The sequence below is a fragment of the Panthera onca genome, chromosome B3 (genome assembly GCF_046562875.1).
Source record: "Panthera onca isolate mPanOnc1 chromosome B3, mPanOnc1 haplotype 2, whole genome shotgun sequence".
In the NCBI taxonomy this organism is placed as follows: Eukaryota; Metazoa; Chordata; class Mammalia; order Carnivora; family Felidae; genus Panthera; species Panthera onca.
The window spans coordinates 134,836,735-135,123,405 of record NC_138344.1 but is presented as its reverse complement, the minus strand read 5'-3'; the positions used below and the strand labels follow the sequence as shown (position 1 = coordinate 135,123,405).

The following is a 286,671-nucleotide window of genomic DNA, read 5'->3' as shown; positions in this document are numbered from 1 at the left end:
CCCGGCCTGTGCGTCCAGGGTATGTGAGCCGCTGGATCCCTGCGTGGCTCCCGATGGGTCAACCAAACACAGAGCTTCACCTGGGGTTGTCGGTCTCACGCCCTCCCCTCCTGCAGTGTCAAAAGTGCTGCGACTGGGGTCTGGAGATCTGGTTTCTAGGCGGAGCTCCATCACCCTCTTACTGAGCGACTCCTTTCCCTTTCCTGCAAAAGAAAATAGCAAACAGTGGAGAGCCAGGCCAGCAGGGTGCTAAGCAGTTGGCATGTCCTAATAAAGAATGTGCCAGGTGAGGGTGAAAGAGGGAAGAAAGGGGGCTTTTGTCTGCAGGAGAAAAGTCAGAGGGGAGGTGAGAGCTGGCTTTAAAACTCTGCGAGACTTTAAAACTCTCCCAGAGAGGATGGGTGAGACCTCTTCCATCATGGCGATTATCAGTAAGTACAGTACGATGTTTTCTAGTTGTTTATCTAGACTGGCAGCCCCATGAAGACAGGCGGGTACCTTGTCTGTGTTGTTCACTGCCACGTGGAGAACAGAAGTGGTACGTTCAATGTTTATTGAATGAATAAACTTGTCCTGTGTGGCTTGCAAGGGCTGAAAGTTCCAGGGAGGCCACTGATTCCTCTCTGCCTCCCCATGGCCAACAGCTCTGGTCAGCCCTCCCTCCTCTGCCCTGTTCTCCCTGCACCTCCCTGAATCAGCCACTTCCTGTCTTAATTGGAGTCCGAATCAGACTTCCTGCTGCTCAGGGTGCCGGCTTGGATGAATCTAATCAGGGCTGACGGAAAGTGGGTGATTAATTAGCTGAGGAGGCTGGAGGCAGGTGGCTGCTGAGCTGGGCTGAGCAGAGAAACAAAAGGAATTTATCCCCAGAAAAGGAACAACACCCCCAGCCCATTCCAAAACCTTCATCCAGCACTAAGAGCTCTGAGCTGCTGGCTGCAGCAAAATCCTTATGCTGACACCAGCAGGAGGTGGGGGTGAATTAGAACTCACTGCAAAATTCTAAGATAAATTCAAGGCATGATATGGAGGGTCTCAGGGTGGGGGAAGGTTTCCTGTTAAAACCTAGAGGTGAGTAATACCGGGCTGACGCCACAACTGGGAAGGGGAAACTCCAAAGCCATACCCATCTGCGGTTATATTAGAAATCTATCACCCAGCACAAGGGAGGGGATAGTCCATGATGGGTCAGGCTGACCCAGCCCTTGCTTTACTCCCCTCGTGGGGACTGGGGACCTGGTCCCAAGCCCAAGACCTTCTGGCTGGATCTGCACAGAATCAGCGTGCCAGAGCTGAAGGGCTTTGCAGTCTGGCAGGCACGGCGTTCAGATCCCACCTCCATCCCTGGCAGCTGGATGACACTTCCTGAACTTTACTTTCTAAATGCGCAAAAATGTTGCCAATAATACTTACCTCTTGTTGCAAAGATTAAGCAGGATAATACAGATCAAGAATCTAGCCCAGTGCCTGGCATTTGCTCCACACATGTCAGTTACCTCCTCCAACCCCTCTGCTCTGCCAGCCTCGCTGCCCACCCACAGGCTGCCTGCACTTCTCTCTCTCTGTTGCCTGAAGTGGGGCCCTCTGGTTTCTTCCGTTGTGAGGGCTTTTCGTGACTGCTGGCCCCACCTCTGGCCCCTGCTCAGGCTGTCCTCCTCTGAATGGCCTTGAAGGGCCCATCCATAACGTGGATCCTGAGTCAGGATGGAATTCATCACGTCCACAGACTTAATCTCATTTACCCCTACCCCCAGCACCGAGGTAGGAATTATCTACATTATCGTAGATGCACAGAGCAAGGTTCTGCTCTGCCTAAGATCCTACAGCTGGTGAGTGGTGGGGCTGGGATCCCATTTCTGACTCAGGAGACTGTATTTATAGCTGTTCTGTAAACTAGTATGTGGAAGGTTCAGCAAAGCACCAAGGAAGGAATCATTAGCTCTGGAGCACCCAGGAGGACTTCATGGACGAGGTGACATGTGAGCAGAGATCTAAAGAATAAAGGGGACTCCCGCTGGCAGATGAGAGCAGGAAATTACATTTCAGTTGGCTGGAGAGATGAGTAGAGGTAGGAGCACATGGAATGTTGGGTTCCAGGAAGAGGGGAGAGGAAGAGGAGGGAAGGCAGATCACTTACTTGGGAACCCATTACTGTCATCTGGAGAGAAGGGACGATGGCTTGAAGCAGGGTGGAGGAATGGACAGTTGTAGACGGATGGGGCTTGTGGGGGGCAGGGTGTGGATGAGATTGTGGGGGAGGGAGGACTGGGGGATGAAGTAAGGACTCAGACTCGGGTGACCGAGTGGATGGCACTGCCTGTTGCTGCAACCCAGAAGGCTCGGGGTAGACGAGGCCAGTGCTGCCCCTGGCGAGGTGAGGACCAGTGGAGATGTCCAGAGGTGCTGGATGGGTACTCGCGAGGCACTCATGCTGAAGGTGGAAGCGGTGGGGTGAGGCAAGTGGGGGGTGGGGGTGGAAGACTGAGGACAAAGATGAGGGACAGGTGGGGGCCAAGCCCACAGGTGTGTTGGGGCCCTCTGCTCTCTTGACCCTGCAGGTGCATTTCTGACACCAACATTCCTTCCTATTCAGAGTCCAGAGGATGCTGGAGACTCTGGGTCTCCAGCCCACCCCACCCCCTGGCTCATGACCTTGCACTTTTTGGAGTCTGGGATTATGTAAGCCCAACTCTTATCGTGCTAACAGTCAATTCTGCCCCACCCTTCCCAGTCACACGACCTAATTATAGGCTAAGTCCTCCCTTAGATTTTGTTTGTTTGTTTAAGCTCCTGAGTTACGCGTTAAGTTTCTGTCTTTCGCGGCGGAATTCTCACTGATACTTTCCCAAAGGTTAATGTCTCTTGGGTGTCATTCTTGAGTCATAATGTGAAAGCTTTGTTTGTTTTAAAGATGTTTCCAGACTCACTCAGGCACTTACAGCCCTCAAGCTATACGTTTTCCTGGGTGTATTCTATTAGTATTAGCTGTTTATAACCGTGGAACTAATTACCTCAAAATGGAGAGGCTTAAAGCAATCATAAACATTCATTATCTCACTGAGTCTGAGGCTAAGGGATTCTGAAAGGCTCCGCTGCACGATTCTGGCTCAGGCTGTCCTGAGAGGTGGCAGGCAGGGTGTGGCCCAGGGCCACAGCCTCATCCAAAGGCTCAAATGGGCTGGAGGGTCCCTTCCAAGGCAGTTCACTCACATGAATGGAAAATTGATGCTGGCTGTTGGCAAGAGGCCTGGGTTCCTTTCTCCATGGGCTTCTCCAAAGGCCTGTTTGAATGTTCTCATGAGACAGCAGCCAGCTTCCCCCAGAGAGAATGAGCCAACACACTGCCAGGTGAACACATCTTTTATGACCTGACCTCAGAACTCACGTCACTTCTGCAATATCCTACTGGCCACTGAAGTCAGCCTTATTTAGCGTAGGGAGGGCTACACAGGGGTGTGAATGCTGGGAGGCAAGGACTTAGGGGGGCTGTCTTGAAGGGTGCAGAACCAGGCCACCTGTGGCTGTGCCTAGGGCACCTTCCTAGCACCCCTGCCATCTGGGAGAAAAAGGCACATCCACCCTGCTCTGTGGGAGTCAGTCTCATCCAGAGAAAAATGGTACCATCGCTCCCATTGCTGTGGAGGGCTGCCTCAACTCCTCCCCCAGAGCTAAGGGGCCGGCAGAACCCCGAAGAGAGACAACTTCAGGCCCACCAGCCCAAGCCACACCATGGCAATGAGCTCATCTGCTTCTTTTCTGCATGAGTGCAGGAGGCTCGGTGATGGCCTTGGTGGGGGTATTACTATGGTGGGTTCTTTGATCTTCTTCTCGGGTGAGGTGTCCTGAGTGATGACAGGTGTTAGACCAGAGAGGCGGGGTTGAAGTCACATGTGATGGGGCATGGGCCAAAGCTACGTTCTTTTTTTTAAGAAAAAATTTTAAACATTTTTCTTAACATTTATTTTTGAGAGACCGAGTGAGAGCTGGGGAAAGGCAGAGAGAGAGAGAGAGAGAGAGAGAGAATCTAAAGCAGGCTCGAGACTCCGAGCTGTCAGCACAGATCCTGATGCGGGGCTTGAACCTACCAACCATGAGATCATGACATGAACTGAAGTTGGACGCTTAAGTGAATGAGCCACCCAGGCACCCCTACACCACTTTTAAAAAGGAGATTGTTAAAACAGCCTGCTTCCTGCACCTTTGCTGTTAGGAGTAGTTTTGTGTTAGAAAGAGCAGCTTTGGGGATTCCTGGGTGGCTCAGTCAAGTCTTCGACTCTTGATTTCAGCTCAGGTCATGATCTCATGGTTCATGAGTTCGAGCTCCACATCGGGCTCTGCACTGACAGTGTGGAGCCTGCTTGGGATTCTCTCTCTCTCCCTCTCTGTTCCTCCCCCATTTGTGCTCTCTCTCAAAATAAATAAATAAACTCTAGGAGCACCTGGGTGGCTCAGTCAGTTAGGCATCTGACTTCGGCTCAGGTCACGATCTCCCAGTTTGTGAGTTTGAGATCTGCGTGGGGCTCTGTGTTGACAGCTCAGAGCCTGGAGCCTGCTTTGGATTCTGTGTGTGTCTCTGTCTCTCTCTCTCTCTGTCTCTGTCTCTCTGTCTCTGTCTCTGTCTCTCTCAAGGTGGTGTAGGAGGGAACAGGGGTTATGGAGCAGACAGGTTCAAATCTTGGCTTTGACACTGGTGAACAGATGACCTTGGTCAGGAGAAATGCATATTATGATCCTCAGTTTCTGCATCTGTAAAATGGGGATAGTAATAGTGCCTAATTCCAGTGTCAAATGAGAAAATAGGTGTGAAAGTCCCAGCACACATGTGACACTGAAGGTGACTTCTTTCTACAGATGGTTGTTAAGCTTATGTCCGTGAAAGGCAGGACAGGGACTTCAAATTCTACCTAGTAGGGAGGCAGGGTTGGAACTCAGTTCTATCGGGTTCTGCTGACCGGCTTCCTTCCCTCTTGTGCACACGCTCAGGGGCTGCAGGGGGGTCCTTGTGTCTTCCCTCAATGTCCCCCATCCCATGGTGTGCTGTCCACTCCATCCCTGCAGGCCCCTGGCCCTCTGTGCTCTTTCCCACGCCCCTCCGGAGTCCATGCAGGCCCTGGGGTCCCCCTTCCTGATGGGGGCCGGGGCTCCTGGCCTGCCAACACTCCTCCTACTTTGTGGAGGGAGGGGTGCTAAATTATAGATTTTGTTTTCTGTTTTTCTCCGGCTCAAAACCCTTCTGTGGCTCTTCCTGGAAGGCATGCCCCTCCCCCAAGAAGCTCTACCAGATTCCCAGGCTGCGGGGTGGCCTTTTGCAAACTCCACCGCCCCTCAGAGATTCTGATGTTCCACAGACGCGCCCTCTGGATAACCTCACACTAGCTGGAGCGGGTCTTACCCACCATATCGTCTGCAGCAGGAAATGACAAAATAAATACATTGAAAACCAACCTGTATACACTATAGATAAATTCTACGGGGTAACACTCCCAAATTCCTAAGCCTCTTCGTCCAGAATATGTGAGATTCACCTGTTACCGCCTGGCACAGGGGACCTGCCTAGCAAACGCTTGCTGACCGCCGGGACTAGCTTTGGAAGGGAATCCTAGAAGGCCTGAGTCCTTGGTTTCCATTTCCCTGGGCGACTGGGGCAGGAGGCTGGGCTGGAGGAAGCCAGGGTGGCTCTGTCCCCAGCACAGCTTGGGGTGGGGGGTGTTGCTTGGCCTCCACTCTGATTCCCTGGCTCTCGGGTTGCCTGGCAACCATTGTTCATTTCATCGCCATTGACTTTGAAAATAAAAATCAATTTCCTTCATGACGTGAGCCGGAGGGCATATTAACCCACAAGTTCAAACAGCCCAATGTTATTGCTCAAAGATTTATGAGTACGGATGTGCACAGAGCATCATTTATAATCAGAAAAGTGTTTTGGAGGGGCTGATCCTAAACGTCTGTCACACGGGTGTGATTAAATCAAGGCCCTTTCTCCCCACAGAATATTCCTCAGCTAATAAAAAACAATGACGGAGATCTTGGTTTGCCGACGGGGAAACGTTCTCACGAGGTAAGTGGAAAATATGTTGCCGTTTTTATTTAACAAAGCAAGTGTGTGGGGTTCGCGCACATGTGCCCATCAATGGAAACATTCTGGAAGGATGCACAGCAAAATGTAAGCAACTATTCCCTCTGAGGCATGGGATTGTAAGTCATTTTAATCTTCTTTCTACCTTTCTGTATCATTTAATTTAAAAAATAGAAGAAGCAGGAGCACCCGGGTGGCTCAGTCGGTTGAGTGTCCGACTCTTGATTTCGGCTCAGGTCAGGATTTCAATGGTTTGTGAGTTTGAGTCAGGCTCTGCATGGACAGTGTGGAGCCTCCTTGGGATTCTCTCTCTCCCTCTCTCTTTGCCCCTGTCCTGCTCACGTGCTCTCTCTCTCTCTCTCTCTCTCTCACAAAATAAATAAACTTTAAAAACAAAAACTTAAAAAAAAAAAAAAAAGGACATGTTACTTTTTCAGTTTGCAAACACACAGATTATCGTTTCTTTCCCAAATGGAGAATTCCAACTCTGGATGCCAGGGGCCAGGCTGGAGCCCAGCAGGGGAACAGGAGGAAGGAGGGAGACAGACACTTTCCCAGGGGCAAGGAGAGTCCTCCCAAGTAGTGAGCTCCCCTCTCTGGTGTCCGGGGGTGTCCAGGCTGAAGCCAGACGCTGAGGAGAGAAGCCCCTGTGGCGGGAGTGGCTGGCCGGGTGTCTTCCAGGTTGTAGGATGTGAGGAAGATAGACCCAGCTCACTAGATGGAGGGAGAGGCAGGGCACGGACATCGGGCTGAGACCAGCTGGACCAGGGGCGGGGGCAGCAGAAAGGTCTTCTCCTTGGACCGTTCCTCTTCCTCACCCTCTCTCCAGGCTGGCGTCCCCTCAGAGCCCCCCTGAGTTTCGCACTCTACATCCTTGATGTTCTCCTTCACGCGCATGGCTCCGACCACCTCCTGGACACAGACCATGCCCTCCTCTCCACACCTGAGCCCACCCTCCAGGCCACCCCTCTTCCTAAAAGCTCTGATTTGGGGTTGCGTCACCCTCTTGCCGACAGCTTTCACTGGCTTCCTCCTGTCTGCAAAGAAGGGCTGCAAGGCCCTTTAAACCTGGCTCCCATCCACGCTCTCCCCGCTTCCATGCATCTTTGGCTTTGCCTAAGAGTCCTCTCTCTTGCCACATGCCACCCTTCCTTTGTCTACAAGACAAACTTGCATGTTTCCTTGAAGGCACAGCCCAAATATCAACCTCCCCTAGGAAGCCTTCCTAAATTCTGTAGGCATTGCATATTTTTTGCTCCCATAATCCTTTGTACATTCCTGGTCACAGCACTTGTTGCACTCCACCATTACTGACATTGACTTGTCTGCGTCCCATGACTAGCTTGTGAGCCCTTCAGGTCAGATGGCTTTTCTGTCCCAGCTCCCAGCTTGGGGTCAGCACATGGGGACACTCAGGAAGTGCTGGTGTGATGGATGGGTATGTGGGGTGGAAGGAGGACGAATGGATGGATGGATGGATGGATGGAAGGAGGACGAACGGATGGATGGATAGATGGATGGAAGGAGGACGAACGGATGGATGGATAGATGGATGGAAGGAGGACGAACGGATGGATGGATAGATGGATGGAAGGAGGACAAATGGATGGAAGGAGGATGAATGGATGGATGGATAGATGGATGGAAGGAGGACGAATGGATGGATGGATAGATGGATGGATGGATGGATGGCTGGATGGGTGGGTGGATGGAAGGAGGACGAATGGATGGATGGATAGATGGATGGAAGGAGGACGAATGGATGGATGGATAGATGGATGGAAGGAGGACGAATGGATGGATGGATAGATGGATGGAAGGAGGATGAACGGATGGATGGATAGATGGATGGAAGGAGGACGAATGGATGGATGGATACATGGATGGATAGGTGGGTGGATGGAAGGAGGACAAATGGATGGATGGATAGATGGATGGATGGATGGGTGGGTGGATGGATGGGTGAGTGGGTATGTGAGTCAGAAATTCTAGATGTGGTTTTCAAAGGACTCATCCACAGGTAAGTAGATGAGTGAGTGAATGGATGAATAGTGTTCCTTTCAACATATAAACATATAATTTCTCCCATCTAAAAATGAAACCTCAAAAAAGAAAAATAAAAACCTCCCCCAATCCCACACCCCCTCCTTCTCATTATAGTTCCTTAGAAGAGTCGGTCACTATACCAGTCTGCATTTCCTCTCCTCCTGTGCTGTCTTGTGCCCACTCCAATCAGGCTTTCACCGCTCTACTGAAACTATGTTAGACCAAGCTGGTCACTGGTCACTGACGATCTCCACATTGCTAAATCAACGGTCGATTCCCAGTCATCAGCTTATGGACTTTTCACGGCATTTGACACACCCCTTGTCTTTGAAAGGGGTTATTGTCTCAGCAAAGCTCCTGGTGTGCATCGCCACTTGGGGCCTGGAGCTCAGTCTATGAATAAGTCTCTTGCCGGAGGCCCCTCATTAGTAAGTGGGGCCCCTGCACCCAACCTTCGAGTGAGTGTTGTTTTCACCGCCCCCACGCTGTCTCAGACTAGCCTGTGGGGACGAAATGCCAAGGGGGGAAATGCCAGGGGACTTCACACAGTAGGGACACCATGCCGGCCATCTCCATGGTGATCCCTGACACCGGTGACCTCCACGCAGGGAAGAGTCAGGGGGCAGGACAGCAGATGGGAGGCTACACGTGGGGAGGGAACAGTTAATTTATTAGTCATACAGGCCAGCCAAGCTTTTCACTTAAGCCCCTTTGTCTCCTTGCAATTGCCTCCGATCAAGCAATAGAAAGCAATTTGGTTAAGTGGGGGATTGAATCACGCTGCAGCCATTCAGAAACCACTTAACGCCTTAGACTGCAATGGTGCTCTGCTTACTTGGAAAGCGCACTTCTTCAAACGCAGGGCTCTCACGCTCTCTGCCCCTGGGTTTGTACGATGATACAGACTAGAGAACGTCAGCGCTGAAAGGCAGCTCCAGAAACGTCCTTCTGGGTCAGTCGTTTCACCTTGAAGGGACAAGAGAGGGGGACCGTGGTGAAGTCTTGTCCGTCTCTTCTTCCCAAGGATCCCCTAAGCGCAGGCACGTCTCATCTCACAGACTGGGAAACTGCCTCTCAGAGAGGTGAACTCGCTCACTCGGGTTCAAATCCCGAGCTTGAATCAGTTCTTTCTCTTTTCTTTTGATTTTGAATCATTTCTTCATAACCGTATCTTCACGTATTACCTTTATTTATTTTGAGAGACGGAGCAAGCGGGGGGGGGGGGGGGGGGGGAGAGAGAGAGAGAGAGAGAGAGAGAATTCCAAGCAGGGTCCGCATTGATGGGGGGCTTGAACTCACACACCATGAGATCATAACCTGAGCAGAAACCAAGGGTCATGCTTAACGGACTCAACCACCCAGGCGCCCCTCACTTCTAATTAAAAATTTTTTCCATTACAATACTCAGCCTCCTGAGTTTTTCCCATTTTATCTCCTAATCTCTGCAACTGCAGCCACTGAGTTCAGGCCCACATAACTTTGTGCCAGAGTCACGGCCAACCCGCCCTACCCCTATGATCGCTCGGTCCCCGATCTTGATGTCCTCTGCTTCTCTGCTACACCGCTGATTGAGAGGCCTTTCTAAAGAGCGGATCTGGCCCAATCTCTCCTCTGCTGAAAACCCCGGTGGCTCACATGGCCCACCACAGTCCCGGAGCCTCAAATGGTGGAGAAGTGACGGTGACCAGGAAGGCACCAGGTCTGCCTTTCTGTCAGATTTACTCTAAAACTCAGCTCCTCAGTTCACAGCATAGTACCCAGCCCTCATCCTGCCTCTCCTCTGTGCAAAACCCTTCCTCGCTGCCCACTCCCCGCAGGATAAAATCTAAGGACCTTGGTCCAACATTCAAAACCCTTCACTATTCAATCCTGCCTTGGCCCTCCCACCCGAGGGACCCACTCACCATTTCCCAAACAAAATAAGCGCTTTCAAACTTAACGAGCCTCTTTCTACCTCAGGGCCTTTGCGTATGCTCTTCTTCCCTCTTCCCCCCGATCCAGCCCCTCGTGCTCACCCCTCTCCAGCTCTTCCCAAAACTGGCCGCTTCTCACATCTTAGGTGTCAGCTTCAGGATCATTGCCTCAGAGAGGTTGTCCTAGGTCAAGGTCACGTAAAGCCAAACCCTGAGTGGGGAGACATGGGTGAGTGATTGATTGAGGAAGTGCTGGAGTGGGGAAGGGAGACTGAAGAGGGTCAAGGAGACAGGACAGGCAAAGGGGATGTGCCAAGCAAGTGTGTGATCTCTGCTCTGACCCCACCCCCCCCACCCCCCCCCCACCCCCCCGCTCTGGGAGCCTTGGAGAGTAAATTACAGCTTGGAGTTTTCTCTGACTCCAAGCAAGGGCTCTGGGCTTTTGTATTTCTGCACATGGTCAGTGGCAGGAGCCCCCAGCCCCTGGGGGGCAGAGCGGGGCTAAACCCCAGGCACTTCCTGTTTTTCTGGGCAGTTTCTCTGAAGAACCCGAAGAAGGTTCTCTGTGAGAAGCCTAAGAAGCAAAGCCAAGGTGGAGAATGGGCCACGGAACCAGCTGGTGGAATCTGAGGGCTGTGGGCACAATGTCTGCCCCAGAAGCCATCCTCGGAGCGCCTGGGTGGCTCAGTCGGTTGAACATCTGGCTCTTGATTTTGGCTCAGGTCATGATCTCAGGGTCGCGGGCTCGAACCCTGCATCAGGCTCTGTGCTGACAGCATGGAAACTGCTTGGGATCCTGTCTCCCTCTCTCTCTGCCCCTCTCCCGCCTGCTTTCTGTGTCTTTCTCAAAATAAATAAAAACTTAAAAAAAAAAAAAAAGGCAACTTATCTCTCTTCCCGTTAAAAAAAAAAAAAAAGAAAAAAAAGAAGCCATTGTCAACTACCCGCCCAGAGAGTCTTCCCCCATATCCATAGTCTCAGCCCTTTATTTCTGTCTTACAAAAAACCCCTTGTGGGTTTTGTTTTTGTTTTTGTTTTTGTTTTTGTTTTTTGTTTTTGTTTTTTTGTTTTGTTTTGTGTTGTTTTTGTTTTGCCTGTTTGTGGTCTCTCTCCTCCTGGAGAACGTGAGGGCTTTGAAGGCAGGGACCCTGTCTGTCTTGTCCACCATTTTATCTCCAGTGCTCAGGGAAGTACTTGGCATTAGTTGGTGTTCATGGGCAGCTATGGAGTGAACGGATGAATGAATGACCAGACACAGCTAGTAAATGATAAAGCCCTAATTTAGGGCTCCAAGCCCAACTCTTTCTACTTAAGAAATCGAAAACCTGTGAACCAATGCAAAGAAAGAAACTGGCGAAGTTATAACAAAAACGTCTTCATCTCAGATGTTTTAATGGATGAATTCTTTCAAACTGCCAAAGGGCAAATAATTCCAGGGAACATACACACTTTGGGGGGACATAGAAAAAGACAGACAGCTACCTAATTTATTTTACAAAGCCAACAAAAACCCTAGATAACATCTGAGGTAGACAGAGCAAAAACTATAGACAGGTCATGAATACAGACAAAATTATATTCATTTGCCCCCCTTCCCTTAATAATAGAGGCCTGAGTTTTAGCTGAGCACATTGATGTCTGCAAGAAACGTCTACATTTCTCAGTAGTTAGGATTCAATTGTATATTAAGAGGCTAATACGACATAACCAAGTGGGATTTATCCCAACGATGGAAATCTACAATCATGCAAGAAAAAGCACACTTTGCTTTTCTCAAAAGTTTTTTTTTAATGTTTGTTTATTTTTGAGAGAGAGAGAGGGAGAGAGCACAAGCAGGGGAGGGGCAGAGAGAGAGGGAGGCAGAGGATCTGAAGTGGGCTCTGTGCAGAGTGGAGAGTCAGCACAGGGTTCGAACTCATGAACTGTGAGATCAGGACCTGAGCCGAAGTCGGATACTTAGCCGACTGAGCCGCCTGGTACCCCAGCACAGTTATCTCAGTAGATACTCCAAGCGCATTCGATGAAATTTAGGTCTTCATTTTAGAAACTCTTAAAATTAAAAATACAAGGAGATTGCCTTAACGCGATAAAGAATAAGTATCCCAACTTCTATGCTTAGATCACGTTTTATGATGGAATACTAGAGGGATTCCCATGAAAATCGGGATTAAAATGAAGTAACCTCTGTCACTGTATCAAGTGTGAAGCTTATGAATGAAAGTGACCAGAAAAAAAAAAATGACTTACATGAGAGAGAAATTTTCCTCTCCGCCAATAGAAATCTGGACGTAGGAAATTCAGGGCCACTCCCTTGTTATTTGGGCACAATATGTCTTCTGTTTTCCCACCATCCCAGCGTTTTCCTTCCATTCTAGGTCTGTATTCGTTTCCTGTTGCTGCTGTAACAAGTCGCCACAAACTTCCTGGCTTAACGCAAAATGTCTTATGTGAGCAGTCCGGGGGGTGGAAATACTCGGGAGTCTCCGGGGCGAAAATCAAGATGTGGGCAGGGCGGCTGCCGCGCCTGGAGCAGGCGGGCTCAAGGGGAACATCCATTTCCTTTCCTTTCTCAGCTTCCACGGGCTGCCCGCGTACCTTGGCTTTTGGCCGTGTCATTCCAACTGGTGTTTTCGTGTCGTCTTCCTCTTCCCCCTGTGAGGACCCTTCTGATTACGCTGGGTGCCTCCCGATAACCCAAGGAGATCTCCCCATCTCAAGATCTTCTGCTTAATCACGTGTGCAAAATCCTCTTTGCCATAAAGCCAGTACACTCACAAGTCATCTCCCAACGCGAGTATTTGTTTACAGGTATCCATGTTTACCAATATATTTGATGAGGCTTTCTCTCTCTTTCTTTTTTTATTTAAAAAAAAATTTTTTTAACATTTATTTATTTTTGAGACAGGGCATGAACAGGGGAGGGGCAGAGAGAGAGGGAGACACAGAATCTGAAACAAGCTCCAGGCTCTGAGCTGTCAGCACAGAGCCCGACGCGGGGCTCGAACTCACGGACTGTAAGATCATGACCTGAGCCGAAGTCGGACGCTTAACCGACTGAGCCACCCAGGCGCCCCCTCTCTTTTTTTTAATGTCCATTTATTTTTGAGAGAGAAAGAGAGCACGAGTGGGGTGGGGGGGGGGGGGCGGGTGCAGAGAGAGAGGGAGAGAGGGAATCCCAAGCAGGCTCTGCACTGACGCGGGGCTCAAACTCAAGAACCATGAAATCATGACCTGAGCCAAAGTCGGACGCTTAACCGACTGAGCCACCCAGGCGGCCCAATGAAGATTTCTTCTTAAATCTCTCAGACTGGAGAGGGAAAGCAGTTACCTGGGCCAACCTTATCTTTATAAATAATAACACTACTGAGTGTTTCGTATGCACTGGCCTCCGTGCTAAGAGCACTGTCTTATTTAATCCTGTGGCACAGCGACTGTCTTCTTTTGCTGGTGATGTAAGCTCAGAGAGGGAGGGCCTTAGGACCAGGGTAGGGATTTAGGACCACGCGCCTCACCCCTGGAGGCCAGAGAGAAGGAGCACAGCTGGAGGTGGCAGAGCAGCACTTGAACCCAGAGCTCCTGGCCCCTCATCTGTGTTCTGGGGGTAATGAGGCCTTGCTTATTTATGCAGCTGTGGTAACCCAGCCCTTCCCCAGGGGCCTGAGGGCGGTTGTTCCTTGTGCTGAAGGTCCCTGTGGGTTCTGTTAAATAGCAGCTCCCTCTAGTGCACTGAAAAATGACTAGGTTGATTATTAAAGAGGAGGGGGAGGAACAGAGAGAGAAGAGAGGAGGTAGGCAGAGAGAAGAAAGGAAGAAAAAAGCCCTTTATAACTACGTCTAGGAGCTGGGGACAGCGCAGGAGGAGGTCTGCGAGAGCCAGCTCTGGAGTTATTGAAGAAAGAAGCTAGCATCCCCTGGGGGCCTTGGGAACAAACATTCTGGTAGACGAGGAGCCAGGTGGAGGAGCCAGGAAGATCTAAACACAATCGGGAAATCTGCGAACCGGGCTGGCTTCCCAGCCCCCACCCCTGGGTGTCACAGTCAGGGTCTGACTCAGGGAGCGCGATCTCCTGGTACTGGGAGAACCTTCGGCCTTCAGTTCCCAGAGTAGAGAAAGAGCCGAGCTCACTGCCACCCAGAGGCGCCTCCTGTGCCCCCTGGAGGCCTTGTTACCTGATTCCAGAATGTCAGCACCAGGGAGGAGGCCTGAGACCACAGGTCTGGCTGCCCTGCTTCTCCCAGAGGGCCCGTGTCCCACTCGGGGGGCAGGCCAGGAACAGAGTTGGGTCTGTAATGTCCCAATCTCTTTAATCATCTCTAAACCTTTCCAAAATCATCTCTAACTTCCCTTAAAGAGTTCATAGTGATTGAGAGAGGCATCTGGAGACAGCCTGTCTTCGATTGTCAAAACACCTCCCGGTCTAACTACCAGTTTGCGGGAAATGTAGGGGGCAGAGGAGCACGAGAAGACAGGACAAAAATGCAATCAGATAAACACAAAACACAAAACCCCTGCAGGACAAGTGACCCAGTTTCTTCCACAAGTGAATTGCAAGGGGAAAAAAAGAGGGAGGCCTAATACAGAGACTTAAAGACACATCAACCCAATGCAAAGTGGCAGCTTCCTTTGGGTCTTGATTTGGACAAACCGACTATAGAAAAATAGAGCATTGAAACATTGGCATTCATGATACTTAGAAATCATTGCTATATTTTAGGTGGAATGTTAGGATGATGTTAAAAATAAAGGAACCTCGTCTTTTGCAGACACAAACTGACGTGTTTACAGAGGAAATTATACCATGTCTGAAGTCTATTCTCTACTAATCTGGGAGGGGTGTGTGGAGACCAGACATGATGATAACTGCTGGGGATTCATTATCTTATTTCCTCTAAGTTTTGTATTGAATTTTCCCTCATTAGGAAAAATTGAGACCCGAGAGAAGGAAAAAATACAGGTGATTCAGAAATAGCCCCTGAATATTGAAGAAGTTCCTTTTTCTTACAGTCTCCTTTTCATGAGTGCAGAAAAGAGGGAGAACTGATGGATAAAATGACACTTATAAGTGGTACGTGTCACCGTGGCATTGGCTGTGGTTTCCCTGTTGGTGTCTCAGAGTCTGTGAGATTCAGCATTTGCTGGCTTTCCATTGTGGAAGCTGTCTTGGCTGCATTAAGGGGCTGGTCAGGTCAGGCAGATGAAGCCGGGTTCGGGTCCAGCCCCGGCAGTACCCGGACGTCCTGGGGCTTTTCCACTGTGCCCACGCCCTTCTCCCGGCACACAAACTGGCCTCGGATGCCAGGAACCTGCTGGAGCGGACAGTGACCCATAGCCTCCGTGGGGGCCACTGACACTCAGCAGGTGGCCTCCCAGAAACAGAACCAGGGCCGGCGGGGGGTCACATCCCCCAGGAAATGTCAAATCCAAACCCAAACAGGAATCATGTTCATCCTCACCAGAGTTTGAAAGGATGGATGGGGAGCGGACAGCTGTGCTATTTCAAAAGCCCGGTCCGAGAGGCTGATCGGGGACGGGGCCTCGAGGAGGATCCAGGGGACTGCATGTCAGCTCTGTTGCCAGGCCAGGGTCTGCTTGTGAAAGGCCGTGTCTGTTCCCTAAGCTGCTGCTCTAAGTCCATGACAGAGGGAGGCCCCATCAGGCACAAGAGACAGGGGCCGGTGGCAGATGGTGTGGAAGAGGAGTTCTACACGTGAACAATCCACACAAGAAGAAACAGGCGGCTTTGCCCGGAATCAAAGAGGTGAAGACAACACCAGGCTATCACCTGGGCCCGTCAAGCCGGCAAAACACATCCCGCATTTGGACCCTGGAGTGGGGGTTTGGGCGGCATCCACGACTACAGAGGACATTGTTGAAATAATCGGTAAATTTTGAATAGGAGTCGGAAAAGAGCAGTATTGGCCGCCTGGGTGGCTCCGTCATGATCTCGGCTCAGGTCATGATCTCACGGTTCGTGGGCTCGAACCCCGCGTCGGGCTCTGGGCTGACAGCTCGGAGCCTGGAGCCTGCTTCCGATTCTGTGTCTCCTTAGCTCTCTGCCCCTTCCCCGCTGGGCTGTCTCTCTCAAAAATAAATAAAGCGTTAAAAAAAAAAAGTTACAAATAAATTTTAAAAACCAGCAGTATTGTATCAAGGCTGAATTACTGATTTTTCATACTTGTACAGCAGTTATGCAGATGTTGTTAGGAAACACAGTGAAATATTTTGAGGTAAAGGGTCACGAAACCTGCAACTTAGTCAAATTGTTCAGGAAAAAGGGTGGGGGGAGGGAAAGAGGAGGAGGAGGGGGAGGAGAAGAGGAGCAAATGGAGGAAATGTTAGCACTTGGTAAATCTGGGCAAAGGCGGGGTTCTTTGTACTGTTCTTGCAATCTCTGTAAATGTGAAATTATAGGTACGCCTTTGCTTTTGAAAGTTCGCATTCCGCCTCTACGCTTTTACGAAAGACCTACGTTAGTACCTGTTTTTGCTAACGGAAAGAAATCTGAAAAGGATTTGCACTTTCACAAGAAATGGCGAAAAGCCAGAATAGCGCTTAGCCTTTGTTTTGCTACAAGCCGAGCTGCTCTAGGGGCAGCGGAGCGGAGGGGCCCCGCCAAGCTCCTTCCTAGGAGCTACGGTCAGCATCTCAGCATCAGGCTGCCAGCTTTGACCCGTGTCTGGGAGCATCTGGGCTTCGTCTCGATTTACTTTGTTGCTTCCGTTAGCAAGATGCCTAAGAAAGATTATGTTCTGGGTCTGGAAAGGCTAAAAAATTTTTTCATCTAAATTAATGGTAATTGGTTCTCTGCTTGACGCCATTTCTGCGAAAGTTTGCATAGCACCCCCCCCCCCTTGCTTTCAGATTGCAGGATTGGGGGGCAGGGGAACCGATACATCAGAAAGTTTTTTTTTTTTAAGTGGAAAAAAAAAAAAAAAAAGCTGATACCGCTCAGTGCTGCAGGGAAGCCGGGGACATGAAATGCCTTGTCCTGCCAAAGGGAGAGAAAGCTGGCATATGTAATCGGGAGGATTAAGCAATAAACATCACAACTTTTGACCCAGAAATTCTGCTTCCGGTTAGCCTAAAGAAATAACCATAGATGTGTACGGAGATCAAACCACAGAGATTTTCACTGAAGCCCTAAACGTTCAACAATAGATTGGTTAAATAAACGATGGGCATTCACAGGATGGACCACTGTATAGTTGTTTAGATGGTTTTGTGAAATAATATTTAATCACAAGGATAAGTGTTCATAATACATTAAGGGGGGGGGGCGGGGAAAGTTTCCAAGACATTATGTTCAGTGTAATCATTATGGTGAGTAACAGTGAAAACCAAATTGAGTGTGTCTAAGTGTGTGTGAGTTTATGGGTGTGTGTCTTCACATACAACTTCTTGAGGTCAAGTATCAAGTCTTATTCATTATTGTATTCCCTGTGCCCAGGACCATGCCTGACACGCAGTAAGTTGTAGTAAGTGTTTAGTGAATGGGGGCACCTGGGTGGCTCAGTCGGTTAAGCTTCTGTCTCTTGATCTCACAGTCCTGAGATCGAGCCCCGTGTCGGGTTTCTTGCTGAGCATGGAACCCACTTAAGATTCTTTCTCTCTCTTTGCCTCTGCCCCCTCCCCTGCCTGTGCATGCTCTCTCTCTCTCTCTCTCTCAAAAAAAAATTTTAAAAAATTAGTCAATGAATTAAGAGCCATAGTAAAAAGAGCCAGATGATGTACTTTAAAATGTCCATAACAGTATTTCTAGGCGGTGTGAATATAGGTGATCTTCACTGCCATTTTTCTGTCTATCTGTATGGTCTAAATGTTCTGCGTAGGACATTGGTCAGCTTTCCAATAAATTATTTAAAACAATAAATGCAACTGTTCAAAAACGATTGTAAATTCTTTCAAACAGTAAACGCAATTCTTTTTTTTTTTTTTTTTTTTTTTAATTTATTTTTGGGACAGAGAGACACAGAGCATGAACGGGGGAGGGGCAGAGAGAGAGGGAGACACAGAATCGGAAACAGGCTCCAGGCTCCGAGCCATCAGCCCAGAGCCTGACGCGGGGCTCGAACTCACGGACCGCGAGATCGTGACCTGGCTGAAGTCGGACGCTTAACCGACTGCGCCACCCAGGCGCCCCAAACGCAATTCTTTAAAGACAATCGTGGGGGCACCTGGGTAGCTCATTCGGTTATGTGTCTGACTCTTGATCTCAGCTCAGGTCAGGATCTCACGGCTCATGGGATCGAGCCCCGAGTCTCGGCACTGACAGTGAGGAGCCTGCTTGGGATTCTCTCTCTGTCCCTCTTTCTCTCTACCCCTCTCCTGCTTGCGCTTTGTGTGTCTCTCTCAAAATAAATAAATAAACATTAAAAATAATAATAATAAGGGGTGCCTGGGTGGCTCAGTCGGTTAAGGGGCCGACTTCGGCTCAGGTCATGATCTCGCGGTCCGTGAGTTCGAGCCCCGCGTCGGGCTCTGTGCTGACTGCTCAGAGCCTGGAGCCTGTTTCAGATTCTGTGCCTCCCTCTCTCTCTCTGACCCTCCCCAATTTATGCTCTGTCTCTCTCTGTCTCAAAAATAAATAAACGTTAAAAAAAATTTTTTTTTTAAATAAAAATAACTGAAAATTATTTCAAACAATTCTTTAAAACAGTAATGCAAATAGGAAAAAAGTAGCCTTAATCTCAGGGCCCTTGGATACAGGATCTCTCTGGGAAAAGGGTGAAGGTTGAGGAAGTTACTCCAGCCAATCCTCACAGGGCACGAGTGTTCCCAAAACCCAGTCACGCAGAGGTGGGAGGGGCCTGTGACCTGAAGTAAGTCATTGGACCCCTCGGTGGCCCCTGGTCTCTCCCCTGTGGAGCCGGCAAGGGTGCCTGTAGCATTCAGTGCTCAGCTATGTGGTCAGCACCCCCTCCAAGCATGCCACAGACACAGAGAGCTTTGGCAGGGGTGGGGAGCAGATAAATATTTTTGTCCCGTTGAAGATGAGAGGACTGAGGCCCAGAGCCTGGAATCCGAGGCCCAGGGGGGCTGGCTTTCATTGCATCTGTACCTACACCCCGGTGCCTAATAGCCAGGACCCCTTCTGGAGCCCTGCTCTCACCCTGCTCAATGGGACCTGCCCCAGACACTCACAAGTGCCCCGTCCTGTTTGTGCGTGTCCCTGGAGAGGGCAGAGTGTCCCAGTGGAATGACAAATGGCTGCTCTAAATTGGCTGAGACTTGTCACCTCTCTGACCCAGAAATGAGTCATCGCTGACCCTTCCCCCGGCACAAGACCCTGCCCAGATCTGTTGGGAAGACACACAGCCTGAGGTTTGCTCCTTGCAAGATGGTGGATGGCAGGCTTTGTTTTCATGAAAAGCAAGTGAGGCTTTTTAAAAACGAACACTTCTTTTTTTTTTTTATTTATTTTTTAAAATTTTGTTAGTGTTTATTTATTTATTTTTGAGACAGAGAGAGACAGAATGTGAGTGGGGGAGGGGCAGAGAGAGAGGGAGACACAGAATCCAAAGCAGGCTCCAGGCTCTGAGCCATCAGCACAGACCCCGACGCAGGGCTTGAACTCGCGAACCGTGAGATCATGACCTGAGCTGAAGTCCGATGCTTAACCGAATGAGCCACCCAGGCACCCTGGAAGACTTCATTTTTTAGAGCGATTTTAACTTACAGAGAATTGAGCAGGAAGTGCAGAGAGTTCCCACAGAGCACCCGCCTCCACCCTCTCCCAGAGCCTCCCCTCTGAACATCAGTGTGGCTTATTTGGTACAGCCTATGAGCCAGTTCTGTGACGTTATTTTCACACGAAGCCCACAGGTTACAAAGCTCCTTCTTTCTTGTAGTTGTGATAAAATACATATCACATAGAATTTACCACTTTAACCAGTTTAAAAAAACTTTCTTTTAAATGTTTATTTATTTTTGACAGAGAGAGAGACAGAGCATGAACAGGAGAGGGGCAGAGAGAGAGAAAGAGAAAGACAGAACTTGAAACAGGCTCCAGGCTCTGAGCTGTCAGCAGAGCCCGACGCGGGACTCGAACCCATGAACCACGAGATCATGACCTGAGCCAAAGTTGGATGCTTAACTGACTGAGCCACCCAGGAGCCCCTGGATGTCACAGTTTCTTAACCATGCCTCTATTTCTCGACTCTGGGATTGTTCTCAATTTTATGCTAATGTTAATAGGTCTATCGAATTATAGGTGCTTACATAATCGTATAGATTTTTCCCCCACTTGCAAAGAATGGAATAGCTAAGCCAGAGGGCACAAACATCTTAAAGATATCCTAGAGATTTTTTTTAATGCATTTTTAATTGTGATTTTAAAACACAAAATTTGGGGTGCCTGGCTGGCTCAGTGGATAGAGCATGTGGCTCTTGATCTCGGGGCTGTAAGTTTGAGCCCCACGTTGGGTATAGGGATTACTTTTAAAAAATCTTTTAAAAAAACCACATGAAATTTACCATCTTAACAATTTTTAAGTGTACAGATCAATAGCATTAAGTATAGGTTTACTGTTGTGAGAAAATCTCCAGAACCTTTCATCTTGCAAATCTAAAACCCTACGCACCGAACAACAGCTCCCCGATCCTCCCTCCCTCAGGAACCACTCACCACTCTGCTTTCTGTTTCTATGAATTTGATTACTTTACACACCTCACATAAGTGGAATCATGCACTATTCGTCTTTTTGTGACTGACTTATTTCACTTAGCATAATGTCTTCAAGATTCATTCATGTGGTTCTTTTTTTCTAATATTTATTTATTTATTTTGAGGGAGACAGAGAAAGAGCAAAAGAGTGCACGGGGGATGGGCAGAGAGAGAGGGAGAGAGACAATCCCAAGAATCAGGGCTTGATCTCATGAACCGTGAGATCATGACCTGAACCTAAACCAAGAGTCGGATGCGTAACCAACTGAACCACCCAGGTGCCCCCATGTTGTTCCTTTTAAAGGCTGAATAATATTCCCTTGTATGGACACACTGCATTTTGTTTAAGGCATTCATTTGTTGGTGGATATTTGGGTTGATTACACCTGTTAGCTATTGTGAACACGCTGCTATGAATATGTAGCAATGAACACATGAACAATATCTGTGTTTGAGTCCCTGCTTTCAATTATTTGGGGGATATACCTAGAAGTGGGATTGCTGAGCCATATTTTTAATTTTTGGAGGACCTCCATCCTGTTTGCCATCGTGGTCACACCGTTTTACATTCCCACCAACAGCGTACAAGCATTACGATTTCTTCACGCCCTCGTCAACACTTGCTCTTTTCTGTTTTTGTTTTAAATTTAAGATCCCAGAGGGGTCAACTGGTGAGTGGTTCCCAAATGTCATGACTTTCATTTGAGCTCACGCTTCAAGAGTTGCTTGTCTCTCAAACACATTTACCGAGAATTCATTACTTTCCTGTCTGTACCCTTTGGTCCAGCGTGTCCAGGTCTGGGGATTTCCTGGGAACTGACCACTAGCTATCGTCCCAGGTCTGTGCCCTCTTCTTCCTGGGTCTGCTTCCGGCTGGATACACTTCCCCACAGCCAGCTGTGGCCATGACGGTGTTCTCACCCATTGCAAGGGGTGCAGAACTGACCCACCCAACTTCTGCTCTTGGCTTGTTAAAGGCCTTGCCTGCCCTGAGCTTTCTTTCTCCTTCCTGCAAACACAGCACAGGACAGTGGCCAAAGGGAGGGTGGAGCATTCTGTCTTGCCATCCAAGGTCTCCAAGCATTTGACCTGGTCCCCAACTCCTACAACCGTACAGGCACACCACCTGGGACGTCTATTGTCCCCTTAGTGTCATTCATGGGGGCATTGTTTGTAACAGCAGAAGATTAGAAGTGAGCTCAATGTCCACCAGCAGGTGACTGGCTAAAGAAATGAGACACATCTGTCCAGTGGGACTCCATTCAGTTGTTTAAAAAATGACGAAGTTAAAAAAAATTAATAGACAATTTTTAGAGCATCTGTAGGTTCAGAGCAAAATTGAACCAAAGACACGGAGATTTCCCACATCCCCCCCTTCCCCCACATGCACAGCTGCCCCCACTATCAACACCTCCCCAGAGTGGTACACGTGTTACAATTCATGAACCTACATCGGCACATTATCACCCAAAGCCCATAGTTTACGTTAGGGTTCACTCTTGGCATTGTACACTCTGTGGTTTAGACAAATTTAGACACACATTCATCATTATAGTATCATATAGGCTAGTTTCACTGCCCTAAAGACATGCTTTATTATTTAAAAAAGAAAAAGCAAGAATTAAAACAACGCAGCTGACCCCCTAACGCGGGGGTGGGGGGCACCAATCCTTCACGCAGGTCAAAAATCCAGTATGACTTTGACTCCGCAAAAACCTAACTGCTAAAAGCCTATTGTTCGCCAGAAGCCTTACTGATGACAGTTGGTTGACGCGTATTTTGGATGTTATGTGTATTATGTACTCTATTCTTACACTAAGGGAAGCCAGAGAAACACTCTTATTAAGCAAATCATAAGGAAGAGAGAGAAAACACATATGCGGTACTGTATGTATTGAAAAAGTCTGTGTGTAATTGCACCGACAGTTCAAACCTGTGTTGCTCATGTATATGCTAATATTTGGGTTTTGGTTTTTTTTAAGTGGGAGACAGAGTGCATATTTGGATTTGCTTGTATGTGGATAACACAATTTCTGAAAGGGACCCAAGTTGCCTGTTTCACCCTTAGGTGGGGACAGGTGGGGGTACAGGGCAGATGGGAGTCAGGGCTGGGAGGTCAGTTTGTCTTTTCGTGCATTTTTTAAAGTTTATTTATTTATTTTGAGGCGGGGGGAGGGATGGAAGCAGGGAGCAGGGGATAGACAGAGAGGCAGAGAGAGAGAGAGAGAGAGAGAGAGAATCCCAAGCAGGCCCTGCACTATCAGAGCAGAGCCCGATTTGGAGCTCGATCCCACGAACCGTGACATCATGACCTGAGCCAAAATCAAGAGTTGGAGGCTTAACCAACTGAGCCACCCAGGTGCTCCTTCTCACGCATTTTGACGGTAGAACCACGTGAATGTATTACCAGTTTAGAATTTAAATAAATACAAGGTAAAACTTTTAATAATCTGCTTTCCCATTTTCTTGTAATTCAAAGTTCAAACACACTCCATCCAGACTCCTGATAACGACTTCCTGAGCTGAAAGGTGCCGGCTGAAGGCAGCACTGCTCGGGGTTCGAGCTGCCTTGCGGCCTCCACGCACCGAGGGCAGCTGGGCCACAACCTCTCCCAGGACTCCTGTCCCCGTCTGTCCTACATCCGGCCCGCTATGCCCAGCTGAGCCCCAGCCCTCCATCTGCTGCCCAAACACCCAAGCTGCTCCCCCACTTCCTGCCAACTGAGCATCCTAATTACACGTTAATAGTAATTGCCCGTGACTAGAATCTTCCACAGTCATAGACGTTAACCAAAGTCACGCCTAACGAGCCTCACCGTTAATTATCTGTGCTCGCTGCTCCAGGATTTAATTAAGCCTTGGCAGGAAATAGCAATCCACTAGGAGGAGCGGGGAGAGCTGGCACAGATGCCCTCTTCCCGTCAGTGGTCTGGTAAAGCTGCTCCAAGTCCCGGGGTTTCCCGGTGAGCAGGAGGGGACGCTGGGGGAGGGGGGCTGCATTCACCCAGTGCTGGCTGTTTGCCAGGCAGACCCAGACTGCATACTCCGCCCGTCCAACCCGTGCAGTCACCGTGGAAGCTGGGTCTCCATTGCGCAGATGAGGAGACAGAAGCTCAGAGGGGCCCAATGACCTGCCCAGCAATAGAGCCAGGGCTGAGTTGCAGACTCCTACATTTCCACTCCTCGCTGGAGGGATGATCGTGAGGCTGGTTTTCACTCTAACCTTGAACTTGTGCAGTGGTGTTTCCTTTCTCCAAAGTGTTCCCAAGCATTATTTCATCTCAGTTCCACATTCGTTTATTAAGAAAACAAAAAGTGGGGCGCCTGGGTGGCTCCGTCGGTTAAGCGTCCAACTTCGGCTCAGGTCATGATCTCGCCGTCCGTGAGTTCGAGCCCCGCATCGGGCACTGTGCTGACGGCTCGGAGCCTGGAGCCTGCTTCGGATTCTGTGTCTCCCTCTCTCTCTCTGCCCCTCCCCTGCTCATGCTCTGTCTCTCTCTGTCCCAAAAATAAACGTTAAAAAAAATCAAAAAAAAGAAAAGAGCTAAAGTAGCTGAAACTGAGACAGAATGTACTGCACACACAACCACACGCCAGGGCCTCGCACTCTCAGTGTCACGGCCAGGAAGGCAATGGAGTGTATGGGTAAGAGCGGCCCTGGGCCCCGACGGCCTGGTTCCAGTCCCGGCTCTGTTACTAGCAGCCGAGCGACCTCGGTCAGATTACTTGTCCTCTCCACCAGTGGTGCCTAACTGGGCGGTTAAAAGGACCAAATCATAGCCACACATACCCCTTAGCACAGGGCGTGGCACCTGGACTCTGTTTCTCGCGTGTCACTTTTCTTTCAAAGTCACTTTGATTAGAAAACTGGGCTCAGCGATTCACGATTCCCTGCCCTGCCTTTTGCAACGTGACAAGAACATCAAGAGCATGCATTTAGTTCCTCTTTTGATGCGTCTTCCTGCTAACGTGACCTGATTTTATAAAACATATTCAAATAGTAAATATGAAAAATGTTCTTCCTGACTATACTCAACCTGACTAGTAATCAAAGAAACGAATGTTCAACCAACGAGACACCACGTTCTCTGTTGGACTTCTAGAAATGTTCTCTCTCTTTTTAGTTCTAACGCCTACTGCTGGTGAGAGTGCACCAGGAATTGGACTCACTTCTGGGGGGCTAGGGGGTAAGCTGGTACTCTCTCTCTCTCTCTCTCTGGAGGGAAATCAGGCAATTTGCAGAGAGAGTTTGAAAAGTGTCTCTACCCTTTTATCTACTAGGTCCACCCTAGGATATATCCTCAGCCACTCATTCTCAATTAAAATATATATATATATATATATATATATATATATATAGAGAGAGAGAGAGAGAGAGAGAGAGAGGCAGAGAGAGAGACACACACACAGAGAAAGACACAGAGAGGGACAGAGTTGCACACAGCTTTCCATCACTGTGTCATTTTGAATGGTGAAAATGTTCTTTCCCTCCAAAACATCCAGCATTAATAGAATAGTGAAGTTATAGTCCAACCACCCAGTGGAAATATTATGAAACAATTTAAAATGGTGTTTAGCAATTTTTAAAGCTTATTACAGAAGAGTCCCATGTTGAGATCTTTGTTTCTAAATATATCATTCTCCACTGAAAGGAACCAGGGGGCTTTTTGCAGAAATGGTTGATTCCAGATCCAAGGCAGGGAAAGCTCCAGGTTAGACTAGAATGTCTTGGTGTTCCAGAAAGCAAAGAAGTGCTTCAAAATGCATGGAGACAGGTGGACAGGATGTGGGAGCTGGCTTAAAGGGGCTCCCACTAAGCCAAATCTGGGATAATTTAAACATCAAGAGGTTTAATGACGAGAGTGGATTTTATTTTGATTTTGATTTTTAAGTGTTTATTTACCTGTTTTGAGGCAGAGAGAGAGTGAGCAGGGGAAGGGCAGAGAGACAGGGAGAGAGAATCCCAAGCAGGCTCTGCACTGACAGCACAGATCTCACGAACCGTGAGATCATGACACGAGCCAAAATCAAGAGTCGGACGCTTAACCGACTGAGCCACCCACGTGCCTGAAGACTGGATTTTAATACACTGAATTAAAAAGAAGCCATAAGTACAGAGTGATCAAATAAAAAAAAAGAGGAACAGAGGGAAAGAAAAAGGCCAGCTAACAATGGTAGAAAAACAACGACAGATTTAGAAAATCACCATTTTGCAATTACCGATATAAAAATTCAGGCCAGGATTGTCAGTGCATTTTGAAACCACTGTTGGGAAATAGGACATTTCCATGGTCTCAAGGTATCACCCCACAAGACACTTATTCACAAAAAAGGGGGAAAATATGCCTCTATGATGGCGAGATCTGGCAGGAACCATTTTAACCAAGTGGTCAAATACAGCATCACTGACACCGTGTGCCTCCTGAATTGATGTAATGAGCCAACATCACCCGCATAGTATTCTTCCCCAAAACAGTAAGCCTGAATCTAATCATGAGGAAACAGACAAACCCACAAAGGACAAATGAAGGGGAAGGAGAGCTGTTTAGGATTAAAGGGATTGAAGAGGTAGGATAATCCAGTGCAACCTTGGATTGGATCCTGGATCAGGAAAAAAAAAAAAAAAAAAAAAAAAACACTTACAAAACAGCTTACAAAGAACACTTTTTTTGGACTCTAAGAAAAATGTGAACAGGAACTGGACATTAGGGAATATCCGTGCGCAATGGTAGGTTTCTTGGGATACGTCAGTGATATTATTAAATAGGAGACTTTATTCTTAGATCCCAGCTGAAACTTCCTTGGACGAAGTGTCATGAGGCCTGTAATTTACTTTGTCATTCAGAACAAAAAAAGAAAACAGGTGGGGCAACATGTTAACAATGAGGACATCTTGATGAAGGGTCTATGGATATCTATTGTGTTATTTCTTCAACTTACCCGTGAGTTAAAAATTTTTGGAGCTTATTTTCATCAACATTGGCAACACTTGCGTGGGGGGGGGGTATTTATGACAATATTGTCAGATGCTTGTGTCATCAGAGTAGTATATAAACTTGCATATACATGTGGATATACAAATATGCACACACCTGGGGTGGTTGGCTGTGATTTTTATCACTCGGCTTCCATTCCACCTTCGTCAGCTAGCAGCACCCTTATTTCCTTCTGGAACTCATCCCTTCCTCTCTTGGTTCATGAAGTTTGGATGGGGGCATAGGAACCACACCCATCCATCCCCAGGGATTGGTGGGCACACGTTTTCAGTTAAGTCCAACCAGACTCGCGGAACAGCGGACATCAACCCCGGCGCTTTTGCGGGACCTATGGGGAAAAAGCAGTCCTCTTCCGCTGAGGTTTTCCTGTCTACCTGATGGGATGTAAATAGAAGCAGGGAAGTCATCTTTTTTGGGGAACGGCTGCCTGTGAGTCAAGCCGACATTGAAGGAAACCTAAGAAGGAAGGAAAAGGTACCAGTTTACAGTATCTGATACTTGTGGGAATGCAAGCTGGTGCAGCCACTCTGGAAAACAGTATGGAAGTTCCTCAAAAAGCTAAAAATAGAACTACCCTACGACCCAGCAATGGCACTACGAGGCATTTCTCCACGGGACACAGGTGTGCTGTTTCAAAGGGACACACGCACCCCCATGTTTATAGCAGCACCATCAACAATAGCCAAAGTATGGCAAGAGCCCAAATGTCCATCGATGGATGAATGGATAAGGAAGATGTGGGATACAAATACAATGGAGTATTACTCGGCAATCAAAAAGAAGGAAATCTGGCCATTTGCCACTACATGGACCGAACTGGAGGGTATTATGCTAAGCGAAATTAGTCAGAGAAAGACAAAAATCATATGAGGATTTTAAGAGACAAAACAGATGAACATAAGGGAAGGGAAGCAAAAATAATATAAAAACAGGAAGGGGGACAAAACAGAAGAGACTCATAAATATGGAGAACAAACTGAGGGTTACAGGAGGGGTGGTGGGAGGGGGGATGGGCTAAACGGGGAAGGGGCACTAAGGAATCTACTCCTGAAATCACTGTTGCACTAGATGCTAACTAATTTGGATGTAAATTTTAAAAAATAAAAAAAAAAAATACAGTATCTGAGTACTTGGATATAAACGTGAAGTTAGGTGAACCTGTAGATCTCCTTTTTGCTTAAACCAGTTTGAGCTGGTATCTGCTGCTTACACGCAGGGAGTCCCGACCACTATGGAAGTGCTTAGAAAAATGTATCAGCTTTCTCTCGCCATATAACAAATTAGCACAAGTCTAGGGGCTTAAAACAATACATACCATTATTATCTCACGATTTCTGTGGGTTAGGAGTCTCGGCACGGTTTAGCTGGGTGCTCTGTTCTGGGTCTTACAAAGCTACAATAAAGATGTTGGCCAGGGCTCCTGGGTGGCTCAGTTGCTACGCATCTGATTTCGGCTCAGGTCATGATCTCAGGGTTTGTGAGTTCAAGTCCCACATCGGGTGAGCTCGAGCCTCGCTTCGGGTAAGCATGAGCCCTGCTTCGGGTGAGTCCTGCTTCTCTCTCTCTCGCTCTCTCTCTCCCCTCTCCCCTCTCTGCCCCTCACTCACTTGTACTCTCTCTCTCTCTGTCTCTCTCTCTCTCTCTCTCTCAAAAAAAAAAAAAAAAGATGTTGGCTGGGGCAGTGGTCTCCTCTGGAGGCTTGCCTGGAGGAAGAATTTACTTCCAATATCATTCACCTTGTTAGCAGAATTCATTTCCTTGTGCTTGTAGGACTGAGGGCCCTGGGTTTTTGCTGGCTGGAGGCCGGAGGCTGCCCTCAAGTCCTGGGTGCTGCCCACAGTGGGCTTGACACATGGGCTTCCTCTAAATGACACTCATTTCATCATCAACAAGGAGAATCCAGTTCGCTAAGATAGGATCTAATGTAATGTAATGTAATCACAGGGCTGACACCCTAACCCCTTTGCCATGTAATGTAACCAAATCAAGAGGGTGACATCCCATCACATTTGCCGTATTCTGTTGGTTAGAGGCAAGTTGTCAATCCCAGCTACACTCATGAGGAGGGAATTACCCAAAGGCATAGATGCCAGGAGGTGAGAAATCACTGGGGGTCAGCTTAGGGTCTGTCTGCCACAAAGGGGGTGAGGAGCATCTACTTAACAAGTGCCACACCTCCACCTACCCACCACTAAACATTTATTTGCTCTTTATGAGCAGTAAAGCACCGTGTGTATTATCCCATTTCTTCCTAATTTCACTGTGGTTGCTACTGCAAAGAGTCTGGATGGGGAGGTGTTGAAAGGACACCAGAATGTTCTGTATACCTTGTTGCTTGGAATTTTTTTTTTTTTTTTCAATGAGCATGGAGTCATTTGAAACTATGACTTCAACTATACCTGCTCTGTCTCCACTTCTGGATCTTCCTGCACATACGCAAGTGGGGGGAAGAAAAGACTGGAAGGAAATAGGCCAAAATGTGGAGGCTCATTCGTTTGGAGTGGCGGGCCTATGGATGAATGATATTTTCTTCTTCACACTTTTCTGTGTTTTTCACAATTAAAGAATATTATTCTAATAATCGGGGGGGGGGGAGTCCAAGTGATCTGAATGTTTTTCAGGTCCAATTTTACAGTTAAAAATAACGCCAACCCTCTTTGTTTACCTTCTGCAGAAAGGCAATTTCCTGCTTGGGTGGCTGATGGAGTGTCTGTTCCTAGAGTTTGGAGAAATAAATCAGATGACAGCAGGGAACACACACCTGCTTCCTCTCACACTGATAAAGAACAATTAACTCTCATCAGAACATATCTGGCTTTGCCCCAGGACTAAGTGCTTTTTGAAAAAATATGGCAGGTTTTCTCCAATGACTAAAAGCTCCTGGAAGGTTCTAGCCAAGATGGGAAATAGAAGACTTGGTACCAGACAGATTTGGTAAGCTGACATGTTCCATAACCAAATAGTTTAACCCCATGACTATACGGAAACAAACAAGCAAAAGATATATTTGCTGTCATGTTTGTAACTAGCGGGAGACCTTTATGGGTCTCTGAACTCGTTTGCTTGTGTGCGGAAGTAGAGAATTTAATACGGAGGGTCTTATATCAGAGTCAATTGACCAGACCATATCTGTGGTCAAAAAAAATAAAACACAAACACCCAAAGTTGAAGCTAAGCTTGCTGCAGCAAGGGAGAATGTGTCTCAGGAGCGCCTCCACAGGGGAGATGAAAGGGACTTCTTAAGGGTTTAGGCTTGTGTTGAATGATGGTGAGGGCATTAAAGATTTGGAGCAGTTCTGGGTGGGATACCATCATGGAGCAGGCACGACCTGGTGACTGGGTATCACAGTGATAGTTGTCTAGAAGGAGAGCTAAAACGGGGTTTGAATTAATATCGGTGATAGAGCAGCAGATGCTCAGAGAGGAGCAGTGCTGGTTGGAAGAGGGGGTGTTTAGTAATTTTTGTGCTCACAAGAGTGGCCTTGTCATTATCTTGCTCTAGGTACTGTTTATGTTCTGCTGGGAACACGATCAACTGATTGTCAGCAGGATTGGTCTCCACTGTCTTGGTCCATTTCAACTTTAAAACAAACATACCACAAGGGACGCCTGGGTGGCTCACTCGATTCAGTGCCCGACTTCGGCTCAGGTCATGAGCTCATGGTTTGTGAGTTCAAGCCCTGCTTGGGCTTTCTGCAGTCAGCACAGAGCCCACTTTGGATCCTCTGTCCCTCCCTCTATCTGTCCCTCCCTTGCTCTTGTGCTCTCTCTATCTCTCTCTAAAATAAATAAACATTTTTTAAAAATCTTACAAAATAATAAACACGCCACCAAATAAAAAACTAATATTTGAGTACATTTTCACCCTAGAAACTGCTGTTTCTTTTTTTTTTCTTTTCTTTTTTTTTTTACCTATGGGGAACTTCTTTGTGAGTCTTTCTAGTTTCCCCATTCTTAAAAATGAGGAAATGGAGGGTCAGAGATGTTTAGTGACTTTGCCACAGCTAGTTAAGCAAGTCAGAAAGTAGTAGCATCCAATTTTTGGTTAGTATTTCTTCAATGTCACACATCACTGTTCCTCCTTAGTCCTAGTTTCTAAAATTGCATCCGTCCCAGAAATCTGTATTGAATACTCAAGTGCCATGCACCCTTCCAGGCTCTGAAGATATAACTGAGAACAAGATGGGGTCGCAAGCTTGGAGTCTGGTTGGGATGATGGAAAGTGATGAGGCAGCTCCATTCAGCATGAGTATTAAGAGTAGAGATTTCTACGTGCTATGGGAGCTCGTAACCAGGGAAGGACACTACTGGTCATCTACTGTCACTGTAGCAAATTACCACAAACTTAGTGGCTTCAAACAATTTAAATTACTTTCTATAGTTCTGGAGGTCAGAAGTCTGCAGTGGGTCTCACTGAGCTAATATCAAGAACTTGGTAGGGCTGCATTCTTCTGCGGAGACTCTAGGGGAGAATGTTTCCTTTCCTTTCCCAGCTTTGAGAGGCTGCTTGCATTCCTTGGCTCATGGCCCCTTCCCCATCTGCAAAGCTACCAGTTGAGCCACTCTGACTCCTGCCCTCACATCTCCTTCCGACTCTTCTGCCTTCTTCCATCTTTTAAGGGCCAACGTAGGATCACTGGGCAATTCAGGATAATCTCCTTGTGTCATGATCCTTAATTTACTGGTAATTTGTAGTGTCCCTTTGGCTGTAAAATGTTCACAGGTTCCAGGGATTAGGACACGGACATCTTTGGGGGGCCATTATCCTGCCCACTATAGATACCCAGCTTAGTATTTCTTTTCTTTTTTTGGAGGGAGGGAAGGGAGGTGTTCGCCCTTCATAGAGAAAGTGGCATTTAAGCTGGAGGAGTGTGAGTGGAGGAGATATGTGCCATCCTCAAGCAGGAGGGGACAGGAGGTTAGAAGGGAAGTGTCCTAAGCAGAGGGGAGGCCCGGAGGCTGAAAGGAGGCATGGTGCAGGGGTGGACACTTAGTTAGCTATCGCTGGGTTACGTTGCACTAACAAGCAACCTCCCAAGTCTCAGGGTCCCACAGAAGCAAAGATTTACTGTTCATTTAAGCCACATGTCCACCTTGGATACACTCCGTGTTTGACTCTGCTCCATGCCTTCACCCCATAGGACCGAGGCTGCAGGAGCAGCCACTGTCTGGAACATGCTGGGCTCGTGGCGGAGGAACAAGCAGGGCCCAAGCCACAAGATGATACTTAACATTCCTGCTTGGGATGGCACATCCCTCCTCCACTCACATTCCACCAGCCAAAGTCAGTCTGTAAGGCTAAGGCAGACGTCAGCAGGACAGGAAGTAAAATCATCCCACAGGAAGAGGAAGTGAGTCATTGGGGAAGATCGGACTGGAACGGTACAAGAGACCGGAGTGCAGAATATGATGTGCGGAGCGGCTTGAAGCTTGGAGGTGGTGAGGACCAGACCGTGCAAGGCTGCGATCTGCATCAGTTCCCCTTGTTGGAGTGCAGGCTCCACGGGGGCAGAGCCGGGTCTCTGCTCCATCATCCAGCTCGGTGTTGCCCAGCCTCTTCCATTATCACCACTCCCCTCCATGAAATCTCAATGTCAGATCGCCTGGTGCACATTAGATGCAAACCTGGCTTTACATACGAAAACAGTAAGATATTTCTGCCCTCCTAGGAACCAATTCTTACCCTGTGGGTGGCGATATCGGCCCATGAGGAAGCATGTTCTAGCTGCAATTACATTTAAGGTTTGAATTAATTCTTGAATTCCATTGATTTACACCGAATATGTGAGTTAAAGCAAACTGCCAGTAGCTGAAAAATTTGCACGCATAAACCTTACTACTTTAGGTAAACTTACCTTAACTAGCACTCCTCGAGAGGAGAGTGGTACGGTGAGCTACAGAGGAAAACATGATATGAGGAAAGAGCCTGACTATATGTGGGTGTCGCTTGGCAGAACTTCCAGAAATTGAACCTAAGCCTCTTTCTGCTTCCAGAAATCTTCTCCACTATCTTTTGGGAAAATCCATGAAGCACGACTGAACTTCCTCTGATGATTAAAGCTCTTCACTATGTACACCTTGGGTCAGCAGTGTCCTCGGGTCACCTTTTGTTTCTATATATTATTTATTTATTTTTGTATTAAAACTTTTGTAATGTCTATTTAGTTTTGAAAGAGAGAGACAGAGTGCGAGGTGGAGAGGGGCAGAGAGGGAGAGGGAGACACAGAATCCGAAGCCGGCTCCAGGCTCTGAGCTATCAGCACAGAGTCCAATGCGGGGCTCGAACCCACCCAGTATGCGATCATGACCTGAGCCAAAGTCGGATGCTTAACTGACTGAGCCACCCAGGCGCCCCGTTTCTGTATTTTACACACTTATGGCCTGTCCCTTTTTGGGAAATCCTGGCGAGTTGCCTTATTGGAGTCCTCACTATTGTCAGTGTACCTGGCCAGCCAGTTTCTCTTCTTTGCTGTGGTTTTAGGAACTAGATGCATTGCATGAACAGGAGAGATGCTGAGTGAAGGTCTAAGGAGCACTGGAGGGAAGGACCAGAGCTTAGGGCTTTGCCGGATAACAGTGAATGAAGCTCAGCGAACGTTAACAGAAGGCCAGTTATGGGCCAGGCATGGGTCTAGGCACTGAGGATACAACAGTGGATCAAAAAAGTACTGTCTCTGCCCTCTGGGGATGACAAACGTCCGAAGACATTTGAGTCTGAGTCTGACAGCGTGACAGCCGTAACACCGGGCAGTGAGTCATGCTACGCTTGGTGAGTCAAACATGGGATACGTTTGTCCGCAGCTGTACTCTTGGATTTCATTTCAGTTTTGTTTGTTCTTGACTTGAACAAACATGAAGAGTTAACTGTGAATGTGGAGGATGAACAGTTATGGGGGAAATGAACAAATTCGTCAATCTGCTATTCTTTTTTTTTTTTTTTTTTTTTTTTTAATGTTTATTCATTCTTGAGAGAGAGTGCAAGCAGGCAAGGGGCAGAGAGAGGGGAAGACACAGAATCGAAGCAGGCTCCAGGCTCTGAGCTGTCAGCACAGAGCCCGATGCGAGGCTCGAACTCACCAACCGGGAGATCCTGACCTGAGCCGAAGCGGGACACTTACCCGACTGAGCCACCCTGGCGCCCCCATCTGGTATTCTTTGTAACTACATAGGAAAATGTACTTCCTGCCTCGGGTCACCTCAACGAAATGAAATCTCTACTATTCATCATTTGTATGTAGAGCAATGGTAGTCTGTGGATTTCTAAAATACAGATTTTTAAAGGTTTTCCCTGGTTAAAGACATTGGTGATTCAGGGTCGGAGGCGCTTACTAAGGAGAAACAAAAAGGGATTTCAAATTCCAAGTCCTTCCCTTGGACTACGGGTCCCTGCCACACCGGCCCTGTGGCTCTCCCTTCCCGCATTCTGCTCCAGCCACGCTGGCCTCCAGGGGCTCACCAAGCACACTCCCCGTTCTGGAGGCTTTGGCCTTGGGTAAGGCCCACCCACCCCTGCACTCGGACCCTGTGCCAGCCAGTGGTCACTTCTGCGGAGGATTCCCCCCGCCCCTCCCGCACGTCGTGGGACCTTCACGTGGTTCTTCCCAGCATTTAACACCAAGTGTCACGTGAAGAATGTGTTGACAGCCTGCCTTCCCACTTAAATGTGAGCCCCACCCGGCTACTCCCAGTTCCTAGAAGGGACCAGCATGCCGGGCACTGAAAATGTGAATTACTTTGTAGCCTTATTATAGCTTAAAATACAACCTTCTGTGAATAAGGCTTCTGCACGTAAACACTCAACCCTCCAATGTTCTGACAAAAGAAAAAAAATCTTACCTATTTTGGGGTGTCTGTGTCTGGAAAGCAGGTCACCCATTAGAAGTGTGATGTTCATAGGGCACCCGGGTGGCTCACTCAGTTAAGCATCTTTCGGCTCGGGTCATGATCTTGCGGTTCGTTGAGCTCGAGCCCCACGTGGGGCTCTGTGCTGACAGCTCAGAGCCTGGAGCCTGTTTCTCGGATTCTGTGTCTCCCTCTCTCTCTGACCCTCCCCAGCTCATGCTCTGTCTCCCTCTCTCAAAATAAATAAAAACGTTAAAAAAGAAAATTAAAAAATAAATAAAAACAAGTGTGATGTTCATTTAGTCCGTATTCTTCTCATTCAGGAGTCAATGTCATTCAGGAGTCAATGGGAATACTAGTGTTCAGGATGACCTCGAAGACGTTTTTCTCAGTAATTTCTTTCTTCTGACCAATCACAGCCCGAAGTGCCTGCCTTAGGCCATCGGTCCCTGACTATGCTCTTCGGCTTTTCCAGTTCTTTCCTTCTACTTCCACCTCCCAAGGTGCCCATGTGGGCCTTTTTCCAACACAGCTGGCCTCTTGCAACAGCTATCGGGAGCCCAAGGAGGCGAATTCGAGTAGTTTGGGTTTTTGCCCCCACAGGGTGAGTTGGATGTAAGCCTTCTTAAACTAAGGCTGGACCGCCCAGCCTGACAGCCTCCCCCCTCCTCCACAGACCAGGCTGTTTAATACGTGTTAACAAAACCCCTGCTTTCCTTTGAAGGTTTTATTCTACAGAATAAACTTCAACAGAAGTGGTGGCTTTTGGTAAGCACAAAGTCTAGAGAAAGAGAAATATTCCTATAATAATAAAACAATCTTATTTTCCAATTGATGGCTGTAAATATAAAGCAATGCAAGCATTCTGATAATATATGTATATTTGCATGTATATAATGTATATATAATAACATACCCCATATATGTATTACACACACATAATGTCTTTAAATGAATATACTGGATTGAGAAGGAAAAAGATCGACTCTCATGCAATCATTATTTTTTTATTATTTTTTTAATGTTTCTTTATTTTGAGAGAGAGAGACAGAGCGTGAGCAGGGGAGGGGCAGAGAGAGAGACACACACAGAATCCGAAGCAGGCTCTAGGCTCTGAGTTGTCAGCACAGAGCCCGATGTGGGGCTTAACCCTATGAATCGCAAGACCATGACATGAGTCAAAGTCAGATGCTTAACTGAGCCATCCAGGTGCCCCTCATGCAATCCTTTTAGTCAAGAAGGTTTCATGCAATCTGAGCATAAATGAAAGGAAACACTGTTTAGAACTCCCCAGTTTGTTAGTGGCTAAGGATGGTGAAACTGAAACTCAAATTAAAAAGTAACCGCAGAAAAATAGTCTTGGAAACACTTTGTCAAACTATTTCCAAAGCCAAGAATGTACAAAGCCTTAAAAAAGATGTCAAGGCATCCCAACGAAAGCCAGGAAGACACGCAGAGACGGGAAGTCTGGCAATACACAATGATGAAGCATGTGCTGTTTTCCATTTTAAGTATATAACCTGGTTTTAATCATTTTCCAGAAAAATTTCCAAATTAGAAGAGAGGGAAAACCACCTTTAAAAGATATTAACAAGATTAAACCTTTACTTTATTCTGGTTGAGCTCAGACCTGACCTCACAGCTCACGCTCCGACAAGCTATTACATCCAGGTAAGAGCTATGACATAAAACCCACAGGTTTAATAACGTGTCTCCACCCCAGTATCTCATATCCACCTTTAGATGATGTGCCATTTCGGCCTTTTTCGTTCATGCTAATTTGAGAAAAAGCTCAAACACACATAAGATAACCTTTAAAGCTTCATTTTCTGATGAAAAATAAGAAACATATACATCTGCTAGGGTATTAATTTTGAAGAATTTATAGGTCAATTAAAGTCATAGTACAGATGTCATTAAGAACGGAAACTCTGCTCAGGTGTTTGGTTAAGCACCAGCAGACTGCTTCGGAAACATTCCTGATAGAACTGTACCCCTGCCCAAGATCTACATGAATTAATCACATGCGAAGAGAGACCACCAGTAACCAGGGGACAAAATAAGAATTCAGGCATGTGGGGGAAAAGGAGTGCCAAAAGAGACATTATATTGAACTTCAAGCAAAGAAAATATCTCTTTTCAAAGAATGACTCCATAATGTCTTTGCAGTGGAGTGTTTTAAAAATGCAAAGGTTGAAAAAACAGATTTGATTCCTAAACGCTACACGCAGGGGCTATGGACGTCCTGAGCTGACTGACCCAAGGTCCAGGCTAGAGGAAAGGAAAAGAGGACGGTGAACGAGTGCCCAAGAACCCGAGGGAGCTGGCACACTGGGACAGGAGGGAGTGGGGCGTCCCCGGAGAGGGGGCAAAGCACCAAGAATCAGTGACCGGTGACGTCACTGCTCATTTCTGCTTTTCTCACTAAAGCCTGTTCGGAAAGGTCCTATTTAATGGGGGGTAAGAAACTATTATTTTACAAAAGAAAAATGCACAGCAAATTTTATGTATCTATACAAAGCCTCAGACCAATCAGGCCTTTAACATGTAAGAAGCGAATCCATATTTGCAAAGCTAAATATATGAAAATATGAAAGCAGACTGAATTATCAAAAAGAAAACGTTTTATTTCTATCAGTAAATACAATTAGTTTCCCTGATTATAACCCATAATGCGTGTCACCTAAAATATAGGCTGGCCTGTACAGGGGTGAACGAGCCCAGCACATCTGTGTGCGTGTGCACGCGCGCGCGTGCGCGCACACGCACACACACACACACACACACACACACACACACACTGAATCTTGGATTTCAGAGAAAGCAGAGCTGAGCTTGTTACGTTACTGTCGGTTTCAGAAACTCTTACCATTTGAAAGAAATGGGGGGAGGACTTAGGCAGCAGAGCACTTGTATAATAAGTGAACGAGTTCAAAGCTTGTAGTGATGAGATGAACTTGCACCCCGTTCTCCGCAATTTTAGGCCACTGGTCCTTCTGCAGATCCCAAGTCTGAAAACAGACGACCAGTCACCAAAACAACTGGGTTCAGTTCATTTGCCATGCGGCTGGTCATGGTGCATTTCTGGTGTGTACGTCAACAGAACGATCATGACCCAGAGGTGAAGCAAAGCCTAAAGAAAAAGAAAACAGTTTCTAGATTAGCCAAGAGATCAATCTGCACCAAAGGCCTACTGTGTAGTGCACTGAGGGCAGGAAGCATGTCGTATTTGTGTCCGTATTCCTGGGGCTGGCACCGTGTGTGCAACATCACAGGCGCTTGGTACGTGTTTACTGGGTAGATGATGAAGAAACAAACGTGCAAGCAACTAAACTAGCTAAATGTAATGGACAGTAATAGTTGTGATGCCTGAAGAATTCTCAGTTGAGAGTTATCAATGTCCTTAACACATCCGTAATATGCACAGGTATACATAAATAACCAGTCGGGTGATTATAACGCAGAGTAGATGGCATAATGAAAACTGCAAGATATATATGAAGTTGGTTGGAAAGGCTTTATTTTTTTAAAGTAGGCTTCGGGCCCAATGCGGGGCTTGAATTCACATCCCTGAGATCAAAAGTCTCACTCTACCAACTGAGCCACCCAAGTGCTCCCGGTTGGAAAGCCTTTCTGGAACAGAGTTACGGTTGGTGTTTTGAAAAGGGTGTAGCCATCATCTGGTGAAGGGGAGATGGGAAGACATTTCTGCAGGAATAACGTGTTGAGCTTCAGGAACTGATTTACGGTCTAGCACAGGACCTACAGTGATGAATTCCCACTAGTTCCCTCGTGGCAGCACTAAGGTTACATGAGCCTCCCTTGCTACGTGCCTCGCCATTCTGTCGTGTGCCATCACACCTCGTGCTGACGGGGGTGCCAGTGCTCTTCAGTCTCTGACACCAGGAATCGACTCAGTGTAGGCCTGTTCTAAGCCTCTGTGATGCCATCAATTTTTTTCTCTTGTTCGCTCCATCCCTCACTTAAAAACTTCTTTAGTTAGTTAGAGACAGAGAGAGAGAGAGAGAGAGAGAGAGAGAGAGAGAGAACCAGCGGAGGAGGGGCAGAGGGACACAGAGAGAATCTCAAGCGGTTCCCACCACCAGCACAGAGCCTGACCCTGAGCCTCAAGACCCTGAGATCATGAGCTGAGCTGAAATCGAGTCAGACACTTAACTGACTGAGCCACCCAGGTTCTGCTCCTTAAAAACTTTTTATTTAAAGGAGTAACTCTTCCCTCTAGTGGATCACAGAGAAACTTCTTTACTAAGTAAGCTTTTTTTCTTTTTCAGGAAAACTGCTTGTCTTCATGACTCTTAGCTGCCCTCACTCAGAACAGTTAGAGGGCTTTTTAGGGTCACAAGACACATGAAACAGTATCCCAAACTATGGTGACCATTTTATTAGAGCTAAGAAATCTGAAAGAAATCAACCTTACAAGCCTTTCAGAAAATAAAGCAAAACACATGACAACAATCAAAGAAACGTTACATAAAATGAAATGGATTGTTTTGCATTGCATTTTTGTCATCAGAGGGGCTTAGAAATGGAGGTAACTATAAGGGGCACCTGGGTGGCTCAGTCGGTTGAACGTCTGACTTCTGCTCGGGTCATGATCTCACGGTTCTTGAGTTCAAGCCTGGCGTTGGGTTCTGTACTGACAGAGTGGAGCCTGGAGCCTGCTTCAGATTTCATGTCCCCCTCTCTCTCCGCCCCACCCCTGCTTGTGCTCTGTCTCTCTCTGTCTTTCAAAAATGAATAAACATAAAAACATTTTTTTTTTTTAAGAAATTGAGGTAACTATCAAACTTCACTACAGTTAATTTTATTGTAGGAAAAGCCTTTGAGCAATTTATATATTTTTATTTATTTATTTTTTATTTTTTTATTTATTTTTGAGACAGAGAGAGACAGAACATGAACGGGGGAGGGTCAGAGACAGGGAGACACAGAATCTGAAACAGGCTCCAGGCTCTTACCTGTCAGCACAGAGCCCGACGCGGGGCTCGAACTCACGGACCGCAAGATCATGACCCGAGCCGAAGTCGGCCGCCCAACTGACTGAGCCACCCAGGCGCCCCGAGCAATTTATATTTTAGATGTAATGAACTGTAAGTATACTTGCATACCTGAAGAAAAAAATCTTAATTTCCAAAAATGAGTTCTATTCTCTTTCAAAATTGATTGCTAGACTTTTGGTCAAAACGATCAGCAGCTGGAAAAAAACTCATTAAAAATCAAGTGCAGCATTATTTTTTCAAATAGGTTTACTTACCATATATATAATTACAAAAACTCGTGCTATGGGGTATCTTCGGAGAAAAATTCCCAGGCGGATGCTGTGCAAATGGAGGGTGGGGACGAGAGGAGAGAGTTAACACTCAAAGCACATCTTCCTGTGGTAACAGCTAATGAGGCTTTTTAGGATTCCTCTCATTTAAACTATTTATATGGCCACCGTAACAGAAAAACCATTTTATAGTAGATTGTTAAATGATTACTTGGAATAACCATAGAAACATCATAGTAAACAAATATTTGCTTTATTGATTGTGGCTTAACTGTTAAATATATAGCACAGTAGTTTCCCTTAAATCTCCAGCTACAACTACAGGAGGCAAGTTGGTCCCTCTCTAAATAATTTTTCTTTCAGAGACCAAAGAAGTTACAAAAGATAAGCCAAGTGTCAACACGTGAATAGGGAAAGAGTCTGGTGGGTTAATACCTGCAAAGAGCTCATCTGGAAGCTTCTGCACAGACGCATGCGTCTAAAAGGCAAAGAACTACAGAAACTCAAGCAAACACTTAACTACAGTAAACGCGGGAGCAGCGTGACGTTAGACCTTGTTAGGCCTCTTTGAAACACTTTTTCCCCATCAAGATGGATACATATACAAGCACATACACCCTTCTTCTAGGCCTTTCTGTGTCTTTCACTGCCATCAGCATAACGCCTCGCATGTAGTTTCTCTAAAAATTATTATGTACATTGAATAAATGAGTAGCTGAAATAAATGAGCTTAACAGCCTGGAGATAACAACTATGGCATCTTTGGCCCGTGGCCTCAGCAACCTTAGGAAATCATCCTCCTGATTTATTTTTAACACCATAGCTCTGACACAAAAAGGTAAGAAAAGATCGCTCTATTTCGCAACAACTCATTACAATTGTGTTTAATTATAAACGCTAAGAGGCAAAAGACTTTAGGGGGTTATTGAAACATGAACTTTAACAAGGCATACATAAACTGTTAAAACATTTTCTTTGTAGGGTGGATGTATGCTAGTATAAAGAAGTTATTAATATGTAATAACATGCATATAAATGATCTATTACTTACGCAGTATATACAAATATACGTTAAAATGCGTACTGTTCACTCATATACAATAGCCTCTTTTATTCTCATCACGCGATAAAACGAAATAAAGCATTCCAGTGGACGCATTTACATGAGACAGAAGTTTTCTCAATGGAATTTAATAAGAGTTTTTAATAGGGTTTATTATAAGAAGAGAGATGATCAGGGTTAATAATCTTCAATGAAATACAGGCCCTGGCAGAGCACATAAAGCAATTTCATGAGACTGAATGAACTATCATGAGAGGAAGTAGGGAAATGTCACTTTAAATATCAGCTCTGCCTGATGGGACTTACTGTGACTGAAACCACCAGAAAATGGTACAAAAATAGCTGAAGATCCATCATTCGTCATTACTGTCCTTGCTTACCTAAACTGGTCAATTGAACTAGCAGCTTTTCGGACTTTTCCATACATTCCTGCCAGATTAGTTTCTGTATCATTAAAAAGAACAGGAACGTTTCGCAGCCGTGTGCCTGTTTAAACAAGAAAAGAATGAATTAAGGTACAAACGCCAAAATCAATGTGCTAACATTTATAGTTGAATATATATTGTATTAAAAACAGATCTCAAGGCTAACTTTCAAATAAGCATTACATCCAAAGAAGGCGAGTCCATAAAGAAAGGACATAAATTTGATTATATAAAATGCTTAAACTTCTATATCCACAAAAATAAAAATTAAAACCTCAAACAATTACTTCCCTATAAAATGAGCAAAAAAATTGAAGTTTCCAAATACCATGTTGCTGAGAATCAGCATTAGTGAGTAGGTTCTTCCTGTGCGGGCAAGAGAGAGGCCAGACACACCCTTTCTACAAAGCTGATGACTCCCGGCTCTGTATCTCCAGCCCAGACCACCAACTCCAGACGCATCCAATCGTCTTGTTTTGTTTCCATCTGGATATCTAACAGTCATCTCAGGCTTAGCATGCCCAAAACCATGATTCTGACGTCCTGCCCTCCCTGCCGACCTACTCACCCTGCTGTTTGCCCCATTTCGGTACACGAGAGCATCGTTCCATCAGCTCAGGCCAAAACTCCTTTCTTTCTCTCAAACTCCACAGCCGATCTGCCCACTCACCTTTAAAATAACCCTCCGAACCCCATTCAGGTGCTCACCACCACCATCTCTCACACACGTTAATACGATGGTTCCTCCCTGGTCCCCCACCTCCACTCTCAGTTCTCTACAGTCTATTCTGGATACAGCAGCCAGAGGCATCTCACTAAAACACAGTCAGAGGACTTATCCCCTCAGGGCCCTTCAATGGCTTCCGACTTCATTCAGGCCAAAACAGTCTCCTCCAAGTTATCTGAATTCCCCTTAGACTACTCTCCCCCCCCACTCAGTCTTCTCCAGCTGTACTGGCCTCCTTGCTGTTCCTGCGATAAGCCAGCACCACTCCTGCCTCAGGGCCTTTGCACCTGCTCTTCTCTGCCTGGAAACTCTTCCTGTAGAGCTCCTTCTAGTCTGTCTTACCTCCTTTGGGACTTCTTTTAATAAAGTGCCACCTTTCCAATGAGGTCTATTTAAATTGCAATCCCATCTCCACACCTGGCACCTTGTCTCTCCCTTCTCTGCTTGAGTTTCTTCTGTAGCACCTATCACCATCTCACATCATTTACTGTCTAGCTCCCCCCACAGCACCAGAATGTAAGATCCACAGGGCAGAGATTTGACCTCTTTTGTCAAACACTGTATCTCCAATGCCTAGAACAGTAGCTGGTACTGAGTAGGTGCTTAATAATTACTTGATTTTGGCAACAAAAATCAAAAGCCTTTAAATGTGTATACCTAGGACTCAGCAAACTCCATTTCTAATAGCTTATGTTAAGAAAATTAAAAGATATTTACAGAGAATAGTTTCCTCAGAACTGCTTATATTAGTGACAAAATTGGCAACCTAAATCTCCAACCATGAGGAATTTATTAAACAAATTATGCCATTTCCACAACGGATGTATATAAAGCAACAGACATAAACTACTGTAAGAAAATACATAATAAAAACTGATTTATATGAAAAAGTTAATAACCAATAAAACAGATACTACAAACATATATAGGAAAAAAGTCTGAAAGGAGATACTCCAAAATGTTATCTGAGAGTAAGATTACTGGGTGATTTAATTTCCTTTTTTTGATATTTTTAACAGTAACCATGCTATTAAAAAACATACACACACACACACACACACACACACATATATAAACATACAACAATGTGTTATTTTTTAAAAACTTAAAAAAACTTTTAATAAAACCAAAGAACTGTGAGGTTTGCTGAATGACTACTTTGTAGACTTTATGAAGCTCTGAGATTAAAAACCTGATCTGTTGAAGTTATACTAAAGTCTTTAACATTCTTCTTAGTTATGTATTTTGGGAATCTACAGATTTCTTCATTAACATTAAAGAGCATGGATATACTTACATGACTAAGTATTAGCTTTAATATTCATAATTACAGATAAGATTAAATTTTTTTTAAGGTTTATTCATTTTTAAGAAAGAGACAGAGCGCGAGTGGTTAAGGGGCAGAATTTAGAAAGAGAGACACAGAAACTGAAGCAGGCTCCAGTCTCTGAGCTGTCGGCACAGAGCCCGACGTGGGGCTAGAACTCATGAACCACAAGATTGTGACCTGAGCCGAAGTCAGATGCTTAACTGACTGAGCCACCCAGGTACCCCCAGATTAGATTATTAAACTAAATCTTTAAGTCTTCATGAAAGCCCCTCTCTGCCAAATTATCTGCCTTGTCATCAACATCTTGATGAATGTCCTACATATTTCAATATGATCATCGGTCTTTGGGCCTCCCTTCTCTAAGACCCAGACTAGCGAGGGATATATATAACCAGTCCGTTGTCCTGTTTGCTAAGATCATGTCAAACAGATGGCTCAGGCCTCGCATCAGAAGAAAAGTGGGTGCTTTGCTGGATCAAGATTCTTTTCTTTCTTTTTTCAAAGTTTATTTATTTAAAAAATGTTTTTAATGTTTATTTTTGAGAGAGAGAGAGACAGAGCATGAGCGGGGGAGGGGCAGAGAGAGAGGGAGACACAGAATCTGAAGCAGGCACCAGGCTCCAGGCTCTGAGCTGTCAGCACAGAGCCTGATGTGGGGCTCGAACTCATGAACCGCGAGATCATGACCTGCGCTGAAGTTGGATGCTCAACCGACTGAGCCAGCCAGGTGCCCCTCAAAGTTCGTTTATTTTTGAGAGAGAGAATGTGCACATGCGTGAGTGTGTGTGCACACACAAGCAGGGAAGGGATAGAGAGAAAAGAAGAGAGAGAATTCCAAGCAGGTTCTGTCAGCACAGAGTCCGATGTGGGGCTTGATCCCATGAAATGTTGAGATCATGACCTGAGCTGAAACCAAGAGCGGGACACTTAACTGAGCCACCCACGCGCTCCGAAGCTTCTTTACAAATAAAAATGGTCTTTCTGTAACTTTTCAAAGTCATGTCTGAATTAGCAAGGTTGGAATTAAGGCAATGAAAAGCTCTTTCGAAATTCCTGTTTTTGTTACCTTCGCCATTGTCAACTCCAGACATATTAATGGAAGACCCGTTATTGCTACTTCCGCTGGCGGAGTTCACCTGCTGCTCAAGGCGCTCCAGCTGAAAGACCAGAGAGTTCTTCTCCGTGCTGAGACTCTCCAGCATGGTCTGCTTCTGGATGAGAGTCTCTGTTAGCTGATGGAGCCGGTTTTCTAACTCGGACTGACTGCTGTTGCTTAAAGTTTTATTAGTAAGCTGAAAGGCAAAGTGTTCACAAATTACATAAAACTAAAGTTATACAACATAGAATCCACATTCCCACAGGTAAAGTGTGGCATTAATCAACATCTCAAACCTCTGTGATCCTACTTTCACTGCTACAGAAGAGATTTTCAAACTGTATTAATGGGCCACAAAATCAACTTGGTGGGTCATAATCCACATTTTATGGGACAGAGTATACGGCACATAGTATGTGAGAGGACTGTTTTGTGAAACTTCTGTTTCAGTTTTGTCCTTCTAAGTACATGTGAACACTGGGAAACAACGCGTTCTTTGCTTCTTGCTGTGGCCTCGTGGTCAGAAATATTCGAAAGCACTGATCCACGATCCATGACAGTTTGAACTTCTCCACCTGGATTCAAAACCCCCCCTAACTCAGCAGTTGTGGTACAGCGCAAAGACCACAGCCTGAGGTTTTCACCTCTGCTCTGCAATCCCGTGGCCAGTCCGACTTCGGACGACTCACTACACTGCTCTGTAGGCGGTATGTAGGGGTACGATCGCTGATCACCGTTCTGATGGTGTAGTCACAGGTGTATCCCACTGAGCTTTTCGTTTGCATTCCCTTGATGACTGATGGTTTTGAGCACCAACTTATGTGCTTATGTGGCCGCTCATTTAAGGGTGGTTGTTTTGGGGCAAGATATTAAGATGCTGATTTCTTTTTAAAGTGTACATTAATTGACTTTCTTTTATGAGACAAAGGTTTTCCTCTGCTCTACTTAGATGAAAAATCTTTAAGAGATGTCCTCCTACAGTTAATTCTTAATTAAAATAGCCCAATTATCTTAGGCTTAGTAGGCACTCAATAAACATTTAATAAATATAGGAATCTCTATCTAAGGATTAAACCAATTGGTGGTTTCTGCTCCTCTCTTTTCTTTGACTTTCTGCTAGCAAAGTCACGTTACCATTTAGGCACTTCACAAAGGCAGGTGAGGGAAGAACAGAACACTGAAATCAGTTAGCTGTTTCCAACTTTTTTTTTTAATTTTTAAAAATTATTTTCATGTTTATTTGAGAGAGAGAGAGAGCAAAGCAGGGGAGGGGCAGAGAGAGGGGGAGACACAGGATCTGAAGCAGGCTCTGCACTGTCAGCGTGGAGCCTGATGCAGGCTCGATCTCACGAACCTTGAGTTCATGACCTGAGCCGAAATCGAGTCAGATGCTTAACTGACTGAGCCATCCAGGCGCTCCTATTTTCAACTCATAAAAATTAAAATATTCTAAAATATCTTAAGTTACGGACTACTATGAAGTCTGAGAACTTAAAAACCAAAATTATTTGACTTTTTATGTTCAAACTAAGTCATTAACCAGCTAAATCTTTATATAAATTATTTAAATGTTCAATGGGTTCATTGCTTATTAAGTCAATAAATATAAGGGAGAAAAGGATAATGTAGTTACAGGATAAGTGAATGCATGATTCTGTCACAGTTAATGATAAATATGGGTAAATCTGGGTGGTGGGCACATGTTATTTCCCATGTTTTACATTTTCAGGGTTGAACATAAGTCTTGGTGGCTTTATGAAAAAAATATCAATTGTTAATAAGAAGATTTATCATTGGATTTTTCTCAGGAAAGAAACCATAATTATGAAACTGGCAACTGGCACAACCATCACTGAAGTTAGAAGATATGAAATTTGAGGTAAATCACATGTCCTCGGATGGCTTTGGCTACAAGACACTTGTAGGAGAAGCCACAGAACACAGCAAATGCAGCCTCAAATGGCATTAGAGGAATTTCTGTATCAGACTGAAAGTAACACCTCACTACTGCAACAGCAGAACTCAGGTGAAAATATGGGAAAAGAAGGTCATTCTGTAGCCTCTACAAAAAAATTAGCTTTGCAATGGTATCTCTTCCCAAGTTGTGAGCACTCATTCATACCTGATTCCTAAGTTTTTGAATTTCTTCTTCCCGATCCTTAATCCTGCTTTGCAATGTGTTCTTTGTTCGATACAGATCTTCTTCTATGTAGTGGAATTCCTACAAAGTGAGACATGAATAAACAGAAGCTCTATCAGTGTCCCCCATTTCATCCCCAGTACCTAAAACAGTGCCTGACACACAGGAGGCCCTCAGCCAACATGCGCTGTGTCTATCCTGAATGAACAAATTAACAGACTTGGACGGGTCCGATGAACGGTACTCCACCGTGCTGTATCAGTTCGTACATGATGAATAACCAAGCACGATTCTGTAAGTGATCGTGTGTCTTCATTCTTCTTGGGTAGATGTGTAGGAAGAGATCTGCTTGATCACGTAAGTGCTGTCTAACTTAGAGGAACAAAACCTGCCAAATTATCTTGTGAATTGTTTTCAAAACACCTGCACCTGTCTGGATTCCCACACAATATGACAGAGTTCTAGTTCTTCCACATCCTTCCCAACATTTGGTACCGTTAGTTTTGGTAAGTGTAGCTATTCTATGGGTACGTACTGGTATCTCTGTGGTTTCTATTTGCATTTCTCTACTGATTAATGATGCTGAGCAGCTCTTCGTGGGCTTATTTGGACCAGGCAATATCGTGCACCTGTTTTGCTCTATCATCGCTAAAAGGGAAAAAAAGAAATACCTCCGGGGCACCTGGGTGGCTCGGTCGGCTAAGCATCCAACTTGGGCCCAGGTCATGATCTCACAGCTTGTGGGTTCGAGCCTCACGTCGGGCTCTGGGCTGACAGCTCACAGCCTAGAGCCTGCTTCCGATTCTGTGTCTCCCCCTCTCTCTGCCCCTCCCCTGCTCACACTCTGTCTCTCTCAAAAATAAATAAATTTAAGAAAAAAAAATAAAAGAAAGAAATACCTCCAGATTCATTAACAACCGCACGAATGTGCTGCTGGTTTGTATCATGCATATGATGAGTTGGTGTCAGTTGCAATTTAAGACAAAGCACGTGCCAGGGAAGACAGAGTAATGAACTAAAAACCTTCTAAAGCATTATGCTTAACCGTACAGACAAAATAAAGGGAGCTGTATGAAGAAGTAAACATGAGACAGGATCAAGCTGCTAGGCTACGTTAAAACATTTAGTTCAGCCTGCTCATTTTACTGATTAAAAAAAAACTGAGATAAGTGAGAATAAAGAAAATGAGGCAGTAATTAGGGTAGGAGAATCTCAATTTACAAGAAGGTCTGATTTCTTTTAAACTCCTAGGCCAGCAAAAATTTAAGGCTGAAATTACTTAAATTAATAAGGAGCACCATAGGACTATTTAATCCCAAGATCAAGCACTTACATCCAGAACATCTCATGACTAAATAAACAGCCTAGAGCTACATTCAGCTGCACTTGCCTCTACTTAATTATATCATTTTAAAGACAGGCACTGGCAGTGGATGCGGTAAAACCATCTGCCATAATAAAATGAAAATTATCTAACCATCAAGGCCATCAAATTTTTGCCTTTCACTATATAATAATAGCCCCTTGAATAAATTAAAATGCAATTTCTGAAAGGGTGGCCAATTTGATAACTAAATTATCTAAGACGGACTATGATGTATCTGCAGGCTGCTACTTGAATTTTTTTCCTTCCTTACTACTCGGGAAACAGCTCCAAGTGGTACGTTCATAATAAAAACAAATATTGCTCTGAGACTAGAACAAGTTTCAGAAATGATAAATCCTAATAAAAAAGATCTAAGAATATAAATGCACAAGGCTGGAAATGTTATAAGCGATGCACTGACAATTCTAAGAATAGTTTTCTGTAAAGTAAATACAGATTTTATTGTAAGGATAAAATAAGATAATGTGTACTATGTGCTTACAACAATGTCATTATTCAGCAAATTACAGATGTTATTAACATTAGATACAGCATCTTGTTCTGAAAATGTGGCTGTAAGCATGTTTAACTGTTTTAATAATGAAACTATTACGTAAGTCTATTAAATTAAAATAATTTGGCTTGGGGAGCAAACGACTGCCAAGTAAACAAAGAAATACAATTATAAACATGACTTATAAGAACACTGTATAAATATTTCTTCTCAAACAGAAAGAACAGCTTAATATGGCAATAATGTATTTTGCATTTCTAGTAAATAATATTACTGTTGTTCCTAGAAAGTACAAATGTAATAAAACGTGAGAATCAACTGATGTTTTTTAAGCTTTCTGTACATACACACTGTGACGAGGAGACATACCGAAATACAGACGAGGTAGTAGAAAGAACTCTGGGATGGGAATTCTGGGTTCTATTCTGTTCTCTAGTTAGCTGTGTGCTAAGAGGCAAGTCCCATGACCGTGTTGTGGTTCTATTTTTCATCTGTCAAATAAACAGTGAAGGGGTGGGTAGTGACAAGGCAGGAGGGACCTAGAAGGTCGCATTTACCATCACCACTCCAAACCCATACCTACAAGAATGTCAGTGAGGTCCTTTCCTAGACGAGTAGCCTCACGGGACCACCAGCAAAGCGCCTTCCTTGGTAATCTCCCATCTAAAATCTTTACCTGCTTCTGTCGCTCCAATTCTGCCTCCAGCTCTTGTTTAGATGCTTTTTGTCCAGCTATTTGGTCCTGCAGATCTCGTAACTGTTCTCTTGCTGATTCTGCTTCACTAACCTGCTGAGCCTCCATATCCTAAAACGATGAGCCTTATATGTGAAAGCAATAATTAACCGTTCGTTTCAACATTTATTGAGTTATCACTGTGCACCATGCCCTGGGCTCAGCGGGCACTAGAGGGATACAGATGAGAGGACATGGTCTCAGCCCAAAAGGAGTAGATAAACGGACGCTTCACTGTATAATGTGGCAAATGGTGAGAGACACGAAGAGGTTACCATAGCTGCCGCAGCACATGAACCATGTGATTTAATGAGCATGCGTAAACAGTGGCTCCCTGGGAGACCTACAGCTCTAATCAAAAGCTAACAATTTCAAAAGGAACAGAAACATAACATCAAAAAGGACTTTGCTGCACTGGTCCCGTGGGAATGCAGGTTATAGTTAGTTTTTGCATGTGTGCTAAGTACTCAACAGAAACCTAGAAATAACTGTTCTCTCTTACCCTCAGGTTAGTCTATTATTTCATTTTTTTTTTTAGCTTTATTACCGTTATCTGTTTTTATATCTTTCTATATTTCTCACTCCTTCACTTAGCATCATTATTCTCACTTCTTCAAACTCAAAAACCACCTTCTAGATTTCCTATCAAATTTGCTGGTGGCAAAGAACAGAACTCTAGGTTTCTCTATTTCCCCTGTATGGGTTAAGCATGCGTCCATTCACACAGGCCCACAAGAGATGAAAATCAGCATCTCAATCTGCTTTTGGTCTTTTGGTACACTCTGTCTTGAACTCCTCTCCACAACTCCGCACTTCACATACCGTTTGGGAGAACGGGCAGATTAATGATACTTCCAGATAATAACAGATATTCCCAGATAACACAACTTTGTGGATTTAGAGGAAAACAGCAATAAGTACAATTATTTTTCCCTACCCCTGAGTTTTCGGGGTGAGTAGTAGGTAAATTAATCTTGCCATCAATTTGACTTAATCAAATGAATTCTTGAGCCGCAGGTGGGATGGGCAGTGGTTAAGAACGTGTTCTGGAATCGGACAGACTAAGGTTCTAACCCCAACTCTGCTACTTTAGTAGTCACAGGGAAGCTACTCTCCTTCTCTATGACTAGATTTCTTCAAAGTATAGAGACAGAACGCACCATACCTCCCTTCCAGGTTTATGGTAAGGAACAAATGGAGGGATGTACGCTCAGAGCTCAGCGCGATGCTTGGCACAGAAGTGCTGAGTGAAGGATAGCTATTGTAGGCCAGTTACAATTCTCTCATTCTCATGGATATACTTTAATCCTCACTATACATTTCATCAACTTCTTGAGAATAGTCAACGTCATCAGTGATGCTGGGGTAAGGATGAGATATTAAATACAACAAGTCCTATTTTTCATAATCTCATCCAAAATACATGTATAAGTAAGACAAGATGTGAAGAGGATTAGCATCTACTCCATTTCTAAATTCATGGGACTGAATTTCTGGAATTCAAAATTACACGAAAAAAAAGTCCTACTTTACAGACTATGAGGACAACAGTCTTTATCAGCTCTTCTACTCGGCCAATATGAAAAAATCCAGAAGTAACATCAGCTAACAGTTGCTGAGGGCCTAATCCATGTTGGGAACAATGCTAGGCCCTTTTACACACATCCCTTATCCTCAAGAGCAGCTCTGTTTGCCTTCAGTTTACAGATGAGAAAACTCAGGCTCGGCGAGACCAAGTGTTTGGCACGGGTAACACATCTGCTAAGTCTAATATCCAAGCCCGCACGCCAGACAAGAAACCCTACCCTTGTGACTCCCACACTTTCCTTTGTAGGTCATGCACATCTCACAAACCAATCACTTGCTGAGTTCGCGCACGGATGAGTATTCTTTGCAAAATGTTTTTTTTTTCTTTTTTCTTTTAAAGACGGCTTGTTAGCCAGCACTTTATGTTCTCTCGTTCTCAGAGACTCCGCCTAGGATATTTACATCAAAGACTCCATGTTGAATCTAAATGAAAGGCCCCGTTTACTTGTGGATTAAAAACAGCAATTCACATAAGCCATAAATTATTAACATTATGCCTGTAACTCTAACGAAGAGACCATCCTGTGTCCATTCCAGTATCAGAAAACATCTCGGTTTTATTGACAAACCCAAATCTCATGTGTGTTTTAACCACTAGATTGTAAATTCCATAAATACAAAGGTTCTGTGTGGTTCCTTGCTGTTACTCTGAGCCTACAGGATGCCCAGCACACGGGGGACGCAGGGTGAGAATTTGTTTAACGAACGAATCTAGTTACCTATGTTTGTTATTCCCAGAACTTCACAGTCAGTGGACAAGAAACCTATCGCTTTAGATTCACTTCTACATGGCGACTGCTGGTCCCACACAAGTTCCACTCTCTGTCTCCCTCTGTCTTCCCCCAAACCACAGACGCCCCCTCTTCTCACCTGCCGACAGCTGGGGTGGGTGGTTGTCTGTGCAGCCGACCGGCAGTGAATCTTACCTGTAGTTCGGACCTCAGCTGATGGATGTGGCCCATCAGCTTCTGTATCTCCTCCTTCTGCAGCTCCTTTTCATGGCGAAGTTCTTCCAGCTCCACGCTGTGCACAGTACTGCTATCGAGGCCTTCAAAGCCAGAGCCTTCCTTCAAGCTGTTAATCAATTTTTCTTTAGACTATTACAAAAAAAAGGAACCTCTTTAAGCAAAACTGAGATCAGCTTGTATACTGAACACCATCAATCTTGCACTACCTAAGCCACTGTGGAAACAGCCCAATTACATTCTCCGCCAAAGAAAGTCCACATTGGGATGAAAACGCACTAGAGCCTTGCCGCAGACCGTCCTTGGGTTTTGGTCCCCAGGCCCATGTTATTGTTGAGAACTTGTTATTAACAAGATTCTTCTCATATGTTCTTCTCCTCCTTCCTCATGCTTTTTTCCTCCATCACATGCTACTCAACAAATATTTACGGAACGCCTACAGAGGGTTTGGCACTGTGCTAAGTGTCTGTGTCACGAAGATGTCCCCATTGGGATGGTACCCTCAGCCTTATAAACCAGAAGGGACGTTACAAGTATCCAGTAAAAGGCAATAAGCAAGTTGAGAGAGGCATCTGCCAAGACTACCCGCAGAGTTCCAAGAAGGAAAAACCACTTCTGGGGAAGAGAAGGCTCTACCGGAAAGGAGCAGTTATGCTGATCCTGAAAAATGGCTAGGATTTGGACAGGTATAGAGAAGACAGGGCAAAGCATAAAAATGCAACAGCATCAGGGTGAACAAGGGTATACAAGAAACAGCATCAGGGTATTGAGAGATGTGCTGAGGTACTATGTTAGGCCCAATCTGTGGGGGCTTCAGATGCCAGGCTAAAATGTTTGACTTTTATTTGGCGGGCCAAAACAAATGATCAAAAAGTAGACCGGGAAGTGAGATGACCAGAGCTGTATTTTAGGAGGGTTAATCTGGCAGGGGTATAAAGTAGGCATTCACAGACTACGGCTGACGGGCCAGATCTGGCCTGTGGCCTATCGGTGGACAGCCCATAAGCTAAGGAGGGTTTCTACACGGTTATAGGATCATAAAAAAATAAAGAGTATGTGATGGTGACCACAGAGAGCCTGCGAAGCCTGCAATATGTACTATCTGGCCCTTTACAGAAAAGGTTTACGAACCCCTGGTAGAAAAGAGGAGTTGGAAAAAGCGATTTAATGTGGGAAGACTAGTTTAAAAAGTGCTATTGTTCTAGGCCAGCAGTAATGACCATCAGCTCTTTCACCTTCGATAGAAATATTTGAAAGGCACTCTCCTCCATCAAAAATAGTCTTTTCTTTTTATGTGGTAGAACTCTGGGCGGCTTCTTCAAACTTCTCTGTATTTTTTCTAATTTTCTATAATAAACATAATTCTCCGTCTCTCTCCGGGCTAAGGCCCAGACCTCTGTGCTGAGCTCCAGGCCTGTATTTCTGATCGCCTTCCTAAAACTTTCACCCCAATGTCACATCAGTTTTGCAAACTCGTCATCGCCTGTCCTACCCTCCAGTGCTAGCCTACCGGCTTCCCTGTTTCTCTGCCACACGGCAGGGGAGTATCTCTTGTGCACTCAAACCAGAAAACCGGAGTCCTCCTTCCTTGCACTTCTATTCCCCCCCTCCTCCAGTTAAATCTCTCCATCTCGCACACCCCACCTCCTCCAAGTCTGTCCCGTCTGCCACCCTCACTACCATAAATTAGACCAGTCCTCACTATTCCTCACCATCCATTCTGATACCCTCCTCTTTACCGTCTCCATCTCGCCATCCCGTCCTCACCCCTCAACATCCGTGGCAATTCACTGAGCACCTCCTAAGAGCCGGGTCCCGTGCCAACTCTCCCCTTGCATCCTCATCACGGCCAGTCCTTCTGCTCCTTCTCTTTCTCGCCTCTTCATCCCTAACCGTCATGGTCAAGGGAACGAGCTGCCGTCCACCACATATGCCATGCCATGCTCCCTCAGGCCCCCTTTGCAAGGGCACAGGCTGTCCTATCAGAAATCTCCTCCCCACAAGTCTTCCTACTCCTCCTCCAATTCCTCTTTATACGGCATCTCCAGTTGCCCGACTCCCCCCGGCAGATTTTAAGGGCTTAATGCATCGATAACTTCATCCCACCAATTACCTCAGGTTTTTTTTTTTTTTTTTTTTACTAACTTAACTGCTCTTTTCAGAAAGAAGACATACCCTCAGCACCTACCATAATGCCTCGTGAATAGTTAAGTACTCAATAAGGACCCTTTTAAATGAATTAGAGTGACATAGCAAAAATAATTGGAATGGTTTGGAGGAGACAGACATGCTGTCTCATGAAAGAGGAATCAAAAAGGTGCTCATACCCAACAGGAGGCAGGAGCTAAAGGAAAAAGGTGGAGTCAAAATGTCATTGTGGTTCACGCTCTATTGCCTGGGAAGAAGGCATGATATTTACCGAAATAAGAGAATGAATAAGAGAATGAATAAGCTGGTTTGGGGGATGGGACACCCCATGTAGAGAAACACGGCAGGCACTTAGAAACAGGTCAGGAAGTTAGGCTTGGAGACAAGCTGAAGTCACATCAAGGTGGCAGACACAGGCAGAGTGGATATATACATGATAACGCGAAGAAAGGAGTTAGAGAGGGCTTAGGATGGAATTTGGGAGGACTCTCCTCTTTGGAGACTGGGAAGAGGGCCCAACACAGACAGAAAGAGCAGTGAGAGAGGATAGAGAGAGAGAAGGCAGTGTGAGTGGCACCAGAAGGCAGGAGTTTCAAGAAGGGAGGGGGGCTGACAGTGTCCAATACTCCACCAAAATCAAAGTGGGTGGAAACTAAGAAAGGAAGAAAGTACATATTCAGCTCATTAAAGGCCTCTGGGAAGACAATTTCAGAAATGTAGCAGGGACAGAAATTACACGAAGGAGTTAAAGTTACCAGGTCTAAAATAGAGACAGCATATTTACAAAAATTCTGGTAAGTCTGACATTGAGAGAAAGGACAAGGAAATGGATCGAAGTGGTCAAAAAAGCCAAAAGTATGGTTTTTTTCCTTAGGCAGGAGTTCGAAGACCTTGTCTGTTCTTCCACTAAGCGACCATGTGCTCTTGAGTATGCTGAGCCAGAAGAAGGCAGCAGAGAGGGGAAAAACAGGGAGAGGACAGACTCAGGAGGAGGAGCTTAAATGAGGTGGAGTGGGAACCCACGCACAGGCTGAAAATGCCTCCTGACGAAAGCAGACGTTTCCCTCGGATAGGAGGCAAAGGAAGGAGAAGCTGAAGACTACATTAGCTGGAGACTGACACAGTGTTTTTCAGCGGAGTGGAAGGGAAGGTCGGCTGAGACACCAGGCGGGGGAAGCTGCCTGAAAAACCTGACAGAGGATCAGCAAGGAAGAAGGAAGTGACTGCTTAACAACGACCATCGATATAGTGGTTAAGATGACAGGTGGCGGGCCTGGCCTGGGCAGTGGCAGAATGAATTTTAAGCAAAAAGAAAGAAAGGTGGTTGGAACAAGGGACACTTTAGCCTTTTACAAAACCTCTGAGTAAGGCACCTGACGTGAGCCAACCCAGCCAAACACGAACCAATCCTCTCACAGATCAACGTGGAGTCAAAGAGTGTCTCCCAACTGGCGAATCCCAACATCCGCAGTGTACATCTCAAGCTTACTTGGAGTATTCTAGTAGCTTTTTGCTTGTAGTCGATGAGTTCCTGCTTAGAGGACTCCAAGTTGGACTTAAACACTTTGACTTGTTGCTGCAGCTCGTCAACTCTCTTCTTCTCGTCCGAGTATTTTCGTTCGGCCAGAGTAACCGCTTCTGCCAAATTCTGCCGTTCCGCTTCCATGTCATTAAGGCGTGCAGCAAACTCGTGCTGTGACAAATTTTTATATCTGCTTACATCATTTCCTTTGAGATATATTTTACAACCACCTAATCAGATATCTTACGGGATTTTTTTTAGCTCAGTCCAACAACCTAACAGGGAAGTTTAAAAACAAAACAAAACAAAACAAAACATACCACCTCATTTGTTAAGAGCTAAAGAATAGAGAATTTAAGGTTGCTGGCTCCCAAACATGGCAATGCATCAGAATCAATTAGGGAGTTTTAAAAAAAATGCAGCCACCGAAGGCCTTCCCCAGGCTTACTGAATTGGCACTTCTAAGACTAGGCTTGGAAATCTGTTTTGTTTTTAATGTTTTTATTTATTTTTGAGACAGAGAGAGACAGAGCATGAGCAGGGGAGGGGCAGAGAGAGAGAGAGGGAGACAGAATCTGAAGCAGGCTCCAGGCTCCGGGCTGTCAGCACAGAGCCTGACGTGGGGCTGGAACCCACAAACCTTGAGATCATGACCTGAGTTGAAGTTGGACACTTAATCAACTGAGCCACCTAAGCGCCCCTAAGCATCTGACTCTTGATCTCAGCTCAGGTCTTGAACTCAGCCCTGCGCTGGGCTCCACACTGGACATGAAGCCTACTTAAAAAAAATTTTTTAGGGGCGCCTGGGTGGCTCGGTCGGTTAAGCGTCCCAACTGCAGCTCAGGTCATGATCTCGCGGCTCATGAGTTTGAGTCCCGTGTCAGGCTCTGTGCTGACAGCTCAGAGCCTGGAGCCTGCTTTGGATTCAGCATCTCCCTCTCTCTCTGCCCCTCCCCTGCTTGCACTCTCTCTCTTTCAAAATAAATAAACATTAAATTTTAAAAAAAATTTTTAAGAAAAGGTTTTTTTAAAGAGTAGAAGTATATATTAGGTACATCTCTCTGGAAATAAATGAAATCAGATAAAATGGAATCAGAAAAAGCTTAAATAAAAACATAAACAAGATGCCCCACATCAGCAACATTTTTGTTTTATTCAAAAGCTTCTCAGCACCATCTAGTTGTAAGAAAGAAGCCCCAAATCAGCTTTTAATCAAATAACGGTAATGTTGGTTGCACAACAAAATTAAGTGAAAATGTCTGTCTCTAATGAACATTAACTATTTTAATTGTATTTCCTTTTTTAAGGGGTGCTGAGGGGCTGCTCCCCTTTTATTATCTGACAGAGCTTTCTGTCAAGAGAGCGTAACACCCCTCCCCTCTGGGACCCTTGTCCGACCTGTGCGTCGTCCCTTCAAGTACCCTCTCAGAAGAAGAGCCCCCACGTCCCCCTGCCGATACCTTGTCAATCATAAAGGATACTGAACTTCATTTTAAATGTATTTCAATACGTAGGATTAAATTTAGCGAGGATCAAGCTAAATTTCCAAATACTTGGATTTTGTCACAGAAAGAGAATTTTCTGAAACGCACTGCAGAGTTTTATTTGGGAGAAAATGTGTTAGGAAAGTCATGTCTCCTCTCGAACCTGCATCTGTTTACAGCTCTCCTGCTCTCTCTTCCGGGCGGCGTCCGCTTCATGCAGTCTCTCCTGAAGGGTTTGCAGAGCTTGGTTCTGCAGGCTACTACCTTCGCTGTGATCCTGCATTATTCTAAAAGACAAGACATCACTCGAAGAGGCTCGTTTCCACAGTGTACAAGTGGTCAGGCAGAATAATTTTTAGAGCATTGGCTTATAAGCACAAAAAAGATGGCTTGACTAAAATATTCTTAAAGAAACCTTTCTGCCTTTTAATGGAACGTAACCTATATTTTTAGGCATCCAAATATAAGCACACAGCACATATCATCATATGTCAAAAGATTAATGACCCGACGTTCTTCAAATATTTTTAAATGCAGACTCTGCTAACAATGCATCTCAAGATTCAACTAGTAAATCGACTTTTAATCACACACATTTCACATTAAAAAAAACATAAATTTGGGGCGCCTGGGTGGCGCAGTCGGTTGGGCGTCCGACTTCAGCCAGGTCATGATCTCGCGGTCCGTGAGTTCGAGCCCCGCGTCAGGCTCTGGGCTGATGGCTCAGAGCCTGGAGCCTGTTTCCGATTCTGTGTCTCCCTCTCTCTCTGCCCCTCCCCCGTTCATGCTCTGTCTCTCTCTGTCCCAAAAATAAATAAATGTTGAAAAAAAAAAAAATTAAAAAACAAAACAAAAAACAAAAAAAACATAAATTTCCCCTCTGTAAATTTCAAAAGCTAAGTTTCCACAAAGTGGGATATACTACAGTGTTTATCATTACTTGTATTGGAAAGAAACTTCCCAGCCCCCTTGTTCATGACTTCTAGAGTGAGCTACCTCGATTTTTCGCTCTGTAAGGCTTCCAGGGCTTCTGTGCGGGAGCTCAGTAGCTGGTCGGCTTCCTGCAGCCTCACTTTCAGCACACCCAGCTGCGAGTCCTTTGCGGCCACTGCTTCAGTCAGATCGTCGACCTGGGCTCGAAGTTCTCGAGTTATTCGATCACTCTTTGAGTGGTCAACATTCCACTTTTCAACCCTTGCTCTTGCTTTGTTTAATTCTAAAAAAGACAGAGAGAAATGTCTCTATCCAAGCAGACACGCCTTTCTCACAGCACACACAGATTCTCCTCTGCGCCTTTAGGACTGACTGCCAAAATTGGGGGCTTAGACGTATCTTCAGACTATCTGCTCCAAATGGGATACCCACTTCTCAAGGCCAACACTCACATCTACATTACAGTTAAGAGGCTGGAACAGGGCATGATAATAGCTGCACTTCTACAAAAAAAAATTTTTTTGAGACATAGCATAAAGTATTTGGGAGCCAAAACCAGTATAGAGCAGAATTCACAACACTATAATGGCCGGTGGATTCGTAGAGTTCTGCTAGAGACAGGACGAATGCAAATCCAAACCAAGGGCATACGCTCCAGTAAGACCAAACAAACAAAGTCAAAACCTGAAGATAAACACAGGAAAGAATCTGTTTCTCTCAATCATCGTAGCAAAAAGATGCTATTTTTTTAAATGTTTTATTTTTTGAGAGAGTGCAAGTGGGGGAGGGGCAGAGAGAGAGGGAGACAGAGGATCCGAAGTGAGTTCTGTGCCGACTAGAGAGCGCCCGATGCAGGGCTCGAACCCACAAACCATGAGATCATGACCTGAGCCAAAGTCAGACACTCAACCAACTGAGCCACCTGGGCACCCCAAAAAGATGCTTTTTTTTAAAAAAATTTTTTTGGTCCTTATTTATTTCTGAGAGAGAGAGAAAGAGAGAGACAGAGTGCGAGTGGGGGAGATGCAGAGAGATGGAGACACAGACTCCAAAGCAGGTTCCAGGCTCTGAGCTGTCAGCACAGTGCCCAACACGGGGCTTGAACTCACAGACGATGAGATCATGACCCAAGCTGAAGTCGGATGCCTAACTGACTGAGCCACCCAGGTGCCCTCTATTTTTTAAATCTAGAAAGAACAGTGCAGTAAAGATTTCCACATCCTTACATATGATCTGTAACAACAGTCTGCCGGCAAAACAAAATTAACATCAAAGCAAACTCTACATGGTCTCAGGAAAGGCTCTATTTCTATGTCCACGTTAGTCTGGTAAAGTGAAGTTTTTTCTAAAGTCAGCCCAACAAGTCTTAAACTTCCTTCCTCTTGTACTCTTCTGGGCCTCCATCCACGTCTTGGCCAAACTTTCCCACTGTCCCTACACTCCTTTCTAATCACTGCCAGGATCCAGGGCAGAGACTTGTCTTATTTTCCCTTGGCCACACTTACATTAACATTAACATATTCCCCACCACTACCTCACTTGTGGGATTTTTTTTTTTTACTTTTAAATTATCTACTTCTGAGGAATCCAAGGGTTTTCTACTCTAGGGCCACTTCACTGCACATTTCGAGACAGCACTTTTCAAACTGAATTCCATGTTTGCTTTACAGCCCCAGGAGCAGTGCAATACCGTGACCTCGCCCACTGGTGCCCACTACTTTGTTTAATCACACCTTTGGTTCATGAGCAGCTCCCCCTGAATGCTCAGAATAAATCGATCCAATGAATCAGATGATTACTGATGTTCCATTCTCAGTCCCTAAATTTCACGATTCCTAAAGAATGACCAAACAAGCCAATGTTCTGGTTCAGGTCGGTGGGAGGATGACTGGTCTCACTTCTAAATCTGGGCCCTGTTTCTATGAAAATGCTATTTTATAAGTCTCATCTGAAATATTTCTAAGTTTTGATGTAATCAAATCTTCGTTTATTTTTGAAATGTTAAATTCCTAACCCTGCACAATTGAAATAAGGCTCTACCTTCTTGAGTTTCCTTGGATCTTTGAAGTAATGAGGCCATTTCTTGATTTAAAGACTGAACCTCATTCCTCAACAGTTGGTTCTCCAACCGAAGATTAGACAGTTCATGTGATTTGCCGTCAGGAGTAGGTGCTGGATTGTGGTCAGTGCAGGCAGCACTTGATGATACATTTTCCTTTGAAGAATCCTCTTGAACTTCATGGCCAGAATCTGAATTATTAGAGGTTTCTGTAAAAAAAAAAAAAAAAAGAATACACTTTTGTTACACCAGAACAGGCACTGCATACACATGAGTAGCTTACTTTGGTAGAATGCCTTTTAGCTCAAGTCAACTGCTACAGCTAAAATGACAGCTTAAATTTAAATAAAATACAGGGTAAATTTTCAATAGACTTCCTTCTGATGAAATTTCATTGTCCTACTTGGAGGCTACAGACCTCTAAGGATCTCAAAGTCTGGATATACTGAATGAATGGTGATGCAGAACAGACACAAGAATACAGTTCTGGGAAGGAGAAAACCAGAGAGGATTTAAGTGGTTGGACTTAGGTAAAAAGGGTTTCAGTCTCCCTTTGGGCTTTAAAGTATTTTCTTAAAAAAAGAGACAAGTCCCAACAGTGAAAATACTGGAAAGGCACAAAAGAACAGCTGTGGGTTTCAAGGCAAGGAGAGTAATAATATGTCGGAGCAATTTGTTACATACCAAACTTGAGTCTAAAAGGTCTTACTCAAGGAGCTAGAGATTCGTAAATTCAGATTCATCCTGCTTTTGTTACAAAATGTGATGCAGATGCATTTTTAACTTGCTCTAAAAAAACGACGTACAGTTATATAGCTAAATGATAAAATGGACGAAAATAGTAACAGTACAGGCAAAAGAGCTGACACTTCAGAAAGGAAGATAAACTACTGACCCATAATCGTATAAAAAAGTTCTCAACATCATCAGTGATCAAGGAAAAATGCAGATTGAAACCACGAGAACCAATGCACACCCACTAAAATGGCTACAATTAAGAGGACGATGCCAAATGCTGACAAAGACACGGAGCAGCCAGAGCTCTCCTAGATTTTACTGGTGGGAGCACAAAATGGTATAACCACTGTGGGAAAAGGTTTCAGTTTCTTATGAAATTAAATATGCAGCTACCATTTCGCCTAGTAAATCCCTTCCCAGGTTTCCACTTCCTAGAGACATGAAAACATTTTCCCACAAACAGACAAGAACAAAAATGGTCATAACAGCTTTATTTACAATAACCCAAAACTGGAAACAATCCATTGTCCATAAAAGAGACTAAAGTGTGGTATACTCAGAACAAATTACTGATATATCCATGGATCTTACTAATGTGGTGAGGAAAAAGATAAGAGAGTGGACATACTATATGATTCCATTTATATGGAAGTTTTAGGAGAAAAACTAAGGTGAAAAAAATCAGAACAGTGGTAGTTGGGGAAATGGGGTAGAAAGATGAACTGGAAAGAGACATGAGGCAAAGGGACAAAGGAAATATTATTTATCATAATAAAAGTGTGGGTTACATAGGCATAGCCATTTATCTGTATAGCTAAGATTTGTGCATTTCAATATACACAAAAAAATTATGAGAAATCGAAATCTGAACAATGACTAGGTATTAGGTGATACTGAGGAATTATTAAAATTTTAGGGTGATTATGGTGTGGATGTTTGTTTTTAAAGCTTACATCTCTCTAGGGTCATCAAATGAAATATTTCTAGAAGAAATGATAGGAGATCTGTGATTTGTTTCAAAATAATTCTGTGGCGGGTAGAGGAAGGGATGGAAAACGGGAGGGTATAAAAGAAATAAGAACGGCTGTAAACTGTTTAGATAATGTAGTTAGATAATAGGTATTATTGGAGGGAGTCATCAAAATCTACTTTGATATATCTGAAATTTCCAAAATCAAAATTTAAAAAAAAAAATTTTTTTTTTAATGTTTATTTATTTTTGAGACAGAGAGAGACAGAGCATGAGCAGGGAAGGGGCAGAGAGAGAGGGAGACACAGAATGTGAAGCAGGCTCCAGGCTCTGAGCTGTCAGCACAGAGCCCGACGCGGGGCTCGAACTCACGAACTGTGAGATCATGACCTGAGCCAAAGTCAGACGCTTAACCGATTGAGCCACCCAGGCGCCCCAAAATCAAAATTTTTTTAAAGAAATAAAGTATATATCCAAAATTGTGGGATATATATAAAGTAGTATTTAAAAAGACATTTATAGGGGCACCTGGGTGGTTCAGTTGGTTGAGCATCCGATTCTTGATTTCGGCTCAGGTCATGAACCCAGGGTTGTAGGATTAAGCCCTTCATTAGGCTCTGAGCGGACAGCACAGAGCCTGCTTGGGATTTTCTCTCTCCCCATTTCTCTGCCCCTTCCCTGCTTGCTCTCTCTCAAAATAAATAAATAAATACACATTTTAAAAAAATAAAAAGACATTTTTTGTATTTAATATATACATCAAAAATGAAAGGAAGAAAATGAGTTAAAGGCTATAAAAACAGAATAAAACCTGGGGCGCCGGGGTGGCTCAGTTGGTTAAGCATCTGACTTCAGCTCAGGTCATGATCTCACGGTTCATGGGTATGAGCCGTGCCATTGGGTTCTGTGCTGACAGCTCAGAGCCTGGAGCCTGCTTCGGATTCTGTCTCCCTCTCTCTTTGCTCCTCCCCTACTTACACTCAGTCTCTCTCTCTCTCTCAAAAATAAACACACACACACACACACACACACACACAATTTTAAAACAGAATAAACCCCAAAGCAAAAATTAACAATAAAGACCAGAAACTAACAAAATAGAAATCTGCTAGAGATAATTAAAATGGTCTTTTGAGGGACATATCACTAACATTATGCCAATAAATTTTTAAACGTATGTGATGTTGAAACCTATCAAATTGTATACTTAAGTATGTGTAGTTAATTATACGTCAGTTATACTTCATTAACACTGTTTAAAAAAATAGGCATTTATCACAGTGCCAGATACTGATATTCTTCTAGTAGTATCTGTGATCAAGCTTTGGTTTCTGCAGGGTTAGTATGAATGATTAGGTTGGTGTCCAATTGGGTTAAGGTTTCAGCTATGACCCTTTTACTATTTTCCTAAAATTAAGTAAAATAAATACAATCCCCCAAAGTACATATGAAATAGACAAACTCTTAGGAAAAAAAATGTAACTCACCAAAAACAGAGGAAATGGAAAACCAATAGAATCAATAGTTAAAACTCCAGACCTGATGGTTTTACCAGTGAGTTCCAGCAAAATTCAGGGAATAAATAATCTCGGTTTTACATCAAATAATTAAGACAACAGAAAAAGAGGGAACACTTTCAAATTCATTTTATAAGGCTAACATAACTGTAACACTAAAACCTAACAGTATTACAGGTCACTCTCACTTATGAAATAAATGCAAAAATCCTAACTGGAATATTAGCAAACTCAAAGTCAAGTCTGGTTTTAGGTTTTAAAAAAGTCAATTGATTTGTATCCCATATTAATATTAAGGAACAAAAAGCATATTAAAAAATCATATGATATACATACAGGAAAAAACACTGTAAAAATTCAACATAAAAACTCAAATTAGAGGGATGGCTGGGTGATTCAGTAGGTTAACCAGTTTCACCAGCTGTGGGTTGGACCCCTATGTTGTGCTAACAGCTCGGAGCCTGCTTGGGATTCTCACTCTCTCCCTCTCTCTGTCCCCCTCCCTGCTTGCTCTCGCTCTCAAAATAAATAAACTTAAGAAAACACAACTCAAACTAGATACATAGATACAGTATTCACCTGATAAAAAGTACCTATTAAAAAACTAACATAGACATTGTATTTGGTTAAACTGTCAAACCATGGTTAAGACAAAGAACAAGATACTGGTTCTCAGCCCAAGCCAATGCAGTGAGGCAAGAAAAAGATTCTTTTTAAAGATTAAAGGGTTAAGAAGGAACCAAAGTCTCACTATCTACAGATACTGTGTTGTTGAAAATCTGAATGTACAGAAAAATAAAAGATTAAGAGCTATGTAGGCTGCTGTGTGTCAAAAGCCAATACATCAGGAACAGAAAGTAAAACTTTAAAAAGGATGCCATCTACAAGTTTCAAAAAATATAAACTACCAGGAATAAATCTGACAAAAAATATGCAAGACTTTCATGAAGAAAATGATAAAATCTTAAAGAAAGACACTTAAAAACTAAGTTGAAATTGTACCATGTTATCATGGGTGAGAAACCTCAGTTTTGTAAAGATGCTGATTCTCACCCAAACGGAAGCAATAGACTCCCAATAAAAAGGCCGTAAGAATTTTTGTGAAACTTGGAAAGCAAATTCTAAAATGAATATGGATGTACAAAAAAGTCCAAGAATAGCCAAAACATTCTTGAAAGACCAGATGGGAGAAATTGCTCTAGGAGATATCAAAACACTATAAAACTACATGAATTAAGACAGCGTGGTATTGGCACAAAATGCCAGGGGTGATATTGCAGATTGACAGGGAAAGGAAATATTTTCAATGACTAATGCTGAGATAACAGTATGGGGGGAAAAAAATGGAACTAGATAGGCATCTACCTTACACCGTTTATCTAAAAAACCCCCAAATTTTAAATAAACAAAAATATGAAAGGCAAAACTATAAAACCTTTAGAATACAGGAAAATATCCTTATGGCCTTAGGACAGGAAAAAATTTTCTAAGACACAAAAAAACATACCACAAAGAAAAGAACGCTAAATTCATGTACATTAAGAACTCTACTGAGATACCACAGAGAGAAGTGGGGGAAAACCAAGGTAAAACAGAAGGAGGTGTAGAAAGAATCACCATCTGGAATATATAAAGGATATCTGTGAATCAATAAGGAAAAAGACAAATGATCCATTGGAAAAAATTGATCAAAAGATTTGAATAGCACTTCCCAGAAGACGAAACCTGCATAAATATCTGAAAAGATGCTCAACCTCATTAGTAAGGAGAAAAATAACAACACACCTGATTAACAAAACACAGTCACTGAAAATATCCAATGTTGGTGAAAATGCAGAGCAGAAGCAATAGTAACCATAGTTGTTCAAGTATAAATTGGTACACCTCTTGAGAAAACAATTCTGGTATACTACCGTACCTGGAACCCTGTCACACCCTACAACCCAGCAATTCCATTTATAGACGTTTCTAGGCATCCTAGGGCACTGCTTCTCAACCTAGGGTGATTTTGCTCCCAAGGGACATTTGGCTATATAGATATAGATAGATAGATAGATAGACAGACAGGCAGACATAGAGAGGGGGGCGGGAAAGAGAGAGACATTTTTGGTTATCACAATTGGGGATGCTACTGGCATCGAATGGATTAAGAGGCCAGGGATGGTGCCTCCTACAACAAAGATTTATTCCACCCAACAGTCCCAAGATTGAGACCCTGCCCTAGAGAAACAAAACTTCATCTTTATAACTCCCACGTATTAACTGATTCTAACTCGTTTCCCTGTCAACAGGTTTCCTTTGACTCCTTTACAATCAAATGTAAGCGGTTTTCCTTAAAAGTAGAAAAATATCAACTTTCTTTGAAAGACCTCTATTAGCATCCCATTGCTATGGCACTTACAATTTACCTGGCCCTAGTAATCTCCTGGAGAACAACAACAAAAATATCATATGCCCTACCTCCAGCCCCGGAAAGTCCGATTCAAGAAGTCTGGGGAGGCACACAATAATTCACTTTTCTTAATCACACAAGTGCTTCTAACGCATGTTGCCCAGGGACCACTCTTTAAGAGAGAATGATGTATACGAATAATGGGTTTAAACACGTAAACGGAGGCATACAAGGGCCTTCACAAACAGCTCCCAACCTTCTTTGCTACCTTCGTTTTCTTTTGCTGTCTCCTACACACCGTGCCCACAACAACTACTCTACCAAACGTGTACAGAATCTCTGCATTGAATGCTGTCTCCAACCCCTCTTCTTTTTCACCTGGAAACTTCTACTCATTCTTTGAGACTCAACTCAAACCACAGACCCCCTGTGAATCCTTACCTGAATACCTTACTTTCTCCTTAATGGCTCCACAATACTCTAACCGTATTTCAATTTCTGTATTTACTATACTATATACTAATATACTATAGTTTTGTTGTCGTTGTTGTTGAGAAAGGGGGGGGAGGAGCAGAGGGAGAAGGGGACGGAGGATCCAAGTGGGCCCTGCACTGAGAGCAGTGAGCCTGATGCAGGGGCTCAAACTCACGAACTGTAAGATCATGACCTGAGCTGAAGACAGACCCTCAACCGACTGAGCCACCCAGGTGCCCCATAAATTATGTTTACATGTCTCTCTCGCCCTCTCGACCCTGTTAAAAAGAAATTTAGGAGTGTGTGTACATAGTCAACTGTTACTGCATGATCCTGTCTTGAAAGCCCCAAACACTTGCCTCTTTACCACTTTATCTTGACAGATTTTATTCACCAACAGCCAGGACTACGGGAGAAGCTTTAATATTTAAGAAAATAACAAGCTTCCAATAATCACCAACTTTATAAAGAATCTCTGCAAGAACCTACCATGTGTTTGCTATTTTAAAATGGTTAGTAGGTACCTGAATCAGCCATATTACCACGTTAACCTCATTTTTGCAGGTGAGAAGATCTATATATACAGGTAATTTCACAGCAATGAAAACCAGAATTCTAAACTGTTACTTCACGACCAGGTCAATGCCTTCAACCCTTCAACTCGGATCGAAGTTCAGTCTCTCAGCTTCATTTCTGAGGGATGCAAGGGGTAAACACACACACACACACACACACACACACACACACACACAGAAAAAGCCCTCACAATCCAGAATAAATGTGAAGGACATCCTCCTATTTTATCATCCCAAAAAGAAATGAATTGAGATAGTTCCAAGTCCAAAATTATGTTTTCTTTCAGATTTCAAAATTGTCTTTTTTGTTTTTTTGTAGTTTAAAATATCTTAGAGAATCATCCTGGGCAGAATTTCTTAGATGCTAGGCCGGGTAAAGGCACCCAACAGACAACATTCAAAGGTCCCTATTATAACTGTACACTGACTAATGGCTTCCGTGTTGTCTATCACGTTCATTCCACATTTTAGAAGCTGCCTTTACACCAGTGGGGAAAGGTAACATAACAGAGGATGAGAAACACTACCAGAACATTTCAGGTTATGACACGTCCCATTTGCTTAACTCTAAAAGAAACCAGAGGGCTGATTAACTACCATCGCCTTGGCTCCTAGAAGGATTTTCCTCAACGGTTTTGACGGTGGTCACGCTGGTGTTCACAGAACCAACACTTGCTGTCCGAGAACTCTGAAGGACAGGTGTCTTGCTCCTTTCTTTTTTGATTTCCACCCTCCCGGTAGGCTCCTTCTGTGAACTATTAAGAAAGTCAAACAGCAGCTCATCATCAGGTTCTGACTTTTTTCTTCGAACAAACTGGGATGAAGGCCTAGGAACAGATGTGTTTTCAACAGAATGAGAGGTCTCCACTGATGTCCTAGATCCTACTTTCACATTTGCTGTGCCAGCTAAGAGAGTGGCTTTCTGATTTCTAATGTTATCAGCTGCTGAGGAAATATAAGCAGCTTTAGATCCAGTCTGATAAGTCAAATCTGTATTTTGCTGAAGTTCAGGATAGTCAGCATTTTTGTTATATGTGATATTGCCGGTGTTCTCTTTTCTACTGAGAGCTGTTGCAGCCCCTTGATCAACTCGATTTAAAAGATCTTCTGCCTTCCCAGCAAGATCAGCAAACCAGGACATGATGGTAGCAGAATAATCCTATTGGTGAACCTGTAAAAAGGACATAAAGTGGTCAGTATGGCATAACAGCAGAGCACAGCAGTGAAGACCAGGCTCCGCAGTCAGGCAGTCCTGGACTGAAAGCCTAGCGCTGCCCCTTACTAGCTATGTAACCTTGAGCAAACGACTTCACTGAAACTGAGAATCTTTACCTGGAAAATGAGAAAAATAAGTGTATTCACATTATAGGACGGCTTTAAGATGAAGTAATCTATAAAAACAACTCTGCAAAAGGCCTAACACGCAGTAGACACTCATTTTAGTAGTTGCTATTACCATAATAATTACAGCTATCTCTACTGTTATAACTCCTATTTCAACAATAGGCAAATGTTACTGTAGCAAACGTAAGTAGCAAATAATCAATATAGTAAAATTCCAGCTCAACCAAATAAAAAGAATTCCCTGAAGTTTGTTTTAAGGTGCTAAAACTTGAAGAAACTTCTGATTGATACTAAATCTCCATGTTTAAATGCAGCAGTATTATGGATAATTTAGATGTGCACATATATAATCTGTCTAAAGTACAATTGCAATAATTTACATTCTCAGTACCTACTATGTGCACACTGGCTAAGTTCAGAATAAAAAAAATGACTGCACAGCCATTTATTTGATAAATAGATCTGAGTACTTTTTGGTGTGCCAGAATGAATCGGAATGATGAAGTAATTAGTCCTTACAGATACAGAAGTGTACTAAAAAAGTCAACAACCATTTCTTGAATGTGCACATTGTTGTGCCTGGCATGCTCTTTCGTCATTAACTCTTTCTTGTTCTTAAACTTCACCTAAATGTCATGAGCTCCAAAACACAGTTCTCTTTCTCTCCATCTAGCTTAGGTTCTATCATTCTCTGTTCGCATGCTAGGCTTTACTCTCACAACCTTCCATGTTTTATATGATTTTTTTTTCTGTCTCTTCCTATTGGAAAGAGGAGGAGGGAAGTGGCTGGATGAAGGCCAGGTCTGTTTTGCTTACCACTGAATTCTCAGCACACAGCAGGCATCCGTAAATACTGCTGAATGTAGTTTGTATGTCAAATGCCATACAATCATTACCTTTATCACACATAATTTTCACAACCACATTACGTAGTAAGTAGCAGTATTCTTTTTTCACAAACGGGGAAAAGATTTAGAAAGATCCCAGAGTTTCGATGGCAGCTTAGCAACTCCAATCTAAGTCAGCCAAACCCAGTTTTTTTTTTTAACCGCTGCCTTTCCCATCTAGCCTCTCAGTAACTGAATAACCTCAAGAAGAAACTCACCCTCTAAACCTGTTCCTTACAAAATGGGACTATTATATACCTGTATATTTCACAGTTTATGTGACCTCAAATGAAAATGGAGGTGCAGTGCTCTGTAACATGTAAAACTCTTTACAGATGTCAAGCATTATTCTCAAGCAAACATTGGTGGCGACTGGGCGGCAAATGATCCTTACTAATTAAAGGAGTCAAAGCATACTTATTAACCCCCTATATCTCGCCTCCTATTTTTAAAGTTAATGGGGCTTTAAAACAAAACCCCATGCCTTAATGTTGATTATCCAATTAAATACAAACAGCGGTCCTGGGCACTTGCCCCACTGACAACTCCAGCGGACTTCAGAGGTGCAGTGCCCCCAAGTAATTAATTTCTCAGGCATTGTCCCAGGAAATGGCCCACAGGGACGGAGATGAAGAGAGGGTGACAGTGCGTGGGCTGGGGATGGGTCCGCAGACAGCAGTGGCAGGGTCTGCTTCGAAGGCCAGGTGTCAACACAGAGGAAGGGAGGCTGGGGGTCAGTCGGTCGGTCCCAGGGACTTTGTCGTCAACAGATCTCAGGTAGGCGAGTACAGACCCCCGCTTCGCTCCCCACCTGCCAGGCTGAACCTCTGGAGGGGGAGGAGCTGCCAAACCCGGCTGGGGGCGGGGGGCGGGGAGGGAGGAGAGGGCAGGGCACTAAACAATGCCGGCTGAGGCCCCAGGGGGCTCTCCTGCCCTCTCCCTCAGCCCCCCAAAAGCGCAGAGACCAGAGTCTCCGCTTAGGGGACGCCAACCCCGCACCTACGGCCGTTAACGCCCTAGGCGGACCCGTCCGGCCCACTGGGCTCAGCTGCCGCCTCACCTGAGGACTCCGGAGCGGCTGCACCGCGGCCTCGTCGCCCGCCAGGGCCGCCCCCCACCTCGGCAGCCGGCGGCTAGAGGGCCAGGCAGACGAAACCTGGTCCCGGCCCGGCCGCGGCCCCGCTACTCTTCCGGGAGACGTGGAAGGGCGGCGAGGACCCCAAAACAGAGTGGCTTCCGAGCTGCCTGAGCGGCCCGGGACGGACAACAGCCACCTGGAGGCGACTCAGGCGGTGGCGCCGGCGGCTGCGGGGGCCTCGCTCTTGGCCACGCCCTTCTTCCGCCTGGTGCGTGTGACGTAGCTCTCCTCCCTTAGAGGACGACGGTCTGCACGCGGCCGGCATAACATTGTAGGCCACGCCCCCCAGGGGGGCGGGACCCTGGGCGGCACCGCGGGGTGACTGAGGCGGTACCCCGCCTAGAAGGAATTTGAGGCCTGAGTTGGGCGGGGCGTGAGACCTAGGTGGACCCCCAGCCTTCACCTTTCCCTCTTCGCCTGCCAGTTTTTAGGGTAAGGATGCTGAGGACCCAGGGCGGGAGATGGGAATACAGAAAACAAGATCCCTGAGTTCCTGGAGATTCCTTTCTAGTGGCAGAGACGGATTTTAAACCAATGACTGAACAAGACGATTTTAAGAACGCTATCAAAGTTGTACAGACAAAAAGGGAGAAGTGACTGGAGGTGGAGGAAACACTTTAAATGGTGTGATCTCTCTGAAGAGGTGACCTTTAAGCCGAGACCCAAACGATGGAAAAGACCCATAATGGGTCTTTCCATACAGCAATATTGTAGTTATGTTATGCATACAGTTCCTAGAATACTTGAAAATAGTCTAAAATCCACACTCAATAATTAAATACTCAGCTCCTGCTATGGTGCACAGGATTGGGCTAATTTGGCTCTAATTGTTGACAAGCCTACAACATAGTCCCATACATCCCCATTTTCAGGTTGAGGAAACTAAGGCTCAAAGAGGTTAAGTAGCTTGTCTAAAATCATCTGTCTTAATGAGGAGTCCACAGTTCTCGAAAGCTTGTGTTCTTAGACTCAGTGTTTTATATTCTCCAATTGAATATTGGGAGTGATTACAATTCCTGTTTCTCTTCTTCCCAAGTCAGGTTCAGCCCAGTCTAGCGAATGGAAACACTTTCAGCAGCAGCTGGAAGTAATAATAATAAGGGCTCAGTTTCTGAGCCCTTATTTTTATTTACTTATTAATTAATTAATTTATTTATTTATTTTTGGGACAGAGAGAGACAGAGCATGAACGGGGGAGGGGCAGAGAGAGAGGGAGACACAGAATCGGAAACAGGCTCCAGGCTCCGAGCCATCAGCCCAGAGCCTGACGCGGGGCTCGAACTCACGGACCGCGAGATCGTGACCTGGCTGAAGTCGGACGCTTAACCGACTGCGCCACCCAGGTGCCCCTCGGAGCCCTTATTAAGTGCAGAATACGGTTATGCATCGGATGTGCCTCACCTCATTTAATTCTTGGAAGGCAGCTATGCTCACCACTATACCACCAACACTCACCTCATTTAATTCTTACAACTGTAAGGAAGGTGCTGTTGTTATCCTGTGATAGGTGGTCTTGTTCTCAGGTTTTATGTAGCTTTTCCTGGTAAGGATTATACATCACTACCTGTTGCCAGGTGGTTGCAATGTTTTCTGTAGGAGGAGTGTCCTTTCTAGCCTCCCTGACGTCAAGCCTGATCCTGTGACTTGCTTTGGCCAATGAAATGTGAACAGAAGGCCTTTCACCACATCTGTGCAAAAGTGTTAAGACCCATTATATTTCTATCAGCTCTCTTGATCCTTTTCCTCTCTCATGAGAATGGCTAGTCCAGTTAGGGCTGCTCCCTCCCCCTGGGACCTGGAAAGAAAAAGATGCGAAGCAGCCCACATCTAACACATTACAGGAGTGAAAAATAAACCTTCACTTTTATTTATTTATTTAAAAATTTTAAATGTTTATTTTTGAGAGAGAGAGAGAGAGAGAGAGAGACAGGATGAGCATGGGAGAGGCAGAGAGAGAGAGTGGGAGACACAGAATCCGAAGCAGGCTCCAGGCTCTGAGCTGTCAGCACACAGACCAATGCAGGGCTCAAACTCATGAACCGTAAGGTCATGACCTGAGCTGAAGTCAGAGACTTAACCGACTGAGCCAGCCAGGTGCCCCATCCTTTGGTTTTAGGTGGCACTGAGATTTGGCACTGTATCTTACACAGCCTTAACTAATGAGATTAAGAGCGAGATTAAGACAGAGAGCCTTAACTAACACATAACCCCCTCTTATAGATGAAGACACTGAGATTCAGAGAGATTTAGTTACTTTCCCACGGTCACTGTATGGTACCTGCTGGATAGCTTGTTTGTGCAAGCATACCCTGAATGCCCCTGTTAATCACTATCTTGAAAATGTAGAAATCTTTTCCTCTGTCAATATTCCTATCAAGCAGAATGTGCAGCAGAATGTGTTGTTCAGTGTTCAAGGTCAGGGGCATTGGGGGTGGCCAACCCAGAGTGTCTCCCTTATAACAAAGATTGTCCAGAACGACCTAACACTAATATCATCCTCAATGGGGAAAAACTGAGAGCTTTCCCCCCAAGGTCAGGAACAAGACAGGGATGTCCACTCTAGCCACTGTTATTCAACATAGTATTGGAAGTTTTAGCCTCTGCAATCAGACAACACAAAGAAATAAAAGGCATCCAAATCGGCCAGGAGGAGGTCAAACTTTTCCTCTTCGCAGATGATATGATATTCTATATGGAAAACCCAAAAGATTCCACCAAAAAACTGTTAGAACTGATTCTTGAATTCAGCAAAGTTGCAGGATATAAAATCGATGCACAGAAATCGGTTGCATTCCTATACACCAACAATGAAGCAACAGAAAGAGAAATCAAGGAATTGATCCCATTGACAATTGCGCCAAAAACCATAAAATACCTAGGAATAAATCTAACTAAAGAGGTGAAAAATCTATACATGGAAAACTATAGAAAGCTTATGAAAGAAATTGAAGAAGACACAAAAAAATGGAAAAAAGATTCCATGCTCCTGGATAGGAAGAACAAATCTTGTTAAAATGTCAATACTACCCAAAGCAATCTACATCAAATCCCTATCAAATCTACAATCCCTATCAAAATAACACCAGCATTCTTCACAGAGCTAGAACAAATAATCCTAAAATTTGTATGGAACCAGAAAAGACCCCAAACAGCCAAAGAAATCTTAAACAAGAAAACCAAATCAGGAGGCATCACGATCCCGGACTTCAAGCTATACTGCGAAGTTGTAATCATCAAGACAGTATGGTACTGGCACAAGAACAGACACTCAGATCAATGGAACAGAACAGAGAACCCAGAAATGGACCCACAAGCGTATGGCCAGCTAATCTTTGACAAAGCAGGAAAGAATATCCAATGGAACAAAGACAGACTCTTTAACAAGTGGTGCTGGGAAAACTGGACAACGACATGCAGAAGAATGAACCTGGACCACTTTCTTACCCCATACACAAAAATAAACTCAAAATGGATGAAAGACCTCAATGTAAGACAGGAAGCCATCAAAATCCTTGAGGAGAAAGCAGGCAAAAACCTCTTTGATCTTGGCCGCAGCAACTTCTTACTCAACACGTCTCCGGAGGCAAGGGAAACAAAAGCCAAAATGAACTACTGGGACCTCATCAAAATAAAAAGCTTCTGCACAGCGAAGGAAACAATCAGCAAAACTAAAGGGCAACCGACAGAATGGGAGACATATTGGATAAAGGTTAGGATCCAAAATCTATAAAGAACTTATCAAACTCAACATCCAAAAGACAAATAATCCAGTGAAGAAATGGGCAAAAGACATGGATAGACACTTCTCCAAAGAAGGCATCCAGATGGCCAACCGACACATGAAAAAAAAGGCTAAAAATCACTTATCCTCAGGGAAATACAAATCAAAACCACAATGAGATACCACCTCACCCCTGTCAGAATGGCTAACATTAACAAGTCAGGCAACAACAGATGTTTGTGAGGATGCGGAGAAAGCAGATCTCTTTTGCATTGTTGGTGGGAATGCAAGCTGGTGCAGCCACTCTGGAAAACAGGATGGAGGTTCCTCAAAAAACTAAAAATAGAAATACCCTATGACCCAGCAATTGCACTACTAGGCATTTATCCACGGGATACAGGGGTGCTGTTTCGAAGGGATACATGCACCCCCATGTTTATAGCAGCACTATCAACAATAGCCAAAGTATGGAGAGAGCCCAAATGTCCATCGATGGATGAATGGATAAGAAGATGTGGTATATATATACAATGGAGTATTACTCGGCAATCAAAAACAATGAAATCTTGCCATTTGCAACTACGTGGATGGAACTGGAGGGTATTATGCTAAGTGAAATTAGTCAGAGAAAGACAAAAATCATATGACTTCACTCATATGAGGACTTTCAGAGACAAAACAGATGAACATAAGGGAAGGGAAACAAAAATAATATAAAAACAGGGAGAGGGATAAAACATAAGAGACTCTTAAATATGCAGAACAAACAGGGTGGCTGGAGGAGTTGTGGGAGGGAGGATGGGCTAAATGGGTAAGGGGCACTAAGGAATCTACTCCTGAAATCATTGTTGCACTAGATGCTAACTAATTTCAATGTAAATTAAAAAAAAAAAAAAGTAACAATCTTTACACACACACACACACACACACACAGAAAGATTGTCTAGGTGGCAGGCCTTGCTTGATCTCTTTGAGACTCTGGCCATCCAAGGAGGGGAAGGGCCACTGATAATTGCTAAGTTAAGGTGCTGTGATGTAAAAACTTGTTGCATGTAGATCCCAGAAGCGGATGCTTTGTCCAGTCGGCTGCTCCTGGGCTCCCTATATGTAAAGTACCCCAGTAAACCTGTGTCTCAATCGCTGTCTCCAGGTCTCTCCTCTGACCTCACCAGACCATCACCTACCCTAAGCTTAGAGTCTGCTGGGGTGTAGCTGCACGGTCACACGGGGAGTGAGTAGTATGTCTGGGACTGAAGCCAGGTTAGTGCTTTTAAACATTGAAGGGGATGAGGATAAAAGAAGCTAAAGCAGAGCCAAATCTCCATGTCAAATATATTAGCAGCAGGCAGGCCCCCAGAAGAATGTTTCAAGAATTTTTACATATACTCCCTGAGAGAGTCAGCATATAGAGACCTGCCACCCAGAAGTCCTTGAAACCAGGCTGGGTTAGCCAGAGCAACAGCACAACCAAGAGAGAGAGGTCACAGCCTTGTCCAGTAGGTAAGAAAATGTGCTCTTTTCTTTTCCCTTCCTCCCTGTCCTCATGCCACCAGAGGAGCTAACTCCTCAAAACCGAAGGGAGAGAAGGCATGTGAGGACCGGACGGAGACCTCAGCCTCCACTCTAAGCTTCTAGTGCAACCAAGCTAGTCTGCTCTAGGGGGAGCAGGGAGGGTGCTCCTCCAGGGAGGAGGACTTGGAATCGAGTTTAAGAATAAAGTTTTAAATGACCAGAGCTGTATTGTGACTTGGGGAATGGCAGAGTGAGGCACTCAGCAAATCCCGTCCCCATCATTGGCAGTGATGAGATTATACAAAACTGTGACAAAAATCATTTCAATTCCCTGGAAATCAATCAAAGGCATAGCACAAATTAAGAAGTATTTATTCAAGAAAAGTCACTAAACTTTTGGCAGGAAGAGTGAGGGTGTATGACATTTTAGCCCAGTAGAGATGCCCAAACTCCCACCAAAGGTCCATGGAGATTGTTCTACCAGGGCTGGGAAAGCTGGGAAACCAGCAGCTTTGTGCAGGAGAGGGCAACTTGGTTTGAAGTGGAGCCAGAAAGGCCTCATGACCCAGGGGAAGCCTCCGTTTGGAACTCCAACATTGCAGCTGCCCAAGGTTGCAATATTGATTGAGCCAACAACTGACAAGAAAGCCTCCTAGAAGTTTAGTAGGGAGATCCAGGTAATGAGGCAGCCATAACGGACTTTGATAAGCTCCCACATACTCTGGGGGTCTGGGAGGAGGCTGTTTGCAAGGCTGTGTAAGCTCAGGAGAATCTTGAGGGAGCCTGGCTCTCTTATCCTGGCTCAATACAAAGCCTTGCACAGATACAGAGGAGACACTAGAAAGCCCAGTAGAATAAAAGATGGGGAAGGCAGACCTGTAAACTGCCTGACTTTTGAGTGACTCATCACATACAGGGGATAAGAATAAAGGTTGATGCCAGGAACAATAAAGGACAGAAGGCAGTGGGATGGCATATTTGATGGGCCAAAGGAGAAAAAAAACTGTCAAACAAGAATTCTTTAACAAAACTACCCTTCAAAAATGAAGTCAAATGAGGACATTCCCAGATAAACACTGAGAGAATTTGTGGCTAGTAGATCTGCCTTAGGGAAATAAATACTACATAATAATATATAATATATACTAAATATTAAAGGAAATCCTGCAACCCAAAGGGAATGATACCAGGTGATAACTCGAATCTAAGTGAAGAAATTAAACAGAGCTGAATGTTAAATACTAGGACAACTCTGTCTTAATAAGTTCTAGAATCAGGCAAGATCGTCTCAAAGAAACTATCATTCAGAAGAAAAAGTGGGATCTCCTACAAATCAAAAGTGTAGTTGAAGAGAATGAATGGAAGAAATTGAATTCATTTCCTTGCGGTGCCCCAAGTGAGTTAAGATTTCCTAATAAACTGGATACGCTAACATCTCAGAGTGTTTGCCTCCCCCAGATGTAAAAATATAAGCTCCTTGTGGGGAGTGACTCCCCTTCTGTGTCTCCCACCTGACTAGCATCACACAGCTGTTTCTTCCACCCTATTCTTCTGCTTCATAGCATTTACACAAGAGTGGTTACGTGAAGGAGGGCAGGGAGTGTCTGTCTTGTCTGTGGCTGTATCGTCAGAGCCTAGGAAAGTACAGAGCATGGTGGATGGTCTGACATATTGAGTAACGAATGAATAATAATGTACGAGTTGAGACAGCATGGGAAAGAGGCAGAAATGGGATGATCTGGATTCTCACGTGGCTATCGATTAGTTTCAAGTGTCTTAATCTCTGACTCTCAATTTTATCAGAAAATAATTGTATCAGACTATAATGAACTAGAATATATTTAGGCTGAACGTAAGAAGACCTTTGTTCTGATCATAGTTTTATTCCTAGCTGTGTGAGCTTCGGCAGACCGTCCCACTTCCCAGGCTTCATTTTTGAGATGAATAATTGAACTGGGATTGGTGGTCCTAAGTTTGCAACCTCAATTAATTGCTTTTGTTTTGTTTGTTTTGTTTGGGCCATAAGCCAAATGTTTAATTGAAAATCCCACAAACATACACTCATGTTGTGTTAACGAGAGTGTGGAGAAATAGATATTCTTACATATTATTAACAGAAATGTAAATTGATACAACTTCTATGGGGGGAGGCAATGTGGAAATGCATGTCAAAATTGAAAATGCATGAACCACTTATAGAGTTTGATATCCACCTGGGAAAAAAATGAATCTGGGGGCACCTGGGTGGCTCAGTTGGTTGAGCATCGACTCTTGATATCGGTTCAGGTCATGATCCCAGGGTTGTGGGATGGAGCTCCACATCAAGCTCTGTGCTGAGCATGAACCTGCTTAAGATTCTCTCTCTCTCTCTCTCTCTCTCTCTCTCTCTCCCTCTGCCCCTCCCCTGCTCATGCTTGCGGGGGCACATGAGTGCACACATGCGTGCATGTACACTCTCTTCCAAAAAAAAAAAATAATAATGAATCTTATCCCCTTTCTTTTTTTATTTAAAAAAAATTTTTTTTAATGTTTATTTATTTTTGAGAGAAACAGAGACAGAGTGTGAGCAGGGGAGGGGCAGAGAGAGAGGGAGACACAGAATCCAAAGCAGGCTCCAGGCTCTGAACTGCCAGCACAGAGCCCGATGCGGGGCTCAAACTCACAAACTGACCTGTGAGATCATAACCTGAGCCAAAGTTGGATGCTTAACTGACTGAGCCACCCAGGCGCCCCATTTAAAAAAAAATTTTTAATGTTTTTTTTTTTAATTTTTTTTTAACGTTTATTTATTTTTGGGACAGAGAGAGACAGAGCATGAACGGGGGAGGGGCAGAGAGAGAGGGAGACACAGAATCAGAAGAGGCTCCAGGCTCTGAGCCATCAGCCCAGAGCCCGACGCGGGGCTCGAACTCACGAACCGCGAGATAGTGACCTGAGCCGAAGTCGGACGCACAACCGACTGAGCCACCCAGACGCCCCTTAATGTTTATTTTTGAAGGAAAGAAAAAGAGACACGGTGTGAGTGGGGGAGGAGCAGACAGAGAGGGAGACACAGAATCTGAAGCAGGCTCTGAGCTATCAGCACAGAGCCTGATGAACTCACAAGCTGTGAGATCATGACCTGAGCCCAAGTCAGACGCTTAACTGAGCCACCCATGCGCTCCTCTTATCCCCTTTCTATAGACTGAATGTTTGTGTACCCCCCAAATTCATACATTGAACTTATTTTTTTTTAATGTTTATTTTGAGAGATAGAGCACAGCAGGGGGAGGGGCAGAGAGAGAGAGAGAGAGAGAGAGAGAGAGAGAGAGAGACTGAGCTGTCAGCACAGAGCCTGATGCAGGGATTGAACTCAAACTGCGAGATCATGACCTGAGCAGAAATCAGAAGCTCAACGGACTGAGCCACTCAGGCCCCCATATATTGAAATTCTAATCCCTAATGTGATGGTATTTGGAGGTGGGGCCTTTAGGAGGTGATTAGGTGATGAGAGCAGAGCCCTCATGAATGGAATTATTGACCTTATAAAACAGTCCCCTTGCCCCTTCCACCATGTAAGATTATAGTAAGAAGATAGCCACCTATGAACCGAGAGCAGATTCTCACCAGACACTGAATCTACTAGTGCCTGGACCTTAGGCTTCCCAGCCTTCAAAACTGTCAAGAGTAAATTTCTGTTTTTTATAAGCCACCCAATCTTAGTTTCTTTGTTACAGCAGCCCAAATGGACTAAGACACTCCTACTTTCAAAATCAGTTCCAAAAGGGGCACCTGGGTGGCTCAGTTGGTTAAGCATATGACTTTGGCTCAGGTCATGATCTTGCAGTTTGTGGTTTGGAGCCCTGCATCGGGTTCTGGTTCAGATTCTGTGTCTCCCTCTCTCTCTACCCTCCCCTGCTCGTGCTCTATCTCTCACTCTCTCTAAAAAATAAACATTAATAAATAAATAAATAAATAAATATAAAATCAGTTACAGAATAGATCAAACTGTGAAATGGAAAATAATAAAGCTTCTATAAGAAAACAGAACATCTTTATGATCTTGAGGCAGACAAAAAAACCCTTTATAAGACACACACACAAAATACTAACTATGAAAGAAAATACTGATAACTTGGGCTTTGTTAAAATTAAGAATTTCTTTTTATCAAACATTAAGAGGGCAAAAAGATAGCCAAAGATTAGGAGGAGATATTTACAACACATATATTTGAAAAAGATTTGTATCCCACAATACGTAAAGCTCTCTTACAAACCAATAAAAAGGAGCAATCGACCTAACAAAAACAGACTAATCTCTTAAGCACTTCACAAGAGAAAATATATAATTGGCCAAAAGCACATGAAAAAGCTATTAGTCATCAGAAAAATCACAGTGAAATATCTTTATACAGCCGCTAGAATGGTTAAAGTGTAAAAAGATGGAAAATATCAAGTACTGATGAATTAATGGAGTTGCTAGAACACGCAGGCATTTCTGACAGGAGCGTAAGTGATAGAAGCTCTTTGGAAAACTTGGCCTCTGTTTATTAAAGCTAAACATAGGTCTGTCACCAGCTAGACCCCAACACTTGACCTTTACTGCCCACCTGCTGGTACTGACCTTTGTCTTACACTTTTCCGTAAACTTCTTTCTGGCTTACTTCTAAACTCAGGCAAATGAAAGCTGAAACCACCCCTCAGGTGGTAGTGACCGCCATGATAAGACCTCCCGCTGGCCAAGACCACCCAGGCCTTTTGAGCTAAACCCCTGACTCATGCCTACCGAGAGGGACCACGGAGTGGCCCCTGGAATGATTGGCAATTACTTTTACCTTATTAGAATACTAAAATCTCCCCCCAAGGAGGAAGCCTCAGTCTCATTTACATAACATGCAATGTGTGTGTAGGCATGTTTCCTTAAGTCACGTGCGTGACCTTATGCCTACCTCTACATACAATGACAAGTCTTCCCTACCTAAATATTCATCCCAACCCTAAATAAAAGGCACCCATTCACTTTCTGTCAGGGAGTCAGTCACGGCTTTGGAAGCTATTCCCTATGACCCCCTTCTTGGCTGCAAATAAAGTTTACTTTGTGCGCCAACCCCACCTGGTGTATCTGTGACTCACCAAGGAGCAAACACACGTTGGTTCGGTTACAGGTCTAGTCTATAATCTGGTGAAAAACACGTACAATGAAAACCGGGAAACTATAACTACGTGCCACAACATGGATGAATCAGACAGAGTTGTGTTAAAGACGTGGTGTTGAGTTAAAAGAAGCCAGTCCAAAGACTACATATTTATAATTCCATTTCTATGAAGATCAAGGAGAGGCAAAGCTAACCTCTGATTACAGAAGTTATAATCATAGTTACCTTGGGCGAGGGGGCCAGGTATTGACTAGGAGTGGTGGGGATGGAGGTTCCCAGGGTGCTGATAATGTCTGCATCTGGAGTTTGGCGTTGAGAATACGTGTGGATACACATGTAAATAGTCTTCATTAAACACTGTGCGCTTGTTAATTTTTCTTGCATATATGTTATATCTCAATTAAAACAATTTAAAAAAATACACATACTTGGGGCACCTGGGTGGCTCAGTTGGTTGAGCATCTGACTTCGGCTCAGGTCATGATCTCACAGTCTATGAGTTCGAGCCCCGCGTCGGGCTCTGTGCTGAGAGCTCAGAGCCTGGAGCCTGCTTCGGATGCTGTGTCTCCCTCTCTCTCTGCCCCTCCCCCACTCATGCTCTGTCTCTCTCTGTCTCCCAAAAATAAAGATTAAAAAAATTTTGAAAAAATATTACTACCTCAGACCACACATAAAGATGTCAGGGGCACCTGGGTGGCTCAGTCAGTTGAGCATCCAACTTCGACTGAAGTCATGATCTCAAGGCTCGCAAGTTTGAGCCTCACATCAGGCTCTGTGCTGACAGCCCAGAGCCTGGAGCCTACTTCAGATTCTGTCTCTCTCTCTCTCTCTGCTCCTCCTCTGCTCACACTCTGTCTCTCTCTCAAAAATAAATAAAGATTAGAAAAAAATTTTTTTAAATACACATACTCTTTAGGAAGGTAATTCTACTTTTAGGAAATTATACCACAGATATGCTTACACACATGCAAAATGACATATACAGAGTTATTAATTACAATATTGCTTATATAATAGCAAATACTGGAAATAAGTTAAATGTCCATTGATTTAAAAATCTTGGTATATTCATCTGACAGAATGTTACACACCTGTTTTGAAAAACCGCTCACACGAGGCTCCTGGGTGGCTCAGTCAGTTAAGCGTCCAACTTCAGCTCAGGTCATGATCTCACAGTTTGTGGGTTTGAGCCCCGCATTGGGCTTTGTGTTGACAGCTCAGAGCCTGGAGCCTGCTTCGGGTTCTGTCTCATTCTCTCTCTGCCCCTCCCCTACTCACGCTGTGTGTGTGTGTGTGTGTGTGTGTGTGTGTGTCTTTATGTCTCTCAAAAATAAATAAATGTAAAAAAAAAAAGAAAAACAAAAGAAAAACCACACACACATACAGAAGCTCTTAAGGAGCTGTGAGAGCTGAACAATGTATAAAAAATCTGAAAGGAAAAAAGTGTGTTCATATATGCTATCATTTGTATAAAATATCCTTGTGTGTGTGTGTGTGTGTGTGTATAAAATATCTTTTAAGGGTAGAATCTATCTCTTGAAAGTCACTTTCTTTGACTCCTGGGAGGAACTTGCCTGGGCATCAGGGGTGAAAGGGTGGTTTATTCTTTGATGAATCCTCTTTTTTTTTATTTAAAAATAATTTTTTAATGTTTATTTATTTTTGAGACAGAGAGAGACAGAGCATGAATGGAGGAAGGTCAGAGAGAGAGGGAGACACAGAATTCAAAGCAGGCTCTGAGCTGTCAGCACAGAGCCAGACGTGGGGCTCGAACTCACGGACCATGAGATCATGACCTGAGCCAAAGTCAGATGCTTAACTGACTGAGCCACCCAGGGGCCCCTCGATGAATCCTTTTTTGTATGTACACTTTGTCCTCTGTGCCGTGAGAAACCATTATTTTGTGAAAATAAATAACATTAGAAAAAAGAAAATAAATAACATTAATTTTTTTAAACTTTGAGTACTGTAGGAGGCTACATGCACTCCCCACGTCTTTGTGGTCCTGCCTCTTGGCATCACATGATATTCTTCATTTCCATCACCTGCCCAGCACCTAGGAATTTTGTGACCCTCACTTGAAAGGTCCTGCGTTCTTCAGCTCCCAGGTTCTGTGGTTCTACGTCCTTGTCGAAAAGATCTGAAGGATAAAATCTGTGCATTTTCATCTTCCAGCAGCAGGAGGCACTGAGTACTTAAAATATACATATGTCTATTTGTACGTATGTATATTCTGTCTGGATTGACAAGTAAAAGGAGAATTGCTGTGTTCTTTTGTTTATGGAGCACAGAATGTAATCTTTCTATGAACTGACCCTGAATGATGCACAGGAACTTCATGTTCCCATACTTTTTTGGAAGTTCCTTCAGATGTGACAGGCCAATTCTATTTTCCATGCCATCTGGAATGCTAAGCTGCTCTGAGCCCCTGATGAAACTTCCTAGGCCCCCATCTGTGCCCCTCCTTAACCTGTCTCTGTCCCTGCTAAGAGGCCCCCAAACCCCATATGACTCTATGTCGGCAGCTGGGCCGGGTGGAGAAAAGGCTCTAAGTTGCTCTGGAAACAGCACATGCTTGGGCATCAACAAACAGCATTTTGTGCTTTACTTTGGCATCGTGGACAACTCTATCACTCAGGGCCTCAGGTTCCTTAGATGTAAAATGGGTCATTAGTGGTTTTTAAAGTATATGGGAGTGATCATTATACATAGAATTCGTTCTTTAAAGGAATCCTATGTCTACAACCCATATATAAGATACATCAAAGTGGAGTAGTCCTGATTAAGGAGTGTGGATGAAGAGCGTAGGCATGGAAAAGAGGGTACCCAGATCCCCACCCAGTCATTCCCTGCACTCCATCAAGAATCTGCTGAGATAACCCAGAGGAGCCCTGAGGGAGTTAAATGTGTTTGCACTCAGCACCAAGTAATCTCCAAGTGCCTTCCAGCTCTGAGATGCTGGGATTCTGTGGACTCAGGAGAAACTTCCCCCTCCCTTAGCTAAATAGAAGAATTTCAGTTGAAGGCTTTTCCAAGAATAAAGATTATTACCAGAGATAAATTTTATCTGAGTGTCCTATGTATATGGCAGGGCAAACATCTAGTTACCTAACATCTCTGTTTTTTATTGCCTCATGAAGCACATTCCTTCCCTTGAAGTCCCGGGAACCCTGCCCTCCTCTCCTTACTTAGGATGGAAATACACACCTCATTTTGCCTGACTGTCTTTGGAATTCCCTTGTCTGCGTGGATTCCCCATACATATGCAATGAAACTTAATTTTCTCCTGTTAATTTCTCATGTCAAGTTGAATCTTAGCCCAGCCAGAGGGACCTTGTAAGGGACAGGAATTGCGTGCCTTCCCGACAGAACTGAATTGTGCGTCTCCCTGAATTCACATGTTGAAGCCTGACCCCATTGTGACTGTACTTGGAGACAGAGCCTAGGAGAAGGTAGTGGAGGTCAAATGAAGCCATGAGTGGGGCCTGTTAAGTAGGATTCGTGGGCTTTGAGGAGATACCAGAAGGCTTTCCCCTCCCCGCTAAGTAAGAACACAGTGAGAAGACCCTATCCTGTTTCTCGTCCATTTACCTGCTGGATTTAGCATCTGTCCATGTTTCTTGACTGAATTAATTACTGCCGGTGATGATTTGATGATTCTATCACTCCTCCCACATTTACCAGGTACCATTCCACCACAGGAAGTGCTTTTCTCTCTTCTCACTTGCTGGATTCCTGTTTCAGGTGATGGAATGCAATCTGTTACTCTCGCTAACTAATTGCTTTCCAAATTGCCCTAGAATCTGGCTTCTTTGTCCCTTTGAGATGTCACCCTCAGTAGAGCACGTCCTTGCTTTCTGACACCACAGCATGTTTCAGGCTCAGTATATACCTCCTGTACCTCACTCCTAGAGTCAGTAACTTCTCCAAGGTTCCCTTGTTCATGTTGCCAGGGGGAGAAGAAGGCACTTAGAAACCAAGATCTGAGTGCTGAGTTTGTTCATTGTTACTTGCGGTCTATTTCTATATCCATCTTTTGTTTTGCAAACCGTGAGTTTAGCAATGCCCCCAATTCCAATCCAACACCACAAGGTCCATTCTAGATTGATCCCTTTTAAGACTGGTTAACTCTCTTTCCTGATAATGAGAAGCCTGCTTCCCATTACCCATTACCCTCAAGGTATTTATGTATTTGCTCAATCCCACTTCACGTACCTGATCTCCCAGTTCTGCTTTGCCACTGGCCAATTTAGCCAGCTTCCCTTCTGAGGCCCCAACTGCCAGGCCACTGACCCGCTGGGCCTCTTGCCTTCTTTGAGCCCTGACTATTGCTGGGGCACCTCCAGACCTGGCTGTCTTCCTCACCTGAGACTGCCCGATCACTTTTCAGTGGGATTCTTAGGGAATGGAGCAAAGAAGGAACATGGGGAGCCCATATGAATATTTCACATAAATATAAAACAAAATTAAATTAAAAATAGAAATCTCTCAAATCAGAAGCGAAAATGAAATAAAATGTGTGTATTGAGTTGTGGCGTTACCACACAGACAGAAGCTATTTCAAGTGACTTTAAAACAAAATAATTTGGGGGTGCCTGGGTGGCTCAGTCGGTTAAGCGTCCGACTTTGGCTCAGGTTATGATCTCGTGGTTTGTGAGTTCTAGCCCCGCGTCGGGATCTGTGCTGACAGCTCGGAGCCTGGAGCCTGCTTCGGATGCTGTGTCTCGCTCTCTCTCTGGCCCTCCCCTGCTCACGCTCTGTCTCTCTCTGTCTCAAAAATAAATAAAACATTAAAAAAACTAATTTGACTGCACATTCTCATAGATACACACCCTAAGAACAAAAAAGAACTGCAAGAAAACTTAAACAGGTTTTAGTAATGATCCAGAAAGTCTACTCCTTAGTGTACCAGGAGTCATGAAAACATGTCCACACAAAACCTGTGCATGACTGTTTATAGCAGCACTATTCCTCATAGACGAATGGAAACAACACAAATATTCACCAACTGTTGAATGGATTAAAAATGTGGCATATCCATACAATGCAATATTATTCAGCCATAACGAGTATTGATACATGCTACAAGGCAGATGAACTTGAAAACATTCTGCTAAGTGCTTAACAAAATCTAGATACAAAAGAACACATACTGCCTGGAGCACCCGGGCGGCTCAGTCGGTTGAGCATCCAACTTCAGCTCAGGTCATGATCCCGTGGTTCGTGGGTTCGAGCCCTGTGTCGGGCTCTGTGCTGGCAGCTCAGAGCCTGGAGCCTGCTTCAGATTCTGTGTCTCCCTCTCTCTCTGCCACTTCCTCACTGGCACTCTGTCTTTCTCTATCAAAAATAAACAAACATTAAAAAGAACACACACACACATACTTTCTGATTCCATTACAGCTGACCCTCGATCAACACAGGTTTGAACTGTGCAGGGCCACTTCTACACAGATATATATTTTTTTTATGAACAGTACAATACCATAAACTTATTTTCTCTTATGATTTTCTTAATAACATTTTTTTCTCTAGCTTACTTTATTATAAGAATACAATATACAATACATATAACAATAAAATACATGTTAAGCAACTCTTTACGCTATCAGTAAGGATGCCAGTCAACAGTAGACTATTAGTTGTTGCGTTTTGGGGGAGTCAAAGCTTATACATGGAGTTTCAACTGCATGGGGCGTCAGTGCTCCTAACCCCTGCCTTGTTTCTTCAAGGGTCAAGTGTAAATGACATGTACAGAACAGGAAAACATAGTAACAGGAAGCAGATTAGTGTTTGCAGGGCGTTGAGGTGGAGAATGGGGAGTGACTGCCAATGGGTATGGGGTTTCTTTCCCAGATGATGGAATTCTATCTAATTTTGGAATTAAATAATGGTGTTGGTTGTACAACTTTGTGAATATGGTGAAAACCATAGAATTATATACTTTAAAAGAGTAAATTTTATGGGATGTGAATTGTACATCAATAATTCTGTTACTTAAAAAAGAGAGAGAGGTAACCAGGCATGGAGTGCTTCCTGAAGAAACATTATCATCAAAAATGAGAATCTGAATCTTATTAAGCCTCCGGGGTGGAACATGTTAACACCATGGAGATATAATCAGCAAAATCCAAAATGAGAGACACTCTATAAGACAAATTGATTTCCTCAAAACAAACACATTTAAAAAATTTTTTAATGTTTATTTTTGATAGAGAAAGTGCGAGTGGCGGAGGGACTCAAACACACGAACAGCGAGATAATGACCTGAGCCGAAGTCAGATGCTGAAGCAACTGAGCCACCCAGGCATCCCCCTCAACAAACACATTTCAAAATAAAAAACAAAACTATAACAGAAATGAGAGACACAGAGAGAGACCTATAGATTCCTATGTATCTATGTAGGGCTGTTACTTGGATATTGATTGAAACAAACAAAACCAAGAAAGTAAAAGAGAGAAAACAAGCAAGCAGGCAAGTGGGGAAATTTGAATAATGACTGGATTTTGGTGATATTGAGGAATTATTTACTTAGGGTGGTAACAGTGTTAAGATTATGTTTATTTTATGTTGGTGAAATAGGTCTGTATCTTGACATTTTTTATATATGAATCTATGCATGTGATAAGGTTACCCCTTTCCTGAAAAGAGGAAAGTAAGAGGCCCTGGGAGTTTATTCACATTAAGTATTTCTAAGAGAATGGATGTTGAATGTGTTCATATACTCTGCATAACTTTTCATTGAGTCAAGTTCTGTCTACTCATTTCTGAAAGCATGAAGGTTATCTAAGAGTCTTCTTTTTCGAATATAGTGCTTTGTTAGCCATTTATCACTTCCTGTTTTGATTTTTTATTTCTTCAGTCAGCAGTCTCACGTTTAATCAAGTGCTTTGTTGTACAGGAAGAAAGAAAAAGAGGAACTCTGGCCTCCTGCTAACTCTTTTCATTTTTGAGTTCACGTTAATTATTGTCTCTGTGTTTTGCTGAACATCACAAGCCAGTCTTACTATTTGTGCAGTTCAGGCCGGGTTTGGGGAAGTCATGGGTCCCAGGATACCAGCCAAAGATAATAGTGGCTTTTGCCAATGTCTTTTCACGCTCATTGGGAGCTGAAGATAGGTGATATGAAAAGAGAGAGTACTGAAAGCATTTCCTTGATTTACTGAACCCTAAAATTAAAAAAAAAAAGCTTTATAGGGGCGCCTGGGTGGCTCAGTTGGTTGAGCATCCGACTTCGTCTCAGGTCATGATCTCACAGTTTGTGAGTTTAGGCCCTGCATCGGGCTCTGTGCTGACAGCTCGGAGCCTGGAGCCTGCTTCGGATTCTGTGTCTCCCTCTCTCTGCCCCTTCCCTGCTCACGCTCTGTGTCTCTTTCTCTCAGAAAATGAATAAACATCAAAAAATGAAAAAATTAAAAATAATAAGCTTTATTTGGGAGAAGAAGTATAAGAAAATGAAACAAGGTGATACCAGGAACTTGATTCAACAAGTGATTCTGAGGGCATGACCTGAGATCACCCCATTTAGTCCAAAGTCTTAGCCCCTTTCATCGGTAGCAACATCTTGAGAGGCATCTGGGCCAGAGAACAGAAGAGCTGTGTTCAAGTCCTGCTTTGTGGCCAACTTGCTGGATACTCTTAGGTGGCATGTTTCCTTCAGTCTCTCAGTTTTTTTATTTGCAAAACTAGGGTCCTGTGCCATATCACCCCCAAAGTTATTCAAGTTCCCCATTTTTTATATCCATAAGTCATAAAAGAGTCTTCATCTGTTCTGGAAAGAAGATCACTAGAAGTTTGAACTAGAGGGCTCTTCTGCTCAACTCCCTTTCATTTATTTATTTGGTATTCAGCCAACACTTGTGAGGTGCTTACAATGTTTTGAGGGACTGGATAAAAACATACACCAGATTGTTGTCCATGGACTAAGCGGTGATTTCTGAGCAAGATGTCTTGGACGGGACCAGAACTGCCAAGAGCAGTTTGGGGCTCTGATGTCTTCCACAGCTAGGAGCTTAGGGAAAAGCATTCTTCTCAAAGATAATTCTCTAAGGAGGAGACTTTCTTGAAACCTTTAGCTTGAGTTCTAGGGTAAACTTGGTTTTAAGAACTTGGAAATTTTAATAAGATTGTTGGGAGGGAGAAAACACCTTTTTGAAAGGTTTGACTAGACTTTCGGTTTCATTTCTGGGACAGGCTATTACTATTTGTTCGGGGAAGATCATGTGAATAATGATAAGGGTAAATGATTCTGTGTAGTGCTTCTCAGCTAGTAGGGGTTATACGAAGTCCGATTCAACGTATTCATTTAATCCTCATAACAGAATGCAAGAAACGTATTTTTATTTACCCAATTTTATAGATGGGGAAGCTGAGGAATGCACAACTTTTATTTATTTTTAAATGTTTATTTATTTTTAAAGAGATAGCAAGGGAGGGGCAGAGAGAGAAAGGGAGAGAGAGAATGCCAAGCAGGGTCCACACTGCCAGCGCAGAGCCCGATGCGGGGCTCGATCCCACAAACTGTGAGGTTGTGACCTGACCTGAAATCAAGAGTTGGATGCTCAACCGACCAAGCCACCCAGGCACTCCAGAAATGCACAACTTCTAAAAAACCTACTCGGGATGACATACAATAAATGGCAGAGCTGGATTTGAACCCATACACCTGGCAAATCGTGCTCTTAATCCCATCCACTGATGACTCCCTCAATGGGTCTGTTAGTAACGTGAAAGTAAAGCTGGGATTACCTTATAGCCCAGTGTATTTGTTTCCTGCAGCTGCTGTAACAAATTACCACTGTCCTGACAGTTTAAAATAACAAAAATGTATTCTCTGATAGTTCTGGAGGTCAGAAGTCCAAAATGGGTCTCACTGGCTTAAAATCAAGGTGTTGGCAGAGCTGTGTTCCTTCTGGAGGCCCTGGGAAGGAATTCCTTGCCTTTTCCAGAGGCTGCCTGCATTCCTTGACTCATAGCCTCTCTCTGTCTCCACACTCAGCAACAGCCAGAGTCTATCTCATGCTGCACCACCTGACATTTTCTGGCTTTTGTCTCCCCTTCCTTTATAATGATTACACTAGTCCCACTTTGATAATCCAAAATAATTTCCTCATCTCAAAATCTTTTTAGTTTATTTATTTTGAGAGAAAGAGAGTGAGGGCGGGGAAGGGGCAGAGAGAGAAGGAGAGAGAGAGAGAGAGAGAGAGAGAGAGACAGAGAGAGAAAGAGAGAGAGAGAGAATATCCCAAGCAGGCTCTGCACCGTCAGCACAGAGCCCCATGTGAGGCTCAAACTCATGAACCGTGAGATCATGACCTGAGCCAACGTCGGACGCTCAACTGACAAGGCCAGCCAGGTGCCCCTCATCTCAAGATCCTTAATCCTACCCACAAAGTTTCTTGCCACATAAGGACATGTATGCACAGGTTCTGGGGCTTAGGACCAAGACATGGTTAGGGGGCCATTATTATGCCTGCTACATCCAGCAATGCTGTTTGTAGGTATATTTGCAAGAGAATTAAAAACAATAAGAAAAAAAAAACTTGTATATGAACATTCCATACAAAAACTTGTTGACAGATATGTTCCTAGCAGCATTATTTATAATAGCCAACAAATGGAAATGACATTAAACAAAATGTGGTATATCCGTACAATAAAGTATCATTGAGCCAGGAAAACAAATCAAGTACTCATACATGTTACAACATGGATAGACCTTGATAATATTATGCTAAGTGAAAGAAGCCAGACAGAGGAGGCCGTATATGATTCCATCATATTAAATGTCCAGGAAAGGCAAATCTACAAAGGGAGAATGTAGAATGGCAGTTGCCCAGCCCTGGGGTGGGGGGTGGGAATGGGGAGTGACTGCAAACGGGCAAAAGGTATCTTTTGGGGGTGATGGCAATGTTCTAAAATTAGGTCGTGAGATGGTTGCACAGCTCTATGCGTTTGCTGTAAATATTGAATTGTGCACTTAAAAGGAATGAATTGTATGATATGTAGATTATATCTTGATAAAGCTGTTTTTAAAAAATGAGGAAGACAGAACCAGTACACGGCGTTGATGTTGCCAACCCTGTTCTTAACAAGAACTTTCATTCTGAGATTATGTCCTTCCTACTTTTTTAAATCTATCTTTCCTTTCTGAAAATGATGTGATAGAAAACTGGCAGTAATAACAGTTGTTTTTTCATTGCCTTTCCATGTTAAGCAAAAAGAAAACACCCCGTGTCCTCCCTCTCTCTCTGCCTCTCCCATGCTCATGGCTCTGTCTCTCCCTGTCTCCCAATAATAAATAAATGTTAAAAAAAAAATTAAAAAAAACAAAAAGAAAACACCGTGTGTCAACTCTTGAATGTTTGTAAAAACTGTACTGATCTGAGAAATCCAAGAGTTTGGGAAGCCCTATGCCAGGTGATCTGTTCAAGTGGGAAGAGGTCTGAGGGATCATTGAATTCAAATTTCTCATTTTCAAGATGAGAAAGGGGAGAAGGCCCCTGGTGGTGGAGCCCCCGGTGCAAGGTTGCCCAGCCAGCTTCTGGGTCGTTCATTTGTTTCCATTCTCACTGCTCATTCTCTCTTCTCATTTTGATTCCGGGAGTCTAAGAATTCTTTGTCAGTCCTCCTATCAGTACACACTAAGGGAGGACATTCTAGGCAGATCAACAGGTGGAGAGGCTTCACCAGGGACACAGCTCAAAGGAAATGCTTGGCTCCACTGAGGGGAAACCATCTGGGTCAGTCACCTGACCCAGACCAGTCCACATCATCACATGACAGTCAAAGGTTCTGAAGTGCTTCTGCCAAATGACTAAGAAGCGTTTACTGGCCCAAGGGAGAAGATGTTGACTGTTTGTGTGGGTAACTAAGAGTACTTCCCCAAGACTCGGCAGAGTGGGACACGTGACCCCTGGGCATGGACCCCAACGTGACAGTCTCGGTTTCACTCCTGCTTCTGAAAATATACTACAAAGGCACCTATGACAATGTCTAAACCCCCAAAGGTCAAGACACTTGGGGAATGCAAAGACAAATCAGGTATTTCTGTCTTTATCTTTTTTGTTTACTCCCAGTCTTGTTCCAGAAAGGATTGAAGGCAGTTTTGAAGGAAGAAGTTATGTAAATATGGACGTCATTTTCTGACCTGAAACTCAACTTTTCATTAAAAATGTCTAGAGGGGAACATGAATGGCTCAGCCGGTTAAGTGTCCACCTCTTGGTTTTGGCTCAAGTCATGATCTCATGGTTTTGTGACTTCAAGTCCTAATTCGAGTTCTGCATTGCTTGGGATTCTCATTCTCTCTCTGCCCCTTCCCCACATGCACTGTCTCTGTCTCTCTCAAAATAAATTTAAAAACTTAAAAAAAATAAATTGGGGGTGCCTGTGTGGCTCAGTCAGTTAAGCGTCCGGCTTTGTCTCAGGCCATGATCTCACGGTTCATGGGTTCGAGCCCTGCGTCGGGCTCTGTGCTGACAGTCTGGAGCCTGGAACCTGCTTCACATTCTGTGTCTCCCTCTCTCTCTGCCCCTCCCCTGTTTGTGCTCTGTCTCTCTCTGTCTTTCAAAAATAAATAAACCTAAGAAAAAGAAAAAAATAAATTGTTACAAATGTCCAGAGAAAATATTCAACTAAAATTTTTTTCCAAGACTTTATTTTTAAGTAATCTCCACACCTGATGTGGGGCTCGAATTGACAACCCCGAGACTAACAGTCGCATGCTCCAGCCGGATGCCACATAAATATTCAGCTAAAATTTTTATACCTCTTAGCTCTATAGTACAAACTTTAAAAAATAACAATTATATTGTGATGTAATTCACATACCACAAAAATCACTCATCGAAAGTGCAAAGTGGCAGTTAGCATATTCTCAATTGTTGCATCCATCACCAAGATCTATTTTAGAACATTTTCATCACCCCTAAATACAACTGTACCTGTTAGCAGTCACTCCCCATTTTCTCCCAGCCCCTGGCAACCACTATTTTGTGACTCTGTGGATTTGCCTAGTGGACGTTTCATATAAATGGAATGAGGCAAGATGGCCTTTCTTTTTTTTAATGTTTATTTATTATTTTATGAGAAAGAGAGACAGAGCACGAGCAAGGGAGGGGCAGAGAGAGGGAGACACAGAATCCGAAGCAGGTTCCAGGCCCTGAGCTGTCAGCACAGGGCCCGATGCAGGCTCAAACCCACGGACAGCAGACGGCGAGATCATGACCTGAGCCGAAGTCGGATGCTCAACCCACTGAGCCACCTAGGTGCCCCGAGATTCCTTCAAAAAAAAAAAAGAAAAAAAAAAAAGAAGTCAATCTGAGAGGGCTAAATACTGTAGGATTCCAACTATATGACATTCTGGAAAAGGCAAAAACCATAGAAACAGTAAAAAGATCAGTGGTTGCCAGGGGTTGGCGGAAAGGGATGAACAGGCAGAGAACAGAGGATTTTTAGGGCAGTGAGACTAATCTGTTTGATACTATAATGGTGGCTACGTCATACATTTGTCAAAATCCATAGAACGAACAACCCCGGAAGTGAACCCTAATGTAAACTGTGGACGTTGGGTGAAAATGATGCGTCAGCATAGGTTCTCTGATTGTCGTAAATGGACCAAGATGTTGGTAGTTGGGGAGGCTCCGTGCACGTGGGTGATAGGGGACATATATGGAAACTCCCTGTACTTTCTGCTCAATTTTGCTGTGAACCTAAAACTGCTCTAAAAGGGGCGCCTGGGTGCCTCAGTCGTTTGAGCATCCGGCTCTTGATTTTGGCTCAGGACTTGATCCCAGGGTCGTGGGATCAAGCCCTCTGTTGGGCTCCATGCTGAGCATGGAGCCTGCTTGGGATTCTCTCTCTCTCCCTCTGCCCCTCTACCTGGCTCACACTCTCCCTCTCTAAAATAAAACAAAGCAAAATAAAAACCTGCTCTAAAAAAAAGAAAGTCTATCAAAAACAAATAACCAGAAAACTATCATATACACCTGACTTGAGCGTCACATGTAAGTTGTGATGGTTTCAGTATAAGGGATGTTCTTGGTGCCCTGCTCAATTCCCACCCTGCCAATGGGCTAAAGGAAGCTGTCCCCTGCCAGGAGATGCCTGGGAAGTAACACTCTCTCTTCATGGCCAGTGACTGGCTGATGCGGGAATTGACAGCTCAGCCCTCTTGCCTCTGGGTAGAAACACCTCTATGGTAAAACTGTACTTCAGAGTCTTCATGGGATCAGCCTGAGGCCCACTTCTTCCTGACCCTTTTCCCTTGCCCTGTCCCCTTCCAACACTCCCCTCCAGGTCTGTACCACGAACGAACCCTCTGCAGCTCACTAGCACTAGAATCATCTCTCAGGCTTTGCTTCTAGGGATCTGATCTATGACAATTCCTAGAGGACATCTGGCACTGTCTGGAGACATTTGAAGTGTCACAGCTGGGGGAGGGGAGGCTGCTAAACATCCTGTAATACACACATGCAACAGTCTCCTACACAAAGAATTATCCAGCAGAAGTTGTCAATAGTGCTGAGGCTACGTAGCCTGGCTTAGCCTTCATCGAGGAAGCACTCTAAGGCAATATGATTTGCAGGCAATGAGAACTAGATTTAATCATCTCTCCACTACAATTCTCTTTTTTTGTTGTTTAATTTTTTAATGTTTATTTATTTAATTATTTTTATTAACTTTTGAAAAATGTTTATTTATTTTCGAGAGACAGAGAGACAGAGCATGAGCGGGAGAGGAGCAGAGTGAGAGGGAGACAGGGAATCCAAAGCAGGCTCCAGGCTCCCAGCTGTCAGCACAGAGCCTGACGTGGGGCTCGAACTCATGGACCGCAAGATCATGGCCCAAGCTGAAGTCGGATGCCTAACTGACTGAGCCACCCAGCCGCCCCTAATGTTTATTTATTTTTGAGAGAGAGAGAGAGAGAGAGAGAGACAGAGAGAGAACGTGAGTGGGGGAGGGGCAGAGAGAGACAGGGAGGCACAGAATCTGAATGAAGCAGGATCCAGACTCCGAGCTGTCAGCACAGAGCCTGATGCGGGGCTCGAACCCACAAGCTGTGAGATCATGACCTGAGCTGAAGTCGGCCTCCACTACAATTCTGAAGATCTTTCTCAGATACCACACCCAGCTCTTAAAAAGAACTTAGAGCAGGGCTTTTCCAAGGCTAGTCAACAAGCACATATTGAGCACTTCCTGTTTACTAGGCATTATCTGAGCACCAGTGATACTAAGATAAGCAAAACGTGCACAGCTTTTGTCTTTCTGGAGCTCACATTCTAGTGGAGAACCATACAAAAACCAGGGAACCCCTGCATTATTGCCTGGCTCTGCCACTTATCGCTGTGTGACCTTCGGCATGTTAGTTAATCTCTCCAGCCTCAGTCTCTTCATCTATAGAATGGGCTAATAATAGTATCTGCCATATAGGGCTGCTCCTCATGGGGTTATTGTAAGGATTAAAAGAATATATGCTTAAAAAAAAAAAAAGAATACATGCAAAGCCTTTAGACTACAGTTGGTATCTGTTAAGAAGAGAAAAATCACTCAACCAAATAAATATAACATACAGTGTCAGAAGAAAAATAAATACAGAATACAATGTTGGAAGTTAAGAAAAAGAAAACTAGGGGCACCTGGGTGGCTCAGTTGGTTAAGCGTCCAACCTAGGCTCAGGTCATGATCTCACAGTTTGTGAGTTCAACTTCCACATCCGGCTCTGTGCTGACAGCTCAGAGCCTGGAGCCTGCTTCAGATTCTGTGTCTCCCTCTCTCTCTGCCCCACCCCCTGCTCATGCTCTGTCTCTCTCTGTCTCTCAAAAACAAAAAACATTAAAATAAAAAAAGAAAGAAAAGAAAACCAGGGGCTCCTGGGTGGCTCAGTTGGTTAAAGCATCTGACTTTGGCTCTAGTTATGATCTCATGGTTTGTGGTTCAAGCCCCCTTTGGGCTCTCTGCTGTCAGTGTGGAGCCTGCTTTGGATCCTCTCTCTCCCTCTCTCTCTGCCCCTCCCCTGTGCTAGCTCTCTCTCAAAAATAAATAAGCATTAAAATAAATAAATACATACATACATAAAATCTTAAAACAAAATAAAAAAGAAAAAGAAAACCAGGTAAGAGGATGGTGAGTGATAGATGGAAGGGACCCTAGAGGGAGGGTGCGGGGTAGGGGTAAGGATGTCTATGTTATTTAATATTTGGGAAGGCCTTTCTGAGAAAATGACATTCGAAACTGAATTAAGTGAGGAAATACCTCAATCAATATACAAAAATCAGTTCCAAGTGGATTAAAGATCCCAAACGACGTGCCATTATAAACCTACGAGATTGGTAAAAAGCCTGACAGTACTAAGTGTGGGTGGGGTCGTGGAGGAAATGAGAATTGCATACATGGCCTAGTGGGAATGTGAAGTGGGACAACCCATCTGGAAACGGGTTTGGGTTTGTGAAGAAAAGTTGAAATGTCACTTATCCCGCGTACTCCTAAGAGAAACTCGCACAGAGTGTGCACCAGGACACGGGAATAATAATATTCATGTCAGCATTGCTCCGACTTGGAAACAGCCCAGATGTTCACTGACAGCAGAAAGATGATTCCTCGGGAAATGATCCTAGGTAAGATGCTGCAATGAGAACGAACGGGCTACTTCTATAAGCGGCCGCGGGGAAGACTGTCCTCCACGTAACATTTACCAAAAGAAGTCAGTCATGCAAAAGTGAAATAAGTCAGACAGAGGGACCAGACAAGTACCATAGGTCAGACAAGTACCATATGATTTTGCTTATGTGTGGAACCTAAAAAACAAGACAAATGAACAACGAAACAAAAACAACAACAAAAAACCCAAAGAGACTCTTAAAATACGAGGGATGGTTCCCAGAAGGCAGGGGAGTGGAGGGCTGGGCCCGATAGATACGGGGGATTCAGAGGTACAAACTTTCAGTTATAAAATAAATAAATCACAGAGACGAAAAGTACGGCATAGGGAATATGGTCACTATTATTGTAATAACGTACGGTGATGACATTTATCATGGTGAGCACTGAATAATGTAGAGAATTGTTGATTCAATGTGCTGTATACCTGAAACTAACATAAAATTGTATGTTAATTATACTTGAATAAAAAAGTTACAGCATTATGTACCGTACAGAATTGTCGAACCTCTGTGTTGTATACCTGAAGCTAATATAACATTTTATTTCAACTGTACTTCAATAATAAACATTAAAAAAATTTTTTTAATGTTTATTTTTGAGAGAGAGACAGAGACAGAGCGTGAGTGGGGGAGGAGCATAGAGGGAGGGAGATAGAGAATCCGAAGTAGGCTCCAGGACCTGAGCTGTCCGCACAGAGCCTGACGTGGGGCTTGAACTCATGAAACGCGAGATCATGACTGAAGTTGGATGCTTAACCAACTGAGCCACCCAGGTGCCCCAGTAATAAAAATTTTTAAATAAAGGGGCGCCTGGGTGGCTCAGTCGGTTAAGCGTCTGACTCTTGGTTTTGGCTCAGGTCACGATCTCACGGTTCATGAGATTGAGCCCCGCATTGGGCTCTGTGCTGGCAGTGCAGGGCCTGCTTTGGATTCTCTCTCTCTCCCTCTCTCTCTCCTCAAATAAACATTAAAAAGTATTTTTAAATAAAGAAACAAGGCATAAAAGAACAGTATGATCCCAATTGTGTAAATTCAAAGACTCACCTCTCTTGGAGGGCAGGAGGTGAAATCAAATTATATTGTTTAAAGATACAAACTTAGATGCTAACTGTACAAAGAAATGCAAGGAAATAATGGTCATCACTGATGAGAGAGCATAAGGCAAGCTGACACCCCAGAAATGTGCCCTCCTCCCCTCAGGTGGGAAATGTATAAAATTCTTCAGGCTCTCCCAGCTGCCCAAGAACAAAGAAAAGGACAGAAAACAAATGGTTAAACTGATCGAGTCTCCATCAGTTTACAAATATCTTAGTCATATTAGGAGAAAAGGGCAATCTTATGAATAGCCTAATCTCCCAGACCTCCCTACTGTCTTAATGCTAATCCTTTGCTAGAGAGAAAAACAACCTTAGCTTGACAATAGCTAAGCCTCCAGTAATCTGTGAGTCTTCTTTCGCATATGGAAATCGCTTTAAGAAATTTCCTCTTGACTTTACGTCCCCCAACTCCACACTATATAACCAGTCACTCTTTGCAACCCCAGTGCAGCTCTTTCTGCCCACGGGTCCTGTCCCTGTGCCTTAATAAAATCATCTTTTTGCACCAAAGATGTCTTCAAGAATTCTTTCTTAGCTGTCAGCTCTGAACCCCATCACTCCCAAACCCCATCCATAATGACAGGGTCAGTCTCTGGAGGGTAGGGAAGGAATTTTGGCCAGGTTGGGGCATATGGTAGTGGTGGGGGGTGGCTACTGAGGTGCTGGTGACATTTTACTTCTTGACCTGGGTGGTGCATGGGTGATTTTGTTTTATAATTATTCATTCAACTATACATACATTTTATGCACTTTTCTGTGCACTTGTTGTATTTTGCAATATAAATAAAAAAATAAATAAGTCTTGGGAATTCGGTGGGAAGAGCCCTTCGGGCAGAGGAAAAAGCCAATGGAAGAGTCTGTGGTAGGAATGAAATGGGCGTGTCTCGGGGTCACCAAGAGGCCAATGTGGCTGGCAAGGGGGGAGGGAGGGGGCAGGTGGTAAGATGAGGTCAGAGAGGGAGCAGGGGAGCCAGGTCACGGAGGGCCTTGTAGGCCACAGTAAGGTTTGGTTAGGACAGAGAAGAGATCTTCTTTCTAGAAGCGTAAGATCTAAAAGTGTCAGTTGCCAGGCTGCTGTGTAGGGGGCAGGTTGCAAGATGGTTGTAAGACTCATCTAGAAAGTGCAGTGGGGATGAATGAAGATGAAAATGAACAACTATTTTTTTTTTAATTTTTTTTTTTTAACGTTTTATTTATTTTTGAGACAGAGAGAGACAGAGCATGAACGGGGCAGGGGCAGAGAGAGAGGGAGACACAGAATCGGAAGCAGGCTCCAGGCTCTGAGCCATCAGCCCAGAGCCCGACGCGGGGCTCGAACTCACGGACCGCGAGATCATGACCTGAGCTGAAGTCGGACGCTTAACCGACTGAGCCACCCAGGCGCCCCGAAAATGAACAACTATTGAGTAATTACTATGATGTGCCTTCATCTCTATCAGCAATGAATCTCTAACACCAACCGTAGGGAATTGCTTTTGAAGGGCTCTCATGATTAGAGTAGGCTCACCTGCCCAGATAATCTCCCTTTGCCACATAACATAATCATGGGAGCGATACGTAATCTGTTAAAAAGGCAAACATTCAACTGTATAAATTTGAAGATCAAATTGGCTTTATTCAATGATTCACGAATCAGACAGCACCCTGCCAGCAAGTAGCAAGAGGCTCAGAAGAGCTGTATAAAATGGAAGACTTACAGGCAGAAATGGGTGGGACAAGGAAGTTATCGGCAAAAGACAAGACAAGACTGTTTCAGGCAAGGTCACTTTTCCTGGAGGGCGGGAGGCAATGGGGGTGGGAAGGGTAGGCATCTATCGTGCAGATTATCTCCTTAGTGTAGATCAGGAAATTCCAGGCTGATTGATTTAAAATTCCACTCTTGGGAAAGGCTGAAACTGCAATTAGGTTAGGCACGAAGTCTTGGTTTGGTACGTGGGCTTAGCATAAGCGACTCCATTTTGGATCTGCCATTTCTTTTTTAACACATCATATGGAGAGGTTTCACCCATCCTGAAGGAGGAGGAGATTATACATGAGTCAGGGTTACTTGGGCAGGCCATTCTAAAAACACTGTCTACCACAGAGTTAAATAAATGTTTACTGATTGCTTGGAAATCTTTCAGAAACAACCAGGAATAGACGGCACCCCCCACCCCCATGCGTTCAGGACCACGGCAACCTGAATGTGCCTTTATCTTGCCATTTAATTCAACTGATATTTATTGACCGAGTACCTACTACATGGCAGCTACTGTTTGGGGCACTGGGGTATAGAAATAAATAAGAGGGACTTGGCCTCCGCTCTTCAATTTTATTGGGGCGCTAGGATAGGAAATTAAGAAATGTATAAAGAGAGATGGTAAAGCGGGGTGAAAGGCTATAGAGTAAACGGGCTTTTCTGTGCTATCTTAGGTCAGCTGGCCCAGGATATCATCTCTCAGGAGCAGGAGCCAGCTGTGCAACTGGAAGGGGAAGGGCATTCCAGGAAGAGGGAACTGCATAGGCAAAGACAAGAAGACCACAGGGGCTGGAGTGGAGTGAGTCTGGTGGCAGGAAACGAGGTCATGGGAATAAGCAGGAGTCAGATGATATTAGCCAGGTAGGATTTTATTCAAGGAAGAAGGGGACAGTTTTTAAGCTGATGAAAAGTTTCAGAAGTGGATAGGCCACATGGCCATGTGAATGTGACTAATGCCACTGAAATGTATGTGTAAGAATGGTTTAAATGGCAAATTTTATGTTATATATATTTTACTAGGTCAGGGAGCAAGAATTCTGGTCCCCTCAAAGGTCCTTCTAGCTGGACTAAGAATCAAATTGACATAAGACAGGCTGACAGGAGAAAATCAAGTTTCATGGTGTATGATGTACTGGGAATCCACACAGACATGGAAATTCCAAACACAAGCAAAACATAAGTTATGCTGAACTAAGGAAAGGGGATAGAGGTCTGGAATTCAGAGAAACATATGTACTTCACGTAAGAAGAGGAGCAGGGGCGCCTGGGTGGCTCAGTTGGTTGAGCGACCGACTTCGGCTCAGGTCATGATCTCGCGGTTTGTGGGTTCGAGCCCCGCGTTGGGCTCTGGGCTGACAGCTCAGAGCCTGGAGCCTACTTCAGATTCTGTGTCTCCCTCTCTCTCTCTCTTTCCATCTCCCACTCCCACTCTGTCTCTCTCTCTCAAAAATAAGTAAACGTTTAAAAAAAAAAAAAAGTGGCACATTCTGGGAGGGTGGGGGCTGTCCTGAACCCCTTCATTTTCAAAACTGGTCTCCATTTGAGTTTGATTCTAATTAACCTCTAGCTGAACTTTCCCCTGCCCCCAAATACAACCTACCCCAAACCCTCAATGGACTCCCCTGTAGCTTGGGACAGTTTGCTTGTCTCAAATTGCAATTCCTCTGCTATTCCCAAATATACTCATCTTTTTTGCACTTGCCTCCGTTTACCCCTTTATTTAGATCAACAATATTACATACTTCAATTGAAGTAGTTACATTTAAAAAAAGGTCGGTCTCTCTGCGGTGGGGACAATTGACTGTAGGAATCCTCAGGGCTCAGGCTAATGCCTGACACTTTACCATGCACTCAATAAATAGCTGGCACTTGGCTAGACTCTGTTCTGAGTTTTTTTCACTTTGTGTATCAAGTCACTTGAACTTAACGACAACCCTACAAAACACAGAGAAGTGAAGGGACGGTCCAGGACCCCCCCGGCCGGGAGAAACCCAGGAAGTCTGGATCCAGAGTCCATGCCTTTAACCTTTACATCGAACAGAATGACTGACTGACTGAGTCACTGACTGACTGAATGGTATGTTGAGCCCTCTCTCTCTCTGAACCAGTGGTTCTCAAGGTGGAGGGAGGTGTGTGTGCACGGATTTTGCCCCTCCCCTCCCCGTCCCCTCCCCGGGGAGACTTTAGGCAACCTCTGGAGATGTTTTTGGTTGTCACAACTTGAAGGGAGGGTGCTCCGGATCGCCTCCAGGGATGCCGATGCTGCTGAACATCATTCAAGGCGCGGGACAGCCCCCCAACCTCCCCCACAGGGCAGAGAATTACCCGGCCCCAATGTCAGTCGTGCTCAGGTGAAGGAACCTTCCTCTAAACTTAACCAATTTCTTTCATGCTCTCTCCAACTCTTATTGCTTTATAATCTTAATCTTGCACATAGTCTCCCACTATTAGATAAAAAAATAAAGGACCGAATGTGAAATGGCTCCTCAGTGCTCTTATCTCTGGTGACTGGGTTATCTGGCGCATTCTTGCGGTATCACGTTTATATCTGGTTTGAGCCTCGCTAAGCTCTGAGTTTCACACTGTGACTTTCCTTGTGAGAATTCTTCTGGGGACATTTGAGGGGGTGTCCCCATGCCTATATGTTTACAGGAAGCCCGCCACCCTCCTGCCACCCTGGAATTGTTTTGTGCCTCCCCCTTCCCTCCTGGTGCACCCCACTGGTGCTGCCCTTCCCACACCATCCGCTAATGTACGTACAGGTATCAGAGCACACGCGGTGCCCAAGGTCAGAGATTCCCATCTTCTTGTTCTCATCATGCTCTTCACCCGGGGGGGAGCTAATATTCGTGGGGCATGTAATTTACAAAGAGACCTTACAAAGTAGGTGCTGTTCTTCCATTTTACAGTTGAGGAAACCCAGGCACTGAGAAGCTAAGTAACTTGCTCATGTCACACGGCTCGTAAGTGCTGGAGTTGGGATTGGAATCCAGGTAGCTGGACGGCAGAGCGTGAACCCGGTTCTCACTCCAGGCCCCTCTCCTCTCAGCCTCCTCATTGCGACTGGGCTAAGCTGGCCGCCTTGCAGTCTCTTCTGAGGTTCGCCCGGCCATTACCATGGCAAACCCCAGCAGCTCGTCAGTCCTCCCTCAACTTTCAGCCATCTTCTCTTGTCCCACACTCTGAGCTCAGAGTTGCTGAGGGAGATGGAAGGGACTCTCCCTGGCCCCTCATTTGCCTAAACATGTCTGGCATCAGGCCACCACTTCTTTTCCCTTTCACCTGTGAAAACCTAACCAGCCAAATGTCACCATTTATTCTGGGTGACTTGAGGGAGTGGTTGAGGACACGCTCTTCCTCTTTTACTAGACAGTGAATTTCCAAGGGGGAAGGAACAGACTCCCATTTCTCTCAAGGCTCAGCTACACTTGGCACATAAGGGAAATCCACTAAATGTGCCCTTGAATAAATGATTCAATGACCTCCCAACACTCCCCTCGGAGGAAGACCGTGAAAGCATAGCGGTCATGAGAACTGGTTTTGGACTTGGACAGAGCTGGGTTTAAAGATCATGGTCACTTTGAAGCTATGAGTGTGGAGGAGTACTTAACTCAGGGTTGGCAAACTTTTTCCGTAAATGGTCAGACAGAAAATATTTTTGATTTTGTGGGGCACATGGTCTCTTGTGTAACTACTCAACTCTGCAGTGTTTGCAAAACCAGCCAGAGATAATACCTAAGCCAGTAGGAGTGGCTCTGTTCTCACAGACCTTTATTTACAAAAATAGGGAGCAGGCCCAGGGCCTGCTGACACAGGACTTACAGTAAGAAAAGATTAAAAAATAAGATCAAATGAGGCAACCCATGAGTGTGGCCCTAGATCTTACACTTGATGTCCTTATTCCCTCACATCAATTCCATTCAGTTCAATTTACTGTGCCACATGGCACTGGCATGCATAGTATTTCTTCTTTTTCCCATTTCCTTGTGAGATAATACCAAACATTTGAGAAACAGCATTGCATAGGGATTAAGAGGATAGGATTCTGGAACTTAGACTGCCTGGGTGTGAGTTCTGGCCCCACCACTTCACAGCTATGTGATCACAAGATTTAAGTTATCTTCCGTGAGTGACCGAACCTCCCTCAGTCGTCCTACCTGCAAAGCCAGGGCCACAATAACAGTGCCTATCGCTCATAGGGTTGTCTCGAGGATTGAACGGATCCGCATATCCGAATCTCCGGGGGATCTTTAAAGATTCCAAAACCCAGGACACGTGCAGACCAAGGAACTCACAACATGTCTGGGGTGACACAGGGCCATTCGGTACTTTTGAAGCTTCCCTAGACGATTCCAAAGTGCGACGAGTTTGGAAGCCACTGGGTCAAAGTGCTCCGCGCGCTGGTTTTGATCCTTTGGTGGACACTTCTGGAATTACTGCATCACCAGGAGGTCCCACGCACCCCGGGACCCCCCAACCCTACTTCGTTGCTAACCCTGTCCCCCAGGCTTAGCGAGACCCTGGCTTAGAAGCCCCGGCCGGTGCATGCTGGGACTTGTAGTCCCTTTGGTTTGCCGGCCCCGCCTCGCCCCGCCTTCCATTGGCTTTCTCAGACGCCCACCCCGAAGTTCCACCAATCACCGCAGCGCGGCTGGCCATTAAAGTCTGGAGCCGGCCGTTGCTCCGCAATCACTGCAGGGCGGACATCACGAGGTGGCTCGTCTGAGGCTGCGCGCCGCGAGGAGTTCCCACGGTCCTGCCGCCCGCCGCTGCCGCCGCCTCCGCGGTCCGTCTGCTGCAGGTAATTACAAGCCCCATCCGGGGACCCGGGCTAGGCCGCACGTCCCGGGCCAGGGTTGCTTCTCTGCTCACGTCCCGGGTCAGGGTTGCTTCTCTGCCGCGGCTCTGGGTCTCACGGCCGCGATTTTCAATTTCCCCGACCCTTTTTGAGTAATCCTTTTCTCACCCCGGGGAAGAGGATTTCGGGAAGCGGTGAATCCCAAGGGAAATGCGGCGACCTCTCAGCCCGCCCTCCCGGAGGGTGGTCGTGGGCTGATGGGGGCCCTCTGTTGCGCGAGCTCTGGCTGGAAGCCCAGGCTCTTCTTCCCAGGCGCAGGGAGAAGCGGGCGCGCGGAGAGAGTATTTTGCTCTGGTCCCACAGGCAGGGCGTGCCGGGCAGGGTCTGGGGCTTGGTTCCGACCTTCAGGATCTAGGAGCAGTTCAGCTTCTTGGTGCCTTTTTTTTTTTTTTTTTTTTTTTAATGTTTATTTTTTGAGAGAGAGATTGAGCGAGCGCGCACGAGCGGGGGAGGGGCCGTGAGAGAGGGAGACGCAGGATCCCCAGCAGGCTCCGGGCTCTGAGCTGTCAGCACCCAGCCGGAGGGCGGCTGGAACTCACCAACGGTGAGATCGTGACCTGAGCCGTAATCGGACACTGAACCGACTGGGCCACCCAGGCGCCCCAGCTTCTTGGTGTTTTTCATGCGGAGGGTTGCATCCATTTCCACCCACTTAATTACCACAACAGAAATACCCAAACGTATAAAAACATCCTTTCCCAGAAGTTAGAGGTGCCCTAGTTCCCAGAGACTTGAGCTGGTGGGACTCACAGGATGATTCACTTCAAGCATGAAAGTGAAAGCTTGGTTTGGTCCCCTGCCCCTAACTATTAGAGGTGAGGTTGTACCGACATGGGTCATTCCAGGCCAAGAATTGTAGGATCTGGGAGTTGGAAAAAGGAACTTTTACCACGTGCTTCGTTTTATAGATGCAAATAAATGCCTGGGGTTTGAGACTTGCACTGTGTACGTGGTGAGTGGCGTAGCTCAGCTCTTTTACTGTAGGGTTCCATTAGTTAGCAAACGTTTATTGAGCCTTACTAAGCTCTTTGAGCAGGGGGCATTTGTGAAGGGGAGAGGCAGCCTATAGAGAACCGGTCCGGTGTTAAAAGGGTTTGCCCTGGGGCAGCCCGTTGGCAAATCTAGCCCAAATCTAGATTTGTGGGAAGAGGCAGAACTTAGTTTGAGGGATGCACAAGAGCTAGTGTGATGGAGAAGAACGTTTCACCTGGAAAACAGTGGGTGAAGGCATAGAGAGAGCAAGGATTTTGGACTCGAATCTTGAAACCTGGTTGGAACAAGGGATTTCATGTGGGTGGTGGATTTCATGAGCTCTGTTTCATGAGAAGATAGCCATATATCCTGCAAGGCGTCCTGTGCTGCTGTAAGAGGTTTAGATCTTGTCCTGGAAGCTTGCGAAGCTGAATTCAGTAGGTGTGTACGTTAGGTAGTCTGTAGTGTGGGAAAATATTGGAGAGAGGTCACAGCAGGGAGCACAGGCAGTAATTCCCAGGAGAATCGGTGAGGCTTTTTGAAAAACAGTTGCAGTTGGGAAGGAGAAGAGAAGAGAAAAAGTTCTGAACTGTTAAGGAGGTGAAATACACCATACCCAATATTGTTCAGTAGAAGTATATTGAAGTGAATGCTGTTTCTTGAGTTTTCCAACCTGTACACTATCTCGAGAAGAACCACCCAGCACTTCTTTTTTTAACTGCAGAAGTTGCTTTGTAGACGGTAATTCACATCGCGGTTAATGATGGGGGAGTTGTCACATGTATCAAAGATGTTGAAATCTGAAAGGTTAAGCCGATGATAACACTTAAATTTTCTTGTTATCCAGAAAATGCAAATTAAACCTATAATTAGATCACTTTATGTCCATCAGATTAGGAATTATAAAGTTCAGTGCAGTTAAGAAATGATAGGTATTTAAAAAAAAAAAAAAGAAATGATAGGTATTTGAGGGAAAGATTCACTACTGATAGAAGTGTATCTTAGAACAGTATAGCTACTAGCGAAATGAGTATATCTGAAGACCTAGTGGTTCCACTTCTAGAAAGTAGCCTAAAGAAATATACATGTGTATTCAAGGAGAGGAGTATTAGGATGTTTGTTGCAACTTTGTTTATAGCGATAATGTTTTGAAACTGCCTAAAAGTCCTTTAGAAGGGAATGTTTATAAAGTGCACATAATGTGTTTTTAAAGGTATAATAAAGTGAATGAAAAGAAATGCTAACTTACGATTGTGGTTATCTTGTGGTGTGGGGAGAATAGAACAGGATATGGAAACAAATTTCATCTGTTACATTTTATTAGTTTTATGGGGAAAGACTCTTCACAGATTTGCAAAATATTAACAGTTCATGGGCTTAATGATAAAACAGTTGTTTTACATTATATTTTGTACATTTCTGTAATTTAATGTTTACCCTTCAGTTTCTTTTTTTACAGTTTATTTATTTGAGAGAGAGAAAGAGAAAGAGAGAGAGCAAGCAAGGGAGGGGGAAGATAGAAAGAGAGAATCCCAAGCAGCCTCCCCACTGCCAGTGCAGAACGCATTGAGGGGCTTGAACTCATGAACCGAAAGATCATGACCTGAGCCGAAACTAAGAGTCAGACACTTAACTGAATGAACCAGCCAGGTGCCCCTACCCTTCAATTTCTTGAAGTATAAATTAACAAAATTTAAGTTAAGAATTAACATCTAGGGGCGCCTGGGTGGCGCAGTCGGTTAAGCGTCCGACTTCAGCCAGGTCACGATCTCGCGGTCCGTGAGTTCGAGCCCCGCGTCAGGCTCTGGGCTGATGGCTCGGAGCCTGGAGCCTGTTTCCGATTCTGTGTCTCCCTCTCTCTCTGACCCTCCCCCGTTCATGCTCTGTCTCTCTCTGTCCCAAAAATAAATAAAAAACGTTGGGAAAAAATTTAAAAAAAAAAAAAAAAAAAAAAAATTAACATCTAACTGTAAAAGTCTTTCAGTCATTTTGGTAAAATTCTACAAACTAAACTGATATCAGGTTTCAAAAATAGTAATTTTGGTAAAAGGAATTCAAGTGTCAGATAGCCGTGAAAATAAAAATTTGGATAAACTTAACCATTGGGCAAATTTTACTTTGCTAAATTCCAAAATTATTCTAACCGTTAGGAGATTTTAAAAGTGTTTATCGACTGTCCATTTTGAAATGTGTTTCAATTGCTCAGACTTTTTGTAATGTTAAAAAATAATTTTTAAAAAGGTAAAGTCGTCACTCTATAGATACAAGGGTGAACAAGTAGTAAAGATTACATTTAACTTACATTGAAACAGTGCGGTGGTTACAACCAGTTCAAAGGCGACTCCATGCTATGGATATATTTGTAGATCAGAAATAATGAAATAAATATGCAAATGGCAGGCAAAACTGGCTTCTTTCTACAACCAGAAATCATCTGAACCTCAGCTTGATAGAATTCATTTGTATATCTTTAGATAAGAATTGTTTGGGGTGCCTGGGTGGCTCAGTCAGTTAAGGGGCTGACTTTGGCTCAGGTCGTGATCTCACGGCTCATGTGTTGGAGCCCTGCATCAGGCTCTGTACTAACAGCTCAGAGCCTGGATCCTGCTTCAGATTCTGTGCCTTCCTCTCTCTCTGCCCCTTTCCCGCTTGTGCGCGCGCGCTCTCTCTCTCTCTCTCTCTCTCTCTCTCAAAAATAAACATTAAAAAAAAAGAATTGTTGGGGCGCCTGGGTGGCGCAGTCGGTTAAGCGTCCGACTTCAGCCAGGTCACGATCTCGCGGTCCGTGAGTTCGAGCCCCGCGTCAGGCTCTGGGCTGATGGCTCGGAGCCTGGAGCCTGTTTCCGATTCTGTGTCTCCCTCTCTCTCTCTGCCCCTCCCCCGTTCATGCTCTGTCTCTCTCTGTCCCAAAAATAAATAAAAAACGTTGAAAAAAAAAAAAAAAAAAAAAAATTTAAAAAAAAAAAAGAATTGTTTGCATTGCTGTTAATCCAGTTTACAGAGATGTGAAGAAAAAGTTCCATAGAGTCAGAATTAGGTAACCTTGAAGGACGTACTCTAATCTAGAATTCAGTTTGCCACGGACTCAGAAATTTTCCCTATAGGAAAAATATTGATTACCCTGAATAAGATACAGTTTTCAATTGAGATTTAAGATACGATCCAGTTGGATTTGTTTTAATCTCACTCTTCAGACAGGAAGTTTAAAGGTTTGAGAGCTGAATCTGCCCTAAATAATTTAGTTCTACTATCATTGTACAGATAGACAATTCCCTAGAGACGGAAGCTTCTCCTGTGAGTTAGTAGCTGTGTGTCCTATGTTAGAACTTGGCACTACACGCTTGTTAAAAACAGCAAGACAGGTTTTATTCCAGCAGTTTTATTAGGGACAGGTGGCTTGAGTGTAGATCTGAGCTCAACTCAGAATACAGCAAGGATAGCTAGGATTTATAGGTGGACGGGGTCAGTGGATGGAAAATTACTAAGTGGAACTTGATTAGATATCAAAGGGGGGCTTTGATTCTTGCTAAACTGAGCTCACCAGGCCAAGACCTAGTGAGAAGGGGGCTCAGAGGGACTTGACTCCAGTTCGGTCAAGGATGGGTCCTTATCCTCTCTCCCTGTGTCTTGCATACTGTCAGTCAGGGTCCACTAATGTTGATCTTATTGTAAGCCCCTGGAGAGTAGAGAGCAGGATCAAAGACCTTCAGGATCGGAAGGTTCTTTTCCGATGTCCTTGACTAGCTAGCTGCTTTGCTTGGCTTTGATGGTTCCCTGCTTCTAAAGAGTCAGTAGCAAATTGGGGACTGGCATTGAGGTCACACCCAGTGGTGGTTAAGGTGTGGGCTTTGGTGTCAGACGTTGGTTTGAACTTGACTGTGCTACTTAGGGTAGTCCTGTGATTGGGGCCTCATTACTTGTATTGCTGGTGACAGTTTATCTAGAATGGGCACGCTGTCCCACACCTAGCAAATGAATGGAACCTTACTTGCTAGTATACTTCAAGTCAAGTGGAGTCCTTTGATGGAATTACTGACCTTGTGTAACCCTGTAGCCTGAGAGAGACGCAGGGCTAGTGGGAACAGCAGAGGACTTGTCATTGGAGGCGGGTAAAATTCATTCGTAAAGGTTTGACCGATGGTCTTGACTTTGTGTGGTTCAGGTTCTCCTTTGGTAGGTTCTTTTAAGAGAAGAGCTCCTTGTACAGATGGCCCACAAGTGCCTTAAAATAGTAAGGTGGTGAGGAGCACCGCGGACGACCTGCTGGTGGAGGGGTTGGGCCCTGGGTAGGGGGTGCGGTGCACCCACCTGTGGTTACCCGGTTTTGCAGACATCCACATAAACAGCTCTTTTTTTGTGACGAGCAAGGTGACACAGCGACAAAAGCAGTCTCTGGACCAGATCTGTGTGTCAGCCCCAGGCTTGCCGCTTACCAGCGCATTTGTCTGCCTGTCCGGCCTCGCTTTTCTCAGCTCTGAATAGAGCGATGAGACTGGCTCACAGGCTTTCGCGAGGACTGGGTGGAGTGAACGTGGCGCGGCTCATTGCAGAAACCCGCAAGCATCCCACTCTGCCGCCCTGTGCAGCATATGAACACGTGTCTCTGTAGGGGAGACCTTCTCTCCTCTGGTAGGGGTAACATGCGTCTGTGTCATTTTCTCCCCACAGATGGTTAGCAGACTAAACACATCCCCACTACAGTCCCCTTGGAGATCTTTCCACTGTTTTAAAACAGGTTAAAACAGTGCCCCATCGCAAGCGTGTGCCGTGGCTGATTTAACTCGACAGCCCTCTGTGGAGGACACATTTTGCCATTAGAATGGGTGGGCTTCCTCACTTCCTTAAAGTCTTTCCCTTTTGACGAGATCGGGTGCGTTTAGGGTGGTGTGGCCGTAGACAAGTCTTTCCCTTTTGAAAAATAATGCCTCCCACTTCTACTGGACTCTGCCTCCTGCCTTATATTTGCTCCTGATGGTCATCTCCCCTGACAACGTGTGGATTTCAGTCGTGTGTCTTCCCACTAGAATGTCAGCTCAGTGAAGGGTTCTGTCATTTAGTTCGCTGTTCTGTGCTGTGTTTGTTGGATGGATGGGTGGGTGGGTGGGTCGGACTGTAAAAATAGCCATCATGGGGGTGCCTGGGCAGCTCAGTCACTTAAGTGTCTGACTCTTGGTATCGGCTCAGGTCATCATCTCACAGTTCATGAGTTCAAGCCCTGCATTGGGCCCCGTGCTGGCAGTGTGGAGCCTGCTCGGGATTCTCTCTCTCTCTCTCTCTCTCTCTCTCTCTCTCTCTCTCTCCTCTCTCTCTCTGCCCCTCCCCAACTCACTTTCTATCTCTTTCTCAAAATAAATTAATAAACTAAAAGAATATAGCCATCCTGAAGAGCTAGTTCAGCAGGGATCATTTACTTTGCCTTCGTGAACTTTTCTCTTTGACAGAACAAGAATCACAAGCATGTCACGAGATTATTTGTGACTTTTGCCTGATGCTTGGACTTTGTCGAGAGTATTGCTGATCAGGAAATGGCCGGGTGAGGCTGGCTGCTTTGAGACGTGTTCTTGCTGAGGGCAGTGGAAAGCTTATGTTACTCATCTTCATTCTAGACCCCAATATGTTTCCCCAAATGGTATTAACACACGTGTTTTTTTAAGTGACACTTTCCATCAGTGTCATACTGTGAGGCCTTTAACTTGCCATTCTGTTCAAGGAACCGTCCTGCGTGTTTATAAGAAACAGCAACAACAAAAAATCGCAGACAGGAACCGTTGCCAAATGTTAGCTATGAAAATGTCACTTGCATATTAATAAAGCAGTTTTCCCCACTGAGGGGTAGCATGCTAGTGTATTAGTAAAAGAATGACAGATGAATTTGAATTTGTAAAAATAACCTGGCGGTGGTTTTTTGGTGCCTGCTGTATTGTTTGCCAATATAGGCAGTTAAGCTGGTGGTGTCCCTTCTGGGGTTCATAGTCAGGCCAACTTCTTGATTCTGGTTTTTTTTTTTTTTAATGTATTTTGAGAGAGAGAGAGGGAGGGGCTGAGAGGGAGCAAGAGAGAGAACCCCAAGCAGGCTCCATGCTGCCCTCGTAGTGCCCGACAGAGGGGCTCCATCTCACAAACCGTGAGATCATGGCCTGAGCCAAGATCAAGAGTCGGATGCTTAACCTACTGAGCCACCCAGGCGTCCCTTTACATATTCTTTTTGTCCCTAAACGTGAAGGGAAAAAGTCACATGGCAGGGCCTCCAGAGGAATGAACCTCCTTGTGATTAAGTCACGTGAACCAAACTTGGAAGAGACTGGTGTGCACACCAGAGAGCCCGCTTAATGACTGCCGATGGAAGACGATAAGAACTGGCCGCTGTGCCTGTCACGTCCTGTGGGCTGGCTGGGAGTATATTCTCGCTCCCTGGGGCGGGTCAGAGAGACCGGATCTTGGTTTTATTGGAACATCACCACGCCCACTGGTTTATGTATGGTTTCTGGCTGTGCGCACAGGACAGCGACAGAGCCGGACAGTTTTGAGGGAGATGGTGCGATCTGCAAGGCAAAATAGTTCTGTCCAGCTTTTTAGAGAAGAAAGGTGCCAGCTGCTGGCCCGGGGGAAGGCTTCCCAAGGAGGCTTAACTGCAGTAAGGAGGCCGCCTGGCAAGCTTGGGTTCAAAGAGCTCCTGAGGGGGACATCTCCGTCGTCAACGTCACCTCTGCCGTTACCTCCCAGCCCCATGGCGAGCCCCCATCAGGTCCAGAGGACTTGGGAGAGTGTCCTCATGTGCACATTAATACATTAATAGGCCAGCTGGTTTGGGTACCAGGATGGCCGCCTGGGCAGTCTACTGCCCTCATCTGTTCTCTGACTTCATCTGTCATATACCATACTAAAAAACAGACCAACTATGGCATCTGGGTGGCTCGGTCAGTTGAACATCCGACTCTTGATTTCAGCTCAGGTCATGATCCCAGGGTCGTGGGATTGAGCCCTACATTAGGCTCTACAGTGAGCATGGAACCTGCTTGAGATTCTCTCTCCCTCCCTCCCCCCGCCGTCCCCCTCCTCTGCTCCTGCCCTCTCTCACTCTAAAACAAGCACAAACAAAAAGCATGGCCATTTCTGAATAAGCTTAAACACAAATCTGGGGCACCTTATCGTGGTTCCCCGTTCATCTGTGGAAGACCTTGCGTGGTGCTAAAGAAATGTGGATCTAGCACCAACTCAGGTTGCACGTTAAGAATTGAGTTCCTGGAGGGGCTATCACCCTGGAGGGGGTGGCGGGGAAAGAGTAGCCTCAGGTCATGAGGCTTTGGGCCAGAGGTGAACTAGAGCCCGCCAAAGTTAATGAAGAACGCTGTTGCATCAAAAGATAGTCCTAGACATCACCTGTAGCTCGTTAGAAATGCAGAGACTCAGGTCCAGCCCAGGCCTCCTGAGTCAGAATTTGCATCCTAACAAGATGTCCAGAGGATGTGGGTCACGGTCAGGTTGGAGAAGCACTGGACTAAGACACTGTTAGGTTTTTAAACTTTTATTGGATTCAGGGCTTCCTGTTTCCTCACTTTTGGGGGGAAAATCCACTACTCAATCCATTTTTGAATTTTAGCAGTGTTAGGTACAGAATGCTAAGGATTGTTTCTTAGGCTTTTAGGTGGTTCATCCCTTAGCTGGCAGCATGCTCGCCAAGGATAGAGGCTTTGTCCTGTCCTGCTACGTTCAGAGCATCCAGCATGTTTTTTGCCAGAGTGGGTGTCCAGGAGACTCTGGCCAACTGGGTGAATGAATGAATGAGTAAGTGAATGGGTGAGTGAGCCCTATTTGACAAATGGCATAAGTGTCAGAGGTCAGCTTTGCAGACTGTTCTGCCGAATCCCTACATCTCAGAGACTGGTTTTCCTCTTCTCTCAGTGTGACAGGCCTGGTATCTGTCACAGGAAGGCTGTTATTTTAGAATAACATTCAGACACAGGGCAGTGTCTGATCTGAGTAAGGCAAAGTGGCCGGGACTCGGCCTGGGTACTGCCTCTTATGCGTTAAAACTTTAAAGTTCTGGCCGTGCAGTATAAAATTGGGCATGTACTTCATTAAGAATAAAGTCTCAGGGCACCTGGGTGGCTCAGTTGGTTAAGTGTCCGACTTCAGCTCAGGTCATGATCTCACAGTTCGTGAGTTCGAGCCCCGCATTGGGCTCTGTGCTGGCAGCTCAGAGCCTGGAGCCTGCTTCAGATTCTGTGTCTCCCCTTCTCTCTGCTCCTCTCATGCTCATGCTCTATCTCTGTCTCTCAATAATAAATAAATGTTAAAAAATTAAAAAAAAAAAAAAAAAAAAAAGAATAAAGTCTCAATGTAGAACTGTGTGGCAGAAAGCCTGAACCAGGAATTCAGAAGGCATGGGTTCTGGTCTCTGGCCAGAGCTGGCTGACTGGATATTGGACAAGTCACTTCTCTTGCTTTAATATCCCCTTCCTATAACAAGGAATAAAACATTTGCTCTGCCTGCTTTACTGAATTCGTGTATGGTTGTAAATATTGTACAAAGGCATTGAGCTGAGCTGCCAATGTTTGACTATAGCTCGTCCAGGTAAGTCACTCAAACTTATAAATTGCCCCTCAGTGTTTGAATTTATACGAACTTTATTGCATAATAATATCTGTTAATTGTAGTAAAAAGAGAGCTAGGAGGAAATCATCCTGAATTCTACCTGCCGCCAATCACTATCTACTGTTAAATTTCTATGTCTGCCCTCCACATTTTTCTACGCACACATTACATATGTATTCTTTCCTTGCAAACATTTCATACAGGGTGGTAGACATTCTTCTAATACAGTGAGTTTTGTTGGTGGTGGTGGTGAGTTTTATCTGCTGTATTCCAAGTTGTGATAAAAACTTTTTAAGTTTTTTTAATGTTTGTTTATTTTTGAGAGAGAGAGAGAGAGACAGAGAGAGAGACAGAGCGAGAGCAGGGGAAGAGCAGAGAGAGAGGGAGACACAGAATCCGAAGCAGGCTCCAGGCTCTGAGCTGTCAGCACAGAGGCCGACACGGGGCTCGAACTCATGAACCGCGAGATCATGACCTGAGCTGAAGTCAAACGCCTAACCGACTGAGCCACCCAGGTGCCCATGACAAAAACTTTTTAAAGAGTTTTCACAGTATTCTTTGGTTTATACCCATAACTTCAACCTGTAGTGAGGGAGATATGAGTAGACCTTTTTCCCCTTAGGGAAAGGGGCCACAGAGCTAAAGATAAAATTCTGCTCAGTCCTCATTTTTGTCCTTAGCCTGTTCTATCTGATGACTAACTGGTCTTCTCTTTTTGACCCATTTGCTGTGATATTTCCTCAGGGGCCAACAATATTCTGTTTTTGTCATTCCTTTTTTGCTTGACTCTCTGCTTTTTTCTCCCCAGGTTCCTGCCGTTGAGCTCTGAGGCACAGAATGATTTGGGAAGGAGCTGTGTTGCTCAGCGTGGTCCTGGGAATCGGTGCTGTTCCCATGGATGATCCCGAGGACGGGGGCAAGCACTGGGTGGTGATTGTCGCAGGTTCAAATGGCTGGTATAATTATAGGCACCAGGTAAGACCATGACTAATGCTTTTCTTTATGACCCTGGTATTCTGTAAACAATCCTGCACGTTGTCAATAGAACAGACTTTTTAAAAAGTCATTCATACTCCCCAAGGCTGGCTAAAGGATGTGTGTTGGCAAGGATGTGGAGAAATGGGGGGCTCGTAAAATGGTGCAGCCATTTTGGAACACTGGCAGTTGCCCAAAAGGTGAGACGTTGAGTCACCACGTGACACAGCAGTTCCATTCCTAGGTATGCATCCAGAGAAATGAACACATGTGTCCACACAGATGCTTGTACATGAATGTTCATGGCAGTATTGTTCATGCTGGTGAAAAAGTGGGAACAGTCCAAATGTCCATCAACTGACGGATGTTGTCCATCAACAAATGTGGTACGTCCATTCAAGGGGTATTATTTGGCCACAGAAAGGAATGAAGTACTGAAGCAGGCTTCAGCGTGGATGAACCGTAAAAACATGCTGAGTGAAAGAAGCCAGTCACAAAGGACCGCATAGGATCCCACTGATATGAAAGGCCAGCATAGGGAAATCTGTAGAGATGGAAAGTTGATCGGTGGTTGCCAGGGTCTGGGTGGAGGGGGGAATGGGGAGTGACTCTGGGGTAATAAGAATGTTCTGGAATTAGAGAGGGTGATGGTTACACAACTTTATGAATATCCTGGATACCACTGGGTTGTATATTTTGTTTTATTTTTTTTAATGTTTATTTTTGAGAGGGAGAGATAGAACATGATCAGGGGAGGGGCAGAGAGAGAGGGAGACACAGAATCCGAAGCAGGCTCCAGGCTCTGAACTGTGAGCACAGAGCCCAACCGCGGGGCTTGAACCGGTGAACCAGGAGATCATGACCTGAGCCCAAGTCAGATGCTTAACCGACTGTGGCTCACCACGGGTTGTATATTTTATAAAGCTGACTTCTATGTGACGTTTTTTAGTTCGGTAGAGTTGTTGCTTAAACCATCAGTTAATCTGTCAATTCTCAGAAACAGGATGCAGGGTGTGCTGGCTTCTCGTCTAAGAGAGCTTCCACAAGTGAACTCATCTCACCCCGTCGTCGTGGAGCAATGCACAGTAGGCCCAGTTCTTGTTTCCTCTTTGTGAACGAGAGGACTGAGGCATAGAAAGTCAGTCCTCCACCCAGTGAGGCACTGATGGCAGGTGGTTGAGCCTGGATCAAACCTGGGCTGACTAGCTCTGAACAGCGCTGTCTAGTAGGAGGGCCACATGCGTTGTGGTAAAATTTCTAGCAGCCACATTTTTTTTTTAACGTTTATTTTTGAGAGAGAGAGACCATGTGCATGCTGGAGGGGTAGAGAGACAGGGGGACAGAGGCTCGGACACGGGCCCTACACAGACAGCAGAGAGCCGATGTGGGGCTTGAACTCACGAACCGTGAGATCATGACCTGAGCCGAAGTCAGATGCTTAACCGACTGAGCCACCCGAGTGCCCCAACCACATTTTTGAGAAATAAAAAGAAACAGATGAAAGTAACTTTGCTACATCTTATTTATCCCAATATATGCAAACTATCATTTCACTGTAGTCAATATAAAAAGTTAATGATGAGATATTTTACCTTTTTTTTTTTTTTTTTTTTACGCTATATCATCAGAATCTGGTATGCATTTACATTGACGATCTATGCAGTTTGGACGGGCCGTACTTGAAGTGTTCGGTTGCCCCGGGAGTTGCTGTGCGGGACAGCGCAGGCCTGGAGTCTGTGCACCCACGGCCTGGGCAGCGCTGCTCGCGCGTTACCCTCCGGGGCTGTCTGTTTTCGTTATCTGTTAGGCAGGGCGCTGGTTTAGAAGACCTCCCTACCAGCTCCGGAACGTGATGATGATTGAATGACCTGTTTCGTGAATGTTTTTGTGTGTTTGCCGAACAAGAACTTTGGCTTGACTGAAACGTTGTTGTCATGGCAAGATGATCCCTTGTAACATCTTAGTACTTAACCACAGACCTGACCCATTTACGGAGGAGCAACCTGAGTACCTGGCTGATCCGTCTCTCAATTTTCTCCTCCCTCTCCCAGGCAGGAGAAAGATAAGGTGTTAAATACAGGTCACCGATGGTGAACAGGCTGATTCATCAGTCAGTCTTTTTTTTTTTTTTTTTTAGTTTATTTATTTTGAGAGAGAGAGAGAGAGAGTGCACACACATGTGGGGAAGGGACAGAGAGAGAGAGAGGGAGAGAGAATCCCAGGCTCGAACTCATGCACCTTGAGATCATGACCAGAGCCGAAGTCAGACACTTAACCGACTGAGCCACCCAGGCGCCCCTTAAATGTTACTTATTTAATTTTGAGAGAGAGGAAGAGAGAGACAGAGGGAGAGGGAAATCAGAGGGAATCCCAAGCAGGCTGCATGCTATGGAGCCTGATGAGGGCCTTGAACTCCTGAACCATGAGATCATAACCTGAATCAAAATCAAGAGTCAGATGTTTGAAACCGACGGAGCCACCCAAGCACCCCTTGCCACGCTGGTTTTTGTACAACCCACTTAGAAAGAATATTATTGGTTAAACATTATTAAGTATAGGGATCCAATGACCCTTTCCTCTGAGAAAACCCTTTCTGTTTTTTCTTGTGGTTGTTGAAGGGTGCTAGTTTCCCCTGGTAAAATAATATCAAAACAGAATGAAGGGAAGCACTCGCTTCCCAAAAGAAAGAGTGAAAAACACTCATCCTTGAGTAAAGAGGACAGAGGCCGAGCGGAGGAAACGCGAGCACTGAGTCATCGCTGAACTCAGCACTTAGCACTACTGGCCTGGTTCTGTCCTCAGCCGCTGCCAACATTGGCCTTCTTGGCTTTGGAGACTAATCATTAAAAGAGCATTTGAAAGAACTCTCCTCCTAGAACCTACACAGACTTTTCAACCTATGTTTGGATGGAGGTTTACCTTCTTGGATTGACACAGCGCTTGTTCCCGCAAATTCCTTTTGTTGCGGAAGGACGGGGACACCAGGCCCAATTTAAATCACTGCTGAGTGCTTTGCTGTGTGCGTGATGATGGTTATTTAAATCATGTTTTGGCTTGACAAACTGGGTTCCTCTGGTTTCCATTTTGGGGTGGGATTACTGGATGGCCTCGAGGGGGTTGGTCTGAGGCGAGGTGGGTGGAAGGTCTGCATCTGGTGCCCTCAGCCGGTTGCGGGGGAGAGGGGGGAGGTAAGGCCTCGCCAGGGCAAGTGCCTGCAGTGTCCGGGCGGAGGAGAGAGGGAGAGGTCCGGAAGTGCAAACAGCACTCGGGGACAGGCTTGTCAAGGGGAATGGAATGGGCCACTACAGGAGGAACTGGGGTTGGAGGAGGGTTTCTTTCAGGACAGGTCTGAGCATGTGGAGGAGGAAGACCTCAGGTGGAACCGTGGGGGCGGCTGTTGAAATAGATTGCTGGCGAAGTTCACGGCCCCCTGGGGACTTTGGGGGTGACAGGAATTGAGGAGAGGCACATGTGACCAGGTGTCACTCAAAGGATGGGGGTTGGGAGGGTTTGAGGCCGTTGCTGGCAATGGGGCTCCAAGGTTTGCCATGTGTTGGCAGACACCCCCCCCCCCCCCCCACTCCGCTGGTCTGGTCTGGAGTTGGGTGGCGGCGGAGAGAAAGGGGGCCGCCACCTCCTCCTGGAAGCTTTAAGAGCATCTGTCCCAGGAGCTGGGAGGCAGATAGGCGGGTTTCAGTTGAGGCAGAGAGGGAGAAGGAGAAGCCTAGAACTGACTCTTCTTGTTGGAACTGGGAGAAAGACGTGTGATAGAGGGCCAAGCGACAGAGTCATCACGTTTCTAAAAGACCACCTTTAGGGGCACCTGGGTAGCTCAGTTGGTTAAGCATCGACTTCGGCTCAGATCATGATTTTGCGGTTTGTGAGTTCGAGCCCCACATGGGGCTGGGTGCTGACAGCTCAGAGATTGGAGCCTCCTTCAGATTCTGTGTCTCCTCTCTCTGCCCTTCCCCTGCTCATGCTCTGGCTCTCAAAAATAAATAAACATTAAAAAGTTAAAAAAAAAAAGACCAGTTTTCATTTTATAGATTTTAAAAAATGTTTTTATTACTTTTGAGAGAGAGAGCAAGCTCCACACTGTCAGCACAGAGCCCGACACAGGGCTCAAACCCACGAGCCATAAGATCATGACCTGAGCCGAAATCAGTTGGATGCTTAACTGACTGAGCCATGCAGGAGCACTTGATTTTATAGATTTTTTAAAAAATGGGTGCAATCACCACTTTTTAAAACAGCTCTATTGAGGCATACCTTTACATGTCCTACAGTTCATCTGTTATAATTGTATACTTTCTGTGAGTTTCAGCAAATTTATACAGCTCTGCAAGCATGGCCACAGTCCATTTTTAGGACACTTTCATTATTCTAGAAAGTTCCCTCATACCGGTTTGCTGTCAGTCCCTGCTCCCATCCCAGCCCCCTGCAACCACTGCTCTCTGTCTCTATTTTCTTTTTTTTTTTCAACTTTACCACCCACCCCCCGCCATCTCATTTTAAACCTCTGATTATCCTCTGGAAAGTTCGAGTTGGTGGTGGGCTCAGTGAGGCAACTCTGCAAAGTCCCTGACCCAGGGACTGCCTCACCCAGGCAGCACACAGTATGTACCAGGAAGTGATAATATGCACACATCCGTCAATGAGCAGACCAGGAGGTGCCTCTCTCTCTCAGATCCTTACCTGGCTCGCAAGTGGACCCCTTTCCACTGACCATGACCGGAATGTGCCAGTTGAGTTTAACCTTTGTTCTAAAGTGGTGGTTCTCATTTGGCTCACAGCTGGCCTGAGGTGGCAGCATCACAGGCAGGCATTGTCGGACAGTGGCTTGCATCAGGGAATCACGGGATGCTTTACAGGCCTGTCGTCAGAACTCCTAACACAAGCTGTGAACCAAGCTGAGTCATGGCAGTGTCTGCTCAGTGGCCCAGAGGGCCTTGCCTTCTTTATAGAATCTTGCTCAATACCGTCCTCACATACTGCTTCGTAGGCTTTTCTGGTTTTCAGGGGAAAATAACATATGGGCCAGATAGTGCAAAGGAAGTAATTCAAGTGGCTTTTAGCACCATTCCCAAGTATTTGACTTGGTTTAACCCTACGCTTACTTGTTTTGAGTAGCAGTCAATACTGAGTCTAACAAGGAGCCCCTTTAGGTTAACAAAGTTAGAGGCAACCAAGTACCTGTGGACCTCGGAGAGACCCATGACCTGACTGTGAGACTGCTTCTTGTGGAAGAAGGGCACAAGGCATGGTCGGGGTCAGGAGACCTGTGTTTGAATTGCCGAGTCTGTGCTGAGTCTGTCCCCGTTTGCAAAATGTGGATGAAAGCATGTGCCTGCCAAGGTGGTGGTGAGGAGTCCAAATAGTGTAGGAGAAGTGCCAGAACAGGACACGCCGAACCTGCCCTTTCTAAAATACGTAGCGTTATTGAGGCATGTTGTACATATCACATGTGATTCACCCATTTCAAGTATATAATTCAATGATTTTTTTCAGTAAATTTACCAAGTTGTGCACACATCACCATAAATCAGTTTTAGAACATTTCCATCTACCCAGTTAGATTCCCTCCAGCCCATTTGCAGCCCCAGCCCCCAGCCTCAGGCAACCACTGAAAATATACCTTCTGTCTCTATAAATTTGCCATTTCTGGACGTTTCATATCGGTGGAGCCATTTGACATGTAGTCTTCTGTTTCTGTGAACATAACGTTTTTGAGATGTATCTGTGTTGTAGCGTGTCAGTACTTTGTTCCTTTTTATTGGCAAAGAATATTAAATAGTATGTATAGACCACGTTTTATCTGTCGTCTTACCAGTTGGTGGACATTTGAGTTGTTCCCATTTATTGCCTATTGTGTGCAGTGTTGCTAAGAACATTGGTCTGTAAATCTTGGCTGGATAAATGTTTTTGTTTCTCTTGGGCAGAAAGAATTGCTCGGTCATGTGGTAACTTTAAGTTCAACCTTTGAGAAACTGTTGAGTCACTTTCCAAAATGGCGGCACCATTTTACATTCCCACAAGCAGTGAATGGAGGAGGTTCCTGGTTCCCACATCCTCACCAACACTTGTTATTGTCTGTCTAGCTGTGAATTGGTGTCTTGTGCTTTCAACTTACATTTCCCTAGTAATTAATGACATTGAGCATCTTTTTATGTGCTTTTTAGCCATTTGTGTATCTTAGGTGAAATGTTAATTCAAATCCTTTATCCACTTTTGATTGGGTTGATGGTCTTATCAATGTTCTTTGCATATTCTAGATGCAAATTCTCTATCAGATACGTGTTTTGTATATATTTTCTCTTACCCTGTTGCTTATCTTTGCATTTTCTTAATGGTGTCTTTTGAAGCATTCAAGTATTTAATTTTGCTGATGTCCAGGGGCACCTGGGTGGCTCAGTCGGTTGAGCGTCCGACTTCGGCTCAGGTCATGATCTCACAGTCTGTGAGTTCGAGCCCCATATCGAGCTCTGTGCTGATGGCTCAGAGCCTGGAGCCTGCTTCTGATTCTGTGTCTCCCTCTCTGTCTGCCCCTTCCCTGCTCATGCTCTGTCTCTCTCTGTCTCAAAAATAAATTTTGCTGATGTCCAGCGTATCAATTTTTTTGGCTTATGGACCTTACTTTAGGTGTCATGTCTACAACATCTTTGCGGTTATAACTCAAGGTCCTGAAGATTTTGTCCTAAGTTATCTTCCAAAAGTCTTATTGTTGTAGCCCTTACATTTAAGCCTATGACCCATTTTGAGTTAATTTTTGTGAGTGGTGTGAAATGAAGGCCCAAGTTCATCTTTTTGTGTGGATTTCCATATGGTCCCAGCACCATTTGTTGAAAAGACTGTTCTGTCCCTGATGTACATTTGATCCTTGGAACAACATAGGTTTGAACGGCACAGATCCATTTATATGCAGATCTTTTTCAGTAAATATGATATAGTACTATACAGGCATTTTCTCTTCCTTATGATTTTCTCAGTAACATTTTCTTTTTTGTAGCTTACTTTCTTGTAGGAATACAGTACATAATACATATAAGTATGCGAAAGGAAGTAAAAGTCCTTCAACTTTTTCAAAATTGTTTTGGCTGTTCTTGGGTTTTTGCAATTTCCTATAAATTTTAGGATCATCTTGTTCACTTCTGCAAAAAAGCCTGCTGGTCATTTAAAAACATTTTTTAAATAGAATTAATTAAGTCTTCTCATCCGTGAACATGAGGTGTTTCTCTGTTTATTTTGATCTTCTTTAATTTCCCTCAACATTTTCAGATTTTCAGTGTACCAGTCTGACACTTTTGTTAGAGTTATTCTTAAGTGTTTTTATTTTTATTTTGTTTAAATGAACCTGGCTTCTGACAAAAGGAATAAATAATAGGATGGTTGTCACCAAGGGGAATGGGTGGGTATACCTGGTCACTTTCACTTTCATCATAAGAATAAGTTAAATCTGACGTAATATTGGTTTGATTTTTTTTTTAATGAAAAGGAAAGCAAAGAACTATCTATATGACCTGTGTGTGCAATTTAAAGAATAATAATAATGATAATAATAATAATAATAATAATGAATACCTGTATCAGACTAAAAAAACAAAAAACATTACTAAGACCCTATGCCCTGTCTGATTCAGTCCCCCTCCTTCCTGCCTGATGGCAAGCTCCTGAATTTTTTGTCAATCATTCCTTCACTTTGCTTTCTGGTTTTACCATATGTGTATTTAACTATAAACAACAAAATGTTTACTTTCGCCTGTTTTGGCCTTTATATAACTGTAATCATAGTGAATGCATTTTTGTGTGACTTATTCTTGTTTGCATTATGTTCCTGAGATTCATCTATTTGAAACATGGGTTGTATTCCTTCCTTCCATCCACCCATCCATCCATCCATCCATCCATCGGAGCTTTATGGTATTCCATTATATGAGCATATGACAGTTTATTTTTTCCAGCTACTAATGGTCCTTTGGGTTATTTCTTTTTCCCTTTCTTTCTTTCTTCCTTTTTTTTTTCTTTTGCTATGAATAATCCTCTACTGCACAGGTTAGAGTTTTTTTAGGGTCTCGCTAGGAGCAGAATCCCTGGGTTGGAGGGAATGTGCTTCAAGTTGATTGGGTAATGGCAAGATATTCTCCCAAGTAGAATGCCAATCACACTAAACTTCCACCATCAGTGGATTAGTTTTCTAATGTTGCTATAACAAATCACAAGCTTAGTGGCTTAAAACAATGCACATTTATTATGTTACAGTTCTGGAGGTGAGAAACTTGAACGGGGGGTCTTACTACATTAAATCAAGATGTCAAAAGGGCTGTGTTCCTCTCTGGTGACTCTGAAAGAGGTGCCATGTTCTTACCTTTTCCAGCTTTTACGGGCTGTCCTCATTCTTTGGCTCATGGCCCCTTCCTCCATGTTCAAAGCCAGCAATGGCGCAATTGAGTCTTTTCTGACATTGTATCCCTGCAACACTGATTCACTGCCTCCTTCTTCTACACACCAGGACCCCTGTGACCACACTGGGCCCACTGGAATAATGCAGGATAACCTCCCTATTTTAAGGTCAGCTGATGAGCCATCTTAAATCCATCTGTTTTAATTCCCCTTTCTTAGGTAGTGCAACATGGTCTCCAGTTCTGGGGATTAGGAGGTGGACATCTGTGGGGGCTATTTTCTTTCCTACAACTGTTAGTATTGAAGGTCTTCCTTGTTCCACAGAAACGGGGATTTAAACATTTTAGCAGTTTGTGTATGTATAAAATACTTATCTTAGTAACTATCTTAAAACAACCTGTTCAGATTTTCAGCTCCTCCCCCTCTCTGGGCGTCTCTAATTTTCCCGATTTCTCTGTTGTCCCTCCATGAAGCACCGTCAAGTTCTGGAGGCAGAGTGCCTGGGATATCTCGCTATGAGCTGGGTGGCTTGGGTAGGTCACCTTACCTCCTTAAGCTCCAGGTTCCTCTCCTATAAAGTAGGGATCATTACCTTAGTCACGTAGCATTGCTATGAGAATCCCATGAGATGGCGCCTAGAAAGTCTCAGCACGGTGCCTGACACGTACTAGAAACTCAGTAGATGTATGAGCTTTTGTTATTTATTGATTCAGTCACCCATTCATGCAACAGCTCCGAAGTGCCAGACCCTGGACTCACTCGCCCAACATTCAGAACTGTGTATTTAACACCCATCGCTAGCTGTGAAGTCCATTTGTTGTGAGGCATCTACACCGCCGGGTTTAATGCTCGATAAGCTTTATTGCCGTGCTACGTACTGTGTAGAATGTGATGTGTACTGAAGGTCCAGTTCCTAGAGCTCCCTTCCTCAGAGAGGCAGAGAGCTGGGCTCACTGTGCTCTTCACGTGTGTCTATTTGTTCGTGAAAGACACACAGGAGCAGAAAGTGAGAGAAGTTTTTCCTCACTGACCTCAAATGATTCCCAGGTTCCGGACTGGACCACGTGTCATCTGAAAAAGGAAGCAAAGAATGTCTTCACCCTCTTATGGACAAGGAATCACGTTAACAGAGTTTTTCTTTAAGCCCTAATTGTCACTCTTGCTATTTTTTTTTTTTTTTAACTAAAGAGTACATTTCCTCCTTTCAATACCTGAGCTGACCTTCTGAGTTTTCAATTCCCTGAACAGCAACGATGGCAGCCAAAATTACTTGAATTGGAAGAATCCTGTCTGATACAAAACTAAGTTTTTAATCTGTGGTTCATCATTCTGTTTTTCAGAGCTAATTCTTTGCTTTTGGGAGACTTTTATATGGTGTGGAAAAATGAAAATAAATTCTTCAAGACTTTTTAAGGCCCTTGTTATCCATAGTGGTGATGCTGTGCATGTGTGTGTGTGTGTGTGTGTAACCCACATATACCAGGTGAATGAGAGTTTGGATAATGGGTGTGAGGTAGGGAGTTAAAGAAAATTTTTTTTTTAATGTTCATTTATTTTTGGGAGAGAGACGGAGACAGAGACAGAGCACGGGCAGGGGAGGGGCAGAAAGAGAGGGAGTCACAGAATCTGAGGCAGGCTCTAGGCTCTGAGCTGTGAGCACAGAGCCCAACGCAGGGCTTGAACCCATAGACCGCAAGATCATGACCTGAGCCAAAGTTGGATGCTTAATGGATTGAGCCACCCAGGTGTCACCTCCCTTAAAAAAAAGTTGTTTTTTTTTAATGTTTGAGGTGGGGAGTTTTAAAAATTGAGTTAAGGGGTGCCTGAGTGGCTCAATCGGTTAAGCATCCGACTTCAGCTCAGGTCATGATCTCATGGTTTGTGGGTTCAAGTCCCACAGCGGGCTCTGTGCTGACAGCTGGGAGCCTGGAGCCTGCTTCAGATTCTGTGTCTCCCTCTCTCTCTGCCCCTCCCCTGCTCACGCTCTGTCTCTCTCTCTCAAAAATAAATAAAAGCATTTCAAAAAATTAAAAATTGAATTCAAAAAAGACTGATGTATATGGTTTAAAATAATTTATTTTTAATTTTTTTGATTTGATTTATTTTTTGAAAGAGAGTGTGCGAGCAGGGAAGGGGCAGAGAGAGAGGGAGAGAATCCCAAGCAGGCTCTGTACTGTCAGCGCAGAGCCTGACCTGGGGCTCTAACTCATGAACCATAAGATCCTGGCCTGAACCAAAACCAAGAGTCAGATACTTAACCGACTGAGCTACCCAGGCTCCCCTAAAATAAGTTAAATACTCGAACAATAAGGAGTGATTTACAACATGTGTTCCATGAGAAAGAACTCCAAAATTGACCTCCTTCTGGGCAGAATCTAAAACTTGACAAAATCCTTTCTCCAGGCGGATGCATGTCACGCCTACCAGATTGTTCACAGAAACGGGATCCCTGATGAACAGATCATTGTGATGATGTATGATGACATTGCCAACTCTGAAGAGTAAGTAGGGAGTATTTTTGAACTTGGTGATGAATTCGGGATTTTTTTTTTTTTAAATGCATACCCGCTCATAGGAATGTTTATAATTAATATTAGAATATAAACGTTAGAACGTGCACAGACTGGCAGATGAAATCCCACAGGGCTGCTTCATGTAGAGCTTTGAACACAACTGGGGGGGGGGGGGCACCCCGGCAGTGTCAGTTGGCATAGGAGTTGCTGAAGGGTGTTTGGGGCTGGTGGCTTTGGGAGAGTTTGAAGTGTAAGTTCCTTCTTGGGACACCTGGGTGGCTCCGTCGATTAAGCGTCTGACTTCAGCCCAGGTCATGATCTCGCGGTTTGTGGGTTCGAGCCCCATGTCGGGCGCTGTGCTGACAGCTTGGAGTCCGGAGCCTGCTTCTGATTCTGTGTCTCCCTCTCTCTCTGCCCCTCCCCTGCTTGCACTTTTCTCTCTCTCTCTCTTTCTCTCTCAAATAAAACGTCAAGAAAAGAATTTAAAAAAAAAGTGTAGGTTCCTTCTCAGCTCTGCAGTGCTCATTCCTGACCTCCGAGCAGGGGCAGGCAGCACAGAGGGGTTGCCTCGGTGGCCCTGTGCGCAGGAGACTCTTATTTGTAGGCTGGATCCTACTGCCCTTCTTTCCGTGCTAATTTGCTTTTATTGTTTGTTGAATTCAGCTTTACAAATAGTTGGTCTCATGCCTGCTTATCTGCCGTGTTGAGATCAGGAGCAGCATTATGGCTACTAAACTGCACCGGTGCTCGTCTCCCCCCACTTCTTGTTTTCCCTGCTGTGGCCAAGGACGGCTGATCACACGACAGCACAGACTCCATTCTGAGCTTTCTCGCCTGAGCTCTTGTATTAAAGTCTTGTCTTCTGCCCCATCTTTTTCTGTAAAGAGTTTTGCTCTGAGAGATCTCTCGCTCGGGTCTTGCCCCCAGAAGGCCGTACGGTTCCTGCAGGAGGCCAGCCACACCTGTCATTTTCAGGACAGCCCTTCACTGCTCCCACCAAGAACCGGAGAACTGTGGGCTGCCTGAGATCCCCAGGCTCTGAAGTCACTAGCACGTTGGCGGCTGTGCGGGTGATGAGAAATGTCTCTGACAAACGTGGTCACCCCCTATTTTTGTACATAACGGGGGCATAGTTTTGAAGAGAGATTTCAGAGCCATATCACACCGCGTGCTTCAAATGTGTCCCTCGGTTTCTTTGTTTTCTTCAGCAACCCCACGCCAGGAATCGTGATCAACAGACCCAATGGCTCGGACGTGTACGCGGGGGTCCTGAAGGACTACACCGGCGAGGTGAGGGGTACGAGGTTGGAGCCAGCGGGGCTTGTGTTCATTTCAGTGACAGTATGCCCCTCGTTCTCGCATTTCTGGGATCAGAACCTCACAACACTGATTTCTGGGCGGTGCTTCGTGTTGGTATTAAGATTTGCACTTGAGTAATTTCTGAGAGTTTTGAAAGAAAGCTGAGGAAAGAAAAGGAAAAAAGCTAGAAGTAAGTTGTAGTCTACTGATCTTTAGTTTCTAGTCTTTTTTTTTTGTAAGTTTATTTATTTTGAGAGAGAAAGAGAGCGTGCGTGCGTGAGTGGGGGAGGGGCCGAGAGAGAGGGAGAGAGAGAGAGAATCGCAAAGCAGACTCCACGCTGTCAGCACAGAGCCTGATGTGGGGTTTGAACTTACAAACCTTGAGATCGTGACCTGAGCCGAAATAAGAATCAGGCAGTTAACCAACTGAGCCACCCAGGTGCCCCATCTAGTCTTCTACTTTAAGCCTGATAATGGATTTCCTTCAACAATACCTGATTTTCTTGAGATCTTAGCAGAGATCCTTGCTGCTAATCTGATTATAGAGCTGTGCTCTTTTCTGAAAATGGATTTTCTCAGCACCAGCCCTGCTGCAAAGAAAGCATCACTGGATTTTGCGGAGATAGTTTTTCATTAATTGTAATTGTGTATCACTTATGAATTATATCGCTCCCAATTGAATTCTATCCCTCCCAATTGATAGAGGCTTTATCAATTGACACATTTTTGAAGATACCATAATGACTGCCACCGCATGGTTTTCCGGATTGTAGAGGGATCTCTTAGGAACTAATATTCCTGGTAATAAAGGAGCATCTATCTGAAATTCAGCAATTCTTTCAATTTTTTTTTTAAATTCCAGCACAGTTGAATTGAACATGTGCTTGTAACATAGATGGTCTCATTTTTATGAAATTGTTTTTATATAGTGTGATAAAGAAATACTTGGAATCTTAGTGGTAGGGGGTAGGATTTTTGGCGATTTTTTCCCCCTTTGTACTTTTCTGTATTGCTTTATTTTTATTTTTATCTTTTATTTTAGAGAGAGCATGTACAGGAGAGGGGGGCAGAGGGAGAGAGAAAGAATCTTGAGCAGGCTCCCCACTCAGCACAGAGCCCGACTTGGGGCTTGATCCCATGATCGTGACCTGAGCTGAAATCAGGAGTCAGATGCTTAACTGACTGAGCCACCCAGGTGCCCCTGTACTGCTTTTTTAAACGATCAGGCATCAGCATTATAAAATCTTTAAGGACATCAAGTGTCCTTGGGATTTGACCTCCTAGGCAACAAGCTGGATGCAAAGGGAGGCCCAGTGCTGGTGCCTCTCCTCCCTTTCTGCTGTGCCTCTGAGGTGCTTTGCTCTTCCCTGGCTGTGTGTCCCTGACTACCGGCATCTTTGGGTTTCCGCACATGGACTCTGGGATGGTTAGGAAGGAAAGGCGGGCTTGCTGAGTTGCCATCAGCCAAAGGCAAGATGATATTTGAGAAGAGGTCATGCACAGGCCCCAGAAACACTGGCCTTGCTTTGGGTCTACTTTGGTTCCAAAGTGTTTGCTCTTAAACCTTGAGCCTCGGAGATCTGTGGACCGCTGGCTCAGGTCTGCTACAGACTCAGCAAATGCTCTGATTGAGAATGACACGTATGTCTGATTTTGACTTCCAAATTCTTTGTAGGATGTGACCCCAGAAAATTTCCTTGCTGTGTTAAGAGGTGATGAAGAAGCAGTGAAGGGCAAAGGATCTGGAAAGGTCTTGAAGAGGTAATGTCTGTTTTATAAAGCCTCCCACACTTTCCTAATGACTTGGCCCCCAAATAGGTATTGTTCTTTGCTCCCGTCCTGTTTACTCATGAGAAGTAACAGAGCGGGAGCTTTGTCCTGACTTACGACAGGCCGTACGGAACCGATGGCTTCACTGGGGAGCGCATTTCTGTACTGAATTAACCCTAGGAGCCAGGGTCCTTCATTATCATTAATGAAATATTCTCTGTCACTTGAAGCGACTGCTTTTTGTTGTCCACGATCCTAGGGCTGGTATTTTTCACTGCCAGCACAAAACACTGAGACAGGCGGGAAGCCCTGCAGCCGGTCAGGTTGTAGGGTCTGGCCTTCCGGTTCTGTGCTGTGTTCGAGGTCAGCCCAGTGGGGGAGAGGCGTACATGTGTATACACAGCTCTCACCTTCGTCCTGGGGAAAACCACCCCACTGCTTGCTGCCGGCTCTGGGTGACCGTGACCGATGGCTTGTTAGCATCTCTTGATGTAGCACGTTAAGTGATGTCAGGGACTTCAGTAACATGCCCTCAGACTCTCTCAGATCCTTGGCAAATGGTGCTGTTCCTTTCATGCTAGAAGGGAACAGTGGGCACAAGGATGGGCAGGTGGGCCGGGCACACCGTGGGCAGACTGCGTGCAGGCTGAGGGGCCTGGAAGGGAAGAAGTCTGCGCTGAAGGACTGTGTTCAGCTGTGTGTGCTGACCTCCTTCCCTCATCTTAGGGCAATCTGGTTGGAGAGTATGGCCGCTGGCATGAGGCCCGATTGCCAAAGGACTTCAATGTTTAGGGAAAAAAAAACCATGTTTTTAATATTTATTTATTTTTGAGAGAGAGATAGAGACACACACACACACACACACACACACACACACACACACACACACCGAGTATGAGCGGGAAAGGCACAGAGAAAGAGGGAGACACAGAATCCGAAGCAGGCTTCAGGCTCTGAGCTGTCAGCACAGAGCCTGATGCGGGGCTTGAACCCACAAACCTTGAGATCATGACTTGAGCCAAAGTCAGATGCTCAACTGACTGAGCCGCCAGGCGCCCCTAGGACCTCACTGTTTGAATCATACCTGGTCCAGAAGCCAAGCCACCCAGCAGATGTCTCCTCCCGGACCGTAACTCACAGCTCTGAGGCTCTGGGATGTGCCTTGTGGTTCAGGATCACCCTCAGCAGGAGCAGAGGGCACCACCCAACAGTAGACCGTAGTCCTGGAGCATCTTCTTACTTTTTTGATGGAGCAACTTTTCAGAGAAGTCGAAGTGAAATAGTGGAAATTTTGACCTTGTGTGTCCCGCTCTCTCGGCAGCGGCCCCCGGGATCATGTGTTCGTTTACTTCACCGATCATGGAGCTATTGGAATACTGGTGTTTCCTAATGACGATGTGAGTTTTCCTTAAAATTATAAATATAAAGTAGGAGACTAGCAAACAAAACCTTGGCATTGACATGAAACCTGGGATGTGTGTTTCTCATGTCCTACCAGGGTTGGTTTCTGTGTGTGGCAGGTGAGTGTGGGGGACACGTGTAGCGGCTTGAAATCTGTCTGGCAAGTTTTGCCTACATTCGTCTTCGTATCTGAGCCTTAGTAAAAGGTCTCCAGACCCGGGTGCATTGCAGTAGAGGCAGTAATAGAACACGGTCTCTGAACGCTTCAGACGAAGTGATGGAAGAGAGAGCACATTCTTGTCCCCTTTTTATTTTTTTTCTTTTAATATTTATTTATTTTTGAGAGAGACAGAGAGACAGCATGAGTGGGGGAGGGGCAGAGACAGAGGGAGACACAGAATCCGAAGCAGGCTCCAGGCTCCGAGCTGTCAGCACAGACCCCGACGCAGGGCTCGAACCCACGAAGTGTGAGATCATGACCTGAGCTGAAGTCGGATGCTTAACTGACTGAGCCACCCAGGCGCCCCTCTCTTCCCCTTTTTAAATATTTGAATAAAACACATGAGGTGCCACTTTGGGATAGTGCTGCTCACCGTGATTCTTTCTATGGACCGGTAAATAACAATTTACAAAGCATCATTAGGACTTTTTTTAGGGGGGTTCTCTGGAGATGTTGGGCTGAATGTCCGTATTCTTATATTTCAGCTTCACGTAAAGGATCTGAATAAGACCATCCAGTACATGTACAAACACAAGATGTACCAAAAGGTAACGTCAGCGCTTGGGGCAGCCTGCGGGGAGGAGTACGAGGAAGGCAGTAGACGCAGAGCCTGCCGTATACCGTGACTGCCCCAGCCCCAAATGGCTGTTATCTGGGGAGTCTCCTTGGGATCGGTCTTGACCGCTGGTTCCCCGGGATTAAACTGTAAATTGTAATTCTAGGGCTTTAGCTGTTAGATCAGGATCACTGGAGCTCTTGTTAAAACAAAGTGTGGACCCCACCTCCAGAGTCTGACTTGGAGGCCTGGGGAGAGGCTTGAGAACTTGCCTTTCTGAGTTGACATGGATACTGATGGTCCAGGGACCACTTTGAAGACCACTGTTCTAGCACCGACTTCAACTGGGAGCAGCCGGGGAGGAAAACGCCATCGCCTAATTTTCACGTTGGCCGTCGCTCGCCCTTGTAGCACCCTTTATAGAAACTGACCAGCTCGGGCATGCACGTGATAGAAATGTGGAAAGAGGGCCTGCCGCTCCGTCTCCCTGAACTGGACGGTGAACAGTTTTCCTTAGCATTGTCTATGGCACCATTCGCTCTGCACCATTTCAACTAATGGATCATTTTCGTCTGTTAGCGATGAATAGGTGTGAGTCCTTCCGGTTTGCATGACAGCAGGTTCTGTAGCCTCCAGCAGCAGCCTCTCACGGCAGAGATCTCTCCCAGAAGCAAGAGTCAAAAGACCCTTAAGGATGGGACAGGAATGTGAGCAGAGCCCGCATTTGTGAGAGGTCCGTGCCTGGCCAGGGTGTGAGGTCATGTGTCTCTTTCACCTCACAGATGGTGTTCTACATCGAAGCCTGTGAGTCTGGGTCCATGATGCGCCACCTGCCCTCCGACATCAATGGTACGTGGTGGTCGTGCTGGCCTCTGAGCCAGGCTGGGTGGGCAGGTTGCTCAGTGGTGCGGTTTGTCATTGATTCTGCCGACGTGAAGAACCGGGCGGTGTGTATAAGCAGGGGCTTAGGGCAGCCTGGTGCACAGAAGCAGGGGTGAGGGGTTTACTGTGGGCAGGAATAAAGAATAAATAAACAATAAAGAATGTGATGTGAGCTTCATGGTGCTCTTCCAGGTTCTAGTAAAGCTACTTAAGTCCAAGATCACATAGCCTTTGGACCAGCTTCGGTCCCTTTGTGATGCACTGCTTGCCGGCCATCTGATCTTGGGCAGTTGACTTACCCTCTTTGGCCCTCAGTTACCCCCGTCTGTGAAATGGGGATGAAGATGCTGTCTGTTGGGAGAGTTGCATTTTAAGTGATACCACTTGCCCAGCACGATTTTGAGCCCATAGCAGCTAGGTAGTAAACGGTCGCTATTGTGTGTATTCAAAGTGTTCGTTTGTTTGGTAAATGTTAGCTTTCTCTAGCAATGAAATTAGGTACATGTTCTTCAAGTTTCCAGAGCTATTGAAATGGTTCAGATTATTCTAGAATCGCTTAATATCCTAACAAGCACGCGGGCTGCTTATTACCGCCGGCCGCGTCCGTCAGCTAGCTTCTCTGTCTTCCCCATTTCATCTTAGGCAGTTGCTGTAAACAAGTGAGCAGGGCTGGGTACGGCCGCGTCTCTCTGTCCTGCCCGTGCTGTTGGCAGGTGGCGAGCTCTGATCACACCGGGCGGGAGGGAGAGGCTCACGCATCGGGTGGGAGCCACGGCAGAGAGGAGAACATAATCAAAAGATGTCTTTAACTCCTACTAGTTTACGCGACCACGGCTGCCAACCCCACCGAGTCGTCCTATGCCTGTTACTATGACGAGAAGAGGTCCACGTACCTGGGGGACTGGTACAGCGTCAACTGGATGGAGGACTCGGATGTGGTGAGTCCCTAGGGTCCGGCCGTCCAGCTGAGGCTGAGCCGTCAGCTCTGACTTGTCAGAGGACTTCAACGTTGGCATCTTTGCAGGAGGACTTGACCAAAGAGACCCTCCACAAGCAGTACCAGCTGGTGAAATCCCACACCAACACCAGCCACGTCATGCAGTATGGAAACAAGGTGAGAAGGGCAGCCTGGCCCCCCCGTGGATTCCCGAGGCTCAGGCCGACTCGCCTGGAACGTCGATCCCTTGGCGAAGAGAGATGGGGACCCGGGGAGAAATGGCCGAGGCGGCGATGGCCCTGCCTCTCACAGCCAACTGCATCCTGGGCCCCGGGCCCGGGCTCTGGAGTCGGACCTTACCAGGCTCAAACTCGCAGAGTTGTGAGATTTGGGGCGAGCTCCTTAGCTTCGCTGCATCTCCCTTCCCTCCTTGGTCAGAGCCTCAGTGTGCAATTAAAGAAGGTCGTGCACCCAAAGCACTGAACAGGGCTGGCACACACTAAGAGGTCTCTGGATTGAAAGCTTCTGCCTCCTAGGACCCCACATCCTGCACGTTGCACTTGTTACTTTCACCCTTTGGCTAGAACTTAGGGACTTCCGCTCCCCCCCTCCCCCACCCCGCCACTGCCCAGAAGGGACCTAGGTGGTTAAATGGGTAAGATGATCAGGGCTGTCTAGACAGAGGTCGCAGCAGGTGGCTGCTGAAGGCTTGGGCCTTATGTGCCACCACGGGCGGGCGTGGTGGGGGGCAGCCCTTGGGATGCGCAGAGGAGGAGGTGGTCTGTGTACCTCTCCATGTGACCAGACACCACTCCCCAAGCGGCCTGCCGCCATCTGAGTGCTCGCCGGCTGAGACCCGTTCCTCTGATGCAAGCATGGGCCTTCTAGAAAAACTTGTGAGCTGGTCAGGCCAACTGCCTTCAGCTCGTCCCTGACAGAGTGTGGACTGGGGCCTGGAGGCCACGAGACAGGCCTTCAGGATGCCACGGGCCTGGCCGGGCTTCTGAGTGGGGGTTCCGGAGTGGGGAGCAGAGAGAAGGCAAGGGGGGAGGTGACTTGGACGAGGCGCCCTGGCCGTTTGGGGGGTTCACGGGGGAGAGGGCACCCAGCCGCAGCTCCTTGTCCCAGGCTTCCTGTTCACTTTGTGATTTCCTTGGCGCTGGCCCTTCCTGGTCTTGGTCGAAGAGGTATGATGGATCTTTGCCAAATGTTACATGTTTCTGTATATTTATTTTTTTGTCTTAGAACTTTTTTCGAGTATTGTTGCTTGGTTTAGGAACAAGAATACTTGTAGCGTTTCTCTCCTTCTGACTGGGATCCAGTCTGGAGTGACCTGTGCAGGCAGAGTCTGGCCATCGTGCTTGTTTGGCCCCGACTGTCAGCCGGACCCTCTGTGGCTTTAGCTCTGTCCATCTCAGTGGACCCAGGCCTCAGCTGCAACCTGAATGGATGCTTTGCACCTTCCTATTCCTGGTCTCTAGGGACAGGCAGGTTAACATGGATAGGGGAGCACAACCCAGGTCGTCACTGGTTGAAACGACTCTGGCCCCAGCTCTGCATGACTGTGGAGTAAGGATCGTCTATATATGAAATAATTAGCAGTTCTCCTCCAAAGGATGCTGGATATTTATTTTATTTTATTTTTTTTAATGTTTATTTTTGAGAGAGAGAGTGAAAACGGGGGAGGGGCAGAGAGAGAGAGGGAGACACAGAATCCGAAGCAGGCTCCAGGCTCCGAGCTGTCAGCACAGAGCCCGATGCGGGGCTCAAACCCACAAGTCATGAGATCATGACCTGAGCCAAAGTCGGACGCTTAACTGACTGAGCCACTCAGGTGCCCCTAGATGCTGGGTATTTTTGAAGTTCATCATCGGTGGATTTCAGGAGCTCAAATGTGTTGCGTTGCTCACTGCTGAGGGCCAAGCCTCTGTTTTCCGGCTGCGACTGTGGCTGTTCGGTGGTCCTGAAACCACATGGTGTGAACTGTGAGCCTCCCTCGGAGAGGCGGGACCCAGGGTATGTGTGGCACATCCGCTCTTCCCACTCAGACTGGTTCTCTCCCTCTCTCCTCAGTCGATCTCTTCCATGAAGGTGATGCAGTTTCAGGGTATGAAACACAAAGCCAGTTCTCCCATCTCCCTGCCTCCGGTCAAGGACCTTGACCTCACCCCAAGCCCTGAGGTGCCCCTCACCATCATGAAAAGGAAGCTGATGAGCACCAATGATCTTCAGGAGTCCAGGAATCTCGTGGAGAAGATCCACAGGCATCTGGACGTAAGTAGTGGTTAAAGGAACCATCTCCAGATACTGCTCCCAGCCTCACCGGGCAGCATGTATGAACTTGGTCTCTGCCTCCTGACAGTTATCCAGCATTGTTGGAGCCAGGTGAGAGCACTCTGGGGCCACTCCGCCTGGCACATGGGGGTGTGTGGGAAAGGAGACTAGTCTGTGCTCTGTGTAACAGAGGAGTGAGCAGCGGCTGTCCTCATCTTCATTCTTCATTAGTAAGCTGACCTTGACCTCTTTCTCTCTCCTGTATCCTGCCAAGAAGTCATGGCATGTGGGTGTTTCCCTTTTACACCTAGTTGCTTAGAAGACATTTTTATTTTGCTACTTGAACACTAGGTTTAAAATTTTTTTTAATGTTTATTTATTTTTGAGAGAGAGAGAGACAGAGTGTGAGTGGGGGAGGGGCAGAGAGGGAGGCAGACACAGAATCCAAAGCAGGCTCCAGGCTCTGAGCTGTCAGCACAGAGCCTGATGTGGGACTCGAACTCCCGGACCATGAGATCATGACCCGAGCCAAAGTCGGATGCTCAACCCACTGAGCCACCCAGGAGCCCCTGAACACTGAGATTTTCAAAATATTAACCGATTTAGAAATAGCAGTAATAAACTCATTTTGTGCGAAGGTATTTTTTTTTTATTCATCATTTGGGAAGGAAACGATGCCCGCTCTGTGCCCCTCTATCTGTCTGGTGGTTTCTGGAAGAGGCAAAGTGCCTGTGAACACACTGCACCATTTGTGGGACAACAGTCTAGTTTGGCACAATTTCTACGTCCCCCTCCTCTTCTCAGAGTGGGCCATGCCTGCTCTTCAGGTATTTAGATTGAAATGTTAACGTTGTGCGAGAAGACATCGGAAAGGCAGGGTATTTCTAAAGGCTTCTAGCTGTTCCAGAAGCCTCGTGTGCACAACCTCTTGCCTTCTGTAGGACGCCTCTGTTGGCATCTCTTTTGACATCCTGGGTTAGAAGTTGCACGAAGAGAAGCCTTTAAATGGGCTCCTAACCTGATCCAGGGTTCCAGGAGAGACTGCGTTAAGTAAGGTACACTTTGAAAAGATGTGTTTCTTCACAGGCTAGGCATGTCATCGAGAAGTCAGTGCAAAAGATCGTCTCCTTGATTGCGAGGTCCGGTGCTGAGGCGGAGGGGCTGCTGTCGGAGAGGGCCGAGCTCACGGCGCACGACTGCTACCAGGCAGCCGTGTCTCACTTCCGCACACACTGCTTCAACTGGCACTCACCCACGGTAAGCCCGGACCCCTGGGGGCCGCTGGCTGCTGCACCCTGCCTCCCCTGGGTCAACTGAGCCTTTCCCTGTGTCTTCAACCCCTAAAGCTAAATTAAGGTTGTCCACTAGAAATCACGTGGGATGCGTTGCCTTGTAGAAGGTTCCATCCAGGCTGAGGAAACAATGGACTCATTCAGAGGCCTTTGATGGGGACAAGAGGAGGAAGTTCAGCCAAATTCACTGACCATAAATCCTGGCCCCAGACACACTCAGTTGTTTTGTGGGTAGGAGCTTACCAGTCATGACTCAACTCCCATTTATATTTGACTGAAGGGGCATTCCTTCTCTGTACACTTGTGCTGTCCCGGCCAAACACCGGTCACATAGGCTTTCTCCCTTTCGGGTCTGTTCTGACCCCTCCCCAAGCCTTATTGTTGGAGTCAGGTGCTGGCCCGTGGAGGACAAGGTAACAAGCTTCTGCAGATTGTAGAACGTCAGGTGGGAAGGCGCCTGTGGTCAGCGCTACGTGATGCCGGGATCCTCCTACAGAAGGGGGTCAGCAAACCGGCCCACGGGCCAGATCCTACCCGCAGCCCTTTTTTTTTTGTTGTTTGTTTTTTAAATTTTTTTTTTTTTTTTTTAACGTTTATTTATTTTTGAGACAGAGAGAGGCAGGCATGAACAGGGGAGGGGCAGAGAGAGAGGGAGACACAGAATCCGAAACAGGCTCCAGGCTCTGAGCTGTCAGCACAGAGCCTGACGCGGGGCTCGAACTCACGGACTGTGAGATCATGACCTGAGCCAAAGTCGGACGCTTAACCGACCAAGCCACCCAGGCGCCCCTATAAATGGTTATATTGGAACACAGCCCTGCTCTAAATGCGGCATCGTGTCTATGGCTGCATTCACACTGCAGCAGAATCGAGTAGTTCATACGGCCCACAAAGACTAAAATATTTCCAATCCAGCCCTTTACAGAAAAAGTTCGCCGACTTTCTGCTTTAGAGCTGTGCTCTTTGGTATGGTAATTGCCAGCCTCGTATGGCTACTTACATTTCAACTTAAATGAATTAAATTAATTCAAATGCAGTAAGATGTAACGCTTAGTTTCTCAGTGGCATCGGCCACATTTCAGTTGTACAGTTGCCACAGGCAGCCAGTGGCTGCCGAACTGGAGAATTTTGTAGAACGTTTCCGTCCTCATAGAAAGCTTTGTCGGGCCGTGACGGGCACACCTGGTCACGCTTGAATGCTTCCAGAGATGGAGTCCTTGGCACTTCGGATGTAGCTCTCCATTACTTGGAAGCTCTCGATTTTATTTTTTCATTTATTTACCTTTGTAAAGGAAGTATTTTTCTTACCTATTAAATGATTAAAAACGTCCCCCTCATTTAATAAATGCACTGTCTCCTGGTGGTGTTACTCTTCTTAAAAAAAAATTTTTTTATATACATATTTTTAATGCTAATGAATTTTTATGAAAAACACAAACACAGCCAGGTGAGAAATGAGCAAAGGAGCTAAATCAAAACTTCACACAGAAAGATACCCAAATAGCCACACACATAACAAAACAGGCACAGTCCCTCATTATTCATCAGGGAAATGCAAACAAACACATAAGACAAAACACGAAAAAGGCAAATCTAACAGAATGGCTAAAATTAGGAAGACAGAAACGACACCTCCCGGTCACGACGAGGTGCAAATGGAACTCTCGTTCGTCGCTGTTGGGAGTGGAACTTGGTCACCGTCTGTGGAAAACTGGTACCGTTTATGGTAGATTTGCAGTTAGGCCTGCTCTGTAACCCAGCAATCCCACTCCTGAGTATAGGCTGAACAGCAATGTCCACACTTCTGTACTACGAGTCAAGTGCAAGTATATTCCTAACAGCACTATTTGAAATAGCCAAATACTAGAACAGACATGTCCCTCAATTGTAGCACTGATTAAAAAAAAAAAAAAAAAGCACTGACAAATGTGGTATATTCATGTAATGAAATACTGTGCAACCGTGAAAATGAACAAGCTCCTGCAACATACCGCATGGATGAACCCCACAAATACAATACTGAGCAAAGGACATGGACCCCGAAATGTATATACAGTATTACTCCATTTACATAAAACTCAAAAACAGGCAAAATGAATCTTTGGTGTTGGTAATTACTGCTTACCTTTGGGGAAGAGCACACTTGATGACTGGGAAGGACCTTCTGGGAGGTTCTGGGGTTCCTAGGATGATGGACCATCTGTGGTGGTTATACACATATATTCACTTTTTCAAATTTCACTGAGCTATGCCCTCGATTTGTACACCTTCCTGCTTATATGTAATATTTTTTAGCTTTACTAAAAATAAATGTATTACAAGTTTGTAGAAATTTTACTTCTTAAGATCCATTCTTAATTTTTTTTTTTTTTAACGTTTATTCGTTACTGATAGACAGAGACAGAGTGTGAGCAGGGGAGGGGCAGAGAGAGAGGGAGACACAGAATCTGAAACAGGCTCCAGGCTCCCAGCTGTCAGCACAGCTGTTCAGCGGGGCCTGAACCCACGAACTGCGAGATCATGACCTGAGCCGAGGTCGGACGCTTAACCGACTGAGCCCTGGTGGTGGTACTCTTTTGCGCCCTGGAATCACACAAAATGAATCTGCTCCTTCTTCCCCATGAGAGTTCTCAGATTCTCCTGAAGGTTAAAATGAATCTGCTCCTTCTTCCCCATGAGAGTTCTCAGATTCTCCTGAAGGTTTTTCAAGATAAACATCCCGGTTATTTCAGTCTTAGCTGTTGCGTGCCATCTAGTTTGGTATCCACCCCCCATCCATCTCTCATCAGTGTGTCCCTCCCAGAATGAGGTTCCCAGAACCAAACGCCAGGTGGGCGGGGTGGGGGGGTCCTAGGTAATAGAAGGGAGCAGGGCCATGTGGACTCTTCAGTCAGGAGGCCTGGCCCGGCACCGAGAACGCTCCGGGAGGCTCGTCAGCCCTCAGGCCAGGCTGCATTTTTCACAGGAGAGGGAGCCCATGAATCTTCTCCAGATTACCGAAAAGTGGAGGGGGGGGATCCATGAGCTGAAGAAGCTCAAGAGGCACAGATCGAGGTGCTTTCCCCCCAAAACCACAACAGTGGGATATTCCCAGGTTAGAAGTTGCTTGTGTGGTGGTGATGGTGTTTGACGATGTCTTTTTTGGTGTTTTCCTCTAGTACGAGTATGCTTTGAGACATCTGTACGTGCTGGTCAACCTTTGTGAAAAACCTTACCCGATTGACAGGTGAGCCAGCCCTGGGCCTTGCAGGGTCAGTGTCATTCCGAAAGCAGAAGCAAGCAGCATTGCTAAACCTTTTCTGCAAGTGGACACTTTTACTTCTGCCAGCCACCCCCTCTCACGGGAGAGGAGTCCAAAACTGACGCCTCCTCCGTGAGATCATTGTTGGGTGGGTCTATCATAAAGGATGACCTGTTCCAGGCTGGATTAGGTTTGTGTGAATGTTCTTCAGAGCTGACATGGGTCACCAACTTCTTCTTCCTGTTTTGCACAGAATAAAATTGTCCATGGACAAGGTGTGCCTTCATTACTACTGAAACACTGCCTTCCTGACGGGTTTCCACGAGGGAACACTGCCGCTCAGAACGCGTGCTAATCCGGGCAGAAGAGGTAGAACAAGAGGGAGGCGAGCCTCCCAGGCCCTCCTGGGGAGCGCGGACATTCCCGGGCCACCCTCTAGGCCTCGCACAGAGACCTGCTCACCGCTGCCTACTTCCCCAGCCTCCTGCAGGTCCCGTGTGATGCTCCGATAAAACCACAGATTGGTGTGGGGAAAGCTCTGTGTTGAGTATAATTGCTTCTTGGGAGGTGTCTGTGCTCATTGGTTTGAAGGAGCAGGAAGTTCACTGGGGCCTCTGTAGCCAGTGAAAGTCTCTGTTCTGCGGAATTTGAAGCAGGTAGGGTGATTTTATCGAAGAGGGATGGATGCCCCAAATGGAAAACTATTTTTAGGAAATCTCATGATTTTTGATTGCTTTTGTATCTTATTTATCAATAATGGGCAAATCTCAAAAAATAAAATTTTATAATGGAATCTGAGTATTAATTTCAGGCCCCCGACTTGGTTAGTTTATGCTCTGGGCCTCAGCTCCCTCACCCCGTCCCACGGCTCTGCCCTTCCTGCCCCTCTGTACTTCTCGGATTTCTCAGCCCCCTGTGCCTTTGCTACTTACTGGTCCTCTTGCCCCAGAGTGCCTTTTCCTGCGTGTGGTAGGTTCTCTAGGTGTATCTGAAGTGCCACGTCTCCCTTGAACCTTCTTCCACTTCCTCCTGGCCCCCTCACCCCCTCATCGAAGGTCCTCTCCCCTTTCTGTGTTGATTTGTATCTCTTACAGCACCTGTCAAGATCTGCCTTTACTGGGGAGGGGGTGTCTCAGCTCCTGGAGGGCAGAGACTGACCAACTTACTGTTGTTTTCTTGGCCCAGTGCCCCACACTGGGAGGTACTCAACGCCGGGCTCGCTAAAGACACGTAAGTAACACTAACCGTATCCATGCAGCGGAATATCACAGAGCATTAAAATGGAACGAAGCTCTTTATGTGGGAACGTTAAGCCAAGTTATCAGTCACCAAAGACCATGTGCTACACGATTCCATTTGTATCTATTTGTCCAGAATAAGCAAGTCTATAGAAGCAGAAAGTGGGTGAATGGCGCCAGGCAGTGGGGCGAGCAGGGAACGGGGAAGGAGCTGTAGCTGATCGCCATGCAGATTTCTTTTTAGCGGTGACTGAAAATGTTTTATATTCGCATAACTCTGAAAATACAAAAAAGCCCCAGAATTGTACACGTTCAGTGGAATTATGCAGTTTACTCGTTACATTTCAGTGATGCTGTTTTTAAAAACAAGCCATATAGCCAGATGCTGTGTAGCTAGCTAGCTAGAGAGAAAGCAAATGCGAAACACTAAGTAAACCCCGATATTCATGACCGCCTGTCTTTATGAAGTGAGACCTGTCTTACTTAACAGTGATTGATGCCCTTAAAATTTTTTTTTAATGTTTATTTTTGAGAGAGACAGAACGTGAGCAGGGCAGGGGCAGAGAGAGAGGGAGACACAGAATCTGAAGCAGGTTCCAGGCTCTGAGCTGTCAGCATAGAGCCCAACGTGGGGTTTGAACCCACGAGCCATGAGACCTGAACCAAAATCGGACGCTTAACTGAGCCACCCGGGCGCCCCTGATGGATGCCTTTAAAGTTTGGAGTTATGGATCGGACGTTGGGACACTGGCCAGAAGGGTTATGTCCGTGACAAATTCCAGGTGTTAACTTTTGTTTCTAATGGGCCCACTTTCTATCAGCACAGATTACCCTTTCTCAGCGAGGCTGTCCTCCGGCTAATCAAAGGACCTCAGGATAAAGAACTCTTACCATCCTACAGATGTGGGGGAGCCCTAGGGTTTTAGGTAACAAGTGCACGAAGCATACTGTGTGTGTCATCACTAATGGTCAATGATGGGTGAAACGGAGGGCTGGCTGATGTTCAAAGAAACCTGAGCACTGAAAAGGAGAATTTTTAAAAGGAGTACTTTAAAAAGGCCTCAAGATACAGGTGGGAAGAAGCTCTGTTCTTCTATTTCCACGAACTGTGATGCTCTTGTTCTCCATTTGCCCTCTGGAGAATGAAAATATGTTTTATCTACTGAATAAATACGGAAACTCCAACAGCATTCATGGTCCTAAGGGTTAAGAACAGCTATATTTTGTTTCTGAAATAAACGGCAATTGCATAATTCACAGTGCTTTGGTTTCTTTTGTTTTTTTTTTCCTCCCTTCCTCTTGTGGTTCCACAGGCCCCCAGTAGAAATGGGCTCTCTGTGCCTCTTATTGTAATTTTCTGTTAGATTTTTAATGAGGTTGAACTTTCCATGTGTGTCACAACTAAGATCAGCCTTTTTTTTTTTTTTTTTTTTTTTTTGTAATTATATCCAAAATGTAGAGACATGTTCTGGCATAAGAGTCATATAACACAAAAATATTCAGAGCAAATTGTGGCCATCTCTTTTCCTCCCCATAAATCCCAGAGAGCAGTTTGGTATTCATCAAGAATCCCCTTCCTCTCTATTAACATACCTATATGCAAATTAGACTTTTTTTTTTTTAACATTTTCATTATAAAAATATATACAAGACCATGCAAAACAGATATGTTGCTTAGTGAATTATAGGGTGAACATCCTTGTAACTATCACCGAAGTCAAGAAACTGAACTTTACCAGCTGTAGTAGTCAAGGTCGTCTGCAGAAACAGAACCGATAGCAGACTGGAGACCCAGGGGGGAGTTGCAGTGCAAGTACAGAAGCTGTCTGCAGGTAGATTCCTTCTTGCTCCAGACTTCGCTCCAGGCAGGCCTTCCACTGATTGGACGGGACCCACCCACATTACAGAGGACGATCCCCTTTGCTCAAAGTCCTACCAATTTCCCTGTTGGTCATTACATCCAAAGAACACCTTGGCAACAAACATCCAGAATCACATTTGACCAGATATCTGGGCGCCGTGGCTCACTCCACGTCGACGCATAAACCACACCAGCCATCCAGAAGCCCCTCCTGTTCCATCCCGGTCACGGCATTGTCCCCCCGCCCCCCCACCCCCACCCCGCCCCATGACCACTCTCCTGTGTTCTTTGTGGCGTTCACGCATGTGCATCCCCAGACACTGTTCGCTCTTCCCCACTTAACAAAAACGGTAAATGTCTTTTCAGCTCCTTTAACCTACAGATTTCCTCCCCACCTCTTTCCAGCTTCTGTTGAGGATCCCAGGCTATTGAGTGGTGGAGTTTCTCAGCCTGGGTTTTGATGACTGCATGCTACGGTGTTAAGCATGTTCCCGGCTCACTCCCCCGTGTCCCCTACAAATCAGCAGCTCAAGCATGCTCAGGTTGGCTCCTTTTGGCAAAGGATGAAAGCAGGGTGTGCTCTTTGCTCAGGAGGCACACCGGCTGAGGTTTGTTCCTTTAAAAAAAAAAAAAAATTAAGTTTATTTACAGAGAGCAAGCAGGGGAGGGGCAGAGAGAAAGGGAGAGAGAATCCCAAGCAGACTCCTCACTGCCAGCATGGAGCCCGATGCGGGGCTCGAACCCACAAACTGTGAGATCATGACCTGAGCCGAAACCAAGAGTCGAACACTTAACCGACTGAGCCACCCAGGCGTCCCTACTCCTTTCTGATAGTAGTTGACGCTCAGTGCCTGTATCCATTAATTCATCAGAGGATTGCAAACTGGTAAAATTCTATCATTTTCTTCTCCTTTATTAGCTGCAATAACTGCTATGTATTTGTGTTTGAATTGGTTCCCTCTCCCCCTCAAAAGGTGACCCAGTAAACTTTCTAAATATTTTGAACTCATGGATGTAAACACATCTAATGGATTTCAATCCGCTGTACTCTTTTGAAGCTGGGGCAGTCGGGTCCCCCCTCAAGCCTGCGTGCCCCTCGAGCTCAGTGGATAGCACATCCCTCCACCGCTGCGTGCAAGCCGGGAATCCAGAGGCCCACCTAGGACCCTTCCTCTCCCTCACACTCTCCAGTGCATCCTGCTGCCGCTGCCTCCTCAATGCTTCTCAGGTTTAACCTGCCTGTCCCCAACTCCCTCCCAGTCCAGACCTCACCTCTGCCCTAGGTTCCTGCAACCGGCTTCTGTAGACCCCCTGCCTCCTGCCTGGCCCTCTTCCAATGCCGCTACAGGAGAGTGCAGACTTCCCACACTCCTTGTGATGCCAACCAGGATTACTCAGGGCTCGGCCCCGCTCCATCTCTCACTTCCCCTGACCTCAGGCCACCTTGAAATGACCGGTTACCCTGCATACAGCATTCTTCAGTCTCATTTTTTTCTGAGGTTTTTAATTTTCTTATCTTTCTTTGTCAAGAACTGTCTGGGTTGGGTCACCTCGGTCTGACTTCAGCTCAGGTCATGATCTCACAGTTGGTAGGTTTGAGCCCCACATCGGGCTCTCTGGTGTTAGCACAGAGCCTGCTTCAGATCCTCTATCCCCCTCTCTCTCTGCCCCTGCCCTGCTCACGTTCTCTCTCGCTCTCAAAAATAAATAAAATGCATTAAAAGGAAAAAGAACTGTGGGTCTGAGATTTTACCCCACTGGCAAGCTAACAAGTTCACTTGCCGCAGTTTCATAGGTGCTGGCAGAAGATAGGAGACCCCTGGGGCAGAGGCAAAAGACTTTATGTTACTCCCCACACTCAGGTTGCATGAGCTTCACATTTGCTTCCATCCTCCCTTCCCACCACGTGTACGGAGGCCGAGGTGGGCCCAGGCAGATGCTGTTCACACAGCGGGGTCTGGGTCATGGCTGAGAAATCTTGAGCTTAGGAAAACTCCCTGATCTTTTCAAAAATGCTGCTAGCAAACCTGTGCAACTCTTGCCCTGGAGGGAGACACTGTCTTCCAAGGTGAGAGAGAGTATTTCATTTTCCTGGTCAGGAAAAAAAAAAAAATGCCTTCTTCCCCAGAGGGAGAAACTATATAATTCAAGGCTATCCAAATACTCTTAAAAAGATGACTAGAATAAAAGCTGTCAATGACCCGTCACTAGACATGTGGAAATGCAAGGGACATACGGACTGTCTCCTGGTGGTATTGCAGGAGTTCTAGTCCCTCCTGCCCTCGGCCAGCTCCTTATCCTTCAAGACCCAGCTCAGATATCCCTGTCTCCAGGGAGCCCTCTTTGCTTCATCCAAGTGGGGTACCCTCCACTCCCTCAGGCCCCAGAGCATCCTGTGCTTACTGCTGTCATCAAACTGGTCACACTAAGCTGAAAATTGTGCATGGCTCAGCAACCCCCAGATTTGAGCTCACCTCTACCCTATAGACCACAGAATGCCTTCATATAGATTTGGAAGAGGCATCTCTTCTTCTGAATGGACATGGTGCCACAGGCCACAGCCTCAAGGCTGTTCCAAGGAGTAGCCCTGGAGTCCAGATTGAATTTCAGTCCACTTAATCACCTCAGCTGTGCAACCTTGGCCGTGAATGACCTCCCGGCCCATATATGCAAGCCCTCAATTTATTTACCTTTTCAAAAAGATCTGAGGCTTCCCTTACTTGTCCCCCGCCCCAGCAGGAGTTTGTGTGGTCCCTGCAATAAGCCTGGGAAATCGGGACATAAACACTCATTTTAAGAGCAGGGAAGGGTGCCTGGGTGGCTCAGTCAGTTAAGCATCCGACTTCAGCTCAGGTCATGATCTCGAGGTTCGTGAGTTCGAGCCCCGTGTCCGGCTCTGTGCTGACAGCTCGGAGCCTGGAGCCTGCTTTGGATTCTGTGTCTCCCTCTCTCTCTGCCCCTCCCCCGCTTGTGCCCTGTCTCTATCTCTCAAAAGTAAATAAACATTTAAAAAAAAAAAAAAAAAAAGAGGGAGCTGAGATGTTCCGTGACTTGCTGAGGGCTCCCAGCTGGGCTGGAGCCCAGGTCTTCTGGCTGCTGCAGAGCTTCTTCCCACCCTTACTGCTCAGCAGGTTTTTCTGACTTTGAAAGCAAACAGATGTTGGAGTTTCCTTTTGGCTTAGGGTTGCGTGGGCTGAAAGGATTCTGGAGAGCCTTCCTCAGAAAAGAATGTTTCCCGGCAAATCGCGTGATGGCTGGGGAAGAGGGGAAGCCACCGCTGTGAGCTGGCACTTTCGTCCCCAGAGCCCAGCTCTATATAGCCTTCCTGCAAAGGAAGGGCCTGGTTCCTGCCACAGCTGCTGCCCACTTCCTCCCAGATGACACTGCCCAGCAGGAGGCAACTCCGGTCCCGGAATCCAGGCCAACTGAGGGCATGCACAGCAATCGGGTCTGCAAATGCGTGCCAAGACTTCTGGACACAGCCTCGGCTTGCCAAGTGGGAAGATGGGTGTGTCTGTAGTGGGGGACGGGGTGGGGGGTGTCTGCTGCAGCCAGACGGCTCTCTCCCCCTCTCTCTGCCCCTCTTCCCTCTCAGGGCCTCTGTTCTCTGCGCATCTCTCCTGTAGGCCCGCCCCTCGTCCCTCCAGCTCACAGTTGGGCAAATCGGATACGCCACCTTAAGGTGTTGTGAGGCCATCACGGGCCAGGCATCTTCAGGGCCTGAGATTTTTTTCTCGATGGGCAGGACTTTGTACCCAGCTGTCACTGGGAGGCCTGGGAGAAGAAGGAGTAGCAGGGCCCGGGCGTGACTCAGTTTCTCTGCAGAAAGCTGGTGGCTGCTTTCTCCAAGGCTGGCCCCAGCTCCAGCCTCAGGCTGAAGGCTAGTAAAAGCAGAAGAGGGAGCCAGCCTGCCAAGGGGAGAGGGGACACATGCCAGGGAGGAGACAGATGAGCCCCTGTCACATTCTTTGTCCCTGTCACCCTTGGACACACACACACTGACGCACAGCTCTGGACTCCTGACCGCTTGCTCGGGGCTACCCTGTGACACTCACCATGGCTGGCTGCCTGAGGCAAGTTCACCCAGAGCTGGGACCTAACAGGCAAGGTTTGATGACTGGTTTTCTACCAACAAGTCACTTGTGATGCTGTGTGGGTCAGGAAGAAGAGCCTTAGATTTTGGGGTAGGTCAGCCCTGAGTTCAAACCTCTGACTGCACAAGCTTGGGTACAACACTCTGTTATCAGCTGAATTGTGTCCCCCCAAAGTTCCTATGTGGAAGCCCTAACCCCGAGTATCTCAGAATGTGACTGTATTTGGAGACAGGGCCTTTAAGGAGGGGAGTAAGGTTGGGGCGCCTGGATGGCTCTGTCGGTTGAGCGTCCAACTTTGGCTCAGATCCTGATCTCACGGTTTGTGAGTTCGAGCCCCGCATCGGACTCACTGCTGTCAGCCTGTCGGCACAGAGCCCACTTCGGATCCTCTGTCCCCATCTCCCTGCCCCTCCCTGCTTGTGCTCTCCCAAAATATAAATATATATATACAAAAAGAGGGCATTAATGTAAATTAGGTCAGAAGGGTGGGGCCCTAATCTAATAGGAGTGGTGTCCTTAGAGGAAGAGACAGAGGGGGGCTCATGCAAGAGAAAAAAGGCCACATGAGGACACGGCGAGACGCAGCCATCTGTGAGCCAAGAACTGAATCCTGCTGACCCCTCGATCTCAGACTTACGGCCCCCAGAACTGTGAGAAAACAAATGTGTTGTTTACGCCCCCCAGTCTGTGGTGTTTTGCTATGGCAGCCCAAGCGGACTCATACGCCCCCTTCTTCGAGCCTCGATGTCCTCATCTGCCAATACCTCTCTGCAGGGGCTGTTTGCAGATTAAAGTAATGCAGGGGAATCACTAACCAGTGCCAGGCTCCCCCTGAGGGCTCAGCGTGTGTGACGCCCTGGATGAGGCCCGCACCCCTGTCCTTGTCCGATCACACCTCCCTGTGGGCAGAGACATCTAGACAACAGGGAGTCCGGGCAGCCCCACCCCTCCTGCCTTCTGGCCTCTCCTGGGTGAATCCCGGCATTGGCCTGAGGATGCTGGGCCCTGCACACACCCACACACACACGCGCACTGATCTTACAGCGGCCCTGTCAGCCCAACTCTCTGGCTGCTTCTGCCCTTCCTGGGAGCTGGACGTAAGACCCCAGGGCTGCGCTAGGACCCAATCCACCCTCTGAATCCCAAACCCACCCCATGTTGAGGCCCCCCTTGGGCAAAAGGCTCCCTCTGACTTTCCCCAACTGCCTCGGGCCTCGTCGGAGGCGGTGGGCACTTACCTTACAGCTGGGGGTACAAGGCCGCATCGCAAGCTCAGCTCAGGCCTGTGGGGACTGGAAGCCCAGGAAGGGGACGGTGTCTGCATCCTGTAGCGGGGGGAGGAGGAGAGGGAGGGGCAACCTGGGACCGTGCCTGGCTACCCTCGGTTTCTGTGCATTTGCCCATCTACGCTCACCCCCAGCCTGGAAAGTCCTCCCGGCCAGCAGCGTCCTGAAGCAATCTCACACCGGGCTGGCCTGGAGCCAGAGCCCAGGGCCCAACAGCTGTTTGTTGACTGGCTAAACGAGCTGGCTGATGCCCAGGGGTTTAATTCGGGCGAGTCCAGCCATCCTTCCCTGGGCACACTGCTCATTGCCGTTCACGCTGGGGCTCTGTTTGAACTTTGTCTGTTTTATTCTCTGTTTCCCAAGGCCTAGAAGAGTGCTGACAGGCACTCAACAGATACATATTTTTAATCAGCGTGGACGACACAGATGTGAATGGTTTGAATCTGGAGGACAGAGCAGAAGTATCAACAGACAAGAGCAATTTGCTATCTCTCGTGAGGAGATGAGCCTGGGGGGCTGTGGAAACGTGTATAAGGACACTCTTGCCAGCCTAGGAAGTCAGAGGAGTCTTCCTAGAGGAGATGGGCTTTGAAGGATGAATAGGAGTTTGACCAGTGACTCCAGGAAATGGTATTCCAGGGATAAGAAGCAGAAGCAGGAAGGTGTGAGATCATTTTTGAAATGATACAGAGGTGGGAATGACGGGAACCAAGGGTGGGGTGGGGGAGGCAACAGATGACCAGGCCGAGGGGCAGACAGGGGCCACGGCCATGGGAGCGGAGGATGGTTGACAGCACAGTGCAGATTCTGTCAAAAGACAGGGCCTTCGGGAGAGAGGAGGGGGAGGTCTTCTGAACCCCATCTGGGAAGGGAGTTAGGCATTCATGGGGGGGGGGGGGTCTGGCCGGCTGAGCAGGGCTCAAGCCTCTTGAGGAAAAAAGATGCCATTTTTGAAAGGGCTTTTATTAAATTCTCTGGCCACATTGCCACAGCCCCGGGGCGTGCCCACCAGGGAAAGGGCTCCGTCAGTGTTCTCCTGTGGCTGAAGCTGAACTTGTCCTTGTAGACGCTGAGCCGGCCTTTACTTGGTGGATCTGGTGTTTGGCTGCTTCCGGAGGGACTCAGAACCTGGGGGGTGGGAGGGCCACTGCGGGCACTGGTAGCTGAGGGCAGTCTCCGGTGTAGGGATTGGGGGGGGGGGGGTCGTCTCAACGCACACCCTGAGAAATGCTCCTGAGATGCTGGGAGGGGCCAAAACATCCAGCTCCGTCCTGGGGGCGCGGTGGGCAGCTGTGGCCAGGCCGCTCCTCCTAAGGACAGTCCTGGGGAAAGTCAGCCCTTCCCACAAAAGACAGGACTGGGCGGGGCCAGGGCTGGAGCGGAAGGACCGGCCTGAAGGGCTGTGAGTGAACAGGGAGCCAGGCTTGGGCTCTGTTTGCCGCAGCTGGCTGGAGAGTCCCTTCTCTCCCTGAGCCTCAGTCTCCCCTTCTGTCTAACGAGGAACTTGGCCCCTCGAGCGCTCCTCACAGGATCTTCACAGCTGTTCTGCTGGGTTGGCCTGCGCATGCTCGGTATGTTGCAAATGAGTGTGCCAGGTGGGCATCCCATCCACGTTGGGAGCGTGCGCGTGTTCAGATGGGGGGCTCCTGCATGCACGTGTTGGGGGCTTGGTGAGCGAGCCGGAGCCCAGTCTGCCCGCCTCCGCGCCAGCCAGGCTTTGAACGCTGCCACTGGAGGGGCCGGGGGGGGGGGGGCGGGGGGAGCCCCGGCCTCAAAGGAAGTTGGGCTCCCGCACCACGAGGCAGGGCGGGCCCCCGCCCCCATCCAGGGGTCGGTACACGAAGTGGAAGTCGCGCTTGGGCTCGCTGCGCAGCAGGTAGCCTTTGATGCGGTGGGGCAGCGCCTCGTCCGCCAGCTGGAAGCAGCGCCCGTCGACCAGCACGAAGAGCCGGTAGTCCTGGGGCTGCAGCACCTCGAATTTCTCCGCGCACTGAGCGCACAGCGCCTCGGCCAGCGTGTCGGTCCGCGACGCCAGCGTCCGCGACTGCTGCTCGGGCTCCAGGAACGACACGCAGATGAAGTCCTGCGGGAGGGAGACGGAGGGGTCTTGCGTCACCGGGGGGGGGGGGCATCCCTTCTCAATCCCGTCTCACCCCCACCCCGACGCCGGGAGCTTGCACGGGCGCCGAGGGGCTGAGTGGCCTCGGACAAGTCCAATGCCCTCTCTGGGCCCCCGGCTCCTCTCTACACAGAGAGGGGACTGCAGGGGCGGGTTGGAAGTCGGGGGGTTGGAAGTAGGAGCACCTGCGGCTGACTCTGCCGTGTGACCTCCGCAAGGCAAGGTCCTTCTGTCTCTGAGCCTCGCCTCCCAACGGGCTGAGCATTCTGGGGGAGTCAGCCGGGGCGGGTCTCGGCAATGAGGAGTGAGCACGCCCCCTGGTGGCCAGTCCGCGGGCTCATCCGTCACCCACTTCCTCAACAATTCCTCCCGACGCTCCCCCCTGCATTCCCACCCCAGGCCCGACGCTGGGGCACCGAGGCTGGCATAAATAAAATCGAATGTGCAGACCCCAGGACCAGCAGCCCACGGTGCAGCTGGAGCTACTAAGGCTGGCGAAACAGTTCAGTCCTTAAGGCTGGAAAAGCCTGGGGATGGGGGGTGGAGGTTCCTCGTTGCAGGGGCAGGAGGGGGCTTAGTGAAAGGGTAGGGGAGCTGGGCCTGAAGGCGGGTTTAGGACGGAGGGAGAGGGGCACCGCCCGAGCTAGGCGGGCAAGGGTGGGGCGATGCCTGTGGGGCTGGGTATAGGAACACACGCACAAACCTGAACAGCATCTACACCTTCCAAGAGCCCCAGAGGAGGACCAGGTGGTGGAAGGATGGGCCCTTGAGTTCCTGCCTGGCTTTGAATCTGCTCCCATGCACTGTGTGACCTTGACCTCTCTGCGCCTCTATTTCCTCAACTCTAAACTGGGATGACACCAGTCCCTTACAACCTTGGCTGGGAGGAAGCAAACTAGCTCAGCGCCTGGAAGAGTCCTCTTTCCCCCCAGCACTTTGAGGGCAGGTAGGTAGCGGTGTGTGAGGGGCTGCCCCCTTGTGGAAGGCTGGTCGCAGTACAGCTGTCTGACCATAGGGAAGATGATGAGGACGAACAAGGCGACCGCGCCTTAAGAGTGATGATAACTATGGTTACAGGGTGGTGAGTGCAGACGAGGCGCTGAGAGGAAGCAGGGGGTGGTGCCCTCCCTGGACCCCGGAAATAGTGCTGGGGGGCTTCCTCATCCCCCATCCAAGCCTCTCTCTTACGCTTTACCTCCCCAGTGAGAGGCACTGATGCTCTGCCTGGTTTAGCACTGGGAACCTACAAAGTAGAAGCAAGAAGTGACCAATGCCATGGTCAGACATGGGCCAGCGGAGCCCCTGTTGCCAGAGTTGGTGGAGAGACGGGTGTTCCAGGAGGGGATGGGGAGCAGTGATGTGCTGGAGGCCGCCTCTACCAACTTACGCTGGCTCATAACCAGCTTGAGAAAGCCAATCGCATACATCTCTTTCCAATTCCAAGTTCGGCAATCCCAAGTTAGTAGACTGAAATTGGCCATGATGGGAGTATTTGCACCATGGAAATTGACAGAAGCTAAAATCAGAGCTGCCTTTTTTCTCCCCAGAAGCCAGTTGGTAAATATTATCAAGACATCATTGATAAGTGGTGGGGGATATCATCTTGGCAGCCTAGAACATGTACTTGGGGGGCAGAGCTCATCTGATCCACTGAGTCCCAAAGAGGGGCAGGGACTGCTCCTGGCCACATAGCAAGCTAGTACAGAGCTGGGTCCAGACCTCCAGGCTTTTGCCTCCCAGGCCTGGCCTCTATCTGTTACAGTGGGGCCATCTTGAAAGCCAGGGGTGGGGTTCAGGTCTAGTGTGCTCCAGGTGCCAAGGGAGTGAGACGGTAGAGTGTTTACAGCTCTGGATTGCTGCCTGGCCTGATGTTTTAATGTCTTCATTCTGCACACACCCCTATCCCAATCTGTCCCAGGCCCTGGGCTTGGGGCCCCTCAGACATGTGAGTCACGGGCCCTCCCTTCCATGGCAATGGCTTCATACACAGATGGTCACAACATGGTGTGATATATGCCATGGGGATATAATGGGGGAAGTAGCAGCAAGAAACACAGAGGAGGGCATCTAACCTGGGCCATAGGGAGTGGGAGACAGGTGGGGAGGTCGTTCAAAGAAGACTTCTCAGTGAAACTGAGGACAGGCTGTGGCAGCAGTGTGGGGCCAGAGGCTGAGTGCCAGGGAGTGGAGCTCCGCACGTTCAGGGAATCGGGGGCAGCTTGACCGGATGCAGCGTGGGGGTGTGTGGGGTGATGAGAGTGTAGGAGGCAGGATTCCCGCCGTCCATGGCTTGAATACTGAGTGTGTCTAGAGAGAGGTGGGGAGGGATGGTGGCTGGATTGGAGGGGCAGGCTAGGCGCAGAGGCACCTTGGCAGCATTTGTCCAGAAACAAAAGGGGCAAGGCCGTGGATCAGGCCGTGGGCTCCCCAAAGTGGGACTGGCAAGACTATGTCCATATCTCCAGGCCCAGCTGGGCACTAGGACATTAGGACACTGAAGACACTAAGGAGTGTTGGACAAAAGTCTCATTCCTTCCATCCTGTCTTGCCTGCTCAACTAAAACACCGATGCTGCCTGGAGAGACTTTTCTAAAGTATCCCGTCGATGTCGGGCTCCTGGGCTGGGGGGCCATGGGATTGGCGTCCGCGGGACCGTCCCGCCGGCCCCCACCCACCCTGAGTCCCAGGCATCACCTGCACGGAGGAGCGCGAGGCCCGGGCCTTGTTGAGCGTGCGCCGGCGCTCCCAGCGGTGGATGGAGTCCTGCACCTCCATGCTCAGCTGCCGGGTCACCGTGATCTTGTCGTAGTTCTTGATGTGCTCCAGGGCCCCGTACGTGGTGGTCAGGTAGTAGGAACCTGCGGAGACCAGGGTGTGGAGGCTGAGCTGGGACCCCTCGCCAGCTTCTCCAAGCTCCGCTCACCGCCGCCGCCTGGGGCGCACCTGCAGCACCCTCCCCTGCGGAGCTGCAGCCCTGCGCTCACCCCTGCAAATGCACACGCTCCCTGAAGACCAGCGTTCCCCCTCCCCAACCCAGTCCCAGCTGTCAGGCTCTGCTCCAAGACTGTCTTTGGCTCCCCTTCCGGACAGAACTTATTTATCTTTTTAATGTTTATTTATTTTTGAGAGAGAGAAAGAGAGCGCGAGAGCGAGAGCGCACGTGCGGGGGGGGGGGGGGGGGAGCGTGAGTGGGGAGGGGCAGAGAGAGAGAGCGGGGGGGGGGGGGGGGGGGGGCAGAGGACCGGAAGCGGAAGCGGGCTTTGCCCTGGCAGCGGCGATCGAGATCGGATGCAGGGCTGGAACTCAGGAACTGAGATCATGACCTGAGCTGAAGTCTGTAGCTCAACCGACTGAGCCACCCAGGAGGCCCTCCCAGGACTTCCTGATTGAAGAGAGGAACCAGCCCCTTACTCTGATTTACACCATTATTAGTTACACCGTGAGTCATCTGCAGCCCCAAGCATGCCTGTTGCATTGGATGAAGCTGCCAACACATGTCTACAAATTCCACACCCATATGGAAAAAGTCCACACCCTGGCTGGGGAGGTTGTGATGCTAATGTCACAGCTAACACAGAACTTGGGCTGGCATCACGTATCAGAGAAGAGCCAATAAACCACGCATGCGCATCCCTTTGTAGTTGAGCTTAAAGCCAACTGTGCCAGGCACCCTTCCCTGGGGCCCCAGCCCTTGCTGCCCTGAGAGCCCATCTCCTCTAGCTGGCATGCCTCCAAGACCCTGTCCCCACCTGTGATCATGTCTCCCTGGCTAGTAACGGAGGAGCTGAGTGCAGTGCACTGACTGGGAGCGTTCAGGTTTGGAGTCAGAGAGCACAGTCCAGGTCTGTGCCCTTCAGCAGCCAACCCTGTGATCTCAGGGGAATTACTGTCCTCTCTATGCCTCAGTTTCTTCATTTACTTTTCCCAGAATGTTGTAAAAAGTAAATGAGATGAATACTGTCGAGTGCAGGGCTTAATCAAATGTGAGTAATGCAGGTAATTAGGTGACCTAAGGGAGATGCTCTAGAGGCTTCTCACCCTCTCCCAGACAACTTCCCCTTGACTTGGGGCCATGCCATGCAGTGCCTGCCAGGACCACTAGGTGGCAGGCAACCCCTCCCGCCGTGAGTTTGGGAGCTGGTTGTTCCCTTTGGGGAGAGTGTTGTCCTTTGATGGAGAAAACTCACTACCCCTTTTAAGATATTTGCACAGGGGCACCTTGGTGGCTCAGTTGATTAAGCGTCCAGCTTCACCTCAGGTCATGATCTCATGGTCCGTGAGATCAAGCCCTGTGCTGATGGCTCAGAGCATAGAGCCTGCTTAGGATTCTGTCTCCCTCTCTCTCTGTCCCTCCCCCACTCACACTCTGTCTCTCAAAAATGAATAAATGTTAAAAAAAATTTTTAAATTAAAAAAAAATGTTAAAATGTTAAATGTTAAAAACGTTTAAAAAATTAAAAAAAAAAATTTTTTTTAAATTTATTTTTGAGACAGAGAGAGACAGAGCATGAGCAAGGGAGGGTCAGAGAGAGAGGGAGACACAGAATCCGAAAAAGGCTCCAGGCTCTGAGCTGTCAGCCCAGAGTCCGATGCGGGGCTCGAACTCATGGACCGCAAGATCATGACCTGAGCCGAAGTCGGATGCCCAACTGACTGAGCCACCCAGGCGCCCCCCCAAAAAATTTTTTTAATAAAAAAAAAAGATATTTGCACAGCATGGCCAGCTGTCAATCAGTGCAGAGGAGATGTGGGCAAAGGGGACCATGGGGGTGCTTCTAGAAGAGGTTTGGATTTTGAGCTGGCTCCAGCCACGTGCACAGCAGCTGCCAGGGTCTCCCGTCTGCCCGTATTTGCCCAGATTTGTGGGAGCTGCAGAGAGAGAGGCTAGAAGGAGGCTGGGATCCGATCAGCTCAATGTTCAGGCGCTCTCTACTTCTTACAGGAAGTCCCTGATCTCTCATGCCTGATAAGCCTGCTTCAAAGAAAGCAGGACCCAATCACTGGTCTTTTTACCAAATTAGCAGCACTCAGAACCAGCTGAAAGAACATGAGGGTCTCAAAGAATGCAATCAGACTCGCAAGGCCTTTGGTTGAATGCAGGATGCTGGGGCACCCAGACAGTGTGAAAACCCCACATCTAGCCCAGCACATGTGCTTTCCCAAGCCGGAGACGTTACGGGACTTGTCCAAGGTCTCCGGCCAATCAGAGGCAGAACCGGGGCTGAAATCCAGCCTGCAAACCGCTCTTTTTACTACACTGGTATTAGTTCTCCTCTTAAGATGGAGGAACTGACGTTCTCTAGAGTGGGGGCTCCCTGAGAGCCTGCCCCGTCCCAGGCATCTCTGAGCTCCTCAGAGCACCCACCCCCCTGAAAGGCAGGCTCTTCTTTGTACCTGAGCCTCAGGGGCTTTGGGAACGGAGCACCCTGTGTGCCATGCCAGCAAGTTAGGACAGGCGGCAAAGCTGGGGAAACGCAGGAACGCTGTCCCCCTCGCACTCTGTCCCTCTGCCCCTCAGCCCAGTTACTTCTAGATGAAGGTCTGCTGGCTGTCAGACTTGAAGGGTGGACGCCCCGGCCCAAGCTGAAGACACCCACATCATCTCACTACCGGAGGCCTCGCCTATGAGGCCGGGCCTGTCCTGGGTGCTGGGACTTCCCACCTTGACTATCAGAGTAGGAACAGAGAGAGGTACAGGGAGGCCTCTTGGTGTATGCAGCATGACGTAAAGTTGGTCCTCTGGGCCTCAGAGCTGCCATGGGCAGGCTCTGTCACCAATGTCGGTGGGGGCCGGGAAGGGATGCTGGGAGGGGCCGTATACAGTGCATAGCAAGGCTGTGTGTGCCCTGCCCGCCTCTTTACTTCCAGCAAACACCTCAAGGATTCCTTAGAAATCTTCCCACGTGGGGGTGCCTGGGTGGCTCCACTGGGTAAGCATCTGACTTCAGCTTAGGGTTCGTGGGTTCGAGCCCCGCGTTGGGCTCTGTGCTGATAGCTCAGAGCCTGGAGCCTGCCTCAGATTCTGTGTCTCCCTCTCCCTCTCTGTCTCTCCCCAGTTTGTGCTCGCTCTCTCTCAAAATTAAAAAAATAAACCTTAAAAAAAAAAGGACCTAGGTTCTAAAAAAAAAGAAATCTTCCCATGGAGCCAGAGACTGACTACTTAAGTTTGAAAGAGGGCAGGGTACAGGGTATTCAGGCAGCCTTGGGTCAGAAACTGTAAACTAAGACCTTTATGTATTTACCGGTACTTGCTTCGTCTCAAAAGCACTTAACATAGCCCAGAATAGACCAGCATTCCCGCCTGAAGGACCTTTGCTTTCCTACCCAAACCCTGGGTAGCCTCAGGAATAGAAAGAAGGATCCTAGGAGGCCATGGCAGGATTGTGGTGGGAATCACAGGCCCATTAGGAGAGGGTAGCTGGGCCAAGGACGTCCCTGCCCTCTCCCTGTTCAGCCGCTATGCCTGGCCTGGAGCCTCCTTTGGCCATAAAGATTCAGGCTGAGAAGGGAGTAGGAGTCATAGTGGCCAAGGCTTGGCTGACCACTGCTAGAGAGCAAGCCAGGACTCAGACCATGGCAGAGCCCCATGGTCTAGCTCCATTGTTCCACCCCTCAAGTGTTTTTCTCCAACACTGTCTCTAAGACACTTAAAAAACCTATGGGGTTGGGGCTAGTTCTTTAATAGGATTTGTAAGTGATTTCTTCCCAGGTACATCAGCAGCAGTGCCCTTGGTGGAAAATTTGAAAGATGGATAGGTGGGTTGGTGGATGGATGGATGGATGGATGGATGGATAGATGAAAGAAAGGGTGGGTGGATGGGTAGGTGCATAGGTATATGGGTAGATGAATGAATGCGTGGGTGGGTAGGTATATGGGTAGATGAATGGATGGATGGATGGATGGATGGATGGATGGATAGATAGATGATAGAATAGATGGGTGGATGGATGATGGATGGATGGATAGACAGATGGGTGGGTGGATGATGGGTGAGTAGATGATGGATGGATGGACAGAGAGATACATGGGTAGGTGGATGATGGATGGATGGGTGGACGGGTGAGTGGATGGATAGGTGGATGGTGGACAGACGGATAGAAGGATGGATGGATAGATAGATTGGATAGATGGGTGGGTGGATGATGGAGGGATGGATGGATGTACTGGACAGCAGATCAGCACTGCTTAAGGAAGCCTGGCTTCCACTGAATTCCTACACCCTCTGGAAGACAGGTTGTTACAACTGCAGAATTTTTTTGAGAGGAGAGAGAGAGAGAGAGGGAGAGAGAGAGAGAGAACCCATGCAAGTGCACACACACACGAGTGGGGGAGGGGCAGAGGGAAAGGGAGAGAGAGAATCTTAAGCAGCCTCCATGCCCAGAGTGGAGCCCGACACAGGGTTAACTGCAGAAGATTTTTAACTGAAGAGGAGAAAAAATAGCTCCGGAGGTCCCAGGGCCCTAGTCAAAGTTATATGGGACAGCAAACTTCAAGGCTTTACACGCTCCCCTGAGTTTCCAAGAACTCACAGAACCAGCCATGTCACACTGTCACCCCAGAGGCCAACACACGCTAAAAATGCAAACAGATGTAAATGGGCCAGCTTATCTCAAGAACCACAAGGCCCAAAGGGGACACTCGGGCCCCGAGAGTCTCACTTCGTCCTTTGGGGCTGACATGTCAGAGCTGCTATCTGGGCTGTCTGCACCTCAAGGATTGTTGGTGGAGGAGTGGCCAAGGCAAAGTGGGTGGGGGGGAAGTGGTGGGAAGGAGGAAAGGGGAAGGGAAACTGAGCATGGGGTGAGCAAACATGCCTCTGCCGTCATCCTATTCGGGAGTGCAGGTTCCATGTCCCAGCCGTAACCTTCTCTCACGGACACAGGACCTGGCCACGGCTGAATGAGGAGGGGGCCGACAGTTCCCAGGGCCACCCCTGTCTAAGAACTGATCATTATTCCCTGCTCAGACTCCTCCCCTTGATGGGTCCACCCACTGATTCAGCCTCATCTTTTATGCTACCAGCAAATGCTGTTCTCTCTGTGAAGAATGCCTCTCCCACTTCTTTCACGGTCTGGCTCCTCTCCAGCCCTCAACACTCAGTTCAGGTATCACCTCCTCCTGGAAGCCCTCCCTGACTGCACAGCCTGGGCACCGCCCGCCTATACACTGTGGACTTCCCATCATTCCAGCATCCGTCAAGCAGTGGTGACAGGGTCTCTTTACTGGCCCAGCTCCCCTGCTGGTCTGTGAGCTCCCGCAGGACAGGGCCCGTGTCCAGGCCCTGTGTCTTGTCCTCGGGGCTCAGTGGAATCTGGCGTCCGGGAAGTTGCTTGTCGGGCTGTGCAGCGGACCCCGGCAGCCTGGAGAGGGGCCTGGGGTGGGCACTCACCCTCGCCCAGCTGCAGGGCAGGGTCCATGAGCTCCATCATGTACTCCACGTTGAGGAGCATCTCCGTGAGGTTGCTGCGGGCCAGGACGTACATGAGCACGGGCAGGAAGTCGTCTGCGCCGTAGGGCTTCCCTGGGAGGGGAGAGGGTGCAGAAAGTAGTGAGTGTGAGGTTCTCCTTGTGAGCCATTCTCTGCCCTCGGGAAGAGGACAGCGGTTCGCTGGGCGGGGGCGGGTCTCCCCTGGAAGAGGAACCTTGCAGCTTTCTTATGACTCAGGACAGGGGCAACCTGGGACCAGCCTTCTCAGGGATGTCTGAGACACAGTCCAGGGTTAGGAACAAGGAACTGAGAGAGCCACCCTCCACCGGAGTGGTCAAGTCCCAACCCCTCCCTCTTCCCCAGCTCTTCCCCCTCAATGCCCCGGGCTGCTTTTTTTTTTTTTTTTTTTTTTTTTTAAGATTTTATCCCTAAAGTAATCTCTATACCCAACGTGGGGCTCGAACTCACAACCCTGAGAATGAGTTGCACCCTCCACAGACAGAGCCAGCCAGGTGCCTCCCACCCTCGCTGCTTGCTTGACAGTCAAGTTCATATCACACTTATTCAGGAAGCCACCCAGAAGCAGCTAACAGTGACGTATTCGGGAGGGTCCCCTGTCCCTTTTAACAACATCTCCCTCTGCATCTGCAAAACAGAAAGCCCTCCCTCAATCAGTACTCCGTGGTTGGAAATCCCACCATTCAACCTTTACTGTATTGGGTTAAGCAGGGCCCTGACCTGAGGGGTTCTTTTAACACGTAAATACCTCTGAAAGGAATAACTCATCACTTCTGCTTTTGTGGGAAATGTTCTCATGGTTCAGAGGATCTTGACAATAATAGATGCCTTGGGGAAGAGACAAGGGTGGACAGTGGGCCTATGAGATGCCTTCCCTGTTGGGCTCCGGGATGGCTCTGGTGACTGACTGGCAATACAAAGGCACGGGCTGGATGTGGAGGGAAGAATTCCTACAAGGACAGAATCCCCTGGAGTCCCTCAGTTGGCACATTGGCATTCCCCCCCTCTTTTTTTTAATGTTTATATATTTTTGAAGGGAGAGAGAGAGCGTGAGTGGGGGAGGGGGAGAGAGAGGGAGATACAGAAGCGGAAGCAGGCTCCAGGCTCCGAGCTGTCAGCACAGAGCCCCACACGGGGCTCAAACCCACGAGCTGTAAGATCATGACCTGAGCCGTTGTCAGATGCTTAACTGACTGAGCCCCTCAGGCGCCCCAGGAGGAGTCTTACTCATAAGGGCCCACCTGCTCGCTCATTCATTCATTCATTCAGTCACTTAAGCCCTCGTACTAACCACCCTATTCCTTGGGTGTCACCTGCCCAGGTAATAAGACCTGATTTTTTCTGGATTCCAGCAGGGACCAGAAAGATGTGAGTAAAAGATATGGTGTGACAGAGGTTTGAGAAGAGTGGAAGCTCAGTGTTGAGTTTAGCAGCCCCTCCGGAGGCCCTGTGTCCCGCTGCCCATGCCTGCACAGGCCGCCCACCCCTGGGTGCCGGGAGGCACGATCGAGCCGCGCTTCCGTGGGCTCCGTGTGTCCACGCCTCTCCAGCACAGGCCAGCGCGCTCCTCCTATGTCCTCCACGCTCCCCGCGGTACAGTGCTGGCACCGCGGGGGCCTCTGACGATGTCTCTCCCATGGGGGCCCCTTCTGCTTACAACCCATCCTTGGTCGTTTTCCCAGAGAACAGTGTGCCCTGTGGCCGGCTTCCTGGCCACACTCAGTTCCTACATCTGCAAAATGGGGCCAGCAGCACGAGCCCTGATGGCCTTTCGGGGTTTTTGAGAGAATAAGGTGAGCAAAACAGCAAAGTGTTTGGTACCTGTAAAGTGCTACGGAAAAGTGGCCTATTACTGACGTCTCTGTTCTGCTGTCTCAAGGGGCCTCCGTTTTCCCACCTGTGAAATAAACAGGCTGAAGGGGTTGGTAACACACAGCACTGAAAAGCAGAGTTGGACCCAGAGTGTGAGCCTCAGTGCACTTCTTACCAGCTGTGTGACCTGGGCTAACTGCTTGACCTCTCTGAGCCTGTATTTCTAGTCATGCATGATGTGCCACAGATTACACGACATCCCATAGGATTCTGGTGAGAATTCTATACAAGGATTTAAGGATTTACCCATAGCACTCCCACATGCTCCCATGGAAATGCCTTCTTCCCATTCCAGTTCTGTGTGTGTGTGTGTGCGCACAGGTGTGTGTTTAATGTTTATTTACTTATTTTGAGGGGGGGAGGGGTAGAGAGAGAGGGAAAGCAAGAATCCCAAGCAGGCTCCGCACTGTCAGCACAGAGCCTGGTGCAGGGCTCAAACCCATGAACCATGAGATCATGACCTGACCCGAAATCAAGAATCAGACACTTAACTGTCTGAGCCAACCCGGGCACCCCTGCAGCTCTGTGTTCCGAGGCTCTCTGGTTATTTGTTTCAAAATTCCTGTCCCGTCCCTACACAAAATTAGTCTGTTTTGGAGAAAGCTCTCCCCTAAACCTTTATAAGCCGGAGACACAACCAACGAGTTCCTGGGGAAAGATTTTGTGCCGGGAGATGTTTTTCATGCTGATAATTTAATTATTAGAATCCTGGCCTACAGGAGATTCTTTTCTTGTTTGAGTTACGAGTTAGGAACTGATGTGAAACAGTCCTGTGCCTTTTGGAATGCACCTATAACTCACGCACCGGCTTAGAGCTGATTGAATTTTTACTGTGCCTCCTAGAACACTGATTTCGTCCTGGTATTGTGTTAATAGCTCACCAAGGGATACAATCAGGCAAGCAAATTTGCTTTTGAGCAGTGGTTCTCCGCCGGGGTGGTTCTGCCCTTCAGGGGCCACTTGGCAGTATCTGGAGTCCTTTTGGGTTGTCACATCAGAGTGGGGGTGCTACTGGCACCTGCGATGCCCAGGACAACCCTCCATCATAAAGATTTACTCAGCCCCAAATGTCTATAGTTCTAAGGGCCAGAAGCTCTGCTTCTGGGGGCAGTGACTTTCAGCAAGAAGGATGGTCCAGCTCTGGCCTTCAGTTTAGGATTCAGAGGCCCTCCGGACTGCAGCTCTGTGCCTTGTGGGGGATAGAATGTGGTTCATGTGTTTCTTTGTCTCCCCATGCTCTCCCTGGGAAGCCTGGCCAATGCTCAGGAAGGGCTTTGGGGCCCACTTCCTCAGTCTCCAGCACATTCTGCTTAGCCACCTACTGCAAGGGCTCCCGTGATCCCACGACTGTCCCTCCAGCTACCCGTGAACATCCCCTTTCTGTCTCCCCGGGACACAGAGCAGGGCACAGCAGCGGTGAGCAGGAAGGGGTGCCTCCCCAAGTTCCCCAGGCTCCGGTGGACCTTTACAGACACCCCACGAGTCCTTCCCCTCACCAGGGGCCAAACCAAGTGTTTCATCATTTCCTGGAAACCAGCCCTGGCTGCAAACTTTCCCATTTCTGTCAAGGAGCCCACGGCTCCCTGCCCCCCGTCCCAGGGTGCAAGGCCTGGGAGTCCCCTTCTTCCTCTGGGGTTCTCTGTTCCCTGTGGCCAGGCAGGTCAGAGCCCCAGACGAATCTTCCTTCTAAGTGCTCCCTGCACTCACATTTTGCTTTTTCCAGCCCTACTTCCCTATGCCTGCCCTCCCAGCAGGGTCTCTGTCCTTTGATCCATTCTGTCCACTAACCCATCTCCTGCGAGTATAGCTCTGATCATGCTATTTCTCTTCTCAAGAACCATCAATGGCTCCCCCCTGCTTAGAGAATCAGGTCTGGATCTCTTATCCTGACATTCAAGGCCTTCCACAATTAGGCCCATAAACACCTGTCCAGTATGATTACTTTCTTCCAGCCACACTGTCTAGTTGATGGCCTGAGAACAAGTCACCTGCATTCTGGCCCCTTGGTATTTGCCACAGTCACCTATCGGGCATGGCTTGTCCTTACCTTCCCCCTCCCACACAGCACCAACATTTGTGGGCCATTCTAAAAGCAAAGCATATTTTATAAATATTATACCAATGGATTCCTAAAACAACTCTGTGAGGTGGGTTAGATCCATTGTGCCCACTTTATAGATGAGGAAAGTGAGCCCCAGTGAAGTTAAGCTACTTGCCTAAGGTTGCATGGCCAGGATGTGGCGAACCAGGACTTGAATCCAACTTTTTCTTACCCACAATCCCAGGTACCTGGTACTTCAACATTCTTCCTTCAAGTTCCACCTCCTCCACGAAGCCCTCCTAGACTGCCCCCAGCCACCACCGCTTACTCTATATTCCAACTTCCAGCTCAGAACGACATGCTGCCTTCATCACCTTCTCACACAAATTCCTCCGTGCTGAATCACGGGCCATTCCCCGAACTCCATTCCTCGTGCCTTTGCACACCCATTTCCCTCTGCCGGGGACACCTTCCCTAGCTCTCCCGAACAAACTTCTCCTTCTTTGCCCTCTCCTGCATCCTCAGGCACAGGTGAGCACTTCCAGCTCCCAAACACCGCGACTTCAGAGCCTGCCCTTTTCCTTGGACTATGAGCTCCTCGAGGGCCAGGACGGAGGCTGGGTGAGCTTGGGCAAGCCTCTTAACCTTTCTGAGCCTCTGCCCCATCACTGCCTTTCCAGTCCCCAGCACAGGGCTTGGGATGTTGGACACTGACAACGGACTGAATGGAGCCACATGTGTGCTCCCACTGGCCTCCGCTCTGTCCTGTCCAGGGCTGGGGCCATGGTCAAGGATACTAGGATCCTCTGTGGGTCTTAGACAGCGGTGAGCTGGGAAATGGCCAACAACGGCCTCTCCGAAGGGAAAAATAAGCTCCGATTTGCAGGGTTTGCCAATTGCTGTGGTATAAATATTTCCACAGCGGCCCATTTCAAGCTACCGACATGAACGTGGAACGGGAGAGAGGCACATGATTAGCTCTCATGGCATGACCAGCTGACTCAGGACACCAGCGGCCCTGGATTCATCAAGCCCAATCTCACTGTGAGGAGGCCGAGGTTCAGAGACCAGAGAAATTTGCTCGAAGCCCCACAGCCGGTTAGTGATGGATCTATGACTAGAATCTGGGTCTCTCTTCGCTGATGTAGGTGGGAAAGGCCCACACAGACTCTCTGACTTGATAGCTACTTGCAGACAAACATAAGCCGCAAGCATTGTTTAAATGCTCCAGCTCTCTGATATTCCAGGGCTAGGTAGGGCTGCGGTCTCCTTCCCGTGAAGCCAGGAGCCCAAGGCATGAGCTCAGCCTGTGCACAGGGGGCCTCAGCCAGCAGCACTGGGATACGGAGGCACAGCTCCAAAGTAATTCTCCGTGATCAGAACATTTGGCTTGCACGGGTCAGAGACCACGTCCATCAGGCTGCACCTCCCAGAGCCCTGCTGGGCCACAGCCTGCAGTGCCTGGTGATTTCTGCTTTCTTTTCGTGCCAAAGTCACATCCGTTTCCCATCAGTAGGTATGGGGAGTGGGGGGCGGTGGGCAATCACACTTTAAAGGGCTGGCTCAGTGCCTCGTGCATATTTCATCGGCGGGCAGGTTTTCGAGGAGAGTTCTGATAAAAAGGCGCTGAATGCGCTCGCCTCGTGCAGACCGTGTGAGTACTGCATCAGGAAGCCCCCAACTCTGTCCCTTCACTGTGTGATCTGGGGCCGCTCACTCTGAGCCTCAGTCTTCTCATGTGAAAACGGGCTGATGACAAAACTCACTCAGACTTCAGACTGGGGGTGCCTGGGTGGCTCAGTCGGTTGGGCGTCCGACTTCAGCTCAGGTCATGATCTCACAGCTCGTAGTTCAAGCCCCGTGTCATGCTCTGTGCTGACAGCGCGGAGCCTGGAGCCTGCTCTCTGCTCCTCCTGGAGCCTTCTCTCTGCCCCGCCTCTGTTCCTACTCACACTCTGTGTCTCTTGCTCTCTCTCAAAAATAAATAAACATTAAAAAAAAAATTAATTCAGATTGTCACGCCAGGTTGCTGTGAACCTCAAGTGAGTGGCTGGGTTAAAAATTAGGTTTTAGATCATTTGTCAATGATCTAAATGAGCAGTTGGCCTATCTTTCTGTAAAGGGCCAGGTAGTAGTTATTTTTAGTTTCGAGGGCTATGTGGTCTCTATCCCAACTACTGGATTCAGCAGTTGTAACAAACGCAGCCATAGACACTGTAAATGAATGGGTGTGGCTGTTTCTATGAGTTTATTTACAAAATCAAGTAGGGGGCCAGAGTTGGCCTGCAGGCCATAGTTTGCAGACTCCTGATCTAGATAGAGGAAGGGTGTATCATCTTACTATAACTGTCCCTCCAAATTTCTTGACCGGGCTCTTACTGAAAGTGGTGGCTGATGCAATAGTCCTGGGGCAGACAAGGTACAGGACTGTGATGTGCTTTGACTCTTACTTTCCGCCATGATTCCCACTTAAAGTCACTTCCTTCCTCCAGGAAGTATTAACTGAAGACCCCCACTTCCCACAAACTAGGTTAATGCCCTTATGATGGGTTTCCCCTGCCCTGTCCCTAAAGAATGGGAAAACGGATACTGTGCATTAACTCAGAGAGGCCTCCCCTGACCACCCAACGCAGAGCGGCAAACACCTCTGACATTCCCCAGACCCTTCTCCGTGTTTGGTTCAGCCTGCCGGCACGTTTCAGCATCTAATGACATAGTTTATGCTTCTGGTTCCTTATTTATTACCTGCCTCGCCTCATAGAATGAAAGCTTTGTGAAGGCAAGGGTTTCATCGTGCTCACTGTTCATATCCAGCATTTCCACTGTGCCTGACCTGCACTAGGTTCTTTTTTTTTTAATGTTTATTTACTTTTGAGAGACAGAGAGAGAGAGAGAGACAGAGACAGAGTGTGAGCGGGGGAGGGGCAGAGAGAGAGGAAGACACAGAATCAGAAGCACGTTCCAGGCTCTGAGCTGTCAGCACAGAGCCCGATGCAGGGCTCAAACCCATGAACCTCGAGATCATGACCTGAGCCAAAGTCGGACGCTTAACTGACTGAGCCACCCAGATGCCCCACGCACTAGGTTCTTAATAAATATATCTGCTAAATGAATGAATGGATACCATTTGTCACACGGTATGACTGTCGCTTCCGTTATCCCACTTGAATCGTGACCATCTTAAAAACAGGGACTGGGTTTTCCTGTTAACATCCACATTGTCATTTCTTGTTAGTCCCACTGTTGAATGAATGAACTTATTTGATAAACACACGGGATGGTAGGAAGTAGAGAACAGCACCTATAACAGGAGGTTTTCAGTTTACTTTTATAGTGGAAGACTTTCATTTTTTTAATGTTTATTTTTGAGACGGGGGGGGGAGCACGTGTGTGCTGGGGAGGGGCAGAGAGAGGGGGAGAGAGAATCCCAAGCAGGCTCCCGACTGTCAGCACAGAGGCTGGCTCAGGCCTGGAACCCACCGAACCGTGAGATCACGACCTGAGCCAAAATCAAGAGTCTGACGCTTAACTGACTGAGCCACCCAGGCGCCCAGGGAAGCCTTTCATTAAGGGGTATTTTAGGCAGAACTTGGCTTCTCTGGTTGATTCACAGTGGGGGCTGGCCTGCTCTTCTCTCCCTCCACTGTCCCCTGCAAGTGGCCCTCAGCTATGTCTGTGGCCTCTGGGGAGCTCTTGGCTGCCAGTTTGAAAACCACTGGTCTAGTCTGAACTACTCCCAGCTGCACAGCTGAAAGAGCAGGAGCCCAGGGAGGAGGGAAGAGGGGTGGAGGGTTCCCCGCAGTCTGTGGCTGACGTGGGATGAGAAGCCAGCCCTCCGCCCACTGAGCCTCCCTCCAAAGCTGCCCCGTTGGGTCATGTGGGCTTTCTGCAAATGCCACTTAAGCCTCAGTTCTGCTTTGAGCCACACCGCATCCCCGAGGAAATTACTCCAGCTCACCAGCTTCCTCTTCGGAGAGCTCAGCCCGCGAGCCAGTCCAGTCACACAGGCCACGGGCTCGGAGCCCTGCAGCCCAAAGTCCCAGCCTGGCTGGAAAAGGCGCGAGGCCTCCTCTGACTCGGGCCTGACTTCTCTGAGGTCCTCGCTGACCCCAGGACACCCCAGAGAGGGAGGACAGCGCGCGGTTGGGCGCGGGACCTGGCTCCACTCGCCTGCTCGGGGATGACGCTGAGTGTGCTGCCCAGCCTCGCTGAGCCTCAGTTTCCTCGGCTCTAAAGTGGGGGCAACAATAGTGTCTACACCTCAAAAAGTGGTTCTGAGGATTCGGTGGCAAGACAGGTGGGCAGTGATGAACACGGTGCCCGTGGGGCTACCGGCATGTGAGAAATGCCAGCCAGGAGGGCAACGTGTCTTCTAATGCTCAGAGCACGACATCTTAGAGGGCCCGGGCGCCATTTCTGTTGTGCGGTGGGGGGCGTAAAAGCAAGGTTGTGCTTTGCTTCCAGGCCTGGCCCTTGTGTTCTCTCTCTGTCACCTGGATGTCAGTGCCCAGGAGGATTCAGACAGTCTCCCTCGGCCTGGATCCCTGAATGACTCCATGCAGCAGAGCCCCGCCCCCGCCCCACCCCCCCCCCTTCTCCATCCGCTTGGACTTACATGAGTGAGAAATGCACTTTTATTGGGTAAGAGATTGCGGGGATTAGCAACATAGCTATAATACATAGCAATATATATATAATATATAGCAATATGTTAGCAAATATAGCAGCAAGTATTTTCCTTAACTAATGACCTATTTATCTACCTATCTATATCTCTTTCAAGAAGACCAAAAAGAAATCCAACAAGATACTCATCATCTTTTTTCAACAACAAACATTATTAGTGACTTCTGTATCAGAAATCGGAGGAGACTTTTTTTTTTAACATAGATTTAAAAAAAACCCAAGAGCCTGACCTCCCTCTGTGTCCCCCTGACCCCTGGTCAATGGCACAGGCTCCCCGGGGTCTGCCCTCGCAGCCTCTGCCCCCACCTGAACCAGCCATAGATTCCCAGCTGGCTCTGCGATGCCTGCGAGTGGGGTGAATGGTGAGGGGCTAGAGGGGCTCCAGGACCCTCAGACCACCATCCCTTTGGCCCTTACATCCAAACACCTGGCTGCTGGATACCCCTCCCCCAGGGTCAGGGGCCAGGTTCCATCTCGTGCGGCGTGGCATCTGGGTGTTTACACGGACTACTGAAGGCACAGAAAAAAGGCAACCTCTTGGCCATCATTGCCCCCCTCCTGTTGCCTCCTCTCCATCAAAAGAAGGTTCTTTCTGTTCTTTTAGAAAGCGCCCCGCATACTACACACCACACTCCTCCCTCCTTCCTCCCTCTTGCATTTTGGGGCGGGGCTCTCAGGCTTGAATCTATTTCTCCTCAATGGCGGGGCCAACCCTGTTCTTCGACACTGAGAAGGTTCTTAGACTTTGAGAAGGTGGGAAGAGCTTGTTTGTGGAAGCAACAGGAGAAATGATTCTAGAAGTTCTGGCTGCTCTCCCCAAGCCTCATGAAGTCCATGAGCAACCCAGTCTGCTCCTTGCTGCAGGATGGATGGCCAAGCTTACCCAAAGCCATTTGTCTCCACGAACACCTGCTCTGCCTGACTCAGGCCCCTAAACTTGCTACCGTAGAGGAAACACGTGACTGGGATTCAGGAACCTTGGGATCTGTCCCTAGGCTGGCTGCTGCCTATAGTCACAAAAGCACAGGCTTTGGAGTGAGGAACTGTTGGCTTCAAATCCTGGTCCTTTTGTACCGTGGGCATAAAGAACAATACCCTTCTGGGAAAGACGGCCCGGCCAGTTAACTCAGACGTCTCCAAGTTCAGTCCTTCTCTTTGTGCTCCAGTGGGCCTTGCCAGCATCCAGGCCACAGGGACACCACAGGCTATTGCCAGTGTCATGTCAGAGGTAGGCAGGTGGGGCTTCTTCCCTGGAGATGAGGGGGGCTGGTGTGGGGGTGGGAGTGGGAGGGAAGGGCTGTTTTCGGCTTTGAGTGGGTCAGTGGTAGAGGTAGGCGGGACCCAAGCTGGAGTGTGCCTTTCCACAGGGTCACCGATAGCTCCCAGAGCTTCCATGCAGGGCTGCTGGTCTGCGGACCACACTTTCGAGCAGCAAGCCTCTGGAAGCATCTGGCAGGAGGGAGGTGTCAGCTGAGTGTCTGGGGATAGGGGGCCGGGTCCTAAGATCGCAGAATGTCGAAGTCAGAAGAGAATTTAAGAGTCAGTCGGGATCTGGCTGAAAGTGCATAACCTCAATCTAATCATGAGGAAACATCTGACAAACACAAAATGAGGAACTTTCATCAAAAAGAACCAACGGTGAGGGGGTGGGGTGGTGGGAGGGAAACCTGTATTCCTGCAAAACATCAATGTCATAAAAAAGCAAAGAAAGAAAGGCTGTGGAAATGTTGCAGGTTAAAGGAGGTAAGAGACACATGACAGCTAATTGTGATACCTGACTCCTGACCGGATCCCGAACGGGAGGAGGAAAAGCCAGCAAGGACCTTATTAGCTCCAGTGACAACCCGGAATACAGAGGGTGGCCGAGGTAAAAATATTGTATCAGCGTGAATTCACAAAGTGGACTTTACTGTGGTTATGCAAGGGAATGTCCCTGTTCTTAGAAAAGTATCTAGGGGTAAAGGGCCAAGATGTAAGTAACTTAAGCTCAGATGATTCAGGAAGAACATTATGTATGCACAGAGAGAGTGTTTAAGTGATAAAGCCAATGAAACAAGATGTTAACAATCCACAAAGGGTACGTGGATGTTCCTATTAAAAATCGTTTATTTTTGAGAGAGAGAGAGAGAGAGAGAGAGAGAGAGAGGGAGGGAGAGAGAGCCAGAGTGAGAGCAGGGGAGGGGCAGAGAGAGACGGGGACATAGAATTGGAAGCAGGCTCCAGGCTCTGAGCTGACAGCACAGAGCCTGATGTGGGGCTTGAATCCACAAACCGGGAGATCATGGCCTGAGCCAAATTGGGATGCTTAACTGACTGAACCACCCAGGCACCCCTGGATGTTCTTTTTTTTTTTTTTTTTTCTTTTTTTTTTCAACGTTTTTTATTTATTTTTGGGACAGAGAGACACAGAGCATGAACGGGGGAGGGGCAGAGAGAGAGGGAGACACAGAATCGGAAACAGGCTCCAGGCTCCGAGCCATCAGCCCAGAGCCCGACGCGGGGCTCGAACTCACGGACCGCGAGATTGTGACCTGGCTGAAGTCGGACGCTTAACCGACTGCGCCACCCAGGCGCCCCTGGATGTTCTTATTTTAATGTAGTATTTCTATTCTCAAGCTTTGTGAAGCCTGAACCCATTTCCAAATGGAAGTTTTAAAAGCTAGAATATTTAGCAGCAGAACTGGTTATTGCAAACAAAATCCCATGTGGGACTCCATGTATAAAACAGGGACAAACAAGGTCGTGGCCCAGCTTGTGTTGTGTCCCCTTGGTGGCCCCTGGGGTGCCTCCTGGAACCCAGCATGGAGACCACTGGGTGGTGGGGAGGCAGCAGCCATTCCCACATCCTAACATGTCAGACACTCACACAAGTATTTGGTTGCATCTGGTCCTCGAAACAGCCCTGAGAGGCATTCCCAGACCCATTTTATGAGTGAGAAAACCAAGGTTCTAGGAGATGATTAGTCCCTAGGAGATTAGTCCCTCCTGGATAGAAAATATCCAGATGCCTTCTAGGTGTTCTCCCCGCTCCTGCATGACAACCTGATTAGCAGGTCTTATCATCCTTGTTTCATATGCATGCAGAGGCCCCATGAGATTCACGTCCAAGGCTACAGCACTGAAGCTACAGTTCAAACCCAGGTCTATGAACGAGGCCAAAGCCTCCGCTCTTCTTGGCAGGAGCTGCTTCCTCCCAGGTGAAGAAGCCAGGGCTCGGAGCGGGGCAGCCCCAGCCTGCTAATGGCAGAGGTGAGATTGGAAGCCCGAGGGCTCACAGCCCAGTGCTCCCCCAGCAGCGGGAGGGGAACACACTGCTCCTTGACGAGAGACTCATTTGTTCCCAGCGGGGAAATCTTCCCACGGAGCCCTGGCCCTGGCCTGAATTTCTGGGCTCAGAGTTTCCCTGCCTGGGGCTGGCTTCTGAATCAGCAGAGAGAGAGTCCAGCCTCCCTCCCGCGAGGACAGGGAAACTCTGAGCGCCCTCGTTCCTCTCTGTTCGTTCATGTGCCTCGCCTGGGCACATCCTCTCCAGCGACTGCCTTTCTTTCCTTTCCTTCTCCCTCGACATTAGCTATTCCTTCCCCCATTCCCTGGTCTCTGGTAAGGTCTGAGTGGGTAAATTCACCATCAGCAAGAATCATGGTGTTTGAAGTCACTGGCAAGAGATAGGGCGTTTAAAACAACTGCAGGAAGCCCAAGGCTTCTGAGTAAACCAGGACTTACTGGGAATGGAACTGTCCCCTTCAGGCCCCAGACCGTCTCCCTGATAACGTCTCAGGGTCTGCAGAGTCCTTAGCTCTGATTTTACCCCGAGCCTCGGCACGGCCCTGGGAGAAATGATTCCCCAAATGAGGAGTTCAGACAGGGAAGGTAATTGCCCTGATTAAGTGACAGCCGCTGGGCTAGATGCAACTTTACAGACTTAATTACATCTCGTGATGGCCCCATAAGGTGGGTATGGCTGTGCCCGTCTAACACAGGGGTGAACTAAGGCTCCAAGCACCTATGTAGCCAGGATACAGTCACATAGTTGGGAAGGAAACCTGGATCTTTCCCGACCACATGCCTCTGAGGTCCCAGGCCAGCCTCTCTGTTCTCTCTCTGAGGCTGCTCACAGCAAAGGGTCCTGCGGGGCTCTGGCTCCTCTCTGGTTCGATCCGGTTGTACGGTTGCTCCCTGCCCACACTGGGCAGGACACCCCCGAGCTCCCCTCCCCAGCTGCTGCACATCTGGGGTAGCCTTGCTCTGGGAAGGACTGAGAAGGTCCTGGCCGGCCCCTTGCCGCCTGACAACAGGGTCTTAACCTTCCGTTCCACATTGCTGCTGTGAGCCACACCGGATACTTTCCCAGGGCCCCACACCCTCGGGACCAAGCATGTCGAACTCTGATTGAGAGCTCGGGGTTCTGAAGGCTGCTTGCTGCCCTCATCTTATCTCCTTGGGGATTTTTAAGGAGTTTACTTGGTTGTGGAGTTCACATGCTGGACTGCTCTCTGGGGTCCGGACTGCACGGGACGCTGGGTCTCAAAGTCTGACATCCGCCCCGCGATAAGAAAACCTCCACTTTGCCATACCGCCCCCACTACCAGGGCCTCTTTTCCAGTCACATTTCCAATGTTATGCTAAATGGTGAGGGCGCGGCTCTAACGGCTCTAACTGAACATGTATCTGCTTAGAGGGAACGATGTTCGTTCTAATGACAGCAATTGGACACAAGTCAATTTAACCCCAAAGAGTGACTCCAACCTGGAATGGTGGTCAGTACCAGGCCTATGAGGGAGCTTTCCTAGGGGAAGGGGACCTTGCACCATCCCTCAATTGCTTTTTGCTGGCCTATGGCCAAACGGGCCTGCTCTTCTCCAAGGTAGATGGAGAGAATCCCTCCCCTAAAATAGCCACCATTTGTTGGGTCTGTTAGGTCCTGCGCATTGAGGTTGACATTTTACATGTCATTTTATATGTTGCTTCTAATATTCATAAGTGACTGAGTATGGCTTTTGAACCATTAGGGGTCTGAGTTTCCCCTTCGTAAAACAGCTTCCTTGGGTGAAGAAACTGAGCTTTAAGGGGTGAAGTTAATTATTCGAGGTCACAAAGAGAGTAAGCGACAGATCAGAAATTTAAACCCACGTCTGTGTGACAACAAAGGTACAATCCTTTTGCTCTGCATTACCACGGCTGTCATGTACGGGCACACAGGTTGCTCACTGCACAAGGGCATCCAGCTGAAGAGGTGATCAGGGGATAAAATCCAGCCATCATTCTGTTCACCAAGGCATACACCATGGTGCAATAATGCCTGTTCTTGTCTGCTAGAGGAGTGCTGTGGTGCTACGGATTGTAAATGGTCCCAATATTCCCTTCCCTACATCTGTACCCCCTTGCAATGTTACTTTGCAGCTCTTCCTATCAAGCGAGTTTAGTCCTTTGCCCCTTGAATCTGAGCCAGTCTTGTGACTAAATAGGTCAGTGAAATGTCAGAGTGGTGTTGTGCCAGTCCAACCCAGGTCCTAAGAGGCCCTGCAGGCTTCAATTGCTCTCTTGGACCCCAGTGACAGTGATGGGTACAGGCCCAGATTCACCTGCTGGAGAAAGAGAAGCATGGCCCAGTAACCTGCATTCCAGACCAGTGAACAGCCACTCAGCCCCCCAACATATGAGCAAGGCCGCCCTAGCCCAGCCACCCTCCAAACAACCCCTCTGACCACAGACCCATGAGCCAGTCCAGACAAGCTCGGGCACGCCCGACCAGATCAGCATAACTGCCAAACCTCCTCGTGAGCAAAAAATAAATGCTAACTGCTTGAGGTGGCTGTTGTGGGTTGAACTGAGTCCCTCCAAAATTCGTACATTGGAGCCCTAACCCTCAGTATCTAGGAGTGTGACCTTATTTGGAAATAGGGCCGTTGCATATGTCATCAGTTAAGATGAGGTCATACCAGAGTAGGGAGGACCCCTAATCCAATGTGACTGATGCCCTTGCAAAATGGGGAAGTTTGGACACACACGCACGCACGCACACACAGGGAGAATGTCATGTGAAGACTGGAGCGTGTTGCCACAAGCCAAGAACTACCAGAAGCTACCAGAAGACAGGTCTGGAACACACTCTTCTCCAGAGCCTTCAGAGGCAGCATGACCCTGCCCACAGCTTGATCTTGAACTTCCAGCCTCCAGAACCGTGAGACCATCAATTGCTGCTGTTTCAGCCGCCTCGTGTGTGGCCCTTTGTGACGGCAGCCATAGGACACGAATATAGCACCTTCTCCTGATCAACACACACACTGAGCATGGTCTGTGTGCTGTCCTCTATCGTGGCAGCTAATCCTGGCCCCCTCCTGACCCCCAGGTAATGCTGGAGAGGTGCCCGGGGTTCCACTCCGCCCTGCCTCGTCCTGCCCCAACAGGGCTCTGAACCTGGAAAGGCCTCCCCGGCGCCTGCTAAGGGCTCCGGAGTCCTTGACGGGGAGGGGGTCAGAGACCGAACAATAGTGCTGTTCCTAGAGAGAGCCCCTAGCCCGGGCTCCTCTGCCTGCCCACCTACCTGGGTTGCCGAGGGCCATGGAGTCATAGATGAGCTTACAGGTCTTGAGCAGGATGGAGATCTTCTTCTCCGGTGAGTAGGCCTTGTACATGCTGGTGAATTTCTGCAGGATCTTCTCCATGATGGGCACCTCCGGCACACTGGTGGTCACGCCCAGGTCGGTGGTGGTGGTGGCCAGGATCACCAGCTGGTTCTCCCTGAGCTGCTGCAGCGAGCCGTCCTTGCTGTGGATCTCACGCAGACACGAGTTGATGGCTTCTTTCAACGGCTTTAAGACGCACTTGTACAAGGCAGACTCCACAATCGCTTCTGTCAGGGGGACAAGAGCGGGACGGTGAGGAACCCAGCAGCCGGGATCCTACCACCAGGCTTTAGTGTTCAACAGTGTGGTGTCCCCAACTCCTTGTCCCTGGAAGGACACACTCGATGCCCCAGCAGTTATGCCCTGCAGTTCTGACACATGGGACAGTGTAGTACCTTCAACAGAAAGCCACACTGCCAAGACACTGGCGCAGTGTCTGGGACTGAAACCTTATATCCTGATGCTTTTCATAGGGCGTGGTACTGATTAAACTCTCACAGGGTCGCCTACCAATGTACAATTTCAAAGGGCACTGTTTACATGGGAGTTGTGCAGTATACAACCTGTGCAGTTGTACGCGGAGGGCCTGGGTGCCCAGTAAACGTTTGGTAGAAATCTTCTTTTTTTTTTTTTTTTTTTTAAACGTTTATTTTTGAGAGAGAGAGACAGAGAGGAAGGGAGAGAAAGAATGGCAGTGGGAGAGGGGCAGAAAGAGAGGGAGACACAGAATCCGAAGCAGGCTCCAGGCTCTAAGCTGTCAGCACAGAGCCTGAAGCGGGGCTTGAACCCATGAACCTTGAGATCATGACCTGAGCCAAAGCTGGATGCTTAACCGACTGAGTCACCCAGGTGCCCCTGGTAGAATTATTTTTGATGTCTCTCTTTGAATTCTCAAATCCATTTGACTCTAGTTTCAAGAATACAGTATACCCAGAATCTAACTTCTTACCACTCCCATGGCTACCACCTCAACCTGGGCTATCTTTTGCTTGAGTTATGTGAGTAGCCTCTTGCCCTGGCCCCTTTTTATCCATTCTCGGCACAGCAACCAGCATAATCCTGTTAAGGCATGTTTGATCATGATATTCCCATGCTCAGAACTCTCCAATGGCTCCCATCTCATGCACAGTAGAAGCCAAAGTCTTCCCCGTGGCCTAGAAGTCTCCCCCGTGATCTGTTCTCACCCATCACCTTGCTAGGTCCCCTGTGCTTATGCTGCTCCAGCCCCCCCGGCCTCCCTGCTTTTCTGCCAACCTGCCAGGCTTGCTCCTGCCTCAGGGCCTTAGCACCTGCGACTTCCTTTGCCTGGAGAAGTCACTCCACAGCTATCTACATGACCTATTCGTTGTTCAAATGTCATCTTATGCAAGAGGCATCCCGATCAGCTAGTGGAATGGGATTTAGTCAGCTTTGCTCTCACAGCAACTCTGCAGCCTACACGTCATGACCACCCGCCTCTGCAGATGGACCAGCTCGGGCTCTGATGGTGTGGGTCACAGCCAGGTGGGGCTGAGCAGGGATCTGAACCCATGGCTACTTTTGCCACCGTGGCTGCTTCGGGTGACAGTAGGGAAACGTTCTTGGGAAGTCTTTTTAGCTCCACCCCATCCCCGGGGAGCGGGGAGGGTCTCAACTATTGCCTAGTAAGGGGAGGCCCCCAGGTCCTGTCTATCTAGGAACACACCTGAGCTGCCCTATCCCTGGGGGATAAGGGAGGGACCCACGCTCTCGTGGTTGAGTCCCAGGAGAGATCCAGATAACGCCTTCCTTCCATGCAGGCCTGGGCCTGGCCCATGTCTGGGTTTGGTGCTGGTCCTAGCTATCTGCCCTCCTCATCACACCTCCTTCTTCCCCTTTGCTTCTCCAGCCTGTGCGACAGGACGCGCGGCCGCCCCGGTCCACCTCAGCCCACTGTTGCCCGTCCTCCCAGGCCCGCATCATGACCCCACTGCCCCAGAGCAGAGCAGCTAGAGAAGCGGTGACCCGAAGGCAGGGACTTGGCGGTTAGCTTCCCCTGAAGCCTCTGGCTCCCGTGGGAGCTGGGCCGAGTCCTTTCTTCATCTACATCCACAAAACGAGAGAGGGCTGTGGCCCGTGCCCTCTGGGGGGCCGGCATCTCTGAGAGCCACCAGACCTGCGGAGACTGCTCTGGCCCTCCGCAGCCACGTTTGTTTGTACCTCTTTTGCCTCCCACTGCTCCTCGTGACTCGTCTCCCTAAGAAAATCAGGAGCACCTGGGCGGGCAGGGGGCGCGGGGAGGTCCCGCCGGCCTCGTATGCGGCTGGGGTTCTCCCACCGTCCACCTGGCCCAAGGGCAGAACTTGGAACGGCAGAGGGGTTCGTTCGCGGAAAGGGTGGATTGTTTGGAATCGGCCCTCCCTGCTGCCCGCGCCCGGCCCCCCCTGCCCGGGACTGACCTAGCTCCTCCTCGGAGTGCAGGGTGGGGTCCACCAGGGCCTTGAGCTCGGTGCTCTGCAACAGGTAGCTCTTGAGCTGGGTCATCATGGTGCGGATCTCCTGCAGCATCTCCGTGCTGGAGGTCTGGCGTGCCATCATCTCCAGGCTGTAAACTTTGTAGTCTTGCACCAGGTTTCCGAAGTACGAGGCCTTGTCCTGGGCCAGCTCCACCACCTTCTTGTACAGCTTGCGGTTGTTGGAGAGGAAGGCGTGGAAGACATTGGTGAAGCTCGCGAAGCTGAGGCGGTGGCGTGCCTTGCCCAGGACGGCCGAGGGCTTCTTCTTCCCGCCGGAGCTGCTGAAGTGTTCTAGCTCCTCCTCCGTGCTGCTGGTGGAGTAGGAGTCCTGGTCTGTGGCCGAGGCGGGCACTCCCAAACTGTCCGCGAGCGAGGCCAGGGAGCCCTTGAACTCTGGAGAGCTCTGGGGTCGGGCACCGGCCTGGGCGTGCGGGCTCTGAGTCCTGGCCTGGGCGTCGGGGCTTTGGCCTCCTCTGGACGGACCGGATGTGCGTTTCTCAGGGGCTTCCTCCTTCGTGGGAGGCTCCGTGCTCTCCGAGGGGCTCGCGAGGCCCAAGGCCAGCTGCTGGGAGATCCGTCTCCTCCTGGGGGGTGGGACTGGGGGTTGCCGGATCTTCCTCGGCGGCTCTGGCATGCTGCCCGGATCACTGGCCTTGGCCACCGCTTCCTGACCTTGCTCTTTGGTCCTCGGAGGCCGCTCCCCAGGACTGTCTGAAGTCCCCCGGGGAGGCAGGCTGAGTGTGGATGCCCTACAAAGACCCAGCTGGTCCCCCTCTGCTGCCATCCCCCTGTCCGCCTTCCCTGCACTCTGGTCCTCCAGGGAGACCTTCTCGGAGACGCGGCGTCTGGGAGGAGCCGCCGGGAGGTTCTTCTTCACGGGTGTCGGAGGGGCAGGGGTCTGCGGCAAGGGGCTAGGGGGCGGCCCTGGCTTCACCTCTTCCTCCCTGAGGGGGCCCAGGCCTGTGGGAGGGCGTGGAGATCTCTCGCAGGCTGCCATGGGTGGCTGGCTTGGAGGGTCTGGGGGGCCTGGGGCATGGGGTGCAGGGTGGGGGGCAGAGGCTGGGGGTGTGGGAGGAAGGGGCTCTGGAGGCGGGGGAGCAGCCACCGGGGGGGAAGCGGGCAAAGGACAGGCCGGAGCAGGAGCAGGAGCAGGGGCTGGAGGAGGCCGGAGGGGGCCGGAGGGATGGAGAGGGGGTGCCGGGGGAGGGGGTGCTGGGCGGCGAGGGGCCCACTTGGAGGTGGGAGGCAACGGGCGTGAGGGACAGCTCTCAGGGGGTGGCTGGTCGGCAGGCAGGGCACCGCCACCGCAGTCCTCGATGAAAATAGGATTCACAAACCACAGGCGGTCATTTCCTACGGACAGCTCGATTTCACATGAGCAGTTTTCATAATGGGTGCTGGACTTGAGGCTGGAGGCTGGCGGTGCTCCGGGGGCTGGGTCTCTCGGGGGCTCCGCTGGGCTCCCACCTCCTCGCCGGGGGTTCGGCGAGGAGTCCCAGAAGCCTGCAGAAACGAGAGAGGGAGAGGCTGGTCAGTCCCAAGGCCGGGCCCCCTACCTGCCCGATGGCGTCAGTGGGCGGGGTGGGGGGGGCAGGGCCGGTCACAGCATTTGCTTCACTGCTCCGATGGCTGTTTCCCCTCCTGGGCTGTTTTAAACCTCTCCCACCACTTCCTGCCTCGAGAGGGGAAGCCCGGCTTGATCCTCCCAGGCGCTGCTGGGGTGGGGCCGGGACACGGCGGTGGCAGGCAGGGCTCCAGTTCTGCCCCTTGGAGTGAGACAGCCCCCCACGGAGGGCACCGATGGATCAGGGTGCAGGCATGGGTGGGGGGACAGAAGGCAAGGAGGTCTGCAGCCGACCAGCTGGGTGCCCTGGGGCAGGTGACGTGACCTTACCAGGCCTCTGCCTGGTCACCTTTAGAACAGAGGTCCCCACAGGGAAGGGGCTTTGGGCCTGTCCCGGCCACCGTGGTTGGTTGTGCACGGGGAGAACGAAGCACACACCGTGGCCTGTGAACTCAGACCTGACCATCCAAATGGGGGACACCGGCCCACTGCAGAATGCTTCTGTCAATCTCCGTGTTAAAATAGGAAAATGGCCCACACCCTGCATTTGTGTATCTGTGTGTGTGTGTGTGTGTGTGTGTGTGTGGTGAAGGGGGTGAGTCAGAAAGCAGGGGATCCTCCACTGCTGGCTGGCTTCCAGCACATGCCTCTCTCCTGGCCCACCCCTCACGGACAGCCCACGGCCGTGACCACCAACGCAGGCCCGGCCCGATCCAGATGTGGTTGGTCCACGCCAGGCTTGCTCTGGGTGACGGGCTTGGAACGTCCCGGCTGAAAGGGCACGGGGGGTTGGCAAGCTCAGGAGTTCTTGGGTACCAAGCCCTGTGGAGAATCTGAGAGAAGCTTGGCGTCCTTCAAAAAAGGGCACAGGGGCACAATGTTTTGAGCACAATTTCAGATGGTCTGCAGACCACACTGGACTCACTCAAGCTGCTCCTCCTGGATAACAGCGGGGACTCTAGTCTGTTTATTTCTGAGAGAGAGAGAGAGACAAAGCGGACGAGGGGGAGAGAGAGGGGGACAGGATCCGAAGCAGCCTCTGTGCTGACAGCAGGGAGCCTGATGTGGGGCTCGAACTCACACACGGTGAGATCCTGACCTGAGCTGAAGTCGGATGCTCGACCGACTGAGCCACCCAGGCGCCCCCACTCTTTCCAAAAAAAAATTTTTTTCAGCCTGTTAATGTTAGACACTGATAGTGCACCGTCCCTTGTTAACGATGGGGCCAGGCCTCCAGCCTCCCGTCCTAGAGCTCTTACCTTCTGGGAGGGATTCATCGGTAAGAAAAGTACCAAAAATAACATCAAGAACAATAACAGGTGCAAACATGTCTTGGGTTCTGGCTGTGTGGGCCACTTGCTTTACACGGATCATCCCACTGATGCCTGACCACAGGCCTCCGGTGTGAGTCCTAATATTGTCCCCATATCACACGAAGATGAGAGACCCAGAGAGATTCAACAACTGCCCAAGGTCACAGGTTGGTGAGTGGAGGAACTGGGATTTGAACCGGGTCAGGCTAGCTCTGAAGCCTGTGTGCTCACCCCCCGTGGTATGTGCCTTCCTTCGTAGGAACTTGCGACACTTCCCGGGGTCAGAGTGATAGGGTGGTGTGCACCCCAGAACTGGCGATGTGGTAAGAACACAACAGCCTCTTGAGGGCGAAAGAAAGAGGCCACCACAAGATGGCTGGCAGGACGATGGGGCTGCCGGGACACGGACTGAAGGCGAGTGTGTGCATCAGGAAGGAGAGCGGGGCTCCCGGTTCAGCCCCGTCCCGGGCAGAGACCCCGTGTCGGGCATCCTGAGTGTCGCGGCCAGCTGTCTCCACGGTAACAAGGGCGACAGGCTTTCACGTGACCGTTCCCCATTTGCCAAGCCCTGCGTACATCACAGCCACTGCCTGAGGACATGGGGTGCCCGGGGTGGACGGGAGCCTCTGGGCTCTCTCACGTCCGGGGTGGGATGCTCCTCACGACCGTCTGGGCCCTGCACTTGGCTCTCTTGGGCAGCTACTGACCTCGCTGTGACTGATCCGCTCCCCCGGGGTGCTTCACACCAAGCACACAGATGTTCTGGCCCCGAGAGGCGAGCATCGGAAGCGCCGAGCCCTGACTACACAGGACCAGTAGAGAGTCGTCTCTTCTGGAAGAATTCCCAGCAAAGAGAAGCCAGTCTGGCTCAAGGGTGAACTGGCAGCCGCCCCACATGTGAGCTGAGGTCCCTGATGCCCACCACCAAGTTCTCTGAAGACCTTCCTTTGGGTGAAGACGGTAGTCATAGGCTAGATGGTGAACACAACTGTCACCGATGCCTGGACGTTCTCATCATTGGTGTCTTAGATCGTGGCCATAGCCTGCCCACAGCCCCATCCATTTTCCTCCTTGGGACACCATGCTGGGCTTGGTTGCTCTTTGTTCAGAATCACTGCCGACCCTTTACTTTTTTTTTAATGTTGGTTTATTTTGAGAGAGAGAGCGAGAGAGCGAGAGCGAGAGCGTGTGAATGGGCAGGGAGGGGAGGGGCAGAGAAAGAGGGAGAGAGAGAATCCCAAGCAGGCTCTGTGCTGTCAGTGCGGAGCCCAATGTGGGACTCCATCCCCCTAACCAGGAGATCATGACCTGAGCAGAAATCAAGAGTCAGACATTAACCGAGTTCTCTGAAGAACTCACTGCCAGCCCTTCAGGCTGGCATTCGAGGCCTATGGGACCTGGCACTGTGCATCTTTTCCAACTTCACCCACTCGCTTCTTCCTGAATGTGTCACGGGCTGCCCCACCTTAAGGTCTTGGCTAATGCTGTTCCCTCTGCTTGGAATTCTTTTCCTACCCTCTCCACCTGGCAAACTCATACTATCTGTCACGGCTCAGGTTGACAGCCTGCCTCCGCATAGCAAGGTGGGTCCATGATGCACAGAAGAAAAAAAAAAAAAAGGACACATTTTCCACCACTCAGATGTAGATTCTGGCAGGAACAGACATTGGGGTTCAGAACGAAGGGCCCCGGGCCTGGGTGACTAAGGACTGCTCCCCTGCCCCTAAGCTAGGCCTGGTGGCTACGCTCTGGCAGAGCAGAGGCCTCAGAGCCAAGGCCACTCTGGGGGTGGGGGGAAGCTGGGACCTGAGGATCTATATCTTAGGGTCTGGGGGCCTGTTAGGGAACCACAGCAGCAGCACAGGCCTCTATGCTGGAAAAAAAAAAAGGGAAGTAGGTAACTTTCTCTGTAGCCTGCAGAATGCCAAGGCCAGAGGAGAACCGGAACACTGTCGTGCAATGCCAGTGGTTGGCAAAGCTGGGGGCGCTTGTGCCCACTGGCATCCTGCCAAGCCCTGGCTCAGTGGCCGGAGATCCCCTGAGCACCCGTATCTTCACGGCCTCTGGGCTGCTGCAGACAGAGGCAGGTGCTTTGCCGGCCCTGTAGCATCCTACAGCTCGGCCGGGGACGCCTCTCACCAGGTGCCCACTCCTGAGATCCTCAGAGGGGCTGGGCCAGGCCAGGCCGGGTCCTGGGCTGTAGGCTCTGAGGGCAAAGATGATGAAGGTTTCACCCTTGGGCGGGTGGGGGGGCGGACTCGTGGCAGGGCAGAGAGGGGATGAGTAAATGCAGCAAAGCAGTCCAGATGTCATGGAAACAGCCTGAAAGTCCTCTGAGTTTAGCGAATCACTGTTTTTGTGGCATCCCCAAGATAGGCTGTTGGACAGTCATTCACACATGACTTTTCACTGAATTTTTAATAACTAGGAAATTTCACATTGTATAATGTAAAGGAAAAAGCAAATTGCATGCAAATTTGGGAGAGCTATAGAACATGTGCTTTCTCTGAACATATTTTAAAAATATTAAGCATAGTGGGTTCCTGGGTGGCTCAGTCGGTTAAGCATCAGACTTCAGCTCAGGTCATGATCTTGCAGTTCGTGAGTTTGAGCCCCGTGTCGGGCTCTGCACTGGCAGCTCGGAGCCTGCTTGGGATTCTCTCACTCCTCCACTCTCTCTCTCTGCCCCTCCCCAACTTGTGCTCTCTCTCTCTCTCTCTCAAAATAAATAAATACACTTTAAAAAATATATTAAGCATATACAGATTGCAAGCGTGTCTGAGAACCTCTACAAATCTGACCCCTGGTTGCCATTAAGTACTTGCTCTAGGTTCCCCTTGTGCTAAGAATCAACTGCATGCAGTTTCATCCCCATGTCAGCTTTGCGGCCCCAAGACAACCCCTCTGCAGCCTGGCTTCCTATTAAACGCCAGCCTTTCCAAGGCCAAACCTGGACTCTCTTACATCAGTTCGTGAGCAACAAGCACCCGCTCTGGGCCACCACGTGGTGCTGACCCTGCAAATAAATATCTCTGTCTTGGCAACATCACCCCTGCCTGAGCACCAGGGCTTTGCTGGGAATTGGATTTTTATCACATTCTACTCACTGTGTAAAAAGTGAGTAGAATGCCAAAAAAATTACATTGCAGACACTCGGTGACAGGAGGAAACACACAGCTTCACAACTTCTTCCAACTGCAAGGTCAGCGGGTGGCGTGAGGCTGGCACCAGATCCCGGCCCGGGGGAGGCAGGGGGTGTTGTCGGGGAGCAGGGACCCGCGGTTAGGGAGGAAGCCAGCGAGGCAGCTGCTGCTGCCCGCAAAGCCTGGCTGGCCTTTTGCTCTGTTTCTCGGAGACTCCTCAGTGTCCCTTCACGGAGTCCCCTTTCATCTCTGCCAGTTTGAGGGGGCTTCAGGTCTTTGTCATGAGAATGCCTTGCCTGGAATAATGAGATGCTGGGGGCACAATGCCCGGCGCATCCGGGCTCTTGGCAAAGCTGCTCCCTGCGTATCTGGTATCGTCGTTACGGGTGAAGGTCGGGAGGCCTACAGCTGCCCATCTCAGAGGCACCTCTGGCCTATGAAGGCATGTGCACTTTGGGCTCTGGGTCTCTGTCCATTCTGGGCACGGCCTGAAAAGTTAACCCTTCCTTGGCCACAGGGAAAAGTGATTCTGGAGGCCTTGCTTTGCATTACAGCCTCTAGCGGGCGCCAGGTCTGACCAGAACCCTCCAGTTCCCAGGCTGCCTCGCACCCGGGTTCCATTTCAATCCGCTTCTCAGGGAAGCAGGTGCTGACAGACGAATCTGAAATGCCACTGTCCTCCCAGACGGCAACCTCTCTTCTCCACTTCCTTAAGGTGCCTGAGGTCCAGCACTCCCAGGACAGAAGGGCTTGTCTCTTCCGGAAAGGAATGTGCCTCTATCCAGGGGAGAAGATTCTCTTAAACACAGTGTGTGTCTAGGGTTTAGCGGGGGCAGCCATGTTCCTCCAGGAGAGCAAAACCTTTGGGGAGCCCCTGGACACCTGCCTGTTGTGTAATCCCTACCAGTTTTTTTTTTTTCTTTTCACAATCTAAGTGCCTGACTTAAGCTTTAATTGCTGAGGTATCCATTCCAAAGAGGCATCCTTCAACGGTATTTTGAATAAACACGTCGCCAGTCACAAGACTAGATAACAGCCAGGCTGCCCTCCTCCACTGAGGCTCCTTTGTTCTAGAGATCTTGGTTGATTTAGACAGCTGACCATTTGGGCCACTTTTATTTTCTCTCTTCGTGCATATTAAATTTCCCTCTCATAGTTTGTTTGAAAGATAGAGAGAGAGAGAGAGAGAGAGAGCTCACACACCCATGCATGCATAAGCAGGTAAGGGGCAGGGGGAGAGACAGGATCTCAAGCAGGCTCCACACCCAGAGTGGGAGTGGGGCTCCATCCCGTGACCCTGGGATCATGACCTGAGCTGAAATCAAGAGTCCGAAGCTTAACCGACTGAATCACCCAGGCGCCCCATCCCCCCTCATGTTTTAAATTCACCAATTAAGAGTGAGCCTGTGAAACCCTAGGTTTCCACTGTCAACCTCCAAAAAAGCAGAACCCCTGGCCCACATGTGCTTTCTCCCCATGACCTCACTGTGGGGCCCCAGGGGTGCTATGTAGTTTCTAGGTCTTGTAAGCAATAAACCTTTCTTTTTCTTCTTTTCAAATTAAAAAAAATTTTTTTTAATGTTATTTATTTTTGAGACAGAGAGACGCAGAGCATGAACAGGGGAGGGGCAGAGAGAGAGAGGGAGACACAGAATCGGAAACGGGCTCCAGGCTCTGAGCCATCAGCACAGAGCCCGACGCGGGGCTCGAACTCGCAGACCGTGAGATCGTGACCTGAGCCGAAGTCGGCCGCTTAACCGACTGAGCCACCCGGGCGCCCCAATCTTCTTTTCAAATTTTTATTTAAATTCTAGCTAGTTACCGTACAGAGCAATATTGGTTTCAGGAGGAGAATTCAGTGTTTCATCACTTCCATACAACATCCAGCGTTCATCCCAACAAGGGCTGTCCTTAGTACCCATCACCCATCTAGCCCATCCCCGCCCCCTCCCTTCATCAACCCTCAATTTGTTCTCTATCTTTAAGAGAGTCTCTTAATAAACCTTTATTTTTTTTCAAAGTCTCCTGATGGTTGTTGCTGAAGGGTGTCTTGCAAACGTAATAAGAACCACAAGGGCCGGTCCAGCCACAACACTGGTCGCTTGTAGGCCGAGACCCGCACACGGCACGGCCTGAACCCCACTGTGGGGCCGAGGGCTGGAGCAGGCAGACCCCTCCCGTCAGAAGTAAACCTCTCCAGATGCAGCCCGTGCGGCTCACTTGCCCTGCTGACTTGGCCTCGGACTGGCCCCTGACTGCTTGCCGCAAACCTACTGTGAAGGCCATGGGGTGCAGGTGAGGGGCAGTGGAGAGGTCGTGCTTGGATGTCATTATGCCACTTTAGACCTCAGAGGAGACGTCACTTGGGCTGTGTGAGTTACAAACCTGTTACCCATCCCGCATTCAGCTCACAGTCACGTTCATGCTGTTCTTCTTTCTGGCACAGCGGGGGAGGCCAGGGGGGTGCGGCAGGGCTGGTGCCCAGCTCTGGTCAGTGGACAAAGGCCTGGGAGTTTGGCTCGGCCTTTCCCAGAGCCACGTCCTGACTGCGGGTCAGCCTGTGCTGGTCCTGACTGGCCCCGGCTCCCCCAGACCTTCTGGGTAGCTGTAAAAGGTGCCACTTTGGAAACTGGGAGAGTCTGCGGGCTACGGGGGCTCAGCAGCCAGGGGAGGGGGAGGGGTGGTCCCACGGGAGCTGGGTGGGACTCAGCATCCAGCTTGGCCTCAGCCGAAGGGGCTGCCCCCGTGCACAGGTGAGCAGCAGTCCTGAGGCCCCATTTCCAAAAGCCCTGCCACCTGGCCTGAACCTCGGCGGGGACTTACCCAGGCCCAGGTTGGAGATGGTCTCGAGGTCTGTGAAGCTGTGGGCCTCAAGGATGGCCTGGGGCAGCCTCAGCGTGAAGGGCAGCAAATCTCTGTGGAGACAGGAAAGGTCGGAGGTCATGTGGGGGAGAGGGACCCATGTGCCCATTCCCTGGCCCCACAGCCCATAAAGGAAGCAACCCTGATGGCTGATGGGTCTCCATGCAGACTGGAAGCTTCCCTGGGGGCCCAGGAGCTGAGCCCTGTGGCTGAGGGAGCCACCAGTCGGCTCTAGTCCTATGCCAGCACTGAGGGACCCGGAGAAATGGGAGACTGTGCTTGGGAGTTGAGGGGGGTGGGTCACGGCTTCTCCCTGGTTTTCCTGTGGGAAGCCCAGGAAGTTTCCTCTACTGGTGCTATTCTGGGTAGTGACCCACGCCTTCCTGCCTGCTGCTAACCATTGTGGGTCCACGCTGAGATGGGCAGTGAGCTCATAGTCAGGCTTCCCCTGTGAAGGTTACCAGTCGGCCCCTCCGGGCAGGCCGGGCCTAGACCCAGACTGCACCCTCAGTGCTCATCCCCAACTCAGGCCACCACTATCCCAATCTCTAACTTTGAAGGATGGCGCAATTCATCCCTGTGTTGCCTCAGTTTACCCAGTTGGCTCTCTGGCCTGCCAGCAGGGTTTCCAGCGGCTCCTCGGTCACTGTGTATGTCGTAATGGCCTGCAGAGTCCCTCAGCTCATTTGGTGCCCACCCCCCGCCACCAGGACACTCTCCTATGCCCCCTCACCCCCCCTTCTCTGTGTGCTGCTCAAGATGCCGTCCTGGTGGCTGCAGACCACCCCCAGCCTGGGACCCCTGCGTCCACGGCCTTCCCTGGCCTTGGCTCTGCCCCCTGCCTCTCCCGCCAGCTCCTCGCTTCTGCACCACAGACCCTTCTCTTGCACTCAGGGGCCTCCTGGCTGCCCCCCAAAAGGGCATGCTCATTTTCCTGTAGGGAGCATGCTTTGCTATGCCGCACCTCTGAGCTTTGCATAGAGGGAAGGCCCCCTCTTCCCCCCGAACACGTCTACTTAGATTCTACACATCCTTTGAGGCTGTACCATGGACCCCCTCCTTCTCCATGACCCAGTGTTGTTCAAGGACTTCATCTGTCCCCACTCCCTGACACTTCATCCAATTCAACACTTCACCCAGGGGCTGCCTCTTCTGATCCAAGGCAAAGCACCCACAGGATAGAGTGTTTGTTGAGTGACTATTATGTGCCAGGTACTGAGCTGGGTGTTTGCAGGCTTTGTGTCACATGATATTATTACTATTACGACGACGACGACGATGATGATGATGATGATGATGATGATGACTGTATCACAGCATGTGGGTAGGTATTAATACCTTTGTATTACTTAACTCTGGATCAGAATCCCATGGGAGGGCTGCTAAAAATGCAGATCCTCAGATCTACGTGCATGGGCTCCCAGGGTCAGGTCTGGGGGTGGGCTAGGAATCCATACACACACACACACACACACACACACACACACACAAGAGACAGAGTGAGAGAGAGTGTGTGCAGGCTCATGAGCAGGGGAGGGGCAGAGAGAGAGAGAGAGAGAGGGACAGAGAGAATCCCAAGCAGGCTCTGTGCTGTCAGTGCAGAGCCCAGTGTGGGGTTCATCCCAGTCACCCTGAGATCATGACCTGAGCTGAAGTCAAGAGTCAGACGCTTAACCAACTGAGCCACCCGGGGCCCCCAAGAATCCATATTTTTCACCAGCTCTCAAGGGGATCCTGATGGACACAGCCTGGGATGGGAATCACAGCCCCCAAAACAAAAGCTATCCATACAAATGAAAATCGAGCACCTCTCCGGTTGTGTGTATGTGTACGTGTGTACGTATACATTCCTTATATAACGGACCATTAAGTCCCTTAAAAAGCATTCACAAAAATGGAAATTTGAAAAATGGAATAATGCTCCAATGGAATAAGCATGAATGTTCCAACATGTCCCCCCACACGTGGGTGGGTCAGCCTGTGTACCTCCCAGGGTAGGAGATGCCCCTCCCTAAAGGCCTCTATTCTACTCAGTGGTTTTTGAACGTTTTGACCATGACCGCCAGTAAGAAACACATCTGGCATCTCGAAGCAGTGTATATCCCCACGCACACGCTCTCTCCCTCACACACACTCATACACACACATAACTAAAGCAAGAGTTTAGCAAAACAAGACTTATCCAACTTATGTGAGACACATTCTGATATTTCCCAGTCTCATTTAAATTTTCCTTTAATTTTTTTTTAATGTTTATTTATTTCTGAGACAGAGAGAGACAGAGCATGAGTAGGGGAGGGGCAGAGAGAGAGGGAGACACAGAATCTGAAGCAGGCTCCAGGCTCCGAGCTGTCAACACAGAGTCCGACGCGGGGCTCGAACTCACAAACTGTGAGATCATGACCTGAGCCGAAGTCGGTCGCTCAACTGACTGAGCCACCCAGATGCCCCTAAATTTTCCTTTAAAAGGAGAGCAGTCCTGATCCACTAGATCAATTTTATGATCCCCTCCAGGGTGTTTTCTAACACTAACCACCAATTTTGCAATTTTCCACACACCAACAGGGTGTCCCACGAGTTAATTCCATTCTGGTGCTAATTACTTAGAAGTAGTGTAGCCCCCACAGGTAAGGGACTCCGCCCCACCTTCAGAAGCCTGTTGCAAGTCCCGGACCACCTGCACTTCCCGACTGACTGGCTATAACTTGCAGGTTCCCACAGCCCCCTCCTCAGGTTTGACCATTTGCCAGAATGGTGCACAGAACTCAGGCAAATACTTTCCTTACATTTACCAGTTTATTATAAAGGATACAACTCAGGAACAGCCCAAAGAGGTGCATAGGCAAGGTACGGAGGAAGGGACGCTGAACTTGGATGCCTCTCTGGGCGCGCCACCCTCCTGGCACCTCAGTGTGTTCAGCAAGTGGGAGGTGGGTGGGTGGGGCTGCAAGTCCCAGCCCTCTGAACACTCTGTCTTCCTGGTGACCAGCCCATCCTGAGGCTCCCTGGGGGTCCTGCCTATGTCAGCTCTTGGCACAAACTCAGGTATCACTAAAAGGGGCTCATGATGACTAACAAAAGACACCCTGTCACTCAGGCAATCCCAAGGGTTTTAGGAGCTTTGTGTTGGGAACGGGGACAAAGACCAAACCAAATATATTTTCGTGTTATACTATACTCTCATTATAATGGGAGTATAAACAGGATTGAAATAAAAACAGGGAGGGAGACAAAACAGAAGAGACTCATAAATATGGAGAACAAACTGAGGGTGGCTGGAGGGCTTGTGGGAGGCGGGATGGGCTAAACAGGTAAGGGGCATTAAGGAGTCTACTCCTGAAATCATTGTTTCACTATATGCTAATTTGGATGTAAATTTTAAAAAATAAAAAATAAAATAAAAAATAAACAGGATGGAAAAACACCACATACCAAAAACACACATAATGAGTATACTATCTCATTAATGCTCATTTTCTCTTCCCCTGAGGGCTGGGCAACCCTGCCCAGTTCCTGTAAAGCCTTGGGGTGACCTGGGGAATGCTTATTTCCATGGAATGTCCTGGCTTGTGGGAACAATATGTGTCCCCTCAATGCCCCCATGGCACCCCCAGCTCCATCCCCTGAGAGCCCTTGGGTGACTTTTGTGGTTTTGAAAGTTCATCACTGTAGAGGGAAAAACATGATCTTATTTTGGTAAATTTTTTATTAAAAAAATTTTGTTTTAATTTTTTTAATGTTTTATTTATTTTTGAGAGGGAGCACACGCGAGTGGGAGAGGGGCAGAGAGAGAGAGGGAGACACAGAATCCAAAGCAGGCTCCAGGCTCCGAGCTGTCAGCACAGAGCCCGACGCGGGGCTCGAACTCAAAAACCGCGAGATTCATGACCTAAGCCGAAGTTGGATGCTTCACCGACTGAGCCACCCAGGCACCCCTAAAACATTTTTGTTTGTTTATTTATTTATTTGAGAGAGAGAGAGAGAGAGAGAGAGAGAGAATCCTAAGCAGGCTCTGCACTGTCAGCACAGAGCCCAACACGGGGCTCGATGGTCTCACGAGCCACAAGATCGTGACCTGAGCCGAAATTAAAGAGTCAGACGCTTAACTGACTGAGCCACCCAGGCACCCTACTTTGGTAAACTTTCCAAGTGAGAGAGAGGGAGAAGGTGAAAACAAGCATGAACTTCGACAGACCCTGCGAAACCCCTAGCTCTGCCAGTCCTGGCTGGGTGTCATTTCCTTCTCAGCTTCCCGGTCTGACGGAGGGGACACGATGCCCTCCCACGGGCTTGTTTTGAGAATTCAATGAGCCGGGGCATAGAAAATGCCGGCAGTGCATGCCAGCACCTAGTGGGGGCTTGTGTGTTTCATTCCTCCTCCTAAAAGCACAGGTCATGGGTGCTTCCCAGCGTGGTCGGGCTCCTTCCCTCTCCGCCGCTCACGGGCACCACCCCCAGGTAAGACCACAGCTCCTGAGGAAGCTGGGAAGGCAATGCCAGAAACAGCTTTCTTCAGAGGCAAAGAGGACCGGCCTACCACCCTGCCCCCGTGGGAAAGGAGGGTGGTAGCTTAGTCACAACATTGTGTAGTCAGGCCCGAGGGTCTCCACCCTTCCTTCCTCATTTCAGCTAACGGCACCGACTCCACGAGGCTAGATGCCTGGCCCCTGGGTGCCCTAAGGATTTGTCCTCGGGGTCCTTGTAAGGGGCTTGGTAGAGTGCCTGGAGCACAGTCAGTGCTCCAGAAAAGATCCAATGTGTTCACGGCCCTGTTGCCCAGGAAAGCAGCCCCAGCGCCCCCCTGGCTCCTCTGTTCCCTGACTCCCTTCTGCAGTGGCTGTCCCCCCCACCCCTCTCAGTTCCTCCAGCCCGGCGCTGGGGCAGGGGCCTCCCCGCAGGCACTGCGTGGCTGCGGTGGCCCTGGGCTGGTCTCCCCTCTCCCCTCCTCCCCTCTGCTGTCTGCTGCGGCCACGCAGGTGTGCTAGAATGCGGCCCGACTGGGAGCAGCAGTGGGGCTCACAGCAGCCGAGGAAGGATGTCCCCACAGCTCCCGGGCTTGGCGTTCGAGGCCTTCCATCTCATCCCCACCCCCGTGTCCAGCTCTCCCACACAGCCGTTCCCAAGCTTCCCACCGCCAGTCTTCCCTGCCGTGTGGTGTCCTCTACCTAGAATTCTCTCCCTGCTCTTCCTTGCTTGGTCTCCAGTGTCACCTGTTCCACAGGAAGGCCTGGACCCTCCCACCCGTGGAAGGGGAGGGCTGCAGGGGAACAGCACATGCACTCTCTAGGCCCCAGGCCCTGCATCGTGTGCCGGGAAGAAGCAGCTGGGGTTTGGGGGTCCAGATAAGCTTGGGTTCAAATCGGCTCAGGACTGAGCTGTGTGACCTGAGCGGGCAACGGCCCCAGCCTCAGTTTCCTTGTCTGTAACAGCTGTAAGAACACCCGTGATGGCCCCTGGAGTGTTTACGTCACGCCAGGCCCTCTGGCAGGCCCCTTACAAGGAACTTTGTGTCTGATTCTTAGCACAACTTGGGGGCAGGGGGCATCAGCCTCTGAAGTGGGTCCGTAGATGAGAACACCTCCCCACAAGCCAGCTGTAGGGGTTAGAAAGAACTCTGTGGGCAGAGCGCAGACCAAACCTGACTCTACACAGATGCCTGGTCAATCAATGGGAGCCGGTTTGCTCAGTCTGCTGCTGCCCCAGCCTGACCCACGGACGCCTCTTACCAGCCCTGCCCACCCATCGCCCAGCCTCAGTGGGATCTGCTCCCGGGGACTGGCCCCTGTGACCCTCAGAGGGTTGTCCTGAATGCTGGAGCCTCACTGCCTGCCCCACTGACCCTGTGGAGAGCCACAAATGCCTCTGTCATGGGGGCTGGTCGGGTGGCTTGGTGGGTACGAAAGCCTAGCCCCGCTGGCTTTAAGGTGGACAACGCTGAGGTCTCTCTTCTGCTCCAGAGCCGCCCTTGGGATCCTGCTGAGGCTGGGATGGCCCCTGCAATCTCACCTCTGCTGGACTCCTCTCCCTCCCGCGTCCTAGCTCCCCCTCCCCCTGCTGCTCTCTCCTTGGGGGCAAGTCCTTTAGCATCACCTGTATGCGTGCCTCTAGGAGAGCCCCAGCTAAGCTATGACTGCGCCCCACCCCAGACCCGCTGGGTCAGAATCTCTGGGGTAGACTCCAGGAGTCGGTATTGTTTTAAAAATTTTTGTCCTGTTTATTTGAGAGACAGAGAGAGAGAGGCAGGGGGAAGGGCAGAGGGAGAGGGAGACACAGAATCCAAAGCAGGCTCCAGGTTCCCAGATGTCAGCACAGAGCCTGACGCAGGGCTCGAACTCACGAACTGTGAGATCATGACCTGAGCTGAAGTCGGATGCTTAACTGACTGAGCCACCCAGGTGCCCTCAGGAGTCTGTATTTTTAACCAGCTTCCTGGGCGACTGCAAAACCCAGGCAGGTCTGGGAAGGCTCTCTAGAGCCCTCACACCAGACGACCATCCAGCCCGGAACGTTAGGGTGAGCACTCTGAAGCGGGCCCGTGTCTTCCCGCATGGGGACAGGGAGGGGGGAGCGTGTGCTCCCAAGGAAAGTGCTGGCTCTATGCTCTGCCATCTTGGCGACCATCCCCTCGAGAGCTAAGGCATCCACAGCTAGGGGAGGCCGGATGACAGCGAGGTAACGGGTCTCCAGCTCCTGGCCTGGGGCTCTTCCTCCCACAGCATCTCACTCCTCACATACGGCCTTGGTGCTGACACCAAATACGGTAATGTTGACTTCGAGACATACGGGCTCTGTGCCCTGTGATCTCGTGGGTTCCCTGAGCAGCTGAGGGTGGGCAAACGGGCACCTGTTTTTCTGGAACGCAGAGAAACAGCAGCCAGAGGCGGAAAGGTCGGCAGGTGACAGCGTGCGCTTGGTGACCATGGCTCCAGATCTCTCTGGACACAAAGTCACTACTCCAGCACGCCCTCCCAGGGCCCAACCCACGGAAACAGAACCAGAACGCCTACTAGCTGCTGGGTGGCTCCTTTATCCGCTTTCTTTCTCTGGCATGTGTCAGCGGGTATGAGCATTCCCATTTTACAGAAGAGGAAGTTGAGCCTCAGAGAGACGAAGAGACGAGTGCAAGTTCTGGGCTCTGCAATGATGTCATTGTTCATTTATTCATTCCAAGCACCAAACGCCATGCTGGGCACTCTCTCCTAAGACAGGAACTTCTCAGAACAAGAAAGCTCCCTGAGAGCTCGGCAGGTCATAACATATGGAGGGCCAGGGGGCCTCTGCCGCTCTGCCTCAGAAAGAACATGCCAGATCATTGAAATTATTGTGAGAGGCACACAGTGCGGGGGGTGGGGGCAGTTGTAGCAAAGATCATAGACCTTGGAGATTTACCTACTTTCAATCTCCATGCCGCCATTTACCACCCATGTGACCTGAACAAGTTAGTTCCCTCAGCCTCAGCTTCCACATCTGTGAAATGGGAACTTCCCTCAGGGAACTGTTCGCAAGACTTACAAAGGTAATGGATATAAAAACTCTTAGCACAGTGCTGGGTACCGGAGAGCCCTCAACAGGTGCTGGCTGTCAGCGGCTGCTATCACCCAGCATCACGTTTTTCTGCCCATCGCAGCCCAGGAGGGTTCCGGCAGGTGGGAAGGGCGTACTGGGTTGAGCATGGTTTTCACGGGAGGCAGCAAGGATGGTCTCTCGGTCGCATGGAGAAGCGAGCCTGGAGCCCTGGAGCCCAAGGCATCCTGCCCAGCCCTCGTCAAGGGCCTGGAGCTTCAGCCATTATGACACCAAAATACCTTTTTACATCCCTATTGGCCTGCAGCCAGTTCTGAGGAAACAGAGCAGCTCTGAGGGTGGTGATCAGTCACTCACCCCACCCAGCAGCTACTTAATAATCACAGGCTCTGTCCCACTGAGGGGTATCAGCCCTTCCTGTTGTCCCCACAGGAAGTGCCATCTATAACCCCTGCAACAGGGCGGGTCAGGTCCTCATGGGACTCCAGGCTGTCCTGGAAGCTGGAGCACAGGAAGTTGGGGTAAGGGGCTGTGAGTCAGGGGGCAGGTGGTGACGAGGGAGGGGCCCTTACCGGCCAGACTAAGATAGCATCAGAGCCAACACCTCCCTCATGGTTACCAGGGCAAAGCCGGGGACCGTCCCCTCTCTGTGCCTCCTCTGGGCCGAACCTTTCCTTCCCTCTGGGGGCTCCCCTGTGACCCTCACCCCCACCCAAGGGTGCACGAATGCCGGTTGCAACCAGATGCCCTTCTGTGGGGCCAGATCTACTCACCTACTGACACAGTAGAACGCGATCAGTCTGAAGATGTCCTCAAACACAAGAACCGAGCCTTCCAGGTACAGTACTGAGGAGAGATGACAGAAGCTCTGGATGAGTGTCCCTGCCAGGCGGAAGGAGACTCCCTGAGGGTTGGGGCCATACCTGCCGCCTTCACAGGGGGTCCCAGTGCCAACCACAGTGCCTGGCATCCTGCAGCCTCATACACATCGGCTCCTAACCAGACTGTAGGCAAGTGGGGACTGAACTTCTGTGGTGTTACTCCACTGAGATTTCAGGGGACTATTACAGCAGCTGGTTATCTTTGATACACAGTCATCATTTGGGGCAAAATGACACAGCAGACTCTAGATCGTAAAAGCAGAATTAAACATTGAATTGATGAGGGTCATCTCAATCTGACAAGGAACTGGGAGGGGCCAGCAGGGGGCAAGTTGCCCAGTTCTGTCTGGGTCTCCGGGAGGTGCAGGAGGGCAGGACCAGGGCCACTGGCCTTTCACCCAAGAACCCTTGGGCCTGTTAGAACCTTACTCAATTTGGCTATATGGGTAATCCAAGAGTGAGGGTGACCCTGGTATTTCCCAGCTCCGACAACAAAAAGGGATCAAAGCACTTGCCCAAGATGCCATCCCAAGGTGGATATGGCTCCTTGGAGGGGCACGGTGCTGGGATGTGCCTGAAGGTAAGTGGGGGTGGACCGACCCCACTTTGGAACCCAAAGGGGACTGACCAAAGAACCCTGCTTTGGGTTCTCAGGACAAGGGGCCCAGAGAAGCTAAGCCATTTGGTCGAAGTCCACTGCCCATCTTGGCTGTCATGCAAGTTCACGACCCCTGACTGTCATCCCAGGGCTCCATATGCCCAACAGGTGATGCTCCCTGTGTTGGGGATCCCCCACAGTGAACTTTCTCAGGCACCAGAGATACCAAGAAACAGAGGGTCACACTTCAGCTCCAATTTCCTAAGGTTCTTCTCCCATCTGTGTGGTGGAGGGGAAGTCAGGACCTGGGTCCCAGGCCTGGTTCCAACCATGGGTCAGGGCCACCACCTGCAAAAGGAAGGAGCCCTTCCAACCATACATCTAGATGACAGGAGGCTGTTCTGTTTTCAAAGCCTAGGACAGCATTTCACTGCATTGTGCTCTGCGACATGGGCACACACGAACCAACATGTTTTGTTCCAATAGCTTGGTATCATTTTATTTTTTATTTTTTTCACATTTATTTATTTTTGATAGAGAGAGACAGAGCACAAGTGGGGGAGGGGCAGAGAGAGAAGGAGACACAGAATCCGAAGCAGGCTCCAGGCTCCAAGCTGTCAGCACAGAGCCCGACGCGGGGCTCGAACTCACAAACTGCGAGATCATGACCTGAGCCAAAGCTGGATGCTTAACTAACTGAGCCACACAGGCGCCTCTGAATAGCTTTATTTTTATATTTGCCTTCTTTAAACGTACTAGACACTGTTCTAAACGGTTAACAGGATTTTTAAAAAGAAGTTACACTCATCATCTATTTACGGCAAAGAAATAATGGTTTCCCATAGACACTTTAAGAGTTTAAAGAAACGCTAAGTAATTTTTTTTTTAAATGTTTATGTATTTCTGAGAAAGAGAGACAGAGAGGGACAGAGACACAAAATCCAAAGCAGGCTTTGGGCTCTGAGCTATTAGCACAGAGCCCGACACAGGGCTCAAACTCACTAGCCATGAGATCATGGTCTGAGTCCAACTGACTGAGCCGCCCAGGCGCCCCAAGAAAAAATACTAAGTAGATTAAAGTGCCAGTGGTGCTTGGAAGGTGCATACAAATGACTTAGTCAGAAACATCCATCCCTGCAACTGCCACCCTTTGTGAATCAGTAGCAGTTGGGGCGGGCCACAGCGCCACCTAGTGCTGGCATTTGGGGCATCACCGACTCTCTCAAGAAGCGACAGGCCAAGGGAGCCCCGGGCCAAAAAAGACAGCCTGTAGCCTCAAGAGGTAGAGAGAGCTCCGTCTATCAAGCGGGGAAGTAAAGACTTCCTTGCGAATCCCTCAAGGGGAGGCTAGTAGTGATGCATGCAGAAAGCCTAGCGTACCTGGTGCGCGTACTCAACAGTTAGTAGCTGTCCCTAGCCACGGGGACACGGGGACATGTCTGACCTTTGCAGGACACACTTGAAACTTTTAAGATAAAGTCAGCCACTCCCTCTTCTGCGGGGACAGCATCCCTTCACACCACGGACACCCCTGGGGGAGCTCCTGCATGCCAGGGCCAGGGTGTGGCCCAAATTTGAGTCTCCTCTCCCCCAGGACCCAGAACAGTGTGTGGCACGCAATTTGGGAGATCACTATGTGTATTAAATGTCTATCTGGGAGGGAGACCCCGGAGGAATAGAGGCCTCGGGACACTTTGGATGGCTCATCGCTCTCCCCCGCAGGAGTCCAAAGGGACACCTCAGACCTGAGGGAGTCCCGACAGACAGCTTCACATCATTCCGGAGCACGGGCTAATGCAAATGGGTAAGCGTTCGATGATCCTAATGTTGGCTGGGCTTAGCTTCCAGGACCATCCACAGTTCTGTGCTGTACCGGCCTGGTGCCTCGTGTGTGGGCGCCCGGGCCCAAATGCCCAAATGTGAACATGCCTCCGTCACTCTGTTGCTTACCCTCTCTGTGCCTTGGTTTCTTCAGCTATAAAACAGGGATAATAAAGTATCCACCTGTTATGGGTTGAATTGTGTCCCCCAAAAAGGTATGTTGAGGCCCTGACCCTGATTTGGAAATAGGGTCTATGTAGGTATAATCAAGTTAACATGCAGTCAGACTGGATTGGGGTGAACCCTAAATCCCATGAATGGTGTCCTCACAAAAATGCGTAAAGACGTGGGACACAAACGCAGAGAGGAGAAGGCCACATAACGATGCAGGCAGAGATTAGAGCAAGGCCTCTATGAGTCAAGCAACACCAGAGAGTGCTAGTTTTCACCAGAAGCTAGAAGAGGGGCGTGGAACAGATTCTCCCTGATCTGCAGAAACAACGAACACATTGACTGTTGATTTCTGACCTCCAGAACTGCGAGAAAATAAACCTGTGTTGTTTTAGGACCACAAATAGCACAGCGGTCCTAGGACACTAATGAACCCACTCATAAGCAATGCTCATTCCCAGAAGCCGCTAGAATGGTGCACAGCACGCTCAGTCAGTGACAATACAGGATTACTAAACTGTAACTTTAAACTAGTAAGCCAGTCATGGAGGTAGAAGGGTTTCTGTGGCTCTGCTTGGCATTATTTCGTATGGCTCCTCAAAAGAAAACCTGTCCCTTGGGGGGCCCATTTTCCTCACTTTATCCTGTCAACACAGTCCATATTCCTACCCCTGGGCCTTTGCTCGTGCTGTTGCTCTATGCATGAGAATCCATCTTTTTAAAAAATTATTATTATAATTTATTGTCAAGTTAGCTAACATACAGTATATACAGTGTGCTCTTGGCTTCGGGATTAGATTCCCATGATTCATCACTTACATAAAACACCCAGTGCTCATCCCAACAATGCCCTCCCCAATGCCCTTCACCCATTTTCCCTGCTCCCCTCCCCCCCACCCCGCCCCGCCCCTCCACTCCCTTCCACCCTCAGCTTGTTCTCTGTATTTAAAAGTCTCTTACGGTTTGCAATCTTTGCCCTTCGCCACCTTCAGGATTCAGCTCTACGCCTATCTTCCGGCCCAAAACCTTTCCCGAGTGTTCCGACCTCCCCCAGGGAAAGCTGCACACAGGAGGGACTATGCAAACCCCACATTTTCCCATCAGGGAAACGTCATACATACGCTCACATTGTGATGTGAGGTCGTGAGACTGTGGACCCCCTGAGAGCAGGAACAGGTCTTAACTTTCCTCATCACCTGCCCTGCACCTGACACCGTGTTGGGCACCCAGGAGGACTCTGAAAGGGACAGCCAGGCTGACCAGGCCCTCCGGGGCTGGAATCGAGAGTGGACCAAATTTATAGAGACAAAAGTAGGTGAGTGGCTGCTTAGGGCTCGGGGGTGGGGGAGGGAGGAGAGGTAGGGAGATGATATGGTTTTCATTTTTTTAAAAATCGTGTTGAGCTACAAAACACACAATTTAGCATTTTAACTATTTTAGGGGTGCAGTTCAGTAGCATTAAGTACAAACACATTGGGCAACACGGGGCTTCTTTTTGGAGGCGATAAAATGTCCTCACACTCACTAGAGTGGGGATACACCACTCCGAACCAAAAGCTGCTAAAGGAGCCCCCTAAGTGGGCGAATTGTGTGAACTAAATATATTATATGGCTATCTTTCAATAAAGCCACTACATAAAAAAAAGGAGTAGACTGAATTTCACTGCCTAGATTGTGTTTTTCTGGGAGTTTTATAATGAGCACATATGACCTCAGTAAGCAGAGAAACTATAAAGAGTCTACATTTTTCTCTAGCCTTTTAAAAAAAAAATGTTTATTTTTGAGAAAGAGAGAGAGACAGAGTGTGAGCAGGGGAGGGGCAGAGAGAGGGGGAGACCCAGAATCCGAAGCAGGCTCCAGGCTCCGAGCTGTCAGCACAGAGCCCGACGCGGTCTGGAACTCACAGACCACGAGATCGTGATCTGAGCCAAAGTCGGATGCTTAACCGATTGAGCCACCCAGGTGCCCCAGTAGATTTTTTAAAAAATTTTTCAGTGTTTATTTATTTTTGAGAGAGAGAGAGAGAGAGAGAGAGAGAGAGAGAGAGAGGGAGGGAGGGTCAGAGAGAGAGGGAGACACAGAATCCAAAACAGGCTCCAGGCTCTGAGCTGTCAGCACAGAGCCTGACGCGGGGCTTGAACTCACGAACCGTGAGATCATGACCTGAGCTGAAGTCTGATGCTTGACCGACTGAGCCACCCAGGCACCCCTCTTTGCTCATTCTGTACTCAAGTTGTTTGCTGTTTTGTTTTGAAGGGCTCAGAGTTCCTCTTTAGCTAGGACATTTTCATAACGTATTCATTTCTCCACAAATATTTATTGTGCTCATCATCTTGATAAAAAGGGTAGGTGGATATAGAAATTGAGAGGCAGCCTCACAGGTAGAAGGATGACAGGGAATTTGCCAATGGTCTGGCCATAGGACATCGCTCAAGCTGGGTCCCCGACAGGAAAGGCCACAGGCGCAGAACCTGAGAATAAAAAGCCACTGTGACGACAGGCTGGGGAATGGTTCACAACTGGGGAGCAGGAGGGACAGACGTCGGCAGGCCTGGCAGGTGCAGCCAGGCCCGCTGGTCCTCATGCCTCCCACCCCTCGAGGCTCCTTCCCCGCTTGGAAGGCCGCAGTTACCTTCTGGCGGCCCAGCAGCACGGTTGCCATGGGAATCGCCACCTGGGCAGTTTGTGGCTCAGGTGGGAAAAGGCCTCTTTGCTACTCTCATCGGGCCTGTCCAAAGGCTCGATTTTCTGCAGTAGATGAAAACTACTGCCCCTGCTCCCAGGGGTGAAAGTGGGGAGAGTAGCAGTTTCTCCGGAGTCCGGGGGACCCTGTGGGTCCAGGCCCAGCTCTGGCGCCCACTTGTTTCCAGAAGCTCCCGCAGCAGCTGCCTGTCCTGTGAAATGGGAGAACAGCCATCTCCCTGCCCGAAGGAAGGGTGCTGCCAGACTAGGGCTTCTGGGATCGCTGGTCCCAGCGGAAGGAGAAGCGGCCAGGAGGGAGCACAGAGAGTCCCACGCTGGGCAGCAGGTCGGCTGTGCTCTCTGGGCGGGCACAGATCCGAGCACGAGTGGTGGACACCCTCATTCCCGCTCCAGGCAAAGCCCACGCGGGAACGGTACCGACCAGGCATGGGCTCCCGGTTCCATCGGCCACATGCCCAGAGACCAAAGCCCTTACTCTCAGAGTCTTGCTTTCTGAAACTGCCACGTGATGATAAGAGTAACCGAGGCCCTCCTTGGCCCTCTGGCTCCTCGTGCAGAGGTCAGAGTGGTACCCTGCAGAGGTGCTGAGTGAGGGCTAGCAGCGGCCCCTGCACCAGAGGGAACACAGAGGTCCGAAGGGCTGGGGAGGGAGCCCAGGAGGGGCGAGTTAGGGCTCAGGGACCTGGAGAGGATGACAATTTGAAAATGTGCTGGAGACAGTTTCCTCTCTCTCTCCTTGCCTGGTACCGATGGTCCAGGTAGACACCTTGGCCTCTGGCTCATTGGCTGGCCCTGGAGCCCCTTGATTGTCTATTTACAAGCTCGCCTGAGCCTCCCTCTGTGAAACTTCCATCCCTTCTGAGCCCCAAAGCTTCTCAGTGTAAGATCATCCTTCCTTAGCTCCCCTCCCAACCCCCACCACATCTCCTCCATCAACCACGGGTCCGTGAGAGGAGGGGCATGAGCTGCAGGGAGGCTGACAGGGAAAGGAACAGGGAGGAACTGCCAGTCATGGGCAGGGGTCCAAACAGGGGGCTGCTTCCAAATGCCCCTAATGCTCTGTTATAGGATCTGGCAAGGGAGCAGAAAGGTGCCTTCTCTTCCAGGTGGCTGTAGCCCTGCCCTAAACTGTACAACCTGACAGGCAGAACACCAGCTGGAGTTCATCTCCCACCAATGAGGCACTTTTGGACAGTGCACAAGCTGTGCAACTGTCCATGGCAGCCCTGGATGTGAGTCATGGCCATCTTTGCTGGTTGCAGTAGGCATAAGGAGCAATTTCCTAGTAATTTCATCTTAAGAATTTTAAGATGAAAAAGTACTGCAATGTCTTTTGTCTTTTTACTGAGTTCTATCCCACATCCCAAATTTGCTCAGACTGGAGACTCAACCACACCCAAAAGCCCCTCCCACTGGACTGAGAACCATTGAAAGCCAGAAAGGAAGGGCCCTTAGAGACAGGTCTGGTCCAAACTCTCTCACTGCATAGATGAGGAAACTGAGGTCCAGGGAAGGTACATCATTGTGCTGTGAGCCAGTATTAATTTGGGTGCTCCCCAGAGTTTGATTATGGTGCTCTCTGGAATCTGATTGCTATTCTGATTGTTCTGCCCCCTTCTCCCAAATTCCTGGCTTTAGGAACCATGGGCTTTAAGCCTCCTGATTAATAATGGAGGGGTACACTTTTCAAGGTTTCAGAATAATAATAACAATAGCAATAATAATATCGACCACTTATTAAGTGCCTACTGTGTGCCAGTCTCTATTTTTAATCATCATGGCAACTCCGTTATCCTCATTTTACAGGCCAGGAAGCTGAGGCTCAGAGAGGTTAAACACATGGCCTGAAGGCCACAGTCATGATTAAGTGCCACCAGCCTGGGAGCCTGGTATATCAGGTGCCTTTTTTTTGTCCAGAGAGGTGGCCTGGGGTAGAGGGAGGGCGTCCCAGTACTTCATGCTGGGATGCACTCATTGGGTCCCTGCTTCAAGTGAATAGGTCAGCTAGCAGAGACGCCTGCCCACGGGCCACGCATTTCCTCCCCTGTCACCAGGCAAGCCCCACGTCCCCCTGGGTGACACCCTCCCAGGAAGACCCGTGGCCTCCCTCCCTCCGGCCCTGGCGCTGGGTACACACTCGGCTTTAGAGCAGGATTGCACCGCGTCATGCTGTGTTCCAGCTCTTGGGAGAGCTGGAGTCAGGCCTTCCTCCTTTTCCTTGTCCCAGAGCCAGGACCTTGCCGGGATGATACCGCAGCCCGGGCGGCATTTGCTGTCGCTAAAAGGATCGCCCCCGAGCCTCACGCTGGCGGCCACATCCGCCAACAGCTGCGGCTACACGGTTCGAGCTGTAACGAAAGATTCCTTTTCTTGGATGGCGCTCTTCCATAGTTAGCGACTGTGCAGACGAGGCCGTAGGTCGGGGAAAAGGAATACAGAGCAAATCGTCACAATGCAGATGGGGACTTTGCCTGGGAACTATTTATGGGTTCAGAGGCCAAAACAGAAGGGGCGACGTTAGACAGATGAGTGAACTGCCAAGTGTCAGGGAAGACTAAATCACACGTAAGCAGACGGGGAGGAGTTTGGGGAGAAGGGGCAGGGAGGGGTGGAGGACAGCAAAGCAGAGGCATGCCGCCTGCCATCTGGGGGTCTAACTACCCACAGGGAATGAGCTGCCAGTCTGGGAAAGCCATCCACCTGCGCCTCCGCTCACATTCAGCGATCAGCAGGTGTCTTTGTCTCCATCAAGAAGAAACACTTTGCTCTGTTGGGCCAAAGGAAGAAAAGGAGGTGGCCCGAGGCACCACCCTATTGGCGAGAACACCCCCAAGTCCCACAGAAGGACCCATCAAGGCACAACCCAGCTCAGGAAACAACCCGGCCTCAGGGTCTTACCCCAGAGTTTGCAAACTTTAATCTGAGGTCTAGAAGAAAAGCGACGACCACTTACAAAAACCGGGAGGCCCAGAGAGGTTCAGTGGCTCGGCAGAGGTCACAGAGAGCTGGGAAGTGATCCCGGGATGTGACTCTGCAGCCCGCGCTCTCACAAAGCACACGCTCTTGGTTCTCCAGACCCCGCCGTCCAGGAGAAACAACATGCAAGCTATGCGTGCAATTTTAACGTTTCCTATAGCCACGTTGGAAATGGTAAACACAATCAGGTCAAGTGAATCCTAATCATATATTCTATTTAACCCCAAATATTGAAAATATTATCAGTCCCATAAATCATAAAGATAAAAAATTACTAGTGGGATATTTTAGATATTAAAAAAATTTTTTTTTAACATTTATTTATTATTGAGAGACAGAGACAGACAGAGCATGAGCGTGGGAGGGGCAGAGAGAGGGGGAGACACAGAATCTGAAGCAGGCTCCTGGCTCCGGGCTGTCAGCACAGAGCCCGACGCGGGGCTTGAACTCACGGACCGTGAGATCGTGACCTGAGCCGAAGTTGGACACTTAAAGTATGCTGAGTTTCAGAAATCCTGCTGCGGAGGGAAAGCCGGTCTGTGCTCCCAGGACAACTGGCAGGAGCCCATGGGCGCTGCGGATGCCCACACCTAGCGTGCCGCCGGGTGCCCAACATCGGTGCTTAGAGTGGAACTGGATGGAAGACAGGAGCGCCCACCAGGACTCTGAATCACAGGATCTCGTTCCCATCCTCCTCCCCATCAGTGCCATGCACGGAGTCATGGAATCAAGAACTAGGGACCGGCCTCGGGGCATATGACCCTTCACTTGCTTCCAGATGCTGCTGGAACACCAGCTTGGCAACATCCAGCCCAGGGCTCAGGACGCAGCTTGCTTCTCTGCAAGCATCCCGGGGCAGGTTCGGCCCTCGCCAAGGGGGAGGCCTACGGTTCTGGGGAGCAAATTCAGCGGGGGCGATAGGGCACTGCATTGCGGCTGTAGGGTCAAACGGCACTCCCAAAATCAGCCCATCAGTGGGCGAGTGGGTGCTCTGATCTTTTATCTGGCTCCTCACTGGTTCTGAATGTGGGGGTGGACAAAAGGGGTGTTATTTATAGACACCCCCCACCGCGTCCCCATAGGCATAGGGCCGGGTGCTCTCTTGAATCACCATAAATACCCCTGGTCAGGAAAGGACACACTGTTGCTGCACAGAGAAGAGACTCTGCTCACACAGGGAAATTCGTGTGACCGCCCAGGGGTCAGGGCCCCACATCCTCAGGCATTTCCTCCGGCCCCAGGTTCCTCCAGCCCGTCACCTAATCCAAATTCCCCTTTAGCTACCAGATGGCAACTCTGTGGTGCAGCAAGAACAGAGATGGAAACGGGTATCTTGACCCCAAAGGGCGTGACCACCAGGGAGGGTCACTGCAGAGTCAGCATCTCATGCCCCGGAGACTCTCAAATCTCCGTCCTGAGCCCTGGACCCATGGGTTTCTTCAAATATTTGCTGAGCACCTACTATGTGCCAGGCACTGCTCCAAGCCCTGGGGTGATGGTGGTGGCTTCTTTCTCCTGGGCTCGGTGGTTCCCCGTGTCCCTTACTGTCACCCCCGCCCACCATTCTTCCCCTGGACCTGGGGTGACACTGCCACAGGTCCCTGACACCCGGTGCTTACAGGCCCCTCTTCCTTCTTCAGCCATTTCTGCCCACACGTGCTGCCAGTCCTCTTCCTAAGTGTCTCCTCCGTCCACACCCGCTGTAGGAGACGGTGCGGGCCCCACCATGCTCCCCTCTGGTCTCCATCCTGGGTTGTCCCCCCGCCCACCCCAGCAGTGGGGGGCTTCTGTGTGAAAGGCACATCAGACCATGTCCCCCATCTTTTTTTTTTTATTTAAAAAAAATTTTTTTAATCTTCATTTATTTTTGAGAGAGAGACTGTGTGAGCAGGGGGAGGGGCAGAGAGAGAGAGGCAGACACAGAATCGGAAGCAGGCTCCGGGCTCTGACCTGTCAGCACAGAGCCCCACGCGGTGCTCGAACTCATAAACTGTGAGATCATGACCCGAGCTGAAGTCGGACACTTAACCGACTGAGCCACCCAGGCGTCCCACGTCCCCCCATCTTTAATGCCCTTCTGCCGGGGGTTCTTCCCAGGTCTTTTAGATAAAGGCCAAGCATCAGGACCTGGGAGCACACTGCCCTGGGATTGACCCGGGCAATGGTCCCCGTCTTTGCCTGTCCCTTCCTTCCACACACCTCGTACTCCAGGCAACTAAGCTTCCCTTGCACACACCCCGGCATCCTGTGACTCCATGGCCTTTTTTGGACTGGCTGGCAGCCTCCCATGTTCCTCCTCACTCCTCCCCCTGGGGTCTCACTCACCCTCCAGCGTTGGAGCTCTTTCTGCCAATTGCAGTAAAATCCTAACACTTTCTTAATATCATCTTCTGTGTATCCCTATGGCCTAGTGTCCTTAAACTGGGTAGATGAATAAGTGCACGCTTTACACAATTCTCTAGTTATGTAGTGTGCGTGATCCTTGCACCCCAAAGCAGGTAGAAGTCTCCTCGAAAGCATAACCATGTTTTGCACTCAAGAGCAGTACAGCAGAGTGTTAAGCATACATGTGGGGGAGCCAGGCTGCTGGGTCTAAACCCTGGACCCACCCCTTACTCGCTGTGACCTCGAGCAAGCCACTTAGGCTCTCTGGGCCCCAGTTTCTTCACCTGTAAAACAAGGATCATACTTGTCCTGGTTATCTATTGCTGAGTAACAAACCACTTGAAAAATTCGGCAACATAAAACAGCCATCTTTTTGCAGCTCATGGTTTAGTGGGTCAGGAATTTGGGCAGGACTCAGCTGGGAGATTCTTCTGCTCATGGCACTGACTAGGTCACTTGGTGGCATTCAGCTGGGGACTGTCCTGGTCCAGAGGATCCAGAAGCCTTCACTCATGCCTGGTGCCTTGGCAGGAAAGGCTGGAAGGCTAGGCTCAGCCGGGCCCTCTGGGGCTTTGCTCCCTCTCTGCATGGTCTCCAGGTGGTCTTTCCAGTGTGGTGGTCTCAGTCATCAGATTTCTTACATGGCATCCCTTCTGCTTTCCTCTGTTGGCCAAAGCAGCCCCACGCCAGCCCAGATTCAAGGGGAGGGGTTGTAGCCCCTTGATGGGAACAGGGTCAAAGAAAGGACCGCCATCTTGAATCTGCCACACGACAGTGTTTATATCTTAGGGCTGATGTGCAGATTAAATGAGTTAATTCATACAAAGCGCTCCGCAGATGATTGCTATCAGTATCCTACATCCTTAGTCTCTCACTGTACCCAGGAAAGGCCCGGGCACGCAGCAAGTTCTCAGTAAATATTCTGTGTCGTAACTCAGTAGAGGAAGAGGCATGTGGAGAGCATTCTAGGTTGGGCTGTGTAGAGGGAGCTTCCTGTACCAAGCCCTGAGCCACATTCTCCACACTCGGGGTCACCTGGAGTCCTAAGACAGTGCAGTGAAAATGGGGAGAGCCCAAGAGAGCAGAATTAACACCAACCCAGCACACAGCTACGTGTGCCAAGACCCCACAGGCCCCTCTCCCAAGCATCCCCCCAAACCCGTATGTTATAGCCGAGAAAACTGAGCTCAGACGGGCTCAGGCTCTTGTCCACATTCAACCAGGGGCTGAGTGACGGGCTTCACATCCAGGTCTGCCTGGATCTGTTGGCTCCTTCTACTACAGCCAAGAAAACCACGGAAAACGTTCTCTTCTCAAAGACGGACAGGGCTTTGGTCCTCGGGACTCTGACACCAATAAGAAGGAGGCTCTCAGCCTCCCACTAGAAAGTACCTCATGGTCTCAAACGTGACCTTGTCTGTGACCAGCTTGCCGTGTCACGTGATCCACGTGGTGTCTCTGGGAATCTGTGTCCCACCTGCTGGGCCACCCCGAATCTGACGTAGTTCCTATTTCTACACACAACGAACACACACGCACCTGCCTGTTTTAGAAAAAAGATACAGCTGGGGCATCCAGGTGGCTCAGTTGGTTGAGTGTCCAACTCTTGATTTTGGCTCAGGTCATGATCTCACGGTTCGTGAGTTCAAGCCCCACAGGGGGCTCGGTGCAGAAAGTGTGGAACCTGCTTGGGATGCTCTCTCTCTCTGCCCCTCCCCCACTCGTGCTGTCTGTGTCTCTCTCTCAAAGTAAGGAAATAAACTTAAAAAACATAAATAGAGATACAGTTTTTCATATAAGAATTGTTAACAGATTGCATGTAAATGCACACTTCATATCTACATGTACACACTCCAGGCTTCAGTTTGGAAAGCATGCACATAGACATCAGCTCCCAATGGTTCTAGAAGGTGGGCACCCATTTTACAGATGAGGAAACCGAGCGGCAGCTTGCTGGCAAATGTGTAATGACCAGCTCCCTCGGGAAAGAAACCTCAATTTTGTAGCAGTGGCCAGCTCCCAGCATGTAAGCACTCCTAGTATCAAGCCCAGAGTTGGGGAGCAATGTGCCTGCTCACATCGCACAAGCCAGAGCGAGCTGTCTCCCGTGTGCCACCAAAACCACAGCTCTGAGCCAAATCCACTTTCAGATGGTTGTCATGAGGCAGAACCATCAAAAGGCCTGGCACTCAGGTGACCCACTGACTCGAGGGACTCGTCCTCCGCACGGCTGTCCTTGTTGAAACCACCTAGTCCCCTTCTGCTGCCTTGCGGTCCAGCTCTGGTTCTGTGCCATGAACACAAAGGACTGGGACATAATTTTAGCTTAGGCCTCAGATTCGGCGGGTGATTCCAAAGTCCTTAGACATGCTCGATGATCGCCCGCACTGCCTCCTTCTCCTCCACCTCCTCCTGACTTGGAGAGCCTCCTGCGTAAGGACCACGGGAGATAAGACAAGAAACAACCTGGCTCAGGGGGAGGCACGCTGAACGTGGAGGTGACAGCCTGGGTTCAACCCCAGCTCCGTTCATGGGCACGATTTCCTCAGTGGCAAAATGAGGGTCCTAACATCTGCTTCCTAGGGCTGTGGTGAAGAGGAACGGCTTCTATAAAAGCCCATCCAGTGCCTGGCACACGGTGAGTCTAGTACAGTCCCTGGCACACAGTGAGTGCGTTACAGCGGCTGAGAGCTACATAAGATTTCATGGTGGGACCTAGTTACTGGGGAACTGGGTCTCACCTGGGGGCTGCTCAGGGCAGTCTTGGACTGAGAACAATGCCGACATTAAAGAACATTCCAGCAGGGGAAGTCCTACTGGGGCAAGTTCCTTAAAAGTTTCCACTATGAAAACCAAAACCAAGACAAACAAACAATAAGCACAACACAGCGTATGTGATAAGATCGGGACTGCTGAAAAGGCAGTGGAAACTATTCACTGAGCCTCCACAGACAAAAGGAGATGGACACAAAGAGCCATGGAAGACACCAGTCCTTTTCTACAGAACTTTCCAGAAGGTCTCACCTCTGACTTCTTCCTTAAATAGTTTGGGCAGAAAGAAGAAGTTGGCGGGACAGGCATCATAACGTGGCTTCCCAAGAGGCCAGCCCAGCTGCCTAGACACGGAGAGGCAGGTGTCTGCCTCAGCCACGGCAAGGCTTTAGAAAAATCCAAGTGCTTGGGATGTCTGGGGTCAGGCAAACAATGAATAGCACCTTCTCTCTGTGTGGGGCTTTGTCCTTCTAAGGCACTTTGCATCCGTCTCTTGCCAGGTGAGGTCAGGGATCTCTCCCCCCCGGAGTTCCAGAAACATCAAGTGACTTGCTGAAGGTCACGCAGCAAGTGACTGGGAGAGCCAGATTAAAACCCAGTTCAATGACACCGACCCATGGCTTTGCCCAAGCTCCCACCGGCCCTAACGCTGCTCACTCTTCCTAGTGGTAAGCCATCTCGAAACTCCCAGAGCAAAGTACATCTGGGAGGTGCTCCAGAGGTGCTCAGAGGTAGCAACTGGCTTTCTCTTTCAGGAGAAAACCTAAAACTTGTAAGAACATGTCTTCACACGTCCTGAACTTGGGGAAATCCTCCTAGAGCAAGCCAAGCCTCCACACAGGGTCGCCAGGAGAGCCACAAAGCACTTGGCTTTGTTTCTTCCACTCTTGTCCCAACCCACTCAACTTCCCCAGCGATCTTTTTAAGAGCAGCATCTGGTCTTATCATGGTCCTCAATAGATCCTAGCTACATACATATGCGAATGAATGAATGAATGCAGTGTCACTCTTGCATTTCTGCCTGGTTTTAGGTGTATTCACATATGTCTTCTTGTCTGTTCCTCATAACAATTTCCTTACAGGCATCATTCAATCCATTTGTGGTTGAAAGTCAGGCCCAAGAGGGGTGCCTGGGTGGCTCAGTTGGTTAAGGATCTGACTCTTGACTTCAGCTCAGGTCATGATCTCATGGTTCATGAGTTGGAGCCCCGCACCAGGCTCTGTGCTGACAGTGCAGAACCTGCTTAGGATTCTCTCTCTGCCCCTCCCCAACTCGCTCTCTCTCAAAATAAATAAATAAACTTAAAAAAAGGGGGGGGGGGCGCGCCTGGCTGGCTCAGTCGGTTAAGCGTCCGACTTCGGCTCAGGTCGTGATCTTGCAGTTTGTGAGTTCGAGCCCCGCGTCGGGCTCTGTGCTGACAGCTCAGAGCCTGGAGCCTGCTTCGGATTCTGTGTCTCCGCCTCTCTCTGCTCCTCCCATGCTCACGCTCTGTCTCTCTCTGTCTCTTAATAATAAATAAACGTTTAACAAAAAAAGGAGAGTGAGTCCCAGGAATCAAACATCTTGCTATAGTTCACAGAGCTAGTTTAGTGGGAAAAGTGAATGTAAATCTAGATTTTCTAACCCTAAGACCCAGGCCAAAGGGAAAGGCGGGAAGTCAGGGAAGGGGGAGGGCAATTCACATTTTGTGAACACCTCCTGTGTGTAGTGTGAGTTTGCCATCACTAGGAGTCCATTTCACAGCTGAGAAAACCAAGACTTAGTGAGGCAGAGTACTGAGCAACATTGCCAAGACCTCACAGCCAATGAAAACAAAGGGATTTGAATCTGGGTCCACTGGGCATGAAAGCCCACCCTCTCAGGCCTTCTGGACCAGGCCATCTCTCTGTTCGCGTGTGAGGTGTTATAGAGCAGCTGATCAATGGCCTGGTGTTTGCTGAACACTTGCTACAGCTCTACTCTATGAGGGCTGTGGGGACCACATCTCTTGTAACACACAAACCCTCGGAAGCTTCCAGCCAGTGGGGGAAGAGGAGATAGGAAAATGTGGAACAGACAACGAAGGCCGAAGGGATCGGGGAGAGCATCCAAGCACAGGTGGAGGGGGCTGAACCTGGTGAGTACAAGGGAGGGGAAAGAAAGGGGCAGGGTGGTTCCAGATGAGGGCGTAGGCATTATTACTCTCCCAGGAGGGCTTTACACTGGGGGGGGAAACTGCCCTGAACAGGCAAGAACAGGAGAGCACATTAGGAAACTTCACTGTCCACCCAAGAAGAGGGCCCGGGTGAGCGGTGGGCCTCAGGAGGATTTTGACAGTCAGAATGAGCCTTTTCTAGAACAGGTAGGTTCCCCCTCCTCTGCTATTTCAGGACAGCCAGGACAAACCAACTCCCACTCCTTGCAGGCTGAGGCCTGACATTTCACCACTGTAACATCACTACTATAACTTTTATTCCTATTGAGAACTGAGACGCACACCTTCACGGCTGTGAGCACAACTTTATGGTGATGTTAGTCTTTCACATGTTAGTATAAATCTGTTTATTGGCTAGAGAATTTCCAGAGAACACGTTTTCCCAGGAGGTGGCAGAGGGAGGCAGAAACAGCTAGGAAGGAAGGTGAGAGTCCCAGATGCAAACGTTGAGCTAAGATAATCCACATTCCCCGCTCTCCAGTGACAGAAAGCCCAGGACCCCTGACACTTCTGTAGTCACCTCCAAAAGAGGGGTGGCTGCACAGAGAACCCTGGCTTTCTGAAACAGTTGGGTTGGACTGTTTTCCCTTGGACAGATTTTCGGAAGCTGCAAAGCCCCTGAAGGTGGCGGCCATTGTGCACACGGGCCACCCACTCGGGCCTGGTGCTGGCATGAAACCTTCACTCCCACAAACCCATTTCCCTCTCTTCCCCTTCTCTTGCCTCCAAGGCCCTGTGTTCTAGAAGTTTCTCTCATCTCTGTCAAAACTTCTTCCTGTGTCCCACTTCTTCAGGGCGAAGTGAACTCCCGGCAGTCCCTGTGTTGCTGTACCCAGAGAGGCGGTGCAGCACCCCGCCTTCTTAGGAGGCTTCATCCACTGAAAGGGCCTCCCCTCCCACCCCCCTGCAATGGCCACTCCAGGCCCCGCCCCTTTTCTTGGCCCTGCTGCCCTGCCCAGTTCCCACCTGCCACTGCCATCGCCATCGAGGCCCTTAACTCGGGCAGGTCTCTCAAACCCTCACTCTTCCTGCTCCTACTGCTCCTGGCAGGGAGGGCGGTCCCATCCCCCACCCACACAGCCCAGCTCTCTTCAGAAGCACCGATTTCATCCGGGCACTTCCTGCTCCAACTGTGTCCATGCCTTCCCAAGATGCTGCAGAGCGAGACCCTGACACCCGGGGGTGGCTGTCAAGGCCCATGGTGACCCAGCCCAATCCCACCTTCCCAGCCTCATCGTCGATTTGGCTCCCCTCATCACCTTACCCCCAACACCGCCCACCCTTCCCTGAGTCTCTTTCCTGCGTCTGAGCCCTGCAGGGTGTGGTCTCAGTTTCTCCTCCTCACAGTGATTTCCCAACCTCACGGCCCAAGGAGTCCTGGATGATATCTCCCTCAGCCAGAAGTAGTCTGTTTGGGGGCACGTGGGTGGTTCAGTTGGCTAAGTGATGGGCTCTTGGTTTCAGCTCAGGCCATGATCTCACAGTTTGTGTATTCGAGCCCCGTGTCAGGCTCCGTGATGACAGTGTGGAGCCTGCTTGGAATTCTCTCTCTCCCTCTCTCTCTGCCTCCCCCCCGCTCAATCTCTCTCTCTCTCTCTCTTAAAATAAATGAATAAACTTAAAAAAAAGTAATCAATTTTGATGCCTCCAAAGTACCCACTCACATTCTGGCACTTACGACAGACAGTCTAGCCTGCAGTTTTGGTTAAGTGTGTGTGTGTGTGTGTGTGTGTGTGTGTGTGTGTGTGTGTGTGTGTGTCTGCCCTATGGATCCGATGTCAGGAGCCACGTCTTACAGAGCCCATCGTAAGTGTCCTTCTTCTGAAGCCATCTAGAACATATTCAATTGGTTGTGTCGTTGTCAAAATGTTTAATAACTCAGAGAAAGCTCATGGTAAAATATTTAAGTGAACAAAGGGAGGCTAAAAACTATATGCACCACCATGATTCAAAACACATTCACGGCGGGTGGCAGGGGGGAGGGAAACAGGCGAAGGGGGTGAAGAGAACACTTATTGTGAGGAGCAGTGAGTGATGCACAGAAGGGGTCAATCACTCTATTGTACAACCAAAACTAATGTGACCCTGTCTGCTACCCATACTGGAATGAAACAAAAATTTTAACGCATTAAAAAAAAAAAACAAAAGAAATTCATCAAAGTTTTACAATAAAGTTCTTGCAGTTAAATGATCCAATGGTGTGTTTTTTTTTTCCCTGGACCAACCCCAGTTTTGGAGGCTGAGAAGGGAATTGCTGAAACCAGAAAGAAACAAACTGCGGTTAGCTTTTAGCCCAAACCTCCCTGGGTAACAACCGCTGTGTGATAAAAAGAATGAATCAGCCTCTTAGAGGAGTTCTCTGGAAACAAGGCATTGCAGGAAACAATGGTTTTGAGGTGTAAGTTGATGTTTTTCAATCCCCACAGCAAATGACGACTGGTAGTGTTTACTGAGAGTGCTTACTCCATGCGGACGCTGGGACGGCTCTTCCTCAGAAACATCCCCACGCCGTCCAGGGGACAACACGGTGATGTTGGGAAAGCTACTCCAATTCTGATGTCAGTTCCAACGGGTCTCTTTCCCCACCGCACCAACCGATTCTCCTCCACCAGCCGGGTGTCCTACGATTCAGCTCAGTTCTGATGCTGTCCCCCTGGAGGTGGCGTCAGACCCCACAGGTTAAAGGCTCAGTCCCACGAGATGGCCCCCTGCCCCACCCCTTCAGGTGCTAATTACAAGTCCAGGTGCTTGTGGCCAAACAGTAACAGATGGGATGTTCCAATGACTCCCTTCTTGGGTTCAATTAATTTGCTAGAGCGGCTCACAGAATCCAGAGAAACATCTTACATATTAGATCACTGGTTTCTTATAAAATGATATAAATGACGAATAGCCAGATGGAAGAGGTTCACAGGGCAAAGTATGTTGGCCCAATCCAAAAGCTCTTTGAACCCCATCCTTTTGAGGTTTTATGGAGGCTTCACTACACGGGGATGCATTGGCCATGCATTAAATGATTAAATTGTCGGCCGCCGGCCATTGGTGACTGATTCAAACTCCAGCCCCTCTCCCCGCCTTGGAGGTCAGGGTGTGGAACAGAAAGTTCCCACCCTCCAATCATGCAATTGGTTTCCCTGGCAACCAACACCTCACGCCCCCCAGCCCTCACTGAGGTCTTTGTGCAAACTCTGGTGTGGTTGAAAGGGACTTGTCATGAATATCAAGACACCTTTGTGGCTCCTAACACTCAGGAAATTCCAAGGGTTTGGGGAGCTCCATGCCAGGAACTGGAATAGAGACCAAACATATATTACTTATTATAAATCATGGTAACATGGCTACGATGCTGTTGAGTGCTTTCCTCCCCCCAGGCGATACTGTCCCCCATCCCTACATGTATTCACGCATCGACCCTCCAACAGTTGGTTCTGTCGCAGGTGCTTCCATTTTGTACGTGAGGAAACTGAAGCACAGATAAGTAGCTTGTCTGAGGTCCCAAGGTGACAGAGACAGAATAAAGATGCAGAACCATCTGCCTCTCCAGAGCGCATGCTCTCAAAAGAGCTCTGCTTTGACTAGAGTGTAACTCACTACTATGGGAGTACTGCCTCCCCGATAAAATATCACGAGCTTGCCTTGTCCTTCCCAACCCCGACGTGAACGATGATCGTTCCTTCCCTTTTTATGGACTTAACATGCTGTGGTCCAAATATGGGCTAAATCTCATTCTAGGACGGTGGGTCAGTTGGTGAAGGGCTCAAACCCAAGAGCAGCAGTGCAAATCTCCCGTGTGGACCTCAAAGGCATTCTGGTCCACACAGGGCCATCTGGATGACGCTCTGACGTGCCCATACATACAGATCTCTACTGCCCAGGAACACTTATCTAGAATTTCTCTCCTCCTTGGTTTAAAGGTTCCCCCAGTCCAGTGGCAATAACACGTCAGTGCCAATCAGCACGACATTCACCAAATTTACCAGTGAGGTGGGCTTTGTTCCTAATCACAGGTGGATCTATCAGCTTCAACTACTTGGCCCCAAACCACAGACCTCAGAGTGGGAGATCTGTTCAGGGTAGAAGAAACCCTGCCTGAGCTCAACACGCCAGATTTTCTAAAGCCAGGGGGTCAGCCTGGGTAGCAGGGAGTAGGCAGGGAGTACCGTGGGGCTGCCCCCGAAACGGGGCCTGTGGCTCAGACTGACTGCCAGGCAGTGGCTTTCTGTAGGGGCCAGACCACATCATCCGTCCCTGTCTGATGGTTCCTCTTCTGGAGACAGGGCCAACTCATTTTCTTTTTCTTTCTTCTCCTTCTTTGTTTTTGTTTTTGTTTGGCAGCCAGCAGAAAAAATGCCGTCACATGAATGTGTCAGTGTCACCATCTTCAAGGGTGCGGATGAATGAAAAGGGGCTAGCTTTTCATTAATTTCAGCCATTTCAGCTGGCCTAGCCTCCGTCCATCCTGTAGCCTGCTCCTGTGTTCCCTGCGTCCCCGGCCCTAGTGCCTTCTTCTGCTGGTTCTCTGCCCCCACCTGCCACGCACACACAGCTGGCCTCTGAGGGTCCCTGTGAAGCTAAGTGGTAGCTTAGCTACCCAGACACGGCAAAGCCTTCTTTTTACCTCAGAGCGGAACAGAGGTAGACTGGGGGTGCAGGAGATGGTGATGCCTGCTCGGAGTGGTCACCGCCCCTCCCTGCATAGAGCGCAGACAGCAGCCGCTGCTGCTCAGGGCTGTTCGTCCCCACAGCATCACTAGCCTGAGCGACTGGGTCAGTGTTGTGCAAAGAACCTCTTTTTTTTTTTTAATTTTAAGCATTTATTCATTTTTGAAAGGCAGAGAAAGACAGAGCATGAATGGGGGAGGGGCAGAGAGAGAGGAAGACTCAGAATCTGAAGCAGACCCCAGGCTCCGAGCTGCCAGCACAGAGCCTGACGCGGGGCTCGAACCCACGGACCGTGAGACCATGACCTGAGCCGAAGTCGGCCGCCCAACCGACTGAGCCACCCAGGCGCCCTGCGAAGAAACTCTTAACAAGGAAGGAGAGGGGGATCCAAGCACACAGAACCACAGAGGTGGTGCAAGTGAGCCTTCCTCGTGGGGCCACGGGTGAGGCTGACCTCCTGTGTTCGGGGGATCCCCTCGTCTCCCTCCTTTTCCTGAGTTGCGTGGGAAATCCCAACAAAAGGCCCCAGTCCCGGGCCTGGGCCTTCCCCTTGCCCACTTCCTCCTCAGGCTGTCCCCCGCTGCGGCCACCACGGCCACAGGGGGACTCAAAAGCTTGGTGGCTCCCGCCTCCCACAAGGGACTACGAGGCGGGCGCACACGTTGGATGGGATTTACCCAGAGCCTGGAAGCCTCTGTGTAGGCTCATTCCACGCTTCCTTTTAGCTTAATCTTGCAGGAGAATTAGTAATAATAATAATGATAATAAGGCCCAACAAATATGATTATAATCTTCTATTGTGCTCTTGGTACTGTCCTAAGTTATTTATTTATTTATTTTTAAAGTTTGTTTATTTATTTGGAGAGAGAGAATCCCAAGCAGGGTCCACGCTGTCAGCACAGAGCCTGACTCAGGGCTCGATCCCACTAATCATGAGATCATGACCTGAACCGATACCAAGAGTCAGATGCTTTAACTAAGCCACCCAGGTGCCTCTGTCCTAAGTAATTTAGACACACTAATTCCTGCAAGCACCCCTATGAGGGAGACACCATTATCCTTCCCATCGTAGAAGCCTGGAGAGGCTAAGTAAGGCCTGGAGAGGTCACACAGGTAGTGGAAGACAGAACTGGGATTCAAACACAGGCGGTGGCTTCTGTAGTCTGTGCTCGATCACCATGTTAAGGAGACAGGTACTGAATGAGGAAAGAGACCAAAAAGATCAGAACGGTGAATCAAGGAAGCACAGAAACACATCATCTGGTCCATTCTTGATGTTGTCTGGGTTCAGGAGTGTGAGGTTTGGGGGAGCGCCAGAGTAATATACAGAAAGAGCCAAAGAAAAACACATACAAACTTATAGATGACATCTGTGCGGTCACAGTGAATGGACACAGATCATGATTGGAAGAGTTATGTCACAGGAAGGATTTGGGGTTTGGGTTTTGATGGTCTTTTCGGCAAAGTTGAGCACTGAGTGTTTCAGAGTGGGAAGTGAGATTCTACCACACGGTCCTGGGAGGAAGATATGAATCTGGAAAAGGGAGCTAAGTGCCTTGGTTTGTGGCTTGGGCTCCCGATTGGAAATGAGACATCTGCAGCCAGACATGACATCCTGGTTCCATTGGGTAGGACTTATGCATGCTTTCTGACCAAGTCCCCAAAGGCCAGGAAGTGTAACTGGGTTGGAAAGACTTAGAAGTGATTACCCTGGAGCTAGGGCGGGGAAGTGGGAAGGAAGCGAGGGGCAAAGGAGAAAAGCAGATCTTCCAGTCTGTCAGTCCAGCCCGGTTCCCCTCTCCTCTGAGAAGCCTTCCTTATCAGCCTGCCCTTGAACAAAGCTCCCTCCTTGCACTTCTAGAGCACATGCCCACCTTCAGCTACTTTCTCCATGCTGGTGTTGAAATTCAAGAGCACAACCGGCTATCAGGTTTCTAAAGGACTGCAGGTAACTAGTGCCTGGGCAGGCGAGTCTTTGAACCCGGCTGATGGTCAAACACGCACCCGGGGTCTGTGCACCCCCAGGCACCTGCTGAGAACATCCAAGAAAGGGCCCGGGTTCTTGGAGAACAGTAGGAGCCCCAAACAACCTCCCCCTTCTACAGTCATTAGAAGGCGCTGTATACCCTGGCTTGGGAAAACTATGACCCTCCTTCCTCTTTGAGATCCCTACACTTTCTTCCTTGCTGGACACTGCGGGACAGAGGTCACTGGTTTGCTATCTAAAGTAACAACCCCACATACTCTACCCCCTCACAGACTCTCAGCCTTTCACCAAAATCCAAGTCCTCTGCTTCTGCCTGGGCACAAGCCAGGACCACATTTCCCAGTCTCCCCTGCAGTTGGGTGTGGTCATATGACCGCACTCTAGCCAATGGAATGCAAGCACAAGTGACACACCCATTTCCTGCACAAGACTCTGAACTGGGAGGCTGCCTGCTCCTGCTGCAGAGCCCCCCGCCCCCCCCCCCCCCCCCCAAAAGAGCCTTCCCCGCTGCTGCTGAGGAATCTTGCACAGGAGCAGACACTAGCCTCTTCTGGGCTTAAGCCCTTACACTTTTTGTTGATATTGAGGCAGCTGGCTGATCTTCCCATTTCCACATTCTACACAGCAGGGACTCTTCAGGTCAAGGTCATCCTGTATTGTTCCTTGTTTACCATCTCCTCCTTTCACCTGAACATAAGCCCTGAGAGGCTGAGGCTGTGTTTTGTCCCATGTTGTGGTCCCAGTGGTAGAACAGCCCCTGACACAGGGGAGATGCTCAATAACCATGTGCTGAACATAGAGTGAGTCAGGGTCTCTGTGGAAAGGCCCCCTTGAGCAACCTGCTTCTGCTTTCTCATCCACATCCACCTCTGGAGCTAGAAGATTGGCTTCTAAGCGCACTAATACCCACCGGTCTCCTCTTTGGGACCCAGCCTGTGTTCTCTCCTTGTTCCTGCTCTCCTGGAATCCTTCCCACCTTCTGCAGTCACCCCTGTCACACCGCACAGCAAGTGTGTGTCTGTGTCCCTCCCACCCCCACCAAGCCCCCCACCCCCCCCCCCCCCAACTAGACTGGGAGACCCTTGAGGCCAAGAGCCTATTCATCTGTGTATCTGCTCAGTGTTGGGCACAAGTGTTTCCTGAGAAACAACCACTCCAGAATATTTAATAAATATCTCAAAATATTTATTATATTTACATGTTATATAAATATATATTTATGAAATATACTTCATACATATTTTATTGTCTTCTTTAACTCTTTTCAGTCTGTTTCTAACTAAGGGTAAAAAGCTTTCCACACCCCCCGGATTTTTAAGAGGACCTAAGCTGGATGCCTGGAATATTCTATAGATTCTTCTAACTCCTAGGCTTTTTGGCTCTTACTACCTGGCATGGTCTGTGAGAGGCCCGGACCCTTTCACTGTGTATCAGTACAAACCGCCCTTGATCAGAGGCCCCAAAACATTTTCCCACGGGCCCCAGGCCTGCTCCCCACAGCCCTGTGCACGCACAGGATTTCCGTCTTCCAAACTGCCTGCCCATTTGACCCTCACCAAGGCCCAGTGGCTCAGGCAGGACAGTGACTGTTACGTGCATCTGACAGACGAGAAAATGGGCTCAGGGAGGTTAAGTGACTCGTCCAAGATCAAGGTTGGGGTGTGTGCCGAGCTGTCACTAGGACCAGGGATCCAGACAGTTCCTCTCCTTTTCTTCCGTTTCTCCAGCCTGAGCTAACCAGAAGAAGCTTCACGGCGGCCAAGAGGAAGCAAAGCCAACAGGCTGTGACAGGGGTGAGCAGAAACACATCGACTGTGAGTGATAAACTCAGTTCACAACAAACCTGGCCAGGTAACTCTGGGGGGCTGAAAGTCCCCCCAGCCTTCCTATTTTAAACCCCTCTGACCAGATGGGAGTGTCTGTGGTAGTGTGGTGTAGCATCTTCTGCTGCTGCTGCTGTGTGGTCAGGGGCCAGCACAGGAAGGTACTTACTCGATTTTTCTTCTTTAATGGTGTATTCGAGCACCTCGGACGAGCTGTCGTTCAGGGAAGGGAAGTGGACACAGAGCACCAGGTGCTTCAAGCTGCTGTCCCGGCAGACCAGGAACGTCTACAATGGAAGGAGGGGGCAGCTCCATGAGTCAAAGATTTGGGTGAAGGTTAGAAGGGCAGCAGTGAGCTGGAAGTCATCCAGAATGTTCCAGAAACAAGGAGGCAAGCATCCCTCAGGAGAACTGGGGATTCTGCCCCAAGAGCCACGTGTCACCTGGCCCATGTCCCCTGCTCCTGAGTCTCCATTTCTCATAGGCCCACAGAGGGGGGGCGGTCAACTAAATCAATGTTTCCTAAAGAATTCTGTCTTGTAGACACAGAGTTTGATGGGGGTGTTTAAAATGCGGATTCCTGTGCCCCACCCCGGGGATGCTGGTTGGGTGGGAAGGGTTCAGAATGGGCTGATTCTGATATGGGTAGGGGTCTGGCATACACACACAGAAAAGCTCTAAGGTAGGGGCAGTCATGTTGATTTTCAAGTCACACCCCAACATGTATGCTCACCTCCACCCGTCCCCACCCGGAGGTCTAAAGCCTCCCCGACTCAGGTCCCAAGCTCCTGGGCTAGAGCGTGGAAGACCAGGAGTCTGGCCAGAGATGCTGAGGGAACGCTGGGGAACAGGGCCACCAGGGCATCCCCGAGAATGTGGCCCCAGGGATGTGGCCCCGGACACAAGACGCTCTGGAGAAGCATGAAAATGGCAGGTTTTCCCTCTTCCCACCAAGGCACACTGTCCTCTCTCCCCTTTCATGATACTCCAGATTCTCTGCCTTCGTTATTATAACTGTTAAGAAAACATTATCCTAATATTGATTAATAGCAGCCCACACCTACTGCCTCCCTAGTCTGCCTCAGGCTTTAACCCCAGGTGATTAGATTCCATGATCTCACTTAGTTCCCTTATTAAAGCTATGGGGGGGGGGGGGCGTTGCTATTATTATTATTATTATTATTATTTTAAAATATTTATTTTATTTATTTTTGAGGAGGGGAGGGGCAGAGAGAGAGAGAGAGGGAGACAGAGAACCTGAAGCAGGCTCGGAGCTGTGAGCACAGAGCCCGATGCGGGGCTTGAACTCACAAACCGTGAGATCATGACGGAAGCCAAAGTCAGACACTTAACTGACTAAACCACTCAGGCGGCCCTGGAAGGTGTTATCATTATCCCCATTTTAGAGAGGAGGAAGCTGAGGTAGAGAGAGACAAGTAATGCCCTTCGACTTGGATCCTGGGCACTCAGTCACCCCCGTACCCCCTGCACCCGGCCCAGAGAAGCTGGGCTCCTTTGGGAGCAGTGACACAATGAGCCCATGAGTCACTCAACTGTGGTTGGAAGTCTACCAGCCCCTCTCCTGGAGCAGGGCAGAGTGGAGAGAGCATGAGAGTGTGGAGTGTGGATGGGAGAGGACAGGCGAGGACAGGAGGGAGGCTTCTGGGGGTGGAAATGCAGGTGACATGCTGCCTGCAAATGTGCCCCAGCCTGGAAGCTGGCCTTTCCCTAGCGGACCCAGCAGAGGCCGGCTTACCTCTAGAAGCCTTCGGCAGCCCCCACCCTGCACGCAGAGAGGACGCCTGAGCCCCCTGCACGGCCTTGCCTTACGCAGAGCTGTGGCATCGCTGAACCGATGTGTTCACCTGAACCGATCTGGCCTCAGGAACACACTGTCTTGCAGGGAAAAGGGTTTATCTGGCCTTTGCTTCAGAGGCCCAAGGTCAAGCTGTCTTCCGCCTGGGCTGCATGGGAACCAGCAGTGTGTGTGGGAATGTGAGGGTGAGTCTGTGGGGGTGGGGGGGTGTGGGGGTGGGGGAGTGTAGTATAATGAAAAGGGGATCTGGTCTTTGTCTCAGGTTCCTGGCACAGAGCTACAAAAACCCTTGGAATTTCCTGAGTGATAAGTGTCCTTTATTATTCATAATGAGCCGTTTTTGACTGTACCTGAATTCACACTAACAGGTGACTCGTGGCAGCCCTTGGTGTCAAAGGAGGGGCTGGCCACAGAAAAACCAGCGGGGGTGGGGGGTGGGGGTGGGGGTGGGGAATGGAGGGTTGGAACTTTCAGCCCCACCTCTGCCTCTCCGGGGAGCTGCAGACTGGATGGCCGACATGTTAGTGGGCCCAGTCATGCCCAGGAGATAAAACTCCCTGGAGATTTCTGGTTGGTGAACACATAGATGTGTCAGGGGTGCTGTGCCTGGATTCCACCAGGGGGAGGGAACGGGAGCTCTGTGCGCCCCTCCCCAGCCCAGACCTCACCCCTATTCGTCTCTGTCCCTAGCTGCTCTTGAGTTGTGTCCTTTAGAATAAAAGGGTCAGCAGAAATAGAGTCTCTGCAGTGAGTTCTCAGAGTCATGCAGCGAATGATCAACTCTGAAGGGGGGCCGTCATGTTTAAAGCCAAGTCAGAAGTCTGGGTAGCCTGGGGACCCCACTTGTGTCTGGCGTCTGAAGTAAGGGCAGTCTTGTTGGGGACCCTGCTCTTTAACCTACGGGGTCCGCACTCACTCCAGGTACTTAGTGTCAGAACCGGGTTGAATTGTAGGACCCCCACTGGCGCTGGAGAATTGTTGTCAAAGCAGTGAGTGAGTGAGTGAGTGAGTGAGTATGTACGTGGTGGGGGTGGGCGGGGGGGGTGACTGTGCAATGAGTGGACTCCAGGCTGCCCCAGGGCCTCTTGCCTGGAGCTCTGGGGAACAGGGCACGGGAAGGAAGGCCAGTGTTTTCCAAACTGTGGCTCATGACCTGTGAGTGCAAATGCCACCAACTATTTTTATTTTTTCAAATAAAAGAGAAGAGAAGATAATCAGGATGCCTATAAGTAGGATGAACTCGGTCAGAGAGTGAGAGAGAGAGAGAGCGAGAGACCTACAAAGGGCCAGGGCCGTAGCCCCAACATATATTTCTTCCTCTACTGGCATCGCCTTCTTCTTGGACTATTGTGACCCCATGCTGAGCTCTCTCTTGGTTGACTGCCATGACAAAGCACGGGTGCCAGCCTCAAATGGGACCTCCTTGTGCCCTGCAGGCTCCCTGGCTCTTTCACACCCAGCACGGACTTATTTCTAGATTTCTCCACTCTGCTGACACATCAGCCCTGTGCTCCACCCCCATGTTTACGGAAAGGAAGAAGATAACTTCTCCAGCTGGGAGGAGAGTCAGTCTGTCACAATCTGTATTTTTCTTGGGCTCCCGGAAGGCCCCGAGCAGCCAGTCATGAGCTCGGTGGCCCTGGGTGATTCTGTGGCTCCCCTGAGCCTCAGTGTTCTGATGTGATCTGTAAATGGGGAGAATAACACCAGACTACCCAGCAGAAACAAAAAGAGCCAAAGCCCCGCCCCTCCGTATTGGAAGCCGCGGAGATATTGCACAGGGAAGCACCCAGTGGGACAGTCGCGTCTCCACAGATGCTCACTAAGGATTCATTCTCCATTTGCACCCCCCCCTCCCCACCAGCTGGGTTTTGGTCTTCTGTCTCCCGGTCTTGGGCTCCACCTAGAACTGAGGATGAGTCTGCCACACGTGTTTACTGTGCAAAGGAACCAGGAGGTGCTTCCCTGAGAGCGTGGTTCAGTCGACGGTGAGCAGCCAGAAGCTGAAACCGCAGCTGACGTCTGTGCTCTGTGCCACGTTCGTCCCTTACATCTGGCCTCACTCGTTCTCCCCACAGCCCTGTGAAGTAGGTACTGTTGCCATCCTCTTCGACGGGTGAAGACTCGGGCTACAGAGAGGAAAAACAAACCCAAGGCCACGCAGATGGGAAGGGCAGGAGGAAGACGCAGACCAAGGCGTCACCAGGAGCGGCTCACTTATTTATAGCCCTCCTGCCTGTGTCATCTGCTTTTTGAGGGGCAGGGGCGTGGGCAGGGGTGGAAAGTCCCCCAGGCTGGACTCTGACAAGTCCCCAGTTCTGAATGCCCAACACCCACCGTTTCTGCATGGCCACAAAGCCTCACATGGCACTTCCCTCTACCATGGCCAAGTCCTGGGGCTCTTATCTGAAAAGCCAAGGTAAGGCACTGGGGAAAGTTTGGGGGGGGGGGCGGTGCACAGAGAGGCTGCGGGCTAGTGGGGCCATGAGGGAGGGGGGCACTGACAGGGGTTTGCCTGGGCCACTGTCCTTTGGACAGTGTTCTGTGTTCCCCTTTGGGGGGGTTTAGCTGCTCAGCTAGTCACAGGGTCCCTCCTGGGAAATAGCCACAGACCGCACTCCAGACACAGTGTCGCTGTGCAGCCAAGTGAGGACAGGCACGATAATGCATATTATAATATTCTAAATAACCATAGCGACTCCTGCAAGCATTCTAGGTTATGGTGAGTCTCCTATGCTTAGACTCGGCAGAGTCCGGCCAAAGTCAGCGTCGGGAGGAAGACCATCTGTGCGAGCTGCCTGTGAACCCCTCACCCCCAGCCTCACGACTGGTGACCACGACTTCTACTCTAAGGAGGTATCGCCCACGATGGTTGCTGCAGGTGAGTACGTAGGAGGCCGCAGTCCTGGATGGGCCCCTCAGAGCTCGTTCTCCCACACCTTTGGGGGGTCCTGTGTGCAAATTCTCCAAGCCCCCTTCACTTCTCGTTCTGCCCCCGCTGCGGCTAGCTTTTTAGAGATACAGTGGGACCCAGATCCCAGCTCTGCTACTCACTAGCTGTTGGATCCACGGGCAAGTTCCTTTCCTCTTCTGAGCATGAGAATGATAACATCCACCTTTCGGGGCTGCCGTGAGAATTGCTGATGACGTACATAAAACACCTGACACCCGGTATGCACTTAATAAATAAATAGTGCTAATAATCTTTATTATTATAGTAGACTGCTACCATTTACTGAGCACTAAACCACATGCTAAGGTTGTTACAGGCATAATCTCATATGATAAATAAATAAATATTTGAGGGGTGCCTGGGTGGCTCAGTCAACGGTTAAGCATCTGACTCTTAATCTTGGCTCACATCATGATCTCTTGGTTCATGAGATCCAGTCCTGCATCAGGCTCTGCACTGACAGTGCGGAGCCTGCTTGGGATTCTCTCCCTCCCCACCTCTCTCTCTGCCCCTCCCCTGCTCGTGCACTCCCCTCCCCCTCTCAAAATAAATAAATAAACTTTAAAAAACATGAGTTATTAGTAAGATGATTATTATGTATCTTTTTCCAAAGGGAGATATAGGAATAAGGACGCAAAGACTGTTCCCCTGCATGGGGGATTAAAAGTGGCCACAAATTCTTTGCAGCTTCTCTCATCAAACTCCCCCACACCTGGAAGGGTAGCCTTGGGGCTTGCTTGGACCAAAAGAACGCAGCAGATGGGAACTCTGGAGTTCCGAGCCTAGGCTTTGAGGAGGCAGGTCAGCTTCTGTGTTGACCCTTTTGGACCATAGGTGTCACGTAAGGACATCTGAGTGAGTCCGCTGGAGTCACGCGGCCCAGCCAGCAGCCCACCCCCAAGGGCCAGACAGGTGAGTGAGCCCGTGTCAGGCCAGCCAGCCCCAGCCCAGCTGCCAGCTGACTGCGGCTGCGTGGCCGAGCCCGGGTGAGACCAGCCGCAGTGCTCAGCAGAACCCAGCCCGGATCGCTAACCCACAGAACTGTGAGCAAATCAAACGGTGACCATTTTAGGCCACCAAAATTTCAAGTGATTTGTCATGCAACAGTAGGTAATGATACAGCCATCCGGGGTATGGACTTGGGCCTCATCCTTTGGGAACCCCCTCCTCTCTTCTTTCTGTGAGGAGCCATGGAGGGGCCCCCGAGCTCTCTGGAGGCAGGGGTGGGGGGATATTTGAAGGCCAGGAACATGCCCAGATCCCCACTCTCCAGCCAAAGAAACGAAGACCCAGCAATGCAAAAAGACCTCCTGAGGTCACATCAGTCGTTAGTGGCAGAGCCAGGACGAGAATGCGAGGCCAGTGACCTTCAGGCCACGGTTGTGACCACTACAGTACACGTCCTCCAACGCCACCAACCCACGTTGTCAACCGAGCATGCGTCCTATGCCAGGCACCAGGCTACAGGTTTTAGGTACCTTGCAGGAACTCCCTCCCTAGGGTCTGGAGTATTTTACCCATTGTGCAGATGAGAAAAGTATGGGGGCAGGACCAGCAGAAAGAGAGAGAGAAAGGGGAATGTTCAGAGCGTTGGGCTTTGGGGCCCTTCCACGTACAACTTCAGCCTGCAGCTCTAGGGCCAGATAACTCTGAGTTCCGTTCTTAGCTCAGCCACTCCGAGCTGTGTGGTCCCTCTGGGGCTGCCTCTTCCTCTGGAAAATGGGATCATGATAGTTCCTGCTGGTGACAGTCGCTAGGAGTTAGCTCCCCGAGAACTAATCTCTTCCCTTTCTTGCTAACCAACCCCAATTCTGACCTGGGTGCAACGGATCCTGCCTCAGGAGATGAATCATGTTTGGTCAAAGCCAATCATGGTTCTTCTGCTCCTTTCTACCATTCATCCCCTTTCCCAACCTCCCTTGCAGTTAGGGGTGACCAAAAAGGCATCTAAAAAATATTTGTTCCCTGGCAAAAAGACTGAGTCTAGGAGAAGAAAGCCGTTTGCCTGTGACCACCTGCCTCTGAATGGGTGAGATGGCTGGAGCTGCAGCTGCCCTTTTGTAACTATGAGGTGACAAATCTGAGGACACAAAGCCAACGCCTCGAAGATGGGGGAACAGAAAGGTGGAAAGACCCTGGGTTCTAAGGACATCGGTTAGCTGCTAAACTAACCCTGGGCCCCAACTTCCACATTCCTCATTAGACAAACAGTCATAGCTTTATGGCTCAAGTTACCACAGGCTGGGTTTGCTGTTACTTGAAGCCAAAAGCATGCCCGGCTGACGCAGTGCCTCAAGTGATTATCAGAAGAACTGCACAGGTGCCTTCCGGAGAATGCCTGCTACATAATAAGCTCTCAGTATTTGGTGCCTCCCTTCCCCAGGGACCCCCTACCTGCCTCCAAGCCCTGAGGGCAAATGGCACAGAAACCCCTACTGTACAGAGGTAGCATTCCTATCCTCCACTGTTTGTGAATGGCTCCATGAGTCAGAAAGCAAGCATGTGAGGCCCCAGGCACTCGCAGCGAGGCCGGGTCCAGATGTCAGGCCTCAGCCCAGAGACAAGGAGAAGCTCAAGGTGGGCAGTGAGGGAACAGGAGGTGACAGGTCCAGACTTCTTTGTCCACCTGCAGCAAACCTGTGCCTGTGGGCTGCCTGGGGTCATAACGAGTGCAACAGTTCACAGTCTTGCCCTCTGTACCATCCACCGCCACTCCTGAGTCTTCCCCCGTTAACCAGGCCACCAACAAACCTTGCTGTGTCCCAGCGTCCTCACTCAACCTCTCTCCTCTGTGGGAACAAGTACAGTTTGGTGCCCCGTTGGGCCGACATCTGAATCAGCCCACTCCTTCTGTGCCCTCTTCCCACACCCCCCCCACCCCTGTCTTCAAAAGTTTGTTTATTTATTTAGAGAACCAGCGGGGGGCGGGGGCAGAGAGCCATGGGGACAGAGGATCTGAAGCAGGCTCTGAGCTGTCAGCACAGAGCCCGACACGGGGGTAGAACCCATGAAGTGTGAGATCATGACCTGAGCCGAAGTCCGAGGCTCAACGGACAGAGCCACTTAGGCATCCCAGGAGGTCCAATTTTCTCTAAAGAGCTAGGGTTCTCCCGTCCCCACGCCCAAAACAACAGTGGGGTAGTGGTCAGAGCACTGGGCTGCAAGGCAGGACACTGGGTGTCCCTCCTAGTTCCGACCCTGGTTTGCTGTGTCCTCTGGCAAGTCACTTCCCCCCTCTGAGCTGGCTTTTCCAGTCTAGGGAGGGCCAGGGGGTGGGAGGGTCCCACAACTCCTTCCTTCCAGAAGATTCTCTCCCAGCACCAGTGCCCTGGGGGCTTGCCCAGATCCTGACAGGCTCGCACAGGGCGTTTCACGGGTAAATGCCTGCAGTCCACGAGGCTGCAACAGACGGCTGTAGGAGCCTCTTCCTGTCTACCCTTAGCCAGTGTGGGTTTTTGGAAAGCCCAACTGATTTCAGTAACAGCTGGACAGAATATGCTTCGGGAGAGAACTATGCAGTCACTGCAGGCCCTCCCTCCTCTCCGAATAACTATATACAAACCCAAAGCCCAAGACACAATAATGATTTTATTTTTATGATCCATTTTTGGCCTGGACAATCCAGAGCTGTCTGCTTTTCTACTTCTGTTATTTTAGGACTCTTTTCCCATTGCTTGGGGAAATTTTCCAATCATGCCCATCCGAGCAGTAACAGAAGTGGCTGGTCCTTCCCAGAGGCCACAAACTCAGGGGCTGCCATGGCTCTAGAGGCCACTCTGGACACATGACCCACGTTTCCCGTTACTGATAATGAAGCGGTGGCAAGACATGGAGTGGATGGAGTTTCTCAATCCTGGCTGCACATCAGAACCACCTAGGAGCTGTTAAAATACGTTGGTGCCTGAGCCCTTACTCCAGACCCCCCCCCCCCCCAAAAAAAAAATCTGCATTTCTGGGAATGAGGCCGAGACATTGTATTTTTTTTTTTTTTAAGTTTATTCATTTTTGAGAGACAGAGAGACAGAGCATGAGCCGGGGAGGGGTAGAGAGAGAGGGAGACACAGAATCCGAAGCAGGCTCCAGGCTCCAAGCTGTCAGCACAGAGCCCGATGCGGGGCTCGAACCCACGAACCGTGAGATCATGACCTGAGTTGAAGTCGGACGCTCAACTGACTGCACCACCCAGGCGCCCTGAGACATTGTATTTTTTTAAAGCCTTTGAAGGCAGTCAGTTGGTGGCTTCCAATCGCACTTGACCATTTAGCAGCTATTACTCGGGCAGGCTCCTTACCATGGGCGTTGGGTTTCCTCAGGTGTAAAGTAGAAAGCCTGCCCCCTGTTCTGCAGGGCTGTTGGAAAGATGACAGATGGTGTGTGGCACACAGTAGGTCTGCCCTAAGTGTTGACTGTGCCTTCCTTCCTGGCCCCAGCACCCCGAAGGGGCAAGAGAGGGGCTTCCCTGATGCTTTTGCCGAACTAATCTTTTTAAGTTTTTTAATTTATTTTGAGAGAGCGCGTGAGCAGGGGAGGGGCAGAGGGAGAGGGAGAAAGACAATCCCAAGCAGCCTCCATGCCATCAGCACCAAGCTGGATACAGGGAATGATCTCACAGTTCATGAGATTATGACCTGAGCTGAAGTCAAGAGTCAGATGCTTAACCGGCTGAGCCACCCAGGCACCCAACCCCTTGCCAAACTCACCTTGAACGGAATCGGTATTCCTTGACTCACACCTGGGGGAGGTGCCTTGAACCACCTGTGTGGCTGGTCTGTATCACAACTAGGCTGCTGCAACAATTGAGCTAAACCCCCACCACAAAAGCAATCTTACAAGAGATTTCTTTCATTAAAAGCTATCTTCTGTCCTCCAAGCAATGATACTCCAGTAGCAATAAACAAACATAACACCCTGAGCTTGCTTTCTAATATTATTTTCTAATGAAAGGAACCAGGGCTTCTTGGAGAAATGGCTGATTCCAGGACTGGGGCAAGCAATATACACGTGCTGCGCCTGGGTGGCTCAGGTGGTTAAGTGTCTGACTTCAGCTCAGGTCATGATTTCACCGCTGATGAGTTCAAGCCCCGCGTTGGGCTCTGTGCTGACAGCTCAGAGCCTGGAACCTGCTTCAGATTCTGTGTCTCCAGCTCTCTCTGCCCTTCCCCTGTTCATGCTGTCTCTCAAAGGTAAATAAACATTTAAAAAATTAAAAAAAAAAAGAAATATACAAGAAGCATGCAGTCAGAAAGTAAGGAAGTGCTCCAAAGACCACACACACACACACACACACACACACACACACACACACGCAGGCAATGATGGGCGTATGTCAAAGGGACTCAGGAGGCAACTGAAAGAGCTCCCGATGGCCAAAGTTGGAACAATCTGAGCAACAAAAGAATTAAAATAGTATGGGATTATAACCCAAAGCATTGAAATCAATATCCATGAGTCCATATTGATACAACTAAATGACTGAATAAACAAATAAATGGAGGGGTGCCTGGGTGGCTCGGTTGGTTAAGCGTCTGACTTCGGCTCAGGTTATGATCTCACAGCCAGTGGGTTCGGGCCCCGCATGGAGCTCTGTGCTGACGGCTCAGAGCCTGGAGCCTGTTTCAGATTCTGTGTGTGTGTGTCTCTCTCTCTGCCTCTACCCCGCTCATGCTCTGTCTCTGTCAAAAATAAATAAACATTAAAAAATAAAAAAATAAATGAATAAATAAATGGAGAGGACACAAAAAAGATCTTGTGCGGAAGAGCTCCAAATAATTGACGTAGGTAGTAAGGATTCCCCACTCCCTGAGGGTGGGCCGTATGCACAGGGGCTTCCTGCCAAGATGGGCAGTACAGAAGGGGGAAACAGTTAACTTTGCCAAGGGGAAACCTGAGCACAACCTCAGCCAGGTGAGCAAGGTCAATATTAACAGTGAGTGGTAAGTCATGTTGATAGTAGGCGCCTTTGACATGATGTGATGAGAACAGCCCCATAACGCTAGTCTAACCATCAGATAAATCCCAACCGAGGGCCCTCCTACAGAATACCTTAAAATACCTGTATCCCTCAACACTGTCAAGGCCATCGAAAAACAAAGAAGGCTTGAGAAACCGTCACAGTCAAGACCAGCCTGAGAAGACACGGCGACTAAATGTAATGCGGTGCCCTGGAGGAGATCCTGGGACAGAAAACGGACACTGGGAACAAGCTGTGGGCTTTAGTTAACATGAATGTATCGATATTGTTTCATTAATTGTGACAAGTGTATCCTACTAACGTTAGATGTTAACTATAGCAGAAACTGGGTGAGGAGTATTTGGGAGCTTCCTATACTATCTTTGCAACTGTTCTGCAAATCTCAAATTTCCAAAATAAGTGTGTTTTTTGTTTTTGTTTTTTTAAAACACAATGTTTGGGTGCAGATGGAATAAAGGTGGCTTTTCGATTGCCTGGTTTCTGGATACACACAAATAAAAAATGGGCCGGTATGTTCCCAACACCTTATCAGAGAAGCAGGCTGCAGGGAGGAGAGACAGGGAGGGGTGGAGGGGGTGGGTCGTGGTCAAGGTCACAGAGATACTGGTGTGGCGGCAAGGGGGCAGGATGCCCAGTCTCTTGACCATTCGCATGGACAGGAGGAAGTACCCTCCACATCAGGAAGGGTGGGTCCAGGCCATCTCCGGAGACCCTTCTCCCTCCCACAGCCTGGACGTCACCTGCAGTGGCTGCAACTTTAAAACCAAAGAAAGCAACACTCTAGCTGAGTCTCAGGCCATCGTGTGGGATGAAGGTACCCAGCAAAGGGCCTTCGATGAAGGTCACACCATGCAGATTCTGTGCTCACCAGTCGTGTGGCCTCAGGCAAGCGAGTGAACCTCTCGTGCCTTTGTTTCCTCATCTGGAAATGGGGACACTAGTAACACTTACTACCTGATAGAAATCACCGTGAGAATGGATCAGGTTGTGCAAAGAGCAACTCTGGGGAAAACTCTGGGTAAAAGTTGGCCCATCGTCGTTATCAGAGTGTGAGCTTAGGGCTCGGCTTCTGCTCGAAAATATAGAAGAGGAAGAGTCCGGGGTAAAGGCAGAGGGCAGGGAAGCCGACAGAAGGTGCATCTGCTCTAATTGTGTCGTTCTCAGGGCTTGGCCCTGCTCCTGCGGCCTCCGAGGGGCAGCGAGCGGGAACCGAGCGAGGGCCTGGCTGACCTCCTCTAGGGCAGTTGCCTTCTGTCTCAATGTTAGCTATGGTCTTACTCCCAGGATCTGATTCAGGCCTCCGGGCGTGGGGTCACTTTAGGACCTAGCCCTGGAGAAGCTTTCTATTTGCTAGACTCAGCCCCCGGATCATAGGTCCATCGCTGTGTGCCCCAGCCCAGCTCATGCCGACCTCTGGGGCTCAGCCTGTACGGTTCTCGCACCCACCAACTCCCCAATGAACCTCTCAGCTCCCCCCATCTCAGTCCCGCCCATCCGTGCCACATGACCCAGCGCAGCATCTGCCTCCTCCAGGAAGTCTGCCCACATCGCTCCAGAGCTCAGCACCGCTTTCTGGCCAGGGTCAGGTCTTCTCATACCCGGGGCAGACAGGAGGTGCTGGAACATGAATCCTCACCTCCACAGCCTTGAACCAACGGTTCTCAGGGGTTGGTAGACAACAACTGCTTTCTCGTCCCTCGAGAGTGGGGGGATGACCTTGAGATGTGGGATGACCTTGAGATGCGTGTTCTACACTGGCTCCCAGAGTGCTACAGCAAGATTCACTCCTCTTTGCCCAGAGGTAACTTGCATGATCACATCCATACCTTTTATCAGCTGCCTCCCTTCCCTTCCCTTCCCTGTCTTACTTTCCCTGCTGGTGCTCCCTGGGGTCACCTTCCAAATAAACCTCTTGAACTCAAATCCTCATCTCGGGGTCTGCTTCGAGGGAAGCCCAAACTAGAAATGTTCCTCTTAGCCTCAGTTTCATCATCTGTCAACTGGGGATAATAGCAGAGTCAGCCCCACAGAATTATCACAAGGATTCAATGAGACGACATCATATAGTACTTGACGTTAATGCCAATACAGGGCCTGGCATCAGTAAGCATTCTTCACATAGAACCACTGTTGTTGTTGTGAGTTGGGGTTATCTTAAAGTTTTTGAAGCGAGGGCTGAACCCTTCGGGGGCAGAGCAGTCAAGACCTCGGCCCAGACCAGCCGGCCCTGGAGACGCACCTGCCTTCTCCTGGGAAGGGTCCTTACTGTGCTATCCGCCCACATCTACACCCACGCCTGGGCACACCTCTCCCAGTGACCAAGAAAGCTCCAGAAAATGGCCATCCCTCAGCATCAAAACATTGCACTTGGGGCTGTTTTTGAGCTGCATTGCCTCCGGGAAGGGTGGGAAGCTAATCCCCTCAGAACCTAATAGAGAAGAGTCGGGGCTCCTGGGTGGCTCAGTTGGTTAAGCGTGCCATGATCTCACAGTGGCATGAGTTTGAGCCCCGTATTGGGCTCTGTCCTGACAGCTCAGAGCCTAGAGCCTGCTTTGAATCCTGTGTCTCCCTCTCTCTCTGCCCCTGCCCAGCTCACTCTCTCTTTCTCTCTCTCTCTCTCAAAAATAAATAAACACTAAAAAAAAAAAAAAAAAAAGAACCTAATAGGGAAGAGGATGTTTCTCAGGGCCTGGGGCCTGGGAACATTGACCGGGACACTCACTGGCCTGAGCCCCCGACTCCGTTTTTCCACACGGTTTTATCATCCGCTCTGAAGCCGTCCGTTAGTTCCAAACAGAAAACTTTATGGTGGGGAAGGACGACACAACAGACCTTGTTTTCTCGAGCACGACAGTCTCACAGCCTGCCCTTCGAGCTCCCTCCCTGCTCATCCCCCCAGAGGGATCTACAGACTCCCAGGCTGCCCCTGGTGCTGCGGTGGGACTCGCCTGGCCCGCGGGGCACCTGCCACCATACCCAGAGGAGGCCTCCCTTGAGCTGGGAAGGATCCTGCTGGGCTGTCGGGCCTCACTCCCTAAGAGTGAGGGTCCCCACGCCCTAGGGCAGGGGCACCTGTGACAAACGGAAGTTGGGACGTGGCTGGAAGCCCCCAAGTTCCGGTAATCCCGAAACTGCAGACTTGAGTCCACTAATCAACCGAGCCCCGTGTATTCGGGAGCTTGGACCATCCCCTGGACACAGCGCACGTAGACTGCACACTGCATCGACGCTGAACCCCGGAGGAGTGCTCAGCGGCCGAAAGGCATGATTCCACCTGCACGTGCGTGTATCAGACAGCACAGCAGCAGCCGGACTGCCTGGGTTCAGCTCGGGCCCTTGCTCACTGAGTCATCTGGGGGAGGTCACTCAACTTCTTTGCCTGCCGCTTACCTCCTCTGTGAAATGGGCATAACTGTAATGCTTACCTCAGAGGGCTGCTGTGAGCCCAAAGAGTGATGATTCACAGACGGACCTGGGACTAGTGCCTGGGACTCAGTAAGTACCTGATGAATCCTGGCCGCTATCAACATGGGGCTCTGCGTAAAGGATGCCCGGAGGGACGCACTTAGAGCAAAAGAGGCTTCTGCAGCAGACTGGAGGTTGCCGGGGGCAGGGGCGGAGGTGGGGGTGGGGGGACTGGATGCAGGGCTTCACGTTGGGGCCAGGAAATGTCTGGCAGATGTCTGACAGGACTGGTGCTGGGACAACACTGTGAACGTACTAAATGGTGCCCTTGACAATGGTTAATTTTCTGTTATGGGAATTTCACCTCGATAAAAAAGAAAACCGAAAAAAAGACTCCTGGGGAGTGGAGTAGAGGCTGAAAGAGAATAGATGGCAAAAACTTTGAGAAGACTCTACACTTTACTTTGTCACGTCTGTCCAGTTTGATTTTTTTTTTTTTTACAGTGAATACATATGCCTATCACTTTTATAATTAAACAAATTTTTTTTTTTAAAGGAAGTGGCATGGAACAGAAAATGCGTGGGGTGGTGGTCGGTAGCATTTGATGAGCTCTGATTCACTATCTACGGATCTTTCTTCCCCTGCAATGCCCCTATCACCTAGAGCAAAGCACTTTAATTGATGGTCCCATTTCAAAGTGAGAGAAAGGGAGGCTCACTCAACTCACAGAGCCTGACTCAAGAGCTTTTGCCTCCATCACACACAGCCCCCTAATTCTCATATGTCAAATAAAGGGGTGTAAAATGATTTCTCAGGTCCCTCCAACTCTGATATCCTCTGGTACCCTCTGGTCCCAGATGCCTGGTCCTGTCCACAATCCCGTCTCCTAATATTGAAGGCATTCCCTTTCTTCTCCAAGTATCAACACAGGTGCACGAATGCCCAGAACATCCCGCGCCGGCCACACAGTTCCCTGCTCTCCAGCAGGGACACCAGACCTCCCACCAGTCTCTCGCTCCTGAGTTTGGGGAAAAGACACCCCAGTCGAAAAGCTGATAAACCCAAGAAAGGAATGTAGATGGGCGGTTGTGCAGAGGCCAGCTGCTTGGGTGGGAGCCCAGGCAGCTCCTTGTGGCTGTGCCCGCCCACCCGTCACAAGGTGAAGAGACCCCAACTCACCCCAGCCGCCTCCCGCTGCAGGATCCTGGCTGCCTCCGCCTGGCCCAGACCCAGCTGCAGCCACACCGGGCACGTTTTGATGAGCTTCTCCAGGACGCTGATACCCCGCCGTGGAAGACAGTTCTTCGGGGTGACCGGCAGACAGGGCCCCATGCCACCTTCCTCCTCTTCTTCCTCTCCTTGTTTGCCAACATCTGGAATAGGACTGAGAACAGAATCAAATGATCAGCCCATCCTGCAGCCAGCCCAGGGACTGGTGTGCAACAAACGGGGATTCGGTTCAATGGGTCAGTTATTCATCCAGCATCTGTGAAGCCAGGAGTCCTTTGGGAATTAAAAGATAAACCACGATCTTCCCCTTAGGGTGCTTACAATAAAATGGGTTGGATACGCACAGAAACAAGCAGCGGAAGCATTGGGATGAACATAACAGAAGCACAGTGTAACAGAAGTAGCTAATTCCAACCCAGGATGGCTTCAGGGAAACACAGCAGGCATTGGAGCAGACCTCTGAAGAGAATTTTTAAAACTGTTATTATTTTTATTATTACTATTTTTTGTACCTCTCTCTAGAGGGTGCAAGTGAGCCAGGGGCAGAGAGAGAGAGAGAGAGAGAGAATCCCACAAGGGTCAGAGAGAGAGAGAGAGAGAGAGGGAGGGAGGGTGGGAGAGAGAGAGAGAGAGAGAGAGAGAGAGAGAGAGAAGTGGGGCTCTCTCACAAAGCGGGGCTGGTGTTTTACCTGAAGGCGGTCTTGTGCTCACCTGAAGCATGGCTCAAGCTCACCTGATGTGGGACTTGAACTCACAAACTGTGAGATCATGACCTGACTCGGTCAGATGCTTTAAGGGCTGAGCCACCCAGGTGCCCCTTTTATTATTTTTTAGTTTATTTGTTTATTTTGAGAGAGAGAGAGAGAGAGAGAGAGAGAGAGAGAGAGAAGAGAGGGAGAGAGAGAATCCCAAGCAGGCTCTGCACTGTGGGTGTGGAGTTTGATGTGGGGTTCAAACTCACAGACCAAACTCACAAGCCAAAACCAAGAGTTGGACCCTTAACCGACTGAGCCACCCAGGAGCCCCTTAAAAACTTTTAAATTGAGGGGCGCCTGGGTGGCTCAGTCGGTTGAGCAGCCGACTTCGGCTCAGGTCACGATCTCGCGGTCCGTGAGGTCGAGCCTCACGTCAGGCTCTGTGCTGACAGCTCAGAGCCTGGAGCCTGCTTCGGATTCTGTGTCTCCCTCTCTCTGACCCTCCCCCATTCATGCTCTGTCTCTCTCTGTCTCAAAAATAAATAAAAACATTAAAAAAAAAATTAAAAAAAAATTGCTCATTGATAATATTTTATGTTGATGACACGTTGAAATAATAGTTTGAGTGTATTTGGTTAAAGAAAACATTATTAAAATTAATTTCACCTGTTCCTTTCTACTTTTTTTAAAGTTTATTTATTTATTTTGGTGGGGGTGGAGGGGTGGAGAGAGGGAGACAGAGAATTCCAAGCAGATTCCACACTGTCAGTGCACGGCCCGATGCGGGGCTCAAACCCATGAACCACAAGATCATGACCTGAGCCAAAGTCGGATGCTTAACTGAGGTGAGCCACCCAGGCGTCCCTCCTTCTATTTTCTTAATGTGGCTACGAGAAAATTTAAAACTTCATTTGTGGCTTGCATTATAGTTCTATTGCTCTGATACAGACATTTCCAGAAGGCTCCCTTACATCCCTCCCAGTCAACACTCTCTGCTCCCCCAGGGTGAGGATGTGATAGGTCAGGGAGGGGGAAGGAGGCCTATCACAGGCCAAAGAAAGAGCAAAACCAAAGTAGAGGTCCAGTTTAAGAGACCTCAGGCCCTCCCCCAAATGCTCACTCCACCGAAACCCCTGCACACACAGAGTTTTGATTTTGAGGAACTAAATCTCTCGGTGTATCTGCAGGGATGGGAACCCTTATTACCTAGGAAGCTGTGGCTGGTGCCCCCCTTTTGCCTGTGTCCCTGACTAGCGGGTGCTAGTAAGGAGACCCCCTGTGGAGGGACCAGGCCAGGATGAACCCCGTTACAGGCACAGAAAAGTGGAACCAGGTGGTGGGGGAGAGGGGGTCAGAGGGCAGCAAGACCCAAAAGTCCTGATGAGGGAACGGCATCTCCTAAAGGGAAGAGCAGAGTCCTGGCAGGTCTTAGGTTGGAGGGAGGCTGGGAGCGCTGGACCAAACAGGTCCGGCAGCGCCGTGTTGTTTAAGCAGCCGGGTTTTGCAGAGACTCGGCTAGGGGGGGTGTGTGGTAAGCCAACGTGGGTGTGTGCTAAAATTCCCTCCTGACGCCCCCACTCCCAAATCCCTGGAGAAGCCCTCCGTCTCAGGGATGCTGGATGTGCAGGCACGGATACTTGTGGATTTCCCCTCCGGGTCCACGCAGAGAAGTGTGCCTGGTCATCAGGGCAACAGGAGTGGGCCGGGAGGGGCCGTAGGGCCGCCCTATGGATGTCCGCAGGCCGTGGGGCTGGGGCCCAGTGGGCCTCATTTGGAGTTCAAGTCCAGGGAGGCCCAGCCGATACTGATGTAACCTCTTCCCAGGCCCTGAAGGATGAGGGTGGTCACAGCAGCTCCTCTGGGACAGAAGTGAGAAGGGTGGAGGCCAGAATTACCCAGAAAAGGGCCTGTTCATTTGCTCTAACCCCTCCCCCCACTTGGAAACACAAAACTATCTTCTGGAACCAAAAGTCTTCATGATCATCTTTAAACCTCCTTACTTGGCCCGGGGCCTCCCCCAGAGGCAGGTTGGGGTTCTAATGGCAGCTGGGGGCCAGAGCTCCAACTTCCTCTCTGCCCCCAGCTAGGCTTAGGCCTTGAAACGTCCTTTCCCTCAGAGTCTGTTTTCTTATCTGTGCAATGGGCAGGGGGTGGCCCGGAATATTCCTCCACTTACTGGGTGGCCTGAGGCGGGGCCTGGGCTTTGGGGACAAAGGTCCTCATTTTGTCCTATGGAACCAAAGCCATGATCAAACAAACAGGCTCTGTGAGAAAGGAGGGGGTCTGTCTTGTATTCACTTGTACCGTGAACAGTCTCTGAGGGTCTGCAAGCTCCAGATGTTGTTCCAGGCACTGGGTTAGAGCAGAGAAAACAAAACCAAACGAAAACAACAAACCTCATGTCTAGGAGAGGGGCCAGGTGACAGACAAGGTGAACGAGTGACCTAGAGTGTGTCAGGTCGTGCTGAGCTGCACCGAGGACGCAGATGTCTGGGGAAGGGCGAAGGCCTTTGAGCAATCTGACCCGGAAGCCTGGGGGCTGGCAGGTGCAGGGGTGGGGATGCGGGGGGAGGAGGAGGGGAGGTCGGAGGGGGCAGGGTGGGGGTCCCTGTAAGATTCTGGAGCCACTGGCAGAGGTGGCTCTAAATCCATATATATGAACACCTTCCCTGGGCTTCTGATTAGCAGCTAGCCCACTGCCACGCAAGCTTCCTCAGCAAGAAATGGGCCCTCTATGACCTCATGGGGCCCACGGGGCCTCATGGGGTGGCTTCTGGGCCCATGGAGAGTCTTCAGGGATCCACAGAGATGAAGCTGTTCCCTGCCCCCAGCTCCCTGGGAGTCCCACCTGCATCCCGAGGACAGGGTGACCAAGGAGAAACTGCCCAGCCTCCAATGTCATGGGCACTGTGCCGCCTCTCCCTTGTGATCACATCCCTTCCAGCTCTAAAACCTTCAATGGCTCCCACCGCCTGAAGGATCCAATCCAGTCCCCTAATATTGAAGGCATTCTCTTTCTGAGCCCTGCCCCCTACAAACTCCCCTACAAAGGGCTGCCCTCCATCAGCTCAGCAGAACCCGAGCTTCCTCACCCTGCTCTGTCCACCTGCAATTCCTTCGGGTTCCCTGTTACTCCCTCCCAACATTTTCTCCAACGGGCAGCCAAAAGTTTAGTGGATTGGACCAGAAAGCAAGAACCACACGAGGAAAGATGGATAAATTACACATACCAAAATTTACACACGTGTCCACGTTTTCGTGAAGAAAACGAATACTCAAACCATAGGCTCAAAGAAGATATCTGCAAAGCATACACCTAACAGAGAACAACCAAGTCGATGTTAAAAACGGACACAAGATTTGAAAATACCTCAAAGAAGAAGGCATATGAATGGCTAGTAAGCCGGTGAAAGACTGCCCAACATCATTAGTCATTAGGGAAATGCAAATCAAAACCACAATGAGATGCCGCGACACAACCACCAGAATGGCTAAAATTAAGAAGACTGACGTCACCAATTGGTGAAGATGGGAAGTAATCAGAACCGTCGCATGTTATTGGAAGGAATGTGAGTTGGTACAACCACTTTGGAAAAAGGCCGGTTTTTTGGTTTTTTAATTTTTCCTTTTAAGAGAGCATGAGTGGGGGAGAAGGGCAGAGGGAGAGAAAGAGACAATCTTAAGTAGGCTCCATGCCCAACACAGAGCTCGACAAAGGCTTGATCCCGTGATCCCGGGATCATGACCTGAGCCTAAATCAAGAGTCGGACGCTCAACTGACTGAGTCACCCAGGCGCCCCGAAAAAGGCAGGTTTTTTGTGTGTTTTTAATAAGTCTAAACAGACACCTACCATCTGGCCAGCCATCCCACCCAAGAGAAATAAAATATGTCCACACAAAGACCTGGACATGAATATTCATGGCAGCTTTCCTCACAATAGCCTGACACTGGTCCAGGGGTCCATCAATGGCAGAATGAACAACAGACAGTGAGTGGTATCTCACTGTCTATCTCACAACAGACTAGGAAGTGCTGATCCATAGAACCACGTGGATGAATCTCAAAAACATACTGAGTGAAAGAAACCAAATGCAGAAAAATATACATACTGTCTGAACCCATTTGTATGAAGTCCAAGGGGTATACGAAGATATGTGTATTTACGTTGCATCGTATGTAAATTTTACCCCAAAACGATACAAAAGCACCATCAGTGAATACTGAACTCGAGCTAATGATACGTATGCTAATATATCCAGGGGTGCCCGAAACTTTCTTTGAAATGGTTTAAAAAGTAAGGTGGATTCACAGGAGGATAGAGGGATAGATGGGGGTGTAATAAAGTAAATATACAAAAACATTAAGGGTATGTGGTGGGTATATGGGTGTTAACTGAAAAATTCTTTCAACTCTTCTGCAAGTTTAAAATCTCTTAGGGGCACCTGGGTGGCTCAGCCGGTAAGCGTCCGACTCTCGGTTTTGGCTCAGGTCATGATCTCATGGTTCTTGAGTTCGAGCCCTACGTTGGGCTCTGCACTCACAGTGGGGAGCCTGCTGGGGATTCTCTCTCTCTCCCTCTGTCTGACCCTCCCTCACTTTATCTCTCTCTCTCTCTCTCAAAATACATAAACTTAAAATAAAATAAAATATTTTATAGTAAACTACTGGGGATAAAGTTTTCCCCATCCCTTGAGACCCATTGAGAAGAAGCCTTTCTGTTGAACTAGAAGCCCTGGGTTTGAATCCAGGCTGTGTGACCTCTGGCCAGTTACGTTACTTCTCCGGGCTTCAGTTTAAGCATCTATAAAAAGGTAGTAATAACCCTTACATAAAAGGGTTATTACGAAAATTTAGTGAGACAGAGGTCTGCCGGGTGCTTAGCACAACTCAGCAGATGTTAACTATTGTTTTTCTATCACTCCAACCCTCCAGCTTGGTTCTTGTCACTACAATTCTTCCCCTTTGTAGTCTTGATTTTAGGATTTAGCACATTTGATTAGAGTGACTGGGGTAGACATCTGTGTGCTGCACTTGGCTTGTAACCTAGACAACACCTGGCCCCAGGGGTAACCCACAAGTTCCAGCACCTTGTGGCTCAGCGACGGCCCCTGGCAGTAGGAGCTGATGTGGCCAGGCTGCTCAATACCAGTCATCACAGCAGTGAAACCAAATCCGACACGGTCTCAGCTCTGGGTATTTCCACCTTCGCGATTGTGCTTGAGCCCCACAGCCCAGCCCCAAGCTCCATCACTGGCGCTGGCATTCTGCGGTCGCAAGTGGGCGCTCAGAGCGCCCAAATGACCCCAAACCCAAAGTCAGCAGGGATTCGAGGATCAGAGGGTCCGGCCCCGCAGGCCTTCTTTGGCCTGGTCAGAGCAGACACCCTTGTGAGCTCGTTCCTTCGGGGCTCTGGTGCTTTCGTGACTCGGAGCAAGGCCCAAAGCTCCCAGCCTTGGCTCGCTCCTTCTCTGCTGGCAGAGCAGGTGACCCCGACACCCACGTCCTCCCCCTCAGCGGCCAAACTCCAGCAGAAGGCCCTGCAAAGGCAGCCAGAGGAACCTTTGGGTAACGAGCGGCACTGTTAGAGAAAAGTAAGGAGCCTCAGAAACTTTAATGTTTTAATTTATATTTGAAAGAGAGACAGAGCTTGAGCAGGGGAGGGGCAGAGAGAGAGAGAGGGAGACACAGAATCTGAGGCAGGCTCCAGGCCCTGAGCTGTCAGCACAGAGCCTGATGTGGGGCTCGAACCCATGAGCAGTGGGACATGACCTGAGCTGAAGTCGGACGCTTAACCGACTGAGTCATCCAGGCGCCCCGAGGCTCAGAAACTTGAGAGCAACTCCACAGGAAAGAGCAATTGTTCACGACCTGTTTCCTTCGGCTCACTGGTGGGGGGCTCCAGTCAGGGCCTGCTGTCCAAGGACACCAGGCTGCCAGCCCAGAGGCAGTGTGCTCTGACACCCGAGGAGACCCTCACCCTGCACAGCATGGACACAGCAACCTGGTGTATTTGGGGGACTTTCTCACCAGCTTCCCTGACGGAGGGGTGAACTGGCATGTCCTCGTCTCCCTGGTCTGGTTTCTATGTCCCTGTCACGGGCCTATGAACCTGGCTTTGGAGAGCAAAGCTCTGCTCGGGGTGGACAGGCTGCCCCAGCGTGGGGTCAGGGCAGTGAGGGTGACGGCTTGGGGTGTGGGGCCTGGCTCGATGCTGCCTGTTTGGAAGGAAGAAATGGAAGGTGCCCAGCTCATGAGTGCCCCAGGCCCAGGGAGGCAGTTCAGAAAGTTCAGCGATGCCTCACTGTGCAGAGAGCTGAGGCTCCCTTGTGCAGGCTCAGCCAGCACTCAAGTAGAATGGGGGATCGAAGGAGAGGTTCCACCCACGATCCCAACCCCAAGAAGCTTCAAGATCAAGGGGGTCTACTGGGATGCAGAAGCCTGGTCCCTGCCCTCACAGGCTCTCAGGTCTGTGGGTGTGCCCCAGCGACGGATATTATGGGATGGCCAGATAACTGTACAAGGTGCATGGGCACGCAGATGGCATGGAGGGGGGTGGATGGGAGGCGGCCCTGGTAATGCCAATCAGGGCAGTAGCCCGCCTGTTTGGTGTACAAGTAGCCCCCAGCACAACCATGTGTGGGTGTGCTCTGAGTACTCTACACAAGCCCTTAACTTGGGCATCCTCGTACCTACACACCTGGGCTGCACTGTGCCCCCCAACATGGTACGTCCAAATTTTAGCCCCTTGTACCTTAGAATGTGAACTTGTTTAGAAAAAGGATCTTGTAGATGTAATTAAGTTAGGGATGAGATCATCCTGGGTTGAGGACGGGCCCTAAATCCAGCGGGAGGTGCTCTTACAAGAACAGGGAAAGCCCGTGAAGAGACCCTGGAAAGTCACGTGAAGGCAGAGGAAGTCCCCAAGCCCAGGAGCACCGCGGGCTGAGGGGGCCACCACTAGAAGCTAGGAGAGAGGCATGGAAGGGATTCTCCCCCAGGGCCTACAGATGGAACCAGTTCTGCAGATACAATGCTGGCCTCCAGAATTGTGAGAGAATAAGCTTCTGTTGTTTCAAGCTGCAAAGTTTTCAAAAGCTGCCACGGTCCTGGGAAATCGATACTCGACACCTAACAGTCCCAAGTCAAGATGAGGACACTGAGGCACAGAGAGGTTAAATAGCTTACCCAAGGTCACACAGCCAATACGCGGCAGAGCTGGGATTCAAACCCAGGCAGTGTGGCTCTAGAGTTTGTACTTAAAAGTACTACACTATTCTAGCTCTTGAAGGAATTTAAAAAATTTCCCATGTATTTGTGTCTTTGTCATACACGGCAAAGGAGGTTAGATAATGTTGTTATATCATCTGGAATGTATACAAACATACACAGAGACATATAAAAACGTACAGAGAAATAACTTCCAGAAGGCTATGTAAGACATCATTAAAGACCGTTATTTCTGAGAAGTGCAGGGGATTTGTTTCAATTTTTTATACTGATTAGCATTACTTATATGATTAAAACGTATCTTAATTAAATAAATGTGGGAAAATATACCTGTTTGTCACATAAACGAATGTAGGGTGGAGAGCTGTTGGCTTTGGGGTCTCCCAAGCCTGGCTCGTAACCCAGTTTTGCACAGACTCTGGTGGGGCTTGGATGCCTTATCCAACCACTATGACCTCCAGTTTCCTCTTCTGAAAAGGGAGTAAGTACAACCAGCTGAGAGAATTTCTCTTGGGAGCAAAGGAGATGCGGCAGGCAGGCACGTGGCATGAAAAGGGCACTCTGTGTGTGACGATTATTATGGGGTCATTAAGAGCACGCCTCTAAAAGCCACAATTGAATTGCCAAATGGATGGCAGCAACCACCCTAAGCTTCAGAAGTCCAAAGTCCCCTCCTTTCCTTTTGAGGTGGCACCTGTTTCTCCAGCTGGGACAGGACTGTCTAGAGGTCCTGGAGGGGAGTGTCCCTGTCTGTGACTCTGGTGGCCCTGAGATGCAGCCATGCCTCAACGCTCCCAGGGTGAGACAGGACGGTTGCCCAGTGCTGCCCCCAACACCCCACCCGTTTCCTTGTCCTCCATGCCGACTGCTCCTCAATGAAATGACTCCTTCTGCACAGACCAGAAGGGACCAGAAACACAAGGACCAGCGTGTGGGAGGTGTGAGACCTGGTAGGAAGGGACATCAACCTCTCAGCTGGTGCCATCTCTCTACAAACTCACCACTCGAGGGTCGGTGGACATTTCACACACTCTGCCCAGCACAAGGGCGAAGACCTGGGGCTCATTAGTCTCTGTCCCAGCCCCTGCCGCGCCCTGGCCAAGTGACCAAGGGCAAGGTATTTAACGTCTACAGGGCTCAGTTTTCTCATCTGTACAATGGAGCTGGTAACACCTGTCACATGCAACGCACACCAAGCAGCACCTGGTCCGTGATAACACTTCAAACAGGTCTTTATTCTGGCTGGGGCAACCACATACACAGTCATGTTCTGTTTCTCCCAGGAACACCTGTTGCTACAGTGGCAACATAAGAGATGGCCCAAGATAAGCAAGAATCCACGGCTCGGTCCTCTAGGAGCCGCTGGGGCACCAAGAGGGTTAAGCACCACCGAGAATGAAGACAGGTGCACCTGTTCTGAAAATGATTGTCAAAATCTAAGAGAGACGGATGGTGTGGCCCAGGCCCAGCGGCCCCTCCCAGGATGCACACAGGCACAAGGAGACGATGAGGATGGCTGGCTGCAGGGGCGTTTGCAGTGACCAGACAATGGGAACGACCAAAGTCCATCCCTAAGAGAATGGGTCCATAATTTGTGATTCTATCCACCCGGGGCCATCACGCAGCTGCTAAAAGGCAGGAACCAATGCAACACAGTGAAATCTCAAAATCCTGTTAATGTCCTGATTTTAGTCCTTGTGCTGAGGGCAGGTAAGAGAATGTCCTTCTGTTTGAGAAACACTCACTCAGATACATTGGGGTAAAGAGGCACCGTGTCTGCAACTTAGAACGAGCAGAGGTGACAAAACGTTCACTGGTGGGTCTGGGTGAAGAATGTACATACAGGAGTTCTCTGTACTATTCTCATGACTTCCCTGGGAGTCTGAAGTCACATTAAAAGAACAAATTTCAGGGGCGCCTGGGTGGCTCAGTCGGTTAAGTGTCTGACTTCGGCTCAGGTCACGATCTTGTGGTTTGTGAGTTTGAGCCCCGTGTCGGGCTCTGGGCTGACAGCTCAGAGCCTGGAGCCTGCTTCGGATTCTGTGTCTCCCTCTCTCTCTGCCCCTCCCCTGCTCACACTGTCTCTCTCTGCCTCAAAAATAAATAAAACATTTAAAAACATTTAAAAAATTAAAAAAAGAACAAATTTCAAAATCACTCAAACCTAATGTTGAGTGGAATAAGCACATTACAGAAGGAAGGAACATAGGGAGGTTCCTTATGTTGCCACTGTAGCAACAGGTGTTCCTGGGAGAAACAGAACATGACTGTGTATGTGGTTGCCCCAGCCAGAATAAAGACCTGTTTGAAGTGTTATCAAGGAACACACATGCCACAGCTCTTGTCTTGTTTGTGGATACGGACACACCCAGTTCAGGATGCTGGTTCCTGCCGAGGGGAGAGGAAGAAAATGGGATCGGGGAGGGGTCTGCAGGAGGCTTCGGCCAGCTCTGTGACCCCTGATTTATTTTTTAGGGGATCTGCAGCAATAAGCCAAAATGACAAGGATTTAACAAAACTGAATTATGGGTACTCAGGGCATCGTTATGTTTTCCCCTGGACTTCTGTGTGCTTGAAATACTTAATTAAAAAGCAAACAAAACACCCACACACCTTCCCCCCAAGATCTCAGCGTGTGTCACAGGCTGAGGAGATCCAGGGTGGGAGGTCCCCAGGCAGCCAAGCTTATTATTCCCTCTGCCAGCTCAATTTCTACGGTACACTCCAGCTTTTTTTTGTTTGTTTGTTTGTTTGTTTGTTTTGTGTCGTGAAGTCAGTTCTGGAGCGTGAGGGCTGTGCCGAAAGGCCATGAAGATAAGCCCAGCCTGGGGGTGGTTCACCAGTTCATCCAGAGAATCAAGCCCCCGGGGACTTGTGGGGAAATCCTCGGAAAACTGCCACAAGGTCACTAGAGAAGAAGCCAGAGGTCACTGGGGCCATTTTTCTGGAAGCCACAGGACTCAGGCCAGGAGCAGCAGCTGATGCCAGCTGGAAAGGCACCCCAGAGGCCCTAAGGTAATGACCAAAGCCAAGCCACTCCACCTGGCTGAGCTCCAGTGCCCCCCACCGTGATCAGGGAGACCAGGCCACCTCCCGGAAGGTTGTCTGAGGATCACGTGGGACGGCATACGGAAAGAACCCAGCCACGGCTGACGCAGAACAGGTGGTAGGTACTAGAGGGGATGGGGCATTTGGGACAGTTCACAGAGACGTCCAGATGTGCAACGACTGCTGATTTCCACAGCGTAGACACTGCTGGCCTTGCTGACAATGACCCATCAACGGTTTAACCAGCAGCTCGCAAGGTTCCTGAATAGCTGCCCACAGGCCTTTGTGAGCCTCCAAGCCGCTGGCCTCTACCTCAGATGTTCCCCTAATGCTGAGGTTCTCTCTGTAGCATCCCAATATGTACTCGTTGTATCTGTTTGACGACTTCTAGTGACAGGGTGGCTGGCTCACTACCTCACTGGGCAACCCATCGTGAGAAGCAATTCTCGATGTCTATGGAGACGAAATGTGTTTCTCTCAAGCTTTCCCTCTTGTTGCTTTCTCTATACGTTATAGGGCCTTGGGGACCACTCACCCGCCCCCCACAGAGCCCTTCAGCTATATGAAGATGGCTGGCACACCCCCTCCCCCACCCCAGGTCCTCTCTCCTCTTGGATGAACAGCCCTACTCTTCGACAAGACTTCCCAGAGCTAACGTTTATCAGCTGTTTCCCTGTTGGCGGGCCTTGAGCTTGGTGTTTTACATACACCGTCTCCATGAATTTGCAAATGAAGTGATTTTTTTTTTAATAACATTTTAACATACACAACTCAACCATTTTTGGTATGGTCACAGAATTATGCAGCTATCACTATAATTTTAAGACATTTCCATCACCCCAGAAGGAATCCCATACCCATAGGCAGTCATGATTTCCTCCCAACACCTCAGGCAGTGGCAACCACTAATCTACTTTCTATTTCTGTCTTTATAGATTGGCCTCCTAGATATTTCATATAAGGAATCAGATAATATGTGGTCTTTTATGTTTGGTTTCTTTCACTTGCATATATATATATATATATATATATATATATATATGTATGTATTTTTTTAAATTTTTTAATGTTTATTTTTGAGAAAGAGAGAAAGAGAGAGAGAGAGAGACAAAGCATGAGTGGGGGAGGGGAAGAGAGAGAGGGAGATACAGAATCCAAAGCAGGCTTTAGGCTCTGAGCTGTCAGCACAGAGCCCGACAGAGCCCGATGCGGGGATCCAATCCAGGAACCGTGAGATCATAACCTGAGCCGAAGACAAACGCTTCACTGAGCCACCCAGGCGCCCCGCATATATATATTTAATTCCAGTGTAGTTAACATAGCATGATATTAGTTTCAGGCATACAAAACAGCGATTCAACAATTCCATACATCTCATCAAGATACATGCACTCCTTGTTGATTGATAGGGGCATATGTACCCCAATGTTTATAGCAGCGCTTTCAACAATAGCCAAATTATGGAAAGAGCCTAAATGTCCATCAACTGACAAATGGATAAAGAAGATGTGGTTTATATATACAGCGGAATACTACTTGGCAATGAGAAAGAATGAAATCTGGCCATTTGCAGCAACGTGGATGGAACTGGAGGGTATTATGCTAAGTGAAACAAGTCAGGCAGAGAAAGACAGATACCATATGTTTTTACTCACAGGTGGATCCTGAGAAACTTAACAGAAGACCAATGGGAGAGGGAAAGGGGAAAAAAATAGTTACAAACAGAGAGGGAGGGAGGCAAACCATAAGAGGTTCTTAAATACAGAGAACAAGCTGAGGGTTGATGGGGGTGGAGGGGCGGGGGCTGGTGGGGAAAATGGGGGATGGGCATGGAGGAGGGCACTTGTTGGGATGAGCCCTGGGCGTTGTGTGTAAGCGATGAATCACAACAACCTACCCCCAAACCAAGAGCACACTGTATACCTGAGCCGAAGTCCGACGCTTAACCAAATGAGCCACCAGGCACCCCCACGGCACCCTTACTGAAAACCAATTGAATGTAAGTTACAGCGGAGTTTGGAGCTCCCTAATCATACTGTTTCACCATCCTTCTGAGCATGCTGAGTATCCTCTTTGTATTTTCGAAACGCAGAGTCTCAAACAGGGACTCTTTTGAGTTCCCCAGATGTGCCCTGAGCAGTGAAGAAAGACCCATTACCATCACTTCCCTCATCTAGATATTCTACCCCTATTAACGTGACGCGAGACGGCATCAGCTTTTCCCCAGCCACAGACGCAAGCAACACTCTGATAAACGGTGGGAAACTGTTGCATTCTGAGGTCGGGATTCCCACTGTCGAAGTGAAGGGAAATAACAGACCTACGAGATGAGCAGCGGTTGTGACAAACGCCGTATTCGTCAGGAGAACAGGTAGGATATAAAGGCGGTGGCACTGAGCTCAGACTCAGGAGACCACGGTCTCGTCCTGTTGTTCACTATGTGACCGTGGGGCACTCACTCCTGCTCTCTAGGTTCCGCGGCCTCTTGAGAAAAATGAGCAGGCTGAACCGGACCTGGGACGGCAGGTAGGTTGAACGTGCACGCGGTCGGTAGCCGCTGCTTAGACTGATGTTGAAGGCTCCGCAGGAAAAGAAGGCTAGGACACAGCGTGCTGTCCGCCACGGGCTCCGTCTGGCTCTGCCATGCACCCACATGGACCCGACCAGGGACTAAGGCTCTTTCCAGCACTATGAATTCCACGATTCTGGACTCAACTGACCTGTGGCTGGACGCCACCTAAAGGCTTCTCTCCCTAGCTGGGCTGGCTCGGCCCCAGCAGACAGCCTGCGAGAAGGCAGGTGGCCAGCCCAGCTTCTCTGTGGCCTCCTTCCTGCCAGATGCTTTTCCTCGACGTGTAGAAGCTGAGCCACAGCTGCTGCCGGATTCTACCTCTGGCCCAGCGTTTGGTGCACACGGGACCAAAAACGCGGCTCCGGGCTGACCACGGGGATGGAAGAGATGGGGCCAGTTTCAGAGTCAGAATGTCTTCAGCCTATAATGTGCACAACCCACAGCCCGGTTTCACAGGCTAAATAAATGCCTGAGGCCCTGGTGGGTTCCCACCGACGCCTGGGGGCTCCGAGGACGGTGTTTGGAAAATCGTGTTGTGAGAAAGTTCCCTGGCTTTCTCTCCACCCAGAAACCGAAAGGCCTTCTGCGAGGCGGTGGGACACAGGGTGCAGCTTAAGCCGCGCCCCCGCCCCCCACCCTCCCCCCACCCCCCCACCCCCCCACCCAACACTTGGTGGGTTAGCCTCAGGAAACTGGGATGCGGTGCTGTGGGCCCCTGCCCACAGCTTCTCAGAGGGGAAGTCAGCTTAAGCAGGTCTTCCGGACCCCGGAAGTGCTGAGAACGGGTCAGGCTGTCTCAGTTCGCACGTCACAGCCCACATCAAGGGGTCTAGCAGGTCAAAGGCCTTCAAACTTTCCACACCTGTGTGTGCTGCCGACCTCTGTTGCTTGGCACATGCCAGGCACTGCCCGGCTCCTAGCCCTGCCTTCCAGGCTGTCTGCCGGGTCCTCCGCTGACCCCAGGGGTTCCACCTGCTTAGACTGAGCCACTCCAGGGCCCTGGTGGAGCCTGGTGGAGCCAGGCTCCAGTGCTGAGCCCTCTGGTGGCTGCTCCCACTATGCCGGGCCTGCCCCCAGACCCCATGTCTCAGGTTTGACTGCTGGCTCATAGCTTCTCTCTGCATGGCCCTTGGCCCTGGCCAATCTGTGCTCCTGAGAGCCTTGGACACCACAGCCTCCTGGGAACCTGGGTCAAGTTCCTCCACCCTCCTGGTGGGTAGTAACTTCCTGTGGCTCACAGGTCACAGCCTCTGTCCCTATCCCAGCCAGCCCCTTGAACCCAGCCTTACTTGACTCAGCCTGCTGGCCCTGCCCACACACCAGTCCTAGGCTAAGACTACCCACTCCCATCAAGACCCAGCTCATAGATCATAATACCAATTCTTTCCCCAGTGCTGTGTGCAATTGGGCCTGAGCGATGGCAAGGGCTGGGCTGATTAGTGGTTTGAGCACGGGCTCGGGAACCAGACAGCCTGGACTAGAATCCCAGCTTGGTGACCTTGACAAGTGACTAGAGCTCTCTCTGCCTCACTTTCTTTACACTTAAGATGGGAGGTATGAAAGGCACCTGGGTGGCTCAGTTGGTTAAGCGTCCGACTTTGGCTTAGGGCACGATCTCACGGTTCATGGGTTTGAGCCCCATGTCGGGCTCTGTGCTGATAGTTCAGAGCCTGAAGCCTGCTTCAGATTCTGTGTCTCCTTCTCTCTCTCTCTCTCTGCCCCTCCCCAGCTCGTGCTCTGTCTCTCTCAGTCTCTCAAAAATAAAATTAAATAAATAAATAAAATTTCAAAAATTAAAAAAAAAAAAAAAAGATGGGAGATATGAGCATTACTACCTTATGGGATTCTGTAAAGAGTTCAGGAGAGTGCCCGGCATACAGCAAGCATCAATGATGTTACTCTCAACCATTCATTCATCCAATGAGTATTTACTGAGCATCTACTATGGACCAGACAAAATTCTAGTCTTGTCACGATAATAATTACAAAAATAATCATACATAGTGAAAAAGCAGCTGACCTTTCCCTCCTTCCTCGCGTCCCCCGCCTCTGCCCAAATCCTTAGCAACTTCACTGAACATGAAGATGGTTACTGGAAAAGAGAGCATTTGGGGGACAGATTTCCTGCCTGGGACTGAAGCTGGATGCAGTGGGGACACAAGAACCCAGGTCACCAAGGGCATTGGGCAGGCCTGTGAGCAGCTGTGACACCTGTATGTTGACATGGGCTGCGGCCACCTCTGCAAAGACACACAGGAGAGGGACCAAGTGTTGCCCTCGGTGGGGGACGGGGAGGCTGGGGCACAGGGGTGGGGGGAAGGCGTTTCACTGTATACCTTCTCGCACCTTTTGAATTCAACTCATGGGACTCTACCACCTGTTCCGAAAATAATTAAAACAATTTGTAACTTTGAAAAAGAAAAGTTCTCATCAAGGGGATTTCAGATGTGGAACCGAGCTGGGTTCTGCACAAGCACCTCTAGAGAACGCAGCTTTCTTGTTTTGGCTAAGATGGCACATGCAGGTCATTTCCCTTCTAGAACTTATCTCAGAGAGATATTTCAGAGGTGAGATAAGGCTCCACGGACAAAGATGTTTACTGCAACGTGACTTACAGACGTCAAGAAGGAGAATCAAATGGTGAACAACGTCTCTTGTCACGGCCCGTCTGCTCCGGGCGCTCTGTGTCAGTCATGCCTACCGCTGTGCGCCCAGGCTCAGCACAGAATAGGTGCTCAATGAAATTTTTTTAAATGCTTGAATGACTGGGGAAGGATTAGTACGATACGAAATTGGCAACAGCCAATTATTTTTGATCTACAAAGAAAGCAATTTTAGATATTCAACCTAATACAAACCCTGGAATCACATATCTATAAAGATACAGCTGGGGGCGCCTGGGTGGCTCAGTCGGTTAGGTGGCTGACTTCGGCTCAGGTCATGATCTCGCGGTCCGTGAGTTCGAGCCCCGCGTCGGGCTCTGTGCTGACAGCTCAGAGCCTGGAGCCCGTTTCAGATTCTGTGTCTCCCTCTCTCTGACCCTCCCCTGTTCATGCTCTGTCTCTCCCTGTCTCAAAAATAAATAAACGTTAAAAAAAAAAAAAAGATACAGCTGCACATGTGCAAAATGATAAACAGACAAAGATACTTGCTGGGTTCACTGCAGCATTGTCTGCAATGGGGAAGAGACTGGAAACAATCTAAACGTCCATCGGAAAGGGGCTGGATGAATGAATGGATACCAGGCAACTGCTACAAGAAGAATGAAGAAGCCCTCTGTACACTGACATGGAAAGGCTTCCGGGACATGTGGTTACATGACAAAAACAAATTACAGAACAGTATGTATACTGTGTTCCCTTGTTGGGGGGAAAAAAAAAGATCATTTGCATTTGGAAAAAAGGCACTGGAAGAAGATGCAAGAAACTAATCACTAGCTGAGCAAGTATAGGAACAGACACACAGGAGACAAGGTGGGAAGAATTTTTCACTATACATCTTTAAAATATATATATATATATATGTATATTTAAAAATATATAAAAATATATAAGATATATAAAAATATATAAAATATATGTATATATTTTTAAATGTTTATTTTGAGAGAGAGAGAGCAGGACAGGGGCAGAGAGAGAGGGAGAGAGAGAATCCCAAGCACGCTCCAAACTGTCAGTGAAGGAGAGCTCGATCTCATGAACTGTGACATCATGACCTGAGCTGAAACCAAGAGTCAGATGCTTAACTGACTGAGCCGCCCAGGCACCCCTAAAAATATATTTTTATGTTGAACCCTGTGAATGTATTACATACTCAAAAATAAACTAATAATGTTTCCAGAGATTTCTGTGCACCAGGCATTGCTCTCTATTAACCACATTAATCCATTAAAACAACCCTGTGCCATAACTCTGGCTATCATTCCCATTTTACAGAGGGGGAAACTGAGGTACAGACATTAAGCAACTCACTAAGGCTATGGAATCGGTAAGGGCAGAGCTGGGATTTGAACTCTCTGAGTATACAGTCCATGTTCTCAACCACTCTGCCACGTCTCTCCAGGTTCCTGCTCATGATATAAAATGAAACGTTGAAGAGTATAAACATACGAGAAGAGAATAAAGAGATGGAAAGACAGATCTGGTCTGCGGAGTGTCAAGGTATGAATTCTACACAAACCGATTTGAAGAATCCATACAATCCCAGCTGGATTCCCAAAGGTGTTCCATGAAAAGGCACGCAGAGATGACAAGGGTCAAGGGCACCCCCGACACACTTGAAGAACGGGGGTAGGATTTGGTTTGCTGGGTACCAAGACCTGTTATAAAACTACAGTGATTGGGGTGCCTGGTGGCTCAGCTGGTTGAGCGTCTGACTTCGGCTCAGGTCATGATCTCACAGCCCCACGTCGGGCTCTGTGCTGACAGCTTGCAGCCTGGAGCCCGCTTCTGATCCTGTGTCTCCCTCTCTTTCTGCCACGCTCTGCCTCTCTCAAAAATAAACATTTAAAAAATTAAAAGTAAAAAGTAAATCACTGTACAGTGATTAAGATGTTGTGGTACTGGCACAGGGACAGACAAGTCAGTGGACTAGAACAGTCCAGAAACAGATGGACACATACACAGGTCCTTGACTTATGCAGGGCCACAGCAGGACATTGAGGAAAAGAGCAGTCTTTGCAACAGAACGTGCTGAGACAACTGGGTATCCATGTGGGAAGAAAAAAGAAACGTGACCTTTCTTCACAGCATATACAAAAATCAGTTCCAGGGAGACTCTGTCCTGACCTAAATGCGGAAAGCAAAACAAAGAGCTTCTGGAAGACAATAAAGAATATCTTCATAATCTGGTGGAAGAGAGAGATTTCTAAGCAGCGCCCATGCGTGCGCGCGCGCACACACACACACACACACACACACACACACACACCAACCTTAAATAAACGGATACATCTGACTGCATTAAAATGAAGACTTTCTGGGGCAACTGGGTGGCTCAGTCGGTTAAGCATCCGACTTCGGCTCAGGTCATGATCTCGCGGTCCGTGAGTTCGAGCCCCGTGTCAGGCTCTGTGCTGACAGCTCAGAGCCTGGAGCCTGTTTTGGATTCTGTGTCTCCCTCTCTCTCTCTGACCCTCCCCCGTTCATGCTGTCTCTCCCTGTCTCAAAGATAAATAAACATTAAAAAAAAATATGAAGACTTTCTGTTCATCAAAACACTGTTAACAGAGTAAAGGCAAGCCCTCAGGGGGAGAAGATCCCTGTAACTCACGTAAGCAACAACGGGCTGGTTACTGGATTATGTACAGAACCTCCGCACATCAGTAAGGAAAAGACAAGACGTATATAAGCAAATAGAAATATGGGCAAGAGGCTTGAACTTCACACTGAGGACATCTCAGTGGCCAACAAGCATATGAAAAGATTCTCGACAGCATGAGGAATCCAGAAGCCTGGAATTACAACTCCAAGAGCCCACAAGAACGGCCAGCGTGAAGAAGACCGGCTTTGGCAAGGACCAGAAAGGAGTGGGAGCGCCGGGGCCTTCCTGTTCCATCGGCGCAAATATAAACTGTTCCGGCACTCATTGTTAATCCTGAAATGAAGGGATTGCTTTCTCCTTCTTTCACCCTTTTCTGTACATTGCAAATGTTTGCACCGAGTGTGCGCTATTCTGAAAATCAAAAAATAATAGGTGAGCATTACAGGGGAAACAATAAAAATGGAAGAATGGACGGATGCCTACAACCGCGTCTCCCCGGGAGACCAGTCTGCTCCTCTGGGTCTCCCCATCACATAAAATGCCACATGTGGGGATTCGGAGAGATCACCGTGGCCCCCGCCTAGCTGTGCCTCAGCCACCCTGGACAAACCAAGGGAAGGGCTTCTGTCCCTAGGGATCCAACCTGATCCAACCCTCCCCTAACCTATGGCCCCTCGTCCTTTTCAGTCTCCTCATCTGGAGAAAAAATGGGAGACATCATGCTGACACCCACAGGGCCAAGGAGCTGGGCAGATCAGATGGAATTATGTACGTGGAAAGGTGGACACCCAGACGTATGTAACACAAAACAGATCCAAAAAACCCAAACCGATTCCAAAAGTTATTTTTCAGCCAGTAGAGATTTCCCAGCTTACGGTCTGGTTGGTGCTGTCTGAAGGACCATATGCAATGGTGGAAATGTCCAATGTCTGTCCTATCCAGTGCGGTCACCGTTAGCTGCCTATGGCTATGGGGCACTTGAATTATGGCCAGTGTGAGCGTCACTGTGTTTTAATTAACTTAATTTGTAAAACAGCTATAGGTGGCCAGAGGCTAATGTATTGGACAACAGGGGTCTAGACTTTTGCACTGTTTAAATCTCCATGCGCGCGAACTCACGTACTATGTGGGAGATTTGTTTTAATTAGAAAGAAGAAATAAGATAGAAAGGAAAATTCCACGCACGTTGAGGGTTATTACCATTAGCCGTTACTCTGTTCAGAAAGCTTTTCAAGGGGGAGATTCTGCTCTTGGCCACCTGTTCCGCTGTGTAAGGGCCCCTTCTCTTAGGAGGCTGGCCGCGGGTCTGGCTTTGCACACGGATCCCGGCCCACCCCTTCCTGAGCTTCTACAAAGTTCCCAGAGTCCACGTCCACCCTTCTGCTGCCTTGTCCTTCCCAGGGGTGGACCTGGTTAGGAAAATAGGGCTCAGATGGCTCTGGGGAGGCGTGTCCCTTGCCCCTGCCGGCCCCCTTTCCTTCAGGAGCACCCACAACACGTGGTAGCCCACATGTCCCCCGGTGACCCTGGCCTCTGGCCCCGCCTGCCGCTTACTCAGTGGTTCCCCATCATCTGGGGGAAAAAGGAAGGGGAGCAAAGTGCTCCCTTCCCCCACCTGCCACTGGGGCTGAGGAAGGAGAGGAGGCAAGGGGGGTGGGGAGAGCAGCAGCCCATGGTGGACGTGACTCACCCAAGAGAGACAAGGGGCCTCTGTGCCCTTACTCAGGCCCCTCCTGCTGGATCTCTGCTGGGATTTCTTTTTTCCTTGCCCTTAGCCTCTGGGGGCCTGCCCAAATTCCACTCTGAGCCTGGCCTTTCAAGGTCTGTAGAATGAGACTGAGAACAGCACCGACCCTATGGCACACTGTGAGGACAAGACAGACAGACCACTGTGTGCGGAGCTTAACGGTGGGTCATTGATACATGGTCACTGCAGACATTACTCATCCTGGACAGCGGAGTGGGGCCAAAAATGGTTTGCTCTGGAAAGAGAGCCGGGGTCTATCCTAGCCGTTCGCTGCCGTCGTGTCCCGGGACGAGTCTCCCTCCGTCTCTGGACCTCAGATCTCCCAACAATGAAGTAAGAGGAAGAATGCTTCCCCCTCCCCGCCACGACTACCTCAGGGGGTTGCTGGAAGGGTGAAATGTGACCCTAGGGTGTGGGGATGTGCTTTGACAAGGTGAACCCCCATTTCTAAACCGGGGGCGAGGTCAGGCACAGAGCCGGCCCGGGGCTGATTCCCGATGGCTGCCTGCCCGCGGGCACTGCCACGGGCGTGGGTATGCGGGCTGCGGACCACCCGCCTGGCAGCACCTTGCAGGAAACTGCCTCAGCGTCACATTCCTTCTGGTGACACTGAGTCACCCTGCCACCCACCCAACACTTGTTGTGACCACATTTCCTCTGCCGGGGGATAAGCGAATCATGTGAACGACCCAGCCTAACCAGTCCCGGTGTTTCTTGGCACCTGCCACGTCCTGGGCCCGGGCCTGTCTAGAAAAGCAAAAGGGATGCCCCTCTCCCTGCCTGAAATCCCACGCTTCGGGGCTGCATCTCTTGTAGGGTTTGTTCCCGGCTACCAGCCACGCGCCTCTGCCCTCCTCAGACCATACAGTCTGCACGGTCCCTGACGACTCAGCATGAGGGAAGTCACTAGTGGTGACTTTGCAAGAGTGGGAGGAAGCCGAGGACACTGGCTCGCAAACTCCAGGGGCTGCTGGGAGGCGGGGGGGCGGACAGAGTCGGGAGCTGTGAGGAGCGGTCCGGAGGCATGGCAGGCACGCTCCAACCCCTCCAGGTTGAAGCGTCTCCCCGTGACTCCGGGGCCTGGGTTGCAAGGTGGGACTCCGCCAGAGGATGAAGGGGGGCGCTGGCAGGTGGGACCAGGTGTATTTTTCTGCATGTCTCAAGTTCTTCACCTGGCCCATCCGTCCAGGGCTAAATCGGGGAGGGGGCTAGGAGGTCACCCCACCCTGCCGGAGGGGCTCAGAAGGCTGGGGAGGGTCCAGCGGCCCTCTCGCGGGGTGCGGGCTCACCCGGCAGCAGGCTCCCAGACCCTTGGGGTGCAGGGGGTTCAGGGGCTCAGGACAGCGGCTCTGGACTCAGACAAAGCTGGGTCCAGGTCCAGGCTCTGCCACTGATGGCTGGGAGCTCCGATCAAGCCACTTGTTGGGCCTCGTTTCTTTGCCTGTTAGCGGGGCACTGAAACACCAGCCTCACGGGCCTGTGACAATTAACTGAGAACAAGCTCTCAGCGAAGGGGCCTGAAGTAAACCCTCAACACATAACTGCTGCCATTATAGCGACACACCTATGAGTGCCAAGAATCCTCGCTTTAAAAGAAACTTTTTTTTTTAAACATCTATTTATTTTTGAAAGAGAGAGACAGAGCACAAGCAGGGCAGGGGCAGAGAGAGAGGGAGACACAGAATCCGAAGCAGCAGGCTCCAGGCTCTGAGTTGTCAGCACAGGGCCCGATGCGGGGCTGGAACCCACCAACCGTGAAATCGTGACCTGAGCCGAAGGGGGACACTTAACCGACTGAGCCACCCAGGTGCTCCGAGAATCCTCGCCTTTGATCTGCCTTGACTGATATGCGGCTCCCTGTAAAGATTCTTCTATTAGAATCACAGAGTATGAGATAGGAGCACTGACCACTCCCCTTCTTGGAAACTTTCCAAGTCTCGAATTTCACTGGAAGACAGAGGACCACAGGACAGTGCCCATCCCAAGGATTTGTGCATTTTAAAGACAGACTGTACATAAAACGGGCACTTGTTAATTCAGAGGAACAAAGTGCCAGTAGCAGGAGAGCAGACGGTGCAGAGACTTGGGGCCCACATACCTACACGATGTAGATACAATCGGTTCTCATTTTTTTGTGGTTGTTACGTTGTGTAAAGTCACCGTGAACACTGAATTAGCGAATACTGAACCACCGTGTCCAGGGGGAACACAGGGTGACGTTCCTGTGAGCTGCTGGTCACATTTTCATCACCTGATAATATATAACCTTCCCTACGTGCATTTTTAAAAAATGTTTATTTATTCCTTTTGGGGGGTGGGGAGAGAGAGAGAGAGAGAGAGAGAGAGAGAAGCCCAAGCAGGCTCCGAGCTGTCAGTGCAGAACCCTACGTGCAGCTCAATCCCACAAACCATAAGATCATGACCTGAGCCAAGATCAAGAGTTGGACGCTTAACCGACTGAGCCACCCAGGCGCTCCATGTGTATTTATTTTTAAAGACACTCTACTTAATATATATTCTTGATGCATGAATACCAAATTCACAGCCGACAGCACATCTAACTTGCCTAAATAAAGCTTCTTTAACACACACATTTTCTTGCAAGGGCATCACAGTGTTCTTGCATTTTGAAATGCGAGAACAGGCTTCAGTTCTGTGGTCGGGGGACATTTTAAATTTTTTTTTTTTAACGTTTTTATTTATTTTTGAGACAGAGACACAGCATGAACAGGGGAGGGTCAGAGAGAGAGGGAGACACAGAATCGGAAGCAGGCTCCAGGCTCCAAGCCATCAGCCCAGAGCCCGACGCGGGGCTCGAACCCGCGGACCGCGAGATCGTGACCTGAGCCGAAGTCAGACGCTCAACCAACTGAGCCACCCAGGCGTAGGGGGGGACATTTTAAACGGTGAAATCACCAACAAAATGCATACAAATGCAAAAAAAAAAAAAAAAAAACAAAAAAAAAACACGGCACTAAACAGACCCCGGCAAGGACCCTTGTTTGAAGGATAAGAACTCAAACAGGAAGGTAGAGTGCCTCACCTCAACTGGCCTCAGGTGGGAATGTGCGTGTCAGAAGATTCCAATTTTTCCACCGCTCTGAGCATGTCTGCAAATGACGTCTGAAGGACTATGATTTGGGGGTTACAGATACTTTTAGCAAGTAGGACAATGTGCAAATAGGGAATGTGTGCGTAATAAGGCAAGTGTCCCTCCGTTAGGCTGGCACCAGTCATGACCTGGACGCGAACCCTGGTCTCACAGCAGAGCCCTGCAACAGACCTCGGGGCTGCGGTGACATCTGAACAAGGACACAGCCCACCTCTTCCTGTGGAGCCCAAGCCGGGCGCCTGCTCACCTCCAGCTGAGGCTGCTGGGGGGCCGCCTCGGTCAGTTCCCATCAGAGGTGGAGGAGGTATCTGGGAGGAAAACAGGAGGACGGTATTTGTGGCAACTACAGGAGGGGCCTCTGCCAGCGCCCCCCAAACCTGGAGGCACCCCAAAGGTCACTCACCTCCCTACAGACTGCCGCGAGCAGGTCACCTGCGTGTCTTGATGAAGTTCCCACTGTGTGTGGCCGCCATGCGCCACGTGCTGTCCTGCACAGAGCCTGGCGCACAGTAGGGCTTTCAGTACCCCCACGCGGTGTGATTAGAGAGGTAAAGAAGCCAGCTCAAGTTCTCACAGCAGGTCAGGACAGATCTGGGACGGCGCCCAGATGAGGGTGTCGTCCACGGCACCGGGGAGCCACAAGAGGTACCACAAACTGGCTTATTGCCAAAGGGATGAGTGGAGTAGATGAGACGGGCGAGGGGCTAGGGCCCTTCAGGAGACCACTGACCGTGGTTCAGGGTTATTTTTTTTTCACTTATTTTCCAAAGTTTATTTTTGGAATAAATCCCCCCCCCCCCCCAACGTGGGGCCTGAACTCACAAGCCTGAGATCGAGAGTCACACGCTCTGCTGACTGAGCCGGCCGGGCATCCCTGGTTCTGGCTTCTTGAACACCTACTACGTGTCAGACTCTGTTCAAGCTCCCCACGCGTGTTAACTCCTATGATACGGTAAGAGCTCTGCGAATTCAGAACCATTAGTATCCCTGTGTTACAGAGAAGGAAACTGAGGCAGAGGGTAGACTGTCAACCCTGACAGTTGGCTCCAGGGTTCACGACGCCCGTAACCATTGCACCGTGATGTTCCGCTCATCAGCTCCACGCGTCCAGTCACGCTGAGCTGCAAGGGCTACCCTCCCCTGGGGAGGCGGGGGCCGGGCCCCCACGCTGCCATGGCACAGACCCAGTCCGCCACCAGGCTCTGTCCACTCTACCTCCTAGATATGCTCCAGCGGGCCCACTTCTCCCCTGCCGAGACCCTTGACCAGGCCAGCATCACTGCTCGCCTGGAGCCCTGCGGGTGCTTCCTTTCGGTCTCCCCACACACTGCTGCCCCCACCCCGCGTCCTTCTTCACACAGGAGCCCGAATGCGAGCCGGCCCTTGTGGTTCCCTACCCGAAACCTATACCCTTTGTGCAACCGTTTGTGTGACTGTATTTGCCACTGCCCAAAACTGGAAATGACCCAAATGTGCTGCCGTGGGTGAGTGGACGCACCAACTGTGGTGTGTCCGATACGATGAAATATTCTCAGCCGTGAAAACGAACACCATCCTGAGACACAGCCGCGGCCAGATCTCCCATGCACTCAGCTAAGTGAAAGAAGCCAGGCTCACAAGGCAGCGTGCATATGGCGTTCTCAAAAAGGCAGAACTCGAGGACCTGAGAAATGAGTGACTGCCAGGATTGGGGGGCGGGGGGCGGGGAATTCCACACAGGGACAGGCTATTCCGTATCTTGGTTGTGGTGGCAGTTACACAACCGTCTACGTTTGCCAAAGTGTGTAGAAATGAACACACAAGAAGGTGAATTTTACTCTATGTAAATTTTAGCTTGTTATGGGTTGGACTGTGTCCCCCAAAAAGATACGCTGAAGTCTTAACTGCCAGCCCCTCAGAATGTGACCTTATTTGGAAGGAGGGTTGTTGCGGATGCGACGAGTTGAGATGAGGTCATACTGGAGCAGGGTGGGCCCGGATCCAGTATGACCGGTGTCCTTATAAGAAGAGAACAGACAGAGACACACACACAGGCAGCTGACGGCCACGTAACGAACAAGGCAGAGGCTGGGGTGATGCTGCTGCAAGCCGAGGGCCCCCACGGACGGCCGGGGGCCCCCAGAAGCTGGGAAGAGGAAGGGCGAGTCTGCCCAGTCTCACAGGCCCCGATGCCCTCTTGATTTCGGACCCCTGGCCTCCAGAACCGTGAGAGAATAAATGTCTCTTGCTTTAACCCCCCCTAGTCTGTGTTACGTCGTTAGAGCAGCCCTGGGAAATGGATACACGGCTGAGATTTTTAAATGCAGAACAAACCTGTCTCACTCTCCGTGGCCTTCAGGGGACTGCTGTCTGGTCCCCTCTCCGGCACAGGCCATCCTCCATCCATGCAGGGTGCTAATGTCCGGCCCGCTGAGCCTGCAGCACCCCCCACACGGCCAAGCTGGCTCACCCCACATTTATGCGGGAAACTCCCAGGTGTTGCTCAGCCTGGCTCTCGCCCCCAAGAGAGCTGTCCCAGATGCACCCGCGTCTGAGCAAGATACCCTCAGCCAGCTGGCACCCCGGCACTCCAGGTGACTATCCTGCACCCCGTAGGCACGGCACTGCACGTTGCTCCTATGTCCCCACAAGACGGAGGGTCCTTGCGGCCAGGGTGAGTCGTCAGGTCATTGCTGGACGAGCGCCGTGCTCCCAGACACTGAGCTGGCTGGGAGTCTAAGGCCTGGGGAAGAGCTTGGGGCTTCGGCAGTTACCCCGCATCGTGCCCAGCTCAGCCCCGGCCCTGCAGAGGTGGCGCCAGGAGTCGCACCAGGGGTGCCTGCTTTCCCCAGCCACAGCCTCTGTGCTTAGGGCCTCCCGCCCAGAGTCGGCCTCGACAGCTTGTCCAGGACCCCCACCCCTGGTCTACTGGTCCCCCCGCAAGATGCAGGCCTCCCAGGCCCCTTTCCTTCTCCCACATGCCCTCTGTCCTGTCAACCTCTCCTGACCTCTCTCCTCGGCATTAACCTGCCATATATTCACTCAACAAACATTTTCCAAGCCTTGTGCTGGACACTCCTCCCCAGCCCTCACACCTCTCGCTCAGCACGACTGTTCTGGGAGTTGAACACCGCCTAGCACGGTGCTCAGTTGGCGATGACACCCTGCCAAGAGGAGCCACTTTCTGCCCTCGGGAGCTTACAGTCTACTGGGCCAGAGAGTACACTGCGCGGGCGTGAGGAGCAAGGCTCTGAGGGTGCTGCGGGGTCTTCTGTCCGGGCTTCCAGCTCGCCTGTTTGATGCCTCTGCACACGTTAGAAAAAGACACTCCTTCCTCCCCATGAATGCAGGCAATCCCCTCACCACCCTCTCACCACTTGACATCGTGCGTGGCTTGGCAGGAGAATGAATTTTCAGCCCCCACGTGTTTCTCTCTCAGCCAGGTGCCTCTGTGCAGTGAACAACCTGCACAACTGTATGCAACAGCCCTGGAGGCCTGACAGTCTCCTAGGCTTTTTACAGGAAGTGTAAGTGGGGTGCATGTGTTCAGTCTCCGAGGCAGGAAAGAGCTCACCTTTCCAGAGGCTGGAGGGAGAGGCAGTCGGTGAAGACTGGTGTGCCAGTACCCCTCCCCTTGCCCCCATCTCCAATGCCTCATGCAAAGGAATGGCCTAGGCACCTTCACAGAGCCTTGGAAAGAGCCTGGGTCCAGCTGTTGAGACATCAGGACAATCACTTCCCTCTCTGTGCCACAGACTCATCTGTAAGCAGGGGCTGGATTAGGGAGTCCCCAGAGAAAAACTGAGCTCTGGACATCTGATGATGCTAGAAGCAGGGATGGGGGCTGCTTTGGCCTATAAAAAGAAGACGACTGTCTTTCAAACCCTTTCCAGGGACACTTGCTCAGCCTGTCCAGACAGCCCACCCCACTCAATCCCAGGCCACACATGGGACCTCTCAGACACAGGCAGCCTTGAGGGCCTCTGCATGCCCAGGGAGCAATCCTGGGCTGTGCAGGACCACTCCGAGCAGGCTCTGATAGGCTCCAAATAAGTCTGTGCTATCCTCGGAAGGGGATGTCAAGCCCTGGCCATTTCTGGACAAATCTTTCCCAAGGCCAGGCAGAGAGGTCATTCAAGACCTCCAGAGGCCGGTGTTCAGCACAAACCCACCCTGGCACCCAGCAAGTGCTCAATAAAGAGGCAATGAATGAATGAATGAATGGGCAAATGGTGCCAGCCAGCAGGGACACAGGCGCTACTGAGACTGGGCCTGGCCTTTCTCGTGCTTGTGTGACAGGAGACTCGATCTCAGAAGGAGCTGCAGAGGTCAGCACAGGGGGGGTTAACCTATGAGGGTTCTCCATCTAGAGCAGAGATGGGGAAACTGAGGCTGAGAGAAGAGACACAGTTGCTCAGCAGTATTTAGCCTTGTCAAGGCACAGAATTGGGGAGTTAGAACTCAAGCCAGAATAGCTAGTCTGTAGCTTCTGGTGAAATCTAAAACTCACAGACACCCAGTATGAAGAAAATGTTTGCAATCTAGTCTTTGAAATAAGAGCCTAGTCACCCCAAAACCGCCTTTTCTCTCTCTCCTCCTCTTCCTCCTTCCAACCTCCACTAGGAAATGAAGACTCGCAGGCAGTCCTGCAAAGCAGCTTTATTATTTCTGACAAAATCTGCTGCTGTGTGACGAGAGAGAACAGTTTTTATGTTAGGATCAAGTTTGTCTGTGAGTATCAGAAAATCTAAAATAACAGTGACTTAATTCATATAGAGATGTATTCTTCTGTTATAGAAAAGCCCGAGGAAGTGATCCAGAGTCGGGATGATGCTCCAACATGTCTAGGACCCTTACTACATTGTTGCTGCCCCCTATATAGCTTCCTTTCTCAAATTGAGTTCAAAGTCCAAGATGGATGCTTCGACTCCCACCATCACATCTGCATTCCAGCCAACAGGGAAGAGGAAAGGAGAGAAAGCCACGCCCCTTCTCTTTAAGGACATGTCCAAGCAAACTGCACTCCTCACTTATATTTCACCATCCTGAACTTAATCACATGGCCACACCTAGCAGTGTTCAGCTAAAATTTACACCCAATTAAAATTCAGGGACCAATCAACAGGCTCTACTTCACCCTTGATTTCAATTTTTTTTTTTTTAACGTTTATTTATTTTTGAGACAGAGAGAGACAGAGCATGAACAGGGGAGGGGCAGAGAGAGAGGGAGACACAGAATCCAAAACAGGCTTCAGGCTCTGAGCTGTCAGCACAGAGCCCGACGCGGGGCTCGAACTCCCAGACCGTGAGATCATGACCTGAGCCGAAGTCGGACGCTTAACCGACCAAGCCACCCAGGCGCCCCCACCCTTGATTTCAAATACTCTAGGGTGGTGATCTATCTCAAAGAATTGGGCCTCAAACCCTAGCCCCACATAAGTTTCCACCTAAGTTTTCAGGAGCTTCATTTAAAACAGAAAGGACTAGAAAGAAGTTGACCAGTGTCTGTGCCAACTGCAATCATTAATCATATGAGGCCATCAAAGATGATACATGGGTAACATATGTCCACAGCACAGCATATAAAAATGCATATAGGAAACAATGAAAAAAAAGGAACACAAATTAACATATACATGCAGATCAAAACTGCATGCAAAGACTGAAATTAACAGGTACTCAGACTGGGTGTAGCCTCAAAGAGATTAAAATGTTTGATGCTGTAAATGCCACTATTTTTGTGTGACCTTTTTCAGGTAGGTAATAAATTTGGGGGAGAAAACCAATAGTGTATGAATTCGTGTGCACACACACACCCTATATACATACAGGAAAGAGCTCCCAACCCCTTGTAATGGTGACAACCTTGTAAAGCAGGGATCCTCCTTGCTCCATGTGGCAGAGAAAAAAAAGAAAGGTGTCCTGGCGGGTAAAGGTGCAGGGACTTGCCTAGGGTTGCCCAGCTCTGAAACAGACCTGTGGTCTTCGCCACCATGGTAAAATCCAAGCTCTTCCACCTGTTACCAAGGGGGCCCCAACTCCCTTTCTAGGTTCACCCCACACAGAACTCTCTCTCCCTGTCCCCAAATCAGGCTCTTGAGGGCTTCCACATGCAACTTGTCCTTTCTCACCTTCCTGCTCTGTGCTTTTCTCCTATGAGGATGCCCTTCTCTGCATACACCTGATTTCAGCTGTTAAAAACTTACTTATCCTTCAAAACCCAGTCCAGATGCCACCTCTACCAGAAGGTCATTCCTGCTTACCATAGCATACGCATGTTTGTATGTTTTCATGTAGTGCCCTGTGAGTTAATTATGTGCATATTTCTCTTATTTTCCCTAATAGATAAACTGGAAACTCCTCGATGTTCAGTAAATGGACAGATAGATGAATGAATGGGTGGGTGGATGGACGGATAGGAGGATAGATGGATGGGTGAATGGATGGAAGGATGGATGGATGGATGGATGGATGGATGGATGGATGGGAGGATAGAAGAATGGATGGATGGATGGATGGATGGATGGGAGGATGGAAGGAAGGAAGGAAGGAAGGAAGGAAGGAAGGAAGGAAGGAAGGAAGGTTGGATGGAAGGATGGATGAATGGATGGATGGATGGATGTGAAGACAGATGGATGGATGGAAGGAAGGAAGGAAGGAAGGAAGGAAGGAAGGAAGGAAGGATGGAAGGAAGGAAGGGAGGATGGGTGGATGGATGGATGGATGGGTGGATAGAAGGATGGATGGATGGATGGATGGATGGGTGGATAGAAGGATGGAAGGATGGAAGGATGGATGGAAAGGAGGATGGATGGATGGATGGAAGGATAGATGGATGGATGGATGCGAGGATGGATGAGTGGATGGAAGGAAGGAAGGAAGGAAGGAAGAAAGGAAGGATGGATGGATGGAAGGGAGGATGGATGGAAGGGAGGATGGATGGATGGAAGGAAGGATGGATGGATGGAAGGGAGGATGGATGGATGGATGGATGGACGGAAGGATGGATGGATGGACGGGCGGACGGACAGACGGAAGGAAGGGTGGGTGGGTGGATGGATGGATGGAAGGATGGATGGATGGATGGATGGATGGATGGAAGCAAGGATGGATGGATGGATGGATGGATGGATGGATGGATGGATGCATGGAAGGATGGATGGATGGAAGGATGGATGAATGGATGGATGGATGGATGGATGGATGGATGGATGGATGGTTGGATGGATGGGAGGATGGATCGATGGATGGATAGATGGATAAAGATGGATAAAGAAGATACTAGTTGAGAAAATACATTCCCCTGAATGTATTTTAGATGGATGCTCTCTCAAAAATGACAAGAACAGAAAGAAGTAAGCATAATAAATGCCATCATCAGAGGCACCTGGGTGGCTTAGTCGGTTAGGTGTCTGACTTTGGCTCAGGTCATGGTCTTGTGGTTTGTGAGTTCAAGCCCCACGTTGGGCTCTGTGCTGACAGCTCAGAGCCTGCAACCTGCTTTGGATTCTGTGTCTCCCTCTCTCTCTGCCCCTCCCCCCCTTACGTTCTGCCTCTCACTCGCTCAAGAATAAATAAACATTAAAAAAAAATTTTTTTTTAAATAAATAAATGCCGTCATCAGATGCCATTGGTAGAAGGGTAAGTCCTTGCTTTGAACTGCAATACCCCTAGAGAAACTTAGAGTAGCCATCTCTGACAGTGATTGAGATTAAGGAAGCTGGAGACATGGAGGCTGGGGAGAAAGGTCCCTGGTGAATCCCTCCTTGATAGCTTGCTCCTTTAGCCAAAGATCATCAGACTGAGAATTTCAGATGCAGAGTCTTTTATTTCTTTGGTTTTCAGGGGTGGGTGAAAAAGCACACTTACTGACCCCAGGAATAATTTCGCTCTGGGGAAACCTGTGCCCAAGAAGAAGTCTTCTCTGCGACTGTCGTGGCCCCCTTTCCTCCTTCCGGGCTGTCCCTCTCCACATCCCTCTCTCCTCTTTCTATCTTCAGAAAACAGGCTTTTTCATCAGCCCTGATATCTCCTATCAAATGTGAGTCAAGGAGCTGGGGTGGTGTTGACATCTGAAGTCCCATCTCTTAACTAGGGGATAAAAAGTTCTTGGCTTTGACTAAGAACCCAGAGTCAGTGGTGAAGCGGGGGCCACCTTCATGGGGGAAGGGTTGCACAAGATGGTCCCTCTAAGGCAGATCTTACCATCAGGATCCAAAGGTCCCCAACCCTGGCCTCCCCCGCCTAGAATCCTTATGTCCCCCACCCCAGGCTCCAGGCTTGTGGGTGGAGCCAGGTTCGGGGTAGGGTGGGGGTGGGGCAGGGGGGGAACCGTCACTCTGCCTGGTCCTAGGACAGAGCGTGCAGGGGGGGCCTGGCCCTGAGGCTAGTGCCATGAGCCCATAGGATGTGGCCTGAGTGTGCACTGTTACCACAGTGCACACGACACAACAGGTCTTGACCGCAACCGCTCTCTAGCCCGTTTGTTTTAAAAAGGAACTAACATTTTTTATAGCGGGCTGGTTCGTTCTCTCAAACGAGTACAAATTGGAGTGGGAACACTCCCAGGAACTCCCAGAAATTACTGGCGAGATGGGGGCAAGGCACTCTGATGACCCCCCAGAGTTGTTTCTGACCCCCAGAAGTTTTGACCCCCAGAATGGTTTTAGCCACTGGGGCGGCCTCCTCAAGCTCCACCCCCCTGGGCAGAAGAGCTGCCTGGGGCAGCAGAGGACTTACTGGCAGGTGGAGAGAGCCTGAGATGGCGGCCATGATGGTGGCTTCCAGATGCTTCTATCAAAGGCCAAGGCTGACAGCCACACAGGTATGGAGTCCGTAAGGCCCTCCCCACCGCCCTGTGGACACCGAGTCAGAGGGAAGGATTCCTCTGTACCCACCCATCGCTTTTCTCTCTTTCCAAGCCACGTGGGCAGGAGAGAAGGTTCTGGGTTCACTGGATAGCTCTGTGGGGGGTGGGCAGGGGAGGCACAAGGTGCCATCTGCGGCCTGCAGGCACAGGGACAGCTGTCTACTTCAGGACGGTACCGGGTGTGCTGTGGGGAGGCCCTGGGGGTTACCCGGCAGAGAGCCCCCTCCCTCGGATGTCATCCCTCTCAAGCCCTGACGGGACAGCCTTCCCACCAGAAACTCCGCGACGTGAGGCTGCCTGTGATCTCCTCGGTGTCTCCTCAGCAACCACCCAAAATGGCCAGCGCGGGAATCCAGTCACACTCAGAGACGCCACTCCAATGCCGTCCAGTCGGCACATTCTAGCAGGACAGCAGAGGCCTGTCCCCAGAGTGGGCTTCCACAACCCATGCACTTTTTCCTTTAAAAATGGTTCTTCAAAAATAAACCCACAGCAGTGAGAAAACATTTCCTTCCAGGTACTCGGTCAGGGTAATGACCCAGAAGTCTCCCTTCTGAGTCTCTGTTTCTTATGAAAGTGTACCCGTATATTCTAGACTGTTCCACAGGCTGCCCTTCCAGCCATCAGAAGGAAGAAAGGCTAGGTCATCTCCAGCTGGCACATCAATCCCCTGAGCTCTGATATTACTCCAGGACACCAGCTTCTGCTGCCCGTTGGCCAGTATTCGGGGAATCACTGAATGTCAGACCAAGGGGGAACCCAGAGATCACTGAGTTCGTTGAAAAATGAGGCCCAGCGACAGACACTTGCTTCCTAGTATTCTCCCAAATCACCACAGGGACGGGACTCTGGAGACATCCTACATCCTCAGCAAGCCCCTAAGCATCTTGCAGATGAGCAAAGGATGATACAATTAGGGGGACTCCGACCCCCAGGTGTAGCTGGCTCTGGCATGGGCATGAAGGGGGTGCAGGACGGACGAATCCTCCTGAAGCAACTACAGCGGCGTTTCTCAGACTTTCCTTCAGCGATTTTTATTTTGCAGAAAAAGACACCAAAAACTAACAACCACCATCAATTTACCCAATCGTTTCATAGAAAAAAGGAGAATTAACATGGCAAACAAAACAAAACTCCCATCTCAGAATAAAAGACAGTTCTGCCCTGGGGGCGCCTGGGTGGCTCAGTCGGTTGAGCGACTTCAGCTCAGATCATGATCTCGCTGGTTCTTTGAGTTCGAGCCCTGCCTCGGGCTCTGTGCTGACAGCTGGGAGCCTGGAGCCTGCTTCGGATGCTGTGTCTCCCTCTCTCTCTGCCCCTCCCCTGCTCCCACTCTGTCTCTTGCTCTCTCAAAAATAAACAAACAGTAAAAAACAAAAAACAAACAAAATAACAGTTCTGCCCAGGAAAAGAGTTTGGCAGCCTTGGCTGATACACATCACACACACACACACACACACACACACACACACCCCTTCCTAGTTTTTCAGTGGACCACAGACCTGCCCTCGGGACCCAATGACCCAGGCTGGGCTCACCCAGAACCTGTACAGCCAGCTAACTCTGCTCTCTCAGCTGAGGACGAAGTATCTATTGGTAATCCAGAGCTGGCTTCACCGTCTCCCACCCTCTCTCTCGGAGAAGTGAGGGAGCGCAGCTAGAATTAGGGGACCCCGCTGAGGAGGATAAAACGAAGTGACTGGTGCCTATACAGGGTCCCTACCCAATTTCCTGGGTGGCCAGCCGCCTTGTTGTCCCACAAGGGAAGGCTGCGAGGCAATTTTTAGAATCCTGTTCAGTATGTCATTGTTCTCAAGCATTTATTGAGTGCCAGCTGTGTGCAGGACAAAAAGACATGGATGTAAAGATCTGATCCCTTTTATTTGGAAGTTCATAATATAAACAGGAAGACATGATATTAATGGGGTTTTGGTTTCTTGCTAGGTAAATAAGTAGCTCGTGCATAAAGTTTTTTGAGGATTCAAGAAGAGCTGGTGTGGATGGAAGGCTTCATGGAGGAGGTGACGGCATTCCAGTTGGAAGGAACTTTGTGGGCAAAGGCAGGGGAGGCTATGGCAGCTGTGCGTGCCAAGGGGAACAGAAAAAGTAAGGCTGTACATTGGCTTCGTGAAGGACTGGAATGGGGTATGGAAGACAGGGAGTCCTTAAGGGGTTTTTAAATAGGAGATCATGGCACCTAAGGGTGACCAGGGGTTATGGGAGTCATGCTGTTTTCTCCACCCCTCCAGGGGGACCTCGATGTGGCTGGCTGTCTGTCTTCTGTCTCTAGCAGCAAGAACCATTTCACCAGAAGGGCTTATTTTGGGGTGGGTGGGGGGAGCGGGTGGTGGTAGGATGAGATCAAGGGGAAATCTACAGTTTAGAAAAGTCATTAACATCGTGATTTTCATCTTTAGTTCCAGTGTTGAAGAAAACATCCATGTTTTGGCCGCCCCTGGGGCATGGGATAAACGGCAGGTTCAGGGTAACAGTTACGTAGGCAAAAGTTCTAGAGCTGGCTGCCAGAGCAGCACTCACTGTCTCCAAGCCAACTTGCCAAGAACAAGATGACTCCTGGGCTCTCACTCCCTTCTGAAGGTGACTCCCGGATGGGGGGGGGGGGGGGAGGGTGGGCAGAGAGCCATGGGGGCAAACAGGAAGTCTGGGACTTTTCTGAGGCACTTCCCCCCCGTTGGGGCTCTTTCTGGGCACCCAGACGCTGAGGATGGGCCCTCTTCCTATGCCAGGCCTTTCTGTTAGTGTCTCCCAACCAAGATGTGCCTCTCTCGTTCTGATAAGGGAGGGGTAGACCCTCCACTTTTCCCCTTCCAAGTTTGCTCAGACACTTCTCCCCTCCAAACCTGCCCTCCCTCCTCATTGCTCCCTACCCAGTTCTGCTCATTTGTCATGGCCTGCATAGGCATGAACTGGCGACAACCCTCACTCAAGGGACAGATGGACTCTGGGATGTGATGTAAGGGACCGAGTGTGTGGTTGCCAATCAGCATTCCTTCCTCCCCTCTGCTCTGGCCCCTTCCTGAGAGGCACTGCAGGCCAGCTCAGATTCCTGTGTATAAAGTGGAGCTCCAGGAAGGCCTGAGAGGGCAGTGAGGGGCCTGGGTGGGTCCCCCCCATTCAACCATCATACATATTTTTGGTTGGGTTCCCTCTTTTATTTCCCGATCTCCTGGATTAAAATGCAGGTGCCTTTACAGGATTTGTAGTTTTTAATGTTTTCAGTCTCAGTAAAGATCACTAAACAGGGACCCAGGCCCAGGATAGGTCCTATCAGGTGGTAGGGGAGATTGGGAAGAGGTCCTAAGGGACAAATGTGCTAAGACTCCCCTGTCCCAAGCAGACCCTGAGCCTTCACCCCCTAATGCTTCCCAGGGGAGGCACGGGGGCTTCTCAGGGTTCAGAAGTACAGGCCTGAGCTGGTTAGGTAACCCTTTGCTGCCTGTGGGCCGCAGCCTCTCTTCTGGTCTGGAAGGGGGTGGGTCTCCCAGCCGAGTGCCAGCCAGGACCACCCAGAGGCATTAGCCCCTGCAAGCAAGGAGGCCCAGGTCGCCGGGCAGAGCTGGAGTTGGTATCTGGGACCCTGAATTCATCATTGCTCTGGGTGGGCCCCACCCCAGAGGAGTCCCCTGTCTTAGAGCTGGGAGTGAATGAGGGACTTCTCTCAAGGAGTTCAGCAGGATCCCCGCATTATGTTAGGCATGAGGCAGAAAGCCAGGGGTCTCCCAAACCCTGGGGCTTTGCCCAGACAGCCCCTTCAAGGCCCAAGGCTCAGGAGACCCAATTTCTAGGCCCAGCCCCACCTCCAGCTCCTAAGACCTTGGGTAAATCACTTCCTCTTTCTGGGTCTCCTTTCTCTTGTCGTTAAATTAGGGGATTGGAGGGGCGCCTGGGTGGCTCAGTCAGTTAAGCGTCCGACTTCAGCTCAGGTCACGATCTCGCGGTCCGTGAGTTCGAGCCCCGCGTCGGGCTCTGGGCTGATGGCTCAGAGCCTGGAGCCTGCTTCCGATTCTGTGCCTCCCTCTCTCTCTGCCTCTCCCCCGTTCATGCTCTGTCTCTCTCTGTCTCAAAAATAAATAAACGTTAAAAAAAATTTTTTTAAAAAGTTAGGGGATTGGATTAGATGCAAGAGTGGAATCCTTTTTCAAATAAAATCTTAAGCAGACTCTCAATTCATCAAACATAAAAGTGTGGGCTTTGAGTATACGCGTCCTCAGTGACCCCTGCACACAGGTTGGCGTCCGGCCCCTCCACAGGTCACAGCTTCACCGGGGTCATCTCTGCGCCTCCCCACTCCCTCCTCACCTCCCGTTCATCCCTTCAGAGGCCAGCGCCTCTCCCTCTCCTGTCTCCCTGGTCACTACCCGCCCTCCTGCCCACTGAAGAACTTCCTTCCCAGCAGACTTCTCTGCTTCTGCTTTCTCTGCTACAGTCTGTCTGCGATATAGCCCCAAGCCAAATCAGATCACCTGTGTGCAAACCCCATCTGCAGCCCCCAGCATCCCCCAAGCCTTAACCCCACCAGACCACCTTCTGTCATCATCTCCCACATCAGCTGCAAGTGGGAAGGGGCTTGGTTTAATGCTGGGCGCCCGCCCCCACCTAATGTAAACACTATTTGTTGAACCGAAGGAGAAAAAGTGTCTACACCTAGGATACTGGGCAGTCTGCCTTTTCTTTCTCCCCAGCCGACATCTGCGCCAAGGAGGAGACAGACCTTGCTTGCCAAGGTCCTCACACTCCTATTCCAGGGGGCTCTCTGAGCTCTGGGGGGTCAGAGTAGGAGACATTCTTCCCAGCTGTCTGAACATCACAGCGAGAAGGAGAGGACTTTTGGAAGCCCAGTGGAAAGAGGAGTCCTCCTCTGAGGACTCAGAACCCAGCCCCAAGTGGTCGGTGGGGCCTGGGGGTGGCATGGGGGTGAGGAATCACAGATGATTGCTCCTCCTCATCTTTGGACTGTAACACAGGTGGACATGCGGCCCGGGGAACAGGGGGTGCCTGGGGTGCACCCGAAAACTGCCTTGTAGTACTTGAGAGTCAAGGTCTGGGCTCCCCAGGGCAGAACAGGGTCTGATATGGTAAGAAGTTAGAGGGAGGCACCTGCAACTCCAGTTCAGGAATTCCTGTCTTAGGACTGCCACAGTGGTGGCAAGTTCTCCGTCCCTGGAGGTATCCAAGTACCTACCAGGTATGAGTTTCGGTGAGATAACTATTTAGGAACCCTTCCAGCACAAAAGGTCCTCTTAAATAAAGTGATGTTTTTAGCAGCAAACCAATATTCCTTAGAATGTGCCAGGCACATCTAAGCAGGCCTGAGCTGGTGTGTTAACCCACGGCTGCCTGTAGGCAGCTGCTTGAATATTAACTCTTCCAAACCTCATAACAATCCTATGAAGTTGGTGTTATTATTACCCCCAATTTACAGAGGAGGCAAGACCAGGTCTCTTGTCCAAGGTTAAATAACTGGTGCTATTATCAACAAGTGGGAATGATAATAATAATTATTATTATTAAGAGTTTACCCTATAGGCCAATGTGCAAAACTCTTTATGCATTATCTCATTTAACCCTCAAAACAACCCTGTGAGGATAGTTACTACTATTTATCTTCATTTTATAGATAGGTAAACCCAGGCACAGAGAGGTTAAGTAACTGGTCCAGTAATGAACAAAGAAAAGCAAGAGGAAGTAGGTGAGGGGGGGTCACTCCTGGGGAGGGGTGGGGAAAGGGAAGCTGGACAGGTCAGGACCCTGGCCCCTCACCACCCCTTCTTCCATGGGAAACGCCTCCTGGCTCCACCCTGCAATATTGGGTGTGGCAGAGACTTGCCCCTGAGGGGCCCCCTCCCCAACATAATTTCCAATTCTTCCCACCGGATGGCATTTGTCTTTCCAGACGTTACTTCCAAGAGAAAGCATACAGGCAGAATTTCTGGGGAAGGGCGGCGATGGGGCAAAAGGGAGGAGGAAGGCATTCAGATCCAGAAGAGTTTAAGCCCCCAGCCCGCCAGAGTGGGAACCAGTCACCTCCAGCTGTCCCCCAGTCCAGAACTGCACAAGATCGGCCCATCCCTCTTGTTTTACAGAGCAGAGAACTGAGGCCCTGGGAGCTGGAGCTAGGGGTCATGGAGCTCCTGGGGTCATGGAGCTAGGCCAGGCAGCAGCTGGGTGTCCATCACTGAAACAGGCCCGGGAGTTTTAAACCAAAAAGCCAGGAATGGCAGCCTCGGGGCAGGGGTGGGGGTGGGCGCCCGTCAACCTTGACACCCCGAAAGGTTCTAAGAGGCCTTCCCAAGAATCCACCACTGGAACTGAAGCCTCTTCAACCCCCCCCCCCCCCCCCCGAAGCTTCGCGAGACGCCCGCTGGGCTGGGCGGCAGGGAGGGAAGCTTCTCCCCGGAGCGCAGCCCTGAGCAACGTCCAAAAGCAACTTCGGTGGGGGTGGGGGACATAAGACGAGGCACACGAGACCCCTCCCAAACAAGTCAGTTCCCAAACAAGTTCGGCTTCACGCATGCCAAGCTGTGCCTTCTCCCCGGGACCCACCAGACCCCAGCGCAACCCGTGCGCCCGGACCCTCCCCAGGGCTTGATAAAGGCAGGTCCGAAGGTCACCGTCCCCGGACCCGCCTGAGGGACGGGGGAAGGGGATCCCGGTGGGACCGCGGTCTAGGCGGACTCGTCAGCTGTCGGGGCCGCTGGCGCCCGAACTTACGGGGACCCCGGCCCCCACCCCACGCCCGCCTAGTCGTCAGCGTCCCAGGACGCGCGCGGGGACGCAGGCGGAGCGGCGGGTGCAGGAGGCTGGCGCGACCCGGACCCCGCGTGATTGCTTCTGAAGTTCAGGCGAGACAAGAGCCGGGGGAGGGGGCCGCATCCACGCAGCCCCTCCGCCCCGGCTCTGACAGGTAGAGACGCTTTTCTCGCACCCGGCCGCTTAGCTGGTTTTCCAGCGAGCGGTGACGTCTGAGCTTCGAACTTTGGCCAAGTCCCCGGGTCCCGCAGCCACCAGCGCGGCCCCCTTCCGCGCAGAAGCGGAGTCCGGCCCCGGCCGTGGCCGCGGGGCTCGGACTCACCCGACGCCCCGAGGCCGGACGGCCGGGGCTCCCTCGCGAGCTCCGAGCACTCCCGGGGGGGTGGGGGAGGCAAGACTTACCCCGCGGGGTCCCCGCGCTCGGGCGCCCCGGCCCGTCGGATCATGCCGCCGGCAGCTCCGGGACCGCGGACGGAGGGGCTCAGGCGCCGGGCGGGGCGGACCGCCGTGCCCCGGGCGCCCGCATGGCCCTGGCGCTGGCCCTCGGGAAGGGCCCGGCCGGGCGCCGCCGCCAGCCCCGCGCCGAGTCGGAAGCCGCCGCCGCCGCCGCCGCCGCCGCCGCCGCCGCCGCCGCGCTCTGGGGCGCTCGCTGGCTTCCACTTCCTGTATCCGAGCGCGCGGGGCTTTCAGGAAGAGGCTGGCCTTGGTGGTCAAGGGGTTTTTGTCAAAAGCCTCTCGCCGGCGGCGGGCGGCCCGGAGCCCCCCTGGGGCACGCGGAAGCCCGGCGGCCGCGCCCCTCCCCCCTCCCCCCCCCCCCCCCCCCGGGGCCGGGCCTGGCGGCGGGCGGCGGGGGGACCGCGGCTCCGGGCGCGGACGTCCAGCCGCCGGGAGCTGCCTCCGCGGGCAGGGGCTGCGGCCCGGGCGGCTCCCGAGAGCGCCGCGAGGGAAACTTACAGCAAAGTCTCCCACACGGCGAAGAGTCGCGTGGGAAGAAGGAAGGCGCTCCCGGCTCCTGCGGACCGGCAGGTGGGGAACTCGGGCCGGGCTCGCCAGACAGGGAGGCGCAGCCTTGCCTCCCGCCCCAAGGAGCCCGAGACTCGCCCAGGGGCAGCCCCGGACCAGAGGCAGGTGGCCTCTTGGATGCCTCCGCTAACGGTGAGCTCACTACTTCACAAGGTGGTCTGTTCATCCACGGGCACGTGATTCACTTATCCTGGGGACCACCCCTAGGTGGGATCGGGGTGGGAAAGCCAGTGAGCTCACACAAATACCACAGCCACAGCAACTCCCGTGGGACCAGGAGGCCTCTCTTCTCTAAGCGCCAGCAGCACTCAACACTGCCTCCTGAGCCCAAACTGCCCTCAGAGCATTTCACGTGACTGGGCACGACTGGACCTTGCAAGGCCACCTCAGTCTAACGCAGGGTTTTTCGGCCTTGGCACCACTGACATTTGGGACCAGGCAATTCTTTGTCGTGGGGGCGGCCCTGCATATCGTAGGATGTCTGGCGAGCATCTCTGACCTCTGTGCACTAGATACCTGGAGCATCGCCCATCCCCTGTAACAACCCCAAACGTCTCCAGCCTTTGCCAGATAGATGTCCCCCCGTTGAGACCCATGGGTCTAATGCCTTCATTTTATAGATAAGGAAAACTGAGACATAAAGAGAGGAGGAGACTCACCCGAGGCCACCCAGCAAGTTGGGCGCAGGCAGGACTGAGACCCGGGGCTCTGGTACAAGCATCGCGAGGCGTCTTTGCCCTCCATGCCTCTGCCCTGCCACTCCCCTCACAACCCTCCTCCCCGCCTTTCATGACATTTCCACCAAATCAGCCTGGCAGAAACTAGAGAGGAAAGAATCCCCATCCCTAAATAGAAGTGCGTTCAGCCTCCTGGTGGGGACGTAACGTGGTGCAGCCACTTGGGAAAACGGTCTGACAGTTCCTCCAAAGGTGAGACCTGGAGTCACCACATGACCCTGCGGTGCCACCCCCCACGTGGGTATCCAGAGAAATGAACACACGTGTTCGCACAGATGCTTGTACATGAATGTTCATCGCGGTGTTGGCCGTATCAGTGAAAAAGTGGAAACAGTCCAAACGTCTATCAACTGATGAGTGGATAAACAAAATGTGGTACGTCCATACAGTGGCATAATGTGAGGCCATAACAAGGAATGGCGTACTGATACAGGCTTCAACATGCATGAACTTGGCAAAGAGCTCAACGGAAGAAAGCCAGTTACAGAGGATCACATGCTGTAGGATCCCATTTACATAAAATGTCCGGAATGGGCAAATCCATATAGAAAGAGAGTTAAATTGGTGGTTGCTAGAGGCTGGGGGGAAGGGAGCACGGGGAATGACTGCTAGTGGCTCCGGGATTTTTTTTTAGGGGGGTGGATGGTGAAGAAAATGGTCTGATATTGACTGTGAGGATGTTGCACAACTTTGTGGTCAAACTAAAAACCTTTGAACTACACTTTACGTGGGTGAATTGTATGGTACGTGAATTCTATCTCAATTAAACTGTTATTTTGTTGTAAAACTGCCGTGTCCAAGAGGCTACGCTGACTCCTCCGGCCATATCACTTCCTCCTCTGTCTGCATCCCTCCAGGCTCCCGCATTAGATCATAGCCAAGCTCCCACTCACCTTTCCTCTCCTCCGGAGGCTCAACCGTCTGCTCCCTGGACCAGAATCTTTTCTACATCTCCCTGGATAGGACTGTAGCTCCTGTCTGAACGCATGAGCTTTGAGAATAGACTTGTGTTCATGTCCAACCCCAGGACCTTCCAGCGGGGGTAGCCCCAGGAACATCACTTCCTGGTGCCTCAACTTGCTGGGCTGTAATAGTGATGAGTGTAAGCGGGCACCTGCCCCAGGTGGCATTATTAGTCTCTTGTTGCTGGAACCAGCCTGTTGGCCTCCCTGGCCCCCAGGAAAGAGGTCTATCCGACTGTCATATCTACAACGATCCCTCAGGCCCTACCATGCTGATGCCGACTGTGACTAACCCCCCACTTCCCCCCCACCCCCGCCCCAAATAAAGGTTTCCTTCAGCTTCCTAGGCTGCGGCTGAGAAACAGGACAAGCCCCTCGAAGCCTGGGTTCCATGGGACCAGCCCCAAGGTTCTCACCACATCCCGACAGAAGCCTCCACGAGGCCTGTTGCTCACCTGCTCTGTGAAGACCGAATTCCTCAGGTAGACACCAGACGAGGTCCACCCTGCCCCTGTTGCTGGTAACTGACCGAAAAGGAAGTTGCCGAGATTCCAGAAATCCAAGCAGCTTCTCTTAGTGGTGGCCTCTGACAAGTTGGCCCTGAGTGTCCTTCCTGGGTCCCTGTTTGACTCGCTCAAGCCCTCACACACCCCACTCCTCTCCCCGGACAGATCTCAGGACACCTGCTGGGGGAGTGAGCATCTGCTGCTGTTTGGACCCGCAGGTTCCTTCCCCCTGCCCCTAGCCTCTGTTTCTTTGTTAATACTGGTACCGGGGCACCTGGTTTCCCTTTAAGGAGCTACTCCTCCCGGCTGGGTTCAGGTGGAGATGACAACTACCCCCAACTGACCGGGAACACATATTCTAGTCTAGCCAATCAGAGCCCTACACTTAACTGGGCACAGTGATTGGCTGGTTCACGGATCAACACGTGACCCAATTGGGCCAATAAGATCCTTCCCTGGGACTTTTCGTTGGCACTGTTCAGGAAAGCCAGCAGTCTTCCCCCCACCTCAAGCTGGCTAAGCTGGGAAAGTATGAACTTGGGGTAGCACAATAGCTCTCTGAGCCACCATGTGGTAAAATGTACTCAGGAAGAAAGCCAAGATGGAAAAAAGCAGTGCAAGGAGAGATGGGGCCCTAGTGTCACCTGTGAGGTCTAGATTCTGATGTGTCTACAGCCAGCTGCACCATTCGACCTCTCTGTTACAAGAATGAATACAGTCCTTTTTCTTTTCCTTTTTTAAAAACTCAAATACAATTGGAGTCGGGCTTCTGTTAGTCGTCACCAGGGAGTCCAGGCTCTCCATGATTGCAGCCCCTTCTCTGTCTTCACTTCTTGCTGGGCCTGGAGGACGTCCAGTTGTGGCGGGGCTATGGCAATAAACAGATGAACACTTCAACTTATTACCCCAAAATATAAGAGGCTGGTTTGCATCTCTGGGGTCCTCATGGGCAGCTCTCACCTCCACCAGCTCCTCAGCCTCCTCCTCCCTCCACACAGCTGAGGGCAAACAGACTCAGTCCTGAGGAGCACCCTGGGACTTTTCAGGGAAAGGTAACCCCCAGGAGGTCACCTTTAAGCCTTGCTGGAGTTTCTGGGGACGATTAGCCAAGAAAAAAAGTCTCACGGCACAGTCTTGCTTTTTAAAACTTCCCCAAACCTTCCTCTGAGTTAGATAAGAGACATTAAGGAAATAGAGTGTGTTCTTTCCCCAGATATTTTCCTTCTATCTAGAGTAGTCGTTGAGAGCAGGGGCTTGAGTCGGGCTGCCAGGGTTCAAATCCCAGCTTTGTCACTTAGTGGCTGTGTAACCTCAGGCAAACGACTTTGCCTCTCTGTGCTTCAGCTTCCTCATCTGTGAGATGGGATAATAACAGTGCCTACCTCACAGGGTTGCTGCGAGTGTTGCATGAGTTCATGTAGGTAAGGGGCTTAGAACAGAGCCTGGCATATAGTAAGTACTCAGTAAGTATTAGCTATTATTTGTACCATGACTAAGGTCTTTAATGTATCAGTCAGATCTCACAGCAAACAAATGGCACATCTGATTAGGATAATTTGAAGAGGGTTTTGGTTTTATTTTTATTTTTGAGAGAGAGAGAGAGAGAGAGAGAGAGAGCCGGGGAGGGACAGAGAGAGAGGGGGACAGGATCCAAAGCAGTCTCTGCACTGACAGCAGAGCCGACGTGGGGCTCGAACTCACGAAGCGTGAGATCATGACCTGAGCCAAAGTCGGATGCTTAACCAACTGAGCCACCCAGGTGCCCCTTGAGGAGGGTTTAATAAATTTGTAGGTTGGGAAATGCAAGAGAGAGTGCTGTCAACCTCAGATCCGTTACCTTCCTCAGCCCAAAGATGGGGAGAAGGGGTAGTTTCCAGACCCAAAAGCAGAGAGTCCTGTCCTCCCCTTGCCAGGGGAGTGGAGCAGGGTCCCTCAGTCTAGGAACACAGCCAGCTCACAGTGACCCTGAGGGAGGCAGCCAGGAAAAGAAATGCTCCGAGTCTTTTCCCTCCCGCCAATCTGCAGCGAGGGTGTCCCCAAGTTGCCCAAGCCTGCTGGAAGCCAGAGGGCTTGGGAGCCCCTCGGTCGGTCCCTGTGGGTGAGGAGTCCCTATGGATCAGCCTGCTGGAGTGCGGAGAAGGGCTGGGGGCAGGGGCGGGGGCGGGAGGGCAAAGCTGGGGAATCAGACACACTGGCTCAAATCCCCCTCAGTCTCTGGCCGGGAAGCCTGGCAAATCAGTCAAGGCAGCAGACATGTGAGCGAGGCCGTTTGGATTCTCCAGACCAGCCCATCTGCCGGCTAAATCCACGCAGTGACCTCTGTCACTGTTCCGTGGAACAGGAGGATCACTAGGCCAGACCTGCCTGAACTCCCGGCTGGTAAATTGGTGACATATAATAAAATGGTTGCTATTTGGGATATTTTATTTTGCAAAAATAGATACAGGAAACAGCTCTTTCTGTGGCTTTTTCCATTGTTGGGCCCCCAGTAAGCCCCCTCGTCTTCATTCCCTGTTACTTTAGAGAAATCTTAAAAGACGTGGCGGGCGGTGGGGCACCTGGGAGGCTCAGTTGGTTAAGCCTGTGACTCTTGATTTCAGCTCAGGTCATGATCTCACGGTTGGTGAGATCAAGCCCCACATCGGGTTCTGTGCTGACAGCGTGGAGCCTGCTTGGGATTCTCTTTCTCCCTTGCCCTCTGCCCTCCCTCCACCCCTGCAAAATAAATAAACTTTAAAAAATTAAAAAATAAAAGTGGGAGGGAAACCACTTTATTATTGCAAAATCAATCTGTATCCTCAGGGGTCAGCCAGGAAAAAAATGTCTGCACCGGCTGCATAGGGGCTGAGGTGGCCTGGGAACTAGACTCTGGGGAAAGCAACAGCGTCTTCTCAGTTCTTGTGACGTCTGCTCAGCAGGAATGAGGGCTGGGCGTACAAGGCCTTACAACTAAAAAAAAAGCAAATCCTGGAAATCTGGAATTTTATAGGACTGTTTCAGATTTCTAGAGTACCGTACTGGCTAAAGAAACACTTCTGAGGGCCCAGGCACCCCCGGGGGCTGGTTTGAGATCTTACTTCTGTCTTCTCTGAGGCTCTATCTGTCCGCAAGGTGCATCTGACACTGGCGTGGGTGTGCCTTGTGAAACCCAGGGGGCACTCGGGGATTCCCCAGGTTCTGGAAAGGACAGAGCCCTGACAGACATATTCTGCGCGTCTCATCGGAGACCACGCAGGCTGTCTCGGGCACTGGTCTCCGCAGAGAGAGGATGTTCACGAGACACCTCCAAAAGTTTTTAAAGCAGCCCTCGGCCTGGATTATGGAGGCAGCAGATTCTTGTCTGCTCTCCCACTCCCACTTGGCCAACACCATTCATCCCTGAGGCAGGAACTAGAGGCTCTGAAGATCTGCCTCAGGGAACTCCTCTCCCTGCCAAGACGACCAGCTGCATTTGTTCATCTGACTCCAGGATCTGTCCCTGAAGCCTGTCTGTTCCCAACCGAGGTGCCCTCTTAACCTGCACTCGTTACATATTTCTAGACACTCTAATATTCTCATGCTTCAATTATCCTTAGTGTGAGTACAGGCTCCTTAGGAGCGGGGAATACACCTCCTTCTAAATTCTTTTCTACACCCCACCCAGCAATAACCAGTGGAGAACTCTGTGAACAGTAAACACTTAAGAAGCTCTTATTGGCTAAATAAAAACAATTTGTTACCAAGAAGGAAAGCTGCTCCATTTCGGAGTTCTGTGCCATTGTGAGGATTATCTCTGCTTTGTGCTGTCCGAAGATGAGCTAAAACTGGGGCCAGGAATATCCTCAGTTGATACAGTGACACCAGTGAGGTACTGGGAGCTCATGGAAGTCCTGTGCTGAGGACTTTTTAGGTTCGTGAATGAGCCAAGCCACAGGAAGATGCTCTTGGGTTTAAGTGACAGAAAGCTCTGAATCTAAGTGGATTGAGTACAAAGGAAATGGATTGTCTCTTACAACTTGAAGCCCAGAGACAGGAAGTGCATCAGGTATCTATTGCTGTGTAACAAATTACCCCCAAGGTTAGTGGCTTAAAACAACACAAATTTGCTATCTCACAGACTCTGTGAGTCGGGGTGGGGGGGTCTTGGCAAAATTTTGATGGTTGCCTCTGCTTCAGGGTCCCTCACAAGGCTGCACTCAAGTTGTTGGCCTGGGCTGGGGTCTCATCTGAAGGCTCGACTAGGGAAGGGTCTGCTTCCAAACTCAGATGGCTGTTGGCAGGATTTAGTTCCTTCAGGGGACCCAGTTTCTTGCTGGCTGTTGGCTGGAGGCCATCTTCAGTGCCCTGTGGCATTGAACATGGCCTTTGATTCATCAAAGTGTGAAGCTGAGAAGGCAACAGGGAGAGTATGATGGAAATCACAGCTTTACAGAGCCTAATCGTGGAACTGACATCCCATCATTCTGGTCCTATTCTTTTTTTTTTTTTAAGTTTTAAAATTTATTTTGAGAGAGAGAGAGAGAGTGAGAGCAGGGGAGGGGCAGATAGAGAGGGAGAGAGAGAGAATCCCAAGCAGGCTCTGTGCTGTCAGGAGGATCCCAGAGCTTGATCTCACAAACTATGAGACCATGACCTGAGCCAAAGTCAAGAGTCAGGAGCTTAACCGACTGAGCCACTTAGGTGCCCCTGGACCTATTCTATTAGAAAGTCACAGGTCCTGTCTACACTCAAAGGCAGGGGATTAAATAAAGGTGTGGAGACCAGAAGGCAGGGATCATCAAGGCCATTTTAGAAGATAAGTAAAGGGTCAGGGACTCAATGCTGCCATCAGTCACTCTTTTGGTCCCTTTCTCTGCTTTGCCCTCCTTGGCACTGACTCCATCCTTGGGTTAGTTCTTGTAAGCTTCCAAGAGAGCTGTCCATGGCAGTGAAGGTCATGCTTTCTAGGTCCATCCTGCAGGAAAGGGGAAAAGCCTCTCTCCAAAGCCTAGGACAGAAGTACATGTAGTGTGATTGGCCATATTAAGCCACACACCTGCCCCAGTCACCCGGAGAATGTCATGCCATGGTGGCTTATGTTACTTAGGACCCATACTTGGTCCTCGGCTTGGAAGTGATCTTCCCCCAGATCATGGTGGGGTGGGGTTGAGACCCAATCAAAGCTAAGGTTCTGCTGGGAAGGAAGGAGAGAATAGGTATTGGGTAGATAATCAACAGTGTCCACTACATTTGTATGGAAATGACCAGAAAAACAAGACCATGCGTGAGAAAACATTTGGAGTTGATTGATATATTCATTATTTTGACTGTGGTGGTTATTTCATGGATATTTACATATATATAAACATTGGGGTGCCTGGGTGGCTCAGTCGGTTAAGCATCTGACCTTGCCTCAGGTCATGATCTCACGGTTCATGGGTTTGAGCCCCGCGTTGGGCTCTGTGCTGACAGCTCAGAGCCTGGACCCTGCTTCAGATTATATGTCTCCCTCTCTCTCTGCCCCTCCCCAACTCGCATTCTGTCTCTCTCGTCAAAAATAAATAAACATTAAAAAAAAAATTAAACATCAAATTGTATACTTTAATATGCACAACTCTTGTATGTCAATTATACTTCAAAAAAGGCTGTTTTAAAAAGCATGTCGTATCTGTAGTCATTATGTTATGAAAAACACAAAAAAATCAAGCAAATATTCTTCCAGTTTTCAAGAACTACTGTTTGATTTTGCAGAGAATTTATTCATGTCATTGATGAAGGAGTAAATTCTGAGTTATGCCTTTGTTGATTTGCTTTGGTTGAACACGTTAGTGTAGACAAAAATGTGATAATCTATAGCATTCCTATAGTTCATCGGTTGCAACCATAGGTGTGTTAGAGGTACAAGAGTTTGGCAGCCCTTCGTGAAAACATTTGGTGAGAATCAATTGCATGTGTGGAATTTATAGTAGAGCATTATATAGTTTATTATGTAAGGAAACAAGGCCACAAGTTATAGGTAGAGTTCAAGTTGCTCTAACAATATGGTTTCTAAAGATTCGGTACGTGGGAGTCATTTTTCAGGATCATCTTCTTTGCCCCCTTCTCCCCCCAGTGAAGGATGGCCAGGGAGGCACAGAGGAGGAGGTGGCCCTTGGCGGGCCTGAAAGGACTCAGCCCTTCACATGGGTGCAGGCAGTGGGGGGGCAGCTGGCTCGGGAGAGACTCACTTGCCTTGTTAACATGGCTCTCTCGGCAGCACCTGGAGTGAGGGACTGGAAAGCCTTGGAAACAGTGACTTCTGGGAAACAAATCCATTTTTGACAAGAGGCCAGATGACTGAACATTAGCAGCTCATCAGATCTGAGTTGGCTCATCCGACCAGAAGGCAAGCCAGGAGACCCGAGGCTCTTCTCTGGGAACTCCTACTGTGTGCCAGGTACTGTGACCCTACGTGTCAAGGTGGGGAGACAGCTCTGAGGGCAAGGACTTATAACTTCTGCCCCCCTCCCCTGGGAATTCTTCGTAGTCTGGTACGCAGTCTTTAACCATGTGTGATTCATTCATGTGTGCCCAGATTAGGGGTTCAGGATGGTTAAATAAATGAGATAAAACCTGTGTACAGAGTATATTACCTACCCACTGATGTATAAAATATTACCCCAAATGTAACAGCTTTAAGCACAGTAAACACTTTTTTTTTTTTTTTTTTTTTTAATAATCTTACCATTTCCATGGCTCAGGAATCCTGGAGCGGCTTGACTAGTTGGGTCTGACTCAGAATCTCTCATGAGGTTGCAGTCAAGATGAAGGTTGGCAGCCATTTTGTACTATGAGGCTATATGCCTCACGTAGGAAGATAGGACAAAAACAGAGAAGGAGGCTGGGTCGCCGCCACCATGGAGTGCCACACCAGTCTGGACTGAACACCTTTGTCTTTTTCTATGTGACAGAGAATAAAATCCTATCCTGTTCAAGTCACTGTTCTTTGGCATTCTTCTGGAGTAGGATTTCAACAGGTAGAAATAAGGGAAGGGCACCTTTGGGGAGGAACGTGACTGTGTGAGTAAAGGGTTGGAGGTAGGACCCTATTTACCTCTCAAGACAGGGATGAGGGAAAAATTAATTACTGCCTAAGAAAGCGTAAGTGCCCATCTTTGAGGGGTGCCATATTGATAACGACTAATCCTCCTTGTTCGTTTTTGTCTCGAGGGTAAGGACTGTATCTAACACTTCTTTGTATAGCAGGCTTGGCAAAAAAGATGTTCCTTAACTACTTGGTGGTCATGCCGTGATTTGTTTCTATCTCACTTCTCCCTTTAGGGGATACTCACTTCCTCTGAAAATCAAGTGTGGTGTCCTCAAACCTTCCTGGTGAGAAAAGCCAGGCAGGTTTGTTTAAAATCATGGGGTGGCAACAGGCTGGTCAGTTTGATCCCGAGGAATCTGCAGATCCCGAGGCTGTGCAATGCCTTCCACCTTGTGCCCTGCCCCTGACAGGGGTGCCAAGAGGTGTGTGTTTGGGGAATTTTGGGGTTCAGTTCAGCTGCTACTAATTAATGCTGCCTCAGGCAAGTCGATGTTGGGGAAAGGAAGGAGCAGCACCCACGCTTCCCAGGAGTCTCGTCTGCAGATGTCTCAGATCCTGAAACTGTGGGCTGTGGTCCTCACAGGGATCTTGGTCTAGGGCAGGGCAGGCTACGTGAGTCGTGGGACCCACTGTCACATGAAAATGTGTGACCCTGTGCTCAAAAAGTATTGCAGATTCCAAGGCAGCAACAGCAGAACATGAAACCAGGCACGAGAGCCTTCTACCGGTGGGGCTTTCTAAGCATGGGCTCCGTGACTGCACGGGTGACCTGGGGTGACCAATATCTCAGTTTGTCGCAGCCCGATGGGTTTCCCAGGACGCGGGACTTTCAGGGCTACCCTGGACAGTCCCCACTTGGTCCCAGCACTCTACCTGGCTCAGCATCACAGGAAGCCTCCCCGGATCTCCTCAGCCGAATCCCCAGCCCAGAGGTCCGGGTCAGTCCCGCTTGGAGCTCCGCAGGAATGCTCTGGGTCCTGCACCCGGGAGCAGCCTAGCCTCTCTGCCTGCCTGACAGTGCAGCCCACCCTGGACTCTGCCGGCTGGCCCCGCTGGCTCCTCCCAGAGGCCCCAAGGGCGGAGTGCGGCAAGCTTTTTTATCTGGCAAGCTTTAAAGAAAAACTGATTCGTGACCCTTGCTAAAGAAGGAGGCTAAAGAACAAGGAAGGTTATCGCCTCGGGGGCAGGGACCCCTGCAGTGGGAGAGAGAGATTGGGCTCGAATCCTCAGACAGCAAGGAAACGTGGGGGTTTCTATCCAAGGAGCAGGGTGGGGTCCGTGGATGGAAAATTACTGAGAGGAAACATCAGGGGTACAGGGATTCTGGCTACATGTCAGGGGTACGACGGATTGTGGGTTCTTGCCGAAGGCGGGCCAGGGTGGTCGGCGTCCCCTGGGGTTAGTGGGGGACAAGGAGCCAGATCGCAAGTCGAGGGTGACCAGTGTGGAGGATTGGGGCTTCTGTCTAGACCGACTTAGCAGGATTGCTCCTGAAAGTGGACAGGGTGGGGGCCAACATGGAGGCCCAGAGGTCATGGGCCTCGTGGAGAAGAGAGATCAGAGGAGCCTGACCAAAGCTTGGCCAGAGAAGGGCTGTCTCAAAAGCCCTTGGCCCTCTTTGTTCTCCATGGCTCTTTTTTTTTTTTTTTTTAAATGTTTATTTATTTGTTTTGGGGGAGATAGAAAGCGAGTGGGGGAGGGGCAGAGAGAGAAGGAGACAGAGAGAGAATCCCAAGCAAGCTCCTCACCATCTGCGCAGAGTCCGATGCGGGGCTTAAACTCACAAACTATGAGATCGTGACCTGAGCCGAAACCAAGAGTCGGACGCTTAACCGACCAAGCCACCCAAGCGCCCCCGTTGCCCACAGCTTTTATCTTGGGTGCTCTCCCTCCCAGCGCAGAGATCCCCAAGAAGGCAGCCTGAGACCCACCCACCACACCCCCCTCTCCATCTCCTTCTTTTCCTGCCGCTCCTGGGTCCCAGGGCTGAGTCTCAAGGCAGACAGGGGGTCTCCTCTCTGTGGGAGAAACTGTCATTCCTGCCCCGCAGGCTTGGTTCTTGATGTCCTACCTGAACTCCCCCAAATCCTCACCACTCCTAAGCCCATGTTCCCCCTTCAAGAGGTCAAGTGCGTGCTCTCCCTCGCCCTGCTGGAGAGAGAGCAGTGGGGAGGAGCTCTGGACGAGCAAGGTGTCTTTTTCGCCCGCACCAGTGCTGCCTGTCTCGGGTGTTCGCCAGACTGGAGGCACTGGGCGTGGGGTCGGATCCCTTATCTCACACAATGGGCCGCAGAGCCCTGTGTGATAGGCTTTACGACCCTCGTTTTGCAGAGGAGGGAGTGTTCTCTGAGAGGCTAAGTCACTTAGCCAATGAGGGTCCCACAGGCTTCCTGGACTCCAACCTGCTCCTCCCCAGGGCTTCCTGTGGGGAAGCTGGTAGCCCTCCTCTCCGGACCTTCTCCTTTACCTCGATAATCAGTTCCTTCCTGGGTCCTGTGGGCGACGGCACCAAACAGAAGCCCACCAGTCACTCGGTGAGCATCGAGCACCTGCGCTTAGCCAGCCTCCCCTCTCCGCCAGTGTCCTCACCTCTTTTCTGGGTTTTGGACTCCTGGCCGATCGCTCTGTTCTAGCCCGGCCACCGCGCCCGGGGCCCAGCGCTTCTCCATCTGCAGTCCGAGAGATCATTCGGACACTGGAAGGCAAAGCGGCCACTGTCCTGTTTGGCAGCCTTCAGTGGCTCCCCACTGCCTGACCCCCAGGGGCCCTGGCAGCCTCGGCCTCCCTCCATGTCCCCCTCCTCGTCCCACTCATAATCTCTGCACGAGCGTCCCGTGGCCACTGTAACGAATTACCCAACGTTAGTGGCTTCAAACACCTCAGTTGTATTAACCCGCAGTCCCAGAGGTCAGAAATCCAAAATGGGTCTCAGTGGACTAAAATCAAGGTACCAGCAGCCCGTTTTCCTTCTGGGGACCCCAGGGGAGAATGTTTCCTGCCTTTCTAGCTTCTGGAGGCTGCTGAAAAATCCCTGGATCGTGGCCCCACATCCCCCTGGCCTCTGCTTCTATCATCACATCCCCGCTTCCCTCTGACACCTGGCATCCTTCTGATGAGGATCCTTGTGAATAAATACATCAGGGCGACTGGGACAATCCAGGAGAGTCTCCCATCTCAGAACCCCTAACTTCACCCCATCTGCAAAGTCCGCTTTGTCCCATAAGGTGCCACATTCACAGGTTCCGGGCATTTGGGACATGCGCTTCTTTCGGGGGCCATTGTTCTGCCTCCCACAGGCCCCATAAGTTTCCCAGCTGGAATCCCTTGGGGATATCTGAATATCCCCATGTCATATTTTTCCTTTACGCATTGCCTCTTTTTAAATCTGAACGACTTGACTTCTGCATGGTTCCTGTCTTGTGCATCAGCTGCTTGCCATCACCCCTCCTCACCCCCCTTGTCCACTGAGCTTCAGCTGGGGTCAGTGTCTGCCCTGTCAGTACGACTGGGTGCCCTTTCTCCGGGCTCCTGCCTCTGAGCGCACTCCTCCCGAGAACTTGGGGACTCCCTGAACCGGTTGGAAGTGGGCCTTCCATCTCTGCAACCAGCAGTTGGCTTGATGGTTGGCACAGAGCAGGCCTATCGAATAAATCAGGGGGTGACAAAATGTGTTCTTTTTTAGCTTCAAGGGCCCATCTGAGAGAAGTAGTTTAGACATCCCCGAATTGGTGCCCTTCTATAGTTGGCGGGGGCCATGGGTGAGTATATATCAAGTTGAAACTCTTCTAGAAAATTCCAGATGCATACTTGCTAAAGAATAATCAAAGCAGTCTCACCAGCGACAGATAATAAGAAACCAGAGGCAGGTGATTCGTTCTGGGCTAGAGGTCTAGGAAGGCCTTGAAGGCAGAAGGGCAGGTTCGTGCAGGACAAGGGGTGGGGGACCTCTTTCAAGCAGACGAAACAGCATGAGGACAGGCAAAGAGGGAGGTGACGATGGTTGATGGTCGCGGAGGGTCTAATGTGGCCCGTTGAGGCAACTGGGAGTCGCTCAATGTTTCCAAGCAGGAGAAGAACAAATCGATTCCTGCTTTAGAAGATCCCTCTGCACTCTTTTGAGTGTTTGGCTGTGTTGACTAAAGCTGCTGTGAACACTTGCCCACGTTAAAAAATTGTATTATTTTTGGTCACCCTGACTTTGAGGCACTTGGGAGGCTGAAGAGTCCAACAGGAGGTTAGACGTGCAGGTAAGGGGGCACCTGGGGCGCTCAGTCAGTTAAGTGTCCGACTCTTGATTTTGGCTCAGGTCAGGATCTCCCGGTTTGTGAGTTGAAGCCCTGTGTTGGGTTCCGTGCTCACAGTGTGGAGCCTGCTTGGGATACTCTCTCACTCTCTCTCTGCCCCTCCCTTGCTCATGCACTCTCTCAAAATAAATAAATAAACTTAAAAAACAGGAAGTGCAGGGGCCCCAGAGGGACTAAGCCTCTTGGGGCTGGTGCTTTGGGGGACGGTTGTGAAGGTTCCTATCATTGCTGCATCTAGAGAGGCTGAGCCGGACCAGTGGTTCTTGATGTTGGTTGCACATTAGAATCACCCCTGAGGTGGCTCAGCTGGTGA

General features: G+C 49.2%; 3 protein-coding genes and 1 non-coding gene across 6 annotated transcripts; 1 reads left to right on the top strand and 3 right to left on the bottom strand.

Moving 5' to 3' along the window:
* Positions 1-37,143: 37,143 nt before the first annotated feature.
* GOLGA5 (golgin A5) lies at positions 37,144-70,114 on the bottom strand. The gene is made up of 13 exons (XM_060620601.3): positions 69,877-70,114; positions 67,183-67,756; positions 59,901-60,128; positions 57,924-58,143; positions 57,091-57,214; positions 55,411-55,614; positions 51,735-51,905; positions 49,165-49,293; positions 46,591-46,689; positions 44,439-44,664; positions 41,271-41,376; positions 39,813-39,876; positions 37,144-37,670 (listed from the first exon to the last, which is right to left on the bottom strand). Exons 2-13 carry the CDS (start codon positions 67,724-67,726, stop codon positions 37,590-37,592), a joined length of 2,196 nt encoding a protein of 731 aa, XP_060476584.3. The 5' UTR covers positions 67,727-67,756; positions 69,877-70,114; the 3' UTR covers positions 37,144-37,589.
* Positions 70,115-114,023: 43,909 nt separating this feature from the next.
* On the top strand, positions 114,024-139,791 carry LGMN (legumain). 2 transcript variants are annotated; one of them, XM_060620598.3, is made up of 13 exons: positions 114,024-114,216; positions 125,017-125,114; positions 126,335-126,416; positions 128,101-128,186; positions 129,517-129,592; positions 130,302-130,364; positions 131,155-131,221; positions 132,074-132,192; positions 132,279-132,368; positions 134,265-134,465; positions 135,552-135,722; positions 138,916-138,983; positions 139,252-139,791. In XM_060620598.3, exons 1-13 carry the CDS (start codon positions 114,079-114,081, stop codon positions 139,292-139,294), a joined length of 1,302 nt encoding a protein of 433 aa, XP_060476581.1. In that variant the 5' UTR covers positions 114,024-114,078; the 3' UTR covers positions 139,295-139,791. The 2 variants fall into 2 exon arrangements, with proteins under 2 accessions (XP_060476581.1, XP_078304015.1); XM_078447889.2 differs by lacking the exon at positions 138,916-138,983.
* Positions 139,792-147,358: 7,567 nt separating this feature from the next.
* Positions 147,359-272,829, bottom strand: RIN3 (Ras and Rab interactor 3). Of its 2 annotated transcripts, none has more exons than XM_060620596.3 (10): positions 272,184-272,456; positions 232,448-232,652; positions 217,292-217,409; positions 192,922-192,994; positions 184,586-184,677; positions 175,686-177,245; positions 173,187-173,495; positions 157,987-158,118; positions 152,291-152,454; positions 147,359-149,560 (listed from the first exon to the last, which is right to left on the bottom strand). In XM_060620596.3, exons 1-10 carry the CDS (start codon positions 272,225-272,227, stop codon positions 149,249-149,251), a joined length of 3,009 nt encoding a protein of 1,002 aa, XP_060476579.2. In that variant the 5' UTR covers positions 272,228-272,456; the 3' UTR covers positions 147,359-149,248. The 2 variants fall into 2 exon arrangements, with proteins under 2 accessions (XP_060476579.2, XP_060476580.2); XM_060620597.3 differs by lacking the exon at positions 272,184-272,456 and adding an exon at positions 272,736-272,829 and having other exon boundaries at positions 147,361-149,560.
* Positions 255,850-255,934, bottom strand: TRNAR-UCG (transfer RNA arginine (anticodon UCG)). The gene has a single exon. It is a non-coding gene; the product is annotated as a tRNA-Arg (tRNA).
* Positions 272,830-286,671: the final 13,842 nt, after the last annotated feature.

What these genes read in the sequence shown, in the direction of transcription:
- LGMN (XM_060620598.3), top strand. Translation starts at nt 114,079, where the DNA reads ATGATTTGGGAAGGAGCTGTGTTGCTCAGCGTGGTCCTGGGAATCGGT. An exon ending in TCAACTGGCACTCACCCACG is followed by an intron (nt 135,723 to 138,915) that starts GTAAGCCCGGAC and finishes GTTTTCCTCTAG; the next exon opens with TACGAGTATGCTTTGAGACA. An exon ending in AAACCTTACCCGATTGACAG is followed by an intron (nt 138,984 to 139,251) that starts GTGAGCCAGCCC and finishes TGTTTTGCACAG; the next exon opens with AATAAAATTGTCCATGGACA.
- GOLGA5 (XM_060620601.3), bottom strand. Translation starts at nt 67,726, where the DNA reads ATGTCCTGGTTTGCTGATCTTGCTGGGAAGGCAGAAGATCTTTTAAAT. An exon ending in TGGAGTTGACAATGGCGAAG is followed by an intron (nt 41,377 to 44,438) that starts GTAACAAAAACA and finishes TTGTTTAAACAG; the next exon opens with GCACACGGCTGCGAAACGTT. An exon ending in TTTTTGTAATTATATATATG is followed by an intron (nt 37,671 to 39,812) that starts GTAAGTAAACCT and finishes CTTTTTCTTTAG; the next exon opens with GCTTTGCTTCACCTCTGGGT.
- RIN3 (XM_060620596.3), bottom strand. Translation starts at nt 272,227, where the DNA reads ATGATCCGACGGGCCGGGGCGCCCGAGCGCGGGGACCCCGCGGG. An exon ending in CATCTCCAACCTGGGCCTGG is followed by an intron (nt 177,246 to 184,585) that starts GTAAGTCCCCGC and finishes TCGTTTCTGCAG; the next exon opens with GCTTCTGGGACTCCTCGCCG. An exon ending in CCTCGCGCTCCTCCGTGCAG is followed by an intron (nt 149,561 to 152,290) that starts GTGATGCCTGGG and finishes TCCCTCCCGCAG; the next exon opens with GACTTCATCTGCGTGTCGTT.